Genomic DNA, 243,793 nt, shown 5'->3' with positions numbered 1-243,793 from the left:
GGTGAAGTAAATTAGAAAACATTATATAAAAATTGCCTTCTGTTAGAGGTTTACAAGGCAAGCTAGGATTTTAAAAACTGTAAGAAAGTCTGCATAAATTGACCCCTTTAACCCTAACTTCACATTTCCCAAACTTGTTTTTTCTCAGAACTCTTTCTTAATGTAATAATAACTCTATCTTTGATGTTATAAGATGCCATCTATTTAAGACAACTCGTTACTTTATGTACCACTAAGAAAGGAAAACACTGACAGCCTGCCTTTGATTTTTAAGACTCATTTAAATATACAGTTGACAAAGCACAAACTCAAGAAATAGTACTTTATTCTAGATAATGAAATGGAAATACGTATTCTAGTAATGAAAAATTAAAAATTTTGAAAGTTTTATTGTCCATTATTGTCCATTTTAGTAATTTTGGTAAGTCTATCAATTATTTTCTAGATTTCCATACACTGTCAGAAGCTGTCCTTTGAATTCTGATATAAACACATTTAATAGTATACTACCATACCACTTTGAGAGTCCCTTGAGAGTCCCTTGGACAGCAAGGAGATCCAACCAGTCCATCCTAAAGGAGATCAATCCTGAACATTCATTGGAAGGACTGATGCTGAAGCTCAAACTCCTATACTTTGGTCACCTGATGCAAAGAACTGACTCATTTGAAATTACCTTGATGCTGGGAAAGAATGAGGGCAGGAGAAGAAAGGGATGACAGAGGAGGAGATGGTTGGATGGCATCACTGACTTAACGGACTTAAGTTTGAGTAAGCTCCGGGAGTTGATGATGGACAGGGAGGCCTGGAGTGCAGCAGTCCATGGGGTCACAAAGAGTTGGACACGACTGAGCGACTGAACTGAACCGACCATACCACCTCATGGGCTTTCCAGGCAGCTCCATGGTAAAGAATCTGCCTGACAATGCAGGAGCCACAAGAGGCACAGGTTTGATCCCTGGGCACAGGAAGAGCCCATGGAGAAGGAATGGCAAGAAACTCTAATATTCTTGCCTGGGAAATCCCTTGGACAGAGGAGCCTGGCGGGCTACAGTCCACGGGGTCTCAAAGAGTCAGACATGATTTAGCAACATTAAAACAACAACAATATCACCTCATACATTTCTTTTTATTAACTTGATTTTTATTAGAGTACAATTGATTACAAAGTTATGCTGGTTTCTGCTGTATAGCAAAGTGAATCAATTATACATAAACATATATCTGTTCTTTTTTAGATCTTTTCCCCCATATAGGTCATTACAAAGTATTGAGTAGAGTTCCCTCTGCTATACAGTAGGCCCTCACTGCTTATCTATCTTATACATAGTAGTGTATATATGTCAATCCCAATCTTCCAATTTACCCCTCCCCTCATTCTTTCCCCCTTGGTAACCCTAAGTTTTTTGCCTACATTTGTGACTCTATTTCTGTTTTGTAATAAGTTCATTTGTACCATGCTTTAAGATTCCATATGTAAGCAATATGATATGATATTTGTCTTTCTCTGTCTAATGCACTTCACTCAGTATGACAATCTCTAGGTTTGTCCATATTGTTGCAGATGGCATTGTTTCATTTTTTATGGCTGAGTAATATTCCACTGTTATCTCAAGAAAAAAAACAAGAAATGTGCATACATTTCTTTTATCACAGTTGTAATATCACACATCATAGTTCTCACTCTAGATTTTTCAAGTGTAAACACTTTGAGACTTACAGGTAGCGTCAGGAGAAAGCACCTTAAAGAGAACTCCAGGGCTGACGGGGACCACATCCACTTGTCCTCACCGATCACTCATGATAAACTTCACTACAGACCGTGCTCCTGTAATCTGCCTCATGATGTCTGCATGTGTGAATTTCAAACCAGATGTTTAACGACTCTAGGTAGGATCCATATTCTCACTTCTTGGTATCTTTCTTCCATGTTCACTTGGTGTAAGATTAAGGTCATTATAAATCTTATTTATTAACAAGAGAACACTCTTCTCCATGCAGCAGCCAGGTGTAAACATTGTGTATTTGCAAAATCCATTTTGTTACTATGTTTGTTAGCAAATCGTACTTTCATTTGCCTATTTGTAAAGACTTCTGTTTGTTAAAATGACAAATGTAATTCTATAGAGACATTAAATCAGAAAAGCCACACAATTTGCTGGTGCTAAAAAATATGTCATTTTAATAATTAAGATACATAAATAAAGTGTTTATGATAGAAACAATAAAGTTGTCTCTCAATTCTATACAAACACTGAATTTCCAAGCAATTTGTAAGGAATATATTCATCTTCTTACATTCACAATAATGGTTGAACAATGATGTTTGTCACTTTTTAATTCTTATATTCTACAAATTCACACACTATTAATTTATAGTATTACAGTGCTTGATAATCTTGACAATATGAAATAAAATTCTTCTAATGGTATGTAGAAAATAAAATAAAATAATTAAAATTCATTTGTATAATTTTATGAAAACAAAATAATATTTTTTCTGTAAAAATAAATTATGTACTTTGTGTTGAAACATCATTCTGTTAAAGTGTTTAGAAAATAGTTACATTCACGTTTTGGCAGTGTGCTGAAACATTCTTATTTGCCATTCTCTCATGCATGATAAAGTGAGGTGCAAGCTGTTCACATGTGAGAAAAACAGCTTATTTTTCACAGGAAAGGAAACGACGTATGAAATAGAATTCACTTAAAAAACCCAAGTGTCCTGTGATAGAAATACAAAAATTCACTAAGAAAAAAGCATTTTCAAGGCCTTTGAGGTGATGCAACTTTTGACTAGGCTTCATCAAAGGTAGTTTTTAATCATGCTACCCTGTAAGTTCCATTAAATTGGCATGTCCATCAATTGCTGGTTAAAGTTCAATGCTATAATTTAAAACATAGTGTTTGGTCAACTGACTGAAGTACGACAGCTGAACTCTTCACTGACCACCTTTCATAAAGGAGCAAGAGAAACAAACATCTCCATTCTGCTTGAAGTGTGGCTCCCCACAGCAGCACCTTTGGCATGGAGCACGATTTCCATGGGGTAGCACAATATGAAACCTGTCTGATGCTGATGGCAGGGATCCGATTGAGCCAAATTTGCTGGTTCATCCAGAAACTGGTTGAAAACTCGGCACTGATTTAAGTTTAACCAGAGAGGAAAAATCCAACAAAGATCCAACAAAAATCCAACAGATCTAACAAAGGTCCATCTAGTCAAAGCTATGATTTTTCCAGTAGTCATGTATGTATGAATGTGAAAGTTGGACTATAAAGAAAGCTGAGTGCTGAAGAATGGATGCTTTTGAACTGTGGTGTTGGAGAAGACTCTTGAGAGTCCCTTGAACGGCAAGGAGAGCCAACCAGTCCATCCTGAAGGAGATCAGTCCTGGGTGTTCATTGGAAGGACTGATGCTGAAGCTGACACTCCAATATTTTGGCCACCTGATGCAAAGAACTGACCCATTGGAAAAGACCCTGATGCTGGGCAAGATTGAAGTCAGGAGGAGAAGGGGACGACAGAGGATGAGATGGTTGGATGGCATCACTGACTCGATGAACATGAGTTTGAGTAGGCACCGGGAGTTGGTGATGGACAGGGAGGCCTGGTGTGCTGCTATTCATGGGGTCGCAAAGAGTTGGACACGACTGAGCGACTGAACTGAACTGAACTGAAGACAGGAAGAAAATTTGTCCTTATCCACGAGAAATCCCTGAATGGCAGTTTGGAAACGAGCGTTCCTTCTGCTGTTTCTTCTTCGTCTTACTTTTCCTCTGCTTTTTCTCAGCCTTCTTTTTGCTTGGCTTCTTTTGCTTGCTTTCCTCTTTATACCATGGCCCCCAGACTCCCCCGTTGAGCCGAGGGTTACTTCTGGGGTCTTTGGGGGGGTACCTGACCGGCACCGCGGTTTTGTTGAACTGGGAGAGCCTGCGGAGGAGCTGCTTTACGACCCCGGGATACCGGCCGGAAAGGTCCACTCTCTCGTAGGGGTCGGCTGTGATGTTGAATAGCCACACGCTCTTCCCGGTTGACAAGGTAATGCGCTCGTTGTGCCATCGGTTGGGGCCCAGGTTGCTGAAGGACTGAGGGGGCACCCAGTCACTGTACCCCGGGTTCCCTGTGAGCAGCTTCCAGTGCTGCACCCTGATCGCGGACTGAATGGCCGTGTTCCAGATCCCATAGCCTGCAGCCCAAGAGCCGTTCTTCGCCTTGGTATAAATGGGGTCGATGTTGTGCAAGATGTCCACCCGGGGAGAACGAAGGCCTTCGCTGATGGTCTCCCAGACGTCATAGCCATCCAGCTGAATGCTCTCGTCGATCTGCCCTTCAGCCAGTGAAATCAGAGTGGGGTACCAGTCCGTGATGTGCACGAGCTCCTTACACACGCTGCCCTTGTTCTTCAGGAGCGGGCTGTGCACGAAGCCAACAGCCCGGATCCCTCCCTCCCAATAGGTTCCTTTGCTCCCTCTCAGGGGCCAGTTGCTTCCTCCTGCTGTGGGCTGACCACCGTTATCTGAAGAGTATATGATAATGCTGTTGTTGTAGAAACCGTATGTCTTGAGAGCCAGGGTCACATTATTAATTGCTTCATCTAGGCAGGAAAGCATGGCAGCATACCTGCGTCGGTTTATGTTGACAATGGACCTGTAGTGTTCAAAATACCTCCCAGGGGCTTGCAGTGGAGAGTGCACAGCTTGGTAGGCAATGTATAAAAATATAGGCTTTCTGGGGTCATGGGAAGCTAAGATTTGCTGCACTCTCTGAGTGTACATCTGTGTGGAGTATATGCCGTTGTCATAGTCCCAGGCAGCATTGTCATTTTCGTACAAGTCATAGCCACACATCCCAGGACTGTCACATTTGTAGTGTGTATAGTAATCGCCACTTCCCAAGAGGGAACCAAAAAAGGTATCAAATCCTCTCTTGGTGGGCATACATTCTTTTCTATAAAAACCCAAGTGCCATTTTCCAACCATATGTGTTGAATATCCAACCTCCTTCAGCTTCTGAGGTAGGGTTGCATTGTCCAGAGGTAAGCAGTTGGGCTGGGTAGGTCTTATGATAGAATGTTGAAGTCCGGTGTGTATCTGATACCTAACAAAAGAGTAAAAAAATGTGTCAGTGCAGGATAAAAGAGAGATTCCACAGAAAACAATGATTCTTCTATTATATAATGTTTCTATGATGATAAATGCTACTGCAAATAAAATTGATCAATTCAGTATTTCTCCTGTTGACCCAAAAGTCCTGCCATAATTAGCTACACATTTAATATTTGAAATGAATTTTCACTTTAAATCAGTACTTTTGAAACTAAGATTTCATTACTTATTTCAAAGTCTTTTTAAAGTTCTTATAACAGAATTAATTTAAACAAACTTTAATCATTTGAATAATTATATGATTCACCAAACTAATGTGATAAAGGAAAGAATGTAAGTTTCAGAGTGTTTGTAACCAAGCAGGATTCTGTGGATCCTACCATACAGTTGAGCTCATTTCACATACCAGTAAGGCAATGCTCAAAATTTTTTAAGCTGGGCTTCAGCAGTACATGAATGGAGAATTTCTAGACATACAAGGTGGATTTAGAAAAGGCAGAGGAACCAGAGATTAAATTGCCAACACCCACTGGCTCATAGAAAAAGCAAGAGAATTTCAGAAAAAAAAAATCTGCTTCATTGACTACACTAAAGCCTTTGGTTGTGTGCATCTGAACAAACTGTGGGAAATTTTTAAAGAGATGAGAATACCAGACCTGTCTCTTAAGAAACCCATATGCAGGTCAAGAAGCAACAATTAGACATGGACATAGAACAACGGACGGGTTCAAAATTGGGAAAGTAGTATGACAAGGCTTGTCACCCTGCTTCTTTAACTTATGTGCAGACTGCATCATGTAGAATGCCGGGCTGGATGAATTAAAAGCTGGAATCAAGATTGCAGAGAGAAATATCAACAATCTCAGATATGCAAATATTACTATTCAAATGGCAGAAGGCAAAGAGGCACTAAGAACCTTTTGATGAGGGTGAAAGAAGAAAGCGAAAAGGCTGGCTTAAAACACAACATTCAATAAACTAAGATCATGGCATCTGGTCCCATAACTTCATGGTTAATAGATGGGGAAGCAATGGAAACAGTTACAGACTTTATTTTCTTGGGCTCAAAAAATCACTGTGGACAGTGACTGCAGTCATGAAATTAAAAGATTCTTGCTTCTTGAAAGGAATCCTATGACCAATCCAGACAGCATATTAAAAAGCAGAGACATCACTTTTCCAACAAAGGTCCATATAGTCAAAGTTATGGTTTTTCCAGTAGTCACATATGAATGTGAGAGCTGGATCATCAAGAAGGCTGAGCACCGAAGAATTGGTGCTTTTGAAATGTGGTGCTGGAGAAGACTCTTGACACATGCCTTGGATTACAAGAAGATCAGACCAGTCAATCCTAAAGGAAATCAACCCTGAATATCACTGGAAGGACTGATGCTGAAGCTGAAGCTCCAATGCTTTGGCCACCTGATGTGAAGAGCCCATTCACTGGAAAAGGCCCTGATATGCTGTCAGACATGACTTAGTGACTCAAAAATAACAACAAGAAGGATCCTATGGGGCCTTCTCAGGACAGACCATGCTCCCCCTCCCCACCACCCTCCCCCTTCCATGTCCTCTCCTGCTTCTTATCTGTAGGAAAACTATACCCTTCTAGGCCTTCCCCAAAGTCCAAAGGATATATTTAATCAAAGAAGTGAGAAAATGCAGAAACAAAGGAAAACATTCAAGTATGAAAAAATAGTAATTTAGCCATTAAACAAAATCAAAGAAAATCAAAGTTTCTCCTCAGTGGCCATAAATAGTATTCTGAGCTTTATCTTTTAGCTATTTTGTAGACTCTGAAATCCCTACCAGGTGGAAGAAGTTAACTATATGCTGACCACAAGCACAAAGAACCCAGACCAGCTGGAACCAGAAAGTTGAAGATGTTGATTCCTGATTACATCACCATCAACCAATCAGAAGAATTTTCATCTTGGAGTTTGGGTCTTTTGAGCATTAGCTGCCTGGACTCCTTGTGTGGGGCCCTGCAATAAACACTTTTTCCTTCACCACAACTCAGAATCAGTAGATCAGCTTTACTGCACGCAGGTGAGGGGACTCAAGTTTGGTTTGGTAATATGCTGTTGTTGTTACTGTTATTTTTGGTCTAAAGAACTCACATTAGCTCCTAAATCATTTTTCTGAATAATTTATTTCAAGCTGATTTGAAAGTACTAAAAATACATGTAAAATTATGTAAAAACCTCCTGTTTGTCAAAACCTGTTAAATCTCTGTAGTGAGAAACAGAACATCTCTGAATCACAATATATTGTTGTTGAAAAGCCATTTTAGAAAGTGTTTTAGCTAGTGCTAAGGAAAGATTACATTTTTCCAAAAACAGTAGGAAATGAATCTTTTCATATGCTTCCCACTGTCTCTTTTTAAGAAAATTACATTCACTTACAATTTAGTATAAGAAATCAATGTAACCTTTCTATACATTGAAATTAAATGTATGTTGATTTCCGGCATTGTTCTCTTCCCAAGGATATTTGCCAAGGGCTTTTATCCCCCCAGAGAATGGTTATTATCACGTAAGTGTATGAATTTTTCAACTGGGTCAAGATGTGCCCACTAGTTCATGCCATCTTAAAAGTGGTTAATTCTATAGTTTATTATATAAGTTCAAAACAATTTTTGAATAGGAAATATAGATATTCTGAGAAAATGAAGTTTGCAAAAAGGGTTAGTGTAAAAATAAAAATATTCCTGGAATCAAATTACAAAGAGTTATATTGAGATAAAAAATAATTTAAAAAAATCAATTGAACCTTAAAGTCCAACATGTTATATATGCCTTGGATTGACTAGTTTATTTTTAAATGTTCAAATCATAGTATAATGCAACTGTGAGTTCTTTCAAAGTGTCAACTGCAGTAACAGGCTGAAGGTTTATAGAAGCTGTAGTAATGTCCAGGCAGCGTTCATATGGGCCCCGTCTACTCTGCTTATCATTTAGCTGTTGAAGTTCACAATGAATACAGTAATGAACTCCAAAGAAACAAGATTTTAATAAATATAATTTAGTCCTAAATTCATAAAGTATTATTGCTCTTGATAGTTTCTGATCCAGTTCAAGATCTAAAACATTAACTTCTAAAACCACTAATTTTTGTATAAGCACATGACAAGTTGATAACACCTATCAATATAAACATTGAAGATATTTAAAAAGGAGAAATCTGTATGTTGTGAGACTGTGGGGAAGGATTTGTGGACATGGGGAAGGATTTCTACATAATTGTCTCATGTAGAAAATGTACTTGGCCAGAGTATCTATTCAATACATTGACCAGCTAACCAATTGAAGTTTTTCTAATTAAAACTGGGCACTTTTTTGCACCCAGTACTAAAGGCAAAGAGAACTGAGGCTTTTGGAAAGTGTAAAATACAGAAAATGTTCACACAAAAAAAAGAGTAGGAAAGAGGTCTGCTGCTTTCAGAAGATGGTACAGTGTTGGCAGACATAGAAGAGAGTACTGAGCTATTAATCAACTGTGTGGTTTCTGTCTTCTCCAGCATAGAATGGTTTTCATATTGGAAAATTCAGAATCAACAACATAAAGGTTTGGCAGCAGCTCCTAACAGAAGAGAGCTTTTAGGGAAGCTCCATCTTAAATGAGTTCAAGACTCTGGGACCAAATAGATGTTTGATGCACCATTAGAGGCAGGGGTTAAGGGTATGTTTTGTTTTGGGAGTCAGAGAAATCAGGGTTTGAATTTGTTCAACTGCTTATTAGCCGTGTGACTTTAAGCAGTACTTAACCCCCTTGATCCTCCATTTCTTCATCTGTAAAAGAGGGATAATAATACATATTGGATTGCTGTAGCCCTGAAAGAGAGCACAGAATCTGATAAGGTGAGTGCATTCAATAAATGATAGCTTTTACTATTATTATTTAAGAGTTCTGAATCACGTTACTAACATATGTCTTTCAAGTTTTATAACTGACAGATCTTTCACATGCTTTATTGTGTTTAGTCCTTGTTACAACAGCGAGAAGTAGGATTGTTTACATTCATTTTATAGATGGGAGAATAGCGATACAGAGATATCCCCCCACCTCCTCCAATCTGCTTCGCCAGGCTGTGAAAAGGATTCCTGAACAACACAGGCTAAACTGGATACTTTTCCTGTCTCCTCAAGAGTTAAGTCCAGCACTTCTTAAAAAGTCAAGGAGCAGAGGAAAGATACTGTCAGTCTTGGGAAGTTAATCTAACTTTCTAATTAAAGATAGGAAAAAATTATAAACCAAATAGTGAGGCTTATGCTGATCCTAGAAAATTTGAGAATGTATTTTTAAGTAGATAATTTTTGAGCATTTTTAAGCAAATTCTGCTGCTGCTGCTAAGTCGCTTCAGTTGTGTCCGACTCTGTGCAACCCCATAGACGGTAGCCCACCAGGCTCCCCCATCCCTGGGATTCTCCAGGCAAGAACACTGGAGTGGGCTGCCATTTCCTTCTCCAATGCATGAAAGTGAAAAGTGAAAGTGAAGTTGCTCAGTCATGTCCGACTCCTAGAGACTCCATGGATTGCAGCCCACCAGGCTCCTCCGTCCATGGGATTTTCCAGGCAAGAGTACTGGAGTGGGGTGCCATTGCCTTCTCCTTTAAAGCATATCAGGTAGGGTCAAAAAGAAAAGTCCTGCCAAGTTAGCTTCATTTTCTTTTTAAAAAGGAGGAGAATTAAGAAAATAGCTTAGGAAAATGATTTTGTTGTTGTTTTGTTGCTAAGTTGTGTCTGACTCTTTTGCAAACCCCTGGGCTGTAGCCCACCAGGCTCCTCTGTCCATGGGATTTCCCAGGCAAGAATACTGGAGTGGGTTGCCCTTTCCTTCTCCAGGGGCCCTTCCCAACTGAGGATCAAACCTGTGTCTCCTGCTTAGCAGGTGAATTCTTTACCACTGAGCCACCTGGGAAGCCCCAGGAAAATGAGAGGCATTTGAAAAGTCTGCCCTTGATTCTTTCCTTATAAAATAATGGAAAATCAACTGGATGACAGCCCTGAATATTCACAATAAGGATGATCTTATTCTTTCATATCAGTTAATTGCAAAGAGAAAATTTTCATTAACATGATCTTCTCTGGTTTCCACAACTGTGTGGAACAGGCAGGGGGGTTCCATTTATTAATTCCATCTAACAACATCAACAATAAAAGGATGCTGAAACTCAGAGTAATTTAGTGGCTTTCCTAAGTTCTATAGCTGTAAGTTTTGAGTTATGTACTGGAATCCAGACTTTGGGCTTTGGAAACTTTCTAGTGTATACTCACAGCTACAGTTAGACCCATGTAAAGTCTGGATTAATCTATCTGCATTAATCTTCAATACTTACTCATTTCCTTAGTTAAGCAGTATTATTGAGTGCATAATGTGTGCCAGGAATTAAGTTTTTGTTTTGCTTTGTTTCCCCCCTACTCCCAGAGCTGTTATATTCAGTCGGTTGTAAGTAAAGATCCTACTAGTGATGAAGGTATGAGTTCTCTGAACCCTGGGATTGGGGGGAGTCAGCACCATCAGTCATGGAGAACAGCACTGAATGTTAACATCTTTTCTTTTTTCAGGAAGGAGATGGCTGGGATCTAGGGAAGTTCTTGATAAGAGTTTTTGGCTTGTCAGTGACATTGACTTGGCAACAACCAACTGGAAGGCCAATCAGATAATTGTTCAAAAGAATTACAAGATAGCACATTGATCAACATTAACTAACTGGCTGAGAATTCCTAGTCTGGAAGGTAGTTTCTGAAACAGCACAACTGGACCCTTTCTTTGGCTTCAACTCACAGATTATTATTATCGATCATTTGAATAAAGAAATAGAAAACATGTTTATTATCTAGGAGGAATAGTTAAAAGTGGATAATGAAGATTCAAAGTAATCTAAGTGACCTGAAATGTTGTTGAAACAAATACAATGAAATATACATAGAAAGTTAAGGAAGGGCTTAAAGACTGAAAAAGAATGTATCAAAAATATGTAGACTCCTGAATTAAGGGAGTCTTAATGGGCCAACTCTGGGAAAATGCAAGCATCAAAATAAACAGTATTAGTAATAAACTGCACCCACAGAATAGGATAGGAAACCTTGAATTCAAATAGGAAAAGTTTGATATGTAATGTGATATAAAATTACCTTCCCACAAAACACTTATTAATTGTATATATGGAAAAGAGTAACCACACAGTGGAAGTGCTCAATTAACACATTAATCAAATGATCAAAGTTAACATCATCAGTAATCAGGACAGATCAACATCTTGTGCCAGCAGATGAGATGCAGTGAGAAGAACATAGCATTGATTCTACAGTGTTCTACTCGAAAGTACACAATCTGAATCTAATCCTCAGTAAACATCAGGCAAAACCAAACTGAGGGACATTCTACAAAATAACTTGCCTAAAATTCTCAAAAGTATCAAGCTTATACAAGGCAAACAAGGACTAAGAAACTTCCAGTTTGAAAGAGACTGAGGAGTCATGATGAATAAATGAAATAGGTGATTCTGAATTGGAATGTTTACAATAAGAACACGGTTGGAGAACTGGCAAAACCTACATGCAGTCTGAAAACTAAATGTGAATAATAGTGTTTTCATGTTCTTGATAGCTGTGTTTTGGATAATGGGTAACTATCTTTGTAGGACATACACAATAAAGTGCTAGATATGATGGGGCATCAGGTTGGCAATTAACTCTCAAATGGTTCAGGAAAAAAAAGCTATTTATGTTGTTCTCTACTTGAAGATGTTCTATAAAAACAAGATGGTTTCAAAATTTTTAAAAAGTAAGAAAATGTAAACAAAAGGCATTACATGTTAATTTTAAAAAGTCAACCGCCTACATGTTATTTACATACTACTATGTAAATAACTGTGGAAAGCTGAATCTATCAGACTATGAATTTAATAGAAAGCAAAAAAGATAAAGAAGAGCTCAAGTATATATACTGTACTATTTTATTAATTATAATAATTATAGAAATGTATACAAAATAGAAATTAAATTAGATGAGGCAAAAATAAATATAAATAGAATTTCTGGCATTTCTTCTTGCATTCTAATGAATTATCCCGCGTTGCTCTAGGGTGTCAGGACTACATTTGCAGATCACTGATATAGAAAGGAGATTGTAGACAGATGAAAAGCGAAAACACAGATTTTTTAAGGCTACTGAAGTAGTTTGGGTCAAAGATGATGGCAGCCTGGACTACCATCTAGTGGCAGTAAAAATGGAAGTGGATAGATCAAATATATGCTTTGGACTTAGAACTTTAGGGCTAAATCAGTGAGGGAAGGGTGATGGAAGGACAAAGGAGGAAAAATCAAGAGTGACTTCTAGATTTGTGGCTTTCAGAACATGGGGAATGGTAGATGGACCATCTGGTTTCTGTTTCTGTACTATATAATTGGGACTAATGGGTAACAAACAGTACAAGGAGGCAGATTTCAACCCAAAGCAGAAAAAAAAAAAAATTCTAAGAAAGAGAAGAAACAAACACCAAAAAAATCTACCAAAGATTCTATAAAAGGCACACCTGAACTGGAAAAGAAGTACTAAGTGACACTTAAGGGTCCTTCTAGAAAAATTCATGGGTCAAGGACTACAGCTTAGCATTTCCATAAAGAATTCCATATAAGCTCAAAGCAGCTTTACAAAACCAAGTTTATATTATGTACAGACAACTGACAAAGAAGTTTCCACAATGTATCAATATATATTTAACTTCTTTTGAACAATATAAAGTTAGATTAAAAGATAGGTTTTTCACATAATATATTCTGAATACACACTGTAATCATGTCTGCTAAAAAATAAACTAATTTTGAAATTTAGTGGACTTTTTTTGTCTCCATCTGGCTACCATGTGAAGAAAATTTCATATGAACAATAGTAAAACTAGAGTTGATGCCAAATCTCCTTAAATCTACAACCACGATTCTCACTTTCCACCAACTTAAAAGAAAAGAGCTATGTGGACCTTTCAGCATGGAATTAGAATACATGAAGAGTTTTGTAATTTTTAAAAATATTAATTTATATTATTGAGTGCTGGCAGTGGCAGTAATTTTTGAATTCTCTTTTCTAGAAAATGTCTTAATTTTAAAATAATCCAGTATTATTATTTTAATCCAGTTACACATTTAATGTAGCCTTATAAGTACAAATACAACGATGAAAGAAATGAATCCTAATAGTTTCATGCAGATTCTAAAGTCCAGGATGATTATAGGGTACAAAAGCAGCCAGTTGTGTAGTAAGAAATCGAAGGGAAGGAGACAGTACAACTGATCACAGTTTATGAATCAAATGTCACGCAGATATGTATGTTAGAAATATACAAATTATTTTCCATATTCTGAAAGGCGTTCGTTTATTACTTCCTTCCAAGTGACATCCTTTCTTTTGTCTCAAAGAGTGTAACTATTTATAGGCGTTAATTTCATTGTTTAGTACTTGCATCTTTAGGTGGAGGGTGATGGTGGGGGAGGGGTGTCATACCAAGTCTATGCCTTGTTCTTCATCTCATGGACAAACATCCTCTTGTTTATGAGATGAAAACTCAGCATAGTTTAGATGAATTACTTATTTACCACTCTTCTACCCATGAGTCAGACATTGCTGGTTCTGGGGATGACAAAGTTGAGTAAGATGGGTCCTGCTCTCAAGGAACTCAGTCTACATAAGATACATATAACAATGATCACGGCTGGAGTAAAAGCTACAACAAAGACAACCACAGCATTCTCTGGGTACTCACAGCAGGGTCAGGGAATGCTCCGAGAAAGGGCCACGTTAGATCTGAGTGTAATCATAGGAGTATCTGGGTGAATTTGGGAGAAGGACAGATATTTAAAATGCAACAACATGGACAAAAGCAGTTTCACAAAGGAACATGACTCATGATTCTTGAGGGAGGAGGAGACATCCAGGTAAAGGGCTGAAAGGGAGGCAAAGAGAGAGTTTCAGCAGGAGAAGCATGATGTTCAAATACAAAAAGGGAGAGAGTTTGGCCCTCTGAGAACACAGATTCAGACATAAATTGGCAGGAGATGAGAGTCTATAGACAAGTAGGTTCCGAATTCCAGAGAGTGGTTCTACAGCCTCCAGCTCTGCGAAGGCTTTAGTACTTAATGGAGTGCTCACAGGAATCCAGAGAAATGTTTCTGAAAAGAGAATAACATAATAATGAGTTTTGCATTATAAAAAGCACTTTGGTTGTAGTGTGAAGAATGCATTGGAATGGAACAGGACTTAAGCAAGGGGATTTGCACTAATCTAAGAGATAAAAGTTGATAGTCAAAGCGAAGATGGGTAACAGAAAGAATGAGAGAAGAAGATTAGAGATTTTAAAGAGGGACTTTTAATAGGGTTACAGGCCATATGTGAGAAGCATGGGAGAGAGGAATGTTGAGAATGAGTCCAGAATGTCTGATCAGGGTGGCTGAGGGAAAAGAATCTTCTTGCACTAAGAAATCCTTGAAGAGGAGCAGGAATGAGTGGCAAGATGGTGAATCCTGCTCTGCATCACATTGGAGGCACCTATAAGATACCATCTGGAAGTTTATAGGATGAAACAACAAAGATTTGAGACTCATTAGCATGTAGGTCAGAGAAGGCAATGGCACCCCACTCCAGTGCTCTTGCCTGGAAAATCCCATGGACGGAGGAGCCTGGTAGGCTGCAGTCCATGGGGTTGCAAAGAATCGGAAACGACTGAGCGACTTCACTTTCACTTTTCACTTTCATGCATTGGAGAAGTAAATGGCAACCCGCTCCAGTGTTCTTCCCTGGAGAATCCCAGGGACGGGGAAGCCTTGTGGGCTGCCGTCTGTGGGGTCGCACAGAGTCGGACACGACTGAAGTGACTTAGCAGCAGCAGCAGCATATAGGTCATACGTGAATTCACCACAGCACGTGACACCATCTAAAGACAGAATAGAGACTGAGAGCCGAGGAAATACCAACATTTAGAATTAAAGCAAGGAGCACCAGGGAAAGTCTGAGATGAAACAGCTACTGGGTGAACTAGAGTAGCAGAGGGGAGTTAGAGTCACTTATTTAACAGAGTCATAGCATTCCATACTGTGAAAGAGCCAAAGAAGGTGGGAATTGAGCAGGGTCACTGGATTTCATGAGCGTGTGTGACCTGTTAAATAATATTTTAATAGAATGGTGTGGGAAGAAGGCCAGATTTTTGTAAGCTGAGACATGACTGGAAAAGTGAAAATGTCTAGATGGTGAGCACAGATTCCTTCAAGACTATAAATGAAAAAGAAAAAATAAAAGAACATGTGTGGCTCTAAGCACTGACACGGGTAAGTGCATATGATGTACTGCTGAGTGAGTGCAAGAACATCTGCCTACAGAAGAATATCTTACTGCATTATTATCTGTTTACAATAAAAAGTATTTAAGTTCCATGAGGGCAGGGACTATTCATTGCTGTATCTCCACCACCTAAAATAATACTTGGTTCATAATAGGATCTCAGTAAGTATTTTTTTGAATGAGTGAATGAATAAGTATACATGTGTATGTATTCACTGAGAGAGATAAAGAAAATGTAAAATACACACCAAACCCTCAGACATGATTATTTCCAGGGGATAATAATTGTGGGAGAAGAAGCAGCTGTCACTTTCTGTTACATAAATTTATATATAGATGAAATCCAGATGAATCGGTTTCAAAATAATTAGCTTATTCTACTAGGATTAATTATTAATATGGGACTAATTTTACCAAGGCATTAGTTAGCCTTGGTAAATAAAAAAAGAAATCTAAATGCCAGTTGAAACACTCATTCATTTTATCAAGGAATTATCTTTTCAGTAAGGACATCTACTTGGGAGATTACTTTTAGAACAGAAGAAAGAGGATGGTATGTGCTAAATGAATTCTGTGCTCATAGTGACCCCACAGACTACAGCCCACCAGGCTCCTCTGCCCATGAGATTTTACAAGCAAGAATACTGGAGTGGGTTGCCATTTCCTTCTGCAGAGAATCTTCCAGACCCAGGGATTGAACCCTCTCTACTGCACTGGCAGGCAGATTCTTTACCACTATTCCACCCGTGTCTCCTTTTACTAAACAAGGAAAAGGATAACTTATCACATAATTTTAAAAACTCATGCCTATGAATGGTCTTTGTGGTCATCAGAGCCTGCTGTTTATCCTTGGAATTGCCTTGCTCCAAGGCAATTTTCCTGGTCTCCTAAAACACATGGCTGCAGGTCTCACCGTAAGTGGTTTCCTTCTGAAAACATTCTTTATACTCTCATCTATAGTGTATGTAAATTCTTGTTAGTTTCCATCAAAAAATAAGCTTCGTCCCTAACTAAAGAGACTTTGCCATGACCCCTTTTTCCTGTGTTATCTTTTGGATGTATTCCTTTTAAAGAAATACTGGACTTTCTATACTTCATTATTAAAAAAAAAAGTTTAAAACATAAATTAAAGACTATCAAACATTTAACTAAATGAACATTCACTTATATAGTTAATTGATTCCTTATCTGCAAAATTATTTACAGAGTAAAATTTAACAGGGAACTCCAGAGTGCATTTAAAATAGTTTAACTTACAGAGACTTTTTCAAGGACACATGTATTCCATAAAGCAAAGTGTACCCATACTGTCAAAATAAAATTTCTATTTTTCTTGCTATTTTCACTACTACCACAGAGTATTATCAAATCAATGTAGAAAAATGTGATTTATCTCCTCTGTTCTAAACAGAAAATGTGCTTAGAGGTGTAGAACAAAGAGTAGCTTAAATATTAAACCACATTTCATGCTACCAGTTTTGCCCTAGAGATAGGATGTGTTAAAGAAAATATCTTTAGCTAATATTTTGCTGATATTAGCAGAAATTTTCAAGGTAAAATACAGCTTCCTTGTAAAAAATCTTTTAAATTTTTTTTGAAAATATGATCTATTCACTTTTCTCTGTATTTATCAGTTCATCATTTAGTTAATTCATCTGGAAATAAGACTGCCATATATTCAAATGTTGGTAAAGTTCAACATTTTCTTTATGGTTCTGACTTTCGGAAAAAAAAATTAGAACTTGATACTTCTGTTCACCAAGTGTCTTCTGTAGAAACTGGACCAACAAAAATGTGGTAACATTCTTGCATCTTTGAGCAGGATTACCTCCTCCTATCCATGGTTTGCAGATGGTAATTGCAGCCATGAAATTAAAAGACGCTTAGTCCTTAGAAGGAAAGTTATGACCAACCTAGATAACATATTAAAAAGCAGAGACATTGCTTTGCCAACAAAGGTCTGTCTAGTCAAGGCTATGGTTTTTCCAGTGGTCATGTATGGATGTGAGAGTTGGACTGTGAAGAAAGCTGAGGGCCAAAGAATTGATGCTTTTGAACTGTGGTGTTGGAGAAGACTTTTGAGCGTCCCTTGGACTGCAAGGAGATCCAACCAGTCCATCCTAAAGGAGATCACACCTGGGTGTTCATTGGAAGGACTGATGCTGAAGCTGAAACTCCAATACTTTGGCCACCTCATGCGAAGTGTCGACTCATTGGAAAAGACCCTGATGTTAGGAAGTATTGGGGGCAGGAGGAGGAGGGGACGACAGAGGATGAGATGGCTGGATGGCATCACCAACTCAATGGACATGAGTTTGAGTAAACTCCAGGAGTTGGTGATGGACAGGGAGGCCTGGTGTGCTGTGATTCATGGGGTTGCAAAGAGTCGGACACGACTGAGCAACTGAATTGACTGACTGACGCGTGGTTTGGAATTCTCTTTCAAATAACTGAGTATCTTTGCACCTGAAATTAGCCACATATGGTGAAAGTACTTCATGACAAACTCATGTGTGTCATCAGTGTCTTAGTTGCAAGCCATAGCTTGCAATGGCTCCGCAGAGAAAATGACGGCAGTCTTCAGAAAAGTTCACAAATTCAGTTTAACAAGAACTATGTTTATTAGGAATTTACAATATTCTAGGCACTGAACAGTGGAGGGAACAAAAAGGATAGTGAGAACTTATGATAAATAACTCTATGGGGCATTTATGATATACTAAGTATCAAAAGTAGAGGATGATTTTTCTGTTTTAGGGAAGTTTAGAAAAGAATATACTTAATAACTCCTCAAGGCAGTTGGTTTACTGCACTTTCAATAAATTAGCATTATTTGTAAAGAAAGTTTGTCATTCTGTTGTAAAGCAGTTGCAACTGAAGGTAAAGACAATTACTGAGTAAAATTTTCATCAATTGGTATGCGTAAATTCTCAAGGCTAGAGCCGTGTATTTTCCTGTAGCCATCATTAGAAATAGAACACAGACAACAACTGACATGTATTAAAAACATGTATTAAATATTTTCTTTCCTAGAAGATGAATTTATGGACTTCTAATCTGTCTGTGGCTTTGCCCTTTATTGGTGTCTTTTCTAACAGTGACAACTATTGATTCTGTCCCAAACACAGATATTGAACTATTTTAAATAGCTTAGGATATATTATTAAAGTGGCAGTATTAACAAGCAATTAGTGCTGGCAGATAAAAAAGTGCAATGGATATTTTATATTCTGAGGTTTTGAACTTTGTAAGTAGTTAAATGAAAGAAATTTAGCAAATTTAAACAGACTCCCTTGCCCTAATCATTCTTATAGATCATCTTTCTTCTATCTACCCCATGCATAAGAATAAGGTTACAACTGATTTAATTTCATATAATAACTTCTTTGATTCAGTTTTTTCCTTTGTGTAGAAAAATACCCAGAGTATTTGCTAAATTATTCTTAAGAAGTTTTAGGATGCTTGAAATACTTCATAGTAATAATAATTCTAAAAATTGGAGATAGAAAAGAAAAATAAACATGCCCTGAAGACCCTCTACACAGGTTTTTGGTTTTTTTCTTTTTTGGTTAAGATTATAGACAATAAAATACAGAAACCATACAGTAAATTATAAAATGTTACACAAATGTTGGGCTTCCCAGGTGGCTCAGTGGTAAAAAATTGGCCTGCAACGCAGGAGCCACAGGAGAGGTGGGTTCGATCCTTGGGTTGGGAAGATCCCTTGGAGTAGGAAATGGCAACCCGTTCCAGTATTCTTGTCTGGGAAATCCCATGGACAGAGGAGGCTGACGGGCTTATCCATGTGGTTGAAAAGAGTCGGACACAACTGAGAACAGGCATACACATGTTAATTTTAACCATTATTATATCTTCTCTCTTCTATGCATTTCCTGTCCATGAACTCCTTAACTCCACATCCTTCTCCCACTGCTCTGCTGTGTGCAAATGATGAAACCAAGCAAAGCAAAAGATAATGTCATCATTTGGGATGAGGGAATTACTGTCTTGCCCACTGGCTTTCTTCCTGACAGTCAGATTGGAAAGTCTAATAGTCAACTGAAGTTCACCCCATGTGGTTGCTTATTTTCAACCTTACTTGACTAATATGTCAGTTCCTTTAAATGTCTATAGAGTAATGCAAAGAAATCATTCACATTGATTTACAGGGAAACCCATGTGCCAAGTACTCAGTTTTACTTTTATAAAATAAATGTTCTGAATAGTCAGTCTTGTAAGAAGAAGGATTTGTTGTTGTTCAGTTGCTCAGTCGTGTCTGACTCTTTGTGACCCCATGGACTGCAAAACACAAGGATTCCCTGTCCTTCTCTATCTCCCAGAGCTTGCTCAAACTCATGTCCATTGAGTCAGTGATGCTCTGCCGCCTGCTTCTCCTCCTGCCTTCTATCTTTCCCAGCATCAGGGTCTTTTCCAGTGAGTCAGCTCTTCCCATCAGGTGGCCAAAGTATTGGAGTTTCAGCTTCAGCATCAGTCCTTCCGATGAGTATTCAGGATTGATTTCCTTTAAGATTGAGTGGTTTGATCTTCTTGCGGTCCAAAGGACTCTCAAGAGTCTTGTCCAACACCACAGTTTGAAAACATCAATACTTCAGTGCTCAGCTTTCTTTATGGTCCAACTCTCATATTCATATATGATTACTGGAAAAACCATAGCTTTGACTAGACAGACCATTGTCTGCAAAGTAATGTCTCTGCTTTTCAATATGCTGTCTGGGTTTGTCACGACTTTTCTTCCAAGGAGGAGATGTCTTTTAATTTCATGGCTGCAGTCACCATCCACAATGATTTTGGAGCCCAAGAAAATAAAGTCTCACTCTTTCCATTCCCACCACCCCCCTTTATTTGTTTTATGAATGTTGAGTTTTAAGCCTACTTTTCTACTCTTCTCTTTCACCCTCATCAAGAGGCTCTTTAGTTCCTCTTTGCTTTCTGCCATAATGGTGGTATCATCTCCATATCTGAGATTATTGATATTTCTCACTCTATTATGTTATTAGAGTGTTCAATATGTCATATGCTTATCAATAATTCTGTGATCTATTACTTGCCCTTGTCATTAAGGGTTATTTTACTTTAAATTTACTATCCTGTAAAACAACAGAGCTGAGGATTAAAATGGCAAATTCACTGCAAAGAATCTCTACTCACCAGTTTCCTCATTTCCATTTTTATGCCTCAGTTTACTCAGTTGCTTCAGTAACCTGAAAATGAGGTTAATATTAGCACATTTCTCATTGAGTTCTTATGAGGATTAAAAAAGCTAGTATATGCAAAGTGCTTGGAGAAGGAAATGGCAACCCACTCCAGTATTCTTGCTTGGGAAACCCCATGGACAGAGGAGCCTGGCGGGCTACAGTCCACGGGATCACAAGAGTTGGACACAACTTAGAGACTAAACTGCCACTGCCACCCCCACCATGCAAAGTCCTTTAAACTGTGTCTAGCACAGACAAACACAACAGGAAAAAATCAAAGGGTTCAGTGCAGTTACTAGAGTTTTGGCAGACTTAACACGTTCCCCAACCTTTGCTTGTTGTGTGGTCTCCAAGTAGTTACCACTTGTCAAATTTTGGTGTAGTAATCAAGAAGAGTATCAGAAGTATCTAAAAATATGATTTGAATACATCTCCCTTTTTCAGCTATATACCTTTAAGAAACTAAGTTTTCTTCACATACTTCAAATATAACAATGAAAATCCAATTATCTTCTATTAAGTCAGGCATTAAAGAGAGCAGTAAAATTAAAAATAATGCTACCTTTCTCACTTCTTTTTAGAAGAGCATAGTTATAAAACTATCTTATTTATGTTAATATGTAATTGGTTTGTCATTTTAAAATAAATAAATATTTTAAGAAATTCTCAGTTTTAATTTCTATTGTGGCAAAAATCAACAGAATTAACTCATATAAGCAAAAGACTTTGGAGTCTTCTTTGATTCTTGGGAGTGCAAAAGGGCCCTGAGGTCTAAAAAGTTTGAGAACTATTGATGTCTTAATATTCTCTTTAATTATTCTATGATTGAAATTTTCTGAATAGATATATCAATCATTACCAAACTTAACTAACAAATACCTCTATGAAATAGTATTTTGTGGTAAAAAAGAATAAAAGATTATGAGTAGAAATTCTAACACTGACTCCACTGTTAACTCTCTAGTAAAGTGAAAAAAAATGATTTTTTAAAGCCAAAACAGTATGCCAGTTCTGGTAAAATTCAGTGGTGAAAATTTTCTGTATTGCTTTCTTCAGCTTCTGGAGTAGCTGGCTTTAGTTTTTCCAAAAAAATTTAAGTAAGTAAAGAAAGAAAAGACTATTTTTCATATCTGGGTTGCACTGAAGCGGAAAGGTATATTGTCCTAGGAAGAAGATGAAACTTAGCTGCGATCAGGGCTCAGTTCTAGGAAGAGATGACCACGAGACTGTGTGAACCCCTAGTAACGAACAGAACTCCTTGGGATACCATGGGTTACCACAAAGAGATGAAATCAGTTTTAGGTAAATGAAATCTCAAAGAAAAGGGTAAAGCTGAGCATTAACAAACAGGATTGGCTAAAGTAAGTCAATTCTCCATGTGTCCACATCCGCTTCTTCAAAATGGAAAGATAATACTTAACCTCACAGTATTATTAAAGACATTAAAATGAGTTTACCTAAGTAAAATGTCTATGTAAACTACAATGTGCTAAATAAATGGATATTTTAGAAGTAATAAGTGGAGCTCTGGATCTGTCCTCGGAACACAGGCTTTCAGGTCCTGCTCCATCACTTGGATCCATTGCTTACTCTTCCTATACCTGAGTGCCCCCTCCCGCGTGAGGAGCACGGGTAGTTAGTGAGATGGAGAGCTAGAGAGATGGCAGAAACCTGTTGCTATGCAACATGACCCCACATTTTCAGAAAAGTTAGTAATGCCTCAGAAAAGCACTGGGAATCTTATGGAAAAAGGAGAGGGCAGAAGTTCATGGGTCAGCAACAAGAAGAGGAAGCTGGAAGCTGGACAGATACAGGAACACAGCCTAGGAAAGGCAGAGAAATGATGGGAAGGGGCTTGGCCAGCCCTGATTATGAAAGAGGCTGTGGATTATGGTTGCCTAAATGACTGCTCCAAATGACATCTGACATTCACTTAATATGATCAGAGTTGTAACACATGTCTTTCCCCCAAGGTTGCTGTGAAAGTTACATAAGATAATATGTGCAGAGGCCCTTTAATAAAGAATGAAGGATTATACAATTTTAGTGCTGCTGTGCTGCGCTTAGTAGCTCAGTCGTGTCTGACTCTTTGTGACCCCATGGACTGTAGTCGGCCAAGCTCCTTTGTCTATGGGGATTCTCTAGGCAAGAATACTAGAGTGGGTTGCCGTACCCTCCTCCAGGGGATCTTTCCAACCCAGGGATCGAACCCAGGTCTCCCACATTGCAGGTGGATTCTTTACTGTCTGAGCTACCAGGGAAGCCCTACAATTTCAGTAATCATTATTAAGTAGTATAAGAACAAAACAGAGTGCTGTTGAAAAAATATTAAACTTCATTCTTGTTCTAAAAGAATAAGATTGCTTACAGAATCCTGCAGATACCTCTCATAGAGACAACCCGGGTGTTGAAATAGCTTTGCATCTAACAGGATTCAAGCTCTGTAAAGTGAGTATTGTCATGTTTTATTAAAGATTTCTAGTTGGAACTAGAAACATATAGTTCTATGGAAAGGAAGCACTTCCTTCTGTATACTGAACACTTCGTTCTATACCCCTTTGCATTTTAATAAAGAGAAAGTAACTTGATATTCCCATGTATAAAAGCCAACAGCTAGTTTCTGGGAATTAGAAGAAAATGATCCTACCATTCTGCCAAAGATCAAAATTATTCTCTAGATCTTGTAACAGGGCAGTTTCAGTATGAATGGGAAGGCTTCTATAGAATGTTAATGTTTACATCAATGTTCAAATCTCATAAAATACTCTTTATAAGAGTGTTCAGTAGCTACTGGATACAGGTGAGCACACAAAAGAAAAAAAAAAGTCATTCAGTCGTGTCTGACTCTGCGACTCCATGGACTGTAACACACCAGGATCCTCTGTCCATGGAATTTTCAGGCAAGAATACCGGAGTGGGTTGCCATTTCCTTCTCCAGGGGATCTTCCTGACCCAGGGACTGAACCCAGGTCTCCTGCATTGCAGGCAGATTCTTTATTGTTTGAGACACCAGGGAAGTCCTGAACACAGGTGAGCAAGCAAAGTACACATTTATAAAACAAGGCAGCAAACATGAAAATTACTCAGGATCACTTGCAAAATCACTGTGCATTACAGACTACCGATACATTTGCAGAAATGGGTTAGGATAACTATTGGTGATACAGCTAAAGAAATATACTAACCAACATCGGGAAACTCCTTTCACAAAACTGTAAAACTTATATAAAATAAGGGATCTGGAATTAGGAAGTCTGCAGGGCCTTTCTGTTCTAACAATCTATAAATCAGTAACTTTTACAAACAATTAGAAGCTGGAAGATGGGCTGAATTCTCCTAAAATGAAAACTTTAAGGAGAGAAATCATAGAGAACTGGAGCGGCACAGACTTAGAATCAAAGTCCACACCAAATGTTAAGTCCCCATGGGGCATGAGTTATCACCCTGACCTACTTTGAATGCCTACTGTGACAAGGTCAATCTGCATTCAATGTACCTTATCACCTTTTAGAATAAGAATGAAGTTTAACAATTTTTGAATAGCTTTGAGGGCCGAATAACCAGAAATGTCACATTCTCATTCTTGAACAATTTAATCTGGGCCACTGCCAAGCTTAAGGAAGGTATCTGATAAAAAGCAATAGCACCAGTAATGATATCCTGGAGCATTAAAGCTGGGGTTACTGCATGAATGGGATGGCTGAACTATGTGGATATTCTATGGAGTTGAATTCAACTCACCAAACAGAGCAGAATATTGCTTAAAATTCTCTGAAATAGATGTACAGATACACATTTTTAAGTAACCATAACTGTGAAACCACTGGGAAACCCAAGTGTAGAAAGAAAAATTGTTAAGTTTTAAACTTTGAGTCATCTTTGGTTAAAATAAAAAGAAAGTATAGAAAACCATGGTATTTGATGACAGGCCCTGAGTGAAAAGAATCTTGTTGACACAAGTGCTTTGCAACTTCCATAAACGGTGTTGAGTATTACTCATTCCAGTAACAGAAGGAAGAATACAAAGAACCAGGCTGTTAAGAGACTGGGAATTGGGAGGTGTGTGCAAAGGATTTAGAGAAGATTCCTACTTTTAGCTTATACACACTCTTTTTCTTATTATCTTGAGTGACAGTTCCTATGTTTAATGTTTACTGAGAGGGGACAAGAGGTTCTCAGAGTTATTCACCTGAAACTATAAAATTTGTTTAATCTACCAGGAATGTAACTTTTAACCAAGAGACTAGGTTAACCACAAAGCTGATTAAAAAGGCTTGCTCATCGAGGCTGGAAATGAAGCCACCAACTTAGTGATTATTAACCCATCATTCTAGGAATAATCTCACCAGCCTTGTGTTAATTAAACTCAACACATGGCATAGCTTCTGTTCTTAGTCAGAAAGCCACAGTTACTTGAGTTCAGCTTTCCATTTTGCAAATTACTAAAATAAAAGCTGCCTCTAGCCATTTCTAATCCAAATGTAACATAAACTTTCATCTTTCACAATAGTCACATACAGACAGCCTGATGGACAACAACCAGGAATGAGGTGCCTTGGGGAAAACTTCAGGTGGACAATGAGTCTAAATATCTAAACATCAATGAATTCTCAAATAATTCTAAGAAAAAAAAACAAATAACAATCACTATGCCTGTACAACATGAACAGGGCAGATGTTTTCTTCCCTATGATCCATCTTCCTCATTCAAATATGAAAGACAGCAATGTCAACATGAGAGTTTGTGAAGGAAGTAATGTCTACTACAGAGAAAAACACTAAAAACTGCACGAACTATCTGTCTACTTCTCTTTCCAAGGCAGCCCTTTGCTTAAGTGAAACTTCATGCTTTGGTCAAAGATGCTCTGTTAAGAAAGTACTGAGCCAAAATCCTTGGTATGAAATTAAAAATAAGACCAAATCAAGTATTGTTATTCATTTTATTAATTCCAATTACTAAGAGTTTGCAGTCAATGAAGAAGTGTAATTTAACACTTAAGTTTTATAAGTGTTTTATAAGTGTTTATAAGGAGGATTATTAACAAATATTCAAATTATTCTTTTATGACCAGCTAATTGTCCCATGTTTAATTATGGCAAGTATAACATAATATCCCATCAACTCTATCATTATGCTTTTTCCCAAATATATTAGTTGTGTTCTGTAGCTGTTTTATGAAAGTAATGGTAGATTAAACTCCAATCAATCATTATGATATTTTCAGTATGGGAAAATGATAATTTTTACTGCAGTCCTCATATTTTTGGGCTTCCCAGCTGGCTCAGCGGTAAAGAATCCACCTGTCAATGCAGGAGATGTGGGTTCAATCCTTGGGTCAGGAAGATTCTCTGGAGAAGGAAATGGCAACCCACTCCAGTATTTTTGCCTGGAAAATTCCATGAACAGAGGAGCCTGGAGGGCTACAGTCCATAGGGTCGCAGAGTTGGACACAACCGAGCACCACTCCTCCTCCGCACACTTTTACTCATATACTATAGGAAACAAGAAAGTAGTATCTGATCATGAAAGAATTTTAGAATATTCTGAAACAAATAGCATTACGTTAGAATGCTTTATCTGATGATTTATTAAACCTGTCAGCTTTGTTTGATTTTATGAAAGCGATTCATTACCAGATTCCTTTCTAGTGTACCCTACAGAGCAATGTGGTTTGCTGTGTATTGCATACAGAAGTGCTGAGTGAACTATGTGATGATTAATTTTTGTGTCCACTTGGCTAGGCCATGGTACCCTGATATTTGGTCAAACATTCTAGATGTTTCTGTGAAAATATTTTTAGATGAGAGTAACATTTAAATCAACAGATTGAATGAAATAGATTATCTTCCGTAACGTGGGGAGGCATATTCCAAGCACTTGAAGGCCTTAATAGAAAAAGACTGAAGTCTTCGGAAGAAGGGGGAATTCTCCCAGTACAGTGCCTTGATACTCAACTGCAGGCTTTATAGCCTGGTGGCTTATCCTGAAGATTTTTGGACGTGCCAACTTTCAAAATCATGTCAGCCAATTATGTAAAAAAATCTCTCTGCAGCTATTTTTATTAAAACTAATTAAGTTAAACTAAACTAAAATTCAGTTTCTCATTTATAGCCACATTTTCGAGGTTTCAATAGTCACATGTGGTTAGTGGCTATCATATTGAATAACACAGATATTCAATATTTTTATCATTGAATACAAGTTTCATTGGACCACACTTCTCTAGCATAAAAGTACCTAGATATAAATTTTACTTTGAGGGCTTATTACCAATGTGAACTTTGTGCATTTCGTTTCCTCTCATGTAATATAATAGTAGTAGAATTTATCACCTAGTGTTGTTTTGAGAAATGTTTTATAATTTATGTAAAGTACTTATTTTTTGTAAGCATTCATTAATTCTTAGATTTTACTGTTATTACCATAGTCCCTAATTCTAAAATGCATGTTTTTCATTGCTTAACAATTTCAAAATTAAGTATTTTATAACTAACTTACATATTTAACATGATTTTATTTAATATATTGGTTCTCTACTATTAATGGCATCTTATAATCAATAAAATATGAAATATCTTCCCAGAGCAATGTATGTGTTTGAAATTTGCATATCAAAGTGGTATAAAATTCTAAAAGCATCATAAGATGTAAATTAGGCAGGAATACTGAGATGAAGAGCTTGGAACAAAGATAACTTTTTAAATTTTATATCATAACAATAAAACTTCAAATCTATGTCCTACTCTTCATATTATGAAAGATTTCCAGCAAATATTTACTTATTTGTTTAAAGACAGAAGACCCAGAGTCCTCTAGTTTTCTTCAGTTTTATAGTTAACTTCCTCCTTCTCTCTCCTCCTCCCTCCCTCCCTCTATTTCTTCCCAAACAATGTGCTGCTTAAACAAAGGTGAATAAGACCTAATGGCTTATCTCAAGGAGTTTCCAGCCAAACAATAAAAGATAAGGTAAACATCCAGGTAATTTCAATTCAGTCAGTTAAGTGCTTAAATAGGGGTGATGGCAGTGTGATATGGAAACTCAAATGTTGGCATTTCAAGAAAGTTCAAAGAAATATTCCCTGGGGAAATATTTAAGTTGAGTCTTGAATGTAGAACACAAAAGTGAAGAGGGTAGGAATAAACCTTTCAAGCAGAGGCTTAATGATGTGAACTGGCACAATGGTGGAATTTTAAGTAGCTCGATCTGGTAGGCTTGAGGATGTTGGGGAGGGTTTCCTGTGGTAAAGGACAGGTAAAACTAGCTAACTGGGGTGTCTGATGATAGGACTTCACCAATAGAACTCTACTGTCTTAAAAATATTTTAGCTTTCGAGTTATAGCCAGAGAAAATTCCTCGACTAAGGAATGGGGAAGCTTCCCTTGTGGCTCAGCTGGTAAAGAATCCGCCTGCAATGCGGGAGACCTGGGTTCGATCCCTGAGTTGGGAAGATCCCCTGGAGAAGGGAAAGGCTACCCACTCCAGTATTCTGGCCTGGAGAATTCCAGGGACTGTATAGTCCATGGGGTCGCAAAGAGTTGGACACAACTGAGCGACTTTCACTTTTCAAAGTTTCAAAATATTGGAAGTGGGGGAAACAGGCATAAAGTCCAGGAGCTGTCCACAGAGGGCAGGGCCAGCGATGAGGTATGCCAAGAGGGCACGGCACAATGGCGCTGCAAGGCAGTGTGTTAGTCACTCGGTCCTGTCTGACTCTGCGACCCCATGGACTGTAGCCCCCCGGCTCCTCTGTCCATGGAATTCTCCAGGCAAGAATGTCGGAGTGGATTGCTATTCCCTTCTCCCAAGGATCTTCCTGACCCAGGGATCGAGCCCAGGTCTTCTGCATTGCAGGCAGATTCTTTACCATCTGAGCCACCAGGGAAGCCCCACTATAAGGGAGGGAAGTACCGAAATAAAAGGTTGGAACACTGGAAGCCAGCTTCACATACCCCACCCTTGACAATGTCTGGGCAATCAGAGGATGTTCCACAGAATGCGGAATAGCTACACTGCACACAGGGCAACAATGCGGACTGCTCCGAAGTGGGGTGTGAGAGCAGCATCTCATAAACTCAGAAGAAAAAGAGGTACCCTGTCAGAATTAAAGTACAAAGTTACCCAGGTTAGGGAGGAATTTTGGTATCGATAAAAGTCATTTGATGGAGCCGCTCACTGACATCTGACACAGTTACCAGTGACATTCACACCTATATAAAAAGGACTGTGGAACTCAGAATGAGGACCACTGGCCTGCAAGTCAGCCAAAAAAGAGGTGAGAGGGGCAGTCTTTATTCCTGTGTCTCCAAGGCTGCTCTGCTATTTAAGTGCCTTGGATCTTCAACTCTTCCATTTTCAGGTAACTGTTTATCTCTACAGCAAAGATGTAAGCACTTGGTCAGTGGTTTCCAAGCTGATGTGTCCACCATGGGGGAGGTACAAGGCATAAAGAAAAGGTTAGAAATACTGTGTGTATTTTAAAATTCTTATAAAATTTCTGATTTGGGTGGTATTATTTCTTATAATACATATTAAATAGTATTTGTACATATAATACATGATTAAATACATATATATGCATATGTTGAGGGTACCTGCAGATTTTTTAGTTCCAAGTTGTTTGCAATAAAAAAATAAATAAAACTTGAAAGCCATAAAACATTAGAATCAGAAGCATGTCCACCAGTTCTAGGCTCACTAACCATTTTCTGCTTATAATTTGGCTTCCATTCAAGCAGAGAATGAATGCAGTGGTTATGTCAACACAATAGCATTCTATACCATATGAGAATTTGCATTTTAGGATAATAAATAATTACTTGGTCTATGTGCTTATGATGCTAGCTACTAAGCATCTATTTGTAGGAAAAAGATCCATTTTCAATGCATCTTGAAAACTCAAATACTATACTCTGAACCATGAAAACTTGAGTTAAATATCAACAGTTAAGTACCAATAATTAAATACTGCTTTTTAGTGTGATTTTTCAATATGGTTCACACATGTTTCTGACATGGAGCCAATAGAAGTATAAATAAAGATGCATAAAAGTAAAGACTGTCAGTGGCTCAGCTTCCTTTGCTTTGCCCCAAATTCAGTATTTTGAACAAGAGGAAAAATAAGAGTGAAGTTTCCCTATTCATTAACAACTTTACTCTCCTCTGGAACCTCTGGTCATGGTTCAAAATAATTCTTGGATTATTTTAGGATGGGAGAAGCTAAATATCTTTCTCCTCTGAGGAAGTTTTGCATGTAAGCAAGAACTCATGTCAAGGTGTTCAGAATATTTGCAAGAAAAAAGTAATAACTGTAAGAACAAATAAATAAAAATTAGAACTGAGTTGAAGAACAGGGAACATCTTGATCCAGGAGAAACTAAAATGCAATTTAATATGCTGATTCAAAATTAAATGGAAGGAAAGAGCAAAAGCAATTAATGAGATAACCAAAGCTACAAAGGGTAAAGAAGAAGAACAACTGAGCAACTTTCTCACCTGCTTAGAAGAGAGGAAAGCCACTTAAAGAAAGAACAGTCATTCTCCTCTCCACTCCATTCCTCACTCATTTTGTTACTGTGTGCATGCTAAGTCACTTCAGTCGTGACCAACTCTCTGTGACACCATGGATTGTAGCCTGCCAGGCTCCTCTGTCCATGGGATTCTCCAGGCAGGAACACTGGAGTGGGTTGCCATGCCCTCCTTCAGGGGATCTTCCCGACCCAGGGATGGAACTCAGGTCTCTTATGTCTCCTGCACTGGCAGGCAGGTTCTTTACCACTCAGTGCCATCTGGGAAGCCCTATTTTGTTACTGAAATTTATTTAAATAAATGTTAATAAACCAGCTATTTCCCCCTGGTCATGGTTCAAAATAATTCTTGGATTCTTTTAGGATGGGAGAAGCTAAATATTTTTCTCCTCTGAGGAAGTTTTGCATATAAGCAAGAACTCACGTCAAGGTGTTCAGAATATTTGCAAGAAAAAAGTAATAATTGTAAGAACAAATAAATAAAAATTAGAACTGAGTTGAAGAACAGGGAATATCTTGATCCAGGAGGAACTAAAATGCAATTTAATATGCTGAATCTAAATAAACTGAAAGGTAAACAAAGGGACAATGAAATTATTAATCCCAAACAGAAAAGAATGATGAGAATTAATAACAAACCAACAAAGAAACTGTTAGGGGAAGCATACTGATTGAAACCACCCACCCTGGCCAGGCACCATAGTAACCATCTGCATGAGTTGTTTTATGGCAGGAGATCCTGATAAGGAATACGGAACTAATAGGCCACCACCAGCCGGAAGAGTTCAGGAAAGATCGAGAGGAGACACTACCTGTCCGTCCACTTCCCAGAATCCCTCTTGCTAGCATCCATCTTGGCTGAGCGATGCGTGCGCCACCAGGAAAGACTCTGAATTAGAATGATTGGCCAAAGACCACCCGGAAACTAATCCCATCACCATAAAACCCAAGACTGTGAGCCACGCGGCAGAGCAGTTCTCCTGGGTTCCTTTACCTACTGCTCTCCACCCGGGTGCCCTTTCCCAATAAAATCTCTTGCTTTGTCAGCATGTGTCTCCTCAGACAATTCATTTCCGAGTGTTAGACAAGAGCCCAGTTTCGGGCCCTGGAAGGGGTCCCCCTTCCTGCAACAAATGGCGACCACGAAGGGACATCTTCTTCGCTGAGATTGACATCCTGACCACTCGGGGTACGCAGGGGCCAGCTTGCCTGCCAATGGACCAGACCCAGCGGCCGCAACTGGGACCCTTTTGTCCCTGGTCTCCTCCTGACGCAGACAACTGGCCAGAGTGCCCTGACCGGTAAGAAACAAGAGACTTTATTGACCTCCCTCCCCTTCCCTCTCTCTTTCCTCTCCTTAGCCCTTCCTATCCTTCCCGTTTTTCTAGTCCCCCGGTCCTGGACGCAGGAATCTGGTCGAAGGGCCTCAGCTTGAGCTGATGATTGGAGACTGATCACCTCCTCTTGGCAGAGAACTCGAATTTTCTGGTCTGGTTTCTGGTAGGGCCGAGTTCCAGTCCTCCCTTTTCTGGAAGCCCAGGGAAAAGTCCCATAATGCCTGGGTGTCTGCAGGTGGCAGGAGACGTCTGTAAGGCCACCCCTTTTGCCCCCCTTCTTTCAACCTGGCTTCCTTTCCTCCTTTTGAAATCTTTGAAGACATCTGAAGTTTTGTGTCTCTATAAAAGGTTTTCTGAGAGACTGTATTCTTGTATTTAAGAGAGTGTCTGATGAGGACTGCCAGGTTTATATGTGTGTGTTTTAACTCTGTTCTGTGTTGTGATTTGTGACGGCCATTTTGCTTTGTTTGGCTACCATTTAGACCTGCCACCATTTTGTTAGAGCTTGATTTTCTTTCCCTGTGCCTTGAGACCAGGGCTCTCAGGAACACTTATCTAGACCATCTCTAACTCCTGAGACTGAGAAAAAAAAGAAAAAAGCCTTTAAAAATGTTATTTATTTCAGCTTTTTTTATAAACTAGTAAATTTTATATTGTAATATCTAATTCATGACCAAACTTAGAAAATGAAGCTAGATCTTGCAGTGTGTCTGTCTAAATATGTCTTGGTATGTTTTTGTCTCTGGGTAATATTTTTTAGGTTAATTTGTAAATGAGCTCTATTTAATTTGGCTTAAAAAAGGGTAAGCGCTTACAAATCAAATAATTCTAAATTAAACAATAAATTCCAGGTTCAGGTGAACTGGGAAATACTCAGTATTAAATACCTGATATTAATGTTTTTTGTTGACCTATCTAATATACACATGTCTTAGAGTAATTAACATCAAGTAGAATATTTTCATTGTACCTAGGTTTAATATAAGTTAAATATTATACCTATTACAAGTTTGTCAACAAAGAAATTACCTCGAGTGAAAAAACTTCTAAAAAATGTAAATGAGGTATGAGTTTATATATAAACTCTATTAAGAATAATTATTCTTTAAAAATATCTGTCTACAATAGTCTCCCCAGATTGGCATAACTTGAATTTCTAAGGGTTGTGCTAAACTAAGTATTGAAAGTCTATTAAATAATTAGGTCATTTCCAAATGAAATAAGATTTTGAAACACTTACTACTAAACACTGATTTCTTTTTACAGAAAAACTAAAGAGATTTGGGACTATAAATAAATAATGTTTGATGCCATCGTAAAATGTTTTAAAAAAGCAAGGGTTTTAGAAATTATCACTGGTATTTATGCTCACCAATCTATAAAATGCTAATATAAAAGTTAGCTCTTGGTTGCTAAAGGAAAGCAGGAAGTGTGCTTTCAGTTAAAAAAAAAAGAGTAAAAAAATACTAAAAAGAGTTATGCATGATCAAGATTTTCTAAAATTAGATTATAATTAGTTAAATAAATAGATTTTGTTAAAAATGACACGGTCATAAGAAAACTGGTTAGAGCTAATTAGGTCCAAGATGGCGGAGCTGACTTTCACTAGACCTTGAGCCTTGGTATTTGCGCCCATTGTGACATATCAACAAGCTAAATGATACACCCATCAACATTGACTGAATCTGACCAAATGTTCTAAAGCTTTCAATTGATCTTTTCGATAAAACTTCCTGAATCAAATTCTTTTGAAGTTTCTTTGACATCTAGCTAACTTTGGGGTGTTTCAGAGGGCCCCTGAAACATCCCAAAGAGAGATATTAAACTGTTTATTTGGTTGGTTAAATTACATGAAAAAGATTATCAAATGAGTAATAAATCTGCTCATGTTATAATGTATGAAAAATTACTAATACAGATATCCTAGAAAGTATATAGAGTTCTTAACATTTTGATATGTCTTGGTATTCTGATGAAAAACCTGATGACTTCACAAAAGTTAACAAAGGACTGAATGAACCAGTGAATATGCTTATAACTTTTATGGTTTCTATCTGAGAACTTACAGGTTTAAATTGTGTGTTTTCCGGGAATAGAAAAAACCTTCCTCTTAAACTAATTATAAAAATAATTTGGTAAAATTACATGTTATAAACAAAACAATTATATTTTCTCTCTATCTGACTCCTCCAGAAATTTAAAACTCTTAAGTTTCCAGTAAGTTTATCAAATGAGCTAAAAAGGTTATCTCACTAACAGGTACAAAATTCTCAAGGAATTTTTGAGACCTTAAAAGAAAAGAGTTCACCTAGATTTGTTAGGCAAAATCTGTGATAAGCCTTTGGTGTGAGTTTCCCAGTCCTGTTTTATATTAAAAGTTCAGTCTGAGATCCTATAAGTGTTTCAGCAAAATAAAAAGTCTATGATCAATTCTGTTATGTGATATTAATGTGAAAGTTTGTTTCTGAAGTTTGTCTCAGTAATCTATCTTTGGACGAAGATCAGATGCCTCATGACCTGCAACCAGGACTAAAAAAAGACATAATTTAAGAGACTGTCTCCAACCTGGATGGAAAGACTTTTTATCAGGTACTCTTAACTAGCTCATACACAATAAAACTGAAGAGAAATTAACTCTTAGATTAATTGCCACTTCCAAAGGCCCCTACACTGGATTGGTCTATAGAGAAGACAGCTGACCTGATCTCACCTTAAAATGATGCTCAAACAAGAAAAACTACAGTACACCAGGATGAGAAGACAACGACATCAGAGGTAGACAGCTTGTCCAAGATACTGGACCTGATTCGTATGATCGTTTATAGTGTTCTCTTGACTTCTTAGACCTTTGTATATAAATCAAATGCTTTTCTATCATAGGCCTGATACTATGCTAGTTTTAAAAATCAATCCAATTGTTGGGTTTGTGGCCAATTATCTGTGTCTAGCTCTGGGTTACTTGGTAAATTTCTCTACTACAAGACTCTAACTGGTTGGCCCTGAGGAAATTTACTTGGAAAAATTATAGTCATATTCAGGTTACTATGATACTACCAGACGGGATCCCCTCACTGGGCCAATTAATAATGCCTACTCTGACTCTGGCTATAAATTTGAGCCTTTTTCTATTCCTCAAGCTCAATCAGAGCAACAAGAAAAGTTTTAGCAAAAGAAAAAGAAATCTCCCACAATTATGAGATAGATTTATATAGATAACACTATGCTATGGTAATTTAGGTTTAAAGTCTTCTCTGTGTTAAAAACAATTAAATCATACTAAAGATAATCAGTCTAGTAACGCTAGAAAACTGGGCTGTGTGCCTTATAGATGGTGGTGCCAATGTTTAATTTCCCTGAAAGATAAACATTCGTACAGAGTAGACTAAGTCAGACGACCTGGGATATACTGGGCTACATCTAATAGAAGCTCTTAGGTCTTACTTGTGACTTTACTAATACTGCTGGCTACGTTCTTTGTATTTCACCTGTTTTACAGAATTGCTATTTCTTACAGTGCCAAATGTGTGACTGAGGCCTCTGATAGAATAATATATAGTTCCTTATGAAATCAATGATGATGACAGTGTAACTCTAGATATGAGAAAAAGCAACAAGAGGGAATGTTTTCCTGGACCAAGAGGCTAGTAAGACAGGTGGTCCAGAGAATTTGAGATACTGTTTTATGGCCTAATCCAGTAACAGCACATTGAGAGGCCGGTCGACAAAATCTTTGCCAAACCTGAGAATGGACATTCTCAGCACCATGGGATAAAATGGTCATGAAATGCCTCCCTCAAAGTCGTGGTCAAGTTTGTGAGCAAAAAGGGGCTTTGCCAACTGAAGATTGACACTTGCCATCTACATCTACAGCGATTCTATCATGGCCACTGCAACTGCTGAATTCCAACGGCCCTGAAAGGAGTTCAGGGTGAAGATCAAGAATGAGGTGTTCCGTGCTCTGGAAAAAACTGGCAGAACAGGCCTTCAGATAGTTAGATCTTTTCAAGAGATTTTATGAGTCCCAATTCTTGCATCTTCTCATACCTAGAGAAACACTGACATCATTAATGGTGCCATCTGCTTTGGCTATTAAAGACAAAATTTTACAATTAAAAGTCAAAATAGAGTACTCAGCTATGGTTCAGACATCCTGGGAAATAACCAGGTGTTACTATGGGTGTAATTTCAGATTAGACATTGTATTGCTAAACACTTGAGTTTTCTGAGTCCTGTCAGGCTTAGATGCCACCATTCTCAAAACAATGTCTGCTGGAAGCTAGTAACTTCTACCTTACTTTTTATAAAACTAGGCAACTGGACCCCTGGCTACAAGTCTCCCTGAAATGCCAGGTCCAGACTGGATTTCAGGCCTATTCTTCTAAAAGAAAGAGATTTACTTTGTCTATTAAAACTCCAGTTATCCCTTCTCCAGCTACTATTAACTGGGTATGTTACAACAAAATGGCAGACCAAGGGATTGAGATTTTAATCATACAAGGCTCAGATCTAAGACTTGGAACTCAGGAATACTTCCAATTCAGTGTCTCTTCTCCAAGCTGAGGCAGTCCTATGCCCCATTTTGACAAAAAGTTATCACAGTCATACTTGCCCTGTTCCCTAAATAAAACTGAACAAGACTCTGCGGGGTGGCAACTTTGGAGTACAGATCTGCTGTACTGTAAAATATAGGCTTTATTCAGCCTCCTTGACCTTCCCTGAGTTCCAAAGGGTAGATTCAAACAATTGCCAATCAGAGAAGGAAAAAAATACAGAAACAGAGGGGAAACAATCAAATGGTGGTACAGCCTTGAGACGGGTCCTGGTTCCTACTCAAAAAAAAAAAAAAAAAAAAAAAAAAAAATATATATATATATATATATGTATATATATATATATATATATATGCATAACAATGTCTTTTGAGTTCTTCTACAGAACTAGAGCCCCCACCCAGGTGGAAGATGGTAACTTCACACTAAACATAAGATTCTTAGAACACAGCTCTGTTGCTTGACCACCAGCCAATCATCCCAGCAGTGCCTCCTGTTTCTGGGGACCAGTGATGACCATCCTGTTAGGTCTCCTGTTTGGCCCCTGTCTATTTTACCTCTGAGAGGTGCTGACAGTTTCAAACTAAGTTGCTGTTATTACAAGAGTAAAAGCTGGTTTCCGATATAAAACACCCCAACTTAGGTCAGGTAGAGAGAGACTTCTGCTCTGCTAGGCAGGCCTACGCCCAGGCACAGCAGGAAGAAGTTACAGAAGAAAGAGACCTCCGCCCCAATTCCCAAGAAGCATCTTGAGTATGAAGTCTCTCAGGGGGGAGTTGTTAGGGGAAGTACACTGATTGAAACCGCCCACCCTGGCCAGGCACCATAGTAACCATTTGCATGAGTTGTTTTATGGCAGGAGATCCTGATAAGGAATACAGAACTAATAGGCCACCACCAGCCGGAAGAGTTCGGGAAAGATCGAGAGGAGACACTACCTGTCCGTCCACTTCCCAGAATCCCTCTTGCTAGCATCCATCTTGGCTGAGCGATGCGTGCGCCACCAGGAAAGACTCTGAATTAGAATGATTGGCCAAAGACCACCCGGAAACTAATCCCATCACCATAAAACCCAAGACTGTGAGCCACGCGGCAGAGCAGTTCTCCTGGGTTCCCTTACCTACTGCTCTCCACCCGGGTGCCCTTTCCCAATAAAATCTCTTGCTTTGTCAGCATGTGTCTCCTCGGACAATTCATTTCCGAGTGTTAGACAAGAGCCCAGTTTCGGGCCCTGGAAGGGGTCCCCATTCCTGCAACAAAACCAAGACAGGAACTGAACATCACAGCCTCAAAAGTGGCAACAAGGAGAACCCACTAGAAGGCCCAGAGGGAAAGATGCAAGAAATGAGAGAAAAAGAAAACAGCTCAGAGACTTCAACAATTGGCTATTACTTAGATTGCTAGCGATTACCTAATTTTCATTCTTAGGGGATTTAAGAGTATAAATGTATTTTTAAATAATTAAAACTGATGCAATGGCCAAGAAATTCATTCACTCAGCATACTCAGTCCCCGTCATAACTAAAATAAAGTAAAATATTCGTAGTGAAGCTTAGACTCTGGGAAACTGGAGGGAAATAATGGGGAAAGGATACTATCTATAAATTGTGTTATCTGAAAATCCAGATTTTCCCAAGAAGTTAATGGCAAAACATATATGAATTCCTGGAACCACAATATCAGCCTAAATCTGGCAAAACTCATAAAAATCATTCCCTAAACCAGCCTTTTCTTTTATAAGAAACAGCATAGACTATATTTCTATGGAATATCATCAATTTGTAAATGATCAAAGCAGAGTTTTGTAGCAAAAATTAAGACTTTATTTACATTCTGTTTCCACTCATGAACATCAAGACTACTGTCTCATTTGTCAAGTATATTTGCTTTCTGATAGTATATTCTTAGCTCTGCAGACCACTGGCAAGAGCCTTCCCCACAACACTGACAGGTGCCTACCACACTCTGGCTCAGCTCCACTCCTATTTGGTCTTTTATTCCTATTTAAGTCACAAGCCAGATGAAACCTGAGTTTCCTCACATCACTGTCTCCAAATTCATGAAGGCTCTATATATTCATTCCTCCTTTTGCTCCCATTTGCAACTTCTCCCCAACACCATGTGTCCTCTGGAGCAGGCATAAGTGAAGTTAATCTAATCTTCAGTCTTTTCTTGAATGTGATCTTTATCTTCTTGTTGCCACTGACAACTGGCTCTCCTCTGACAGCACCCCATTCCCTGTAGCTCCCTCCAGCGGTGGCCCTTGTTTCTTCCATCTGCTCTTAACACCCAGGCTGAAAGCAGGGCAAATGCCCTGTTTGCACTTCGTTACTACTTCTAAACAGTTTTTCTCCTCCCCATAAATGGGAGCATCGAAACCCATGTTATCAGACTATATAAGATACCGAACTTCAGTTTTACAGATTTTTGGCTCTTGGTTTACTGCAAAACACTCTTCAACTCAATTTCAATATCCACATGAATGATTCTCCAATGTCCTGAACTCAGCTCCTTGACATCCTCTATTCCCATATCTTGTCCCCACAGCTACCAACTCCTAAGATCATGTTTTAGAGTTTATCATTACCGTTTATGGGCACCCCACTCAAGTCACAATTTCAAGCACTTCATGCTGTAAACACTGAATTATTTTTTTTTAGCTCATTCCTTCTAGCACTTAAATTGTTTTTTAAAAAAATCTGTGCTCTCTGAGACCAGCAATCAGTTTATTCTACTACCTTTTCACTATCCTTATACCATTGCCTAGTATGAATCCCATGTGCATTCCTTGTAATTACCTTTTTGTACAAGTGTGAAACTCTTCTTTCTCTCTTTCTAACTTTATCACATTCTTTTGGTAAACTTCAATTCTGTCTAAATCTAAATTCAATTTTCTGCCTAAGCCATTTCCTGAAAAAAAAAAAAAGGAAAAAACTAAAATAGTGCGTGCTAGTCTCACTTTAAAGTCATTACTATGAATTCCAAGTGGGCCCATAGTGATAGCCATCAATTCCTACTTTATTTACCATGTTCATCACCTCTCTCAATTCCCTAGGTAAAATATTTAATATTTATACTCCTCTCAATGCTCTAACAGCTCCCCTTTCATCCTCACTCTCAGCTCATAAAGTCACTTCTTGACTCACAAGAGGAAGCAGAAGGACTCAGATTCTGTTCTAATTTCCACAGAGCACTCATCCCAATCCACCAACTCCTTGCTCTGCGCTCATACACTGTGCGTTCCTTCCTCATTCACGGATAAAGCCAGTCCTCCACCTTGTCCATTAGATCTCATGACCTCTGTCATGACCCAGGAACATCTTTTCAAAAATTCTGCCACCCTATCTTTAGCATCAGCAGAGTCTTCCTTTCTATTGAACCAATCCCACCAACTTACATAACACTGTTGCTGTTATTTATTCCACCTTACAACATATCTTTTCTTGACACTACTTCCCTGTCCAGGTACTGCCCCTTGAAATATTGGTTGACACTTATTTCCACCTAGTTTTCTCCCATTCTCTCTTGAACATATTTCTAGTAGGTTTTTCTATCCACTACTCCACTAGAAGATCACCACTGACCTCCATGTTGTTAAGGTCAATGGTCAATAATCAGTCCTCCTCTCTCTTGATTCCATGAGTAACTTTCAGCAAGTTGAGCACTTACTTCTCTTTTACATTCTTTGTTCTCTTGGCTTCCAGATCACTCTTGGTTTTCTTCTTACTTCACTGGCTGCTTCCTTTTAGTATCCTTTTGATTCCCTCCATCCACTACTCTTAACTCTGGAGTGCTCAGGTTCAACTATGCATCCCATATAATCTTATGTCTTTCATTTGTATCTTCAGATATATAATCTCTCTTCCAAACCCCAGCTTCTTGTATTTAATTGCTTACATAATAATTCCACTTTAACATCTAAAACTTGCCTCCTATATAACAAGGCTCAAATAAAACTTCTCCCTCCTCAAAAGTCAAAAATTCAAAACAATAAACAATTTAAAATTGTATATTCTAAACCTTCGAGTTTATCTTTTGTTCAACTGGAATATGAACTGATCCAAGAAAGTAAGAGCAAACAAAACCAGTTTTCTGGTGTAAACCTGATTCAGGGCTTCTCTATGTAGCTCCAATACTTTGGCCACCTGATGCAAAGGGCCAACTCACTGGAAAAGACCCTGATGTTGGGAAAGATTGAGAGCATGAAGAGAAAGGGGTGACAGAGAATGAGATGGGTGGATAGTATCATCAATTCAATAGACATGAATTTGATCAAGCTCTGGGAGACAGTGGACAGAGGAGCCTGGTGTGTTGCAGTCCATGGGGTCACAAAGAGTCAGATATGACTTAGCAACTGAACAACAACAAAATCAAATAATTAGGGAATGTGTTGTCCATTATATCCTCACCATAATTCACAATGTAAATAAATACAAAATATGATGCTTTAAGCTAGAAAACACATAATGATCATATGGGTAACAGCTTTGACTTAGTCTGATCTTCTCATTCATGTAATAGACACATATTGAGCAATTTCTGTGGGTAAGGCACAACTTTACATGCCATGATGATTGGCATCTATATACATAAGATATATATATATATATATATATATATATATATAAGATATATAAGTAATAAAGGGCTAAGTAAGAACAAAGAGATGGGCATACCAGACCACCTGACCTGCCTCTTGAGAAACCTGTATGCAGGTCAGGAAGCAACAGTTAGAACTGGACATGGAACAACAGACTGGTTCCAAATAGGAAAAGGAGTACATCAAGGCTGTATATTGTCACCCTGCTTATTTAACTTATATGCAGAGTACATCATGAGAAACGCTGGGCTGGAGGAAGCACAAGCTGGAATCAAGATTGCTGGGAGAAATATCAATAACCTCAGATATGCAGATAACACCACCCTTATGGCAGAAAGCGAAGAGGAACTAAAAAGCCTCTTGAAGAAAGTGAAAGAGGAGAGTGACAAAGTTGGCTTAAAGCTCACCATTCAGAAAACTAAGATCATGGCATCTGGTCCCATCACTTCATGGGAAATAGATGGGGAAACAGTGGAAACAGTGGTTGACTTTATTTTGGGGGGCTCCAAAATCACTGCAGATGGTGATTGCAGCCATAAAATTAAAAGACAGTTGCTCCGTGGAAGAAAAGCTATGACAAACTTAGACAGCACATTAAAAAGCCAAGACATCATTTGCTGACAAATATCCATCTAGTCAAAGCTATCATTTTTCCAGTGGTCATGTATGGATGTGAGAGTTGAACTATAAAGAAAGTTGAGTCCCGAAGAATTGATGCTTTTGAACTGTGGTGTTGGAGAAGACTCTTGAGAGTCCCTTGGACTGCAAGGAGATCAAACCAGTCAATCCTAAAGAAGATCAGTCCTGAATATTCATCAGAAGGACTGATGTTGAAGCTGAAACTCCAATACTTTGGCCACCTGATGGGAAGAGCTGACTCGTTAGAAAAGACTCTGATGCTGGGCAAGATTGAAGGCAGGAGGAGAAGGGGACAACAGAGGATAAGATGGTTGGATGGCATCACCGATTCGATGGACATGAATTTGAGCAGGCTCTGGGAGTTGGTGATGGACAGGGAAGCCTGGGGTTTTGCAGTCCATGGGGTCGCAAGGAGTTGGACACAACTGAGCGACTGAACTGACTGCCTGATAGATAATAGATGTGGGTGAAGAAAATAGCTGGCCTAATGAGTCTGAAATTTACCTAGATGGTAAAAAATAGTAACAACTAGCGGTCAAAGCACCTTTTTGCTAAGGATCCCAAGATACTCATTCACAAAAGTAGACTCTGATTCTTTAGAGGATCCCAACATATGTCCTCAAACTCAAGCAGTCTCAGGGTTTTTCTGGAGGCTACTAACATCCTTATAGCAAAAGTTCATCACTGTGGGCTTGGAATTGCTCAGATGTTTTTTAAAAGTTGACAGAGAAGAGTCAGTATTTACAATAGGCTCCAATTTCCACCCCACCTGCTCTTGTTCCTCTCTAAGGCTCCTATGATCCTGAATCCTTATACTTCACACTTTAGCCAACAACTGAGGACTGACTGGTGCCTCCTACTTCTAAGGGATCCACTGAGACCTGTGAGGAGACTCTGTCACCATTATGCTCCATGGTCACATGGAGGACTAGATTCATCACCGTTTGGGCACCATTCTGTGATGTTCTGACACATCAGATGTAGCAGAGTCATTCTCTACACTGAGCAGAAACTCCTGTATAAATACCTCAAACATGTTTACTCGGCTTATCTATGCTTTCTTTTAACAAATACTAGTTGAACACTCCATTGGGCCAAGCACCAGAGTATACGTGAGACATAGCACCTTGCTCCCCACCCCCCAACCAGGGGAGTCAGATAATAAACAATTCAATCAATTAGCAAATAAGAAAAATCCAAGGAGTGATCATTGTTATGGAAGAAACATAAAACAAGCTAATGACAGAGGGAGTGAGAAAAGGTGTATCAGGTAGGGGGGAAAGAAAGACTTTTTTGAGGGTGTGGATTTTGTGCTGACACCTGAATGATGAGGTGAAGCCAAGTAAAGATAAGGGGGAAGTCATTCGAGCAGAAGTAAGGGTAAATGTAAGGGCCCTGAGCTGGGAAACAGAGAGAGATATCCATGAACAGAGAGAAGGACAGCGTGGCTGCTTACAGGAAGGAGGGAAGATGGCAGGAGGGTAGGCAGGAGGGGCCAGAACATGTTGGACCTTGTAGACTGTTTCATAAGTTTTGATTTTATTCTAACCAAAATGGGTTTAAAACCATTGGAAAGCTTTAAGCAGGGGAGTGATATGATCTGATTTAAGCTTTTCAAAATCTCTTTGGCTAACTTGTGTAGAATGGCTAACTTGTGTCAAAAAAGGAAACAGTGTAAATGTTGCTGTAATAATCTAAGCAAGTGATGTTTGTGGCTTGGTCTGTGGCTTGGAACCAGGAGACTTAGAAGGAAATGATTTGCTTGTAGATCTAACAGGGCTAGATAGGGGATGGGTGTGTATATGCATATGTATACGTATAGTTGGGATGGAGCAGATCTTGGGCTCCAAATCACTGTGGACGGTGACTGCAGCCATGAAATTAAGACACTTGCTCCTTGGAAGAAAAGCTATGACAAACTTAGCATATTAAAAATCAGAGACATCACTTTGCCGACAAAGGTCTGTATAGTCAAAGCTATGGTTTTTCCAGTAGTCATGTATAGACGTGAGAGCTGGACCATAAAGAAGGCTGGGCACTAAAGAATTGACGCTTTCTAACTGTGGTGCTAGAGAAGACTTTTGAGAGTTCTTTGGACATCATGGAGATCAAACCAGTCAATCCTAGAGGAAGTCAAGCCTGACTATTCACTTGAAGGACTGATGCTGAAGCTGAAGCTCCAATACTTTGGCCACCTGATGCAAAGAGGTGACTCACTGGGAAAGACCCTGATGCTGGGAAAGATTGAGGGCAGGAGAAGAAGCGGGTGACAGAGGATGAGATGGCTGGATGGCATCACCAACTCAATGGACATGAATTGAGCAAACTCCAGGAGATAGTAAAGGACAGGGAAGCCTGGCGTGCTGCAGTCCATGGGGCTGCAAAGAATTGAACACACATAGAGGCTGAGTGACAACAAAGACAGCTGAACAAGAGCCAAGATTATTTCTAGGATTTGGGATTAAGCGACTGTGTGGACAATGGGAAAACTAGAAAAGGAACATCCTAAATGGGAAGGAAATATAAAAGAAGAGGGGACATATGTAGATGTATATGTATAACTGATTCACTTTGTTGTACAATTGAAACTAACACAACATTGTAAAGCAACTATTGTCCAATAAAAAAAAAAAAAAGAAATAAATAGCTCTGTCTGAAGGACTGGAGGCTGCCATATTTATCTCATAGCTTCTCATAAGGCAGATTTCTTGAGGAAAGATTTCCTCATAATTTTAGAGTTTTCCAGTCACTAAAAGGGATTTACTGCCTTTTACTAAGGCATTTACTTAGGCATTTACACTAAGACCAACTTGTTCAATAAAATTATATACATTGTCAAGGAAGTATTGTTCAAGATCTGGAAATGGGCAAAAGAGTTCTTTCAGGGCTATCTAGTGTTCTATGGGATCCTCTGGGGACTATCAATTCTACGCGGGGGGTGAGTCTTACAACTGACTTGGCTATTGTACAAATCTGTAGGGGTTAGAAGTTAAGTGGTAGAAAATTGAGGGTAATACAAATGGTTCTTTTCCATAGCAATGCAAATGAATTTTGTCCAGTTGAAATACAACAGGTTTCTGTCCTATAAAAAATATGATTCCACACATTATATTTTATTGCCCTCTGAATATTAGCCAGTTTTGTACTTAATAATAAATTCATTTTAGCATTCATGATTGCATATATAATCATTTCAAATTCTCATTTGAACTAATATTGACATAGTCATGTTTCTCTCCCTAATTAATGACTTTAATGAAATCTTTGACATGCTTATTTTACATTTAAGAAACAGTAAAAAATTTTATCTTTTGAAATTACATGTGTTAGAAACAAGACAATCAGCCCAAAATGGAGTCACTTGTGCTAAAACTTCATGTCAAAAAACCAACACAACTTAATTACCATTTAGACTCTCCCAGAAATGAATCATAAAACCAGTCAGTGAGGACTTGCCTGATCACCACTCATCAGCTAATCTGCCTGACAGACCCCTGTCATTCCCCACAGATCCAGCCCACTGTTTTTCCCCTCGTGTAACTTCCTTATTCTGCTCCTTTTTGCCTATAACATGTTTCATTTTGTATAGTCCCTCTGAACTCCTATCTGCTGGATTGGATGCTGCCCAGTTTGAATTGATTTTTGCTCAAAGTAAAAAGTTTTAATATCCCTCAGTTTAATCCTTCAACATGCATTAACAAAAATAACAACAGTGCATAAAAAATCAAGAGACAGTTCTGAAATCTGAATGGAAGCTTATCTACTGTGATTAGTTCTCTCGTGATCCCTCTTAAAATGCCCATTTCTGACAATGAGACAGGAAAAGATAGAAATAAGTAAACTTTGAATAGTTAGTATTATAACTTACTCATAGAGACATGAGTGATATCGGTATTTTGATTGAGTACACATGGAATTGTTCCTAAAATACTTATATTTTAAGGGATTTTGGGTTTTTGTTTTTTGATCATCTTTCAAAAAAGGCATTGTGAGCAAGTATGAGAAAAGTAGCTTAACTGCCATTGTAAGTCTGGACCATTGCCACATTTCCATATTAAAATCCTTAATGCAGTTTACCTTTATGTATTTGACATTTATATAAATAGATATAACCATTGTTTATAAGTACCCTATATATTTACAGTTTGCCTGTTCTTTGATTCCTTTTTACTCTCTTCCTTATGAAAAGAAAAATAATTCTCCTAGTTTTCACACAGCTTCTTTTCTGATTTGAACCAACAATCTTGGTTGTTGGGAGAGGATCTTTGGGGCTTAAAAATAGCAATCTGTTCATAGATGCAGGCAGAGTGATCTAGGAAAGCAAATTTCTCACAAAGTGCTTTCTTCTACTCTTTAATTCCTCTCACTAAGAATCACTTCTTGGTATAAAATAATGTGTCTTGTGGGTACTGGGATGAGTAACCTAAAATAAGGGAGCTATGAGTCACTTGTAATTAAATTCCCCAGGTTAGAGAAGAAGTAAAAAGTGAGCTGGAATTTACTCCTCCATTCTCCTAGATGTATTTCTCACCACTTCTTATCTGCTTTCTTCATGCTTTCCTAGAACTGGAAACCACGGGGACTGTGCTTGCTCTACAAAATTAAAGTGAAAATAAATCCTAAATGTTGTAACCACCATCTTAGAATGACTCACAAACCACTAAGCCTAAATACAACAACACAATGCAGACACACAGAAGTTTCACACAGAGAAGGTTCCTTTTCATAGCAAGTAGCATTTTATGAGCATAAAAAAATGTACTGAAAAGAGTGAAATGTTGAAATGTTGAAGGTAGCTTAAAAATGCCATATTTTACAGTGGATCAGTATACCAAGCTTTGCACATGAATATTTTAGAGTAAAACACAAATCTAGAAATGTGATATATACACACAAGTACACACACACATAGGAACACACACATGTATGTGAACACAAGCATGTAACTATGATTTATATAGTTAATATGCCAAACTCTTCATGTTCATAAATTTACATTTCTCCTTGACCTTAATTATAGCAGTAATACTGCATCTATAATATTTTGCATTTGCAAAATTATACTATGCATTTTCATACACATTATTACAGTTGAGCTCAGTGGGTAGTCATGAAGAAGCAAATGCACTATTAAAATAATTTTGGTAATTTGAATTATAGCTGTTTTGTTTTCACAGGCAGTGGTTCTAGGTTTTTATTTTCTCTTCCTAAACACATTTACTACTTCTTAATTTTACAAATTTTAAGGATACTGTAATAATAGTTACAAGTTATTTGTGTAATTTAAAATTTAATATAATCAACTCCTTATCCATCATCAACAAAATGAAGTGGTATTGAATATTTGATGATTCACTAAAAAACTGTGATGAATGTCACCTATTGATTCCATGAACTAAGTGGAAAACATCTGAATTTTACTTTTATCAATAAGACATTTCATATAACATTTGACATATATAGTCAAAATTTTCAAACTGTTATGTTTAGGTACTTTAATTGTTATTTAAAAGTGAAAAAATAGCTGTATCTTTATTAAATAGAAAAACTGTGAGGCTGCCAGGGTTAATACCATGACGGGCGGCCTGGACCTAAGTTTTAGCTTCCCCCGAAATGGTAAGATTCCCTACCCCCATCAGGTAACCTGGAGCCAGCCAATCAACATGCGCCCAGTAAGAACAAAGGGAGAGCTAAAAAGCCCCCGAAAGTCTGTACCAATAGAATTGCTTTGCAAACATGTAACCAATCCGCTTAAGCCAGCTACTAACCGCTTTTGCATATCTTATAAATTTGTGTAACAAGCTTGAGCTCGGGGCTTTCTGACCCTGCACCACTGTGATGTTTGTGGCAGAAAGCCCTGGCTCGAGACAGTAATAAACTTCCCTTTTTTTGCAAGTTGCATTGTCTTGGAAGCCCTCTCTCTCTTCCTGCTCGGGGATTCGGACATCGGGCATAACAAAAACAAACTGCCTTAATTAAATAAAGAAATTATATAAACTGCATTTTACAAGTTACTTAAATTTTGCTTTCCAATTTTGACCATTTAGCTTCAGAAACCTTATACTTTCTTTGGATAAGTGTAACAAGTAAGACATATCACTAAATTTACCTGATACAGAGTATTTTCCTTAATTATAGCTTTTGGAAAGCAAGTTTTAAAGCTTTTCATCTAACAAAAATATATTAAAATATAGAATTTTGTATTATTATATTATAAATGATGGGGTTCAGGAAACACTACCCCAAAATGTGGCAACTTAGTAGATTGAATACTTTAAGGTTGAAAGAGTTCGAGGAACCAGCAGAAGCAGAAAGGTCACTCTGAAATTCCTGCTTCTTCCCTGAAAGCAGGAGATAAGCCTCCCCTGTGAAAGGTGCCCCCTCTGCCAGGAGGTAGGGGGACATTCTTTTATCACCAGAGAAGGGAAATTTAGAGAAGGTTGTATAAGCATCTGGTTGTTACTTCTTCACCATTTACTATCCACAACCCAAATCTCTTTGTCAATTCTTCACAGATTTGTTTTTGCCCCAAAGGTATAAAAGCTTCTTGCTCTGGTTACTTCCGATCTCCGTTCTCTTGTGAAGGGTCCCATGTGCATGTAAACATTCAGTAAATTTTGTACACTTTTCTCCTGTTCATCTGTCTTATGTCTGTTCTTAGGCCCAGCCAGAGACACAAAAAGGGTAGAAGAGAATTTTTCCTCCTCTATAGAAGAAATATGCTCGTGAATTATTTATGACTTCATTCTACTATCTTATCTACAGGAATCTGAGTGGGGAATTACTTGATGAAAGGTATATTCTTTCATACTACAGATCAGTAAACTCAAATGGTTCATAATCACGAAGAAATTTGAACCAGGAAAAAATAGAAAATTATTACTCTTTACTTTGGAATCTTCTTTACAATTAACAGCTGTAGATTTGCACATTCCCTGGAACCTTAAAACTATACAAAATGTCATATTTTGTAATATCTGCACAGCTTCACTTATTTTAAAACCATGTAAGCTTTTAATGCCCTGATAATAGTTGCAAGCATGCTGCACTCTAGGGTTTTTTCCATGCACACTGTTAATGTCATCCTTATAGCCTTGAATTTTACTGTGCTTTACTGAGTTTATCTATTGATGTCTAGGCAATCATATTTTAGAACCAGATTCCAAAGCTTATTCTGGGAAACACAGCAATTCCATTACTATGAATTATACAGCCCTGCATAGGAGAAGGAGACGTATACAACCTCTTCCAGGCTTCTTGGACCTCTTCATTTCTGTATGTCTTCATTTGGCTTTGCTCTTAATTTTTTTGTATGTCTTCATTGCAACAGATGTTCAATGAGTTTCTTGAAGTCCACCTTTAAGAAACATGCAATCTCATCTATGGCACTTTTTTTTTTTTTTTTCTTTTTTCTGGGTGGAAGTGAAGATAAGGTGAAAACCAGAAACCATCTTTCCTATATGCTTGACTTTCATCAAAGGAGGAGGAAAAAGGCATGCGGATGAAAGATAAGGAAGCACGCACTAGAATCTGCCATTTCTCAACAAAGTTCATAATCTGCACACAGTGAACTAGGACAGGTATTCAGAGACCCACGTCCACTGGACTAATATTTACTGATGCCCCCTTCCTGTGTCCAACTTAAAAACAGACAAGAATGGTGCTAACAGCTAAGTGTTAGTGAGGTTTGATTTTGTGCTAAGGGTTTTACTTCCTGCTTCCTATATATTTCTCATAATGATCCCATGGGTTATATACACTGGTGTTATTTTATACTTATTTATTGCCATGCTGAGTAGCATGTGGAATCTTATTACCCCAAGCAACGATTCTACCCATGCTCTCTGCAGTGGAAGCACAGAATCTTAAACACTGGACTGTCAGGAAGTCCATGGTGCCATTTTACACATGAAAACATGAAGGCATAAAGAGATGAAGCCGATGGTCTCATGATTAATAAAGCACTTTTGAAATGTGTAGAGTTACCCTACTCCATATATAACATGTTAGTTCCTTGTGCCTCCCACCACCCCTGCAAAGCAGATGAAAATCATTGTTATTATGGCTCAAAGTCTCTTCTCCACTTGGCTTTTAAAGGCTCTCTGTAGGAAAAAAAAAAGTTAAGGGGAACTTTCTTTCCTAGGTTTTTCCTATGTTTAATCTGGGAATGGAGTCAGACGCTGTAAATGCCAGGACTCTAGGGGTCCACAGAAATGCATGCCACGCAGATGCAAACTACATGGTTTCTCAGGAAATAAAAAGAAGTTCTAATAAAATGTACTGAATCGTAATATGGGGTTGTCTCAAAGGAGAAACCTGCTTCTGAAAGAACAACTTCTCTATTTCCCTCCCTTCGAAGCAATTGCAGCTGTCCAGCGCTGTCCTGAAGGAAATCCACTGCATAGAAGAAAGGAGATTCCTCTTCTACACCCTCCTCGTTCCTTTGATGCTCCCCCTAAGCCTGCCTCCCCCTGCACCTCATGGTTACTTTACTGCCAGCTGGTGAAGGGAAAGCTCTTCCGGGCACAGCAGATGTGGGAAGTGCCAGCCAGATGAGCCCCGGAGCCGGCAGTTAGCTTGGTTTGGTGATAAGGAAACAGCTCAAGAGAAACATGGGAATGGGGCACTGAAATCATTCTGCAACAGCTGTGAGAAAATCTTGAATGAAAGAGGAAAAATAGAGGGAGGAGAGGGAGGAGGGAATAAAAGGAAGAGAAAGAGAGCAAGGAGGCGGGGGAGAGAGAGAGAAAGAGAGACTGATTTCATTTCAAAAGGCCTGCAAATTCTGGAGTTACACATATTCTATTTGGTTCTGTAACATGAATATCAAAATACTGCTCACCAGCTCTTTAGGCTTATGCTAAAGCGTCTGTGTTCTCTTTATTTTTATAGTCACTAAATATAAAGGCTTGCATATTAAGAGGCTTTACTTTTCTGATTACACCATAACCAGGCATAGAAACAGGAATTGTTTTCTCTGGAGTCTGTTGTGAGACAGCACCCTATTCTTAAAGAAATCTGCATACAATTGAAACACTGGCAAACTGGCTTGGCCGGGATACTATGTCATTCTGTTCACAGCACTTTCTCATCCAACTGCACAAATCTGGGAGCACGAATTGGGAAGTAAAAGAAACTAAATGAAGGTTTCCGTGTTTAAAGAAACAAATGTAAAAGAGGGAAAGGAACCAGAATCATAGAAGTTAAAGATGTACAAGAAAGGCATTTCAAAGCCCAAAAGAGTAAAGTTGTAAAGAGCCATACTGAGTCTCACTGCCTGTTCTAGAAAGCCTCCAGAGATGGGAATTTCAGTTTCTCATGACAGCTCATTTTATTTCTGAGGAGTCTGCTAATAGAAGGTTCTTATTTGGATTGAGCCAGGCTCCACTTGTCTGGAATCTTAGTAAATGCAGACTCTCTTCTACATCACAGTTCTTCAAATACATGAAGACAGTTGCCCTGTTGCAGAGCTGTGTCAGCTCTTTCAGCTGATCCTCATGCTCAGCGGTTGCCAGATCTCCTCCTGGCACGCAGTCCAGCTCGTCGGGGTCCTTCTGTAAATCGGGCAGTGTGAACTGAACATCACACTCCAGATGTGGCCTCAACAGTGCAAAGTTCAGCAGGACCATCACCTTCCTTGACGTGCAGTCTACACTTTTGTGAGGAGTCACATCAATTTCCTGGCAGTTCACATGGCTGGCACATGAGTTCACAGGCAGCTAAAACCTTACGTTTTTTTTTCATGTATGATTTTCTTAAGACAGATTTCCTGCATCTTGTAGAAGAACAATTTAATTGGTGAATCTACACAGAGAATTTCCCATTTCCTGATTTTTTAAAATCTCATTCTTCTTGCCATTTGATGACCCAGAAGCTACTTGATTCTGTTGTCCAATAGTTTAGTTAGTCCATCCTTGTTAATTTTGGTAAATATGTGTCTTCACCTGATTCATGCATTAAAGACTTTGAGGGGACAGCATTAACTCAGAGCAAAGGCTTAAAAAATGTTGCTGGAGACCTGCCCTCAGATTAACTTTGATTGATTTCACAGTTCACTTTGAATGGCTCACTCAACATTTAACTTATCATTAAGTCGATTTTTTACTTAAAATGATTGGCTTGTCCATAAAATTTGTTGAAACTGAGATATTGTATAGCTGTAACTTCCCTGATGTTGGCATGCCAAAAGAAAATTAAATGATATTTTGAGGGATGTATTGTCAATAAATGTGGGATAGATTCTAATGATCAAATCTTACTCAATAACAATTAACTGCCTAGTCACGCAGAATTTTTCATCAGGGCACCATAATTAAGTAAGCAGTCTTGCTCCTAAAATCCAGACTTTCCTCTTTTTGACGTTGGGAGGCTACATAGTTTCAATTTCTGATGCATTTACTTCTCAGTTCTCAGTGGAATGGCTGCTTTTCAATTTTTTCACACATATGTTAATGTTCAAAATATGGCAAGTAATTTAACTGAGACTGTGGAGTCTCAATTCAACCAGCTGTTCTTAAAATTTCTTAACCCAGGTAACCAAGGGCCTCAGTACGAGGATAAACCCCTGGATGAGGTAGTGCTGAAGGCAGTCACTAGAGGGCAATAGAGGGCTGAGAAATAGGGAGCGTACTGGGTGATGGCTGGTAGGAGCAAGATACCTGTGGGCTAAGAAGGCCAGTCCTCTGAAGGAGAAGCAAATCTTTTGGCTTATCTAAAAATTCCAGTTTATATACATGGTTCAGGTAACTGGAACACAACTGGGATAACCAAGAGGGATCTGACTGCCAGCACTCAGATAGAAGACACAGCAATGACACCCATTTTTAGGAAGTGTGGTATCAACATCAGAAATACCCTAGACAACAGGAGTCTTGGTGTTATGGCTGAGGTCTGTATTCAAAGCTAAGCTCAAAAATGGCACAGAGTCAGCAATGATACATACAATTTACTGAGTGTTTGCTATATATGTCTAGCAATGAAGCAACACCATCTCCCATTCTTGGAACAACCTTTGGAAAGTAACAGCATCCTTATTTCATAAAAAGGAAATTACGTGGCAAAACTGGGATGTGAAAAGAGGTCTGTGGAGCACCGAGGCATGTATTCTCAACGCTGAAAGACTATATAGAGCATCCTGACTCAATAATTAGAACTCTGGGAAGAGAGCATGACAGAAACCTGTGAAACTGACTTCAAGGTCCTGGCCTTCTCTCTTAGAACCTCTGCAGAGTGAACACATTTATCTTGGGCTTCTATTTGCTAGTAATCATGATCATATTTCATTAATTCTTTACAGTTAATTCTGTGTTATATTTAAAGAATACATTAAATACAAAGTTAAAGAATACATTAATTCTTTACAATGAGCTTAAAAAAAGCTCATTGTGCTTTTTTTAAGGAGGATGTAAACAACATTGTATTTTCGTTAAAGTCTTAAGGTAAATGTATACTTTGTAAATAAATCATTTTTTTAGTTCTATGGATTTAATACAAACTGTGCAATAAATATTCTCACTAACAGTTTGAATTTCAAATAGGATCTGCACCTTTTGACCCCAGATACTGGCCACAAAATTTAGCACCAGATCAACTTAGTGAAAATGCAAAATAATGAATTAATGGAGAAAATATTGAAAGAGGTAAAAAAGGGTTTATAATTTTAGTATCTGTAAAACAAACAGAAAAGCCCCCACCATTATTAGTGGTAGCATAGAAAAGGATTTTAAAACTGCTGAGTGTTAAATAACTTGTATGGAAGTGAAGATAAAGTGTTCTGAGGAGGAAAAAGATTCAGAAAGTAGCAGAAGTGATGATAAGGTCACTGATATCAAAGACGTGTGACGCAGTTTGAATAAAATTGTTTCAAGAAACGTGAAATTCAAAAAGGCAGTGTTTTTAAGTATATTGAAAGCATTCTAGAACAAGATTTAGGACTAAGTAAATGAGTGTGGTTCTTCATAACTTTACTGTTCTGAGTTTCTAATGACTTTCTCAGCAGAGAAGTAATTAAAATAATATATTAAAACCAAAATCTATTTTAGATTTTCTGAAAGGATGTCTTCTGGTTTCCTAGAGTCACTGACATCTCATTAGATAGCTGAATATATCCACTATACATCTGAATACATGGAACTCTGTTAACGGTGGGGTCTCCCTTCTCTTCCCAGCACATAAAAAATATTCCTTGCAATCAATAAAGATTTTTCCTTGATATTAATGTGTGTTTCCATAGTAGCTTTCTCTGATATTAAAGAAATACCATCTGCAACTGGTATGAAATAGAACAAAATTTCAAGTTCATGTAACACAAATCTGTAATTCATATTATTTGCCTGTTTTCATCCTTTATGAGGATACATATTTCAAATGCTTATAAAAGAAAATAAATAAAATGCTTATTTCAAATTCTGCTCCAAATAAAATACTTAGGAACATCTGTTTCAGAAAACTGAAATATCTTCATCTCATTGAAAGTTAAACAGAGACTGTACTTGAGAAGTCCGTATCTATCTCAATTTGCACCACACTAACTGTTCCAAGAACAGACTTCAGTTACTATAGGCATTTTCTGATGTACGGGTATTACTGATAGGTGGGAATTTATCTCACAGCAGCGAGAGAGATGAAGCCAGCTCACACCGCGCAGCAATCTTCCTATGGCCCACTTGCTGAAAATAGAGCCACGCCTTTTAAATTCGTGCTGTTTCTGCAATGTCCATAGACATTCAACACCTATACCCTGGGAGCCAGACGGAAGCCCTTAGAAATAATTGCTAATTTGTTCTAAAGCAGTAATGCTTCTGCTTTGTGATTTTCTATGCACTTATCTGTCTTGAATTATTTTGGTTTCCTCCTTTTCTCCTACAAACAAAGCTATGTTCTTTTCTATTCTTCTCTCAGTTTCTTGACTGTTTTCCTTAGCATATGTGAGCACACAGCATCTGTTTTTGAGTCTATGACAGATGGATGAAATTAATTATTGGAGAAATCTGAGGAAACAGAGATTATAGGCAAGGGATAACAGAATGGTAGAAAACTGAAAAATGGAAAGGCCCATTATTGGGAACACACTAATGCTACTTTCAGGGTCTTGTTAGATCCAGTGGCACTTAGGTCTAGTGTGAGGAAGTCCTTGAGCAGTCATGGCAGATATATTCCACTTACTTGCCCCTACCCCCCCAAATTATTGTTAAAATCTATCAAAGTAAGTGGACAGACTGGTTATTATTTGTATGTTAACTCAACCGATTAACTAACTTCTTTCAGGTCCTAAATATACATGGACTCATGGTAATCTGAATGATTACATAACTAAATAAGCAATTCGGTAAAGAGAATCAACTGAAATACTCAGAAGCCCAGGTTTCACACCATCTTGCAGGGCTGTGCCACAGTTTTTACTATAAGAGAAACTACTAGGGTGTAGCCTATTAACCTTCTCCAAGCACCAAGCTCGTAGGAGTAAAGGAATAAATAGCATGGAAATAACAATGATTAATATGTGCGGAGAGCTTTCTAGTCCACACACGGCCTTGTTTAACTTTCATAGTTGTTATAATCCTCATTTATACATAAGGGAACGGAATCGTACGGAAGTAAAATGCCTTAGTTAGGATCACATAGTAAATATACAATCGAATATTACCCAGTCGCTAAAAAAGACTGGATTTGACTCAGTTCTAATGAGGTGGATGAACCCAGAGCCTGTTAAACAGAGCAAAATCAGTCAGAAAGAGAAAAACACCTATCATATAATAATGCATATATATGGGATCTAGAAAAATGGTATTGATGAACCAATTTTCAGGGAAGGAATGGAAACTCAGATCTAGAGAATGGACGTGTGGACACAGTCGCGAAAGGAGAGAAAGGGATGAATGGAGAAAGTAACATCAACACGGATACACCACTATGTGTAAAACAGTTAGCTGGTGAGAATTTGCTATTAATATGTAACAGAGAGCCCAGCCTGGCGATCTGTGATGACCCAGAGGGGGGTGATGCGGGGAGGAGCAGGAGACTCAAGAGGGAGGTGATATATGTATAATTATGGCTAATGGTACTAGTGGTAAAGAACCCGTCTGCCAATTCAGGATACTCAAGAGTCATGGGTTTGATCCCTGGGTTGGGAAGATCTCTTGGAGTAAGAAAAGGCAACTTGCTCCAGTATTCCGGTCTGGAAGATTCCCTGGAAAGATGAGCCTGGAGGGCTATAGGGGCTATAGTCCATGGGTTCTCAAAGAGTCAGACATGACTGAGGGCGTGCACACACACACAGCTGATTTGCATTGTTGTATATAAAAACTAACAAAACATTGTAAAGCAATTTTCCCCCAATTAAAAATAAACTAAAGAATAAAAAGAATAGTAATATCACAAAGTAAAAGACAATGTTTTAAACTGTAACTTTCAAATTCCAAAATGAGACTTTCTGATTCCAGTTCTAATGTTATTTATACAATGTTGTGCTGCCTCCTTTCAAATATATTTGAACAAATTCTACATTGGAGGTAAAATAATGTTGTGATTACACTTTTTAATGTAATTTTTAAGAAAACATTGCCTTTTAATGTCTTCCAGCAGTAGGTTTTATGGTTTAATATTTCATGAAGATAATGTTTTGAGCCATTTGTAGTATAGAAGCTGAGTCTTTTTAAACTGAAACTTTGGCTATGTTATTGAAGTCAACTTAAATGTTTTTGTTTGGTTCCACTTTATTTTATTCTATCTGAACCTTTTTTCTGTGTACTGAAACTTGCAGTTTGGGTAGATTATGGCCCTCGCCAGTCTAAAACCTCATCCAGGGATCCTCACGGTCATTGACAAGTGCTCTACACAAAAATGCCAAGAACTCAAGAATAATGTTATGCCTCAGAATAAAGATCACTGATTTAAACAAAACGTGTTAAGAAAATAAAGTTTCAAAGCATACTAACTTTGATTACCTTTGATTAAAGTGCTGTTACAATTATAAAGGTTTCTGAACCAAAAGATATATATTCATTTCAGTGAGGGGAAAACAGATAACCATGTCTTTAATTAGATAAGACAACGTAATCTCTAAGAGTGGTTAATGTGCTTTCACATGAAGCCTGCTGTAGCTCACACTTTTTATAAAAAGGCCTGTAACATCTCTATAGCAGAAATATTCCAAAAAAAGTTAAAAGCAATGCTCTTGCTTGCTTGGAGCAAAACATGAAAATATTTAACAAGGAATAACTTATGAAGTTCTGAGTAGCCAAACTAACATTGCTTTTTATTTTAATCACAAATGACAATTTTGTAATTCTAACAGAAACAAAGAAGACAATGAACTGACCTCTTTCTTAGAAATTTTGACCTTGTCCAGAGGCCAAAATAAATGGGGACTCTTTGGTCCCACTGACCCTCTCATGGCAGAGCCTCAGTGAAGCACTAGAAATGGTCTAGGAGCTGTCCACTTTGGACGACACTCTACCTTCACCAAATACGTCCACTAGTGGACGGGGCTGAGGGACAAGGTCTCTGCACTAGCCAGATGGGGCCTTTATAAACAAGCTGTGGAGGCTGCTACAGTGAGGAGTGGTGGTGTTCTCTGCTTCCGAACGCTGGGTTGGGTTTAGGGTAGGACTGGGGAAGCCTGCCCTGGAAGCATGGGGAGTCAGACCACATTTGTGCACGTACATGAGCCTGTATTTTGTAGTAGAGGCTTGTTTTGGGGTCAATATCTGCTTCTGTGGACCAGTTTCCCTTGGCCTAGATCAGTATTCAAGAGGCTGTGAGCAGAGACAGCAAAACCCACTCTATCCTGGGAGACACATCATCCTTACTTTGTGAATCTGGAGTCCTCTGCCTCATACAGTCCGACTGAGAAACTCAAGGCAAAATGCATCATTCCGAAACATAAATGAGATCATGGCACATCTGCTCAAAACCTTTTTCATGGCATCTCATGGCTCTTGGGTTAAGTCTCAAGGTCCTTATTGTGTCTGGCCCCTGCCTTTGCCTCTGTTCTCAGGTCCCACCATGTTAGGCTTATTCTCTCCACACCAGAGTCCTGGCCATTCCTCACCACGCCGAGCTGACTCCCTATGCCGCTGCTGTTCCATCAGCCTGGATCACTTGTGAAATTACTCTGTCCCTCATTTCATTCAAGTTGCAAATGTTTCTTTGTCACAGGCAACCTCCCTGAATGCCCTATAGAAATAGGGCAATTCCTTTTATTCTCTTTTTCCTTAAGTTGTTTTTTAAAAAATATTCCTTATCATCTTAGCACTGTATTGTCTTTTTGTTTATATATATATATATATATATATATATATATATATATATATATATTAGGTATAAAAGCACCATTAAAAAGTCCTAATATGAGAAATTTAAATGATACCACCTAGTAGATAAACATACAATCTGTTTATCTTCATTGATGCTTTTTTCTTTATGTGAAAAAATTTCATGTAAATCGGTTCTATTAGGAAGAATGCAATGTTTGTTGAATTATTGTATTCTATTTTATCCAGTCTATACTAGTTTATTTTATAAGTTTTATTTTGTTGGAGATTAGCTAGTCACAAAAATGTTCTTTTTGAATCACATATATTTATTATACATAAACGAGAGTATAGATGTATCTGTATATACCATTATCTAGCTTATGAAAACTAAGTGCTTTGCTGACAATTACTTCACATTCCGTTCTTATTACTCGTGTGACGCAGTCATGAGGAAACAGAAAAACATTCCACCAAAGCAAAAGCTTAAGGAAATAAGGCTAAAGAATGAATAAAGGTATTTAAAACTTATGAAAATGGTAGCTTATGGTAAGTATTCTGATCCCACTGACTGTGAGGAAGGACAGAAGATGCTTAACTGGAATTTAAAACTGGTTAGGTAGGGGAACCTTGCTGCTTATGCAGGGGAAAATAAATATGACTTTTTAAAATCAGAGAAGGCTTTGGATGTTCTCTCCATTATTTTTTTCAATAAAAATTAACTTTGGGAAATTCTTCAGCTATCATGTAGCTCCAACTTAACATAAAGCAAATAGATTGTCCAAAGCTGCTAGAGAAGGAATAAAACTCATTCCCAGATTGTTCTAGATAATAATACACCTTACTTATGAGAAGACAAAGTACATAGTTCAACCTCTCCCTATTATATCCTGATTTTAATCAGAAAATTAATATATTAAGGAAATGTGTAAAATAAAAAAATCTTTCCACTTATATTAAGTAAGATTAAATTATTCAGTAAGGATAAAATAGTTTTAGAACTTTAAAAATTCTGATTAGAAATTTATAGTAGAGATATAACTGCTTTTTTTTTCCCACAGAATGTATTAGTGATAAATCCAAATGGACATAAATTATTTAGAAAATGAACAAAATATATTTAGGCTTCTTTGCCAACTATGCCCAAATGGTAGCTATTTGGCAAACAGTCTGATGATAATTTCCCTTTTTTCTCTTTTCTTTTTTTTGCCTTTATATTTCCAACTGACTTAGGTTTCTCTCTAATTATCTGGAACAAGATATAATTTAAACTATAACCAAATATTCATTGAACCCCATCTCTTAACAAAGATCAGATAGATGGGAAAGGTTAAAACAGACATGTATTGAATATTTTTTCAAGTCAGCATTGGAAAAGTTGAATAGTCACTGAGCTAAGCTAAAAAACATTTTTTTAAAAAAATCTTTTAAAAATGCCTTGTCCAAAAATATTAGAATACTTTTGGGGATATAGTGATTTTGAAAGAGAGTGAGATAAAGCCTACTGTATAAAAAAACACCTAGAATAAAATAATTGGGATCCAAAGGAACCTCCTCTCTTTACAGGGTGTAGTTAATATATATTGTTCCCTTAGAACATAAAGAATTAAGAAAAATAGAAGACAGGGATCTAAGCTAATAAAAGCAAAAATATTAAGAAATATTACAAATACACTAAAAATCAGTAAGACATATATTCACTTAATAGATATTCAGTGACTGTTTACTACTTGCCAAGCAGGGTCACACAGAGAGCAAATTTAAATTTTTAAAGACAAGGCCTATGCCTCTGAAGAGCTCCAAGTACAATGGAGAATATGGTGATGAGAGCTGGAGTACTGGTAAGTGGACATAAAATACAGGAGTTAAAAAGGAGACACCCATCTGCAGAAAGAAGCCTAGGAAGTAAAACTTGACTTGAGGTTTTAAGGATAAATCACATATACACAGGAAGAGAAAGGCTAAAAGGCTCTTCTAAGGAACAGCATGAAAAGGCACAGAAGTGTGAGAAAGGTCAGTTCATGAAACGGCGACATGATCAGACATATAAGTAGATGAACAGGGTACTTGGAGAAGAGATGAGAAAGTTCTAGAAAGACAGCAAGGGACTAGTTTGCGAGGGGTCTTTTGTCATGATGTAGGCTGCCTACTGTCAGAAAGAGCACCGTCCAATATGCAGCCGAGTGAGCTAATTTCACTGGCTTAAGGAAAGAAAGTGGTGGAAAAAGAAAACGGTGCCCATGGACATTTCACAAGCTGTTGCAATCGAACAGGTAAGATGAACCTACATAACTATGCGCGTCGTCACACAAATAACGTATTTTACTTGAGAGTAATTAATGTTTTTAATAGCTATGAATGGATCACAATTATGAAATGTTTTTAGGCAAGGTCAGGCTTGGGGAGGCAGGTCTTGAAGGGGACCCATTACATAGTAAGTTAATAGCATTAAGGCTTCTTTAAGCATCTTATTTTTAAAAGTTAATTTCAGAGTCCCCTCCTGAGAAAAGTGAACACAAAAATATTGAAAAATAAAATGTAAAATTAAATCAACTATTTAAGAATGGCAATGGGTCTTTAAAGTTCTTCTGCAACAATGTGACTTTTAATTCCATCAGGTAGGAAAATTTCAAATCAATCTTTCCAGGATATAACATTGAAAGACAAAACATAACAACTCCAAAGTTCTCTTTCTCTTGCTGAGTACAAAGCCATACTGACAAATGCACAACATATCCTCTCATAGTTCATGGCCACTGATTTGTTTGTATATTGAACACAATGGTTTGTTTCTTTAATGTTTTTTTTTTAAAGTAACATTAACTTGTAAGAAAGACTCCAAATTGCCTATGTGAGGAAAAACCTTAAAAGTCAGATAGAATTTCATCCACGTGGCTTAAATACATCTTTTAATCTTATGATGTAATGGCAGTCATAAAACTTTTATGCATAGATAACAAATTGGTCAAGCACACAGACCTTCTAAGACATCTCTTTGGATATCATCCCCTAAATCAGGAGTCAGTGATTACCATTCTGGAAACGGGAAAGGCTACCCAGTCCAGTATTTTGGCCTGGAGAATTCCATGGACTGTATAGTCCAGGGGGTCGCAAAGAGTCGGACACGACTGATTACCATTCTATTCTCCATGCTAAGGTGCTCAAGAAAACCATTTTGTACTGAGTGACATATACAAGTGCAGAAAATCTTTTAAAATTTGCATGTTGTTTTGGGAAGCTTTTTAAAAGAAACTGTAAGCCAGCATATGGAAAGTTATAAATGTGGCCCAAGTCTGCCTGGAATTTAATTAGAGATGCCTTCCAGCTGTTGCTAGTGCCTGCAGCCTCTGTTCCCTCTTACTCTCTCCTTCCAGACTGCCATGGAAATGAAAGCTGAACAGCAGTTCTCCTGATGCAACTTGAACTGAGTGAGGCTGCCCAGTAAAAAGCGAGGTGAAGAATCAGCCAACTTACTCAGTGCCCCTGTGTATAAAGCGCTGCAATATGAAAATCCAGCCGAACTGGGGAGAGCTTCAGAAGCAAAATTAGTGTCAAATAAAAACTTGCATGCTTAACCAGGAGCAAGAACAGCATTATCAAGGTTATGATTAAAGACAGAATGCAGTCTAACATTTCACTATGTGTAGAGAGATTAAGGAATGCATTGATTATTTTTCTGTTTGTACTCCATCTCCCAAACCAGACACCTATCATAATTAAAGAAGGTCTGTAAATCATTAGTGTTAATAAATATCAAGCCTCTGCATTATAGATTTGCTATTTTTCTCTTTATATATAGTAACCCGAATATTCTGTCTTTAGCTCTTATAAATACACAGCCACACATATACACACACATGTCTTTATATATCAAGGCTTAATGCATAGCGTATTTGGAGGACACTGATCTGGATCTTTAAGAATAAGGAAGATTTCAAATAGGCTGAGAAGAGGATGATTTGGCACAATTTTACCTCTCTCACGTGTTTCACCACTTACTTCGCACTAACTCCCCTCTATTTTCTGCTGTGCCTTTACCCACTCTTCAAGCATTTGTCCCTATCTTGAAAATGCCCTCTCTTTGAACCTGCTACTTTTTAAATTACCACATATCTCTCTCTTGCTTTTGTTTCAAGGCCAAAGCCCTCATACAGGTTACACACACTCTTTTTATTTCTACTCCACTGACGCTTTTAATAACCTCTCCAGAATCAAAGCTTTTTGAGTTTGGAGGGGCGGATAAAATGTCTTTCTTCTTAAAATAATGATTTTAAAGGACCATAAATATTGTAATAATAACTAGAACTATCTGAAAAGGACATTTCTCTTCAGGCAAATGTTGTTAAATTAAGTAATCTGCCTCAAATTGCTGCAGATATATTTTTGAATGGCTCATCTAGAATACACACCTCATAAGCCAACAGTGCACTGCAGGGGTTGGGAGACGGAGAAATGATTTCTATTTATCCTCAGTCCAGCGCTCCATCCCATTAACAGCTTTACTTCTAAATATGCATGACATTTCCTTTTAAAAATCTTCTGTTTAATGTCTCAAATGCACAGAACAGTCCTGACCTAGCGAATCAACTTCCTAATGTTGAATCATTCTGGCCAAACATGAGTCAGAGTAATAAAGTTCCTCAGGACACTCAGCTATTAGGACATCAGGGACATATGTGAACCTGTGAACAATTTCACAGTCTCAAGGGAGACTGAGTGTTTAGCTTTTATGAATGGCCAGGGTAAGAGAGAAATCACAATAAATTTGTTTCACGTCCTTTTTTAAAATTGAAGTATAGTTGATGTATAATGTATGTTATATATGTTACAGGTATACAATAAAGTGATTCACAACTTTTATGTTTCATGTCTTATCTTTTTTGAGTTTCGACACGTATTAGAGGAACCTCAATTTGCTATCTTTTTTAATTTATATAGGTACAATGATCATGTGTAGCATTTATACACCAATTTTACAGATGCTATATTTCACTTTCTACTTATTTAGTTTGATTCTTTCAGACCATTTAGCAACTATAATCAACATAGGGTTAACGCACCAGAATCTCGTATATGGTTGCACAGTAGCAAATGGTATTTGGTTTCTGAAAATGGAGTCCAAATACAAAGCCAAAGAGCATAGTTAGAGTATTCCCCACCTTGAATTCTGATTAATTCTTATTTTGGTTAATGTTACTATGATCCCCTGAATAGAATTTTTCTGAAAATCTTCTAGTTTCTCCTGTACTTAAAGCTATGTTCATTCAGGCACTAAGAAATGTCCATTCTGTCACCAACTGTCTCTTAAATTTTTGTCTTCTTTTCCTTTCTTAATATTATGACTTTTCAATTTCTCGTTTCTCATCTGAACAGCTGATTCCCCTGCTATAGAATGAGAGAAATAATAATGAGGCAGTTGCTTTATACCAGGCATTTTATAGAACATACAAAGGAGAACGTATTTTCAGTGTTAGTTTCCAGTAACTGTTCTGCAATGAGCTTACCTACAAGCTAGTTATTTTTTATCACTTTTATTTTATATTGGAGTATAGCCAATGAACAGTGTTGTGACAGTTTCAGACACACAGCACTGACTCAGGCATACATATGCATGTATCCAATTTCCTTCAAACTCCACTCCCATCCCGGCTGCCCTTTGTAGCAACATGGATGAAGCTAGAGATTGTCACACTGAGTGAAGTCAGTCAGCAAAGAGAAACATCATATGACACCCCTTATTTGAAGAACCTAAAAAGAAAGGATACATCAGGTTACTGAATGGGCTTCCCTGGTGGCTCAGCTGGTAAAGAATCCCCCTGCAATGCAGGAGACCTGGGTTCAATCCCTGGGTGAGGAAGATCTCCTGGAGAAGGGAACCACTGCCCACTCCAGCAGGCTGGCCTGGAGAATTCCAGGGGGTCTCAAAGAGTTACTGAATAATATTTTCCTTCTGCTCTTCTCTCTGTACTGGGATACTGAAATGGTATTTGATGACAGGAGAAAAACTTGAAAGTCTAACACCTGAGAAGTCTTCTCTGCTGTTTAGACATTATTGTTTTATTATTATTTTCTATGCGTCTCAATGTCTCCTCCCTTGGATATAAGTCTTTCATGCCTTCTCCACTGCAGTATTACAATGAAAGTCAAAGTGTCAGTTGCTCAGTTGTATCCGACTGTTTGTGACCCCATGGATGTAGCCTGCCAGGCTCCTCTGTCCATGGGATTCTCCAGGCAAGAATACTGGAGTGGATTGCCATGCCCTCCGCCAGGGGATCTTCCTGACCCAGGGATCGAACCCAGGTCTCCCGCATTGCAGGCAGATTTTTCACCAGCTGAGCCACCAGGGAAGCATTACAATACCTCACGATTATTAATTGCTTCATCTTTAAAAGCTATTATCAATTCTTTAAAAGCAGTAAAATGACATCATTATTTGAAAAAAAAAAAACCCACTATAATCAAAGCATTTTTTGAAGAAAAAAGTGTGTTTAAGACATTTAAAAAGTGTGTTTAAGAGATTGGTGACTCTGTTGCTCCTAATGCATCATTATTTTTACATTTTATATATCAAGGCCTGTATTCTATATTCTTGAGAGAATGACTCTATATTGAAAAGGTACTATTTGTAGAACTCAGTCAGTAATTCATCTTCCTTGACATGTTGGAAAATTACTCCCAGAGTAGATTAAATAGGTCTGAGTGTCTCAAACAATGGCCCAGGAGCCCTGGAGCCTGAACAGAGGGGCTCTGAGCCTGCATTAGAAGGAAGGGGTTGAGGCTGGGAACTCCCTACAGCAGTTTTGCTTTCATATGTTTTGTATATGGGGCTATTCCATCAAAGAATTCACTTGAATAAAAACTTCCACAGTTTAAAAAGAAAAAAAAAAAGTCTGTAAAGGACAGAACAAGTTTTAAGTCCAACAAGGAAATAAACCAATTTACGTATGGCAGACAAACATGCATGAACTGGCCAGCTCCTTGAGGTCAGAAGTAAGTAATGGAGAAGGAGAGAGCAGTGAAGTTCCTGTGTAGACAGTGGGATGTGTACTCAAACCCTGCTTCTGGGACCAGGGGAAGGCCTCCAGCACTTGGGAAGTGAAATAGCACTTACGTGACAGGACAATGAGGCTTGGCTGCGGTTTCACACAAAGATTTAAAATTAAGAGACTGAGAGGAGGGAAGAGGAGGGACTGGAAAAGATTCTTTACATTCGGCATTCTTTAAGAAGTAAATCATTGAAAACTTTCTTTCCCATCAGTAGGAGATTTTTTGCAGTGCTTGTCCTTAAAATCCAGGAAAGGGAAACCTCCCTTTCTCCGCTGGTATAACCTTTTGATCTCAGTTGAAGGGGGTTAACTAAGGTGAATGCATGGCAACAGACATTCCTCTCAACATAGCTTTTCTCAGCGTCTGCACAGCTGTTGACTGACTCTTTGGTCCAGAGAAACAACAGCAGAAGTCAGCAGTAATACAACTTACTGAGGTGGTTTATAAGCTATTCAGGAAGAGTTTTACTAACTTGAAGAGCAAAAAGAAGAGATCACCAAAGTGGAAAGTTTTCCTAAATGACTATTTTTCTAAAAACAAAAGCAGATATTCTATTTTTAGCCATTTTAAACTGAGATGCAAAATATGTAAATTAAAAATACTGTATTGCAAAAAGCAAAGCCTTAACATCATAACTCTAAAATCACAGGTGCGGAGCTAAGCACAAAGCATTGTCCAGACTCTAAGGTCTTGACAGTAATCCAAGAGAAAGGGAGAAGCATGTGACTGTGTGCATGTTTGTTTGCATACACTTGACACCTAGCCTGAAGTAGCAGCATTTCAGCATGATAGAAATAGAGAGGAATATTGAGTTCATGCACCAGGTTTTCTTGTCGGTTTCCTTTTTTTTAATCAACCATTTAAGACGCTCTAGATGTGCAGGGTTTGTGTGGTTAAGCGACAGGAATGATGAATTCACCCAGTCAGTACCATCTGGCAACAGCCTTGGGGCTGGACAGCCATCCTTGCTCTAGAAAGCCCCCTCCTCCACATTTACCTATGCTGCTTTAAAGGTCGTTCATTTCAAGTATTAGGAAGTGGCTAAACTAGAACTCTGGTGGCTGAGACGGTAAAGCGTCTGCCTGCAATGCGGGAGACCCAGGTTTGATCCCTGGGTCCGGAAGATCACCTGGAGAAGGAAATGGCTACCCACTCCAGTACTCTTGCCTAGAAAATCCCATGGGCTGAGGAGCCTGGTGGGCTACAGTCCATGGGATCACAAAGAGTCGGACAGGACTGAGTGACTTCACTTCACTCAAACTAGAACTCAAATGCAGATCTTCTGACCACCATTTACTACTCTTCTCTTAAATTAAACCATAAAATGAAATACACATACATATGTAAGTATATATATATATATATATATATATATATAATGAAAATACACACATTACTGCAATCTGTCAAACATCAAGGAGTCAGGAAGGAAGGAGAATGGAGGAACAGAGGCTACTGTTCATCAGTGGGCTTTGAAATGTACAAGGTAACTGTCAAAGAGGTTTCTATAAATTATGACTCTATCTGCCTGAGTGAGTACTTGTTGTTTGTTTCCGTTCCTGTGTTTTTGCTAACAGCAGAATGAATGACCTTAAAGTTGTACTTAAATCATCTTTCTCTTTCCAATCACACAACCCACTTGTAGTCTGCCCCAAAATTCTGTCTGCTCTGCCTGTGAAATGTATTCAGGGTTAACCCTCTCTGTCACCCCTCTCCACAGCCCATCATCTCTCAAACAGGTTAGTGCTAAGGTCTCTTTACTAGGTCTCTAGGTCTTCTCGCTGTAAACCTTCTCTCTAGGATCCACCCTCAACACACCTGCCAAGCAATTCTGTTAACACCCAAGCTGGGTCATGTCACCCTCTGCTCTTCACTTAGAGCGGAAGTCAGAGTCCCTGCCTTGGTCAGCAGTGCGCGACAGGCCCTGGGCCCCCTGACCACCCTGACCTCACCGCCCCTGACTCTCCCCCGCCCCTGTCTGGTCCAGTCACGCTGGACTGGCCTCTGATGGTGAGCACAGGGGTGCTGCCGCCATAGGGCGGCCAGTGCAGTTACTGCCCTGCCTGCAGCAGACACAGGAGGCTGCCTCCATCACCCGCTGACCTGACCTCCATGATGCTGCCCTCTTTACCCTTAATCCTTCACCTCTTAATTTCTGCCCTGTTTCCTTGCATGTTTTCCTTCACAGGGCATACTGCCTCCTGTGCATGCTAAGTTGCTTCAGCCATGTCCCACTCTGCGACCCCATGGACTGTAGCCCTCCAGGCTCCTCCGTCCACAGGATTCTCCAGGCATGAATATTGGAGTGGGTTGTCATGCCCTCCTCCAGGGCACCTCTTATGTCTCCTGCATTGGTAGGTGGGTTCTTTACCACTACCTGGGAAGCCCATACTGCCCCCAGCACACTATATATCTGATCTAGATGTGTCTCCTAGGAATAGAATATAAACACCACGAGAAAAGGGAGTTTTGGAGGTTGTGTTGACTGAAATGTTTCCCAGTGCCTAGAAGAGTATCTAGCAAAAAGTAGGTGCTTAGTATTGAATGAATGAATAAATGAATTTCAAGGAAATAAAAGCAAGAAGCCCAACTAAATCAAGGATCGTTACTTCCTGAACTATTTTTGACAAAATAGTCAGTGCATAGTTTCTCCCCTACAGAATGTCTAAGGATTTGCATTTAACTCTGGGGATTTCCTTTACAAGACTGAGAAATATTTTTAACATTAACCTCAATGTTAAGCATTAACACTGAGGTTAATGTTAAACATTTAACATTAACATTCACCTACCTCACACATTTGTGATGTGGATTAAGTGACAATATAAACATTTGCCTCAAAAAAACTCTAAATTACCTATTTTTTTTTTTTTTGTCATTGTTACTTTGACATCTGAGATCACTCAGAGCCACACCAGAAAGGAGATCTGCAGGACTTCCTTGGTGGTCCGGGGGTTAAGAATCCACTTTCCAATGTGCTCTGGAGCCTCCATGCCACAAGCAGAGAGAAGCCAGTGGCTAGAGAAGCTATAGAAGCCTGCATGCCACAATGGAGCCTCTACATAGCCAAAGAAGGAAAGAAAGAAAAGCGATTGGAAAAGTGTCATTGTTAGAATCAAATCATTAAATTATTTTTAGCAAATCTCAGACTCCTGATCCAAATGGCTCAATTTTCTTTTAAAGGTAAGTGATGACAATGAATTCCTCAGCTAAGTGAGACTACGTACAACCCTGTAGAAAATTAGGATATACATGTGTATGAAACTGATGCCAACTTGATCAAACTCATAGTTTGAGTTAAACAAGACCCCAAAATAAATGTCCACTTTCTTTAGGTTGACCTTGTAGTAGAAAGGTTCTAAAAGAAAAAAGCAATGTGTCAAAATGCCTACATTTCCTAGCACCTTTAATTTCAGGATGCATAAAGTGAGTGCTACATAAATGGTTAAAAAAGAAAAAAGAGAGAGATAAAGATGGTGATAAACAGTCATGGAACATTAAATGCCAAAACTGTACTGTTATCAATCAATGTGTTATCAATATGTTATCAATGTGGCTCTCAGAGACACAACTTCAGCATCACCAGGCAGAGGGACAGCGCTGCGGCATCTCAGGCCCCACCCTAGGCCTTAGGAAGAAAATTTCTGAGGAAGAGCCCAGAGGAACGAAAGGAATGAATGCTTTAACAAATTCTCCAGTGGTTAATAACTTGATTAATAATTTAAGTATTAAAAACACTGAAAGGTAAACTCAAAACATTATCCTTAATTTATATATAAAACAAATGAAGAACAAGAATGGACTCCAAAACCAAACTGAATGGGAAAGCCAGTTTGAAACGAGTTCTGGTTCTTAGAATAACTATATTTAGCTCTTTGTTGTCGAACAAGATACTCATTTATTTCTACTCTAAAGATAAGCTGTGCAGCTAGCTATACCAAATCCGTCCTGTCAACCATCTGTGTAATGTAGTGGAAAATCAGAGTTCTGGGGTTGGGATTCCCGTCTCATTACTTACCAGAGGACTTTGGAAAAGGCATTTTACTACTGAGAGCTTGATTTTTTACTTATGTAAAATGTGGATATTATATTTATACACAAATTATGAGACTTAGAGAATATATAGTTTAGAAAATATGTATTATATATTAATACACATATATAAAATATATATGTGTCAAATAATACTTAATACTTAAGTGCCAAATAAATGTCACAACTCTACTTCTAATATTTTATCTTCAACTAAATCATTTAGCTAGAAAAATGTACAATTGAATTAATTTTATAGCATTACAAAGACATCCAAACAAGACTCAAAGTAAAAAACTGATTTTAGGTATTTGAACTGATTTTTAAGAGTGTTCAAAAAAATCTAAATTAAACTTTAATTGATGAATATGAATTACTCAGTTCACATAAATTTATTATACATTTATTATGGCTTTATCTTATGTAAGAACTTGATGTGTTCAAAAGATATAACATAGTCTTTAACCTCATGATATTCAATCTCAAAGATAATTTTTAAGTCTAATAAAGCAATTAAAAACTTCTTAAGTTTTTCAGATCCAAGATTATGGCATAATCTTTCTGTAAATTTCTAATAAATTACAGATTCAGTGAAAATCTTAAAATTTTGATTGTCTATAGTATACATTAATATTATACATTATTATGGCATACATTAATACAATCAATATTATAGTATTAGATTATATTATCAGAATTGTAATAGACATTGATAATTATAATATTGCAATATATTGATAACTATAGTATAATATAGATTGGTAATTATTGATACATGTAGATTGATAGATGTAACTATAGATTAATGTAGTATAAATTAATAACTTAGAATGGAATTCTCAAGTATAGATAACTCATGAATTTTTGATAACGTAGGAGAGCAGAGAAATTGGGTCAATTAACTTTTTTTCATGCTTTTGTTTGTAGATGCAAGGAACTAAAATTTATTCACATGCAGATGAAAATGATTTTGTAGAGGTTAAAAAAATTAATAATAAATAAAAGAAGGGTAAAATTTAAGAATCAAGTGTCTGAGGAGGGAAGAAGCTCTGGGAGGTATATGTCTGACAGATGCAAGTACTTCAATGCCTGCTGGAGGAAGGAAAGCAGAAAGCGTGGCTACTGATGCCACTGGGTTCGGAAATTTTGTATTGTAATATGAAAGAGAGAATTCACTATTGCTTCTTTTCTCTCAATGGAATTCTGAAGTAAAGTAGTGAGCTGATGATATTGGCAGCTTGAGAAGAGAAATCTTAAAGTAGCAGCTCTGAAGAATTGGACAGACTGCACACTGAACACTGGGCATTTCTGTGTGCCTATTCTGGACCTGTGATCATGAATTTAATTTAATCAAATGCTGGCTGTCACTCAGATGTCTGCTTCTGTGCCCACCTACGCACTGGACCTTCTCAGACACTGAATGTGGCCAAATTACGCTTCTCCAGTTTGTCTGGACACTGTGCGTGGAACAATCCAGCACTCTCACAGGATCTTGTCGCTTCCCCCAGCCTTTCTCCAGGGCTACTTCCTTACCTCCTCCAACAGGTCGGAGAACAACCAACTATTCAGAAAGCAATCAATGTATCTCCTCAGCAAGGGGACCATGACTTAGTAATTATTTTCTGGCTTTTCTCTCTGCCAAGCCCAGGTACTTGGTAGACTGATACCATATGATAGAGACATGATATTGATTCACTCTGGTCAGTGGAAAGAAGAGTCCCATTCACTGCTTTAAAATGATCAACAATGTTCTTTGTTGGAAAAAGTTGTGCGCAACATGGCTTTGAATTCTAAGAATTCCATCACTTGTATACTGACTGCTGCATATTATGTATGCCAAAAAACCTGTTATAAAGGTGTAAACGATCAAAGAAGTCATGGAGGGGAGATGGGGGACGTAGATAGTCGGGATAGTCGGGAAGGATGCAATGGTATTTTCCCAGAGGACAATGAAGAACATTCTAGAAAAGGGAATTCTGCTTAGAAGGGAACAGGGCTTTAAGGGGAATAACCTTGGTGAGAAAGTACAAGTATCCTGGCAGTGATAAACCAAAGAGGGTATAAACGGGAAAGTGTTAGGAGAGTGTACCAGGATCTTGTCAGAGGCCAGATTTTGAAGGTCCTTATATGACATGGTTAGGAACTGGGCTTTAGTCTACAGGTAATGGTAGCTTCTAAAAGATTTTAAGCAGGGAGTGGCATAATTTTGACTGTGCGATTTTGACTGAGATTTCACTCAGGTCTTAGCGTGCACTGTGGGTTCAAATGCTGCAGGCAGTATACTCATTTAGAGGTAATGAAATAGTGATCATAAAGCACATGAAATTCCAATCACCATGAAGCCTAGAACAAAATCTTAACTCAAAACTATTGCACACCTGCTGCGTGGCCGTCCCTGGGGTAAGCTAGCATTCAAACATAAATAAGTTATAGAAATTATATTCAAGAAAATGTTTTAAAATTACTGTTGATTGAAGGAATTTGAAATAATTAATCATTGGCCTTTCCACTACCTAATTTTTAATTCTCATTTAGTGTGGTACTCTTAATGTTACTGTTTAAACATACATCTGGCTTTTGCTTGTCACAGGCTTAGCAGGGTTCCAACAGATTCTGCCAAGCATGATGAGAGCAACATGCCAAGCGTGACAACCAACAACAACACATACAACCTCCAAGTGCAGAAACTTAAAAAAAAAATAGAGCCCTAATCACCTTCTTGGACAAAAAATATCATACAAAAAACCCTGGTGGATAAAATAGATTAAAATGAAAACATATGGGATTTACTTGTAAAGTTTTATACTTATAGATTGAAATTGGAAAAGAGATATGAGTACACATACAGCTTTTGAAAAGAACAAGCCGTCCTTTTAAAGTCAGTATGTGATTAAACATTATGGAGATGTAGCTCTAAATGTAGAGGAATTTTTACTTAAAAATTATATAATACTTGAAGGTTTTCCAATTACTTTCCTCATATGTTATCTCAGCTAAGTGCTACAACCTTTGAGATTATCATTACTCCTATTCTATGGATAAAATCATGGAGTCTCCAAAAGATTAAATTACTCATTCAAGGTCACAGTCTGGACTTTCTTAAATCAGAACTGTAGTTCAGATTTCCTCACTATTTTCTGTTATTTCTGCTCTGTCACATGGTCTGCCAGGGGGAAATAAATAATTGTTTATTCATCTTTTCATTCATTTTTCTTCATGCCTGTTAGTACAAAGCACTGGATTGGCTGCTATGAAATTTATGGAGGTAATAAATCAGCCTTGCTACTCAGGGGACCAGCGTGTGAACGAGGTGGAAAATCATGCCTAATAAGACAGTAACAGAAAGAATTATGTAAGGTCATCACTGGAATAAATATTTCTGGCTAAGGAATCATGGAAACCTATATAGGGAAGGTGGTATTTTAGCTGAGTCTTAATGAGCGACTGGCATTAGGGCCAAGTGAGATAGGGTGTGAATTCCAAGAAGTGGAAACAGTCTGTGCAAAAGGAGGGAGAAAGTCAAGTATGAGACAAGCGCGAGAAACAGTGAATCATTCTTTTTGCTGGAGTACAGAGTTTAAAGATAAAGATAAGGCTAAAATTGTTTTCGAAGACTGGGCTAGGGTATTTACAAATTTCGTGGCGGAAGGAATGGCGTGATGAAAACAGCAAGAATTTTGTTGAAGCCACATGAGTTTAGATTCAAATACATGTTCTGCTGCTTGGAAGCTGTGTGAACACCAAAAACTTAACAAATTTCTCTAATTATTCATATATCTATAAAATGAGGATATCTGTTAAATATTTGATAAATATTTTTCAAAATTATAAAAGTATTTTACCTTCAAGGTGATGTGAAGGTCAAATGACAGGATGTTTGAAAAGCAACTGGCACAAGGAAGCCCTCAGTAAAAATCACTTTCCTTCCCCATTCTGCGGGAGGCATTGGGAACTAAAGACTCCCTAGTTTGCTGAGGCTGGTGATATGAGTCATGTTTGAGTAAAGCAAAGGTGGTGGGTGAATTAGGGAGAGAGAGGAGGAAAAGCAGGAGGGGCAAAAAGTCTTTTTTGCAATAAAGCACATGGGGAAATGAATGTCTCAATGAAGTTACGCTCCTGGGAATATTTAATATCTGGAATGAGAAAAGAACATTGCAACACACTCTAATTATACCAAAGTAAAACACAGAAAAAGACTACATAAAATGAATTCCATAATATGGCTATAGTAAAAAGTCCAAATGAAACTAAACTTTGAAATAAAAAGTTTCCATGCTGAGCTCCTGTTAGAAGCAGGAGTTCCAAGCCTTTTGGTTCCTCCCGTGTATTTGATCTCTGGGAGAGGTCATATGGATGAAACAAAATGATCTGAACTTCAGCACCTGGATAAATTTACACCTTACAGGACAGCTATTCAGGAAACTCATCAGATTTACCTGAATAGGAATTCACTTCAAAGGGTGTCTTTTTAGACAGACTCATTTATAAGTAGGGTCTTTGATCATAAGGGTGTGCCGATAGCTTACATGACCCTGATTCTACTGTCAGGAAAATCCATATGGTAAAGCAGGAAGAAACAGCTATTTGTTGAATGGTGTCATCTAATGAGTCATTCTTTTTGAAATGGATATGTGAGGTTTTTAAAGCCACCCTGTCCATTTGCTGTTACATTCACTTTTCAAAGCCAAAGTGTTTCTTCCAAACTTCTCTAACTACAAACATTTTTCTAAATGTTTACGTATTATTTAAATATTTATGAATGCAATAAGTGAACTCTTAGTAACTGGTACTTATTGTGTACCTTTGGGATGCATAACACTATTTAAAACTAGGTCTTGGATAAAAGAAATGGATGGAAGAAGCATGCATGATCCTTGATGTTTACAATCTAAGTGTGTGTGTGGGGGGTGGATATGGTGTGTATGTACCACATGTCTATGAAATGGAACAATCAAGAAACCTTTGCTTTCGTGAATCTTTCTCCCGTGAAAGTGAGACAGACTGGGTCCTGGGACTCTTTGCTGCAGTGCGGCAATGTTTTGTACCTGGACACACCTCTCTTCAAGCTACAAAATACAAAGAAACAATATAGGACTAAGAATAACTGTGTGTTTGTGCACCTGGGGCAAATTCTGCACAAAAAGATACAAAAAGACAAAAAAAAAAACAAAAAAAAACACCCCACCAAAACTTCCATTTCTGAAGAGCCAGGAGCTAAAACAGGGTACTGCGCATGTGCCTTGCACTCAGTACCACAAAGGGGTGGGCAAACCACCTAAGCCCCGCCTCCAGTCTGACGCCCTCCGCTGGACACGCCCCTACCTTCCATCCATATAAGGAATAAGCTCCCCCCTCTCCTTGGGGGAGGAGCAATGGAACTTGTTACTTATTTTGCTCCATCCTGCAGCCAGCACAGGAGCCCCAGTAAAGCCTTGCCTGAACTTCTTATCTGGCCTTTAGTCAATTTCTATTGACTGGAGAAGGCCGAGAATTCTGGTTGGTAATTCAATTACTCTTTCAAGGTTTGAAATACTGGGGTAATTGTGAACTGACAATTTCATATCTGAAAGCGATAGTTTCTAAACTACTGGAAGATACATTCCCTTGCTGCTACAGCCCACTGCAAAAAGCCAACACTGATCCTGTCTTCCTGGACCAAAGCCGCAGATCTCCCGACTGTGTGCCTGACTGTACAGTGTGGCTGCAGTAATTGGCTACGGGTAGGGAGGAGGCCCCGCTCAGTCAACCTCTAGAAAGAAGCTGTAATTACAATTTGACACTTATATTTCCTAGGAGATCATCTGGAAAAATTCCCACCATGCTTTTCAGCTTCTTTTATTTCAGTCTTCACCAGAACTGCAATCTTTCTCCAATCTTTCCAATGTATCTTTCACTCATTCTAATCTCTCTGTATATCACTGTATATTCTCTGCTCTGATTAAATCCTTCTCCCCTCTTAACTCCTTTCCAAAGAGCCTTCTGTTACTAAAAATCTGTCATTAGCAAAATCCTCTATGAGCTCATCTCTTTCCTGGACATTCCTTCCATCTTTTGCTCTGGCTGATTGCTGGTTATCCTCTCAATTTAGGAAGGTTCTTCTACCCACGGGCCAATTATCAAGGATTCTGAAGCAGGGATTGGGTATCCCCCTAGTTCCTCACTGGCACTTCTACATGGTTTGGCTCCTATTTCTTTTTAAAGGCTCAACTTTTTTGAAAAGTCAGGCAACAGATCAGAGGCTCATTATCTTTCCTATTATGGGCTTCCCCAATCGCTCAGTGGTAAAGAATCTGCCTGCCCATGCAGGAGACATGGGTACCATCTACCTGGAGAAGGAAATGGCGACCCACTATCGTATTCTTGACTGGACAATTCCATGGACAGAGGATTCCGAGGGGCTACAGTCCATGGGGTCACAAAGAGTCAGACACAACTTAGAGAACTAAACAACAACAGTCTTTCCTGTTAGAGTCCTCCAGTTCCAGGCCCTGCCTCTTACTGCTGTCAGATTCCAGCCACTGGCTTACTGCGCTCTTTAATACAATTTCTCCCATGGTTCTTAATGGTTGAAATATCCACCCAAGTGATCCATCAACTCCATGTTTTCTAACACCCTGCCTTCACTTCCAAAGCTTCATCCTCCATCTCACAATTCTCCTATCATTTCTAAAATGCATTTCTTCAACTATCATTATCTACCTTTCCAGTTTTCCAAGTTGACTGTAAGTCCTCACTTCAACCCTAGACAGACAATCCATTGACCCTGGCACTTTTTTAGAGAATATAAGCCGCTGATAGTCTTCCTCTTTCCCTTGCCAAGTTTAGAGTCTAAAGACCCACTATATTCACTTGGCAAAGCTCCAGATCTAGTGAAATCCACCTCTTCAACAGTGCTTCTTTTGCACTCACACACCTGAACATGGTGCAAGAAAAACAAGCGAGGACTGGTCCCTGTTTAAATTTATGACCACAGATCTCAAATGGGTTCTCATCGCTGCCCAGGATTTTTACAGCACTTCTCTACTTAATTCACTTTCTCCCTCTCCTAGAATATTTTCTGTCTTTAAACCTTAAGATTCTCATTCTCATCTAATGACCTCATTTATTATTTCACTTAGAATAATCAGAAGAGAACTACCTCCTATTCTCCAAAACCAAATCCTTCAACTTCTTTGAATCTGTACATCCATACCCTCCCTTCTTTCATATTAAAATGAATGAACTAGTTAAGAATACCTTAGGCAATTTGGAAGAAGAACAAGTAAAAGGACTTACATTCCAAATATCAATATTTATTATAGAGCTACAATAGTTAGGGAATGTAGGATTGGCAGAAGAATGGACAGAGATTAATGGTGTAGAATAGACTCCAGAAACAGACCCAAATACATACCTTTTCTGGTTTATGAAAAAGATGACACTGTAGTAAAGTGGAGAAAGTATATTTTTAATAAATAGTGTGGATTAAGTGAGTTTACATATGGAAAACAGTTTGAATCCTGATTAATACCATATTAGAAATTAATTCCAGATGAATTATATATGTAAACAGAAAGAAAACTATAAAAATTTTTTAAAAGACCATTGCAATGATCTTGATTTAGTCAAAGATACCTTAAATAGGACATCAATAAAAATATTATAAATAAGCCTACAATAAATTAAAAACCCTCTGTTCATCAAAAAACATTAAGAAAGTGAAAAAAACAAGCCACAGAATGGGAGAAGTCATTTGCAACTCAAATATCTGACAAAGGAATAGAATATAAAAATAACCACCACAAATCAATAAGGAAAAGCAATCACCTAATAAAAACTCAGGCAAAAAATCAGATACAAGTAAATAGCTCGTCCATAAAAATATGAAATATGCTCAATTTCTTCAATCACCAGGGAAATACAAACCAAACCATAATGGTATACCAGTGCATAATAACCAGAATGACTAAAATGAAAGAGATACCAACCAATGTTAGCTATAATGTGAAGCAAACAAACTTTCCATCACTAATGACAGTATATGGTGCCTAAGCCACTTTGGGTAAGTGCTGGGAAGTATCTACAAAAACTGTATATATATTTCAATTACCCAGTAATCCTGCTTTTTGATAGATACCCTTGACATATACAAATATATTCACCAAAAATATATGCAAGTATGTTTATGGCCGCACTATTAATAATGGCCCAACACCAAAACAACCCACATGTCATTCAACAGAATGGAAGAATAAATATAGTATATTTATATAAAAGAACACTATTCACTGATGAGAATAAGTGGATTATAATTCCAGCCAACAATATGGATAAATTTTACAACAAAATGTTAAGAGAAAGAAGCCAGACATGAAAAAATACCTTTTCTACAATTCTATTTATATGAAGTTCAAAAACAGGCAAAATTAATCTAAAGTGCTAAAAGCTGGGTTGTGATTACTCTTGGCGAGTCACAAGGGTTTTTTTTTTTAATTAATTTATCAAATCAAATATCCTATTATAAATATACATTATTTGGTTTATCTTTACATTTGTTAAATGATCATCATGGTATTTCAAGTGGGAAAAAATAAATAACAAAATAGTCAAAACACAAAAGTATTGCCAAAGATATATATTCAGCTCAGATTGCCAGTCTCTTCAACTCTAAAGTCTGCATGAAACACATCTAAATTTTGCAAAATTTATAACTCTCTTCTGAGGCCTTCATTATATTCTCTTTAAGAAGAAATGATGTCATTGCTATATGTCTTTATTTGAAAAACGATTTTTTTAAAAGGTGGGAAAATTACTTTGAAATAAATCAAATGTAAGCAGCTGCTTTCTCAATCAACCATTGTATCTCCAGTCTAACTTTGAACACCTCCAGTGTTGTTTCTCAAAGCCCAGTACACAGAACGTCTGCATCACTCTTTCTCCTGGAATCGACTGCCACATCCACTCAACGTAGGGATAACAATAATAATCACCTCATAGAATTGTTGTAAAGATTAAATGAGATAAAAATGCACTCTCGGAACACAGTAACTGCTCAGTAGATGCTAGTGTTTAATATTAACACTCAGTTTATATGAGGATCATTATTAGAATAACTGGATATGTTTATTAAATTACTATTAATTTCTGGGCTCAACCCCAGACCACTGAAGCTGGAAGACCATACTTCAGGTACTAGCAGTCAGGCTGATTCTTTCTGCACAAACTTGAGGGTCACTGTCCAGAGATTAGGCTTACTTCTTTGCTCCTCACAGTTCCAATATAGGGATCTGTACACAGTGAATGCTTATTGACAGGGTGGCTTATGTTCAATATTGCCAGACTGATATGATGTAAATTGTTAAAGAAATTGGAATTTATCATAGGTATGTGCAGTATAAGGGAATAGATTTTTACATTTTGACTCGAGCAAAATATAAAGGGAGGATTATTTTGTTAATAGCTCCAGCTTTAATCACTTAAACTCTTCCTTCATAAATGTGACAGTCTTTGAATTCTATCATGTTCCACATAACCTGTTCTTTCCCTTAATGTAATTCAGTTAATTTAGGCTTTCTATTAACTTTAGAGGATCCAGAAATCATAGAAAAGTACTCATGTAGAGGACAAATGACCATATTTTCTGGGCTTGCATTATGAATATTAGACCCAAAACTAGGCTTCTATAACCACTTTCTTTCTTACATCTGTGTTCATTTAAGGAAGGTTCCAGCAATTTGTCTAAAAGGAGAACTGAAAGTGCAAATGTCTTCAACTGTTTAATTCAAACAGAAATTTAAGTCAAATCGCACTAGTTATTTGAACCTTTTTTCTATAAAACAGTTACACAACTTGTTACACTGAACAGAAAAATTTAATAAGGAGAATAAATCTTTTCCTGAAATGTTTGCATTGAAAAGACAGGAGAGTCAACCTTTGACAACAAAGAAAAATGAGAATTTATTTCCACCTTGACTTCTGCTTCATGTCATTAATTAAACATCAAGATTAAAAGATAAAACCTAGGTATTTTATCAGTGCAAGATAATGCTTGCTGCTGCTATTCTTTGGTGAAAAAAAAAGTCTTAAATGCTCTATTGTGAAAGATAAATTAATACCATTTAGGTATATGTTTTTCAATTACTCTTGGCTATCTGAATAAATCCAAATTCTACAAATTTAGTCGAAGAGCTTCAGGCAAGCATTTACAACAAGTTTATTTCAAAAACCAAATATAAGGATGTTTGGATTAGACATAAAGAACTTGACCCCCAGGCCATCAGATGGACTTGTTATTTTCTAGCCAACAGTCTGCTACTTTATAAATACCAAATGCCCCTGACTTTCTGATGCCACAGTTAACCTTTAGAATGACTCTGAAGTACAGTGAGTCTCCTTTACTCTCACTCTCTAGACAGGAAATGATTGCATTTTTTTTTTTTTTTTCTGGCAGTGATGCTAACTTCTGACAGTTTGCTAAGCAGTGGAAATCGGGTAGTAAGCAAAAGTCTCTGCAAGACAGAGATTCCTACAAAATAGTCTTTATTTTTCCAATGGATACTGGCTACTCTTATAGGAACCAATTCCAAGAACAACTTCACTGAAGCAAGCCTCCCCTGAAACTGAAATCACAAGACTCATTCACTGAAACCTCTAAGGCTTTTCTTCTACCTCTGTCCAGTGGAGGCTAAACCTCTGGGTCTCCTAGTTTATCTCCATTCCACAGGCTGAATTTGGACAAGCAAACTAGTTATAGTAACCTATATTCGGACAGGATAGAGTGAAAATATGAATATGAGTGAACACCCCAATTAGGAGATTTAGCTATTTAGCAAATAACAATAATATTAAAAACAGTTTCTTAAGCATCCAAATAATCTGATTTTTCTTAGAGTTAATCAGAAAATTCCTAGACATGTGAGGTACAACTGGAAAACTTTGGATGAATTTTAACTCATACTGAGCATTTACCACTGTAATTTCTCCCATTTTGAGAACTGCCTTGGTGATTACATATTGCCTTCCCTAATGATCTTGTCACAGAAAATTACCTATCAAAGACCCAGGCAGAGTCCCATGTACACTGGTCAGATTTTACACTGCCTTCCATACGTTTCTTCGCCCTTCTGCTCTCTGTGATTACCTGTCAATTCTAGATTTACAAATAAACCAAGAGTCCAGAACAATTTCGGTCTGTTTCTCTTATCAGTGATGGTGACTAGAAACTCCAACACCCGAAACAAAATCTGAGCAAGCTCAAAAGCCAAAATCCATTTAGAAAAGAACACTTCCGGAGATCTCTGGTTGGTAGGTGGGAGTTTATAAGTTCTGATCTCATTTTAAAACTCTGAACACACTTCACAGCAGGCTCTGAGAGTAAAGAAAATGAGACTAATCTAGTCAGGAGACTTTCAGATCATCAACAGGACATCCATTTTAATACCCACCACAGCTAAATGCATTTTGCCCATCCATTCATGCACTCATTCATTCATTTAGTTTCCCATATTTACTGCAACTCCATTAAGTTAGGAGCTGCATCTTAATCAACTGCTTAAGGTATCTGCAAAGAATAAAGTAACACTTACTTTCCAGTAATAAACTGACTCCTGGACGGTGTGCAAATAGGCTGGACATAGTAGTTCTCCAGTTTAACTCCTTCGGCAGCAAGCTTGTCAAGAGTGGGAGTCTTTATCTCTGATCCATGGTAACCCACATCTCTAAATCCCTGATCATCCGCTAGGATGAAAATGAGATGGGGCTGGGACACGGCGGTTACGCTGGGCTCCAGTCTCGCTCCAGTTTGAGCTCGCAAAGCCCCTTCTTCCTCCTCCTCCAAGCCCTGGCCCCAGGACAGGTAACCATAAGTGAGGAGGCTGAGAACCCAGAAGCCTGCCAGCGCCCCCATGGCTAGCATCTTTCTGGGCCAGACCCAGGTCTGTGGAGAAGGTGGCGGAGGCAGAGGCCCCGCGCAGCCCCTGGGGGCCATTCACTCTGGTCCCAGCTGAGACTCCAAAGCAGAGCAACGCACCCCGCGCCGCGGCTGGCGCACACATGCACGCAGGAGGCACAGACTCTACAGGCGGTGGAGGGGCTCCACCTGGAAAGAAGTCCTGTCCTCTCGGCTGTCCCCACGTCCAACAACTTTAATCTTCTAGAAGTGGTGGCTTAAGGGATGGGACGTGTGGGAAAACAAGGAGTCGCTTTTCTCCATCAAATTGCACTTTCCCCCCCTCCTCGCTCCCCAAAGTAGCTTCCACACACAAAAAAATCAAAGCCTCCACCCAAAAGTTCCCAAGAGGAAAACAAAAAAATCAAGTAAGGAACTGAAAATCACCTTGGGCAGGAACTACTCGTGGCCAGAACTTTTCGCCCTCGAAGTTGAGGAGTTGAGGAGGGTCTTGAGGAGGAGTTGAGAGGCGCGCGCACTGATGGATGTGGGATCGGCCGTCGGTCTAGCAGTCCCCTCAGCTGGAAAGTGCTGGGAAGCTGAACCGCCGATAAAAAGCACCAACCCAGGCAGATAAGGAGCTGCAGGCAGTGAACCGGCTTCCGGATCACTTTCTCCACTCTTTCAGGGCTCTCTGTTGCTCTTTCCTCTCCCAGGCGCTTGCCAATCTCCCAGACACTCACCAGGCGGCCAAAGGAGAAAAAAAAAAAAAAAAACACCCCCCTTAACCGATCTACCTCCACCGTTGACCACCCCTTCTTTGTAGGAAAGTCTCCTCGGCCCAGGAGCGCACGGGGACGCAAATCGGTCCCCGACCCCGCGCCTGCTGCGCGCCAAGCCCCTTGGTCCCCGCGGGGTTGGCGCACCCGCGGAAGCGCTGCAAGCTGCGTGCGTTTGGTCAGCGAACCAACTTAGTTTTGGCACTCGGAGTTCTTTGCTGCCTCCACCCTCTTCTCTCTCCACTGAATCACAGAACCGTACTTTCTGCTTCAGCTCCCCCAGGAAGAGGGGGAGGGGTGAAGTCGGTTTAGAGGTTCGATCTTGCCTTTTTCCCTTCCGGGAGGAGGATGGAAGAGGTAGGGGAGGCTTTGCCAGAGAGACAGTGCTGCTCGCTGCTGGAGCGATCCTGGGCTACAGCTGCCCTGGGTCTCCAGGCGGATTGCCTTCCATCCTCCCGAGAGGGGAAGACGGCTGCGGGAATGGGGAAGAGGGAAGCAGGCGCTTTTCCTCCAGGGTCTGCAAATCAACATCCCGCTCACCCATCCCGAATGCTGCGCCTGCAAACTTTTCCTAGCTTCTGGAGGGAGTGAGAAAGGAAGAGCAGGAGAAACAACAAAGTGCGCAGATACTCTCTTTTCTGGTTTGCCTTTACTCGCCTCCCCCTCCCCCAATTTTTCCTACTTCTTTTATCCCCGCCTATCTCTCCCTCTCTCTTTTTTTCTCCGAACAGTCGCGACTACAAGTTGAATTTCCTTTGGCTGCTGCTGGCCTTTACAGTCTGACTTCCTGATTAGCGTCTCTCTACGTGAAGATACTGAAATCGCCTTCTCCTTCCATCTCCCCAAACTTACCCACAGCTGTCTCCAGCCAAGAACTTGGAGAGGAAGAAGAGTTGCAAGTTTCACCCCCAGGAACCGCGAGGCCAGTCTGCACTCCTGCGGTAAAGAAAGCACCATTTCCCATCTAGAAATTCGGGGAACTCTGCCCACCCCCACCCTTTTATAACTGTGGAGTAAAACAAAAGCTTGTCTTGATTGTGAAGATACGCCTGCTTTTACTAGAGTCGTGTTTTTAAAGCCCTGCTCCAAGACAGGAAGGGGATTTATAGTATCTAATGGGGAGGCAATCAATTCCAGGAGCCACTGAGGCATGCTTTCCCCCTCCCCAAAGTTATTTGTAGGGCACCTACTATGTGCTGGCACATAAAATGTCAGATTCTCTTTGTTTGCTAGATATAAATCTAAGTTTTACTTAGCTATTTCTTTATTTTTATGTATTTATTTTATTGAAGTATAATTGATTTACAGTGTTATATTCCGTCATGTTGCTAAAATTCCTGTTACGTTTCTAGGCAAAATGTGTAAAATGGAAACTTCACACCTTTGAAACTTGGTGTGCTCCATGCAGTTAATTTTGCGAACACGTGTAGTCTTCCGCTAAGCTGTTCTCTTCTCTGAGGCCACTCTGGTTAGTCTGTGGAGAGATGGGCAATTTTAGAAGACTGCTTGGGAATGTGATCTTAGCAAGTCTGTGAGTTAAATCACCAAATATGTAATGAGAGGACTGAGTCTTGGGAGGCTGAAAGCACTGTGAGCTGATGCTTCCGGCTCTGTGGGCCTCATCAGGTGCTTCAGCAGAAAAGAGGCAAATGAACATTCAGGTCAATCCACTACTTTTAGTTGGGGAGAGTCAGTGATATAACACAAGAAGTGTCTATGTTGCTACTGCAAGAGGAAGGGCTATTTTCAGTTCAGATTTCAAGCAAGAGTAAATAAATGTTCAGTTCAGTTCAGTTCAGTCTCTCAGTTGTGTCCGACTCTTTGCGACCCCATGAACTGCAGCACGCCAGGTCTCCCTGTCTATCACCAACTCCCAGAGTCTACCCAAATCCACGTACATTGAGTCGGTGATGCCATCCAACCATCTCATCCTCTGTCATCCCTTTCTCCTCCCGCCCTCAATCTTTCCCAGCATCAGGGTCTTTTCAAATGAGTCAGCTTTTCGCATCAGGTGGCCAAAGTATTGGAGTTTCTGCTTCAACATCAGTCCTTCCAATGAACACCCAGGATTTATCTCCTTTAGGATGGACTGGTTGGATCTCCTTGCAGTCCAAGGGAGTCTCAAGAGTCTTTTCCAACACCACAGTTCAAAAGCATCAATTCTTCAGCACTCAGCTTTCTTTATCGTCCAACTCTCACATCCATACATGACTACTGGAAAAACCATAGCCTTGACTAGACGGACCTTTTACCAAATACCATGTACTGACCATAGTACTCTATGTACTAATAAATACACACACATATATGCTTTAAATATTTATACAGTGTTTTACACTGTTTACCTCCTCTCCTTCTCCACCAACCTTATAAGGAATTTACCCGTTCAACAAATATTTGAGGAGTTGGGCCAGTGCTACAGGCTGGAAACATAATGGTGAACTAAGTCTGGCACAGCTTTTATTCTGAAAAGTGTGTCAGTCATGTCTGACTCTTTGCAGACCCATGGACTGTAGCACGCCAGGTTTCTCTGTCCGTGGAATTCTCCAGGCAAGAATACTGGAGTGGGTAACCATTCCCTTCTCCAGGGATCTTCCCAACCCAGGGATCAAACCCAGGTCTTCTGCATTGCAGGCAGATTCTTTACCCTCTGAGTCACCAGGGAAGCCCCATGTGAAAGTGTTAGTCACTTCTTATCTGACACTTCGAGACCCTGTAGACTGGACTGCAGCCCACCAGGCCTCTGCTCTAGTGGAACTTAAATTGTGGTGGGGAAGAAATATACTGATAAACTAATCATCACCAAACGCTAATGCCTGTTATTCTGTGGTATTCTGTATAGCTATTCAGATAAGTATTCAAAAGTGAAGAAACAATTCAAAGAAATTTTAAACGAAAGAAAGGTGCCTTAGACTGGGTGTGGTTAGTGAGTAGGGTGGTACAAGAAATGACCTTCAAATTGAAGTAGATGTTATTTTGCTTGTTATTCCCTTTATGCAAGAAATTTAGACTTAGAAATCTGTCTGACTTCAAGATCCATGTTTTTCAAAAGATATTCTTCCCACAAGTGGCTTTAAGATGTTTTCCAGCCACACAGCACAGAACACAGCTGCTAGAGTTGGAGAATTCTAATTCCCACACAAGGCATGCAGACAATCCACACGTAGGATGGAAAGGCAGAACTCAGCCCTAAAAAAGCCACTTCTGGAATAAACAGAACACAAAAGGAGACTAAGAACTATTTACAATTAGTAGTAAGAGCCAAGAAACAAGAATGGTCATGCCATGGCAGACCAAATGAGATGTGACTTGAAGGGTAAAATCCATCAGTTGGGTGCCCTACCCACAGTAGGGAATAGGTAAGGGTTATACCCACATCCATAAGGAAGACTTGAGAATAAAATCAGAGGCAGTTGAATGGTCTAGCCTTTATTGTACCTCTACTGATTTTTAAGTACATAAACTTCACATTTCTAATTATAGGCTTGGGTTTCATGCACTCTAAGCAATAGTTCTGACATCCTCATGAAATCCAAAGTTAAAGACCCCCAGTAACTTCTAGTTCTTTTCTGAGCTGGCATTTTGGTGTTCAGGCATCAGCTTCCCTATGGAATCACATCTTAGGTTTATTTTTGGCTTAGATGTGGTCACATTGCAAATATACTCCTCTAGTTATGGAATGATTATATAAAAACTAAAGGTATTATTTGATTCAGTTTAAAAGATGAGAAAAGCAGGATTGCTTAGAGATGGAATTATGTGAACTGATTATTCATGCAAAACTTAATCAGGAAGTGGGACTAAAGCTATGTCTTAACGTATGATGGAAATTTGGGAAGAAAAAGAAGAAGTTGAAGGACATGTAAAAGAAAAGAGAATACCAACTGGCTGAGACACATCTGGACTGGGGGAGTTTGGGAAATAATGTTAGAAAGTTCAAATGACACCAGATATTGAAGAGCTTTGAAAAGGTGTGAAGGGCTGGAACTTGATTCTAGGGGCATCAGGAATGATGAGGTCCTTTAAATAGGACATAGCATGATAATATATTCTATTAAATCTTACTGAGGTTATTTCTTGGATTTATAGAGATAGACTACAAATGAATTGCCTCAGTTGATAAAAGTTTGAAGAATTGTGGTTTCACCCTGAGAGTACGGAGTCTCTTGAAGATTTTTGTTTTAGAGCAAGACATGACAAAAAACATAGGAAAAGAAATCCCAGGATGTTTTTAGGGAGAGATTTTAGGGAGTAAAGCCTAGAGTCACACAACTGTCTCAATGGGTAAAATTTCTACAGTAATATATTCCTTAGGGTAAAGAACTATACTATGGCTATGTCCTCTGACACCATTTTCTCCTTCTGAGGAGGAAGATGAGATGGCTGGATGGCATCACTGATGCAATGGATATGAACTTGGACAAACTTCAGGAGATGGGGAAGGACAGAGAGGCCTGGCATGCTGCAGTTTATGGGGTCACAAAGAGTTGGACATGACTGGGCGACTGAACAACAAATGGCTATGTCATCTGATGGAAGATAGCATTCATTCAAAGTTTAGAAGGAGTAAGTAAATCAACCAAGAAGAACACAAGGGACAAAGGAATAAGAGACACGGATATGACTTCATTTAATTGGATAATGTTAATGGAAAAGATAAGCAGGGTAAATTGGCAGGATCCTCATTACTAGAGAGGGGAGCTCAGAATAAGTTACCACAGTGTGGCCTGGGGTCCTCAGTGGACATACCAAGGATACTGGATGGTCAGGGGTGAAGGGTGGAATGAACAAGTGGATATGAGGAGCCTATCTGTAAATAGAGAAGCTAAGAAAGTCACAGATGAGCAGAAAAATGGGGAGTTGCACCAGGATATCTTTGAAATATTTATATCACTTCTCATCATAAATATGACATTTTCTGTAACCTCCCCAGTATGGATGGACAGAATTGCCCTAACTTGCAAACCACATACCCCTAAACAAGATTTTGTTTTGTTTTGTCTTTGCCTAGTAAGACAGCATGCCTGTTAACACTATTTTCTTTTCTTCTGTAGGTTATTTATTTTCAGCTAAACATGTACTCAGATATTTAACAGATACAGCTAATTTTTAAATGCATCTTTAAAAGATGTGAAAATAGTCAATCCAGGGGTTTATAGACTATTACAAGATTTAAAATCCTAATTGCTGCTTGTTTCGGTTGATAAGTATATTAAGTTCTTAAAAATGAAGAATGCCACTAAGTTTAGACTTGAACACAAATTGTCTAATACATTGTTGTCCTAATATAGTCATCTTCACATGGATTCCATATAATAAACTTCTTGTTGATCATTATTAACTCTTTATTAGGCCATGGATATAAGGCTACTTTGAGTTGTGTGTGCTCAGTCGCTAAGTCATGTCTGAATCTTTTGCAATCCTAAGGATTGTAGCCTGCCAGGCTCCTCTGTCCATGAGATTTCCCAAGCAAGAATACTGGAGTGGGTTGCCATTTCCTCCTCCAGGGGATCTTCCTGACCCAGGGATCGAGCCTGCATCTCCTGCATTGGCAGGAGGATTCTTTTACCACTGAACCACCAGGGAAACCCCTACTTTGAGTCATGTCACAAGAAACAAAAGCTCTCTGAATCAGACCAAGTAGGATGATTAAATGCCTGGTTTAGTAATTAAGATCATTTGCTTTCTTTGAGAAAGTCTCTGTTGAAATAAGCTGTAATAATTTATAAAGATGAGACACTAATTTTCAACTTAGTAAGATTGTAGCTAGGCTTCCTTGGTGGCTCATTGGTAAAGAATGCATCTACCAATGCAGGAGATGCGGATTCGATCCTTGGGTCAGGAAGATCCTCTGGAGAAGGAAATGGCAAACCACTCCAGCATTCTTGCCTGGGAAATTCCATGGACAGAGGCCTGGGAGGCTATGGTCCATGAGGTCGCAAAAGTCTGACACAACTTAGCAACTAAACAACAACAAAATTGTGGCAACCCCAAAGCAGCAAGATTTTTGACATTAGAAACTCGGAAAAGCTGAACTCTTAAAGAAAAGATCTTTCTTCCATTCTGTAAACATCTTTACCTGAAAGCAGGAAGTGAAGTAAAAGTCACTCAGTCATGTCCGACTCTTTGTGACCCCATGGACTATACAGTCCATGGAATTCTCCAGGCCAGAATATTGGAGTGGGTAATTGTTCCCTTCTCCAGGGAATCATCCCAACCCAATGATTGAACCCAGTTCTCCTGCATTGCAGGAGGATTCTTTACCAGCTGAGCCATCAGGGAATCCCCATGTGAAAGCAGACTTTTAAACAGGCTGCTTATTATGGGAAAAGACGGTAATTTCTATAACTTTAAAATCTGTTTTTATTGCTTAAATTGTAAATAAACTTCTATATTATTTATATATAATTTTCTTTTTAGAAAAATCAATTCCTAAGCCTGGCTGCTCATTAGAATTCTCTAGTGGTTTTTTAAAAGGAAATTCCCAGTTCCACCCAAAACCTAATCAAAATATCCAAAGTCTGAAAATATTTGTATTAGAAGAAACATTCGAGGTGCTTCTCATGTGTATTGAGTTCTGAGCACCAATAATTTGAATCTAAAGCATTAAAAAAGTTTTAATGGGATTGCTTAATGGATAAGGTTGGTGAAGTTTACCAAATATTAATATAATGCGGGAGACACAGGTGAAAAATAGGTGGATAAGCTTAGAGTCAGAACATCCTATGATTGAGCATCTAGTTTTTGTAATATGGCAGGAAGAAGTACAGTTGGGATGTAGCTAAACCACCAGTATCTAGAAAAGAAGAGAGAAGCATTAGCGTTTAAGTGGGTGATTATCTGGGACAACCATCTGTGCAGGCATTGGTGGATTCCCAGGCCAAACGTAAAGGGTGCTGACCTCCTGTGATTGAAGTGGCCTGGTGTCTTAATGGGGCTAAACAGATGTGAAATACAGAGTCAAGACTAATCAGTAAGACTAACTGCTTGACTGGATATCTAAAAAGTATCATATTCCTGATTATTAGCTTTATGAAACTATAGTAATCATATGAATTTAAGAATGTAAAAATTGATTGAAATAAAGACTAAAAATTGTAGGAATTTGTATGATATTCAGTAGTAAAATCAATAGAAGTTGTTGGCTTGAGAAAAAGAATGAGGAAGGAATGAAGGAGTATACCTAGTTTTGGTTTTGGAGAAGCTGAATGAATGGTGGTGCTATTTATAATGATAAGAGTCATGAAAGAACTAGCAGGTTTGGGGAGTGGATGGCAAAAAATTACTTCAGTGTTGTTGAATTTGAGGTCTGTGAGGATCTCAATGGAGGAGCGCAGTAGGTAGGCGAATATTTGTGTCTGGGTGCTTTCCAGGTAGCACTAATGGTGAAGAACCCAGCTGCCAATAGAGGAGACATAAGACACACGGGTCCCATCCCTGGGTCAGGAAGATCCCCTGGAGGAGGGCATGGCAACCCACTCCAGCATTCTTGCCTGGAGAATACCATGGACAGAGAAGCCTGGCAGGCTACAGTCCATAAGGTCACAGAGAATCAGACTGAAACTACTTAGCCTGCGTGCACACACACACACACACACACACACACACACACACACACACACACACACGGGAACAGGGCAGACCAGAAAATTTCATCCACATCTAGAGTGGGTAAAATTTCCCAGGGAAAGGTAGAAAATGGGAGTGAGAAAGGGTCTAGGACAGAACTATGCTTAGTCGCTCAGTCGTGTCCGACCCCTTGCAATCCCATGGACTGTAGCCCTCCAGGCTCCTCTGTCCATGGGGATTCTCCAGGCAAGAATACTGGAGTGGGTTGCCATGCCCTCCTCCAGAAGGACATAACTATACAGAACTATTTAAGGACAGGGAAGATGAATAGGGGTTCACAAGGAGACTAAGAAGTAGCAAGAGAAATACAACTGCAAAGAAGGCAACACTTCTGGGACATCACCTAATAGTGGAATGGTGCCGGCACCATATGAAGTGGCTTTTCATGAACTGGCTCAGTGCTCTTCACAGCCATTCCTTTACTTAAGCAAAGAAGTGTTAGAATTTTATAACAAAATGGAAAGCAACAGAAAGACATCAAAGAGATTAGGATATTAGATAGCCAAGAGCCAGGGAGAGGTCAATAGAGTCAAGAGTAAAGAGGACAGTGAAATAAAGAACACAGTAGGTGTTAGTTCTTTGGGATAAATTCTCTGTGAATAGCTTACTAAAGCTTTTTTCTCATGTGTTTACCAACATTGACAATGACAGAGCTCTAAAGTTTTAAAGTATTGATAACAAAGTAGGTTGCAAAATAAAACGAAGTTTTAGTCCAAAATCTATAAAGATAAACCCTGATAGTCATCAAATAATATATATTTCAGAATAAGCTAGATGAGATGTGTGGCATCCTTATAAAGAAAAGTATATATTTATATTAGAAGATAAAAAAATAGAATATATGGTTTTGACTAAACTTTCTTCTAAATGAAGGCTCAAATATTGTAAAGATAGTTAAAAGCATGTACTCTGGAGCCATTCTGCCCATTTGCTAGCTAATAAGTTACTTAACCTCTCTTTGCCTCATTTTTTCGCATTTGTAAAATGGTAATAATAAAAGTGCCTGTTGAATATTATGGCTTATTACTTAGCTGTTGCCAAACAATACTGCTTAACAAATCACTCCAAAACTCAATGGTTAAAAGCAGCAATAATTTAGTCTTATAATCTGTGCATCTATTGGACCAGCCTTGCTCTTAGTGTTTCCTGGCCCTTCTGGTTCCGTGGGATAGACACATATTCTTCCTACGGCAATGACTGGAGCAAGGAGAACAAGCCAAGTTGGGCAAGCATATTTCGGTACTCAGCTATCTCTTCCCATCCTACTCACCAATGCAAATCTTATGACCAAGTCTAGAGTCAAGGGGTAGGAAATACATCCTTCCCAGGATTAGGCCATGATAAAGCCGTGGATGATGTAGGAAGAGTTGAAGAAATAGGGCCAATAATTAAATAGATCAAAGTTATTCTTAAAATTAAATGAGTTAATATTTGAAAAGCACATAGAATAATGTGACAGTTGTAAGCATTTTAATATTTGTTTTAATTTGCTCTTATTGTGACAATTATTCCTACGTTATAAATTATTTCTAAATTTAAAAATGTCATTCAATCAAAACCTCAACATGAGATAATCTTGAAGAGTAATGGGAAGACCCCAGCCTAACCAGATAATAGAACATACTATTACACAATAATAATTAAATGCTGATTAATGAGAGCAATGAGAGGCCAAAAATGGATGTATATATGAAAATAAACTTTTCAAAATGGAAGACAGGATTAAGAACAGAGAGACAAACATACTTGGATAATTATGTAACCATAGTAAAAAAAAAAAACAAGAATAATTAGCACACACCAAGGGAAAAAACACATCCAGTTGAAGTTGGAGAGCTTAAAAATTTAAATGAAAGAAACTCCAACAGAAAATTTAATTGACTATACATCAGATACATGGGGAAACTATTCTATTTTCCGTATTTAACTGATACAGAAATTTCAGTGGTAAATGATTGATTATGAAATACTTTTAACAGAGTATTAAATCAGAAGTTTTAATAGAGGTGCCAAGATTCAAACTGTGATTTTCCAAAGAGGTATGCCAGAACAAGATACCAGTTCTCAAAGAAGATTATTAAAAACCAGTTTGGCAACTCTGAAAATTCTTACCCATGCCAAGGCAATAAAGGGTCAGAGTGTATGGAGATTGAAGAGGACTTGTGAAGACATATTTTCATAAAGTAGTTGGCATGCCCTGAAAACACCTAAACCTGCCTACGTGGGTCTAAGGTGGGACATACTGACTCTGAGGTTCTGTGGTCTACTATTTAGATGTTGCTTCAGAAAGCATCAGGCCTGGTTGTCAATGAATAGCATAGGGAGAGAAAACTCTGGCCAGTTCTCCCAGACATTGCTGGGGCAAAGGATGCTTGGGAGTTCCCTGGGAACCAGACGTGGGCTACCTGTGAAAAGAAGCAGGCCTGGAATGATCTCAGTCATGTTCAGAAAGGTCTCCTGCAGGCTCAGACAGACCTCCATAAAGAGAATCAAAGGTAGCTGTCCATTCTGAGAGGGTGCCTCTTTATAATAGACCTAGATGCCTGTTCCCTTGTCAAGAGAAATGCCGATAAGACACTGGAGGGGGTCTATATGAGGAAAAGTCACCCTGAACACCTGTTAGGCCTAGATGCAGCATAGGGTTCATTCTAGAACTTACCTGACTCCCTTCTCTGCTCTCCCTCCATGCACACTGATCCTAGAGGAGTGGAACTTGAGGTTAACAAGCTAGGGAGGGAGAAGTGGCAATACAAGGCAGGGAACAGAGAACTAGAAAACATCCTAGGTTTCCAGACTGAAGTAATACTGATCTGGGGAAGGGACATAAGATTTGTTATATGATGAAGTTCAGAGTTTTCCTAATTATATATGATTGAGCATCCTAATTCTGAATTAAGATCAACATTTGTGATATATTGGCTTCCCAGGTGGCTCAGATGGCAAAGTGTCTGCCTGCAATGCGAGAGACCCGGGTTCGACCCCTGGGTTGGGAAGATCCCCTGCAGAAGGAAATGGCAACCCACTCCAATACCTTTGCCTGGAAAATCCCATGGACAGAGGAGTCTGGTAGGCTACAGGCCACGGGGTTGCAAAGAGTTGGACACGACTGAGCGACTTCACTCACTTTTTTGATCTACAGTGACCACAAGATTATTTGTTATTCAGGAGTGAGGAAATCTGTGTGCCGGAGACATCAGGCTCATAGAATTTGAAGAAACACTTAGAAATAAAAACAAAGTCATAAGAACTTTGTTGTGCTTGTTCAATGTAACATATATAAATTTTAACTGTATGAAAATTAGTTACTAAAGCTAAACCTTGAAATGAAGATAAACGTAAAATATTTCTAGTATGACAGTAAGAAATGGGGCTTCCTAGGTGGCTTATGTGGTAAAGAATCTGCCTGCCAATGCAGCCCTGAGCCTCAGAAGACACAGGTTTGATCCCTGGGTTGAAAAGGTCCCCTGAAGAGGGAAATGGCAACCCACTGCAGTATTCTTGCCAGGATAATCCCATGGACAGAGGAGCCTGGTGAGCTACAGTCCATACAGTCACAAAAGAGTCAGAAACGACTGAGCTACTGAACACTCACACATCTGCTTGTACAGTGTGGTTCTAAAAACAAAATTGAGATGATAAAGCATAAAAGTGTTTTAAAACCATCAAGCACCATATAGGTCCTTCATCTCTCCCCAGTTTTCTTTACTTTTCTGACTTCAGAAAAACCTTTTGCCTCTGCAGACTCCTGAGAAAATGAATGACTCAGTATTCATCTGAAATGAATTTCAGTATTCATCTGAAAAGAGTGGGTGGAACTCTGAACCGAAGCGAGTGGTTGTGGAGCAATCTGGTTAACTTTCCATGTAAAAGTAAGAGTAGTTATGGATACTAAGAAATCCACAACCAGCCAAGACCAACCTGTAGTGAAAGGTCATTACAAAATCATAGCCCTCTAGCGTAAGGTAAATATCTTGGCTAGGCCCACCCCTAGCATTACAGAGCTTGTATCAAGACTGAAACTGGACACCCATGTGTCACATCTGAATATTCAGTACTTATGTCACACTTATGTGCTGTGTGCTCCGTCGCGTCCGACTCTTTGTGACCCCACGGACTGTAGCCCACCAGGCTCCTCTGTCCATGGAATTCTCCAGGCAAGAACACTGGAGTGGGTTGCCATTTCCTTTCCCATATGTCATGCTAATAGACTGTTAAATAAAATAGCTTCTATTCTCCTCTATACAATGAATTCCTTTGGTTTGAAATCTCTGACTTCTTCAGCTTAGCTGGTGTCTAACTTGTTTGTGCCCTAGACATTCTGCGTTCTCTTATTATAGGAAGAACAAGAGAATGTACTTGGGAAACAGAGATATCATTTGACTCCTTTATTTTTTGGCCATGCCACATGGCATGTAGGAGCTTAGTTCCCCAGCCAGGTATGGAACCCCTTCCCTCTGCATTGGAAGCAAAATGTCGTAACCACTGGGCCAACAGGGAAGTCCCAAAAATATCATTTGAGAGCATTCCATATACATGGAATGTATGTTTACCTTCAGAATGATCTGGAAGCCTATTTAGAATTCCTGAACTTGTCAGAGTTTCCTGTCATTAGTTAGTTGGTGGTTTGGGGGGCCCCAAGTCCATGATCATGCCTTTCTCTTTCTGTCCCAGCTCCTGCACCAGAAGGCCTTAGGTTCTTGGTGTGCAGACCCTCCAGACCACACAGGACCAAACTGTATCCCATTAAATTGTCTTATTCCCTCCTTGATCCAGGGAGCATACTCTTGTTGGGCTGCCCACCCTCAGCATAACAGATCTGGAGAGGGATCTTTGCAGGGAGTTTTGTGGTCCTGTGTATTCCACATGTGATCTAAAAGAGGGTATGTGGACTCTGAGTAGATTTCCTGCCTTCTGGGAAGGAACAGAACTGGAAGAGAGTTCAGAGAGCAGGTCCTTTACAGGGTGGGATCTGGGGTGGGTGCCCCTCTTGCTAGGTCTACAGTACTGTTTCTGGCTTTTTAATTTATCAGCCTCTTGGACTGCCCAATCTCTTTCCTGCCTCCACTATAACCACCCTTAGCCTTAGTTTCACTTTGGGCCCCCTAGTTCCTCGAAATGAGAAGTCTTTGCTCATATCTTACTCCTCTTCTTATTCCTGCCAAATATATTTTTGTTATAATTATTTCAGTGGATGATCATTTCCTTTCTTAACATGTGTAACCAGGCTCCTCTACCATTTATTCCTTCACTCAGCTCACATCTTCTCAATCAGTTTTTAATGTGCTTGTTTTACATCTTTGTTTTGTCTTTCCTCCTGCCTTGCCATTCATTTAACTATTCCCTATCAAGGGTCTGCTATTGGTCAGTCGTTGGAAATATATACAACAGGGCATAAGATATGGATTGTCCATGCTTTCATGGAGATTGCAGTTTACTGGGAGAACTGACAATGGGCAATTAGTTACAATTGTGATCAGTGCTTTGAAGATGATATGTATAGTCCTGCTGCTGCTGCTAAGTCGCTTCAGTCGTGTCTGACTCCGTGCGACCCCATAGACAGCAGCCTACCAGGCTCCCCCATCCCTGGAATTCTCCAGGCAAGAACACTGGAGTGGGTTGCCATTTCCTTCTCCCACGCATGAAAGTGAAAAGTGAAAGTGAAGTCACTCAGTCATGTCCGACTCTTAGCGACCCCATGGACCGCAGCCTACCAGGCTCCTCCGTCCATAGGATTTTCCAGGCAAGAGTACTGGAGTGGGTTGCCATTGCCTTCTCTGACGTATAGTCCTATGAGAGTCTACAACAGGGGCCCTAATCTATATGGGAGGGTTTCCCAGGTGGAACAGTGGTAAAGAATCTGCCTGCCAATGCAGGGGATGCAAGAGATGGAGGTTTGATACCTGGATTGGGAAGATCCCTGGAGTAGGAAATGGCAATTCACTCCTGTATTCTTGCCTGGAAAATCCCATAGACAGAGGAGTCTAGCAGGCTACAGTCCATGGGGTTGCAAAGAGTCAGACACAAGTAAGTGTGAACGTGTACTTGTGCCCACACACGCATGCATGCATACACACACACACACTATATGGGAGCAATCATATCCCAACTTAGGTAAATTCAGCACTATTTTATTTACTTTGGTTTCCATGTCATTGAGTATTGTTTGATTTTATGCTATTCAGTCTCAGCAGAGATTTTCTTGCTGTTTAGTAAATCTTTTAATGATTTTGAAGCTCCTCTCCCATACCTTTCTGAAGTCTAAAATGTAATCAGTGTAAAATAGGCTCTGATGTAATTGTCATCTACATGTGATAAGCTCATGCCAGAAGGATACAGCCAAATTTAATAGTGAAAACATGACAGATGTAGGTTTCCCCTTCATTTTAGAGCCTAGACACTCTCAGCTTCTATGTATGTCTGCATGAAATATCTCCTAAGAATCATCATATCTATTTGCCTTGATTGATTTCTCACTGAGAAGCTTGACCTTTTATTACTATTTAAACTATAAGGAATTAGAAAGCAGTTACCTTCACTAGCAAATGCAGCCTGTTTGGCTACTGAAACTATAATAATACATTCAAAAAATAAACTAGTATTTTTGAGTTTTTGATCAGTTTCTGATAGTTTTGGTTGGTGTAAATAACACATAAATTGCTGATCTGCTCACATTTGGATGAAATGACACAGCAGAGCTGGGGTTTCTGAACCTAGAATCCATGTTAATGTTACTGGCATCATAAAGTGAGCATGTGCTGTTAAGTTTCAGGTTTGCCTCTGAAACTGCTTCTTCTAAAACTGTATCAACCATGGATGCGAACAAAGAAGAGGAGGACTCAAAGTAGATCCCTAGAGTTTCTAAGTGCTATGATCTGAATGTGTCTCCCCAAAATGCATTTGTTGAAATCCTAACCTCTCAAAGGTGATGGTATTAGCAGGCAGGGTTTTTGGGAGGTGCTTAAGTCATGAGGGTGGAAACTTCATGGGGAGCAATGTCTTATAAAAGAGGTTCCAGAGAGATCCCCATTTCCACCATGTAAGGACATGGCTAAGAGGCACTGGATAGTAAGAAATGGAATATTTCCTGCCACATCAGTAAACAAAGGATGCCACAATCATCAGCAGTTGCAACCACCATGGATGGTTGAGTTGGTGAGTCCTAGGGGAATTCAGGAAAGAAAGAATACCTACCATCCAGCAGCCATCAGACTGCAGCCACTCCCTATGGTGAGTCCTGGGGAAACTCAGGATGTGAAAAACACACGTTACTGGACCCAGAGAGCTGAGGTGCATATCGAAGGAATGCTTTCCGTGAACCCAAACTCTTGCATCTTCCCATACATATAAAAGCACTGAATTCCTTAACTTGGGATATCTAGTTTTCTCTAATCAATAATAATCTTTTGATGTTCAGACTACCTGCCCTTTGTTGCAAAACTTCTGTATAACCTGGCTCCTCCCCTTGACTCCGGGTAGCAGTTCTTTCAGGGTTACTTAAGATGCTGTCTCCCAGACTTGAAGTCCTAAAAATTCCCACTGAATAAAATATAACTCTCAACATTTAGACTGTGCATATTTTTTAAGACCTTGATAGGAATCAAGAAGAAGGTCTTCTCGAAAACACAACTATGCTGGCACTTTGATCTTGGATTCCTAGCCTCCAAAACTGTGAGAAATAAAGCTACCTAGTCTGTGGTATTTTGCTATAGCAGCCCAAATGGACTAAGATTCTAAGTAATAAAAAGAAGTGCCCATTTTTGTTCCCTATATAATTCAAAACATCAGGATCCTATATCATCATGAGAAAATCCAACTTAGTACTGATTTTTTTACGTCATTTATGAAAAATGACATATTTTTCATAATATGACTTTCATAATAATGACTTTTCAAAAAGAGCCTTTTTGAAATTGCCAATATAAAAAATTTCACCTTCCCCTTAATATTTGTGATATATTGGCTTCTATTTTTAGGCTCAGCCTTTTGTGCAAACTGGTCATAAATTCTTCCTATCTCTCTGTATGCTGCTCTTTGCAAAGGTCCTCCCATCAGGAGAAGGAATCACTATTCCCCTCCTTGAATCTGGGCTTGACTATGTGACTTGCTATGTTCAAAGGGACCCAAGTACAATTAATATAAACAGAAGGGTAAAAACGGCTTGTACTTGGGGACTTGCCTGTTCTGTTGCCATTTTTCAGAAGCTTGAGAAACCAGAACTAGCCTACTGGAGGATAGGAAACTACATGGATCAGAGATTAGTTGTCTGTCCTTCCAGAAATGAAGTCCACTAGACCTAACTAGTTATGAAGGAGGCCATCCAAGATCATTAGCCCCAGGTGAGTCACCTTCTAGGGCTTCTCTGGTGTCTCAGATGGTAAAGAATCTGCCTGCAATGCAGGAGACCCGGGTTTAGTTCCTGTGTTGGAAGATCCCATGGAGAAAGGAATGGCAACCCACTCCAGTATTCCTACCTGGAGAATCCCATGGACAGAGGAGACCGGCAGGCTACAGTTCATAGGGTCACAAAGAGCCGGACACGACTGAGTGACCACAGGGATCTGTCAAGCCTGCACAGACCAGAAGAACTGCCCAGGTTACTCAGGAAATCATGAGCAAATAAAGTGGCCATTATTTTAAGCTACTCAGTTTGGGTGTTGCTTGCTCTACAGAAACATCATGTTTCCAAACCACCCTGTGGTTAATTTGGCTCTGCCTATTCCCAGGCCATGATTCAAGGCCTGACAACAAAAGGCCTTCAATTCAAGGATTGAAGCCGGCTTTTCCTAAAAAAGAAGCATGCTGAACTGAGAATGGAAAGACCAACAAGGACTGACTCCAGGTACCAAAGTGAGGAGAAAACGAGTTGAATGCCTTCTTAGAAAGGAGATGCAAAACTAGAGGGCAAAAAGGCACCTGGGAATAAAAGTCATGAATCTAGTGGACATGGCAGGAAGTCTATTCTGACCTTAACTTTTGTCATATAATAAGAAGCCTTTTGTGAAAGAAGTTCCTTCAATATTACACATACAGAGTTTCAACATATTTCTGGCAGTATTTGTGGAAAAGAAGTAAACTCAATGGATATTTTTCCATTAGGATATTTCAAGATGAATAATTTCCGAGTTTCTCCGCGACTGTGGGTCTCCTACGGAGTCCGTTTATCGCGAGACTGTCTTGGGCGCCCCTACGTATCTGCGGAAGTGTCGCTTCTTATTTCCTCATATGAAGGCGCTAGCTATTCAGCGAGTTTTCAGGTCTCTGCCAGAGGCCTTGCTCCGTGTGTAGTTGCAGACTGGGTGTGTCGGTGGCAGGAACGAGGCCTCCCCGGACCTTCTGCTGCCCGGTGCTCCTTTGGGGTGCTGGCCACGGCGGAGGCTCCGTGATGGAGCGTGTGCCTTTTGTCCCAGACAGGCTCGGCCAGGCCCAGCCGACGTGCACGTATGTGACTTGGGAAGATCCCGCCCAGACTCACGGACCCTGGAAACAGCTGGTAACTATTACTTTGTATTTGCTTCACAGACAAGTAAAGGCAGGCTTTGAGTTGCTAGTTGATTTTTCAAGGTCACGTAGCAGATCCGAGACGCAATTGGCAGTGAAAGGTCAGGGATCTCTCTTGCCTCTGCTTTCAAGCTTTGCTTTTTTCATGACTTCATGCTTCCTATTATTATTTTTTAAACTAGAGGCCTTCCTTCTTTTTTATAAATTAAATGCTGGAAGATTTTAATTTAGAAAAAGTTAAAAAAGCATAGCCCTCTGTAAAAACATTAATGAAGTCAGTTCTTATACTCAGTTATTCAGAAGGAATTTAATTTTCAGAAAGTGGAAAATAAGTGGAGTTGGCAATGAATATACTATAATATTAAGATGGGATAGAATATAATGCTCAGCCCCCCACCATCCCCACTCCAGTCTTTTAGGAAGCTTTTGATTTTTAAGTTGCTGGGTCAGCTGTAGCAATAATAAGTAACAACTTTGGCGATACTAAAACATAGGCAGATGTTTTACGTTATTCTTAATCCAAAATGGTGGACACTAGTTTTGCTGATAAGAGTCTTTTTAAATATCTTTTAAAATTGCATTCCATATTTTAAAATGTTGTTTTTCAGATTTCCATATGAAAATAATACTATGGGAAAGGCATTTCATTGCTTTAAATATTATAGTACCTGATGTAATTTCCTCTTGATATCAAAGATTCAGCTAATAAAAATAAGGTTTTATAGGTCATGCTTTCCCTTGTGGCTATTTTCTGTTTACTTGCCACAATAAATAAAAAAAATAGGTTTTCTGCAGATGTTTCTCTTACCATATTGAGAATTCTGAGCCATAAAGTCTGCTTATGAACTACAGTCTGATTCTAGTTTATAAAAAATATCCACCTTAAAAACTTTCGGAAATAGAATGTTTTCTGTCTCTTTTAGTTTAGTACTGCATGGAAACTAGTTTCGTAACATTCACAAATTTCTTTGGGTATGAATGAATTTAAGGAGTCAACACTTCCTTTTTGATATGTTAATAGTTTCAGCAAAAAACTTACATGTAAATATACATTAAATAATATAGTATCTTTTTTGTGAAACTATCCAATGAACTTATGTGTCTCTGAATTCAACATAGAATAACGTATAATTATAGGTGTGTGGCTAGTCTAATGGGAGCTTTTCAAATTTATAATTTGATAGGTGGAAAATAATTCTGATTTGATTAAGCATTCTTTCCCTCACTGCTATAAACTTTAATGACATTTGTAGTGAGAGAATTTCTAATTCTTATTTTGTGAGGTAGAAAAAGTCAAAATGTAAGGGAAGGAAGTAAATACTTTAAATGCTAGAAATGTTAGACTGTATAGGGAGTGGTAAGCAAATAGTGATGTTTCAAATAATTTGAGATTAAATGGGAAAAGATTGCAGGGGAATAATGGAAGGATAATTAAATATTTAGAGAAAATAAAAATATATATAAACATGGAAAGAAGTCACTTGCAATAAAAGGGTATCTTTTTTTCCCATACTATTCTAATTTTAACATGTTGATGTCATGTCTATTAGTTGAATTTCTAAAATTAGTGTTATTTTCTGGCAATAACTAGAGGAATCTGTCATGACAAAGTATATTTTGTGTTGTGGTTCCTTTTAAAGATCCATGTTGTTGAATTAATACATTGATTCTGAAATAACAAGCAGGTGAATGTAGTTCCACTGTTACTATATCCTGAAGCTTTATAGAGCACATGATTACAGCAGGTTTAACAAGAGGTACTTGCATCCCACTCACTGAGACCCTACTCCAGTTAAAACATGCTTGAAAATAATACACAGTGAAACATCAAAAGTGCCTTGAATGTAGAGGAACTTTGCCTGGGTGTTGCCCAGCTTATATGTTTTCCCATATAGAATATAAAATTTATTTTTCAAAGTTCCGGACAAGTGCACTTAAGATGAGGTTTCTTCTGTGATTATTAATCTAATATTAAAAAGTCAGTTACCTTGCACAATGATGAATTACTTGGGTTTCCGCCAGTTGATTTTCTACATTAGCAATTATATTAAACAAACAAACAAAAAACAACAACAGATCTGTCCCTCCAGGACATTGAGTGCCTTTTGTCCAGAATGTTTATTTTAGCTTATAACAATGGTGCATTTGATTAATGCCTGCCTCCCCAACCCCACTGCAGTAGTGAGTAGGTCAGGCTTTGCTAGACTTAGGGCTTAGCACAATCTCTGTTCTATAGCAATACTTAATGAATATCAGCTAAAGGAAGAGTGCTCATGGATATTGATGTTGCACGGAATCAGGGGTCTTTTACATTGTGTCTAATTATCTCAGTGAATATTAAAGTCCTGGGATCTTTGATATTGCTTCTTAACTTTGAAAAATGTCTCAATTAACTCTACTTCTCCAACACCCCCTCCCACCCCCATCCCGTTGCTCTTTTGGAAGTGAGAGATTGATTGGGAAGTTATGAGGACTCCTAAAGTCCATCAGATGTCTGGCTGAAAAAAAATTGCTTTTATTTTTCACGGGCACACTGAGATAACTCATATTAATTTGCTCTTTTATTATTTCTTCACTCAACAAATATTTAAGAAGTATGCTACAACAAAAGGGTTTTCCTAGTGGCTCAGTGGTAAAGAATCCCCCTGCAATGCAGGAGACATGGATTTGATCCCTGGGTTGGGAAGATCCTCTGGAGGAGGATATGGCAACGCACTCCAGTATTCTTGCCTAGAGAACCCCATGGACAGAGGAGCCTGGTGGGCTACAGTCCATGGGGTCTCAAAGAGTCAGACACGACTTAAGTGACTGAGCATGCATACACATGTTACAGCAAACACTAGAATACAGGCTGATGAAGTTTTGACTTTGTAGCCAAGTCTGCTTGTACAATTGACCGTATGGCAGCAGAAAGCAATGGTACATTGGCTCACAGGCCAGTTTGCTTGCGTGAGAGTCACTCACCCGAGAGGACTGTGTTACTTTTTCAGAAGGGATGATTTGAAGAATTAATATGCAGCTTAACAGGCTGAGCAGGGGTTCTTTCCTCTTTAGGAATATGGAGCCCAAATTGAAAAATAACTATACCAACCCCACCGCTCCATCTCCTTGTGGAAGATTAAGATGAAGCCCTGCTCAAATCAGCTTAAATAGAAGGCAGTGGATGTATTTGATTTTCTAGTGCACAGTTAGCCAAACAAGTTGTTAATAGCTGTGCCCCAGGAAACAAGATTTTCATTAGGAATGCCGTCATTAACTAAGAGGATGAATGCTGAAAGTCTATTTGGGTGACTCCTGGGAGAGTTCCTCCTTCCGGCTGAAGGTGAACACCAGCATCATAAACAGATCAAAGGCCTGCTTGAGAAGGAGAAAGGGCTTACGGAGTGCTTCTCCACACACTATAGAGGTCTAGAGATGAAAGAGTTGCTGGAGTTAATGGAGGATGTGAGAATAAAAGAGAATAGAATGTGAAGATTTCAGCAATATGAAAGGAATACACATCTGGCAGTAGAAGAAACAGAAAGGAAGAGAGAGAGAAGCAGAAGGAAGAAAAAGAAAGCGTGAATATGAAGGAGAGGGAGAGGGAGAGAAGAAATTGACAAGGGCACAAATAAATGCCATTCTGTACCCCTGGAGACATCCTCTGAAGGGTCTCTTTTATTTATTTATTTATTTTTTTGAAGAACTCCAAAACAACAAGAAACATCCCCAACTCTGAAAGCTGCAAGGAAATCTGCTACTGGTCCTGTGAGGAAACAAGCATTTATGATAGCTGGTGATATTGAGTATAGTCTCCTGGGGAGGTTGGGGGCTGCTTCTTCAAGCATGTCTTTAAGACATGGGAATAGGGCCATGGAAAAAGGGCAGGATCAGAATCAGATGTACTGAAGCTCTGCTCTAGATAAGACCTTCAGTAATGTGTTTAGCTTCTCTAAATAGCCTGGTTTCTACATGAATGGGCTAATGTCCTTTATAAAGATTTTTATTGTGAGGGTTATATGAAACAATTGGCGTATCACAGGAGCATCAAAGTGATTTTCATGTTAACGTGTTATTTCTATCTTCCTAAGATTTTTCAGAGATCAAGTGGTGATACATAGTTGATGTGGGGGTGAAGGATAATCTCGTGAAAAAAACATGGAAGTATATTTACAGAGTACAATTTTTCTTGTGTAGGAAATTCAAAAGTTTGGGTTCATAACTGAAGCTTGCATTCCTACTGACAGTTGAATCTTTCAGACAGAGAACAAATAAAGAGTGAAAGATCTGTTTTGCATATGCTGTAAGTAATAGTTTTCAGATGTACTCTTGGCTTTTAATTAGGTGTGGGGTTAGGGATGGAGTGCAATCCAGAAAGACCAGCTTTCATTCAAGGGTGTGAATGCCAGGAGGTGGGGATCATTGGGGTATCTTAGAGGCTGCCTTCCACAGTAACCAAGAAAGAAAGAAAGTGAAGTCACTCAGTCGTGTCCAACTCTTTGTGACCCCATGGACTGTAGCCTGCCAGGCTCTTCCATCCATGGGATTTTCCAGGCAAGAGCACTGGAGTGTGTTGTCATTTACATCTTCAGGGGATCTTCTTGACTCAGGGATCGAACCCGCATTACAGGCAGTCGCTTTACCGTCTGAGCCATCAGGGAAGATCCCTCAGTAACCCAATCCTACTTCTAACAAACCCATGAAGATAGTTGGAATTACTGCCATTGTAAGGAAGGACCCTGTGTTATCACTGCATATGTAATGTTGCCTTGAGCTAATTGCAGTTTACACTTGCTGAAATGTATGCACTATTTACTACATTTGTAGGCTTGACCATAGAATTTCCTTTTATGATTTACTGTCTTTCTACATTTTTAATGGCATTTTGTTCTTACCAGTCCTTTGTTACCACTGCACCATCCTCCCCTGATGGAAAAGAGAGCTGTAAAAATGTTTAAGAACAGCTGACAGAGGAACTGAATAGGGAATTGGATACTGTATTCAGTTTAGGGCCCAAAGCAATAAATGATAAGTTGACAATTTGAACACCAAAGATCATTCCCTCTAAAACAGGGGTCTTCAACCTCCAGGATCTAGTGCCTGATGACCTGAGGTGGAGCTGATGTAATAATAATAGCAGTAAAGTGCACAATAAATTTAATGTGCTAGAATCATCCCAACCTCCCCAACCCTAATCCATAGGAAAAAAATCCAGTGAATTCATAAATAACAACAAAAACAAAAGTAATATGAAAAATAAATATAAATACAATAAAAAATAAATCAAAAAGCAAATAAAAATCAGCATTAAAAAACATTTAAAGGAGACAGAATAAAATCAAAGTATATAGTTGAAAGAGAATCTTAGAAATGATTAACTGAGTCTCTCATTTTAAAGGTATAGAAAGTGAGCTCTATAAACCTCAGTTTCCAAGCTGTGGATCAAAGATACCCCAAACATAGTAATGTAAAACCAGACTCCTCCCCTTCCCTGCAAACATGGCCCATTTCAGTCAACAGTGTCTGCAAGCCCCGAACCTGTAGGTCCCTGTGGACACTCTCATTTGCTATATCCAATTCATCATAAAAATGGATTCATTTCACTCCTCAAATTATGTATATTTGAATCCATTTACTTTTCTCTCTCCTACTACACATCTCTCTGGTCCAAATGACCATAATCTACATTCTAGATTCCTGTTAAGTTCTCTTCCCTCGTTGTGCTTTTACAGCTTTCTAATCCATACTCCACAGATTTGGTAAAATAATTTTTTTTAATGCAAATCCAATGCCATCAATTCCATTTTTTTTTAAATATTGCTATTAACTTTGAGACCAAAATTGCTAATGAGTCCTCCTAGATTCTGCAGGATCTGGCCTCTTTCTGTCATATCTGGTACTGTTTTCTCCTTACCTAAGGACCTAAAGTTACATTTTAAACTACTCTGCTGCTTCAGTTCAGGTCAGTCGCTCAGTCGTGTCCGACTCTTTGCGACCCCATGGGCTGCAGCACGCCAGGCCTCCCTGTCCATCACCAGGTCCCGGAGTTTACTCAAACTCATGTCGATTGAATCAGTGATGCCATCCAACCATCTCATCCTCTGTCGTCCGCTTCTCCTCCCACTCTCAATCTTTCCCAGCATCAGGGTCTTTTCCAATGAGTCAGTTCTTTGCATCAGGTGGTCAAAGTATTGGAGTTTCAGCTTCAGCATCAGTCCTTCCGGTGAATATTCAGGACTGCTCTCCTTTAGGATGGACTGGTTGAATCTCCTTGCAGTCCAAGAGACTCTCAAGAGTCTTCCTCAACACCACAGTTCAAAAGCATCAGTTCTTTGGCGCTCAGCTTTCTTTATAGTCCGACTCTCACATCCACACATGACCACTGGAGAAACCACAGCTTCATGGCCTTTCTTTAAAGACTTTGCTCTTCCTGGTCCATGTTCCCTGCTCTGTGCGTCCAGCCTATTCATATCTCGGGTCAGATATCACTTCCTCTTGGATATCTGATGCAGATATTAACCTTTCGGATGCAGTCAAGTTTCGCCTACTTTTGTAATAATATTTTTAATTTGTGTGATTATTTTATTACTTCTTATCTTCCTCACCAGATTGTGTTAAGACTGAGAAAATGAATGTTTTGTGCACTGTATTATTTCAGTATTGGGCACAGAATCTGAGATCTAGAAACACTTTTATGAATAGTATCTGAATGAATGAGTTGGATCCTAGACTCAGGAATTATTGTACCAACTCAAGATCCTGGTCGCTTAAGTCAGGTCCAGTGTGATTTCTACCACGTTTACCTGCCTTTTCCTCCCTTGTTAAATAAATAGTTCTATCTTTTAATTGAAAGTGAGAGAAGCATGGGAATTTTAATTCATAGTGAGTTCTTAAAGTAGAAGGTGAATAATCACTGAAATGAAAAAAACAAGGTCAGTTGTTCATAATGGAGTTTGTAAATAGAAAGCCTTATTGCACACAAGTCTCAGTGCTAAAATACAGAGGAACATGGAACAATAGGGAAAAATTAATTATTTTACCATTATTATGATAAAATAAAAGCAGGGACTATAGACATAGAAGCCCAGTGTGTTTCCCTTTGCCTGGCAAAGCAATAAAGCTATCCTTTTTTATTTCATACTCCCCACCCAAATAAGTAAAAATATTAAAAACAGGAACTATATGTGTATGTTATTATAAGTGGGCACAGTGTAGAAAGTAAGTTAAAGGACACAGGACCGGAGAAAAAGCACTCGTCACACTACCATTGCTGGCAAGCCTGAGAGAGATGGGCAAAGCCATGACTTCTTTTTAAGCTGTAAAATGTAGTATCACAGACTTTTCACTTTTTTCTAGTTAGTTCTCAAAAACTTGAGAAAAACTGACCATGTTGATATGTGTATGTGTATATGTGTGTGTGTGTGTGTGTGTGTGTGTGTGTGTGTGTATACCTATGTCAGTTGCTCAGTCATGGCCCACACTCTTTGCGATCCCATGGACTGCCGCCCACCAGGTTCCACTGTCCATTGGATTCTCTAGGCAAGTGTACTCGAGTGGGTTGCCAGTTCCTTTTCCAGGGGGTCTTCCTGACCCTGGATTGAACCCAGGTCTCCCACATTGCAGGCATATTTTTTTTTTTACCGTCTGAGCCACCAGGGAAGCCCTGTTGATATTTGGTTAGAGTATTCCCCAGCCCTCTCTCCCCCTGGAAATATTAGCTTAAAGGAAAGGAAAAAGAGTTTCAGTGACCTGCTAACCTAGTTAGATTGTTAGATTCAGACTTTGTCCACAGAAAATTTCCCTGTGATTCCCACTGGGCTCTGAATAAACATTCTAACTTTTGGAAGTAGTTTTTTAAAAAATCACAGTATTTTTTCCCAAACAATGAGAAGATCTGTCTTGAATGTTGTAACTGAAGAGTTTGGAATTCTGCTGTCCCCCATGGAAGAAGCAAATAGAAAAGACTGCCAAAAATATACTAAACACCTGGAAAGGATGGGCTTTAAGCCCTCTCTCAGGAAATGATCATGCTGTACATCTCACACCTGGATGGAAATAGTCATTCTTGCTAACTTCCTGAGTAGGACTGTGTTATTTTAAAACTGACAAACGAAAGACTTGCCTAGACAATATCTGATTGTGTAATTGTTGTTAAGGATGATCACTCTAATAAGAAATTGCTGTTGCGCCAGCATTCACAGGTACTGATTCATTATTTTTTTGATTCTATACAAAAAAATCTAATAAATATAATTTTAAAAGTACTTATATTTGGAAAAAGGAAAAATTAATGACTAGAGAGAAAAAAAGAGAAAGATATCTGTATCTTTTTTACTTCATACAAAAATCTTTGCTATTTATATATGGTAGGTGAAAAGTTTTCAAGTTTTCTTTATGACTTATATGAAAATTTATTAATTTCTAGTGAAGATATCTAATTTGGGTTTGACCCTGAACATACAGGCATATTATTTTTAACCTCAAGGAAACAGAATATATTAAATCAGAAATTGTATTTTAACTTAAAAAAATCATTAATTGGAGACAGAATTTTCCTTTGTTGTTTATTTTATATTACATGAAAACCCTTCAAGAAATATTTTATTTGTGATATTTGAACAATGACTATCAGTGGCATTGTTGAATTTAGGGTAATAATGTTCATGGCAAGTTATTTGTGTTTTGGGAGCTTCAGTGTCTTAATCCATAAAATAAGGGTAGTTGTTTGTGAAGATATATGCCTATTCTAACAACTTTATATAACTCAGTATTAAACAGCAAAATTAAACTATAAAGGAAAACTAAAGGAGTTAGAAATTAAACACACCCCAAACACACACAGAAAGCAACTTTCCAGGTTTCCCCATCTTTTTGATAGAGGAGAAGTAAACACATTTTTGGCTTTCAAAGGTATATTTTAGAAATATCATTTTAGCAGTGACTATAAATGTTAAGCAAAAAGAAACAATAATAAACTTCTCAATGTCGTGACTTGATTTGGTTTGTTTTTCATATATATCCCAATGGAATGTTTCTCTATGTACAAATGCCCTTTCTGAAGGCTCTGTGAAGCAGAGTTGGGCATCCTCTGTCCCCACTCCCCTAACACCAGTGACGGTGTTAAACCCTGTACCCTGCAGGAGAGAAACCACAACAGATAAAATAATAAATGTACCTTTTTAACTAAGAAAATTTATGGTGTAAGGAGATACGATTGTTTAAGTTGAGGATTTGATTATTCTAACTACTGATTTGCAGATAAAACTTAAGCAAGTCACTAGATACTAATTTTATGATCTATAAAATAAATTGATGAGAATTCTGAAATGCTTTATTTCAATTTCAGATTATAAATGGAGGACTTATAAAACCATCTAGCAAGTTGTTGCAACTTGGTAGAGGACAATCTACCTCTAGATTGTCAAAAGAGGGCAATCTTTTGACAAGGTATAAAGCCCAACAGGCCACCTGATGGGAAGAGCCAACTCATTGGAGAAGACCCTGGTGCTGGGAAGGACTGGGGGCAGGAGGAGAAAGGGACAATAGAGGTGAGATGGCTGGATGGCGTCACTGACTCAGTGGACATGGGTTTGAGCAAACTAAGGAAGATGGTGAAGGACAGGGAAGCCTAATGTCCTGCAGTCCATGGGGTCGCAAACAGTCAGACACAATTTAGTGACTGAATAACAAAGTCCATGGATTTTATCACGGCAAAACAAATTAGAAGCATTCTCTTTTGCTTGACTCTCTAAGGAATAAACAGATAACTGATCTTTCTTTTATTTCTGAGATTTTTAACTGATAGTTTGCGCTGGGTAATATGATCAGTAGAGAACTAGAAAATTTCTTATTCCTTTTAAATTCATATTACTAAATCTCAGGGCTGTAACTATTTGCTAAAATGCTCAAAGTTTTAGCACCTAGCACCTTCCTGTTTTGTCTCAATTAAAAATACATTAGTTGAATATGTGAATGGATAATTGTCAGAAATTTGGTATTGGCTAATATGCTGAATTTCCATCCTTGAAAAAAGATACCATTTAGGTTACATCTTGAGATCTTCCTCTTAGCCAGTATTTTGAAGTTTACAAGGGACACAATACCAGACAGTAGATCAGAATTTAGAAAAACATGGTTTCTCTGTGGGAACACAACAAAATAAAGAGAGTAAAGTATGTCATACTTTATGGAAAATTAACCTGCCCCAGCAGCTTACCTGGCCTAAATCAAATTTGTAGTGAGCGTTTTCCAAAGTGAGGTGTATTCTTCTGGTTTCCCATCTGCCTGGTCCTCCTGATTTGGTGATGTACTATGGATTGCCACCATTCCCACCCATTCTGGTTCATTTCCTGGCTTTGAAAGTTCTTTCCTGAACTAGTGCCTTCTTGGGTTGCCATCTCAGAAGCAGACCTCTCTTCCTTCTTTGAACTTACTCCAGGATCAACTCAGGATCAACTCAGGCCTTTTTTGTGATGACTTGATCAACCAAGGCCCAGATCTGTTTACTTTTTAGCTCTAACAGATAACCAGACAGAAGCAAGATTCCTTCTTTGGATCTCCTTTACTTTGGACTTTTAAGCATCAGCTTTTAAATTATCTTACTGATTTGTAGGAAAAGCATAATGGATAGCATTGACTAAGAAGGGGAAGCACGACAAGCGCATTAATTCAGCCTCGTGAGGCGCGTCTGTGTCCAGTGCACAGTCTCTGGTCACATATCCTGGGTCTTCTCCTTGTATCTTCCACTGAATGTAAGGAAATGATACTTTTTCTGTAGAGCAGAGGTCTGCAAACCCCAATACCAGTCCATGGTCTGTTAGGAACCAGGCTGCAGAGCAGGAGGTGAGGGATGGGTGAGCGAGTGAAGCTTCATCTGCATTTATAGCTGTTCCCCTTTGCTCACATTACCACCTGAGCTCAACCATCTAGTTGCAGGAAAACAAGCTCAGGACTCCCTCTGATTCTGTGTTAGTGAGTTGTGTAATTATTTCATTGTATATCACAGTGTAATAATAATATAAATAAAGTATACAATAAATGTAATGCACTTGAATCATCTCCAAGCCACCCCTGATCCATGGAAAAATTGTCTTCCATGAAACTGATCCCTGGTGCCAAAAAGGCTGAGGACCACTGCAGTTGAGGGCTGCAATATGAGAGTAGACCTGCCAAAAAATTGTCTCTTAGAGGATAACCACTATTTTTAAAATTGATAATAAATGTTATAATCCAAGGTGAAGAAGAACTTCAACAAGCAGAACAAGATTTGTTAAGTAGAACTAGAAGAGTTTAGAAGCTGAGGGTTAAGAAATAATATGATAAATTAGGAAAATGGTGTGCGAGGAAGTGGATGAGCAGTTCAGAGTGATGACGGAGATGCTGAAGTGGGAGCCGTGAGTGATGAAGGTCGCAACCACCGAGAAAGTAAGAGCCAAGTTGTCAAATAGTGTCGAGGATCAGCCTGGAGAGGGAGCCAACCCAGAACTCATGGAGAAAGTCCCCAAACCCTAGATCAAGAACCAATACAAAAAGCCTGAACAGCAGAGATCAGAACCTTCCATGTGTGAGAATGTGGCATATGGTTCAGAGCCAGGTTAACTGCTGGAACAGTCTTCCTAGATTTAGGATATGGGAACAAGGAATGAGGAGCACATAATTATGGATCATGGGTGAGCACAGGCAGTGCTGGACCATTGTGTCTGAGGTGACAGTACAATTTTCTTCAATTGCTTTCCATTTTGTAGATATTAACAAACTGATCGAAAGACCAAGGCAGTTGACATTCTCACATTTGAACAGAATGTGAAGAAATAGATGTCTTTCATGACCATGACATGACACCATATTATGCATTAATTATTAATTATGATAACCATCACCATATTGTTTATTAATTAGTGTAGAAGATTTTTCTCTCAATGCAAAGGCCTGTTGGCTCAGATGGTAAAGAATCTGCCTGCAGTGCAGAAGACCTGTGTTTGATCCCTGGGTCGGAAAGATCCCCTGGAGAAGGAAATGTCAACCCACTCCAGTATTCTTGCCTGGAGAATCCCATTGACAGAGAAACCTGGTGGGCTAGAGTCCATATGAGGTCACATCGGACATGACCGAGCAACTGTCACTTATCACTTGGGTCTGAGAAAGGCAAAGACTTTGCTTGTGAGAAAAATATAAACTGAGACCTAGGTAAAAGAAACAGCATCCTTTCAGAGGGGAAAGTGGTCCCTCAACAGAATTACTAATAAGTTGGAAGCGTACACAATGATTGAATATTGAACAATTAGCATATTACTGCTACATTTATTTGGGTATTGTACTTAATGAAATTTTGCTACCTAGTCCAGATCATAGGGTAATTTTAGATTTAAAAAAGCCAGTTTTTGTATTCTTTTTTCCTATTTGATTTGGTAAAGTCATTTTATTCCTTTGAGGTTCATGAAACTATTCACATGGTTTTAATCCTACCATTTAATTGTGTAAATCCCAGACAGAACTAGAGGTTAATTTCTTGTTTGAATATTGTTCACTCAAAATGTTTAAAAATGTCATTTGAATACTTTGACTAAGGCATGACCATTTAAAAGTCTTCATAGACTCTAGGAAATTTTAGAGATCTGACTTTCTCTTATAACAAACACTAAGATGCTACCACATTCCACATTAAATATTTATGCATAATTAAATAAGTTGGGTCTCAGTGCAATTGAATAGTTGATATAACATACAATTTTGTACGTATGGTATTATCAGTTAATGATAATTTCAATTCATAATTTTCTTTTCATATTTTTGAGCCCATAAATTTATTAGTCTTAAAAATCTGGGAAGCCCAAGAGGTGGTGTTTTTAAAGATTTATGGAAAAACAATTGTCTTAGGAGTAAGGGTTATTTTACATATGCAGGATAACTTCTTAGAAAAAGCAGCTCTTAAGATTCATTACAAAGAGTCAAGAAATGTTGATCCATTAAATATCTTATTTCTCAAAAGAATAGGATTTAGTGATTAGTTTGGGGGGGTTGATATATTTACATTTATGTGGCTTCTTTCCTAAAGTATTTTGTAAACTTCTTAAGGCACAGTTTTCCTTTTTAGGCTTCATTTTATCCTCAAGATTCATCTAGTGACTTCTACTTAGTAAGAGTTTATAGATTTATTATTCCTTAAAATGTAGCCACCTCCTTTTTTTTGTTTTGTTTTGTTTTTTAACATTGTGAGTATAGTTCCTATGTTGGTACCAGCTGACAGAAATCATGAAAATGTGTTACCAATAGATTGATTGTGCAATATTTAAGAATTTACTGTGAATTCCTATATTCTAACCAACAGAAAAAAATTAAAGGTCAGTATTTGGGTCTTTGTGTTGAAAATAACCTTCTCAAAATTTACATCTTTGCTTATTACTGAGTTAATGCCAGCGCTGAACTAATATATGAGTAGAAAAAAGAATTCCATTTCACATACTTGCTAATAAAATTGTTACAAATTAACTGGTTCATTTGCTAAGAATTTTCTAGTATGAAGAAATTTGTCTTTTTAAACAGAGTAAAGTCCAATGTATATATTTATGCTAGATCTAATTTCATCTACTTTTCCTTTGCAACTGGCTGTTTAAAATCAAGTAGTGTTGAAAGGCACTGTGCCACATCTAAGCCTGAAATGCCTTAGAGTTGTCACTTGGGTGGAGGTGGGAAAACAGAATAGTTCACAGGAGGTTTATTGGGAAAAGGCCGCAAGGACCACTAATTTCATGTTGTAGGGCAGATTCAGAAAGTTGCCTAAGGCTACAACACTGCTGTCTTCATATAGTCCAATCAAAAGACTGTTGTTGTTTTTCAGTTGCTAAGTCATGTCTGACTCTCTGCAACCTTATGGACTGCAGAATGCCAGTCTAAACTCATGTCCATTGAGCCAGTGATGCCATCCAATCATCTCCTCCTCTGTTGCCGCCTTCTCCTCTTGCCGTCAATCTTTCCCAGCATCAGGATCTTTTCTAATGAGTCATCTCTCCATATTAGGTGGCCAAAGATACAGTTGATAATACGGTGGAAGAATAGAATGGGTAAAATGGGCATAAATTTCCTAAATTATTATTAAATTGTGGAACTGACTTTCATTTTGAAACTTGTTTGTTTTTCTCTGTTTTTTTATTTTAATAGAAAATGATATTACCTGCTAAAGCATCACTCATTTGGAAAAATATAAAAAATATATCAGAGATATTATCTCTGTATGTAACTGAGAGGGAATAATTAAAAATATTATTCTACTATATGCCATTTGAGAGCAAGAAAACAATGAAATCACTTAGCAGTTTTTGAGTTTGTAAAAACAGTGTGAAAAAAGAAGCCAATATCTCTAGCCAACTTAAATCATTACAGATTCTTACAACACGTCTATATTCCTAGGAAAGAAACATAAATGAATGTTAGAGGATGACATATACCATCTTAGTCATCATTTTCGATATGTTTCCTTTAACAAGTTTTGGTTACATATAAATGCTTCTAAATAGGAGCAAAACAACTCATTAGATTTTTGCCTGAGCATGTGCAAGGAAGTATTTATTCGTTAGAGAAGAGAGGGGAATGAAATAAAGAGTGCAAAGAGAAATAAGGAAAAAGACATCTGTGTGGTGTGATAGGATAATGGGATACAGAGTCCTGTAGAGAGATCCCTATGGATTTGAGAAAGAGCTGGAACCCCTGACAAGAGCTTACTCTAAGTAAAATAAAAGAACTGCCAAATATAGAGGCCATAGATTAGGGTCCCAAAGTGTATTTAGGGAACTGAACCTAATTGGATAGCTTACGATGTATTTGAATATCTGGTTCATGTTTGTTTTTTTTTTTTTCTTAAAGCACTGTTAAAAAAAATCTGTAGCTGCTGCTCTCCTTCCCCAAAGTTGTTACCATAGAAACCACACTCCACTTTTAAACAAGTATGAGTGTTTTGGTCTCACATACATAATGACATTCTTTTGGCCATTTTCAAGATGGTGGTTTTTCTTTCCCAAACATGAAAGCCCAGATGCTGATGTAGGAGGTCCTGTGATGAAAAGACAAGGGCTCACCAACTATCCAGGATCAAAACTTAGAATTCTTCTGAGCAGAGGGGAAAGAATTTGGAACTAAGAGTTAAAGAATTTTGTTAGGCCAACAATTTATGTTTGTTTATTTGTGTGTGGGTGCTCTGTCTGACTAAAGGGCATTATCTCTAGCTGCAAGTTAGAATTTTCTAGTATTAGGCTGGAAAAACGATAATAGGAAAACAGGTCACATTTGAACTTTTCATGGCACTTACTTTCCAGAAGAAAATTTTAGAGAAGGCATTCTAGTTTTTCCACTTTTCGTTTAGGACATTGTAATCAAGGTCTTGAAACCTTTTGTTAAACGGAGATGAAATACCTACCTTTTAGTATGGCTCTGAAGATTAAGTAAAATGATGTTTTAGAACAGACCAGTATAATAATTGTGATAATAACACTTACAACAACTGTTATGATTGAATTGTAGTGTCTTAGAATGTGAATCTATTTGGAAATAGGGTATTTTAAAGGGTCATTAAGTTAAAATAAGGTCGGCAGGGTGGGTCCCAATCCAATTGGACTGATGTCCATGTAACAAGAATAAATGTGGACATAATGGAAAGACAGTAAGCATGCTCCAGCACAGAAGAAAGACCTCGTGAGAACAGTGAGAGAGGGGGCCGCCTGCAGCCAAGGAGAGAGGCCTCAGGAGGAATGGAACGTGCAGACACCTCAGTTTCGAACTTCTAGCTTCCTGTACTGTGAAAAAATGCGTTTCTGTTGTTTAAGCCACTCATTCTGTGGTATTTTGTTATTGCAGACCTAGAAAACTAATATAATAACAGGGACTGGAAACTTAAAAGTGTTTAATTGTAAACAGCGTTTACAATTAGTAGTATTTCTTGGGACAGTTGCTAAATCAGTGTAGAGAATAGGTGAGGCCGTGAAGGGAGTGAGCACTCCTTTACATTTGCCCTTAATATCCCAGCAGGCCAGCTGTAGTTTAGGCAGTTGATTTTATCTTAGTATTGCAAAAACAGAGAGAAGCCATCTCTGACAGTACCTGACGGGGTCTATCTCAGTTTATCTTTGGTGTGTCGCTTAGTTCTAGGTGGAATTTACCTGATTGTCAGATAAAATCTGCATATTTTATTGAAGTTTTATTCATTATTCTTCCTGTGGAAATTTAAATTCACAATAGTGGCTGAGATTTTTCCTTGCTTTCAAGTTTTCTTTCTTTTAAATTTGAGCATGGAGTTAATGGAAATGAAAATCCATTCCATAGAATGTTTGCTATATTCTCGCAAGGCATCCTTCATATTGGTTCAACTTGGAAGACCTACAGCTGTTTCCTCTCTCTTTAAGTATGGCCAGTTTTCTTTCTCACATTTAATGTACATTTCTTTATTCTGGTGAATATGGGTATGTTTATTCTATCTTTCTTAGCAAACAGGAAGAAGTCTGAACCCCAAATCAAAACGCAAGTTTAGTCTAAGTTTGAAATTGGGGGAACCACTAAATAAATGTGCCGAAGTATTATGGTGCTTTGGGCTTCCCAGTGGCTCAGTGATAAAGAATCTGCCTGCCAGTGCGGAGACACAGGTTCGATCCCTGATCTAGAAAGATCACTCCAGCGTGGAGAAACTAAACCTGTGCGCCGCGGCTGCTGAGGCTGTGCTCGGGAGCATGGAGCCACAGTTTTGAGCCCACGTGTTGAAACTGCTGAAGCCTGTGTGCTCCAGAGCCCATGCTCTGCAACAAGAGGCCCCCACAGTGAGAAGCCTGTACGCTCCTCAACTCGAGACTAGCCCCCGCGCAGCAGCGAAGTCCCAGCACAGCCCAAAATAAATTAATTCAGGTTATTTTTTAAAAAGCATCATGATGCATTAAAAATGTCACTACAATTTCTCTTGGTTAAGATTTCTGCATGTGTGTATATTATATATGCATATATATGTGTATTATCAGTTATATATTAAAGATAACCTTTACTGTATGTTTATCAACCTACCCATCTGTCTATTATTTTCTATCAAATTCATTTTAGCTTAGGACATATATACAGTCCATGAAGTTTTCTAGGCAGGAATACTGGAGTGGGTAGCTATTCGCTTCTCCAAGGGATCTTTACAACCCAGGGTCTGAACCCAGGTCTCCTGCATTGCAGGTGGATTCTTTACTGTCTGAGCCACCGGGGAAGCCCTATATACAGATTAGGTGATAATTAAACCTTAGAAAATTAATTAAAATAGTTCTTTCTATGAGATTAAACATATCTAAGGTTGAAAGATACCAACCCACATGTTGTTTTCTGTGTTGATATTTTCTTTTAAAGACCAAATCTGATTACCATTTGTAAATTATTTTTAACATAGTGACTTGACTAATATCTTGGTTTATTTACCTGAGAGAGAAAGCAAAATTGAGAAGATTCATTCAGAGGCATATTGACGACAAATTGTGGTAATGCTAGAGTTCCTAACAAAAATCAACTATGTATGGTTTAGTTATACAAGTCACTAATTCCTTGGGGCATCTTAAATTTGCAGTGTGTGTATACTAGTTTTTCTGAAATTTAATTGAATAAGGCATACTTTGTAACCTGCTTGTTTTGGTTACCGTTAGTTTATTCACGGCTCTTCAAGTTTTTATTCCATGGTCAGTTAGTTTTTCTATGTTTGTTAAAACACATGTTTAATCTCAAAATGACATCATATAAACCAAGGAACAGACGTCTTTCACAGACTATCCTAGTACTACTAAAACTGATAATTTTGTGTTTTCTTTGCTGTGTATTTTAAAATAAGTTTTGACAAGCCCTTACATTGATTTTTGTCTAAAACTGCATATTTGTTATTCTGAAGTCAGATAGTACTGCTTATGTACTTCGGTAAGAGAATAATTTTGGAATATTAAAGGGCAGGTGGAATGTTTAAATATTTTTGTTTTTGCTTTGGAATAACTTACTTGGAAATGTAATCAGTATAAACAAATATTTTAAGGTTTTCTGGGTGCTTAATGCATAGTAGAATTCTAGTAGTTTTTGTTGTATGAATAAATGAACAATAATAATTTTAAATGTGACTATCATAATTTAGACAAAGCCTGAATTTTTAGTTTGTGTTTTTTTAAAGAATCATACATGAGGCCTGCCACTTTTATACATGTTTTAGCTGGCAGATTCTTTTCGCAAACACTGGTCCATTTGTAGTGTGAAGGCAGTGTTTTATTGAGAGTAAGTTTCAATAACCCATTGATAGTAGTTGCCTCCCGTACTGTGACTTGTATCCACATTCCGTGTGAAAACTGATTACTGTCACTGTTACTGAAAGTACCTGCCTTTAGAACATAAGAGTACCAGATACATTATTTTCGATATGTTTCTCCTGAGTCTGGCCGCTGGCTAATGACAGTGCTGCGGTGGTCATATGGAAAGGTGTGGTTTCTCTTCCACACCGTCCTCAAAAGTTGAGGGCTTGCTTTCAATTTCTTCTTCCCTCCCTGTCCTCTTTACTCTCTCTTTCTTTCCTTTCTAGATAGTGTATATGAATATCATTTTATAGATCCATCGTTGTTATAAATATATACACAAAAATGTCTATTTATAGTAAATACTTTATATTCATATTAATACATTGAAACCTTTCTGATTCAAGCAGTTGTGTCTCATCAAGTTTTTTCTCCTACTTATATCCGTTATAGGTTTTGAAATCAATAGCAGATCTTAAATATCTGTTGAATGAATAATTGATCTGAATATCCTTCTAAGAAGTGCTCCTTTATTAGCTGTATGAGGTAATGCCTAATTTGTTTTAAATTATGCTTTCAAGTTTTAAAGCATAGTCTTTTCACCCAGTATTCCAAGACAGGTGAATATACATTATAGATACCATTTATAATGATTTTAGCAAACCTATAAACTCATATCTGGAATCAATAAGATTAAATTTTCTCTGCTAAGAGAAATGGGCAAAGACTGAGTGGAGTTGCAGAAAAATAGAATTGCTGTGTATAGACTTGAAATTGCAATTTGAGAGAGGTGCACCGTAAGGGTAAAATGTGGTATCTCCATTCCATGAGCTTACTAAATGCTTACTAAATACTTACTAAATACCATGAAACAATAAATTACATGGGTATGAAACAATTCCTAGACTTAGTTGGTATATAGTTAAATAATCTGATAAATGGTATAGGTAATAGTAAGTGCTGTCAGAGTTCAAACACTATGGTCTGGGGGGGTGGGAGAAAAGTTTCACGAAGGAAGTGGGGCCTGAGAAAGTTGGAAGCTGATGCAGCACTGTATGGTTCAAGGTCCTGGGAAGCTGCTACTCTCCTGTGGGGTATCACACTGTCCCTAGACTTGGGGGGCCGTTGACTATGCATGGTCTTATTAGCCCAGGTCTTGTGAGATACCTATCTAATAAGCTTCCACACCATCAAGGTAGTGCTTTTGTACCAGATTAATAGTTCTGGTTGCCCTTCTTCCTCCAAGAGGTGAATCAATGCTGTCATATGTCATATCCCTGTTTAGCTCTATCACAACTAAAAATTTGATTACAAGAATACTCATCTTCACAAAAACTCTCACCTTTGTTCCATTCTGTCCAGCACTTAATTTGATCCTCCCGCTCCCATCCTATTTCCCTTTAGAGCCCTTGTTCTTCATCAGAATACTACCCTATGTGTTCCAATTCTCCTAGGAACATTCTCTTAGACTCTTGTGTTGGTGAAAACTGCCTGTCCCTTAATAACTGTTAGCTTTAATGTGGCCCTCTCAAGTAAAAGCTGCTTCTTCTTTCTCACACTGACTAAATGAGGTATAAGATGAAATTTTAAGGCAATATAAGAACTTGAACATAAAATTTTTCTTTGCCATTTGGGCTTCCTCCCTCCCCTCCAATGTGATTATGCATCTGCATTATGTGTTAACTAGACCTCCCCAGTGGAAAAAATACATGCTCAACCATAACGATCAATTTTTCTCTTTCTGGCACCAGCCATATAACTCCTGAGATGATAACATTCCTTAAATCCTGTAAGGGGTTGTGATGACCCAACACTCACCTTGTAGGTGCATACATCTTTTGTGAACTTTTTGTGCAGTGCCAGTATAGCTCTTCCCTTAAAGATAGCGATTGGTGCAGGAAAGACTGGTCAGAAGACCTAGGAAGATACTGCGCTGTACCTGATGGAAGTTCTTAGATTAAATACTTATAGTCTTGTCAGTGTTACTAGCTGCATTACTTGTATTCTGCCTATTTTACAAGATTACTGTTTCTTGCATTACTAAATGTGTGATGGAGCCTCAGATAAAATTAATGATGACTAAAAGAGAAAAACAAGTATGGTATATTAATGCTTGTATATGGAATCTAGAAAAATGGTATTGATGAACCTAGTAGAGAATGGACTTCTAGACACAGTGGGGGAAGGTGAGGGTGGGATGAACTGAGAAAGTAACATTGACATATATGCACTCCAGTGTGTAAAATAGGTAGTTAGTGATAAAGTATTTGTATAACACAGGGAACCCAGCCTGGCGCTGTGCTGACCTAGAAGGGTGGGATCGGGGGAGGGGCGGCTCAAGAAGGAGGGGATATCTGTATAATTTGACTGATTCGCATTGTTGTATGGCAGGAAATAACATTGTAAGGCAATTTTCCACCAATTAAAGTTTTTTTAAAGTAGTGATGATTTGAAATGATTAACTAAACATATAGTCTTAAAAGATCAGTCAGTCACAAGATGCCTCCCAAACCTTTTTTGAAATTAAGACTGAAAAGGCAAAGGATTATAAAATGAAGAATGTTGCCCATCATCTAGCTCTATAAAAATCAAGCCATTAGCTACTACAGGCACTAATGTATGATAGATACACCCTATTCAGGGTGAAGGTCAATATGGGGCACTTTGTGCCCTGGTAAAACTTGCAGAACTGGCCCTCAGATACTTAGAAATTTTCAGGAGAAAATTTTATGAACCCAGTTTCTTGCTCTTTGCATAATTACAAAAGCATCAAAACCATTAGCAGCAACTATCTGCTGAGACGTGTGCTTGAATGCACATGCCCCCTTTGCCAAAATCGCAAACATACTAGCTTCCCCACTAGCCTCATCAGACAGTTCTCAGAGCTCTCTGAGAACTGTCTCTCAGGTTATAATCCTCAGGTTGACTTGAATAAAAATTTCCATTTCTTTCTCGGATTGACTGTTGATTAATTTTTCATTGACAAAGAGATTGGGTTGTTGTTGTCTTTGGTTTTTATTTCCTCTACTAGTTCTTCATTCTTTTCTTGCCTGCAAATGCCCACTACTACTTTTGAGATTCGTGCACTTCCATAATATCCCTCTTCCATATTTTTTGTCATAGTTGTATATTTGCCTACTTACTAAAGCCCTTTTATTCAAGAATCTAGATTCCTTAATCCTGTGTATTTCTTTTTGAAATACATAAATAAATCATCCAAAATGATATAGTTTTTTTGGCTCTTTGGTCTTCTCATCTTTAAATTCCTTTTATTTCTCTTGGGAAGCCTCTTTTATACAGGATCTTTTCAGAAAATATACCACTTCTGAAATCTGGGTTCTCAATAACTGAATCACTATTTTTCTAGAACATTTATTCAAGTATCTCTACTGCCAAAATTCTTCAAGCACTTGAAGATTCTAACCCCTACTCAAATGTTTTAGTGGTCCACTCCAAATTTCATTTTTTCCCCTACTATTCTGCCTACTTTCTCTCTTCATTCTAATAACTTGGTTGCAATTTTTCTTCAGCCCCTTGGCCCTGTGTTCTTCCATTTCAGTTACCTTGCAGAATTCTGCCATTTGCTTTTGTAACTGAACTTCAGTTGGAAAAACTTTTTCTTCTTTTCACTCACCCTTTTCCTTTGGCTTCTGCTTCATGACTGGTATTGATTTTTTAACTTAATGCTATTGTCACTGTTTCCTCTCCTGGCTACTCCTCCTCTGTTAAACCTTTAAATGCTCAGACAGACCCACCTAGATCTTCTTTGCATCTTAAACATACTCTTTCTAAGTAATCATTTGACTGAGATACGAATTCATTTTTTATTCTGATGACCTTGAAATGTTTATATTTATCCCTGAGCTCTTGACTTGCATTTCAAACTACTTATTTAAATCAAAATTGGATGCTTCCACACCTCTCAAACATAACCTATTTTAGGGAGCAGAAATACGTGGTTTTTCCATTCTAAATCTCTTGTTTAAACTTCTCTCTTTCTTTGCCACCTTGGCAAATAATGTCGAAATCCATCTAGTTGTCTCTTCTAGAAGCAAAAGAGTAATTTGTTCTTTCTTTCTTTTTCTTGCTATACCAATATACCAGTAAATACTATTGATTGTGTCCCCAAATTATTCTCCAAATTTGTTTACTTCTCTTCATCTCCACTTTCCTATGTCAGTTCGGATCACTATACTTTTTTTTGCCTTAAATATAGATACTAACTTGCTTTTTTTTTTTTTTTTTTTTAATGTATACTATTATTCCCTTCAGATCATTCCCTACAAAGCAGTATAGTATGACTTGGAGTCTAATCATGCCATTTGTCTTCTTAAAATCCATCAACGATTTCTAATTATTCTAAGATTATAAAGCAGACTTCTTCCATGACCTAGAGAATCACACATGGTCTGGTCTCTGCCTACTCCTCAAATCCATTGCAAGCCACTCTCTGGATAATTCACAATGTTATTGATACTGTAGTCTTTTAAAAATTTAATCAGCCCATCAAGGTTTTTCCCATCCATATTTATTTGTAGTCCTTGTTGCATCACTATGAAACTGTTTTTGCAGGCTTCAATTTTAACACCATAAAGGCTGCATCTTTGTCTTTCTCATTCCTTGTTGATTTCCCAGCACCTAGAATGGTGCCTGTCACATAGTAGGTATTCAGTATGCATTTACTAAGTTAAATACATGAATAGATTCATCCCTAAAGGTTTAGCTAGAAATTCCCCTCCTCAGATGGGCCTTTGCTAAGTACTGTTTCTGAGGTAGCTCTTACCCCAGATTAAATTACATTTAATCTGTCCCTTATCACTTTAATGGTATTCCATAGTATTTTAATTTTCTTCAAAGCAGTTGTTTTAATCTGCAGTTATCTTGCTTATTTATTTACTTGCTTGATTATTATCTGTGTCCTCTAGTAGAAATATAAAATCAGTAAGGGCATTTTCTGGCTTACTTGTCACTGAAGCTTTAGTGCCCAGCATATTATCTGCACACAGCAAATCTGCGCAGAAACCCCTGGTAAATACTATGAAACAAACTGATGAATAAGAGGGGAATTCCCTCACATGATATTGAATCTGCCTGCAGTGTGGGAGATCCATGTTCGATCCCTGGGTCAGGAAGATCCCCTGGAGAAGGGATCTCCAGTGTTCTTGCCTGGAGAATCCCGTGGACAAAGGAGCCTGGTGGGCTTCAGTCTATGGGGTCGCAAAGAGTTGGACACGACTGAGCAACTAATACTTTCAGTGCCCAGTGTGATATCTGCACATAATAAATCTGTACAAAAGCCCCCAGTAAATATTACAAAACAAACTAATGAATACATAAAGAAACAAAAAGAGCAGTGCAGAAAGATTTCTGAGGAAAAGATGAAAGAAAATGAAGGCAGACTATGGTAAACAAGTTAAGTGAAAGTAAATGTAAAGACTGTTGTTTACTCCCATTAAGATTACTTATAAAAATGCCACATTGCACAGGTTCTTTTATTAACTCATCCAGAGAGTACAATTTGTTCTTCCCCTTTATTTTCCTCCTTGTTCTGAGCCAATTTCTTACCCATGACAAATGTTCTCTCAACCTCTAGTCATGGTGGAAATATTTTTTTCCAGCCTTTGATGTGGAAATTTTTCAGTGGTTTTGGAAATTTAAATGGATTAGTCAGACTAGTTTTTTTTCCTTTGCTAAACCAGGAACACATTCCTTCTCAGATAGGATTTTATCTGGAAGTTTAGTAATCCCACCTTTTGTACATGCCTGAACTTAACTCATAGCTGTCCCAGTGCTGTATTATGGTTGTCAAACTTTTCTACAAAAAATATTGTCTACTGTGGTTTTGAGTTTTTAATTAAAATATCCATTCATCAAAAAGTGCACAAAATGTGAATGTAGAACCCACCTTCCACATCAAGAAATAAAAAGTTGCCAGCACCACAGAAGACCTACTTCTTAATGCACTCCCAATTTCTATCACTTCCCTCCTCCACTGTAGTTTGGTTTGATTTAAAATTCGTAATTCATATAAATAGAACTATAAAATATGTATTTTTGTGCCTGGTTTATTTCATACAATATTATGCCTCAAAGATTCATTCATGCTGTTATGAGAAGCAGTATTTTATTCTTTGTTATTGCTGTTTTTTTGTTACACTGGACACATTATCACAATTTATCTATCCATTTCATTATTGATGACCTTTGGGCTTGTTTCCAGTTTTTGGCTCTTACAAATAATGCTGAGAATTCTTTTACATGTCTCTTGAGATACATGTGTAAGCATTTCTCTAGGGGATATCCCGGTATTAGGATTGCTATCTTATAGGGTGTGTATATATTCAGTTTTAGAGAATACTGTTTAATAGATTTCCAAATTATTGACAATAGTTGAACACTAACCAACAGAATATGAGAATCCCAGTTGTTTCATGTTCTTGCATATCTTGATACAGAAAGTCCTTTTAATTTTAGCCATTCTAGTGGGTATGCAGTAGTATATAATTATGCTTTAATTTTCCTGATGACTAGTTCTGTACCACACTTTTTCATTGATTTATTGGTCATTTGGATATGTCTCTTGCCGATTTTTCTTTTGCATTGTGTATTTTTCTGTTATGAATTTTCTAAGTATGTTTTATTGATCCTGCTTATATGCTCCTTCTCAGTCATATGTATAGCAATATTTTGCTCATTTTTTGGACTTGTTTTTTAACTTTCCTAATGCTATCTTTTGATGAACACATATTTTACATAGTAAAGTGGTTTAATGATCATACCTCCCCCTTACTCTTAGAACTTTTTGTTCTTGTATAAGAAATGAGCTACCTAGCTCAAGGTTGTGATATATGACTTTGTATTACCTTATCAAACTGTATAACTCTTTTCTTATCTAGATCTATTCTCTATCTAGAATTGTTGTTTATGTGAGAAATATGGGTAAAATTCATTTTTTTACCCATGACTCACACATCCATATTCATTTATTACCCGTACCTCATGGATGGTGGATATCCAATTAAACTAGCACTATTTATGAAAAAGTCCATCCTTTGCTCACTGTGTTTTAGAGCTAATTTGGCATAAATCAGGTGAGTATATTTATAGTTTCTCTGTGCCGTTACATTGGTCTATTTTTCTATCTTTATGCCAGCAAAACACTGCCTTAATTATTTCAACTTTATATTGTTTTGATTTTGGCAAAACAAGTCCCACCTTATTTTCATTCAAGAGTGTTTTGGCTCTTTTTCTTTTCTTTTCTTTTTTGAGACTTGTTTTTTTAGAGAAATTGTAGGTTTACAAAGAAATTAAGAGGAAAATACTGACATTCTTCATATATTCCTTACCCCAACACATGCATAGCCTCTCCCATTATCAACATCATTCAGCAGAAAGGTAATTTTTTTTTTTTTTTTTAATAAGGATGAACTTAAAGTGACTCACCATAATCATCCCAAGTCCATTATTTACCTTAGGGTTCACTTTTGGTGTTGTACATTCCATGGGATTTAGGCAAATGTATAATGACATATAATCATCATTATTATATCATTCAAAGCATTTTCACTGCCTTAAAAATTCTCTGTGTTCTGTCTATTCACCTCTTCCTTCCCCTCCCCCTCCCCCAGCAACAACTGATCTTTTTATTGTCTCCACAGTTTTGCTTTTCAAGAATATGGTATAGTTGAACTCTTTCAGCATGTAGCCTTCTCAGATTGGCTTCCTTAGCTTGGTAGCAGGCATTTAACATTTTTCTGTGTCTTTCTTTGGCTTGTGACAGATTCTTTCTTTTTTAACACTGAATACTGGTCTATTGTCTGGATATACCAAAGTTTATTTATTCATTCACCTGTTGAAGGAGGTTGCTTTTAGGTTTTGCAATTGTGAATAAAGCTACTATAAACATCCACGTACAGGTTTAGGTGTGGACACGAAGTTTTTCACTCTTTTCAGTAAATACTGAGGAGAATGATCACTGAATTGTTTGGAGAGAGTGTGTTCAGTAAGAAACCATCAAACTCCCCCAAAGTGGCTATATCATTTTGCAATCCCACTAGGAATACATAGAGAGAGTTACTGTTGTCCACATTCTCATCATCATTTGTTGTTGCCTGTGTTCTGGACTTTGGTCATTCTAATTTGTATGTAGTGATATCTTGTTTTAATTTGCTTTATTGTAATGACATGTGATGTGGAGTATCTTTCTTTTGCTTATTTGTCATCTCTATATCTTCTTTGGTGAGGTGTCTGTTGAGGCCTTTGGCCCATTTTTTCACTTGAGTTGTTTGAGCTTTGATTGTTCTTAACCTTTTGTGTTTTCATATAAATTTTTGAATCAGCTTGTCTCGCTCCACAAAAGAAAACAAAGAACCTGTTGAGATTCTGATTGGGACTACATTGATTTTATAAATCAATTTGGGGAAGTTAACTTCTTTATCATTTTGAGTCCTCCAATATATTATCACAGCATTTCATTTTTGTAGGTCTTTTAAAATTTACATGCAAGATTTATAGTTTTCTATGTGGAAATGTTGCATTCTGATAAATAGAGATCAATGTTGAGATCAGCATGCATTCTCCTGGAACGTAAACTCCGTGAGAGCTCATGCATAGCAAATGACATGGCAAGAGAATGGCCTGCACAAATGAAATAATCACAGACATCTCTTTGATCTTTAATGGCAAGTGTGCTTTTCTAAGTTGTTTTTCTGCAGTTTCCAAGCTAGGCTCTGAGTCATCCCACAATAAGGCAGTTGAAAGAACATTTTAGCTCAGACTTAAAGATGCTGAAAGTAATCATAATAAGTTTGAAAGCAAAGAGTGAATCATTTTTAGATACCAGTTTATTCAAGTCATTTACTGTAACTCTTTTGTAATATATGATTAGCTGGCTTATCAACTCATCTGACCCTCAATAGATGTGAGAAACTTATAAAAATATGTAATTTAATTTGAAAGGAATATAGGTCTATATCCTAGTACTCATCCACTAGTACTTTGTCAAAACCTTGGGTATGTGAATTACTCTGTTTCAAATCAATGGAATAATTTTAGATTTAAGTCTCCCCTGGTGGCTCAGTGATAAAGAACCCAGCTGCCAACACAGGAGATGCGGGTTCGATCCCTGGGTTGGGAAGGTCCCCTGGAGAAGGAAATGGCAACTCACTCCAATATTCTTACCCAGAAAATCCCCTGGACAGATGAGCCTGGCGGCCACAGTCCATGAGGTCACAAAAGAGTCAGACACGGCTTAGCAACTAAACAACAGCATCAGCTTTAGACATAATTTACTTAATCTCTTCTGTTAGTTCCATATAATATGACAACAATAATTGTAAATTTAATTCAGAATTTTAATTAATTTACAAATTGTTATAGAATCATAGAAATGGATTATTTTTCATGTGTAACTGAATTTTTCTAAGTTTTCTATTCTGTTTCCCAGGGCTGTTTGTTTCTACCCCAGTGATACCAGACTACCCTCATCATTATAGCTTTTTGCATTTTTAGGAACTGAGGACTTCCCTGGTGGCCCAGTGGTCTCACTGCTAGGGGCACAGGTTTGACTTCTGGTCTGGGAGGCAGTTCTGCATGCTTTGTAGTGTGAACTTCCTCCCCCTGCCAAAAAAAATAATAATAATTCAGTTAAAATGAACATAACATGAAATTAATAATTTTAGGACATACAAGTTACCCACATTCAGTCCATTCACCATGTTGTGTAATCACTACCTGTACCTAGCTTCAAAACATTTTCATCATTCCAAAAGAAAATCCCATATGCATTTAATAGTTCAGTCCCAGCCCCTGTCTCTCTAGACCCTGGAACCATCAATTTGCTTTCTGCCTCTATGGATTTACCTATTCTGTATATTTCATGTATATGGAACTATATAATAGGTGACCTTTTGTGTCTGGCTTCTTTCGTTTAACTGCTTACATGAAACTTTTTAAGGTTCATCCCTATTGTAGCATGTGTCAATGCTTCATTCCTTTTTATAGTTGAAAAATGTTTGACTCTGTGGCTATACCACATTTGTTTGTTCATTCATCAGTTGATGGTCACGTGGATTGTTTCCACCATTTGGCTCCTGTGAAGTGCTGCTATGAATAGAATGCTCTTTAAAGGTTACTTATTTTTTTAATCTCCCACCCACTGCACTATTACCAACGTTGGTCAAATATATTCAATATGAGTCCAATGGGTTCTTTTTCTTGTTCTTTAGTTGTTAAGTCTCATGAGGGTACCTCATAAAAGAAGCTATTCCAGTATTGTTGTTTAGTCACTAAGTCGTGTCTGACTCTTTGTGACCCCATGGACTGTAGCCCATCATTTCCTTCTCCAGGGGTTTGTCCAGATCCAGGGGTCGAACCCAAGTCTCCTGAACTGGCAGGTGAATTCTTTACCACTGGGCCACTAGGGAAGTCCTAAAACGCAGAACCATAGTGTATGGACAGGGACTTAAACCCTGAACCCTCAGATTAAAAGTCTGATGCTCTACCAACTGAGCAACCCAGGCTCTATTCCAGTTTTAGTCAACAGTAATTGTTGGATAATTCTCTATATCTAGCCAAATATTTGTGTTTTCTAATTCTATTAAAATCACTTTAAAATATCAGTTCAGTTCAGTTCAGTCGCTCAGTCGTGTCTGACTCTTTGCAACCCCATGAATCACAGCACACCAGGCCTCCCTGTCCATCACTAACTCCTGGAGTCCACCCAAACCCATGTCCATTGAGTTGGTGATGCCATCCAACCACCTTATCCTCTGTCATCCCCTTCTCCTCCTGCCCTCAATCTTTCCCAGCATCAGGGTTTTTTCCAATGAGTCAGCTCTTCGCATCAGGTGGCCAAAGTACTGGAGTTTCAGCCTCAGCAACAGTCCTTCCAATGAACACCCAGGACTGATCTCCTTCAGGATGGACTGGTTGGATCTCCTTGCAGTCCAAGGGAGTCTCAAGAGTCTTCTCCAGCACCACAGTTCAAAAGCATCAATTCTTCAGTGCTCAGCTTTCTTTATAGTCCAACTCTCACATATATACATGACCACTGGAAAAACCATAGACTTGACTAGACGGACCCTTGTTGACAAAGTAATGTCTCTGCTTTTCAATATGCTGTCTAGGTTGGTCATAACTTTCCTTCCAAGGAGTAAGTGTCTTTTAATTTCATGGCTGGAATCACCATCTGCAGTGGTTTTGGAGCCCAAAAAATAAAGTCAGCCATTGTTTCCACTATTTCCCATGTTTCCCCATCTATTTGCCATGAAGTAATGGGACCGGATGCCTATGCATATAAATCACTCAAAGAAGAAACTGAAAAAACATACTTTGCTGCATGTATTTAAAAAACAACCAATTTATCTAATTTTTTATATTTGACCTCCTTTTTGCTTTAATGAGAAATCTTTTATGTGTACAGTTCATAGCACATAGCACTGGTGAACCTTGCTTTCATTCACTTGGTAATTCCTAGAGATTTTTTCTCAGACTATTCCCTGCATCCACAGGGATTTTTTTTTTTTAATTTTTACAAGAAATTTTGAAAGCTATCTTTTTACTTAGAGCTGAGAATACTGAAGTATCTTCTTAAGGATTCAGATTTGTTTGTGTGGAAAATGAGGGGGGCAGGAAGAGGGAACCAGTTCTCATAATATTGCAAAAAGGCTACTGTTTAATGCTCTTCTTCTCTAAAAATGTTCCTAGCATGTTACAGGGCTTCCCTTGTGGCTCAGACAGTAAAGCATCTGCCTACAGTGCGGGAGACCCGGGTTCGATCCCTGGGTCCTCTGGAGAAGGAAATGGCAACCCACTCCAGTGCTCCTGCCTGGAAAATCCCATGGACGGAGGAGCCTGGTGGGCTACAGTCCATGGGGTGGCTAAGAGTCAGACATGACTGAGCAACTTCACTTCACTTCTCTAAAAATAAATGCAGACCCCCAAAACTTGCAGTTTTTTCCCCTTTAACCTTGAATGCATCACATCCCATCAGTCACTGATTGACATTATTTATCGTCCTAGAACACTTTATAACAACACTTATGTCTGAGCCGCTTTCCCTAATAAGGGCTTTAGATGGACATGGACATGTAATAAATCTAAGCTTTATTCTCAGGTGAAATTACATTTTCTTGGCTTTAGAGAAGCAGTAGTTGGAAAGCTGTCTCTTCTTTCCCTCTTTGGTTATTAATGCCCATGTAAGTGTCTCTTTGCCACCTCTGTGCTGTTGACAGTGTCATTAGCTCAGTCTCAACAGGGACAAAACATTTTATGCATGGAGCAGAGATGCTTTTATACTGCTTGATGAGTTTTCTGGGATTTTAAACACTGCCAGTTTTATTAAAGGTGGATGTTTACACTGTGTAGGAACATTAATTGCATTTGGTTCAAAGCAACCATTGTGAGAAGCTTGTTTTTTAAAGAATAACTATATTTTCTTTTATTAAACTTCTTTATGGAGGTTTCTTGCTTTATCACCATTACTTTTCTAGGGTTGTCTACATTTGCAGTCTGGCCAAAGAAAAGATAAGTTCTAAGTTGTATGCAAACATTCAACAGGCAATGCTAAAACTGTTTGCAAGATAGCCTTTTGGAGAATAGTGCTTTCTATTACAAGCTGTTTGTGCACTCCAAACTCATGTTGAAACCCTACCCTCTCTCCTCATGTCATGGTATTAAGAGGTAGGGTCTTATGGAGGCAATTAGGATTAGATGAGGTCATGAGGATAGAGCCCTCATGAGTGGGATTAACACCCTGGTACGAGCATTTGCTCGCTTTCTCTGCTCTGCCATGTGAGGATACCAGGCAAAGATGCCTGTCCACAGCCCAGAAGACGGCTCCCACCACAACCGGACCATGCTGGCTCCCTGATCCCAGACTTTCGGCCTCCAGGACTGCAAGAAATAAACTTGTGCTGTTCATAAGTCACTCCATGTATAGTACGTTTGTTATAGCAACCTGAATGGACTAAGAATTTGCTTTCCACTTAGAGTCTCTTATTTCATTATTGTTGCTAAAACAAAAAGAATGTTCTTAATAAGCCATTTAGTGCATTTTAAAGAAAAGAATTATTTATCTATTGCTCTCATGTTTGAAATTGTCTTATATCTTCCTTGGTCAACAAAAGTCAAGTCAGTGTTCTGTGGCCTGAGTGTAGGTGTTATATATACCCCCTGCACACAGGATAAAGGTCCGTACATGATGCAGAGTTTCAGAAAGAGGTACGCATGAGTCCCTTCCATCGTCATGCTGCGGACGTAAAATGAGATGAAGTGACTTGCCCGAGGTCATGAATATATTCAATGACAATACTGGCAGAAGCATACTATCTACACACCCCAAGTGTTCTTTTTTTTTTTTCCACAGTGTTTTTGGTGTGAAACTATAAAGAATTGCACGGGGCATGGCAGGGGGCAGATGACATCAATCTTGAAGCGATTCTCCACTTATGTGACTGTTGACTCCACCAAGAAATAAAGAGTGGTAATTGTTTTACTGTTAAAAATTGTGTAAATGTGAACTTTTAAAATAGTCTAGCTTTTTATAATCAAGTTCTCCTACCTAATATTGTAGAAAAGAAAGGTGAAGATGTATAGTAACTTATAAAATAAGCAGTGATAGCAATTTGATAAATAGATTTTGTATTTCATCTAAGCGTTGCTCCTATAGATAATATGTAGCAACAGGAAGAGTGGAATAAACCATCTGAGTTGAAAGCTGTAGAAGAAAGGCACTTAGTTGGAAGCTTGTATATTAAATGAAAATGTTTGTACTAGAAGAGTTTGATTTTTGCATGCATGGTGACAGGCAATTAATTTCTTGACTATTCTAACTCATTTTTTTTTTTAATTTGAAACTAAACATCTGGCGTTTGAAATAATTCTTTAAAATGCAACTTATAGATAAGTCTACTTAGAATTCAGTAAACTGAGGGCATTGGGTAGAGTTATGAAAAAAATCTATGTTTATAAACACCATGACGTCTTTCCCTGCCCTCAACTCTCTTCCTATGTCTAATGCATCTGTCAGGGGACTTCTTTTCAAGAAGTCATTTAATAAGGAGTTACTATGTGCCAGGTTATCATACTGGGTGATTCACACAGATTATTGTATTTAGTTTTCAAAACTACCCTGTGGGTGAAGGCTAACTGGAGCTGCTATGAAGCCTTTTATGATGTGGAACCCACTCTGAATTGACAACTCAAACCTGGTGTACTTTGGTCCAGAATCCAGAAAATACCCAGCAAGCAGTGTGCCTCTCTCTTTGTGGTAAGTGATAGAAGATATAGCTAGTTTCTGTCACTTTCTAAGTAATATCCTGACATTGCCTAGTCATAGACCCCTGAAACTTCTCTAGTTTATCTTCTACCCTCTGGTGTGCATGGATCTTATTAAGGCACATAGGATTCTTTATTTCTAATCCCAAAATGCATTTAATACATGTGGATTATCAGTATAACAAACAATCCAGTGTAACATTCCACAGCATATAAAGACTGTAGGGACTATGTGATGAGAGAGGGCTGAAAACAGAATGGTAAAGATACACTTTGTCTCTGAGAAGCCAACTGCTTCTAATTATCTTTGTTAGATTTTCAAAATAATAGGTTAAATCAATAGCTTTATACTAGCTACTGGGGACCACAGTGATTTTTCCTTATCCAGAACTGCAAATTAAGTCTGTGATAAGGCTCAGTCTTTCTCCAAGACTTACCAAGCTTTGCACCAGCCAACTAGGCTATTGAAATGGACATACGGTATGAATCAACTTCTCTGCATTTAAAAAATCTTTTATTATGGATTTCAGGTTTTCAGTTCCACTCAGTTCCACTTCGGCAGTGGTATCACTTTTAGATGTATTTTAAGGAAGGTGGGAAAGAAAGGGTGAGGGGAGGAGACACTTTAGTGAAAGCAGAGAGAATAGCTATATGGAGAGGACAGCCCGACAGAGGCTGTGACATTCAGAAGCGATGGCACCAACTCCCAACCTCCAGCAAGGACCTGGGAAAATACGCAATGCCCTGAACTCATCTTTCTTTAAGACCCTCCCAAAGTGCTGGTGCCTCCTATTGGCCAAACCAGCCAGAAGGCAGAGGAGGCTGCAGCTATCGGGCATAGCGATCAGCCTCTGGGAGAGCAAGCAGAATAAATAAAAATGGAGAGCATGATGGATGGGAATGCTGACTACTGAAAATAACCAAAACACAGGCCAGTCACAGTGGTAAGTACATTGATGCTAGCTGTTAAGAGGGAAATGAACAAGACTGTAAAATCATAACGTTTACAGCATCTTGCAGATTTCTCTCAAGCATTAGTCTTGGTCTACATTTTACGGACTCTGTTCTTAAATGTCACTAGAAGCTCAATTGAACTTCTGTGTCCAGTTTTGAATTCTGTACTTGGGATCACCTCTTCCATCCTTCTCTTTGTTTAAAGCTGGTCATTTGACCCGTTCCTTCAGAATGGCCATATTTTAAAGCATCTAGATCTGAAGATGCAAAATAAATAAATAAAGTAAAATAAAATAAAACGCTTTGGTTTCTAGAATCTGGGTAAATACCATTCCGCCGAAGCTCTTCTCCGTTAAAAATCTGCTCATATCTGTCTTCTTTCCTCAAGGTTTGACTAGTGATTATTTCTGTTCTCTCATTTGGTTGGATGAAAGTATTTGAGGATGACACTTGGAAGAACATTATGCCTCCATTAGCCATTTTAAAAATAACTATATTTGCTTGTTACTGTTTTTTGTGTCATGTAATCAAATATTTACCTCCTCCACAGCACACAGCAGCAATAGCTGTTCTTAAAGCCATTTATTTGCTTCTACAGTAAAGTTGTCCTGACCAGTTCTTTTTTTTTAATGTCCAAAGATGTGTGTTTTACAGTTACATGTCGGAGGGAACTGCTGCCAACCAAGTGGTATGCAGTGGAGAAGTTCTTGTTCTGTTTTGTTCAGTTTTGTGTTTCTAGGTGCATTTTTGAGCTAATAGATCTTGAAATACCAAAATCATGTAGGTGGAATATAATGAACAACTATTTCTAAATCATAAATAAGCTGTGAGTACTAAACTGAGATTCCAAATACTTTTAAAACATAATAAAGCAATACCTCTTTAATTGTCCATTTCAGAGACAGCCCATCACCAATTAAATGTTGCTTGCCTCACATTGAACTCTTAACTAGTGCAGGGGAATTGACATTCCAGAAGAAAGATACTCTGAAGACTAGCAAGAATTCTCATTCTTTTGTAAATTTATATAGGCTTGAGTTTAATATCTAAATGAAAGTTTAAAGAAAACATATTAAAACTTAGAACATATATTTTCTCTTGCATTGGTTAAGGGACTTTGGACTACAAAAGAAAAAAGAAAACAATGAAATCACCCATGATAAAACATCTGGTTGAATTTTGCTAGATCTTTATATTTTAAACATTTCTGCTTTCCTTATTTGAATGAATAATGTTTATGTGGGATAATTGCTATCGTTGATAATGCTGATCTTTCAAAAGAGAGCATTGCATTGTTTGTGGAACCTTAATAATGTAGGAAATTGGTTTTTTCAATTCAGTTTACTTGCTCAAACTTTTTGGTGAACATTGCATACCCTAGCAGAAATGGTGTGGTTTAGAAAGTTGATATTCCAGTTCTCAGTGATTCAAACTCTCTATTCAGCCAAACCCAGGGTGACAGTGTCTGTTGGAACATTGAACTTCTTGTCCAATAAGTGCATCCCTTAAAGAAAGGAATTTGGGCAAAGTCTGGCGAAACTGTAAATAAAACACAGCGTTTAGTTACATCAGGATGGGCTCCCACAAGAATTAAATGAATGCTTGTCCCTCAGGGGAAACTGCAACCACTAAAGACAAAATTTAGGGCTGTTTTTAAGTGAAGAAGAATAATCTTGTTTGATTTTATTACATACAGATTTTGCTTTTACAAAATGTGGAACAGATGGAAAAATTCAATTACCATAGTTGTTTTTACATATCTATTCCATTTGAAAGATAAATATGAAGATGAAGATAATTTCCAAATTACTGTTAATTTGTGTGTTTTAGTGAAGATCAGCTGGTATATTATTCCTTAGATAATGAAGCATTTTAAAAGAATTTTTTATTATGGCAAATTCTAATTGCATAAAAAATAGAACAGTATAATGAAATCCCATTACTCATCATTAAGCTTTAACAATCTTGAGCACAGAATTAATATTTTCATAACATAATTTCAGAAAATTTGAGAACTATGAGGTCTACAAGGTATCAGTCCAACGGTATGACAGTATTTTGCAGATACGGCTGTTGAGAGCTAAAGGAGGTGAGTGACAGCCGCGTAAAGGGCTTAGATCCATTCCTGGAAGGTGGTAGGTCACCACTGCTATTGGTAGTAGGGAAATTTCAGCTTTGGTGAAAAATCTCTGTCAGAAGTAGAAGAACTTAGGGAAATAGATGAGAAGCACAGATGTCTAAATCCCCAAAGGAAGGTGGAAACAACATTTGGAACCACCAGCTCTCAGAGAGGGGTGATCTGAAGTGGCCATTGTGCAACCAAGTCCCCAGGTCCAGTAGTTCTATAAGCTGGACATCGCCAGCAGGCTGACACTCCGGGCTGGGCACTGCTCTGGTTGCCCCGGGAGCCAGCTCCTCTGTGCTGGAATTGTGGGTAGAGAAGAGCTGATGTGAGAGACAGATACCAAGGGGGAAGAAAAGAGAGGCGGAAGCTAAGATCAGAACCAGAGATCGGTTTTGATTTCTCTCCCACGAGGTTTTTAAAAATGCTATCTAAAAGGACTTTGGTGATTACCTCCTTGTTTATGCATGAATTTTTTATGTAAATGTCAGGTGGTATGCAACTTCTTGTAAGCTAGAAACATTTGGAAGCCAATACCCATGCTTGTGTAGTAGAATCTTCACTGAGATTTTTAATCTAGGCAGGGCCTAAAGTTCCAGTAAATAGGACTGGCCCAAAACTCTGACACGCATGTGCAAGTCTACTTTGAATCCAAGGTGCTAGGATTGTTTATGGACCAACTTCCTTTGAAGATAAAATGAGACAAGTTAAAGTCTCATGTGTCTTTTATAGGGACCTTCGGCCTTTAAAATATTACTTTTCTTTCTAATTTTTTTTTTCTCTAAAGGTGCTCATTAGGTAATAATCCCTTAGGCATGTCTTCAGATTTCCCTTTTCAGATTATAAAAACTGGATCATTTTTGGCCATTTTCTAATTTCACAAATGAAAACATAATATTCTAAAAATAATGTCACCCTATAAAACAAAATACTTAAAATCTGGCCAAATATTTTGCTTATTTCTTCTATTTAAACACCTGTGTTTTATAAAATCTCAAATCCTGTTGTAGTCCCTGCGTATTCATAAAGAATATTTAATTTAGGCTACTATTTAGTCAATTGGTAGGAGACATCTTACTATTAATACAGTTTGTTGTTTTAGAAACTCACACCAGCATATTAGCAACATAGAATTCAGAACTGAGTTTTTAGTTGTTGTTCAGTCGCCCTGTCGTGTCTAACTCTGCGACCCCATGTACTGTGGCATGCCAGGCCTCCTTGTCCTTCACCATCTCCTGAAGTTTGCCCAAGTTCATGTCCATTGCATTGGTGATGCCATCCAGCCATCTCATCATCTGTTGCTGCCTTCTCCTTCTGCCCTCAATTTTTCCCAGCATCAGGGACTTTTCCAATGAGTTGGCTGTTCACATTAGATGACCAAAATACTAGAGCTTCAGCTCAGCATCAGTCCTTCCAACGAGTTTTCAGGGTTGATTTCCCGTAAGATTGACTGGTTTGATCTTGCTGTCCAAGGGCCTCTCAGGAGTCTTCTCCAGCACCACAGTCAGAAGGCATCATTCTTTGGCACTCCACCTTCTTTACGGTCCAACTCTCTCAACCGTACATGACCACTGGGAAGACCACAGCCTGGACTATACGGACCTGTCAGTGGGGTAATGTCTCTGCTTTTCAACACACTGTCTAGGTTTGTCATAGCTATGATACCAAGAAGCAATTATCTTCTTATTTCATGGTTGCACTCACCATCCACAGAGATTTTGGAGCTCAAGGAGAGGAAATTTGTCACTACTTTCACCTTTTCCCCTTCTATATGCCATGAAGTAATAGGGCTGGTTGCCATGATCTTAGTCTTGCTAATATTTGGCTTTAGGCTGGCTGTTTCACTCTCCTCCTTCCCCTCATCAAGAGGCTCTTTAGTTCCTCTTTGCTTTCTGCTGTTAGGGTGGTATCATCTGCATATCTGAGGTTGTTGGTTTCTCCCACCTATTTTGATTCCAGCTTGTAACTCATCCAGCCTGGCATTTCTCATGATGTGTTCACTGTATAGATTAAGCAAACAGGGTGGCAGCAGACAGCCCTGTCGAACTCCTTTCTCAGTCCTGAACCAATCATTTGTTCCATACAGGGTTCTAATTGTTGCTTCTTGATACACATACAGGTTTCTCAGGAGACAGTTTAGGAGTAGTTTAAATCAAACAACAGAATTTTTATGAGAGTCAAAGTATCTAAAATGAAACTTGAACACTTACCCTGTCCATCACCAACTCCGGAGCTTGCTCAAACTCATGTCCATCGAATCGGTGATGCCATCCAACTATCTCATCCTCTGTTGTCCCCTTCTCCTCCTGCCTTCAATCTTTCCCAGCATCAGGGTCTTTTCCAGTGAGTCAGTTCTTTGCATCAGGTGGCCAAAATTGGAGTTACAGCTTCAGCATCAGTCCTTCCAATGAATATTCAGGATTGATTTCCTTTAGCATTGTTTGATAGTTTGATCCCCTTGCAGTCCAAGGGACTCTCAAGAGTCTTCTCCAACACCACAGTTCAAAAGCATCAGTTCTTCAGCACTTCACCCTCTTTATGGTCCAGCTCTCACATCCATACACGGAGAAGGCAATGGCAACCCACTTCAGTATTCTTGCCTGGAAAATCCCATGGATGGAGGAGGCTGGTAGGCTGCAGTTCAAGGGGTCATTAACAGTTGGACATGACTGAGCGACTTCACTTTCACTTTTCACTGTCATGCATTGGCAAAGGAAATGGCAACCCACTCCAGTGTTCTTGCCTGGAGAATCCCAGGGACGGGGGAGCCTGGTGGGCTGCCGTCTGTGGGGTCGCACAGAGTCAGACATGACTGAAGTGACTTAGTAGCAGCAGCACATCTATACATGACCACTGGAAAAACCATAGCCTTAACTAGATGGACCTTTGTTGGCAAGGTAATGTCTCTGCTTTTTAATATGCTTTCTAGGTTGGTCATACTTTTCTTCCAAGCAGTCTTAATTTCAAGGCTGCGGTCACTGTCCACAGTGATTTTGGAGCCCAAGAAAATAAAGTCTGCCACCTTTTCCATTGTTTCCCCATCTATTTGCCATGAAGTGATGGGACCAGATGCCATGATCTTAGTTTTCTGAATGTTGAGTTTTAAACCAGCTTTTTCACTCTCTTCTTTCACTTTCATCAAGAAGCTCTTTGGTTCTTCTTCACTTTCTGCCATTAGGGTATTGTCATCTACATATCTGAGTTTATTTACACCATTATGCAGGTTCAAGTCTCCTTTTGAAATCTGCTTTGTTGCTGCACAACCTCAAAACATTTGCCGAATCCTGTTGTTTAGTATTTGTCTTCTCTTGTGAAGGAAGATTTTGTGTCTTGTGAAGGAAACACCACTTTGGTCTAATGATATGTCTTGTGTCTAGGCAAGTGCTTTGGCTACAAGAGTTACATAATAAACATTTGTTAGTGCAATGATTTTTTTCTTCATATTTCCTCTTCTGAACACCAAAGCAGATAGAGTCTCCAAAACATTTTACCTGGCCTGCTAAATGCAGTCACTTTACCTTGGTTGAGCTTTCAGTCTTCAGCTTCTTTCTGTTCCTCCAACTTATCAAGCATGTTGCTGCCCCAGGGCCTTTGCACTTAACTGATCACTTGGAAGAAACAGTCTTCTCCCAGAGGGCCACATTTCTTACTGCCACATCTCTCTTGGATCCCTGATCAAATACTCCTATCAGTGAGAATGTCTATTTAAAACAGCAGACCCTCTGCACCCATGACTCCCTATCTGGTTATTGAAATTTCCATTCCTCTCTTTAAAGTTCAGCTTAATTACTTAGTGATATCTCAGGCTGATATCAGTGAGATGAAAGTGCATGTAGGCATAGAAGTAAGGGGTCAAATCATACAATGCCTGAGAGACAGTTTTGAGAATTATAACTTTTGCTATAAATGGGAGAAGGAGCTATTGAAGGAGGGAAATGAGCAGGGAGATCAGTTAGAAGGATATTTACTACTCTAGGTGAGGGAGAGAGAGAGAATGGTGTCTTGGAACTCGGTGTTAACAGAGGAAGATACAGATGAAATATGTCAGTGAAATAGATGTAGGGTATGAGAGGAGAGGAGTCTAGAATGACCTTAAGGACTATGGCTTGAGAAATTTGAAAGGTGGATTTTTTATTTACTAGGTTGAGAAAAACTTTAGGGGAAGAGTTATTAATGGGATGATAAAGATTTCAATCTAGGACATGTTAAGTTTGAGAAATCTATTTGATATTTAAGTTGAAGGTGACAAATAACCAAAGAGAAGGATGAAGTAGATAGTTACATGTGAAATTCTGACATTTAGGCAATAAATCCAGACTTGGGGCATGGATATAGAAGTTGTCAATGTGTGTGTGGTGTGCAAAGCCATGAGGCTGGGAGAGATCACCGAGGAGTGAGGTCAAATAGAGAAGAGCTTCAGACTGAGCCCCAGGACACCTCAGCACTAAGACGGGAAGAAACCAGCAAAGGAGACTAGGAGAAAACAGTCGATATGATGGGAACAGAAGGAGTGGAGTGAGCTGCCTCAGAAGACAAGGGAAACTGTTTCAAGGAGAAAGGGGCGATCAACTGGGCCAGTACACAGTACATTTTACAAAATGTTTTAGTTTTAATCTTGTTTTTTAAGTTTTTATTTTGTATTGGAGTATAGCTGATTAGCAGTGCTGTTGATCATTTCATGCAGACAACAAAGGGCTCAGCCATACATGTACATGTATCTGTTCTCCCCTAAACGTCCTTCCCATCTGGGCTGCCACAGAACATTGAGTTCCCTGTGCTATACAGTCGGTCCTTGTGGGTTATCTGTTTTAAATATAGCAGTGTGTACTGGTAGATCCCAAACTCCCTATCTCTTCCCCCTATCCTCCCTCTGGCAATCATAGTTCATTGTCTAGGTCTGTGAGTCTGTCTATTTTGTAAATACGTTCGTCTGTATAATTTCTGATTAGATGCTGCATGTAAAGGATTTCCTGCAATGTCTCTCCTTCTCTGTCTGACCGACTTCACTTCATTTTACAATCTCTAAGTCCATCCATGTTGCTGCAAGTGGCATCGTTTCATTCTTTTTATGGTCGAGTAATATTCCATGGTATATATGTGCCACATCTTTATCCTTTCCTCTCTCGATGGACACTTAGGTTGCTTCCTTGTCTTGGCTATTGTAAACAGTGCTGCGATGAACATTGGGGTGCAGTATCCTTTCAGACCATGTTTTTCTCCATATATATTATATGCCCGAGTGGGATTGCAGGGTCATATGATAGCTGCATAGTTTTCTAAGAATCCCCCATTCTGTTCTCCAACAAAGGTCCGTCTAGTCAAAGCTATGGTTTTTCCAGTAGTCGTGTATGGATGTGAGAGTTGGACTATAAAGAAAGCTGAGTGCTGAAGAATTGATGCTTTTGAACTGTGGTGCTGGAGAAGACTCTTGAGAGTCCCTTGAACTGCAAGGGGATCCAACCAGTTGATCCTAAAGGAAATCAATCCTGAATATTCATTGGAAGGACTGATGCTGAAGCTGTAACTCCAATTTTGGCTACCTGATGCAAAGAACTGACTCGTTGGAAAAGACCCTGATGCCAGGAAAGATTGAAGGCAGGAGGAGAAGGGGATGACAGAGGATGAGATGGCTGGATGGCATCACTGACTCGATGGACGTGCGTTTGAGTAAGCTCCAGGAGTTGGTGATGGACAGGGAAGCCTGGCGTGCTGCAGTCCACGGGGTCACAGAGGGTTGGACACGACTGAGAGACTGAACTGACCTGAGCTGAATGCTGCTCTCCATAGCGGTTGTATCAATTTACGTTCCCACCGAGAGTGTAGAAGTTTTCCCTTCTCTTCACAGCCTTTCCAGCATTAATTGTTGGTTGATGATGAATCATATAAGGTTTGGATTGAGAAAAATAGAGGTCTCTTCCAGTCTTTAAAAAAATAGTTTTGGTGGAGGACAAAATCTGGTGTTCAAAGGATCTGACAGGATGTAATCCAAGAAAAGAAAATACGTACACAGAGGACAAGAGTGTGAGACAGACTTTGGAGACAAGTACTTCCCTTTCTAAATAAGAATTAATGAGCAGTTCCTGGCCATTGAAAACGCATTACCTGGCGTACATGTGGGATGCATATAAGTATGCATATATTTATGTGTGTGTGTGTGTATGAATATAGACCAAAGTTTAAGAGTAGGACAGTAACATGTCCAAAATTATGCTTTAAAAAATTATGGTAGTATCAGTATCAGCAATGAATTTAGAAGACATAATGATCTCTCTAAGGCAATAGTGAACTGAATTTTAAAAACTAAAGCTGAATTCAGCTTAACATTTCTCATGTTTCTTTAGATTTTTATTCAAACAAGCAGAGTTGACAGAAAACAGTCTTGAGAAACATGGGTAGTGAAATAATTGAAAGTACATGTTTTGAGCATGAAATTACGGAAAATCAGATTACAGGCTTAGATTTAATGTTTGGGTGTTTTATAAAATCTGAAAAATATATAGAAAACATTCATTTTGAAATTATTGAGAAGATTGTACTTCATAATTTATGGCAAAGATGTTTACTAGTTCACATAATATAAAAGTCAATGTTTAACTATTTCTATTTCTGCTTTATTGACTATACCGAAGCCTTGGACTATGTGGATCACCACAAACTGTTCAAAATTCTGAAAGAGATGGGTACCAGACCACCTGACCTGCCTCTTGAGAAACCTGTGTGCAGGTCAGGAAGCAACAGTTAGAACTGGACATGGAACAACAGACTGTTTCCCAATAGGAATAGGAGTACATCAAAGCTGTATATTGTCACCCTGCTTATTTAACTTATATGCAGAGTACATCATGAGAAACGCTGGACTGGAAGAAGGACAAGCTAGAATCAAGACTGCCAGCAGAAATATCAGTAACCTCAGATATGCAGGTGATATCACACTTATGGCAGAAAGTGAAGAAGAACTAAAGAGCCTCTGGATGGAAGGAGAATGAAAAAGTTGGTTTAAAGTTCAACATTCAGAAAACGAAGATCATGGCATCTGGTCCCATCATTTCATGGCAAATAGATGGGGAAACAGTGAGAGACTTTATTTTTGGGGGCCCCAAAATCACTGCAGATGGTGACTGCAGCCATGACATTAAAAGACACTTACTCATTGGAAGAAAAGATCGACCTAGACAGCATATTAAAAAGCAGAGACATTACTTTGCCAACAAAGGTCCATCTAGTCAAAGCTGTGGTTTTTCCAGTACTCATGCATGTATGGATGTGAGAGTTGGACCATAAAGAAGGCTAAGTGCTGAAGAATTGATGCTTTTGAATTGTTGGAGAAGACTCTTGAGAGTCCCTTGGACTGCAAGGAGATCCAACCAATCTATCCTAAAGGAAATCCTGAATATTCATTGGAAGGACTGGTGTTGAAGCTGAAACTCCAATACTTTGGCCACCTGATGCAAAGAACTGACTCATTGGAAAAGACCCTGATGCTGGGAAAGGTTGAAGACAGGAGGAGAAGGGGACGATAGAATTAGATGGTTGGATGGCATCACCGACTCAATGGGCATGAGTTTGAGTAAATTCTGGGAGTTGGTGATGGACAGGGAATCCTGGCATGCTGCAGTCCATGGGGTTGCAAAGAGTCGGACTCGACTGAGCGACTGAACTGAACTGACTGAAATGTTTAACGACAAAAAATGTTTCATATGTGGTCTGGTGAAATTGCTGTGAAGTGTTCATTCCTTAAATATATTTCTGTGTGTATTTTCATGGTCCAGGAGTCACTAACGTAAAGCAGATTTTTAACAGACCCTGTACATTTGACACCACTGTCATGGGACTAATGCATAATGATGTATCCATATATGATCAGTGATATAATCATTTGATGTACATGTTAATGTTTAGTAACTTATACCCAGAAACTAGTGATATTATAAACTGATTTTCCAAAATCATGATATAGTGATTGGAACATTGGATTAACTCTCAGGAAAATTAGATCTGGTTAACAACTCTGGACCTCAGTTTCATTATCTCAGAAAAATTGTATTTACCTTGTCTACTTTTTAAGGTTGGAAAGAAGCATCAAAGAAAAAAAAGATAGAGCCTCTTTCAATGTGTCATTAATATTCCTTAATATTTTAATACTAATTTACATTAATAAAATTTAAATTAATTTCTGTTATTTCTGAGTATTGTAAATTGTGCTAAAATGTGCATATTACAACATGAATGTATATGTATGTGTGTTTAAAAAATAAATATCAGTGGAACAAGAAAGGATATTTTGGTATCTCATTTTTATTTGTTTCAGCAGATGTATTAGATTTTAAAATAGTAATATGAAACTCAAGCTGGAATTAAGTTGCTGAAATATTTTATAAAGTATCTTATTACAACCAAAATCAGAGATCAAGTGTCACTTAGCTTTGGAAAACAAGCTTTGTTTATTAAAAGAAAACCAATCCATTCGTCTTTCATAATACTAATGATAAGCCCATGTTATTTTTCCTCATATGTTTGCTAGATTTCTTTTCCCATCCTATATGTCATGTCTTAAATTCTGTCACTTCTGCCACATTTGGGGCCATATCTTCCCTCCCTCACCTGGTCAGAATGCCTGTTGTTTGCGTGCTAATCTGTTTCACACATTCGTTTTTTTCATCTATTCTTGAGCTCCAGCCCTTCTTGATTCATATACACACATCCTTAGCATACTCTAGACACACTGGAGAGAATTTATCATTCTGACCCTTGATGAGTGCCCTTTCCCAAGAAGACTTATGAATATATATATTTCATAAATAAAAGTAATAAAAACACAGATTAGGAAGAAATAAAGCATAAGTGGGTGTTGGTGTCAACCCAACTCTCTATGGGTCTCCTGTATTCTCTGCATATCTTGTGAGCCTTGGAAGATAGACGTAGTGTCTCCCTCTTGAATAAAAGGCAGTAAAAGTCTCCCTCTTGCTCCTTATAAAAGGTTCAATTTTCCTGAACCAGAAGTTTCTTTCCTATAATGCAATCCATATACAGGTGTCACCTAGCCCTACTTTCATCATCCTGTGGAAACTGGGGCTTAAGGAAGCTACATATATGCAGGGCACTTACTGCATGCCATAGATTGTATGTTTGTGTCCCCCTAAAATTCATAGGTTGAAATTTAGTCCCCAGTGATGATATTTGGAGGTGGGAATTAGTGTACTTATAAAAGAAACCCTTTTATATGGAAGGAAAAAGTGCTCCCTGGCTGCTGCTTGCACGTGAGGACACAGAGATGGCCACCTGTGAAATAGGAAGTAAGTCTCCGCCAGGCTGACGCCAGTCTCTGGAACCCTTTTCTGAGTATGATGGGGAGCTTCAGAAATGGCAGGGACTCAAGCTCTGATAGGTTTGTTGGAGACGGGCAATCAAAGCTTACTCTACTCTGTCCCGTATTGGGGGGTGTGTGCACTCATTTGCTCAGTTGTGTCCGACTCTCTGTGATCTCAGGGATTGTAGCCCACTAGGCTCCTCTGTCCATGGGATTTTCCCCACAAGAATATTGGAGTGGGCTGCCGTTTCCTCCTCCAGAGGATCTTCCCAGCTCAGAGATCGAAACCGTGTCTTCTGCGTCTCTTGCCTTGGCAAGTGGATACTTGAGTCACTGGGCCACCTGGGAAGCCTCTCATGTTGGTGAAAGTGAAAGTGTAGTTTCCCAGTCATGTCCAACTCTTTGTGACCCCATGGACTGTAGCTCGCCAGGCTCCTCTGTCCATGGAATTCTGGAGTGGGTTGCCATTCCCTTCTCCCAGGGAGCTTCCTGACCCAGGGATCGAACCCAGGTCTCCCGATTGCAGGCAGCTTCTTTGCCATCTAAGCCACCAGGGAAGCCCTCATGTTGGTAGGGGCATCCAACTTGAATTGATGGGATCTGGGCAAGTTCCGCAGTAGTGATGGGAAGATAATGCAACCTCATGGGACTTGTTCCGTGGTAGTGATAGAAAGCTAATGTAATCTCATGGGACTTGTTTTATTAGCCAACTCAGTGTTCTACTGTTGCAGATTCTGATCTGAATGTATAGTAGTAATTAATGTACCATATGCGTGTGTATCTCTGTGTCATGAGTGCCAGAGAAGAGTATGCCAATCAGCAGCAGCTGTGTGTGGAGAAATGCTAATAATAACTTCAGGGCTCTATAACCTAGTGATCCTTTTGAGCTAAATGTTTCTGTGACTGATTATTTTGATGCTTTGCCTCTGGCAGTGGGAGCCAGCCTTCCTTCAGAGGCATCCTTTGGGTTTTATATATGTCATCTCCATGACACAGCTACCAGGCAACCTTTCAAAATGCAGCAGTCAGCTTGCTCCAGTGGTCTTATAGAAGTTGAATGCCTGATCCCAGAAGTCCTTGTCACTCTCTGGTCTGATAGTCCCATTTTGGGTTGAAGAAATCAGACTCTAATTTACAGTGTGGGAAGGGCCCAGTGTACCCCTTTGTCAAGTGAAAATGGGGTAGCCAAGAGCATGACCAAGCTGGCCCCAGTGGCCTCGTAGCTTTTTGTTATAAAGTGATAATTACCCCCATAGGAGAAACCTCATCCTTACAAAGACTCTTGAAATAAAGTTGCTGACTCAATATGGCCCTCAGTTAATAGAGATTCCCCTAAATGTGTGTGCCTAGCTAGAATGGTATTATTTAATTTACTTCTTCAAATACTGGTTCAAAACCTATTCTGATTTTTACCTTTTTTGTATGTGTGTTTTACTCCCTAAGTTGTGTCTGACTCTCTGCAACCCCATGAACGGTAGCTGGCCAGGCTCCCTGTCCATGGAATTTCCCAGGCAAGGATGCTGGAGTGGGTTGCCATTTCCTTCTCCAGGGGGTCTTCCTGACCAGGGATTGAACCCTCATCTCTTGCACTGGCAGGGGATTCTTTGCCACTGAGCTGCCTGCGATGCCTTTTACCTCTTATGTTGTCAAAACACTGGCTGGAAAACTATTCTGATTTTTTACCTCTTACCTCCTCCTGGTCCGCACTGGTCCATCTGTAACTCTGTTTTGTCACTGAATGTGGCTGTCCCTAGAAAGGTGTTATTTCTTCTTGCATGTTTCCTGGGCATGCTGAGTTGCTTCAGTCGTGTCCGACTCTTTGTGACCCCATGGACTGCAGCCCATCAGGCTCCTCTATGGGATGGGATTCTCCAGGCAAGAATACTGGAGTGGGTTCCCATGCCCTCCTCTAGGGGACACTCAGTTGAATTGTGTTTCCTAAACAGTCATGTCTATCTGGAACCTTAGGATGTGAACTTATTAGGAACAAATGGGTCTTTGCACATATAATTTTGAATCCTAAGGTAAAATCACCCTATATTTAGAGTGGGTACTAAATTCAGTGACTGGTGTTTTTATTAGGAGATCTGGACACAGAGAACATAGCGAGCTTCACACTGAGGAGGGCCAGGTGAAGTTGGATGCAGAAATTGCAGTTGTGCTATCATTTAGCCAACTGGGAGCCAACAGAAGTTAGAAAAGGCAAGGAAGGATTCTTTCCTAGATTTTTCAGAGGGAGCATACCTTGCTGATACCTTGATTTTAGTAAGTTACTCTCCAGAACTGAGAGAGAATAAATTTTTGCTGTTTTCCACCACCAAGTTTGTGATCATTAGCTATGGCAGTCTTAGGAAACTAAGGCTGAGATATGATCCAGGAGAGGGTGGTGGTTCTATAGCCAATCTTGAAAACTTGGGATTCCATCCTGGCCTTTTCTGGACATGATGCTCCTTTCTTTACCTTAATTGCAACCCCAGGTTGGTCTGATTTGTACATTTTCCAGGTATAGCTTAGCCAAAAGAGGGGCTAGGATATTAAAACATAATGCTGATTCAGCCATCTACATTCTCCTGTGGAACTGACATGGTCCTTGGTCATAATGGGAATGACCACTCGGTTGAGTATACCTGCTGGCCGAGTTCTCCTCCACAGTCTCATGAGGGCCAAAGCAGGGACATAATGGGTCTCTGTAAATTCTTTAGGAGTACTCTTGTCCCTCTTTGGCCTAACTCTTATAGATGAAAAGTCTAGGCATGATCGGGAGAAGGTAAACTTAGAACTACTGGATTGAAACACGTTGATTTTGTGGCAGTAGAGGCAGAAGAGTAATTTTGGCATCTGGAAATGGAAGTTCTCAGACTCTACATGATGCAGGAGAGGCTAGACACTAATAATCATATTTCTTTTAGAATCATCCCTGGAGCCTTTCTCACAAAGGAGAAGTGACCTGGTATTGTTCTCCTAAATGGTTGAAATAATATTTAACATGTTTGTGGATCTGCCATCCTCTGCCAGACAGCTCTCAGTATAATTTGACCTTGAGATTAACTCCTCTTAAAGAGTCTTGAGAGTCCCTTGAACTGCAAGGAGATCCTAAAGGAGAACAGTCCTGGGTGTTCATTGGAAGGACTGATGCTGAAGCTGAAACTCCAGGACTGTGGCCACCTGATGCAAAGAGCTGACTCATTGGAAAAGTCCCTGATGCTGGGAGGGATTGGGGGCAGGAGAAGGGGACGACAGAGGATGAGATGGTTGGATGGCATCACCGACTCAATGGACGTGGGTTTGGGTAAACTCCGGGAGTTGGTGATGGACAGGGAGGCCTGGCGTGCTAGGGTCGCAAAGAGTCGGACACAACTGAGCGACTGAACTGACTGAACTGAATCTTACTAAAAGCTTATCAGAAACACAGGGGATGGTCCAGTGTTGTACCTTCCATGCAGAATGCCTATCACCACCCGTGAGTGTTTGCCCAGGCCCCACTCCTGTACTGTTGCTCCATCAGTTCTGTGAGGCACACAGATTCCCTCACCTTGGGGAAAAGGGTAAAATGACTGATTGGCTGCCTTTACACAACAAGTACAAAATAAATGTCTGGACTTGGTTATGGAACTGAACTGTGAACCCTAAGGTCCATCAGCTAGATACGAGGCCACCTTGGCACTATCTATCTGTGCTTCTCAAACTAATATAGGGCCAACAACTGTAAACAACATTTCCTTTTCCAGGGCATCATGTGTATCTAGACTGACCTTCTGGGGTGGAAGTCAGGCGTTAATTTGCCTCCTTCCTGCAAATACAGCTACTCTTACCTTTGAGGTTATCATCTGAGGCCTTCTAGTGTTTAAAGAAGCCTCAGTAGATCAGGTGGTCCTCTGGTGGCTGTGGTGGTCTCTCCTGTCACTTTCTCTGTGGAGCTTCCTGGAGAGATAACTGCCTCATTGTCTACATGTACCCTGTTGGCAGTTATCCTTGTGATGTGAGTCATCCAGTTAGAAAAAGTACTGAGAGTCCACACATCACTAATCAAATAGTATCTGCCTTTCTCCTTCTGTCTCACTTCACTTAGCATAATGCCCTCAAGATCCAGGCCCATCCACGTTGCCACAAATGGCAGGATTTCCTTCTTTCTCATCTCTAAATTTTCTTTTAACCATTCATCCATTGATGAACACTTACGTTGTTCCATATCTTGCCTATTGTGAATAATGCTACAGTAAACATAGAATTACAGATATCTCTTCAGATTCATTTTCTTTGTATGTATACCCATGGATGAATTGCTGGATCCCATGGTAGTTTTAGTTTTAATTTTTCAAGGAACTTCCATACTGTTGTCCATAGTGACTGTACCATTTTACATTCTGACCGATAGTACTTAAGGATTCCCTTTCCTCCACATCCTTGCCAACACTTGGTATTTCTTGTCTTTAGAGCAGAGAGTAGAATGGTGGTTACCAGAGCCTGAGGTGTGGGGGAAATGGGGTCAAAGAGTAAAAACTTCCAATTATAAGATGAATAATTTCTGGGGAGCTCATGTATGGCGTGGTGATTATACTTAGCAATAATGTATTATATATATAAAAATTGTTAGACAGTAAATCTTTAAAGTTCTCATCACAAAAAGAAATGGTAATTATGTGACATGATGGAGACGTTAGCTAACACTATAGTGGTAGTCATTTTATAATTTGTAAGTGCATCAAATCAACCAGTTGTGCACCTTAAACCTATGCAGTATTATATGTCAATTATATCTCAATAATGCTGGGGGGAAAAAGAAAAAGAAATGTGGAGAAATTTGTCCCTGACTTTAGCCGAAGCCCTGGAAGGCATTTGTATGTGTCACCTCATTGACCAGAATTGCTATAGATGATAAAATTATCCTTATGCACCAGCACAGAGTCTGTGGTCACTATTACTAATGACCACTAGTAGGTCACTCACTAATCATCCTGCTGTATCTGATTAAAGCCTCTGAACAAGTGGAAAGATCAATACCTAAAATTAAGGGGAAATCTACCTTATTTTCTGTCATGGGCTGAATTGTGTTCCCACCACCTCCCCCAACCTAGTTCCTAACCCCCAGTGCTGCAGGATGTGACTGTATTTGGAAATAAAATTTTAAAAAGCTGATTTGGGTTAAAATGAGGTGGGGCTCTAATCCAATATTACTGGTGTCTTTTTAAGAAGAGGGACAGACACCAGGGATGAAAATACACAGAGGAAAGGCCATGTGAAAAGTTGGCCATCTGCCAGCCTAGCAGAGAAGCCTCAGAAGAAACCAAACCTACTGACACCTGGATCTTGGACATCTAGCCTCCGGAAATGAGAGAAAATAAATTTCTGTTGCTTAAGCCATGAGGTCTGTGGTAAAAAGACATACTTCATTGTATTGCACTTTGCAGACATCTTTTTTACAGATGGAAAGTTTGTGACAACCCATATTGACCAAATCTGTCAACACCATTTTCCCAGTAGCATTTTCTCACTTCATGTCTCTGTGTGACATTTTGATAATTTTCACAATAGTTCAACTTTTTCATTATTAGTATATTTGTTATGGTGATCTGTGATTGATCAGTGATCTTTGATGTTACTGTTATAATTGCTTTAGCATGTTTTACCAGTCAAGTGAAAGTCGCTCAGTCATGTCTGACTCTTTGTGACTCCATGGAATAGCCTATGGGATTCTCCAGACCAGAATACTGGAATGGGTAACCGTTCCTTTCTCCAGGGGATCTTCTCAACCCAGGGATAGAACCCAGGTCTCCTGCATTGCAGGCGGATTCTTTATCAGCTGAGCCACCAGGGAAACCCAAGAATACTGGAGTGGGTAGCCTATCCTTTCTCCAGCGGATCCTCCCAACCCGAAAATTCAACTGGGGTCTCCTGCATTGCAGGCAGATTCTTTACCAGCTGAGCTACCAAGGAAGCCCTAAGTCTAGTTTTACCAACAGAGCATTTTAAAATTAAGGTATGTACATTTCTTTTAGACGTACTGCTATCACACACTTAAAAGACTGCAGCATAGAACACAACTTTTATAAGCACTGGGAAACCAAAAGATTCCTGTGACTCACTTTATTGCAACATTTGCTTTATTGTGGTGGTCTGGAACTGAACCTACAATATCTCAGAGTTAGGCCTGTACTTTGTTTTGGCAGCCCAACTGACGCATACACTTTGTAAGATAGACCCTAAAAATCTGTGGCATTTGTTAAGCTGTTTGGTTGCAGGACCCAAGGAGCCTGGTTGAGGTCACCAGTTTCTCTCACCCTGCAACAGGAGCTCTAATGAGGTGTTGTATGGAACAAATTAGATGGATCTGGTTCCAGTCCCTGTGGTCAGATTAATCAGAGTGGGTGACTGAATGGCTCACTCATGAAAAATTTCACCAGATGTCACGAGGAAATGAGGAGTGGTTATTGTTGGGAAATAGTATGGTTGTCTCATGTTTCTGAAGATCTTGTGAGCAGAGGCACTGACTGCCATTTTTGCTCACCGTCTTTACGTGGACGTTTGTATAGGAATAGCCTTGAAAGACAGATAATGTCTCTCTCTGACACAGAAGGCAGGCTTACTTACTGTTCATAACAAAAGATTTGAATTCCCTTAGCTCAGGTTTCTTTCCTGTATTGTAACCCACCATGCGTGCAGTTGTTATTCAGCCTCTGTGTGGCCCTCTGGAAACTGAGACTCTAGAAACTGCTATAAAATATGCGAATGTTCATGCTGCTTGCAGTGTCTTGAGTAACCAGATCTTTGTCTTTATGTCTTGTGTCTTTGGCCGAGCATTCATGAAATGTTTAGCTTCTAAACAGTGTAAACTCTCAGACCCTTCACAATATTTGACAGCTGGAGGAAAATTCTAGTTTTTTTTTTTTCTTTCTGCTAGTTATTGAAAGGAAAAAACACAGGAGACAATTGAAGTCTATTTCAAACAATCTATTGGTCAGTTGGGGGCCAAAGTCCCCTTTAATACCTGGGAAAATTTAAGGGTTTTTAATTCTCCCTTCCGTTTTCTGCTCATTTCCAGATCAGTTTCTATGGATGCCTTCTGTACTCCTACATAAACTTGATTCATTCTCTGAATGTGTTACTTATCCTTATTGTTAGGATGCTTTTGTGGGCATATACACATATCAAAACTCACAAAACTGTACACTTTATATATGTGCAGTTTTTGTGTGGCAGTTACACCTCAATAAAACTATAAAAGAAAAGCAAAGTATATTTTTTTGTTGTTTGTGACTATCCTGTTGGATTACACATCTCAAAACCCACTCACACCTAGATTTTCAATAAAATAAATGTAAAAATAATTTTGTATGAATGTATATACTCATATATTTTTGAACTGAAGAATGGGGCAAATATGTCAGAGAAGGTAAATTCAGAAAGTACCTTCAAAAATTCAGAAGGTAAATCAGGTTATTCAGGAGACTAGAAAATCAAACCCAACTTTTTGCCATTTTTTAATACTGTATATTTTCCTTCTCCATATGGTTCTAAACCACTAAATATATTATTACTTTTCTTTAAAATTTTTAATTAATTTTTAAAAGGCAATAAAAATAAATTTAAAAGCCTTTTACATTTTACTCAATTTTTACCATTTCTTCTGTTATACATTCCTCAGCAATCAAACCTCCATCTACCTATCATTTTCTTGATGCCTGAAGGAGTTTATATAGATATAAATTTCAATATATATTAAAATTAAGTTATAAAATATATATAATGCATTACTTATTGTGTAAATTATATGTCATTTTATGGTTCAAGTCCACCACTAAGCTTTTGTACATCTGGGAATGTTTTTACTTTATATTTTTTGGAAATTATTTTTACCAAATATAGAATTTTGGTTGATATTTTCTTTTTCTTTCAGTATGTGGAAGACATTGCTTTCTTATTTCTGCTTTGCTGTAATCTGACATGAAATCTTCAATTATTTGTTTCTCTGTAAATGATGTGGTTTTTTCTGCCCTCTGGCTGCTTTTAAGATTTATCTTTACATGTATTTTTAAGCAATTTGATTTTGATATGCATTTGTATAATTTTCTTCACATTTGGTACTTGAGATTTATTTGGCTTCTTAAGAGCTGTGGTTTATGCTTTCATTTAATTTCAAAAAGTAATTTGGCCATTACTTTTTTTTCCTATTTCCACCCTATCACTTTCTTTTGGGGACTTGAATTACATGTACGTTAGGTCATTTTGGCCACCTGATGTGAAGAACTAGCTCATTGGAAAAAGACCCTGATGCTGGGAAAGATTGAAGACAGGAGGAAAGGGGACAGCAGAGGATGAGATGATTGGATGGCATTACCGACTCAATGGACATGAGTTTGAGCAAGCTCCAGGAATTGTTGATGGACAGGGAGGCCTGGCGTGTTGCAGTCCATGGGGTCTCAAAGAGTCGGACACAACTGAGTGACTGAACTGATACTGATAGGTCACTTGAAGTTGGCCAGCAGGTCATTATTCTTTTCTTTATTTTTTCAGTCTTTTTCTCTCTCCATTTCATCTTGGATAGTTTCTATTGCTATGTCTTAAAGTTTACTGATCATTTCTTCTTTAGTGTCTCATCTGACATTGATCTCATGCAGGCACCTTGGGCTCCTAAGTGGGAGTGGGTAGCAGAGACGGGCTCCAGCAGCTGCTGTAATCAAACATGACTACCTGTGGGGTGAAAGCTAGTGAATCTGCAGAAGGTCCCTGGCAGCTTTGCTAGCCTTTGGTTGCTGCTTCAGTGGTGAAAACTGCTGGGTTTGTCTGTTCAAGCAGTTCCCTGTTAATGGGCAGTGTGACTGTTTTGCTGTGTGACTTTTCCAGGTCGTCTCTGCTTTTCTTCCTTGTTTCTATGATTCCTGTGTGTCTTGGCTTTGCTGGTCTGGATGAGGTAATATCCAAGTGGGACCTTCCTGCCCTGGAAGACTGGGGAAGCTTTTCAAGGAAGAACAACTCATTCTAGCTGGGGATATCTCTCTTGGCTCTGAGCAGTTTGGAAGATGGGATGATGCAGCTAGAAATGAAGCTATCTTCTCTTTCTGTGTGGTTTTTCTCAGGTTTTTGTTCTACTGTGTTGGTGAAGTTTTTCGTTGATCTTCATGTGAAGTTGGGGTTGGGGGGGATCTTTTGGTCTCTTGGCCATCTTGGTCTAAAGTCTTCTAGAAAATAGGTGTTTATGAGAGGAAATTTATTGGAGTAGATGGTTAATTAATTTAAATTGTTTTACCATTTCTTTTAAATACTTCATCAGAGGAAACTACTAAACCATTTTCTGGTTATTAACATTGACTGTAGTTCAAAGTTAGCATTAAAGATCAGTATGTAGCAATGTAAAACTCAGATGGTATGTTTTTTCTAACTACACAATCACATAAATTAGAATCATTAATTCCTAAATTGAAACATATACTTTTACACCATATTCAGCATGAACATGTCTTTAATATAGCACTGAGATCACTTATTTATTATTTATTGAATTTTTACCCTTTTTATTATCTTTAATTTAAAACCTCTTCCTATAATCTCCATGGTTGATAAAGAGTACTTAGGAAGAATGCATTCTTTACTCAGAATAAGGCAGGAGACAAAATCTTACTGAACCTTAATGTGTATGAAGAATTTTTTTTAAATTTTTTAAATTTTTTTTTGTGTGAAGCATTTTACACAGGCTCCCACACTTAGTTCTCATGAACAAGTAAAATAGTATGACCACTTCCTGTTTACAGATAAGAAATTGGGTTAAATGAATCATACAGTATCATGCATTGGTTATAGCAAATACCCTCTTCCAATAACATAAGATGACTCTACACATGGACATCACTAGATGGTGAATACCAAAATCAAATTGATTATATTCTCTGAAGTCAAAGATGGAGAAGCTCTATACAGTCAACAAAAACAAGACCAGGAGCTAACTGTGGCTCAGGTCAGGAAGAAATTTTTATTGCAAAATTCAGACTTAAAGAAAGTAGGGAGAACTACTAGACCATTCAGTTATGACCTAAATCAAATCCCGTATGATTGTACAGTGGAAGTGATAAATAGATTCAAGGCATTAAACCTGATAGAGTGTCTGAAGAACTATGGATGGAGTTTCGTGACATTGTACAGCAGGCTATGATCAAAACCATAGGAAGGAAGGAAAAGAAATGCAAAAAGGCAAAATGATTGTCCAAGGAGCTCTTACAAATAGCTGAGAAAAGAAGAGAAGCAAGAGGCAAAGGAGAAAAGGAAAGCTATATCCATCTGAATTCAGAATTCCAAAGAATAACAAGGAGAGATAAGAAAGCCTTCCTAAATGATCAGTGAAAATAAATAGAGGAAAATAGTAGAATGGGAAAGATTAGAGATCTCTTCATGAAAATTAGAGATGCCAAGAGAATATTTCATGCAAAGATGGGCACAATAAAAGAACAGAAGCAGAAGATAATAAGAAGAGGTGGCAAGAATACACAGAAGAACTATACAAAAAGATCTTCAAGACCCAGATAACCATGATGGTGTGATCACTCTCCTAGAGCCAGACATTCTGAAGTGTGAGGTTAAGTAGGCCTTAGGAAGCATCACTATGAACAAAGCTAGTGGAGGTGATGGTATTCCAGGTGAGCTATTTCAAATCCTGAAAGATGATGCTGTGAAAGTGCTGCACTCAATATGCCAGCAAATTTGGAAAACTCAGCAGTGGCCACAGGACTGGAAGCAGTCAGCTTTCATTCCAATCCCAAAGAAAGGCAATGCCAAAGAATGTTCATCAGCTCAGTTCAGTTGCTCAGTCGTGTCTGACTCTTTGCGACCCTAGCACGCCAGGCCTCCCTGTCCATCACCAACTCCCGTAGTTTACTCAAACCCATGTCCATCAAGTCGGTGATGCCATCCAGCCATCTCATTCTGTCATTCCCTTCTCCTCCTGGCCCCAATCCCTCCCAGCATCAGGGTCTTTTCCAGTGAGTCAACTCTTCACATGAGGTGGCCAAAGTACTGGAGTTTCAGATTCAGCATCAGTCCTTCCAGTGAACACCCAGGACTGAGCTCCTTTAGGATGGACTGGTTGTATCTCCTACAGTCCAAGGGACTCTCAAGAGTCTTCTCCAACACCACAGTTCAAAAGCATCAATTTTTTGACACTCAGCTTTCTTCACAGTCCAATTCTCACATCCATACATGACCACTGGAAAAACCATAGCCTTGACTAGACAGACCTTTGTTGGCAAAGTAATATCTCTGCTTTTTAATATATTATCTAGGTTGGTCATAACTTTCCTTCCAAGGAGTAAGCGTCTTTTAATTTCACGGCTGCAATCACCATCTGCAGTGATTTTGGAGCCCAAAAAAATAAAGTCTGACACTGTTTCCACTGTCTCCCCATCTATTTCCCATGAGGTGATGGGACCAGATGCCATGATCTTAGTTTTATGAATGTTGAGCTTTAAGCCAACTTTTTCACTCTCCTCTTTCACTTTCTTCAAGAGGCTTTTTAGTTCCTCTTCACTTTCTGCCATAAGGGTGGTGTCATCTGCATATCTGAGGTTATTGATATTTCTCCCGGCAATCTTGATTCCAGCTTGTGCTTCTTCCAGCCCAGCATTTCTCATGATATACTCTGCATATAAGTTAAGTAAGCAGGATGACAATATACAGCCTTGATGTACTACTTTTCCTGAAATATCAATAACCTCAGATATGCAGATGACACCACACTTATGGTAGAAAGTGAAGAAGAACTAAAGAGCCTATTGATGAAAGTTAAAGAGGAGAATGAAAAAGCTGGCTTAAAACTCAACATTCAAAAGACTAAAATCATGGTATCCAATCCCATCACTTCATGGCAAATAGATAGGGAAACAATGAAAACAGTGACAAACTTTAATTTCTTGGGCTCCAAAATCACTGCAGATGGTGACTGCAGCCATGAAATTAAAAGACGCTTGCCCCTTGGAAGAAAAGCTATGACCAACCTAGACAGCAATATTTTTTTTTTCAACATTTTTTTGAGGTAATTTTTTAAAATTAATTTATTTTTCATTGAAGGATAATTGCTTTACAGAATTTTTCTGTTTTCTGTCAAACCTTATATTAAAAGTAGAGACATTATTTTTCTGACAAACGTCTGTCTAGTCAAAGCAATGGTTTTTCCAGCAGTCATGTATGGATATGACAGTTGAACCATGAAGAAAGCTGAGTGCCAAAGAATTGATGCTTTTGAACTGTGGTGTTGAAGACTCTTGAGAGTCCCTTGGACTGCAAGGAGATCCAACCAGTCCATCCTAAAGGAGCTCAGTCCCGGGTGTTCAATGGAAGGACTGATGCTGAAGCTGAAACTCCAATACTTGGCCACCTGATATGAAGAGCTGACTCATTGGTAAAGACCCCAGTGCTGGGAAAGATTGAAGGCAGGAGGAGAAGGGACAACAGAGGATGAGATTGTTGGATGGCATCACCGACTCAGCGGACATGAGTTTGAGCAAGCTCCAGGAGTTGGTGATGGACAGCAAAGCCTGGTGTGCAAAGAGTCAAATGCAACTGAGCCCTTAACTGAAAAAACTGACAGTGTCATACTGGTAGAAAAGACAAACTCTATTTTTTTATACTTGAATCAATAAATATTTGTTTCTTTTATTTAGAGAAGGGTGTTATAAAATTTTTTAATGGTTCTCAAAAATCAGTCTTTACTCATGATGATGTACACTATAGTTTTTCAGAAATATTGAGAAAACCAATCTTTGTATAAGAATTGTTTTAAACTAGATGTGATATTTTTCATTAATATATTACTACTGAATTTTTTTTCCAAGAGTCTGAAAAGAATGATAATTGTTAGGGTTCTATTGTAAAGCATACTGAACAAAAAGCATAATCACTTAAGTAATGGAAGAGGGAATTTTTCAGTGTACAATAGCATTCTAAAGTTGATATCATAAAAGAGTTTTTTAGACCAAATGTAGACACTGACAACTTCCTTATTAAATAATTTCTTTAAACTGAAAGGTTTTGGAGAAATGTTCTGAAAAGTCCCTCAGAAGTCATCTAATTTTTCCATACTTGACTTTTGGGAGTTGTAATTTGCTGTAAATTGCCATGTTGTCTTTGAGCCGTTTTCATACACCTTATTTGCTGTCTTTCCCTGTAACTCTCTCAGTGGCTCTTCCTTAACAATTGTCTGCTGTCCTAGATCTCACACAAGCTCAACAGCTCCCCAGGTCATCTTGAATCACTATGCAATGCTTATGATGATTTCCTTTTGTTGCTTTATAAATGAAGGAACAATGAAATTGTAAAAAAAAATTCTTTGTAAAAAATACATTTCTTTCTTTGTGGTGGTCCAAATTCCACTGGATATTACTCAGTTTTGTCATTAACTTGTTTCATACTGTACTATGTAATATTTTATTCATATAATTCTCAAGAGTGCACTTACTTTTCATATTTTCTCTATTCCTTTAGGCAAATCCTCCCAGTTTTTATTTTTCTTCTGTTTCCAAGGCTCTGCTTTCATTTTCACATTTCATTAGTAGTTAATTTAAAAATGCAATTAGAAAGAATTCCTTTGAGGATAGCAGGCAAAAATTGGCTTCTTTCTGCTCAATTCTTGTTAAAGAGCATGGGAAGATTCTTTTCAACTAAGAATGTTTAGAACAGAGGCCAATTTCTAAAAAAAGAATCCCTAGCAAATTATTGCTATTTTGGCATTAGTATAGTATGTGTATGGACCATTAAATAAATCTTGACCCCTACATTTGTCTTTTAGGTGTATTTAGCTGTAATTAAGCCAGTTGAAAGGTAAGCTTTTGATCCCTGGTTTCTTTAAAAGTAAAAATAGCACCGTATGTTTCAGGTTCTCTTTAACAAAATATCAGGTTTTTTTGCTCTGTGTTTAATCCTCAGCTTTGAATAGTGTGCATGAAACATGACTCTTGAGTTAAGAGAGTTCAAAGAATCCAGGAATGTTTTGTAAAATTATCCAGGAGACTTTCTTAAAATACCCCAAAATGCACCAGGGTCATTTGCACAACTTCAGAATGTCTGTAGGATATGCCAATGTATCAAGGTATGGCAGCTTCTAATTACTGACTTTTTGATGTCATAAGAGCAAATTATTCTGGGGAAAATGAAGTAGAAAATTGTAAAAGCATGGAGGTCTTTATAAGCATGTAAAAGAATATCCCAGGGAAGCTGCTGTTGACCTTATTAATAATAAAAGGGGAGCTTAAAGTCAGAAGGATCTTGACTCTTAGCAGCTGATTAGTTGTTCTGTCAAGATGGCACATAGTCATTGTTAGCCAAAATTCTCTAGTTGATGATTCTGTGTTGAAAATTTCTCCATATTTTTTTGAGAGATTTGTTTTATTTTATTTGTTTATTTTTGCTGTGCTGGGTCTCTGTTGCTGTGTCAGCTACTCTCTAGTTGTGGTGCGAGGGCTTCTCATTGCAGTGGCCTCTCTTGTTGTGGAGCCCAGGTTCTAGGGCACACAGGCTTCAGTAGTTGCTGCTCATGGGCTCAGTAGTTGTGGTGCACAGGCTTAGTTGCTCCATGGCATGTGGGATCCTCCCAGATCAGGGACCGATCACCTGTCTCCTGCATTGGCAGGCAGACTCTCCAACACTGAGCCACCATGGGAGCAAATGTTCTCTGTACGAGTGGCCTGGGATTGTGTAAGGAAAATTGAGAGGTCCAAGAAAGTCCTAGCCATTAACAGGTGCCAGAGAGCATAACTGTACTCCAGAGAGGAAGAAAGATTCAGAGATTATTTTGTATGATGATGCTCCCAACTCCAACATTGATTTGATACATTGATTCAACATTGTGGACTACATATTAAAGATTTGTAGGAGTGACTGAGTGTGTACTCTGGTGTAGACTTGGTTGCATTCAAACACTAGCTCAGCTACTTAGCATATCATCTTTGTTCCAGTTTTCATATCTGTAAAATGGGGTCATAAGAGTATCTGTTTTGTAGTTAGCTATGAACAGTAATGGGTAAGAACCTGGGCAGACTTTGGGAGATGGTGAGGGGCAGGGAGGCTTGGCGTGCTGCAGTCCATGGGGTCACAAAGAGTCTGACATGACTGGGCAAGTGAGCAGCAATAACGTGAACAGTACAGCATGCACTGATGCAAAACACTTAAAGTAGACTGGTGCAAAGGTACTTAATAATTTTTAGTTTAACTATTACACTGAAATATAAAGTTCTAAAATATGATTCATTACTGCAGTTTCAATTTATTTCCCCCTGAACATTTTTCTGTGTTGATTGGGAACAATTAGTGTTCTTTGACTTGAAACCTTATATGCTTGAATTTCAACATCAGAAGAGTGAGCGTAGAACATGCCATAGAATTATGCAGGGAGCTTAACATCCCCTGGAGACATTGATAAGATCTTTTGCTGGTAGGATCTGACAGGGTCATAGAGGAGGGCTTTGGATCAGTAGAGAAAAGACCTGAGTTCTAGTTCTAACTCTGTCAATGAGTATTTGACTTAGGATAAATAATAAAATTTAATGTGACAATCATTATGGCCATGACAAGCTATATAGCCTCTCATTCTAAAACTTCTGTGCAAACACATAGAAGTATTTATACTACAGTCCAGTAGTAACTGTATTAGACTATCATAAATATAATTTTCTTTTTTTTTCTTTTATGGGTATGCATTTTCTCCAAAAAATATATTTAATTATTACATTTTTTTCAAATTTTGTTTTAACTTTAAGTATAGTTGATTTACAATATTATAGTTTCAGTTATATAACAGTACTTAAGTATTTTTCCAGATTATACTCCATTTAAAATTATTGTAGAATATTGGCTATATTTTCTGTGCTGTATCATATCCATTTTTTAAATTTTATTTTATTTTTTAATGTTTTATTAGATCATAACTGCTTTACAATGCTGTGGTGGTTTCTGCTATACATCAGTGAAAATCAGTCATAATTATATTATGTCTCCTCCCTCACCTCCCTGCCTATCCATTTTATACAGAGTAGTTTGTATCTCTCAACTCCCTACCCCTGTTCTGCCTCTCTCTACCCCTTCCACAGATAGTAATCACCAGTCTGTTCTCTATACCTGTAAGTTTGTTTCTGTTTTGCCATATTCATTCATTTGTTTTATTTAGAAAATCTAAGCTCCATTTTAATTTTTCTTTTGTTGGAGTATAGTTACTGAACAATATCATATAAGTTGTTGCTGTTTAGTTACTAAGTAGTGTCTAATTCTTTTGCCATCCCATGGATGGCAGCCCACCAGGCTTGTCTGTCCATGGGATTTCCCAGGCAAGAATCCTGGAGTGGGTTGCCATTTCCTTCTTCAGGGGGTCTTCCTGACCCAGGAATGAACCCAGGTCTCCTGCACTGCAGGCAGATTCTTCACCACTGAGCCACATGGGAAATCCATTATATAAGTTACAGGTACAATACAGTGATCTGCAATTTTTAAAAGTGAGACTTGGACTATAAAGAAAGCTGAGCACTGAAGAATTGATGCTTTTGAACTGTTGTGTTGGAGAAGACTCTTGAGAATCCCTTGGACTGCAAGGAGATCCAACGAATGCATCCTAAAGGAAATCAGTTCTGAATGTTCATTGGAAGGACTGATGTGGAAGCTGAAACTCTAATACTTTGGCCACCTAATGTGAAGAGCTGACTCACTTGAAAAGACCCTGATGCTGGGAAAGATTGAGGGCGGGAGGAGAAGGGGACAACAGAGGATGAGATGGTTGGATGGCATCACCAACTCAATGGACATGAGTTTGAGTAAACTCCGGGAGTTGGTGATGGACAGGGAGGTCTGGCGTGCTACAGTTCACGGGGTCACAGAGTCAGACATGACTGAGAGACTGAGCTGAACTGAAACTCCATTTATAGTTATAAAATATTGGTTATATTCCCCATGTTGTACAGTATATCCTTGTCATTAGCTTTTCTTTTTTCGAGTCCACATATGAATGATAACGTACAGTATTTGTCTTTCTCTAACTTATTTGTCTATGCATAATGCCTTCTAGGTGCATCCATGTAGTTGCGAATGATAGAATTTTATTCTTTTTTTTAATGACTAACAGTCCATTCTATGTATATATGACATCTTTATCCACTAATCTGTTAATAGACACTTATGTTGCTTTCACATTTTGACTATTGTAAATAATGCTGCTATGAACATTGGGGTGCATGTATCTTTTTGAATTTGTGTTATTTTCTTTGGATTTACATCCAGGAGTGGAATTTCTGGATCATATGGTAGTTCTAGTTTTGGTTTTTTGATGCGAATCTCAAATACTCTCTTCCACAGTGGCTACACCAATTTATATTTCTACTAACAGTCTACTAGGATTCTCTTTTCCTACATCCTTGCCAGCTTTTGTTACTTGTGGACTTTGTTTTGACAGCCATTCTGACAGGTATAAGGTGACATCTCGTGGTTTTGATTTGCATTTCTCTGATGATTAGTGACGTACAGCATTTTTTTCATGTGCTTATTGACCATCTGTGTGTCTTCTCTAGAAAAAAATCTACTCCAACCCTCTGCCCATTTTCTAATCAAGCTGTTGTTTTCTTGATATTGGGTTGTATGAGCTGTTTATATATTTTGGATATTGGGCATATTATTTGCAAATAATCTCTCTTTCAGTAGGTTTCAGGAAACCAGCTAGAAGCCTGGGCAGTTTCAGTCTGTCTTCTCTGCCATGTTTTGGGAATAAACAAGTGTGTGCATCCTCTTCACACACAGAGTCTAGGTTTTTATTACAGTCCGTCTATCGGCCCCACTGGTTTTCAAACCAGCTAAGGGGACATGTCCTCCGAGTGCTGGACCCCAGAGCTGGGGCACCCAACACATGGCTGGAACCACTCACTCCCTGGGTGGAATCTGTGAGTCCTGTATTCCCTCTCCTCTCCTGTGTCCTCTCCCAGAGGTACAGGTCCTGACCTGTTTGTTTCCCTTCCCTTCCTACCCAATTCACCTTGGATTTTTCACACAGTTTTTGTTGTAGAAACCTCTTTCATCCAGTCTCCAGTCAGTTTTCAGTGAGAACTGCTCCACATGTAGATGTGTTTTTGATGTGTTCATGGAAGCAGATGAGCTCTGTGTCCTGCTCTGCCATCTTGACCACCTTCATCCACATATAAAATTTTTAATGCTGATAGTGTTTAAGTTTTCAAAGTTCTTTTAAAAACATTTTTATAGTAACCACCTTAAACAATTACATTAGTTTATGTATGGCAACTCTACTGTTAAAAATCTTTACCCTTAAAAATTCTCCATCGCCTTTCGCCGCTGCAGCAGCGGCCATGAGTATGCTCAGGCTTCAGAGGAGGCTTGCTTCCCGTGTCCTTCACTGTGGCAAAAAGAAGGTCTGGTTGGACCCCAGTGAGACTAATGAACTCTCCAATCCCAACTCCCGCCAGCAGAACCGGAAGCTGATCAAAGATGGGCTGATCATCCAGAAGCCTGTGGCTGTCCTTTCCCCGGGCTCGATGCTGCAAAAATACCTTGGCTCGGCGGAAGGGCAGGCATATGGGTATAGGTAAGCGAAAGGGTACTGCCGGTGCTCGAATGCCCGAGAAGGTAACCTGGGTGAGGAGGATGAGAGTTCTGCGCCGGCTGCTCGGGGGAAACCGTGAATCTGAGAAGACTGACCACCACATGTATCTCAGCCTGTACCTGAAGGTGAAGGGTAATGTGTTCAAAAACAAGCGGATTCTCATGGAACATACCCACACGCTGAAGGCAGACAAGGTTCGCAAGAAGCTTCTGGCGGACCAGGCTGAGGCCCGCAGGTCTAAGACCAAGGAAGCCGGCAAGCACCCTGAGGAGCGGCTCCAGGCCAAGAAGGAGGAAATCATCAAGACTGTCCAAGGAGGAAGAGACCAAGAAATAAAGTTCCCCGCCTCTTCTCTGTACATAGTGGCCTCAACAATTGCATAGATCACTCATTCAATAAAAAACAAGACTTTATCTGCCTTAAAAAAAAAAAAAAAAAAGTTCCCCATCGTCATTTAGTTTTTAAGTAGAAGTAATCATTTTGCATCAATTCATTTGTTCAATGCCATAGTTTTATATACTTTCCCTCTGTCCCCTCTTCTTCACATTTACTCAATGTTGAATGCATATTATGAGTTGAAAATTATGATGTTATACATATTATTTTATTAAATACTTTCAATTTTCACAACGATGTCTAACCTTCACAAGAATGTAAGAAGGAAACAAATTATCAAAGGTAATTTTAAAATGAGAAATATGAGGACATCATATGAATTTTAAATAAGCTAAGTTTGTGAACATGAAATGAACTTTGCATTTATGCAAGGGAAGAAGAAGACAATATTTTTACAGAAAGAAAAGCAGGGACTAAGAATCCCTTACACTCATAAATTCTAGTCACATTGCTCTCGCTACAATTTTTAAGTTTAGTGCAAGAGTCCGTTAAATGTTGCTGACAAGACCTGGTTAAAAACTGACACAGGCCATAGATGTTTAATGGCTGGCACTTACACTGCTCTTAATTTTGTTTCTCTGTGAAGAATGTATGAGGAAGAAAGCCTTATTGAGTGAAATCTAGGCCAAGCAAACATATGGTGGTGGGATTTCTTTTAGATGAAGTAATTTAAAACTGAGATTCTCAGAGAAGAATTTTTTTTTCCCCTGAAGACTTTTATAACAGTATCCTTAAAATCTGGTCATGACAAACTGGAGAAAATGATCCTTTTAAAACCTGAAAATATGCTCAATTCACTTCTCTGAAATCAGTCCTGGGAAAATATCCATATCATTTTGGAATAGCAAACAGATTTGTCTGGTGGAATTTTGCCAGAAAAGAAGTAATGTAGACAAGTTATGCTTTATTGTGGAAACATGAAGCATCCCTCTCTGCTAATGATTCATGAACAGGAAGATGAGGCATCCTTACAGCTATTACCTCCTCTCTTAAGCTGAAATACCATGCTGTTCACATCATTGTATACATGTTCACATTGGTTTAAATGTGTTGTCACTGTATATTATTATACACAATCATTAGACTCCTATTTGAAACAAAACAAAACAAAACAAAATACCATTACATCACAAAGCACCAAGTCTGTTAACTATTAATTCAACCTAGCTGAACTTCCACATTAATATTACCTTGGTAATGTTACTAAGATAAATTTTATTTAAACAAAGCAAGCATTTGCAAGACTTGCTTAATTCTCTGCCACTTAATAGCTAGATGTTATTTTTACAATGGATAGCATTAATAATAACAATTATCATACAATTGCCCCTTATAGGAAAATAATCACTGTGTTCGTCGTATGGTATTAAATAAGGCACTTTGCTTCTATCATCTCATTTAATCTTTCAAACATTTCCAGAATGCTATTATACATATGAAGAAATTGCAGCACAGAGAGTTTAAGCATGTGGCCAAAGTCACACAACTAAGAATTGACAGAGCTGTGATCCAAGCACAGGGAAGCTTTAGTACAGGTTAAAGCAATAGGAGAAGGCTTGTCGGAGGAAGCATCTGTTAAACCATTTTAAAAGCTAGTCATGATTCGATGAGGAGAATACATTTCTGATGTGCGGAATAATATGGCCACTAAATGGGGCCACTAAGGCAGAAAATGTGTGGGAAATACGTGTGTATGAACAAACTTGAGAGATGGATGGTAAAGAATACAGAGAAAAATCCTACACCACTGAAACAATACAATGATTGTCTCTGTAAGAAAAAAGTTAATTAGTATCAGGCTAATATAATTACTTGGAAAAAATATCGCTCAAGTTTTGAGGGGAAAAATCTTTGAAGAAGATTACCTATATTTCATGTATGAGGACAACTGACAGATATTTGTAGAAATTTGTGAAATGAGAAAGAATGTCACTCTCATAGTCACCCTGGAGAAAAAAAAAAAAAAGAGAATCCCTGAAAAAATTTGCTAACTGAGGGAACAAAGCTCTCAAGATTGGGACGGGTGTGCTTAGTAGAAAGAAATCAGGGATGAGAGCAGTGAAACTTAAAGCTGTTGTATAAAAGTTTTTAATATTATTTAAAATATTGCAGATGTCAAATAGTTCATAAAAGTAAAGATAAATAGTGTAAAGTAGTAATAAAATCCGAGATAAGTTCTTGAATCATTCCAAGAAAACAACAAAAAAGAGATATTAAGGAGATGATTAGGGATCAAATAAAGTTTTATTTCAAAATGAGGCAGTGAGTAGTTATGCTTCCTTCTGAATAAAATTAGAAAAATACATGTTCATATTTTAAAATATGAAGATTATTATTAATAGAGTTAAAAAGAAGATATATAACAGCTAACATTAAAAAACAGCATGAGTTCAACAACCATGTATAATACATGAAGATAAAAATAAAAAAGAAGCATAAAAATTGCTGAGGAAATAGAAAATAAAATCACAAGTAAGTTAACTTATACAGCTTTACAATAAATATGATTGAGTGTAGATTCTTATTAAGATAAGTGTTATACAATAATTCAATGATATGCTGTCATGAAACAAAAATGAAATGTCTCCCTAAAAGAAAATTAAAATGAATATTGTAAGTATTACCTAGTCACTGAAAGCAGAAGGAAATCAAGGGCAGCAATAATAATAACAGAACTTATAATGATTCAGGGGAAAGGGATTAAAAACATCAAGAGAATTACATATATTTGAAAAGGTCCAATCTACAATAAAGATTCATACTGTTTATGGGTTTCTCAAGACAAGAATACTGAAGTGGTTTGCCATTCCCTTCTCCAGTGGACCACATTCTGTAGACGTCTCCACCATGACCCGTCCGTCTTGGGTGGCCCCACACAGCATGGCTTAGTTTCATTGAGTTAGACATGACTGTGGTCCTGTGATCAGATTGGCTAGTTTTCTGTGATTGTGGTTTCAGCCTGTCTGCCCTCTGATGCCCTCTGGCAACACCTACCGTCTTAATAGGTTTCTCTTACCTTGGACGTGGGGTATCTCTTCACAGCTGCTCCAGCAAAGCGCAGCCGCTGCTCCTTACCTTGGACGTGGGGTATCTCCTCAGGGCCGCCCCTCCTGACCTTGAACACGGAGTATCTCCTCTCGGCTCTCCCGCGCACGCACAGGCGCCGCTCCTTGGACGTGGGGTTGCTCCTCTCGGCCACACTTCTGCACGGCCCTTCACAGCCACCGTGCTTTTCAAGCTGGTTTTAGAAAAGGCAGAGGAACCAGAGATCAAATTGCCAACATTAGCTGGATCATTGAAAAAGCAAGAGAGTTCCAGAAAAACATTTATTTCTGCTTTATTGACTATGCCAAAGCTTTTGACTGTGTGGATCACAGTAAACTGTGAAAAATTCTGAAAGAGATGGGAGTATCAGACCACCTGACCTGCCTCTTGAGAAACCTGTATGCAGGTCAGGAAGCAACAGTTAGAACAGGACATGGACCAACAGACTGGTTCCAAATAGGAAAAGGAGTACGTCAAGGCTGTATACTGTCACCCTGCTTATTTGACTTATATGCAGAGTACATCATGAGAAACGCTGGGCTGGAAGAAGCACAAGCTGGAATCAAGATTGCTGGGAGAAATATCAATAACCTTAGATATGCAGATGACACCACCCTTATGGCAGAAAGTGAAGAGGAACTAAAAAGCTTCTTGATGAAAGTGAAAGAGGAGAGTGAAAAAGTTGGTTTAAAGCTCAATATTCAGAAAACTGAGATCATGGCATCTGGTCCCATCACTTCATGGCAGATAGATGGGAAACAGTGGAAACAGTGTCAGACTTAATTTTTTTGGGCTCCAAAATCACTGCAGATGGTGAGTGCAGCCATGAAATTAAAAGACGCTTACTCCTTGTAAGGAAAGTTATGACCAACCTAGATAGCATATTAAAAAGCAGAGACATTACTTTGCCAACAAGGTTTGGTCTAGTCAAGGCTATGGTTTTCCCAGTGGTCATGTATGGATGTGAGAGTTGGACTGTGAAGAAAGCTAGTGAGGAAGAATTGATGCTTTTGAGCTGTGGTGTTGGAGAAGACTCTTGAGAGTCCCCTGGACTGCAAGGAGATCCAACCAGCCCATCCTAAAGGAGATCAGTGCTGGGTGTTCATTGGAAGGACTGATGTTGAAGCTGAAACTCCAATACTTTGGCCACCTCGTGCGAAGAGCTGACTCATTGGAAGAGACCCTGATGCTAAGAGGGGTTGGGGACAGGAGAAGAAGGGGACGACAGAGGATGAGATGGTTGGATGGCATCACTGAGTCAATAGACATGGGTTTGAGTAAATTCTGGGAGTTGGTGACGGACAGGGAGACCTGACGTGCTGCGATTCATGGGGTCGCAAAGAGTTGGACATGACTGAACGACTGAACTGACTGACTGACAATAAAGATATACTGATCACAGACATTAACATTTCAGACTACATAGTTTCAAAATGTGTGAAGCAAAAACTATTAAAAGTACAAAAAATAAAAGGGAAGAAGTTACAGGCAAATAAAGTAGGAGGTTTTTCCCTCTGAGTCTTTTTCAGGTCAAGTAGACAAAAAATATGTATATATTTACACATATGTGGTACCACCCTCGTGGCTCAGCAGTGAAGAATCTGCCTGCCACTGCAGGGGCTAAAGGAGAGGTGGTTTTGATCCCTTGTCCAGGATGATTTGCCAGAAGAAAATAGCAACCCGCTCTAATTTTCTTGCCTGGGAACTCCCTTGAACAGAGGAGCCTGATGGTCTACAGTCCTGGCGTTGCAAAGAGTCAGATGCTGCTTAGTGACTAAACAACAACACATGTATACTCACCTAGAACCAGTCATCCTGGAGTGTGAAGCCAAGTGGGCCTTAGGAAACATTACTATGACCAAAGGTAGTAGAGGTGATAGAATTCCAGCTAAGCTATTTCAAATCCTAAAACATGATGCTGTTAAAGTACTGCACTCAGTATATCAGCAAATTTGGAAAACTCAGCAGTGGCCACAGGACTGGAAAAGGTCAGTTTTCATCCCAATCCTGAAGAATGGCAAAACAAAGAAAGTTCAAACTATCATACAGTTGCGCTCATTTCCTTTAAACTAGGCTTCAGCAGTGCATGAACCAAGAAATTCCAGATATACAAGCTGGATTTAGAAAAGACAGAAGAACCAGAGATCATATTGCCAACATTTGTTGGATCACAGAGAAAGCTAGGGAGTTGCAGACAAACATCTACTTTTGCTTCATTGACTACACTTAAGCCTTTGACTGTGTGGATCACAGCAAACTGGAGAATTCTTCAAGAGATGGGAATACCAGATCACCCTACCTGTCTCCTGAGAAATATGTATGCAGGTCAGGGGGCAACAGTTAGAACTGGACATGGAATGATGGACTGGTTCCAAATTGGAAAAGGAGTACATCAAGGCTGTATATTGTTACTCTGCTTATTTAACTTCTATGCAGAGTACATCGTGTAAAGTGCTAGGCTGGATGACTCACAAGCTGGAATCAAGATTACAGGGAGAAATATCAACTATCTCAGATATGCAGATGATGCCTCTAATGGCAGAAAGTGAAGAAAAACTAAAGAGCCTCTTAATGAGAGTGAAAGAGGAGAGTGAAAAAGCTGGCTTAAAACTCAGCATTCAAAAAACTAAGATCATGGCATCTGGTCCCATCACTTCATGGCAAATAAATGGAGAAAAGTGGAAACACTGTCAGATTTTATTTTCTTGGGCTCCAACATCACTGTGGACAGTGACTGCAGTCATGAAATTAAAAGACATTTTCTCCTTGGAAGGAAAATTATGACAGTCCTAGACAGCATGTTAAAAAGCAAAGACATAGTTTTGCTAACAAAGTTTTGTATGGTCAAAGCTATGGCTTTTCCAGCAGTCATGTATGGATGTGAGAATTGGACCATAAAGAAAGTTGAGCACCGAAGAACTGATGCTTTCAAACTGTGGTATGGGAGGAGACTCTTGAGAGTCCCTTGGACCTCAAGGAGATCAAACCATTCAATCCTAAAGGGAATCGACCCTGAATATTCATTGGAAGGACTGATGCTGAAGCTGAAGCTCTAATACTTTGGTCACCTGATGTGAAGAGATAACTTATTGGATAAGACCCTCGTGCTGGGAAAGACTGAGGGCAGGAGGAGAAGGGGTGACAGAGGATGAGATGATTGGATGGCATCACCGACTCGATGGACATGAGTGTGAGCAAACTCTGGGAGACAGTGAAGGACAGGGAAGGCTGGTGTGCTGCAATTCATGGGGTCCCAAAGAGTCGGACATGACTGAGTGACTAAACTACATTGACAATGTAATATATACATTATAATTCTGTTTTATATGGGCTTTTGTCCTTGTCCAATATTTTTACATGCATTACATAAAACTATCTTTAAATATGTGAAAGACCAGTAAACAGAGATCCACTGGTTATTACTAAGATCCATGCTCCTGAAAGAGTAGAAGAGATAAGGTGGACTAGAGACAAATATAGAAAGTGTACCTATTTTCTAGTTTCAAAGGCTCTCAGTTGTCATTTCTAGTGAATCTAAGGGCAGTACAAACCAAAGGGACCTGGACATGAAGTAATTCACCTCTGTAATCTAAAACTTTTGGATGCTATCCTGGGTGTTGAGTGAGGACTATTATTGATATTTACTATAGCAAAAGAAATATACTTGTGTTCTTTTTTAATCTAATATTTCACCTATTTTCAGTTTCCATTCCTATTGGGGGTAAATTCTCTTTTCCAGTAAGTATTTTAACACCTGTTTCCCAAGATGTTTGGCTGTCAAATGCTGAACCAGTGCATTAATAAAAATATCGAGCACAGTCAGACCATAGACACAGAGGGCTCAGATTAAACTGTCTGACTAAGGAATCTAGAATAAGAAACATACTTGTCAGTACCAGCTGAATGTGATAGCTATACTATGAGATAAGCAGAAAAGGAACCAGAGCAGAATGATCAAAGCTTAAAAATGCCCTGGGTCCTATGTGAGAAGCAGCTAAATCCTAATATCACAATTATATTTTGTTCATTCTTTATAGTCACTTTATATATAACCACAGATAGTAAATTGTATATAATTCTTATTCAGAGTGTAGGTTCAGTGAAAACTAAAGCATTTTTGTTTTTAGGTGGTGAAATGAACAGGGAGGATCCTCCCTGACTAATAGGGAAGCAATTCTGCTGCCAAGAGTTTAGAAAATCTAGATTAATGGCATTCCTTAAAGAGCAATCTTAATGAAACCTTTTTGTTAAAAAGAGGTTTCCATTTTCTGCTTCATTTCATAAACAAAGACAATAAAGAAGTTTCCAAGATCAGTTATTTCATATTCAAGAAAAACTAAGCAGATAGCACTGTCTGTGGAGGAGCATAATCTCTCCTTATATATAGAACCTGGTTGCTTTTGGGGCTTGGCACTGAAGTGAGTGGAATCTGTGTCTGAAAGCTCGATTCACCCATCCTCCTTGACAATAGAGCTACCACACTGAGAATGTTCTAGAAAGGTATATTTTCTAAGGTCTTGACTAGAAACTCAGAGCAAAAGAAATCACAACAAAGTCTCAAAGTCCAAGTTTAGTATTTCTCACTCTGTCAAAAAGGAACTGGTTTCAGAAAAATTTTAGGAAATGTTAAAGCAAATGGTTCATTTGCTGTAAACTGAGATAGGCAGTGTATGCTTCTACATAGCTCTAGACTCTCATTACACAGTCATACTCTTGGAGAATTTCAAGTTTATAGCATTTAAGTAGGGTAATTTCTGTATTTGTAAAAGGTTGTTAGTTATTGTCATATGAAGGAAAGCATGGGAATTGGAATAAAACAATTGTTTTCCATTCTGAAAAAAACATGATTTTCCTGATAGACCAGGTAAAACTCATATAATACTTATCTGATGCCATTTAGTTTAAATATGGTCTACCTATACTGTATGTTAGTAAAGGAATGACAAGGAAGGTGTGCCTATAAATATAAATTGTGCACAATATAAATTGCAACTTAATATAAAATACTTGATTTTTTAAGAAAAGTGTGAAATTGAACTTATCAGTGCAATAAACTTTTATTTTAAAATCGTTAGCTCCAATTTGTCTCCGCAAGTGAAAGGAGAAAGCCATAAGTGAATTTGTAATTAAGAAGGTACATATTCAGAGATACCTTTTTCTTGAGTATGCATGCTTTACGACTTACAGAAAATGAAAAGTAATTGGCAGTATTTGTTTTTAGCTATTATACTGATGTTCTCTAGTTACTCTTTTCAAATTCCAAAATCAACTAAAAGAAAGCTTTGCATATTTATTGTGATTCTTTCAAAGTTATCAGTTATTTCTTATATTAATTTGTCTGTTATATTAAAAACATCTCAAATATAACTAGCTAAATCACACTTCCCTTAAGTTTAGTAAGCTGCATTTACACTGGCAAATCTCTCAACTACCATTTATTAAGTTTAATGTGGCCATCAGTAACTGTTCAATAGTGTAACCATTTTCTAATATGTTCTTTACAGCACACCATAATGTATAAAACCCAGAGGACTAAAGGAATTCATGGTGGAATAGCATGACATTGACTTGATAAGGCTCCCATTCATCTTCGATCATTTTTAGAACAATTTTAAACACTGGTGACTCTGTTTTAACAGTGTGGAATATGAGAAGTATTTTTTCACTCTAGTTAAATAATGTCTTGATATTGTAGATTCTTCTGAGAAACTGTTCACATCTGTGCCTGACTGTGTTTAATGTGTTCAGGAAATGTTGTGGGAAAAATGCCTTCCTTGTATTATTGCCTACAACTTACATATTTCAAGTTGACTGTTACATAGGACTTTCAAATATTTATTATTTTTTTCCTTTAAAGAAGAATGCTGAGATAGAAATGTTTTTAAGAATTTTCTTCATTTGGCTTCAAAAAAAGTCTGAGAAATTTTATTCTAATGTTTTAAAAACTCTATCATAAAGAAAATGATAAAGGAATAATTTCATTTTCAAAGAAAACCCTCGTATATTTGGGAAAATGTTAATAGGATATATATAACTTTATATGAAGAGCAGACAGTATGATGGTACTTCTCCAAATAATGCACATTATTTCCTTATTTCCTTGATCATTTTAATTAAAAAAAAGAACTAGAGTGCAGAATCAGGGTTTAATTCAGAGAGAAGAAATAAAAAACTTATCAGGAGTAAGGTAATTTGTAGACACTCCCTAAATGCTGTATAATAAAAATGAAACTTATATAGAATTTAATTTTGTGAAATATTTTAATTGATAGCTTTCTTTATTCCCTTTTCCTCTCTAACTCTGCAAAAACCTGAAAAGCAAATTATTACCAACTACAAAAAGTACTGCAGTCTAAGAAGGAACTGAGCAAACTGAGGGACACAGTAATTTTAATACCACATTTTAACAGGCTTGGAAGGCAAAGAGAATGAAAAAAAAACCAACCAAAAATGTAATTTTGGAAGAAATAGAAAAGCACAAATATTCTTTCTTTTTAAAAATATGTTATTAATAATACTTTATTAATGCTAACTTTTTAGTTTTCTGGATTTACTATGATTATATCAGATGTCAGCATTAAGGGAAGCTTCCTGAAGGGCGTATGGGAACTGCTCATTCTGTCTTAGCAATTCTTTTTTTTCTCTGTTACCAATAACCATCATTTCAACACTGGCCATAATGAGAAACAGTGCATAAGAGTCACATTAAGTGTGTGGGAAGCATAAATTTTCAAAGTCACAAGTTTTCCACAAAATATGGATTTTTTTCTAATATCAACAAATGTTTTAATATTCTATTTGTTTGTAATATTATAACAACATAATCCTTTAGTGCAAATATTTGAGTTGTTTTAGAATCGTAAACAGTTCCAACATAGATTTTGCCGACTTTTCTGATCATTTCTGTTGGATTCAATTGTAGGAAGAAAATTAGTAAGTTAAAAGGTATAAATACTTTGGAATTAAAAAAAAAATGTATCACTTGTCATATTGTTTGATGAAAATATGTAAACAGTATCCTGTCCCACAATCCACCATAGTGCGTAAGGTACCATTTCCCTAAACTCTTTGTTAGTTTGAAACATGAAAATTATTATTGCATTTAATACATTTTTATTGTTGGATATATTTTTGACTAGTTGTATTTCTTTTTATGAATTATATATTAACCACTGTTTCTTATTCTATTAGTGCATTTATCATTTTATATTGACTTATGATTGCTTACTTATAAAATATACTAAGGCTTATATCATTAATATTTTCAGTTTGTCTTTTACTTTCTATTCATGGTAATTTTTAAGGTACTGATGTTTCCAATTTTAATGTTAAATCTATAAAATTTGCTTTTAATGATCTCTGACATTATTTCATCTCAAAAGATCTTTTCCATTACCAATAATATATGTGTTCAATTATGTTTTCTTTCAGTTCTTTGATTTCTTTGTAAAGCTTTTTACTGTACACATGTTCTAGGAAATAACTGATGGACCAATGTATAAATCTCTGTCCTTTAGATTCTGAATCAGCCATACTCTTTAATTATCTCTCTCAATGACTAATTTGAGTCATCAAATTAGTGAAGGCTAAATTTATGTGGTTTACACTCCCAGAATTTGTATTAATATTAGCATATTAATGGAAGGCAATCTTAGCCACCTTTCAGAAGAAGAATATTAGCTGGTTTATAGAAATAAACTTAATAAAGAGGTATATAACAAATATTCACTTTACTATGCTTTATCATTAGTGCTAAGCAGCTCATGAGTCCTTGTACTCTTGGTTTCAGCAGATCTTTCTGAAATTCATCGTAGGGTTGGAACATGGGTGAGAGAGGAGATGGGGTGCACTCTGATGCACCAGAAGCCATAATTTTTGCTATTAACTCTCCTCAAGCTCAAGCTCATTTTAATTCTTGGACCTTCATTGACTTTTTTTTTTTTTTTTTAAATATCGTTCTGGCTTTTTATGGCGACTCTTATCTTCCATGTGTTTTTACTGCCACTGTCTTGGGTCTTTTTTCCCCTTTTCATATTGGTAGGGTGAGTTTTACAACTGTCTAAGAACAATTCATGATCTAGTATCAGCCATGCTCCAGTGGGGAAACAAGAATGACACTATGTATTTGAACAGAGAGAATTCTGTATGAATCATAAAATTGTTAGTTAAATAATTGAGAGGATGAAAAGGAGCTATAAGCGCTAATGGAGATAGCAGTTCCAAGAAATACCTACCACCCTTCTGGAAGAGGCTGGAATTACTGAAACTTAGAAACTTGGGAACCAGACCTTGGAAGCTAGCTGGTGCTAGTGTCTCTGAGGAGCAGAACGTGATGAAGCTTGTTCTGCAAGTTTTGGAAAAACTGAAACCTGGATTCAGTATTTTATATGGGTCAGAACTGCCCTTGCTGAGGTAAAAAAAAAAAAAAAAAAAGAATTGCTAGGACAATAGTTACAAAGCAAGAGGAAGGCAGAATGCCCACAGAAAGCAATCAGGAAGATGTGAGTATCTTCTCCCTCCGGCAGGCTCCCAGTTTCCTTCAGCGCCCCCCATTAGAGAAGTCTAACATGGATCCAAACTGTGAATATGTTATGTCAGGCACCCGGCCTGTCAGTCACAGTCTGACTCTTCGAGATCCCATGGACTGTAGGTAGCCCACCAGGCTCTGCTGTCCATGGGATTTCCCAGGCAAGAACACTGGAGTGGGTTGTCATTTCCTTCTCCAGGGGATCTTCCTGACCCAGGGATCAAACCTGGTCTCCTGCTTTGCAGGCCGATTCTTTACTGTCTGAGCCACCAGGAAAGCCAAACTAGCAAAGCAGAAATGTGGGTAACCCTCTCAGATTCAATATCAGAGAACACAGAGATGAAAAGGGTGGTTTGAAGCTGAAGGGTAATTAGTTAGTAATTAGCACAGGGGGTCTCACCTCTGCCTTGCAGGGTGTCTTCTTCATTCATTCTTTCCGACTTTTAGAGCTCTTAACACCTGTCACATTTCCATCCATATAACTTCAATTCCCTGCTTTGCATAAACCATCCTCACAGAGGTTTGCTCATTATTTGTAGTTACTTCTTGGTGATTTTTGTGTTAAAATATTTCCTAATCAGCTGTTTTACTGTATAGGAAAGCAAATTTTACCCCAGCATGGGAATGAAATGGGGTAACCTAGGTTGGCTGCTTTCTCAAGAGTTCTTTAGTGGATTACGAGGGGGATACAATTCATACAGAATAGCGTATTGAGTAATCCAGTAGGGCAGTGAGCAAAATAGTTGCTGGGAATCTCCTGGTGTTAATTATCTCCACAAAGTTTATGCTTCTGCACAAGTGAAAAGTGGATCAGGCAAGGTAAATACATTATTCTTTTACTGTGTAAGGGTGTTGATTCATTGTGTCTACTGAGTTCTAGCTAGAGAAAAAGACACAAGAGTATGAAAAGGTTGATACCCCTGGAGGAGCATGATGTGTAGGTAAGCAGAGTGGAAAAACTTGAAGCCCTGTTCAAAGAAAATCACCAAAGCCATTAGTAGCTGAACCCATAAACAGCAATAAAATGATAAACTGTAACAAAGCTGTAGCAATTATCATCTCAATTGACCCATATATTTCTCCAATCCATTCCACATACATCATTATAGCAAAATATCCAGATGTAATAATTACAGGAAATTTCCAAGTCCTTTGGCAAAAACTCCAGAAGACTTTGGCCCATTCAAAGTCTTACTGCATTAGCAGAAGTTGTAAATGGGCCATTCTGTAGTTAGGAGGCAAGACCTATTGGCTTTGATTCAGTTTTTAAGTGACTCTAAGGGAAATTTCTTACTGGGCTTAATTGCTATGAATTGCTATTTCTGTTTAACCAGAGCACATGATTTTGGTAATATACAATGCTTAAAGTATATAATCATTATCCAACTGTGAAGTGGAAACTGATACCCTTGCTTAACATGGCAATAAAATCTGTCACTTTTTCAGAAAATCGAGAATGTTTCAGTTTTATGAAAAAATGGAATTTTTGCAGATTATATGAAAATATTTTATTGCTCAGAAAGTAGCACCATATCACTTAATATTTTAAAATTATTTCAAATGTAAGAATTCAACTGTTAGTTAATTGACATGTAATTGTCATGTCAGAGTCTATAAATAACTAACTTGGGTCTGGATGCTTAGTTTCTTAGGTTTTGACACGCAGCTAAATAAAAGGAAATAGAAAGAAAACTCTGTGTGTGCGTGCTCAGTCATGTCCGACTCTTTGTGACCCCATGGACTATGGCCTCCCAGGCTCCTCCATCCATGGAATTTTCCAGGCAAGACTACTGGAATGGGTTGCCATTCCCTTTTCCAGAGGATCTTCCTTACCCAGGGATTGAACCCATGTTTCCTGTTGGCTGGTGGATTCTTTACCACTGAGCCACCAGGGAAGCCCAAAGCAAAAGTCAAGAAGTATTTTTTGACTTTGTATTGTTATTGTATTGATCTTTGAAATTTAACTCCTGTGTAGGTAAAACAGCTTTTTTTTTTTTTTTTTGCTTTGAGGAAGAATCTAAGAAACGGAGTTAAAATATGTATTTATTTTCATATTATAATCAACATGGTCAATAGCATTAATGAACCACTGAGAACATAGCACTAAAGCTAATCAACTTATAATGGGTAAAAATTTGAGATATTAGTAGTTATATATTAATGTAATGGCATGGGTTTCAGGATATTAATTGGAAAACACTAAGTGAAGCAGAAGGGATTTAATGAAGGTAATTGGTTACATATGTGACAAAAGAATTAAGACGCCATCGGATTGGCAAGGCAACTCAGATTTAACAGCTACAAGAAGCCACCATTCCTAGGCTGGAGGGACACAGAACAGAGGTAGTTTTATCAAAGCTCAGGGCACAGGGTTACCTGTGATAAAATGCAATCACAATAGACCTATCAGAGTTGGAGAGAGAGAAAAATTAATTGGGAATGCCGCCTGTGGCCCAGAGGAAGGAGTATGGCGGGCTGCCTCTCTGTTTCTTTCCTCTTTTCAAGTGACCTGCTGGTGCTTTCCTGAATCACAAGAAGCCAGAAGCCAAGAGACATGGAAATCTGGAAATGAAGCTGGCAGGACTCAGCTCCCCATACTCGTTTACCCACCTCACCCCGTGATACAGAGGCAGGCAAGGAAAGCAGCAGGAAAAGGTCTCAGTGCAAACAAAACCAGGAAGGACCAAGATTAGTAAGTAAATTGTAGAACTTATGAACGAAAGGCAAATGTTTCATGCATCCCTTATATATTAACTCTTTATTGGTACCCAGGGCTTCCTTGGTGGCTCAGACAGTAAAAAATCTGTCTGCAATGCGGAAGAGTCAGGTTTGATCCCTGGGTTGGGAAGATTCCCTGGAGAAGGAAATGGCAACCCACTCCAGCATTCTTGCCTGGAGAATCCCATGGACATAAGAGCCTGGTGGGCTACAGTCCATGGGGTTACAAAGTGTCAGACACGACCGGGTGATGGACATACACACATCATTGGTACTTGAATATTTAGAATACTGTAATAAAATTTCTAGGCTGTCTATTTTTTTTCCTACAGACTACGTAATTTTGGAAGGCGGTAAACGTAAATTTTACAAAATATGTAGAGAAAAAATAAATTGTATCTTCTGTAAAATTTTATAATACTCTGTGAACTTTTTAATGGAAATGTGATTTATTTTTTCTTGTTTGAAAGAGAAAAGTCTCCTAAAATAAGAGCACAGGGGAGGTCAAAGGACTGAGGATAGAACCATGCTTTTGGCACTGCATGAAAAAGAGGTCAGAGGTCCACCATAGAGTCCAGCAGGGTGATGCAACTCCATTTTGATCTGACTAGTGTCATAACCAGAAAGGGGAACCTGTAGAGTCACACCTCAGAATTGACAGAAAATGCTGGACAGCAAAGAAGTTGGAAACCAAAGTTAGAAATGAGTGCTGCAGTTCCACTGAAGAGAGACAGGCTTGCAGAGACTAAGTTGCCCTTCAAAGGCTCCGATTTCTTTCTGAAGCTCCCAATCTTGCTGACCTGGGGAAGTGAAACGTTATCAACCAGCCTCCAACTGAAACTTTATATCTGGAAATAAGGTTCTAATAGCAACCAGGTGGTCACTGTACGGTTCTCAGAGCCCTCTGTCCTGTTTATGGCTGACATCTGGTCTGGATAAATCACTCTATATTCTAGGATGAGTCAACAGAGGAAAAAAACACCTCAACAAACTGAGGGTATGGAAATACTTTTCAACATTAAAAAGGAATATAATTTAGAAGATGTGGAAAAAATATATACTTGGAAAAGATTTATTATAGGAAAAATTGAAATACATTTAAAAAACTTTCTGCATTGAGTTAGTAAAAACTTTTTAAGGAATCAGACTTTATGAAAAGAGTGAGGAAGTAGCCATTTAACATAAAAGGTGGAAGTTAAAAAGGAAGCTGGGGAGATGAGAAAACTTTGCAGTTTTTAGTGGGAAATTAAAAATAGAATTAAAATCTGCATTAAACACTAAAAAACAGAATAAATATGCAAGATTAAATCAACTATTAATAAACTTAATAAATGTCCTGGAATAGGATATGATAGAAGAAGGATAATGATAGGGAGATTATTCTGGACAGAAAAGACTTAATTTAGTATTGTATTTATGAATGAGAAAACAAAAGAAGTGCACAAAATAAATATGCACAATATGATAAGAGGAATACATTCTGAAATAAGGAGTACCTGAATGTGATTTAAAATTTTTCCTTATTTACCAGGAGAACTTAATGAAAAATACCTTAGACATATTGGTTAAATTTTTTATTTCAAAAATATTAAATAATTAGTCATGCACAAAAAAAATTTAGATGGAAGAATTTAGCTTTGATGTGTCTTTGTATCTCCAGTTCCTCTTATTGAACCTGCCCCGTTATCCCCATTTATAGATGGAGACACCATGATTAGAAAGATTATTTTCTTAAAGTCCTGCAACATCTCCTCCACAAATATTACCTTGGTAAAGCTGGAAGGATTTATAATGTTAAACAAATTATAGGCAAGATTCTTGAAGATTCTGAGCATATTAATTCCTCTAACATTAGAGATAGATTCCCAAAATATATGAAGGAAAGTCATCATAAAAGAAAGTCAAAGAAATGTGTCTCTGCGTTCAATTGAAGTGCCAGCCTGCTCCGCCCAAAGAAGCTGACTTTAGGAATCAATGGCAAAAAGGCTGAACTGCTGGAAACTATTCCTGATGAATTCATGGCATAATTGGGGTAAAGACATAAGAACTTGGATTGTGAAATAGTGTGTTAAGCAGTACACAAGGATTCACAATAAAAAGCAATAGTCTATGCCCTTCCCTTCTCACCTATAATTCTCTTACCCAGAGCAATGCTTCTAAGCATTTTGTTTCAGTTCTTTTGGCACATGCTCTTTTTCTTCTCAAATATAGGTATATTTAACAATCTTTTTATTATCTCTATTGGTTAAATTTATGTAGGTAGTCAGCTATTTTGAAACCATTAAAATAATATCTTTTTATTCCCTTTCCCCCTCCTATAAGAGTTCCATCATCATCAGTCAAGGGGTGGAAGTCAAATGGAATATGGAAAATATGTTGTAGAAGAATGCATGCCAGACAAGAAGGGGAGTAAATGAAAGCCGTTTTAGTCAGTGGACTGTGGGAAAGCGAAGCGGAGAGAGGCAGTAAAAACACCTGTTTACATGCGTTCCCCCAGCTCCTGGCCCTGGGGTGGGGGGTGGAGACCTGTGCGGTTGAGGGAAAGCCAGGGAGTGAGGTCTGCAGAAATGTATTCGTGCACAGACCCTGAAGGATACCTGTGGAGGCTTTGTGTGGTTACAGAGAGAAAGAATGTGATTTATGGCTTTGTGATATAGAATCGATTCATAAGTCCCTCTGATCTCCCGGGGACAGGGAAGTAGCTGAGATGAAACCCAGCCTGCCTGCTTCTGGGGCCACAGCAGGGAAGTTTGCATGTGAACTAAGGAAAGTGCTGGAGGGGGTCTTTGCTGAGACACGAAGGAGTGGGCAGCCAGAGAGAGCCAAGGCGCAGTTAAGTCAGAAAGGAAAGCTCATCAGGCCTGACAGAGCCAAGAGAACAAAACACAGTTCTTCACTGCAGATGCTAACAGGGGAAGTCAGTGAGTGCCCAGACGAGTAGGGAACAGCCCTGGGGAGGCCTGGTGACCCAGGGGCTGACACCACCTTCTTCTACGAGATTCCACATCAAGTTAGGCTTAGAGGGAGGGAAAGTAAATGAGAGGGAAGAAATCTTACAGATAGGGCATTTACCTTGAATAAACTGAATTATTTAAAAGAAACATTTTAAAACTAGCATTGAGTTTAACAGGAGCTTTGTTAGAAATATTAGATCAATTTTAGAAAAAACTACATGATTTTGTACTGCTGAGCAGTAGCGAGTCTATATTTCTATACAAATTATGTATTCAAACTTCTATTCATTATCCAGTGTCCTTTATTTTCTCAATTTTGACCATAATTTCTCTCTTGTCTTTCCCTTTCCCTTTCCTCCTCTTTCCATCTCCCAGAAGGTGTCCCTGTTTCTTTACATGCATATTGCCAATTAGGTAAAAATTGCAGTATATTCTGTAACCATAATTGAGTCTTTTTAGCTTTTCCTAAACATGAATTCCAAAGGTAGAAAAGGTGGGAGCCACCTTCCTGCTTTGATGTATGTACTGCTTGGACTAAGTTGTTACTGCTGTTGTTCAGACATCACGTCATGTCTGACTTTTTGCAACCCCGTGGCTGCAACACGCCTGGTGTCCCTGTCCTTCCCCATCTCCTGGAGTTCGTGTTTCATGCCCTTAATTGAAGGTCATTGTATTCCTTTTTTGGTTTGAGTAGTTTCATTATCTTTGGACTCTGATTATCTTGTATTGCTTTTTACTTTCCTGAAGTCTTACCTAGTTGCTCTTTAGACCTACTGAACACTTGAATGCTGAGACTTCCCTTTATTGAGCTCTTTGATTAGATAATTTGTTCCCTATTTTATGTTTATACTTCCATTTTTTTCCCCTAGAGTAAATCCTTCAGTGAATTATGGAGAGAATATATGTTGGAGATAAATATTCTAATGCTTTGCATGTCTAACGATATCTCTATCTTACCAACAGATTTAATAATGATGTAGATAGATAAAATTGTGAACTAATGTAATTTTTTCTACATTTTTGAAGGCATTGGTTCATTATGCTCTACCTATAGTATGTCAGTTGGAAACAGATATCAACAGGATCCTCATTACTTTGAACTTAAAACTTTTTTCCCTCTCTTTCTGGATGATTTTATTCTTTTTAAAGGTTGAGATGTAATTGACATACAGCATTATATTAGTTTCACGTTATAACATGATTTGATGTTGTGTTTACTGTAAAATGATCACCATGATAAATTTAGTTAACATCTATCACTACACATAGTCAAAATTTTTTTCTTGTGAGACTTTCAAGATCTATTCTTGGAAACTTTCAAATATACAATACAGTATTATTAATTATAGTCACTATGCTATATGTTTTGAGGAGGGCATGGCAACCCACTCCAGTATTCTTGCCTGGAGAATCCCCATGGACAGAGGAGCCTGGAGGGCTACAGTCCATGGGGTTGCAAAGAGTTGGACACGACTGAGTGACTAAGTCCAGCATACACACAGCACATACAATGTGTTATATCCCCATAAATTATTTATTTTATAATTGCAAGTTTGTGCATTCTGATCCCCTCACCCATTTCTTCTATCCACCTACTCCCAGGGATAATATTATTCTTGACATACTTAAGTTTCATGTTTCTCTGTCTAACTATGGGTCTTCTTTCATTTGTCTTTCTTTTGAGAGCTAATCCCATTCTATCTGCAAGCTTATTTCTTCTTGAACTGGGAAAGTTTTGCTTATTTTACTTTAAAAATAGCTTCATCTATCTTAATTTTCTGTTTTCTGTTTGTTGTATTTCTTAGGTTTATCTTCCAGATCTCTTATTTTTGTCACATTTTTCTTCACTTGATTTTGTTTTCACTTTCCTGAAGCTTTCCTAAACTTTATATTTCAACTATTTATTTTTCATTGACCATGATTTATTTAATATATAATGCTAGAAGTATTCTCAAACTGAAAACTACTTACATGCTAGCACCAATGGGATTAGTGCCATACAATGCAATATAGTGGAATTAAAAATTGCTGTGAGAAATATCAATAACCTCAGATATGCAGATGACACCACACTTATGGCAGAGAGAAGAACTAAAGAGCTTCTTGATGAATGTGAAGGAGGAGAGTGAGAAAGCTGGTTTAAAACTCAACACTCAGAAAATGAAAATCATGGCATACAGTCCCATCACTTCATGGCAAATAGATGGGGAAACAGTGGCTAACTTTATTTTCTTGGGCTCCAAAATCACTGCAGATGGTGATTGCAGCATGAAATTAAAAGATTTTTGCTCCTTGGAAGAAAAGCTATGACCAACCTAGACAGCACATTAAAAAGCAGAGACATTACTTTGCTGACAAAGGTCCATCTAGTCAAAGCTATAGTTTTCCAGTAGTCATGTATGAATGTGAGAGTTGGACTATAAAGAAAGCTGAGCACCAAAGAATTGATGCTTTAGAGCTGTGGTGTTGGAGGAGACTCTTGAGAGTCCCTTGGCCTGCAAGGAGATCCAACCAGTCCATCCTAAAGGAAATCAGTCCTGAATATTCATGGGAAGGACTGATGCTGAAGCTGAAACTCCAATACTTTGGCCACCTGATGCGAAGAACTGACTCATTGGAAAAGGCCCTGATGCTGGGAAAGATTGAAGGCGGGAGGAGAAGGGGAGGACAAAGGACAAGATTGTTGGATGGCATCACTGACCTGATGGACTTGAGTTTGAGCAAGCTCCAGGAGTTGGTGATGGACAGGGAAGTCTAGTGTGCTACAGTCCATGGGGGCACAAAAAGCCGGACATGACTGAGCCTCTAACATAGCTTGCCATCTGCCTCTCTAAGGATTAGGTTATGTGCTGCAGATGCTGATTTTCAACATCGCCTGGAACGAGTTCAGGGTAGAGGGCAGAGGTGAGGCACTGTGCTCCGGGAAAAACTGGCAAGACAAGTCTTCAGAATACTAGACATCAGTGTTTTCAGCAGTTGACTTTACGGGCCTTATTCTTGTGCTGTGTGTGCTGTGCCAAGAAGCGTCAGTCGTGTCCGACTCTGCCACCCTATGGACTGTAGCCCACCAGGCTCCTCTGTCCGTGGGATTCTCTAGGCAAGGATACTGGAGTGGGTTGTCATGTCCTTCTCCAATTCTTGTACCTCCCCGTATCTAGAAATGCACTAATATCCTTCATGGTGATGACTGTTCCTTGTGACTGGCAAAAGCTTCATGAGACTAGGAGATCCTTTTGGAAAAATATGTGCTTGATTGCATGTATTCCCCCTCCACCAAAATCCCACATGCACTGACCTTCTGCACCTACGTCTTTGGAGCAGCTTCTCAGAGCTATCTGAGGTGTTGTTTCCCAGGCTGCAGTCTTCATTTTCCCCCAAATAACAGTTAACTCTCAGCTCTCACATCGTTCCTTTTTTTAAGTCCACAGGAGGAGAAGAGGGCTAGGAGCAGTAGAAACGTCTCTGGTGCCCCAGTGCTCTCTTTCCATATGTGGCTGCTCATTACACAAATGCATACAGTTTGTAAAAAGTCATCAAGCTGCCCGCACTTTTCTTCACCTATACTACACTTGAATGGAAAGTTTAAAAGGATATTGATAAATTGGTAAAAATAATATTGGCAATGTATTTTACACAAAATGTTAATTCTTTGCTATCTTAAAGGGAGCTGCTCAAAATGAAACAGAAGTACCTATTTAAAATATAAAAAGAGCAAGAATTAAAAAAAAATCACAAATGAATATATGCAAGCAACTAATAAATATGTTGAAAAGGTTAAAATTCATTGGTAAATAAATGCAAAGTAATATGGCTATGACATGTACCTTAAATTGGTAGGCATAAACTGAGGAAAATGCTCCATGTTGGTGAAGGTTTGGGGACATGATCCGTCTGAAGTATTGCAGAGGGTATGAATACTGGTAGAGAACTGTCTTGAACTGGCCATGACAACAAAAATTTGATTAAAGAGAATACTACATAGCCTGATATTAAGGTCTAGGAGTTTATCCTTAAGAATTAATTATGAATGTTCATAAATATTCCATATATTGATTATTTATCAGAGCTTGATTTATCAGAATTAAAATTTTTTTAACAACTAAGGCTATTAGAAATGGGCTAATCAATTTGTGTTAAAGTTTTTACAATAGAATTTTGTGCAACCTTTAAAAATGATGCTGTGGATGATTTAATTGCATTCAAAGATGTTAAGGATACATTGTTAAGAAAAAATTTCAAAAACTATATAAATTTGTTCTTGTATACTTTTTCTCCCCTGAAAGGGAATGGAATGAAGCTCATCAAAATATTGGGTTGTGTCTCTCATAGGTGAATTACAAATCATTTTAATTTTCTTAATTTGTTACATTTTCCCAATTTTCAAATGTTTCTATAATCAACCAAAAAGCACTTGTCATTTTTATAAAAGATCCAAAACTTCTTTGCATGATAAATTATTTACATTTGTAAAACTCTCATTTTTCTTTTCTATGACAGAGTGCCTTGATTATTTTCATTCATATAGTTTCTGGTGCTACTAAGCACATCATTTAAATTTTCATGTCCTACAGTATTATTTTTATTTGATTCAAATTAAAATAATTATAATTTTAGAAGGAATAAAAAATCAAGAAAAATTTGTCTCATGTGCAGGGAGGAAGCCAAATTATATAATTCTAGCACAGAAGCAGTGAGCAGACATTAATTTTTGGTGTCTGCCATTTAAGCAGGAACTATAAATACTCCTTCCAGTTCCTGGGCTAGGTACAGAGGCCAGATATAACACTGCAGGCTACAGAAAGACTTGACCAGGCTTTGGGCTCTGCATCTTTCTTTGGATAATTTAGGATTTAATCAATGGCATACATCAGGCCCTAAGAGGGATGGTATTCCTAACTAAAAGCTGAAGATTTAGTTATAGAATCTTGGTAACAGTAGAAAGTGTGATTTTGAAAGTTAAGTTTATAATTGCAAGTCTGAGTTTCTTTAGACTTTATACAGCATCTACATTTCACCTAATTTTTTATTCATATGCAATAAAACCACTGATATAAAACACTTGTGCTATTGCATGAATGATGTTAAAATTGTTTTCTACAGGTGCATAAAAAACAGGACAGTCTCTTGTAAGGGCAAGAGAGAAAGTGCAAGAAGTAACACTGATAAGAGCATTTCTTATAAATGACTATATATTCCAAAATAGCAAGTGATAATGCTAAATTAAGTCAGCCAACTATGATATTTCCTCTAAGTTGTCATTTTCTCCTTCTAAATCTGATGAATACAGTAAGTATATAAATATAATTATGTAGTCTACCCTAAAGTTAACCTGACTTTAATTTCAAGCTGCGTTTTGTTGCTGGTGTGAATTTTAGGCTGTGTGATGTTTTCTTTATTTGTATTACTTAAATAAGTTTTAATTTTCATTTCCAATTTTACCAGCTGATAGGAATTTAATTCAAGGTTCACACACTCCCTGGCCTGGCTTCCAATTAAATTCCAGAGGACTCACAGAGTGGCAGATCGCAGGAGGGGAAGGACATCTGTTACCCGGTGTTCCCTGGACCTGACGGCAGCTGCTGGGCATGCTCATTGCCATCTGGTCTTTAGTCACCGGTCTCTATAGCTAGCTGTGAGGTCATCCTTTGTCCTACGCACTCTGCCTTGCCAGCTTTCCAGCTACTTCCCAAACCTTTCTAAATTCCATTGCACTTTGGGAAACTGGATCTCTCTGAGTTTCATCACTACTCTGGGATGTATAGAATCAGTCTGCTCCTGGGGTTTGGAAAACCTGTCTTCCATATCTCCATATGTTTGTTTGTAGTTACCACTAATAGGTTTCATAAGTGCTCACGAAGATTTTAAATAATCTTCTAAATTTCTCTAATTGGCCTTCTAAAAAAACCTAGTACAATATTTCTATAAACAGATATTCTTTTCTTTTTGCCTTCTCTGAAAGTAAACATTTTCTAGATCCTCTGATGTGTGAGGTATTATGGTAGATAATATATGATATAAAATCAATATGGCATTTCTGAGACTATACGGTGTTGGATATAAAGTTAGGGAAAGAATAACTGAATGTCTGTAGTATTTTAGACATAGTTCATTATATGTATTTTTTCCACCAAACTCATATAGTAGATGCTATTATTTTTATTCTAAAGAAAATTCATGCCCTGAGAGGAGTCTTACAGCTGAAAGACACTGAGCCATAATTTCACACAAATGTATCTGATTCCAAAGTCAATGCTATTTCAAGTTAACAGCTCACAAATTAGTGTATATGATACCATTAAGAGGCAGATTCTTCCATCCTATCCCTAGAGATAGAGATGTAGACAGTCAAAGGGAGCCTTAGAGTAACAAACAATCAAGCAATTTGATGACCCAGTCTGTAGATCACAGTCTGAGCAATTGTATTAAAACATATGTCCTTAGAAAGTAGCAATCTTATATGGGATCATCAGCCCATGCAAAATTCCAATAAAGGTCAACTGAGCTAACTGTATAGTGCACTTACAAAGCCCTCCTTTGACAAGGGAAACTTTGGTTGAAATGTAAATCTGGAAGTTGTGTAATCTGGGTATTAAACGTTGGCTTCGAGTTGACAGGAGGATGTGATTATTAAAGGATCATGAACGAATGTACAGAGACGATAGCACATAAATGAAGTTCAGCATGGCTAGAGATTATAGTGCAGGGTAAGAACCATAGGAAATGGTAACTTTTGCAGTTAGGCTCTGATTAGGTCACTCACCCTAAATAGATCTGTGAAAAAAATCGCACTGTTTTCAGTAACGTGAAACTTTTTTTAAAGGGCAGTAGTGATGTCAATCAGATCTTGTTTTAGATGATGATAATTAAGGAGTGAGAATAAATGAGACTGGGGTTATAATCCACCTTAGAAAAAACTTGGTTTTGGACAATAAATATAGAAAAAGTATCTGGGAGAATGAATAACAGTGAGAGTAATGAAGGGAACAAATCTCAGAATGTTTTATGTTAAAATTGGCTGGATGTGTTAACTAACTGTAGTAGTTAAAGAAAACATTAAGTATTTCTTGAACACTAAATCAAGGAAAGAAGGAACAGTTTTGAATGGAGCGTGTGAGTCTGGGCTTTGATTTAATGTGTTTGAGGTTCTAACAGAGTATCACTGTGGGGCTAGCATTGCACACAGAAGTATAGACTTGGAGCACAGTAAGGAGATCAAAACTGACACTTGGAAGTATACTTCATGGTGAGTTTATAAAACGATGGCTGTGGTTAATATTAAATTTGGTATATCAACTAAGATTCTTGTCTCCTGAATTTGGGGAAATATGCTTTAAAGAGATAACTAAAGAAAAATGACCAGTAAAGAGTGTAGAATAGAGTCCCTCAGAAAGGCATGAGAAAAAATATGAAAAGAATACAGGGTCACAAAATTATAAGAGAGGAGATATTAAAAAGAGCAGAATGTTGCAGCATGGTCAGGATTTATGGGGTCATCTGATTTGACAATTAAATTATCATTAAGCAGCTTTATGAAGGTTTAAAACTCAACATTCAAAAAACTAAGATCATGGCACCTGGTTCCATCACTTCATGGCAAATAGATGGGAATAAGAGGAAACAGTAACAGGCTTAATTTTGGGGGGCTCCAAAATCACTACAGATGGTGACTGCAGCCATGAAATTAAAAGATGCTTGCTCCTTGGAAGAAAAGCTATGACAAACCCAGACAGTGTATTAAAAAGCAGAGACCTTACTTTGTTGACAAAGGTCCATATAGTCAAAGTGATGGTTCTTTCAGTAGTCATGTATGGATGTGAGAGTTAGACCATAAAGGATGCTGAGTACTGAAGAATTGATGCTTTCAAACTGTGCTGTTAGAAAAGACTTTTGAGAGTCCCTTGGACTGCAAGGAGATCAAACTAGTTAATCCTAAAGGAAATCAATCCTGAATATTCATCAGAATGACTGATGATAAAGCTGAAGCTCCAACACTTTGGCCACCTGATGCGAAGAACCAACTCATTGGAAAAGACCCTGATGCTGGGAAAGATTGAGGGCAGGAGGAGAAGGGGACGACAGAGGACAAAATGGTTAGATGGCATCACTGACTCAATGGACATGAGTTTGAGCAGGCTCTGGGAGATGGTGAAGGGCAGGGAGGCCTGGCATTCTGCAGTCCATGGAGTCGCAAAAAGTCAGACACCACTGAGTGACTGAATGACTATGAAGCGGCTTTAATAATGAAAAATTTTAGCAGAGTGGACAAAAAATCCTGGTGGCAACGGGTTGGTGAGTCTAGGTTAAGAAAGGAAGTGTAGTCTGCAAATCTAGAAGACATCTTCAAGGAAAGCAGGGCTGTGAGTTAGAGATAAGGAATAATGGTTGGAGGAAAACACAGGGTAAGGACAGGATGTGATTTATTTTAAGAACTGAATAAATTTATTATGTTTATAAACTGAGATGAAGATAATTAGTCAAGAAACAGATTGAATTAAAGGAATAGAAGAGGAAGCAGATGACTGGACAAATGAAGAAAGAATGAAATTAAGAGATTAAGTGAAGGGGAAAGGATAGAAGTTTTTGAATACAGATAATCACCTATGGGGTTTCCCTGGTGGCTCAGATGGTAAAGAATTCTCCTGCAATGCAGAAGACTGAGGTTCAATTCCTGGATTGGGAAGATCCCCGGAGCAGAGAATGGTTATGCACTCCAGTATTCTTGCCTGGAGAATTCCACAGACAGGGGAACCTGGTGGGCTACAATCCATGGGTTGCAGAATCCGACAGGACTGCGCGATTAACACTATGTTATACTAATTAGCTGTAGAGTGCTCTGTGTCAGGCCTTGGAATATCTCTTTTAATTCTTGCAATAACTTTAAGGTGTATATTTTTATACCTGTTTCACAGATGAAGAAACTGAGGTGATAGAGAATTGACTTAAGGATACCCATTAAGAAAATAGCAAATCATTATTATTATTATTTTGCTTTTTTTGTTGTCTCAAAATAATTATTATTATTTTGTCTTTTTTTGTGTCAGAGGTAAATAGCAAAGAATGGGGAATTAAACATTTGAGAAAAAAAGAAAAGGAATTTGATGGAATTTAGTTGCACATTTTTTAAGTAAAGAAGAAGGTGAAGTTATTTGATAATTGATTTGGCTGTATCTAGAGATGGGCAAAGGTCAAAACTACTGGAAAGGGTTATTGAAGAGATAATATATTTGAGATAAATAAAATAGTAATTAACAATTAATGTTCATTATTCAGTGCAGCTAGATTTCATGGTTTATAGTGCCTTCAGCTGGCACAATCATGTGAATTTTCTCCTGTTCTGCTTAGGCGTTTGAAATAGGTATGGAGAAATAGCAGTACTAACACAGATTTGGGGACTGCTGAGGTATGTAAAGCAGAGATAATTCTTGACAGCAAGGTTGACCGTGGGCAGGGTGGGTAAGAAATTGAGTGAGGTCAGGAGAGGAACTGGGAGACAGGACGAAATGAGAGGGACTGGACACATAGGGAAGGTCAACCTTTGAAGGATACACACTGGAAGGTTTAATGTGGGCGGTGAAATGGAGATGATGGTCCTTAGGGTCAAGATGTTTTGACACTTAGGGGCTCTGGTGTTACAAATGTTATCAATGTGAGAATTCATATAAATTGTAGTAGAGTGCAGAGTGGACATTAATTATGTAATCCAGTTGCCAAAACTGAAGATTGTAGAGTACTGGGTTGGTAAGTAGATCATTTAGATGATGGACAGAGAAAGTATTGTGACTATATCTTGTAGATTGTGAAACAGAGGAAATGGAAAGAGAATAGAGAATAAAAGGATGTCAGCTTGTTATTCTTATGAGAAGAAAATTTATATGACATTAAGCATTTTAAGCAAGTGATTAATTTATCCTTAAAATAATTGTGAAGGCAGCAATTTCTGATGAATTAAAGAAGGACAATTTATTTATAAAGTTACTTAAGGCTAGATCTTAATATATGAATCTAGGAGAATTAGATTAGTATTGAGGCATTTAAATTACTTCCATTAATATAGATCATTGCAAAAATAACAAAGTGGAAATTTTGTGATCTTCAACTTACAAGTAAATTAAGTAAGAGTGGTGAAACTGAATAGACAGTAATGGTCAAGAGCGTGAGTTAAATATTGGCTCTGTTACCTTGGATCCTACTGAATGACTTAAATTATCTTTCTAAGAGCTTTGGTACTGAGTATGTTTAGGGCCAAAAATGTGACAAACAAGTAAGCTTTTGCTACTATAAAAAGGCAAGCAAATTCCATTTTATTTGGAGTTCAGATCACTTCTCAAGTCTGTAAGTTACTCATTAAAGTCTTATAATTCAGTTCTGCACCCCCCCCTCCCCCAAATAATATTTAAAGTCTGGAGTTATTTGAGTTAAAATGTTTTTCAGTTTCAAATTTTCAGTTGCAAGACTTTCTGTGGTATCTTTTTTTTTTAAGGAGGAAATCTCCACTTTTGATTTGTATAAAATAGGTTCCATTAAAGTTTGAACGGGAAGTTTTAGAGAGAACTTATTGAAGTGTGCCTGCAATAAAAATAATTGCAAGTATTAGGTATTGCATCTTCTATCAAAATGGGATCTATCTGGAAAGAGCTTAATGATCACCTCATCATGTAAGCTTCTTGCTTGAGCTGTGTAGCTTGCTTTGGTGATACAGACTGATTACAATAACAAAAACCATACCTTATTTTAAGTGTCTTTTCCATCACACAGCAGTATTTTGGGTTTGTAGTTCAGTCATAACAAATATATGGCTGAATAAAAATTGGGATATATCAGGCCTCAATCTGGGAGAATGCAGGGGAGAAAGTTTCACTTGTTTGTTCATTGTTAGTCTAGAAGGAATAATACCACAAGATATATTGTTGTTGAATTAACAACTTGCTTTGGATTAAATACTCTTAAATATAATACACTACCCTTTTTTTCTTTTTCTTTTGAAACAATTTCAGACTTACAGAAAGCTGTGAAAATTTTATAGAGTTTGTATATGAGGAGCTACCCCTCACCCAAGGTCAGGGGTGGCAACAGAGAGCACAGGCTGCGACAGCCCAGGAGCGGCGCAGAGGAGCTGCCCCACGTCGGAGGTCAAGGGCGGCGGCCGAGAGGAGCAGCCCCACCTCCAAGGAGCAGTGGCTGTGTGGGCGCAGGAGGAGGGCCGAGAGGAGCTACTCCATGTTCAAGGTCAGGAGGGGTGGCCCTGAGAAGACACCCCTCGTCCAAGGTAAGGAGCAGCGGCTGCGCTTTGCTGGAGCAGCTGTGAAGAGAGACCCCACGTCCAAGGTAAGAGAAACCCAAGTAAGATGGTAGGTGTTGCGAGAGGGCATCAGAGGGCAGACACACTAAAACCATAATCACAGAAAACTAGCCAATCTGATCACAGGACCACAGCCTTGTCTAACTCAGTGAAACTAAGCCATGCCATGTGGGGTCACCCAAGATGGTCGGGTCATGGTGGAGAGGTCTGACAGAATGTGGTCCACTGGAGAAGGGAATGGAAAACCACTTCAGTATTCTTGCCTTGAGAACCCCATGAACAGTGTGAGAAGGCAAAATAATAGGATACTGAAAGAGGAACTCCCCAGGTCGGTAGGTGCCCAATATGCTACTGGAGATCAGTGGAGAAATAACTCCAGAGAGAATGAAGGGATTGAGCCAAAGCAAAAACAATACCCAGTTGTGGATGTGACTGGTGATAGAAGCAAGGTCAGATGCTGTAAAGAGCAATATTGAATAGGAACCTGGAATGTTAGGTCCATGAATCAAGGCAAATCAGAAGTGGTCAAACAGAAGATGGCAACAGTGAATGTTGACATTCTAGGAATCAGAGAACTAAAATGGACTGGAATGGGTGAATTTAACTCAGATGACCATTATATCTACTACTGTGGGCAGGAATCCCTTAGAAGAAATGGAGTAGCCATCATGGTCAACAAGAGTCTGAAATGCAGTACTTGGATGCAATCTCAAAAATGAAAGAAAGATCTCTGTTCATTTCCAAGGCAAACCATTCAATATCACGGTAATCCAAGCCTATGCCCCAACCAGTAATGCTGAAGAAGCTGAAATTGAACAGTTCTATGAAGACCTACAAGACCTTTTAGAACTAACACCCAAAAAAAGATGTCCTTTTCATTATAGGGGACTGGAATGCAGAAGTAGGAAGTCAAGAAACACCTGGAGTAACAGGCACATTTGGCCCTGGAGTACGGAATGAAGCAGGGCAAAGGCTAATAGAGTTTTGCTAAGAGAACACACTGCTCATAGCAAACACCTTCTTCCAGCAGCACAAGAGAAGACTCTACACATGGATATCATCAGATGGCCAACACCGAAGTCAGATTGATTATATTCTTTGCAACCAAAGATGGAGAAGCTGTATACAGTCAGCAAAAACAAGATAGGGAGCTGACTGTGGCTCAGATCATGAACTCCTTAGCACCAAATTCAGACTTAAACTGAAGAAAGTAGGGAAAACCACTAGACTATTCAGGTATGACCTAAATCAAATCCCTTATGACTATACAGTGGAAGTGAGAAATAGATTTAAGGGACTAGATCTGATAAACAGACAGCCTGATGAACTATGGACGGAGGTTCATGACATTGTACAGGAGACAGGGATCAAGACCATCCCCATGAAAAAGAAATGCAAAAAGGCAAAATGGTTGTCTGAAGAGGCCTTACAAATAGCTGTGAAAAGAAGAGAAGCGAAAAGCAAGGGAGAAAAGGAAACATATTCCCCTTTGAATGCAGAATTCCAAAGAATAGCAAGAAGAGATAAGAAAGCCTTCCTCAGCGATCAATGCAAAGAAATAGAGGAAAGCAACAGAATGGGCAAGACTAGAGATCTCTTCAAGAAAATTAGAGATATCAAGGGAACATTTCATACAAAGATGGGTTTGATAAAGGACAAAAATAGTATGGACATAACAGAAGCAGAAGATATTAAGAAGCGGTGGCAAGAATACACAGAAGAACTGTACAAAAAAGATCTTCACGACCCAGATAATCACAATGGTGTGATCACTCACCTAGAGCCAGACATCCTGGAATGTGAAGTCAAGTGGGCCTTAGAAAGCATCACTACGAATAAAGCTAGTGGATGTGATGGAATTCCAGTTGAGCTATTTCAAATCCTGAAAGACGATGCTGTGAAAGTGCTGCACTCAATATTCCCACAAATTGGAAAACTCAGCAGTGGCCACAGGACTGGAAAAAGTCCGTTTTCATTCCAGTCCCTAAGAAAGACAACCCCAAAGAATGCTCAAACTACCACACAATTGCACTCATCTCACACGCTAGTAAAGTAATGCTCAAGATTCTCCAAGCTAGGCTTCAGCAATACGTGAACTGAGAACTTCCAGATGTTCAAGCTGGTTTTAGAAAAGGCAGAGGAACCAGAGATCAAATTGCCAACAATAGCTGGATCATTGAAAAAGCAAGAGAGTTCCAGGAAAACTTCTATTTCTGCTTTATTGACTATGCCAAAGCCTTTGACTGTGTGGATCACAATACACTGTGGAAAATTCTGAAAGAGATAGGAATACCAGACCACCTGGCATGCCTCTTGAGAAACCTGTATGCAGGTCAGGAAGCAACAGTTAGACCTGGACTTGGAACAACAGACTGGTTCCAAATAGGAGAAGGAGTACGTCAAGGCTGTATATTGTCACCCTGCTTATTTAACTTATGTGCAGAGTACATCATGAGACACGCTGGGCTGGAAGAAGCACAGGCTGGAATCAAGATTGCCGGGAGAAATATCAATAACCTCAGATATGCAGATGATTTCACCCTTATGGCAGAAAGTGAAGAGGAACTAAAAAGCCTCTTGAAGAAAGTGAAAGAGGACAGTAAAAAAGTTGACTTAAAGCTTAACATTCATAAAACTAAGATCATGGCATCTGGTCCCATCACTTCATGGGAAATAGATAGGGAGACAGTGGAAACAGTGTCAGACTTTATTTTTGGGGGCTCCAAAATCACTGCAGATGGTGATTGCAGCCATGAAATTAAAAGAAACTTACTCTTTGGAAGAAAAGTTATGACCAACCTAGGTAGCATATTATGAAGCAGAGACATTACTTTGCCAACAATGGTCCGTCTAGTCAAGGCTATGGATTTTCCAGTGGTCATGTGTGGATGTGAGAGTTGGACTGTGAAGAAAGCTGAGCACTGAAGAATTGATGCTTTTGGACTGTGGTGTTGGAGAAGACTCTTGAGAGTCCCTTGGACTGCAAGGAGATCCAACCAGTCCATCGTAAAGGAGATCAGTCCTGGGTGTTCATTGGAAGGACTGATGCTGAAGCTGAAACTCCAATACTTTGGCCACCTCAAGCGAGGAGTTGACTCATTGGAAAAGACCCTGATACTGGGAGGGATTGAGGGCAGGAGGAGAAGGGGACGACAGAAGATGAGATGGTTGGATGGCATCACTGACTTGATGGACATGAATTTGAGTAAACTCCGGGAGTTGGTGATGGACAGGGAGGCCTGGCGTGCTGCGATTCATGGGGTGGCAAAGAGTCGGACACTACTGAGCAACTGAACTGAACTGATATATGCCCTTCTCTTGAGCTTCCTCTTGTTGTTTGGTCATTAAGTTGTGTCTGACTCTTCTGTGACACTATGGACCAGACCAGGCTTCTCTCTCCATGGGATTTCCCAGGCAAGAAGAGTGGAGTGAGTTGCCATTTCCTTCTTCAGGGGATCTTCCCTCCCCAGGGATCAAACCTGGTTCTCCTGCATTGGCAGGCAGATTCTCTACCACTGAGCCAGCAGAGAAGCCTGAGCTTCCTCTAGTGTTAACCATTTATATAACCATAGAACAGTTATTGTTAAAATTAACATAATGCTATTATCTAAATTATAGACTTTATTCAAATTTAGTCTAAATTATAGATCTTATTCCAATTCACTATTTTTTTCTGCTAATATATTTGCTTCTGTACCAGAATCTGACATAGATTTTTATGTGGCGTTTAGTTTTTGTTTCCTTATTACTCTTCAATATGTGACAGTTCCTCATTTTTTTCTTGTGTTTCACTCTTTGACTATTTTGATGAGTACATATCAGTTGTTTTGTAGAATGTCTCTGCATTTGACTTTGTCTGATGTTTTCTTGTGTTAGGTAGTTAGCATAGGAAAAAGGAGTCCAGAATGGCGGTGGCTAAGACAAGGAAGGGATAAGCCCATGAAAACAGAACAAAGGAAGGTCCAAGGACCGGAGTGAGGACCTCAGGTACTCTTGGCTAGCCCAATTTACATAGGGCAGGCCCAGGGGAGGAAAATAACATATGAAAAGAGGAGCCAAAGAGCCGGGGTCTCTCTCTGATCTCTCTCTCTCATGCACATGTGCTTTCTCTCACTCTCTCACTCTCTCGCTTTCGCTCTCGCTCTTCTCTTTGTGTCTTTTGGGTCGGCATGCCCTCATGCCTCGAGGATATATTTTCCTTTATTTTCTAAATAAAACTGAGCTGTAACACGGAGTTGTAACACTGGTGTATCGAAGAGCTGTGACACTGGTCTGCTTGAGAGCCGCGACACTGGCCTGTCCGAGGGCTGTAATGCTGGTCTGCCACTTCAAATTTTTGTTGTGACGAGACAGAACCAAGGAAATTACAAACTCCCCCAGCATCTATGGTGCCCTGACTCTGATTTAACCTGGCTGAAACAACCTCAGCATGGCCCCTGCAAGGAGGAGGCCAGGCACAGCAGGAGCCCAACTCAGTGAGATTCCCGCAGTGGAAGCTGAACGCAAAGAAGACCCAGCACAGGGGAAGTGACAATAAGCCCCAGTGTGCTGGAAACCTGGACAGTGTAAAATGAACTCGGCAGAAAGCTTGTGAAGCTCAGTCTCAGATTCCAGAAGACCTCTGGTTAAGGTAGGAGGTCCTCGATCCTATGGCTGGAAGGACACATGCCTAGGAAAATCTTAATTCCTTTACAATCTCTTGTTTCTTGTTTCCTTGAACCTCCCTGCGAACAGGCAAGTGGCGCTGGGGGCAACGGAGGGACTCTGGAGGGGCTACTCCCCAGTGTGTCCTGAAGACTGCACTATCTGCTGAGCCCCAGTAGCTGCTACCAAGGCCGGTGGGTGTTCTTCTGTCCTTAATCTTCGTTGTGCCAAGGATGAAGCCAATAAAAACTGTAAGCACAGATCAGGTATTTAGCAGATTTTCCAACAGGTTATGAAGAGGATTCCTTGGCATGTTTTTCCCACTGCATTTTCCTCCCGTCCTTCAGCTCATCTCTCCCAGGACTTGAGCCTGGCCAAAACCCATGATGCCTGGCTTCAAGACCTAATGAAGCTCAGGCTCTGATGTCTCATTGCAGAAATCCAGTGAGAGACACAGCGATAGATAAGAGGTGGATTTGTTAGGATTCAGAAAGAAACACACCCCATAGGCTGTGGGCCGTCACAGAGGGCAAGTGCTTCGGCCATGGAATGTGGTATGGCTAGTTTTTGCTATCTGGTGAATTCATATGCTGATGAGTGGGAGGGTCATCTCAACCATTGGGTAGCCTCCCACTCCTCTGTCTCTTGCCATTGCCTTGGAGCTGTCCTGCCACCTCTGGGTATGTCATTTAGCTTACAGATGGGGGATCAATCTTTAGTTGAATCTGACTTGTCACCTTGGACCCATTTGATTTTAATCAGTTTATGTTATGCCCTTAGGCTATGTCATTCTTTCAAAAGTTGTGCCATGTCCCCTTCCCTCCTCCTTCAGGCTCTTTTTCTGAGCCACATCCGGGCCCACGGTGTTGGCTCTACAATCTTCTGGAGGGACAACCAGAAAATAGCTGGCTCTTGGGAGGGAAATTCTGTATAATATCCAATCCCTTTAGATATTCAGGCCTTCATCTTCCATGCCTCCTACAACATAAGCAACAGAAGTATCTCTCAGTGGACCCACTAGGGCAAGTGACAGGCACACAATGCCTGCGAGAAGTCGCTCTGTCGGCATCCCTTCAAAGGCAATTGGGCTTCCAGGGATAATGTTTGCCACTTTGGGAGTTAGCCCTGCAGGCCGTTTGGGCCCAAACCCTTACCAGCCTTCTCCCAAAGTTACAAACATACCCCTGGACAAAATCTCCAGTCCAGTTTTATGGGACATCTGGTCTGTTGCCTTTTATCAATTTGCTCTTAAGCCACTTACTAACTCCTACAACCAGGATCCTGCCCCCTTATAGGCAACATTGCTCCACCCCGCCTATTATTAAAATACTCTTAATGTCCCTGACAGGGCCAGATAACCCACTCATTTGTCATTACTTCTGTTATTACCAAAAGTGGGTCTATGACAATGAAATGTTTACCATTGGAAAACCCTAAGCTGCTCTTATGGAGGATTAGGGAAGGAAATCAGTGACTTACAATCCCTTAGAGCAGTAAGAGGATGAGGTTTATGACTATTTCACTAGGTTTGCAGTCTCAGGGCACAGGCTGGGAATGCTTTACATCATGATATCTATTCCCGTCAGCAGTAAACAAACTGGCAATGAGTTAAAATTACAACCCCTTAATCCTACCCAGCACTGGTCACAATGGAGATCTTCAGTTCAGTTCTGTCCAGTTCAGTCGCTCAGTCATGTCCGACTCTTTGCCACCCCATGAATCAAAGCACGTCAGGCCTCCCTGTCCATCACCAACTCCTGGGGATTACCCAAACTCATGTCCATCGAGTTGGTGATGCCATCCAGCCGTCTCATGCTCTGTCGTCCCCTTCTCCTCGTGCCCCCAATCCCTCCCAGCATTAGGGTCTTTTCCGGTGAGTCAACTCTTCGCATGAGGTGGCCAAAGTATTGGAGTTTCAGCTTCAGCATCAGTCCTTCCAATAAACACCCAGGACTGATCTCCTTTAGGATGGGCTGGTTGGATCTCCTTGCAGTCCAGGGGACTCTCAAGAGTCTTCTCCAACACCACAGTTCAAAAGCATCAATTCTTTGGCGCTCAGCTTTCTTCACTGTCCAACCCTCACATCCACACATGACCACTGGAAAAACCATAGCCTTGACTAAACAGACCTTTGTTGGCAGAGTAGTGTTTCTGCTTCCTAATATGCTATTTAGGTTGGTCATAACTTCCCTTCCAAGGAGTAAGCGTGTTTTATTTATTTATTTATTTATTTTTGTTTGTAAGCGTCTTTTAATTTCATGGCTGCAATCACTATCCGCAGTGATTTTAGAGCTCCCCCCCCCCCCCCCCCCGCCAAAATAAAGTCTGATACTGTTTCCACTGTCTTCCTATCTATTTCCCATGAAGTTGTGAGGCTGTCATGGCTAACGCCATGGCAGGCAGCCTAGATTAGGAGTAGGCCTGGTTTCCCGGGGTAACAATAATCAGGCCTCCTGGAGCCAGCCAATCAACATATGCCTAGCCAGAAAAAAGGGAACCTATCAGGGGAAAGCTGAAAGCCCCACGTTGGGCCAACAAAAATTACCTTGCAACTGTGTAACCAATCCGCTTATGCCAACTACCCACTGTGTAACCAATCCGATTGCGCCAACTACCTGCTGCTTATTTTGACCTAATAAATACCCGAGAGAACTGGGGCTCGGGCCTTTCGTCCTCACACACCTGGTGAGGGCGGGAGGCCCTGGTTCGAGTCAGTAATAAATTCCCCTATTGCGAGTTGCATTGTTTCGAGGAGTCTTCTTTCCCGACCAGGGACTCGGACTATGGGCAGAACAAAGTGATGGGATCAGATGCCATGATCTCAGTTTTCTGAATGTTGAGCTTTAAGCCAACTTTTTCACTCTCCTCTTTCACTTTCATCAAGAGGCTTTTCAGTTCCTCTTCACTTTCTGCCATAAGGGTGGAGTCATCTGCATATCTGAGGTTATTGATATTTCTCCCAGCAATCTTGATTCCAGCTTGTGCTTCTTCCAGCCCAGCGTTTCTCATGATGTACTCTGCATATAAGTTAAATAAGCAGGGTGACAATATACAGCCTTGATGTACTCCTTTTTCTATTTGGAACCAGTCTGTTGTTCCATGTCCAGTTCTAACTGTTGCTTCCTGACCTGTATACAGGTTTCTCAAGAGACAGGTCAGGTGGTCTGGTATTCCCATCTCTTTCAGAATTTTCCACAGTGTATTGTGATCCACACAGTCAAAGGCTTTGGCATAGTCAATAAAGCAGAAATAGAAGTTTTTCTTGAACTCTCTTGCTTTTTTGACCATCCTTAGTCAGAAGAAAATTTGAACACAGGGGATCTCTGTCCATTTCTCTTGTCTTTTGCAGAATAATTCTAGCTGCAGGATGGTATTGTAATTTAAACTCCCATCCTCAGGACAGTGTTCCTTGTCCTCTAGAGGATACCGTGGCCATGCAGTGGCATAAAAGAATTTTAAGTGACTTCTCCTTAGAGTTAGAGGATCAGACATCTTCCAGTTATCAAGGATGCATCTCAACGGCATCAGTCAGGAAGTGGATTGGTTATTTCCCATCTTAAAGACAGTGATGACAGGGAGGAAAAGAAAAGAAAAAAACCTGATAGGCCTCCTTCTCTTTTATGGGTGGACTTCCCTAGGGGTGAGTCTTTGTGAAGCTTATCCTACCCAGTAATGTTGCAACCTGAGAGCTGGGTGTCTCCAAGTCAGGGTGCAGATCCCCAGGCAGACTGAGGCATGACAGCTTCCTGGACATTAAATCCCTGGGCCGGCTGAGGCAGGTCAGCCTCCTAAGAATTGGGTCCCTGGGCAGGTCGAGGCATGTCGACCCCCTTGGACCCCTGGACTGGCAGATCCCTGAGCAGGTTGAGGTGTGACAACTTTCTGAGGACCAGATCCCTAGGCAGGTTGAGACAGGTCAACTTCCTGGGACCTCCAGACTGGAGTTGGGCAGCCCCAAGATCTCCAGAATGACCAGTGCTGGGTAGGATTAAGGGGTTGTAATCTTAACTCATTGCTGGTTCGTTTACTGTGGATGGGCATAGATATCTTGATGTAAAGCAATCCAAGCCTGTGCTCTGAGATTGGGAAGCTGGTGAAACAGCCATAAGCCTTATCCGCTTATTGCTCTTAGGGAAAGTAGGTCAGTAATTTCCTCCCTTAGTTCTGCATAAGAGCAGTTTAGGATATTTCCAATAGTAAGCATTTCATTGTCATAGACCCACTTTAGGTAATAGTAGAAGTAGTGACCAAGGAGTGGGTTATCTGGTCCTGTCAGGGACATTAAGAGTATTTTAATAATAAGGGAGGTGGAGCAATGTTGCCTACAAGGGGGCAGGGTCCTGGTTGTAGGAGTTAGTAAGTGGCTTAAGAGCAAATTGATAAAAGGCAACAGACCAGATGTCCCATAAAACTGGACTGGAGATTTTGTCCAGGGGTATGTTTGTAACTTTGGGAGAAGGCTGGTAAGGGTTTGGGCCCAAACGGCCTGCAGGGCTAACTCCCAAAGTGGCAAACATTATCCCTGGAAGCCCAACTGCCCTTGAAATGATGCAACCGATAGATGGACTTCTTGCAGGCATTGTGTGCCTGTCACCCACCCTAGTGGGTTCACTGAGAGATGCTGTTGTTGTAGGAAACATGGAAGATGAAGGCCTGAATACCTGGAGGGATTGGATATTATACAGAATTTCCCTCCCAAGGGCCAGCTATTTTCTGGGTGACCATCCAGAAGATGTAACATTATGGGCCTGGATGTGGCTCAGGATAAGACCATGAAATAGGAGGCAAGAGGGCAGGGCACAACTTTTGAAAGAATGACATAGCCCAAGGGCATAGCATAAACCGATTAAAATCAAATGGATTCAAGAGGACAAATCATGTTAAAGTAAACCTTGATCCTCAATCTGCAAGCTAAATGACACACCCAGAGGTGGCAGGACAGTTCCAGGTCACTGTCAAAAGACAGAGGACTGGGTGGTTCCCTGACTGTTGGAATGATCCTCCCACTCATCAGCATATGAAATCACCCAGCTAGCAAAAACTAGGCACACCACATTCCATGGCTGTTGCACTCCCTTCTGTGATGGCTGACACTCTTGGAGTGTGCCTTTCTTTGAATCTGAACAAATCCACCTCTTAACTATCTCTGTGTCTCTCAGCGAATTTTTGCAGTGAGACATTAAGAACCTGAGCTTCATTAGGTCCTGAAGCCAGGCACCATGGGTTGGCCAGGCTCAAGCCCCAGGAGAGAGGACTGAAAGACGGGAGGAAAAAGCAGTGGGGAAAATGTGTCGAGGAATCCCCTTCATAACCTGCTGGAAAATCTGCTAAATACTTGACCTGTGCTCACAGTTTCCATTGGCCTGATCCTTGGCACAAAGAAAATTAAGGACAGAACCTCCACCCACTTGGGCAACAGCTACTAAGTAGCCCCTGCCACGTCATGAGAAGTTTTTCAATTGTACCCGCTGCCGCTAGGCTGTTTGTGGTGGGTTGGAGGAAACAAGAAATGAGAGATTGTAAAGGAATTAAGATTTTTTAGCCACATGTCCTTCCAGCCATAGGAGTGAGGACCTCCTTCCTTAACCAGAGGTCTTCTGGAATCTGAGACTGAGCCATGTGAGCTTTCTGCGAAATTTGTTTTTCCTGTCCCAGTTTCCAGCACGCTGGGCTTCTTGTCACTTCCACTGCACTGGGTTTTCTTTGCGTTCATCTTCCACTGCAGGAGCTTTCACCGAGCTGGGCTTCTGCTGTGCTTGGCCTCTGCCTTTCAAGGGCCAAGCCAAAGTTGTTTCAGCTAGGTTAAAACCCGAGAAACAGCACCATGTATGTCAGGGATGTTTGTAATTTCCTCGGTTCTGTCTCGCTACAGCAAAAATTTGAAGTGATGGGCAGACCAATGTTACAGCTCAATTTTATTTGGCAAGCAAAGGAAAATACATCCTCTAGGGATGAGGGCAGGCCAACACAAAAGATGCGAAGAGAAGAGAGAAAGCTCAATTTTGGCTTCTCGTTTTATATGTTTTTTCCTCCTCCTCCTGAGCCTGTGCTTTGTAACTTGGGCTAGCCAGGAGGGCTGTTCTCTTCACCTGAGGTTCTCACTCTGGTCCTCGGACCTTCCTTTGTTCTATTTTCATGGGCTTTTCCCTTCTTTGTCTTTTAGCCACCGCCACTCTGGACTCCTTTTTCCTATTCTAACTACCTAACAATAGGAATTTAGGTTAATGCCTCATTACTGGAACCTATAAAAACTACTTAATGCTATTTCAGCATGGATTTAAAAAGTTCAAATAATAATTTAGTCAAGCTCTTTTATCATAAGTCTTGGCTCACTTCCTAGAAATCTAACCGAATGATTATTAGAAACTAAAAAGACTCAGATTGGCTATTTGAACATTTTAAATATATATTTCATTAAATCTCTTGCCCATATGCCCATTTGCTTCATAAGTGCAAAATGCAGATGTAAAGTGTCTAGTAATGTTATTGTTCAAAGATGGTCTCTTCAAAACAGACTTTCAAAAAATAAGTTTAATAAAATAGCATTGAATGAGTTTGAATAATAATATTAATAAAATCTAAAGATTTTTTTTTCTTTCCCACATTAACTCCAAACATTAGGTAGTTTTAATTGACAAGCATCAGTACACATATTAAATGTAATTCTCAAGGCATGAAAATAAATATTATTTAATCCTATACCGTATCTCCACATAATGATGCCTAGTTTGAGATTCTAAAAATTTTAAAATGGGAATCGGGTGGAGAGGGAGGTGGGAGGGGGGATCGGGATTGGGAATACATGTAAATCCATGGCTGATTCATATCAATGTATGACAAAACCCACTGGAAAAAAAAAAAAAATAATAATTAAAAAAAAAATGGGTATTTAAATACTTCCTAGACATGGAGCTTTGTCATTTTGGATAGCTTTATATCTCTTTTCCTGGCATTAAATCTTCAAATTCAGTGTCCCTATATAAAAAATTTTAACAAGACCTCAGCACTTTGTTAATTATAAAACACATACTCTTTAAATTTATCTTAAAATATATATTTTTATATTATGGTTATGTTTCATAGTTGTGTAACATGGAAGCAATCTTCTGTTTATTTTATTTTGGATGAAGATATCAAATATTAGCAAATATAGATATACGTTTGCACCTATTTACATGCTTTTTATTTTTTCACTTTTTTGATGCCTCTGTAAACACTGCATAGTACAAAAGAAATCACAGAATAGAGATATCCCAGAAAGTTACCAGATCTAATGTTGTTGTTCTAATAACCAAAGCAATCTATTTAAAGATATCAGAATTGATATGTATAGTTGCTAAGCAACAGAATAGAAAAACCTACAGCAAGTTTAACTCGGAATGTGTGGCTTGGTCTATAACCTAGGCTAGTCACTTCATCAGCCTCTGGCAAGGTTATACTTTGGATGGCAATATCAAATTTTCAGGAATATATTTTGTATCATTAAAATATTGGCATCCAGTTCTAGAATAAGATGCCATAGATTCATTCCCCACTGTTTCTACCCTCTAAATATGACTAAATACCCAGAAGATCATTCAATAGACAGTAATAAAATGATTCTGGAAACTTGAAAGAAGAACATGAACTGCTTAGGGACCTTAGGACTTGAAAATAGGAAAATGATAGAGGCATTCAATAAAATTAAAGGCCAATTCTTTAAAAAAAAAAAAGAAGTCAATACAACTGATAAAACTCTACCAAGATAGGCAAAGATAAATTTTGAATTTTTAATATTCATCTTCATTCGTTTTATCCTATGCACATGAGGAGTTCTGGATCATAAACAGATTTCTCATTAAATACCTTATAGCAAATAAATACATCCTATTTACCTCCTTCCCACATTTTCCGTCATCCATATCCTTAGGGAAATGTGATAACTCAGGTAAATTGTCTTACATTAATAGATGGATACCCTGCAGGTGGGAGAAAAGGCAGAATGATTTTTCACTGCTTAATAAAAGGAAAGGAGGCAGCTGCTCCCCTTACTTTAGAGAATATCTTCTTACTGCGACTGTTTGGTATATGAATAATGTCTTTCCAGAAGCCAGATAGCCCTATTTGCCTCATACCTATAGATGTCTCCAAGTTTCTAGCCTCATTTCTTATTGAAATATAAATATCTAAGGAAATAATGTTGTAGAATTCCTGGACTTTTGGAGCTTAACCTCAGAAGCTAGTTTAGGGCAATAGCCACCAGTTCTATCTAGAAAATAAAAGAAATTTTTATTATTCTTCCTGATCACTGTAATTAGCAAGGGCCAGAGGATATAGATATCATTGTTGTGATAGGCAAAATATTTCAAGAGGCTCAGGTTTTATGCAGGAACTTTGAAACATCTAGGGAAGTCTTATTTCACTATGTAAGATAAGAGGAGACACAAATAACCAATGTGAGGAATGAAACAGGGAATAACAGAAGAATCCTGCAACCATTAAAAGGACTGTTACAAATATCTTTATGCTCCTGAATTTGACAATTTAGAAGGAATAGACGAATTCCTCAAAACAGACAAACTACCACAACTCAGCCAAAATTGAAACTGATATCTTGAATAGTTTTGTAATTATTAAGAACATTGAATTTAAAATCCACTATAAAGAAAAATCCAGGCACAGGTGGTTTTAATGAAGAATTTTACCAAACATTTGATGAAAATTAAAAATACTATGCAATGTCTTCCAGTAAATATACGTGTAGGGAGTACTTCCTAACTTATTATAAGGCAAGTATTACCCAGACAACAAAAGGCAGCATACACAAACACAAAAAGAAAACCACAAAGCAATATCTCTCTTGAATATAGATGCAAAAATTCTCAATAAAATCTAACAACCAGAGGTGATAAAAATAAAAATCTAACAACCTCTCCCTGATAAAAAAAAATATCTCTCTGCAAAAAATAGTGGAGTTTAAAAATCATCTCCTCAATAAAAGTGATAAGGACATTGGCAAAAACCATCAAAACCAACTTTTCAGAAATTTAAAAATTAACTGGACTTCCCTGGTGGCTCAGTGTTAAAGAATCTGCCTGCCTATGCAGGAGACATGAGTTCAATCCCTGGGTCAAGCAGTTCCCCTGGAGAAAGAAATGGCAACCCACTCTAGTATTCTTGCCTGGGAAATGCCCATGGATGGAGGAGCCAGGCAGGCGACAGTCCGTGGGGCCACATAAGAGTCAGGCACGACTTAACAACTGAACAACAAAAATTAACTAGGCTTGCAACTATTTGTGGACAATCTATTCAAGAAAAAGTATAACCAAATCTTGTGAAATTTATGGCATTTTATTTTGCCCTATTTTGTTCCTTCCCTCTCCTTTCCAGTTCTGTGATAGCCTTGAAAGCTAATAGCTCAGAATCACAGTGAAACTGTTAGCCTGATATACAATGCAGCACTCAAAAGAGCAGTTGCAGCTCTTTCAAAGACTTATTTTCACGAAATTGTCATTTTTTTTTTTTTTTTTAACCTGTCTGGCAGTATTCAGGAAATCTCCATTTCTAAGGATTTTATTTATTTGACTTGACTCAGAGATCACTTAGCATGAACAGCCTTTTCCCCTAGGGGCATTTGTTGAAAACAACCAGTGGTAATTATTTAACTTCACACCTTACTGAAGTGGTATTAAAAGTTGGGGCAAACAATTAGCTTAAAAAAAAATTAAAAGGAAAAGCTGAGTAGTGAAATTTCCAGAGAAGGCTTTGAAAAGTGTTGCCATATTCTTGGATATCTAAAAGGCCACACATAAATAGGATTCTTCACATGCTCAGAGAAGACCCAGTGAAACCCTATGCTCTCTCACCTTTGACTGATCTTGAAATACCATAGAAAATGAAGATTAGGTCAGAGGAGTGACCTGCCTAGCAAAAGTGTTGAGGGTATGCTCTATCACATAAACAGAACCCCTTAATAAAGTCTGGGAGACTTTTCAGCTCTTTACATTTAAGGAAATCTTTGTCTAATATAAGTAGCTGGCCACTAAACTAACCAAGCACTGACTTCACTGACTTTACACAATGGAGATTGGACTCTACAAAGTTAGTTCAGAAAGTGATTGAACAAACAGATGACAACAACAAGTCTTGGGGAGAGGAAAGAAAAAACTCCAGATTTGTCTCATATTTAAAGTGTCTGGCTTTCTACAACAACAAAAAATACAAGACATGCAAAGAAACAAGCATGTATGACCTATACATAGAGGAATAAAAGGGAACTATCCCTGGGGAAGTCTAAGTATTCAATTTACCAGACAAATACTTTAAAATAACTATCAAAGAACTAAAGAAAAGTATGAGAACATGTTTCCTTAAGTAGAGAATGTCAATTAAGAGGTAGAGCCATATTTGAAAACAATAGATTTTGTGGAGTTGAAAAGTATGTTAACTGGAATGAAAAATTCAGCAGGGGTCACAACAGCAGATTTAAGCAGCCAGAAGGAGGAATTTGCAAACTGGAAGGTAAGGCAAGGCAAGGCATTTGAGATTATCTTCTAGGAACAGAAAGATAAAGAATAAGGAAAAAAATAAACAGAGACTTAGAGACCTGCAGAATGCCATCAGACCTACCAACATAAATATAACAGGAGCCCCAAAAGGAGAGGAAAAACAGAGGCAAAAATAATATTTCAATATTATTTGAAAACTTCTCAAATTTGGTAAGCAAAATTAATCTGCACATACAAGACATGCAATACACATACAATGCCATGAACTCCAGATAGAATAACCTCAAAATGACCACCACCTACATATCATAATTAAAATGTTGAAAGCCAAAAACAAAAACAATCTTGAAAGAAGCCAGAGAAGTGATCATCGCATACAAACAACTCAACAAGATCAATAACTGTTTGACAGTCAGAAACGATGGAGGCCACAAGGCAGTGGAATGACATAATAAAAGTGCTAAAATTTGTGATGGTTATATGAAGCTATACAACTGATAAAATTCCAGGGTGCTACCTACATAAATATGCGCACATATAAGTGAATATACAACTGGTGAAATATGAATAAGCTTCATGGTTTATACAAATGTCAAATTCCTGTTTTGATACTATACTATAGTTATACAAGGTGTTGACACTGGGAAAGGCTAATGAAAAATGTAAGGACCTATTTATAAATTTCTCTGTAATGTTCTATGAATCTATACTTATTCCAAAGTTTATTTAAAATATGTACCAAACTTTAATTTTATGAGTACTCCATAAAATATTACTGTTAAAGAGAGACTTCTCAAAGTTCCTGAAATAATACTCATCAAAGCTGAGCCCAGTTGCTTTAATTTTACTTTTCTTTCTATTCTCTGAAACTTTTAGAATGAGACAGTAAGTATACCATCAACTGAATGCCAAGGTGCTACTGTTACATTCCTGAAGCTGTCCTTGAATTGTAGTGTGACCTTAAGCTAATCATTGAATTTGTGTATCCCTAAGAACATTCAGTTGCTTCCTAACAAATGATTATACATGTGATATTAGGCAACATGTATTTTAGTTCTTTGAAAGGAAATGGCATTTTATAAAAAGATTGATAATTAAAAAGATTTTTTAAATAAAATTAAGTTTATACTTACAGTAGAAAATTGTCCAACAATGTGCATAGAAAGTAAAGGCTTTCATGAACAAATGCTGTGTCTCAGTGATACTGACCTATTTCATTTTATAAACTGCATGATATTCAAATCTGTGACTCACAGTAATCTTAGTTATATCTCTTTTGTTGATATTTTTCATAGGATCATTGAATCCACAGGCTTCTCTTTATCGCTAAAAATTATTTTCTGCTTTTTAAAAAATTCTATGGTGTTTAATTTTGAAATATTCTGATGCAACCTTCTCACTTTAGTACAATTTAAGTATCACATTAAATTAAAATGCTTTTGATTTCATTAACTGAGTTCTTACCCATCAACAGCAAGGCAAGTCATAACAAAAACCACAGTTTTTGCCTAAAATCTTAGCAGTTCACTTACAGTGTTCTGGGAAAAGTTTGATTGATATAGTGACATGAAAAAATTTTGACTGCTTTTGGAGATGTTGAGAATTCTTTGATTGTCATGATCGAACTATAAGAATATCATGGAATGTTCTTGCTTACATGATTTTCTCTTTACCCAATAAAATAAAATATTCTCCAAATTCTAGACTAAAAATGCACCTATGACACTATTCAAATCGTATTGAATGTGAAATGAAACAGGTTATATTCAATAATGTTTAATTCATGAAACATTAAAAAAAAAATCTTTAAAGTGCCTTCTCCCTTGTGATGTCAGAAGCTCTTTTCCTTCCTTATGTAAATCTGAGTTTTAGACTTTAAAAGTTTCAGGGTCAGAAAAAGAAAGTATAAAAATCTAGTGCGGTCACCTTTGGAATTTGAAGAAAATCCAAAGTATGCTAATATATTGGTCTTTATAGAACAAAGGTTTCTTTAGGACAAATGTTTTATTTCAAATTTTAGAATTTTTCTCTGCTTCTGATTTAATTTGTCCTTCTGACCACTTCAGGATAGTCAGCACAATAATATAGTCATTTTTGGTGAATATGTAACTCAGAATTAGGACAAGATCCAGGAGCGTTAATAGGTGGTCCTTACAGGAAGTCAATTCTGGAGAAATTTATGGTTGGAATCTACTTTCAGTGAACACAAGAGTTTGTTTCAGGCTTAAAACAAAGATGGGCTTTTATGCACAGGAAAATCTTGAGAACTAAGGAGACTGCATTTTCTGAAAAATGTATGTAAAATATGACCCTTAGGAAAGAAAAGAAAAAGACTTGTAATGAATGTACTTTCTCAACCAGGGTGACATTGTGTTACTGCTTGAGAATGTATGAGTTGCGTTTACTCAAATCGTAAACACCAAAGTATCTTGTAAGTGCCACGATGAGTGCTAAGTGCTAGGTTTTTTACAAAGTGTTTTAAACAGTTCAGTTTGTTTTTCATTAGACGGTATCCAGTCACATCCAGTAGTGTAATCAACCCATTTTTTTCCTTTGTGGTTGATTGAATTCAGTAAAGACCTGACCTAGTAGAAAATCTAGATGTATTATTATTTATATTATATCTAGTGTTTATCCTGCTATATTAAAGGCATGGAATGAATAGACTTTGCAATTATAATCCACTTTTCATGATTAAGAAGTTCCTTGTATTTACTTTTGTTTCTATTATCTGTTTTGTAGAACATCTCATTCATTCTCTTTGAAAAAGTGGAGTGAAAAGTGCATTTGACCTATTCTCCCCCTCTTAAAAAAAATGCGTTCATCAGGTATTCAGAATTAGTTTAATAATAAGCCTTGATTCATGATACACTGTCATCAGTGAGCCCTGCATGGCCACATGAAAAATTTTATTTTTGTATGACACAAATGAACCTATCTATGAAACGGAAACAGACTCACAGACATAGAGAAGAGACTTGCGGTTGCCAAGGAGGAGAGGGTGGTTGAAGGAAGAATTGGGAGTGTGGTATTAGCAGATGCAAACTAATATATATAGTATGGGTAAGCAACCAGGTCCTACTGTATAGCACAGGGAACTATATTCAATATCCTATGATAAACTGTATGAAAAAGAATACATATATGTATAACTGAGTCACTTTGCCCTGTAGCAGAAATTAAACACAACATTGTAAATCAACTTTAATAATTTTTAATATTTTAAAATTTAAAAAACTTTAACAATATAATTATAGTAATATTAGTGAATGTACTACCAAATTGAAGATCTATAGGACTGACAATAACTTACATTTATTGAGATGTTCCTTCTGCTGAGTAAAGTTTACTTAAGAAGTTTTTTTGTTGTTGTTGTTTGGTTCAGCTTTTTATTGATGTATAATTTACTTATATTACATTAATTTCAGAAAACATAATAATGATTTGATATTTTTATACATTAAAAAATGATCACCACAAAAGTCCATATAGTTATTACAATGCCACTGACCATATTTCCTGTGCTGGGCATTAGATACCTGTGACTGACCTAACTGGAAGTTTGTACCTCTTAAGTTCCCTCAGATATTTCACTCATCTTCCACTCCATTCCCTTCTGAGAAACACCAGTTTATTCTCTGTATCTGTAGTCCGTTTCCATTTTCTTATGTTTGTCAATTTGTTTTGTTTTCAGATTTTGTGTAGAAGTGAAATTATACAGTATAGTCTTTAACTGTATGATTTATTTCACTTAGCATAATATGTTCTAGGTCCATTCCATGCTGTTGTAAATGGTAAGATTTCATTAAAAATTTTTAATTCCATATATATATGGAATCTTACTCAGCCATTGGAAGTATATATATATATATATATATATATATATATATATTTATATATAAATAAATATGTGTGTGTGTGTGTGTGTGTGTGTGTGTGTACACCACCTCTTCTTTTCATTCATCTACCAATGGACACATAGGTTGTTTCCATACGATGGCTGTTGTCAATAATGCTGCTATTGAACACTGGGGTACAGGGATCTTTCTAATTTATTTTTAGTTGAGATATAGTTGATTTACAGTGTTGTGTTATTTTCTGGTGTAGAGCAAACTGATTCAGTTATACGTATATATACATATTCTTTTCCACTATGGTTTTTATAGAATGTTGAATACAGGTCCTTGTACTGTGAAGTAGGACCTTATTGTTTATCCATTTTACACATGTATCTCCTTATTTTTATGTATTTTTAAATGTTGATTATTTATGTATTTTTGGGTGCTCTGGGACCTTGTTGCTGTGTGTGGCTTTCTCTATTTGCAGCGAGTAGGACCGAGCTCCAGTTGCCGAGCTTGGGCTTCACACTGCGTTGGCTTCGCTGTTGCAGAGTGCGTGCTCTATGGCACGTGGGTTTCGGTAGTTGTGGCTCATGGGCTTAGTTGCTCTGTGGCGTGTGAAATCTTCCCAGACCTGGGGTCAGAACTGTGTTCTCGGCGTTGGCAGGTGGATTCTTAGCCACTGGACCACCAGGGAAGTCCCACATGGGCCTTTTTAAACTAGTATTTTTGTTTTGTTTTGTTTTCTTTGGCAAATACCCAGAAGTGGAGTTGCTGGCTCATATATGGTAGCTCTATTTTTAATTTTTTGAGGAACTTCCATTCTGTTTTATCATGGTGGCTGCACCAATTTACATTCCCACAGTGCACGAGGGTTCCATCTCCTCCATATCCTCAAAAACACTTACTGTCTTTTTGATAACAGCCATTCTGACAAGGGTGAGGTGATATCTCATTGTGATTTTGATTTGCGTTTCCCTGACGATTAGCCATGTCGACGATCTTTTTACATGTCTGTTGGCCATCCGTATTTCTATTTAGGTTCTCTGCCCATTTTTAAGTTGGGTCGTTTGTGTTTCTGTTGTGGATTTGAACGAGTCCTTTACATCTTTTGGGTGTTAATCGCTTATCAGATACAGCACTTGTGTATGTTCTCCCCTTCAGTAAGCTGCCTTTTCATCTTGCTAATAACTTCCTTCACTGTTCCATTTTGTATCTTTATGATCATTACCTTGAACTCTTGTTTTAAAATAATTTGCATACCACTTCTAAAGGTTACTTTCCGTATCCTTCACCTGTAATATATTCCTCCTTCTTCCTAATTCTCTGTGTTTCTTTCTGGGTGTTAGGTATGTTGTTACCTTCCCTGGTTTTGTTGAGGTGCCTTTATATAGGAGAACTCTTTATGGGGACTGACTGCACCTTCCCCTGTGGTCACCAGCGTTATACACTCTAGGGGTGCCCCCTGTGTGGGCTGTGTGAGCCCGAATGCTGTGGGCATGCCAGTCGGTGGAGCTGGGCTCTGGACCAGTTTGCTGCTGGGCCTTCCTCATGCAGTGGATGCTGGCCCACTGGTGGGTGGGGCTGGGTCCCCAGATGGCTGGCTGCTTGCCTTGGGGGAGCTTAGGACTGGTGCCGACCTGCTGTTGAGCTGGTAAGTCCTTGGCACTAATAGGCCAGAGAGAAGACTCCAAAATGGCCCTTGCTAAACAGTGTCCTCCTGTCAGGATGAGCTCCTAAAAATGGCGCTGCCCTCTCTGTTTTCTCGGGGAAAGTCCCCTTCTTCCTCTCTTGGGGGGCCCTCCAGGACTAGCAGTGGGTCTGACTGAGGCTCCTTTCAAATTATTGCCTCTGTGCTGGGACTAAGAGCATGTGAGATTTTTGCATGCACCTATTAAGAGATCTTGCATTGTACAGTCTCTTTGTCCTGATTTCCAAACACAATTTTTGTTATAGAGAAGAGAGATTCCTTTAGAATCCTTTTTAAAAAAATCTGAGTGCCACAGAACACCACTTTGTTTCCAAGACAGTTTACGTTGTGTTAATACATGCTTCTCTTGTACAGTACACATAAAGGAGCACATATGAATATATAAACCCACGTCTGTACACATCTGACTTAAAAACAGACTTTCATAATGCTGTCTACTCACAAGTTAAAAGCAAGGTGTGTTTCTCCCTCCTTACGTGTTTGTTATTGCTTTTGCATCACCACCATTTCTTATTGATTGCCAATTTGTTTTCCTCTGCTTTTTCAGGCCTAAAGATTGATGCTGTTTTGGGGTCTAATTACCCAAGCTGTTCCCAATTACCTTTTCAATGTGTTTTTTTCTAAAATGCCTGCAGCTTATGGCACTGCCCCAAATTGCCTGTTTAGCTAAGGTGCTTGCTCAGCATGTCTTCCTTCCACAAGCGTGTCACCTTCAATGAAGTCTCACTTCCCTACAGAATACTTTTTATTTGCATTTACATATGTCAGCCAAATCTTGTCCTTCTTTTGCACTTTGCATTTTAATTAAGGCCTTTTCACCATGAAATAACCATAATTTACAGGGAATTGGTCAGAAAATGCAAAGAAGAAATTAATGGGAAGAAATATTTTAATGAACCAATATTTTTCCCTTCTTTATTAAAACATATAAGTAATGTTTTTCAATCTAAAAGTGTAATGTTATTTCATAGTAATTGCATCTTCCTAGAGAGTGTTTCTTAATTAAATGATACATTTAAAAATTCTTTTCTTAAGGAATGTTTGGAGCAATAGAATAGCTGAATTTGCGTCTCCTCAAAGGGACAGTAGTGTCCGACTCTTTGTGACCCCATTGGCTATACAGTTCATGGAATTCTCCAGGCCAGAATACTGGAATGGTACCTGTTTCCTTCTCCAGGGATCTTCCCAAACGAGGGATCAAATTCAGGTTTCCCTCCTTGCGGGTGGATTCTTTACTAGCTGAGCCACCAGGGAAGTCCAAGAATACTGGAGTGGGTAGTCTGTCTTTCTCTAGCAGATCTTCCCGGCCCAGGCATCGAACCAGGGTCCCCTGCATTGAAGGTGGATTCTTTACCAGCTGAGCTATCAGGGAAACCCTGTTCACTTAGGTATATATCATAAACTGTATTTAAGAGTATTGAGGAAAAATTACAGAAACAGGAAACACAGCTTTGAGTATCAGTTTAGCTTCTAGTTCCTGGAAAGTGATATTTATTCCCTTTGAGTGGTGGGGGGTGGGGATGTATTATGAACAAGAACAGGAAATTTTAGACGATTTGCTCAAAAATTGTCATGTCCAACACATAAAATATATGTAAAGGTATAGAAAAATTCAATAGCAACGTTAGTAAGCCTTCTATTATATATATATATATATAGCTTGTGTATATATACATCTTTGTGTGTGTGTATATATAATATAGAATTTTTGTTCATTTCAAGCACACATAAAATATTTACAATCATTGATAATATGCTTGTCCCTCATAAAAACCCCAACAATTTTACAGGCTAGATTCCCTAATCAGAATGCACTAAAATTAAAAATCAGTAATAAATGGCTAGTTGTAAAATATACTATGTGACTAGAAACATTTTAAAAATACTAAATAACTAGTTGAAGAGGATGCCAGTAGTTAGGTTACTAAATTTTTAGAACCAGATGACAAGGAAAGCATTTTATGTCAAAATATATGAAATATATTTAATTTAGCACTTAAGAAAAGTGATGCATTTCTGTATACTTTTAGGTAGAAAAATAACTGAAAAAAGTGAGATAAATGTTCATTTCAAGAAGACTGAAAAGGAGTGACCAGACTAAACGGAAAGAAATAAGAATTTTAAAAAAAGTTGCAGATATAAATTTCTATTGACTAGATTGACCAAAAAGTTATAAAATTAGTTAATATTAAGTACTGGCAAAAATGTTGAGAAGAAGGACCTTCATTCACTGCTGTTGCAATGACAACAGGTGACGAGATTCTGTAAAACAGTTTGGTGGTTACTTAGTGAGGTGATGTCTATATATGTATATATATAAATATATTTGTTGTTATTTAGTTGCTAAGTTGCGTCCAACTCTTTTGCAACCTCGTGGACTGTAGCCTGCCAGGCTCCTCTGTCCATGGGATTTCCCAGACAAGAATGCTGGAGTGGATTGTCATTTTCTTCTCTAGGACATCATCCCAGGGATTGAACCCATGTCTTCTGCTTGACAGGCACATTCTTTAGCACTGAGAAACCTGGGAAGCTCATATATGTATAGATACGACACACACACACACATATATATATCTTACATCTTTAGTATAAACTGAGAAACTCAAAACTCTTGCAAAGGTTCACACTGAGAATGTGCAAGGATGTTCACTGCAGTGCTGTTTAGGGTAAGCAGATGGAGATTGAATGGCATTTAAGAGAGAATAATCTTTATGTATTTTTAAAAAAGCATGTAAGACTGTTATTTATTTTTTAGAATAAACATTTAAATAAACATATAGACAGTGGTTTAGAAGTTGTATTAGTTAAGGGATAGGCTAGACTGCTATTAAAAAGGGACTGAAATGTACAGAGACACAAATTAAATCAAAGTTTATTTTTGTCCTCAGGAGAAATCCAGAGGTAAGTTGTCACATGCTGGTAGGGTGGCTCTGTTATTGATACCTTGCTCCCAAGTTTCCACTAGCACCACCACCCTCCCAGAGGTAAGAATGTACACCTTTGCAAATGTGAGACAACTAACACGGCTTCTCGCTCTTCCAGCAGATCCTTAAGCATGTTTATTCTTATTAAACTGCTATAAATCTGAGTGCCTGTAATGTATTCTAATAATTGAATGACTATCAACAACAATCAACCAAGTATAACTCAGTTCTTCTACATTTTCTTTCCTGTGAAAACCAACATTAATAAGACACAAACATGCTTAATCTGCAAAGTTGGCATTTATGATATATTTGTGTACATTAACTTATTTCACTGCTTTGAGAACATGAATAAAAAGCATTCATAACGCAGACATTTGCAGAAATCTGCTTTGAGTGTCTACAGCTTAGTATATTTCTTATTTGAAGAGTGTCTTGGAATGCTACTTATGCTTGGTCAATCAGTATGTGTCCCCCTCCAGCTAAAATGGGTCCCCTTGCTGACTCTGATATTTTGTCTTTATAGGGCAGAACACAATTTACATAAAATTAAAAATCTACCTGGCTATCATAGACATGTCAGAGAGAAGTAAGCACAGAAACCTTCCTTCCAATAGTGTCAAACTTCTGTCTAGCCGGTAGCACAATCCCTATTGTGTCCCGGCATAAGCGGTTCACTGGTTGGTATCAAGTCCACTCTGACTCTGCCACATCATTAGTCAATCAGTCAATTGACTGATAACTGTCAACCAGTGAAGGAGAAATTAGTTTGGTGTTTTATGTTCTGCCTCTGTCTCATGTTTAAGCATCCTGTTACTGTGTCATAGGACATAAGGAAGCAGGTTAAAAAAAAAGATACAGAAAATTAATACACTTGAGAAGCAGCTCATGGAGAAGTGCTTATAAATATTTAAACTTTACTTATAAGACATGTAAAATATTTGCCTACATCACTTATGTTTGATATGATCAGGTTAGTCTGTTTATTTTGCTTGATTTTTCCCTCTGAGGACAATAGAAGAATAACAGGCGTTGACCCTGATTGTATTTATATTTGTGCCATGATTAATAGCACAAATAGTTCAGTTTATTTTCTTTGTCAGAGCAGTTTTGATAAATGGGTTGCCCTGATTGTATGATATGGACCTTACTTCTCACTTTCTTAGTCATAAGGCTACCTCTGAACAAAACAGATTTATTGGTGACTCTCCAACTAGGTGAATAGATCAATAAAATAAAGATGACTGATAGAGGCCAAAAAACCCTATAAACTTTCCTTTGGTGCACTTCTTTCCAAATATGGGGGAAATTTTCTGATATTCTGTCTATTCCTAGCTTTATAATGAATTTTAATATAAGACTTCATCATAAAACCTGTTTGAATTGTTTTTCTTATGTAAGGACTGAAGTGTGCTATTTTGTACATTAGAATAGAGAGCAATGCAAAAGGAACAGAACCACTGGCTTTTACCTCCTATAGCTTTCTTGACAAGGCAAATTGCTCTAACAGAAAGGTGCTTGGAATCTGAAGAAGCCTGTTATTTATGCAGGGCATGGACCCCTGTGGGCAGCCACAGGGGTACAGTTAAGGGAAACAGAGAGGTTTTGTTAGATCCTTTAAAGCTGGGCACATCCTGAGGATATGATCTTTAGTGGCAAGACAACCTGAATGTTTGTGAGGCTTCTCTGTAAAGGCTGTCTTTGCACCCACACCGAAAAGAGAACGTGCTTAATGTGGGAAAGGCTCTAGATTAGTATTTAGCTGTATAATGTCTTCCCTTCAGAGAAATGTTGGGTTAGGTGACAAAGACAATGTGGATGCTGAGACTTTTTGCTTCTGGCAGTATTATTTCTATTTCCTAAAGCAGAAGCAACTCCTCCCCCTACTCCCCAGGCAAGAGTCCCTGAGCAGCAGATGGGGCTTCAGTGTCTCCACACATTGCACTGCACTTACGTTCAAGGGGCACTTTAAATGCTTATCTTAAATATATTTGTGTCAAATGGAATAATGAGAAAATGTGTACATTTACTTATACTTGCTGTTGTTAAAAAATGGAGTTTTCTACATGAGTGGTTTTTCCAGATACCTCGTAATATACTCACTGAAGATTCCCAAGTTTCCTCTAACATTTATTAATGACAGTTTGTGACAATGCTTTCTATCATCCTTCTTTCTAAAACTGAACAGATTTTGAGCTCTTCGCAGTGTCTCAGTGTGTTATAATCCTGGCTTGGGTGGTGGCAGGAAGGAACCACCAGGCTTGTGGTCAGCCAGAGTCCTGGCGGGAGAATGAGGATTGCTGTCAGCAAGCAGTGGGGGAAGGTTGGGCAAGAGGAAAGTGGGAACCAGCGATGAGCCTCCGTAAGCAGCCTGCTCCCAACAGATAGGAGACGTCACCTTCCTGACAGGTGGCAGTAGTCTGAAATCCAGGTAGGTGTGGCTGCGGCAGCAGGGAGTTCTGACCAGAAAGAATAGGGATTGAGCCACAGAGAAGGATCAAGCATCCAGGGAAACAGCAGAATGAGGTAAGGTTGAGATTCTAGAGCCCTGAACACAGGCCAGCTCAGCCACTAATGTGGAGAATAAGACCAAATCCCCAGCGAAAGGTGAGAAAGGAATTAGAACATTAGTTTGGCTCCTCAAATCCCCATCACACTGGTGGTGGTGGTGGAGGTCACTATGTCATGTCCAACTCTTTGTGACCCCACAGTCTGTAGCCTGCCAGGCTCCTCTGGCCATGGGATTTCCCAGGCAAGAATACTGGAGTGGGTTTTCATGCCTTCCTCTAGGGGATCTTCCTGGCCCAGGGATGGAACCCACATCTCCTGCATTGGCAGGCAGATTTTTACCTGAGCCAGCAGGGAAGCCCAAGATTAGGAATCACAAAAACCAAAATTTCCAGTTTAGAATTTGGAAAGTCTTGAAGCTACAGGCAATAGTTTAAGGGGTTGAAGTAACAGAGGGTTAGTGTTGATAAGCCGGTCACTCCATGGATGCTTTATGAACATCAGCTTCCTCATTCTACTGGGACAGAGCTATTTCCAGGGGTTCTATCCATCTACCCATAGTCTATCAAGTATCACCTCTATCATCTAGCTATCTGTAAAGTACTATTTCACTTCTCCCAAGTTTCTATACTTCACCCCGATTTTTTTTTTTTAATTGAGCCCATTTTTAGTTTCGGGTAGAGTCTGTTGATATTGGAATAGTGGAGTGGGTAGCTGTGTAGCCATTTCCTCCTCCAGGGGATCTTTTTGACCCAGGGATCGAACCCACGTCTCCTGCATTGCAGGCCCTGACATAATCTAGAACTGATACAAGGAAAAAGAGGCAGTTACTCTAAATATTTTTTCAAGAAAATTTCTTCTAGGTTAATACTAAATTCATTATATCATTTATTTATCTTCAGAAGTTTTCTTTGACTAATAATAGTGAGTCTGTAATGGATGTTATTTTGAATTTTGGAATGATAACAAAGTTATCTAAGAGGTATACTTGGTTATTCATATCCTGCAAGTCTTTATATTTCAGCCTAAAAGAAACAGACAAAAATAACACCAAAAATGATGATTAGCAGGTAGAAACATCAGCATAGGGAAGTATGGAATCAAGCAGTTAAAACTATATAATTAACAGGTTTAGATCTTTCCCTTCATTTTATTTACTTTCCCATGCTTTCCAGTTTTTCTCCTGTATTCACTCTGCTCTTCGTTGTTTTGTTCCTTATTATATTCTTTATTTCCAAATTTCTCTTTCTTCTTTCTTTCAAGAAATGTATTTCCTTTATTTATTTATTTTTTTTTACACACCCCCATTTTTATTGCAGTACTATTAACAGTAGCCAAGACATGGAAACAATGTTAAGTGTCCATTGATGGATGGATGGATAAAGAAGATACACACATACACACAATGGAACAGTAATCAGCCATAATAATAATGGAATTTTGACATTTGCAACAACATGGATGAACTTTGAAAACGTTATGCCAAGTAAAATTTGTTAGACATGCTTTTTCATTATTTTTATCTTATCCTATTCTACTTCTTTTATATTACCTTTTAGTTACTTTTTGATTCTATCTTTTCAAAAGCTGCATTAAGGGTCAAATAAAACAAAACTCAGCAGTAGTTCAAAGCTGAAAATTATTAAAACTGCTAGCCTCAAGGAGATATTTTACATAAAAATGCCTTGCAACCTGACCTCAAAGTCAGCCAACTGGGCATTTTGCCCGGCTGAGGGAGGCAGAAACTTGAAGGATGGGAAAGTTTTGTGGGTTTTTTTTCATCAGCAGGCATATGCTTCTTTTAGCCCAGAGGTAGTAATGGGGAAGGGTTGATATCAGACTATTAAGAGTGGGTTGGTGAAATGGTTGGAAGTTTAAATATATATTTATCTGCAGCCAGCAGTTTAACTTCTGTGACTCGTTACCTTTAACAGTTAACATTCGGTTATCGGCGTGCTTAAATCCCCAGCATGTCAATCTTGGTTGTAGTTATACAAGTACCTTTAAGTCAAACCCAAGACTTCTTCAGTGGGTCAGAAATGATCTTTAGTACAAAATATTTTGAAACCACTAAGGAAATTTGGATTGGAAAAAAGTCGTGGGAGAGTATTTCAGATGACTAAAACTTGTGGCTAAGATCATTTCCTTCATGTCCTCAGTTGGTAGGGTTACTGCCTTGTCTGTCCAAAATAACCCTTTTAAAAAACAGCAGACGTGCCACTGAGGAAGTGGTGGCAACAGCGGCCTCACCTCTCTCCTCCTCATTCACGTTCATGTTCTGGACTTCACCTTGTTTTCCCATTTTCTTAGCACCCAGCACCCCATGCAAATGAAGCGAAAGGTGTTGCGCGTGATGCAGGTATGATACACACGTGAAGAAGGCAGTGATGATGGTGTTTCCCTCATCCCCGAGTTTAGAACACTGGCATAAAGGTTTCTTTCCTATGTTGGCATTAAAATGTGAATGGCAGTGGAGTCTGTACTGGCTTTAGCACTGAGTAGCCGTGTGAACCTCAGCAAAAATCTTTTTATTATTAAAGGAGTAGTTTCCTCATATATAAAATGAGATGATTGTAGCAAATGATTGCAAAAGTTCCTTCTAAATGTAGCATAATGTGGTTCAGATGCAATACAGGCAGAATGGACAAATTAAAGATAAAGGGTTGTTACCTTGTTTTTAAATTTTTAAAATCCCTTTGAAGAGTAAATTAGTACAGTGTCACTTCCTGAATGGTGGCATTTGGAACCTTATGGATCTGTCCCCAGGAAGGCAACAATAATTGGTAGAAAAATTTAAAAACAACACATTTTTAAATGGTTGGAAATTGTCCTATACACACACAACAAATGAAGAAACATTTATTTGAAGAAAAAAAAACACATCTGTTTGACCAAATATTATGAAGAAGAGTGAATGTCTGTGGCACTTGAGTCATGACCCTTTCCACTGCCTCCAGCTATGTGCGGCCAAAGAGAGGTCACTACAGGTGTCCTCGGCTCACTGTCAAGGGATGCAGCATCTCACCCGAGAGGCAGGTCACCGGCATTTCTCCTTCTCTCCAATTCCAAATTTAAGAGACAGATTTATGAAAAAATGAGGCTAAGAGGTTGTGGGCTTCTTTCTCTCATTCCTTTCCCAAGCATAGATTGGAGGCTCTATTCCAAGTGTGGCAAGCTGAGAATATGGGGACTCAGATTGCCCCAGCCCAGGTCAGCCATAGAGTGGATGTTCCATGCTGGAAAACGGAGTTTAGAAGGCCAGATTCAAAGGAAATTATCAAGAAAGGGGAAAGACAACCCATAGAATGGGAGAGAATGCTTGCACACCGTATTTCTGTTTCACACTTAGGAAATGGCAACCCACTCCAATATTCTTGCCTGGGAAATCCCCTGGACAGAGGAACCTGCCAGGCTACAGTTCCTGGGGTTGCAAAGAGTTGGAATGACTGACCACAGCTTAATAAATAAAAAGACAATTCAAATAAAAAATGGGTGAAAATCTGAATATGTCTCCAAAGAAAATGTACAGATGATCAATAAGCACGTTTTCAGCATCATTAGCCTTGGGAGAAATGCAAATCAAAATCTTCACATAATACTTCCCAAAGATTATAGCAAATGTTTTCAAGTATATGGAGAAATTGGAGCCCCCCTGCACTTCTAATGTTCTGTAAAATGATGTAGTCACTTCAGAAAACAGTGTGATGGTTTCTCAAAAGTTAAAAAATAAAACTACATATGATCCAGCAATTCTGTTTCTAGACATATATCCAAGATGAATGAAAACATATATCTACGCAAAAAATTGTCCAGAAATGTTTTTAAACTGTGTTATTCATAATAGCCCCAAAGTGGAAACAACTCTAATGTCCATCAACAGATGAATGGATAAAATGTAGTATATTCATACCATGAAATATTATCAATAAAAAGTTTGTCAATTAAAAAAATGAATCTTTGATGCATGCTATGCTACAGCATGGATGAACCTGGAAAATGTTATGCTAAATGAAGGCAATCAGGCACAAAAGACTGTCGTATATCATTTTTATGGAATACTCAGAATAGGCAAATCTATAGAGACAAAAGAGGAGCTTCTGAGGTGACTCAGTGGTAAAGAATCTACTTGCCAGTGCTGGAGCCACCGGAGATTCAGATTTGATCTCTGAGCTGGGAAGATTCCTGAAGGGGGAAATGGCAATCCACTCCAGCATTCTTGCTGGGATAATCTCATGGGCAGAGGAGCCTGGCAGGCTACAGTGGGGTTGCAAAGGGTGGGACTTGGCTTAGCGCTCACACACACAGAGACAGAAGGGTGCCCAGGGCTAAGGGAGCTGGGTTGGAATGAAATGAAGAGTAACTGCACATGGATGCAGGGTTCCTTTTGGGGTGATGAAAATATTCCAGTATTGATTGTTGTGATGGTGAAATCCTGTGAATACACTAAAAACCACTGAATTGTACACTTTAAGTGAATAGTATGGCCTGTGAATTATACCTTAATAAAACTTCTATTAAAAAATGTAAATTAGTACCATGACTAATGTGTTATAATTATATACCTTTTCATTTTACTATTTGATTTTGTACTTAGTTTATAATATGATTGCCATGCAAAATTATGATTTAGTTGAAATTATCAATGTTTCTTTGTGGTTTTTATATATTGTGTCTTACTTTAAAAAGGAGTTACCTAAAGCAAGATGGGAGTAAAGTTTCCATTTTTTCTTCTAGTACTTTCACTGGTTGTGCTTTTTTTTTTTTTAAAGTTTAAACTTTTTATCTATCTGGAATTAGTTCTTAAAAAAATCTTTTCTTTCTGATTGAACCACCTTTGCCACCATATACCACTTTTATCATATACTCCCTGCTGACACTTATTTAGGATGACATATTTCTGAAACTCTCCGCCTAATCATGAAACTACAGCACATTTTTTAAATGACTATAGCTCTCAAATGAATTTTGAGTAACCATTATCGTAAATTACATGATCTCTAACATTTAAAAATTTTTATGGCTTTTCTTGCATTCTTATTTTCACTGTAAACTTTGTAATCAGTTAATCTACTTTTTAAAAAGTGGAATTTAAGTATTCTCTTGGTATTTTTGTTGGAGTCATATAAACTATGTAGATTCATAGTTTAGACATCTTTAAAATACTGAGTGTTCATATGCAATAAGAAATTGCCTTTCTGTTTATTCAAGCCTTGTTTTATGGCTCTTGGAGATTTAAAGTTATCTTCAGATGGAATTAAAGCATTGCTTAAACTTATTTTTAGGTTCTGTTTATTTTCTCTTGGTTTTGGTGGCTTATAAATGGGGTTTCTCCCCACTTATTCTATACAGTTATTTGTAAATGGAGAAACTTGACTCCTGTATATTAATTTAATAACTAGATAATTATTTTTTTCTAGAAATTTTACTTGATCATCTTGAATTTTCTAGTTACAAAAATAATAATTTTTTTCTTCTGTTCAGTTCTCATGGTTTTTTTTCCTTTCACTTCTCTATATTGCCAGCTACATCCAGATAAAACTCAAAAAATACTGGTGAAGATGTAGGTAACCTTGCATTATACACTAATGGGGAATGCTTTTAGTGTCCATCTAGTAAGCATGATATCAACTTGTTTAAAAGGCATATATTTTATTTCATTAAGAAAGGATTCACCTATATCACAATTTCATTAAGAAAGTCTAACAGGGATCAAGATAATTGCATTTTATTAAAGTCTTTAAAATCAAGGAAACTGGCTGGGTTTTTTTTGTTTTTTTTTGTTTTTTTGTTTTTTTACCTATTTATCAGTTACAGGCACCAAATATCACCCTAGCTAGTTAAAGCAGAAACTTTTTCTGATTCTTTCTGATTCCTTCCTCTCTCATCTAACATTTCATGACTTTCAAAATCTTTTATAAAGAGTTGGAATAGCTGACTCCAGGTTGGGCTACCAAGAACAGCCACCACTCCCCCGTATCACACTCCCTGGCCTCAATTGGACAGTGACTGCCGTAATCCTTTAGCTGAAGTTGTTGAATCAAGAAGCTGTCTCCAGGAGTCCACAAAGTACTACCTTGATCCTTGTTACAAAGCAGATTCTCACTCCTTGCCTCCCCTCCTGCCTAACTCAGTTCCAAATTTAAACTTCACAGTCTGATTTGCATGTCTGATTGGCAGAACCTACATTGTACCCACCTTGCTAGATTCATGTGTGACTGGAAAATGGAGATTTTCGACTTCCAGCCTCTAAGGACAAGAAAAGTATGCCTGAAGGAGGCTTAAATGGTTACTGAGAAAGACAGTCTACAAAGCCTGCCACACTATTACTATCATAAATTATATTAAGAGAGTTTTATATTAAAACAATTTGTCTTGTTTTTCATCTTTCAAAATTTTAATAATTTCTGAGGGGTACAGAAAATTATATTGACCATTGTGAGACAGGACAACTAATGGAACTATCTGGCATCCATCTCTGTCTGGAGTAACTTTCCCCCCCTTTATTGCGAGGCCTGAGATCTGTGCAGGCCCAAATACCACTACCTATAGAAATCCTTTGTTGTTGACTTTTCTTGGCACGCACTTTTCTGTCTGATCCTTCCAGTAGCAGCTTGGGAGCCCTGGACTCCCCGGGCACCCTGTGCCCCGCAGCTCAGGGGCAGAGCCGACGCCTACCTGGGCTGGTCTTCCTGTGTCGAGAGGGCCATGGTGTCCTCTCTCGTCTTTTTGAGAATGGCCGTTCCAGCAGGTGAGAGGTGACATCTCATTGCGGTTTTGATTTGCATTTCCCTAGTAATTAATGATGGTGAACATCTTTTCAGTGCTTGTTGACCATATCTATGTCCTTTTTGAAAAAATACCTGTTCAGATCTTCTACCCCTTTTAAAATCAGGTCTGTTTTTTGCTGTTGAGTTGTTTGAGTTCTTTTGTATATTTTGTATGTTAGCTCCTCGTTGGATATATGATTTGCAAATGTCTTTTTCACCCAGCAGTTTTCCTTTTCATCTTGATGATGGTTTCTATTGCTCTTCAGAAGCTTTTTAGCTTGACATAGTCCCATTTGTTTGTTTGCTTCTGTTTCCTTTGTCTTTGGAGTCAGATCCATAAAAACATTGCTAAAATTGCTGTCATTAAGTTTACATATGTGCTTTCTTCTTAGAATTTGATGTTTCAAGTCTTATAGTCAAGTCTTTTCCTATTTTCAGTTAATTTTTTTTTAATATAAGATAGTGGTCTAATTTCCTTTTTAAACATGTGACTGCTCAGTTTTCCCAACACCATTATTAAAGAGACTTTCCTTTCTTTATTGTATATTCTTTCCTCCTTTGTTGTAAATTAATTGTTTATAAATGTGTGGGTTTATTTTGGGGCTCTTGAATTATATAACATGTTTTTGTGCCACTTCCATACGGTTTTGATTACTGTAGCTTTCTCTGTGCAGTTTGAAATCGGGGAGTATGATTTTTCTAGCTTTGTTTTTCTTCTCATGATTGTTTTGGCCATTCAAGGTCTTTTGTGGTTCTACATAAATTTTAAAATTACTTGGTCTAATTCTGTGAAAAATGCCATTGGAATTTTGATAGAGAATGTATTGAGTCTCTAGATTGCTTTCACTAGTATGGACATTTTGATAACATATGTATTAATCCAGTCCATGAACACAGAATATCTTCTTGTTTGCTTGTATCTTCTTCATTTTCTTTATTGATGTAGTTTTCAGTCTACAGGTCTTTCACCTCCTTGGTTAAGTTTACTTCTTGGTATTTTTTGATGCAATTGTAGATGGAGTTTTTCCTTAATTTCTTTAGTACTTTATTATTAGTGTATAGAAACACCACAGATTTTTGTATACTGAATTTCATATTCTGTGACTTTTACATAGTAGCATTTCATCTGCAAGTAATGACAATTTTACTCCTTACTTTCTTATTTGAATGCCTTTTATTTCTTTTTCTTGCCTAATTGCCATAGCTAGAACTTCCAATACTATGTTGAATGAAAATGATGAGAGTGCATATCTTTATCTTTTTCCTCATCTTAGGTAACTTTCAGCTTTTCTCCATTGAGTATGATGTTGGCTGTGCATTTGTCATACACGGCCTTTATTATGTTGAAGAATATTCCCTCTGTATCCACTTTGTTAAGAGTTTGTTTTTCATAGATGGATGTTGAATTTCATCAAAAGCTTTTACTGCATCTGATGAGATAGTCATGTGATTTAATCTTTCATTTTGTTAATGTGATGTGTCATCAGCATGATGACATTTGCAGATGTTGAACCATCTTTGCATCCCTGAAATAACTCTCACTTAATTTTAGTATATGATCCTTTTTGTGTATTATTGAATTCAGTTCTCTAATATTTATTGAGGATTTTTGCATCTGTATTTGTCAGGAATGTTAGCCTTTAATTTACTGGTTTTTACTAACAGTACATAAAGAAGGTTGTTTTCATGTGGTCTAATCAACAGTGAATATTTTCGGTATTTTAAACTATACCTTATTACTTTGATAGGTATAAAAATGATGTTTTGTTTCTATCGCTATTTGTCTTTCGATTGTGTATGTATGTTTGTGTAGTAATGTTGTCAGTTTTTCTTTTCCCGTGAATTTTTCTTTTCCTTATTAACATGTAGAAATATTTTACATATTCTGGCCATTGCTTCTCTGATGTATAATTTTAGTTGGCATATTATCAAGCTTTTTTTTTTTGTTGTTTGTGATTTTCTTGATAACATGATTATTGTCAAGAGCTACCAGATATCCAGTTGGTCAACTAGGATAATGAGTCAAATTGAAACTAGCAATTAAACTTTTCTTCCCTTACTAAAAATGCTGGCTCCCTCAATATCCCATTTCCCGCCCCCCCCCCCCCCCCCCCCCCATTTGTTGGCTCCAGGTGAGAGTCAGTCAGATGAGTTGCAGTGCAGGTGGAGGAAATTGTGTCTTTACTGAGGGAGCCCTGTACTAAAGTCTCTTGCTATTTTATGAACCTGAGTCTTGAAGGAGGGGCCAGGAATGGAAAGTATTGAGTCATAAGGGAAAAAAGTGCTTCAAGGACATTTCCCATCCCTTGAATGGGAAGTCTCAGTGGAGGCACCTGAAAAACGTTTGGCCAGAGACACTCTCCCTCTCTCACTCTTCAGTAAGGCTAGAAATGCAGATCTATGTGTGAGCATGTCCAAGAGGGTGATCCAGGGGCTGAGAGACTGAGTCTTTGACTCATCCCTCTGAGAGGGAGTCTTCAAACTCCCTCTGAATGCCCTGGCTCTGCACCAAATTTGAACCGGGGAGGACAGCTTTCCACCCATAAGAATTGCTAGGTAAAAGTTTTAATCACTGATGCTTGGGCTTGAAAGATCACACAAAGGATTTTGGCTTGAAGCCAAATTATAAATAAAAATTACAAATCTTTTATCTTTGTTTTAGCTAGTGTGTATGTGTGTGTGTGTGGAAACATTTAGTTCTTTACATTTTCTGGAATGAATCTTCCCATGTTGCAGTAAGTAGGGATCTACTTTATATTGTTAAGTCTAACACTCTATTTTAAGATTATTTTAATTTACATATCTGTAAGAAAGAAAAAATACTTCCATTTAACCTATGACCCTCATTAACTGTAAGATGCAGACTGATTTCAGAAATAATAAAATATGAAAAGGTGTGAGTCTTAGAATCAATGAAATATAGTAACTTATTTTTGTTGCTAGTCTATTATCAGTGGTCTCTCTAAATACCAATTGTTAAATACATGCTTGTATCACTAATGTGAAATATTTAACAATAAATATGTCCACATAAACATAGGTTATTCTAAACTCTCCTATCTGTTCTCTTACTCTTCCATTTATTACTATGTTAATCAATTCAACTTTAATTTTGTATTTAATTTATTTGTTAAATGCTGGATAGTGTCTTTTCTCATTATTGTTTCCTCTAATTCTACTAAATCTTGCATTTTTGCATAATTTTACATATAAAGTTCAAAGTTTTATAAAATAATTTGTTCAAGCTTTATAAAAAGAATTATTAGCTATGGTTATTATTTCTCTGGATTAACACATAATTTTGGATAGAATTGACATCACTAAGCTTTCCAATAGATATTTAAATTGTTCCTTTTTTTTTTAACTTATTGTGCATATTTACATTTGTGTAAGCTAAAACTTTGTATTTATGGTAAAATTCTGAAAGTGAAATTGTTGAGTCAAAAAATATGTAATTTTTTCTTTCTCATTGAAATATTTTTGTAATCTAAAATTTTTACATATATTGCTAAATTTTTACTCTAAAACTTGTTTTAATATTCCATCAGTAGTGTACAGAGGTATTTGTTTTCCCACACCCTCATTAACACTGAATATAATAAAATTTAGAAACACTTTATACATATCTGATAGTTTTAAAATAATATCTTATTGTAGTTTTATTTGCATTTCCCAAATAATGCCTGGAACTGAGAAGCTTTTCATATTTATATTCTTACAGTAAAATATCTACTTTACTAGTTGGGGTATTTATTACTAATTCTGTTTGTTCCCCAGCTGATCAACATGTTATTAATAAGCAACTTTATTTTCACTTAGTAGGAAAACCCTTACTGTCTCCTTCATTATTCTACATATCAAATTTGTTACTCTACCCTCATTTTCATATTCTGGTAGCTGGTATCTTTTTCCCTTTGAAAGTTTTAATCTCATTATCACAGATGGAAAAATAAAACTTTTTGAAATCAGTGATTAAACCATTCCTTTGGGCCAAGTTTGCCTCAATCATGACTACTCAATATTCCTGAGGCAGTTGCTGAACTCCTAGTTTATAAATATACACTTGGCTGGTCACCTAACAATACAGCAGGTCCATCTGGAAATGATTTTCTCTTTTCATATACTCCACCAAAGTTTTCCAAAGCACAACTTGTTAGCATGCATACCAGTCCACTACACTTCCCATTACAGCATTTGACCTTGAATTCACATATCTTGGATTTTGTTTGTTCATGTTGTTGGAATCCATCCTAATCACTTTTCAATGTATCAATCTTTCCCCTACTACAACAAGGTTTATTTAAGGCCTTTTTCAGAATAGTCACTAAGGTAGCCTTCAGACTCTTTACGCCCCAGGAGCTGAACTCCTGGACAACCCCTGAGAAAAGGAGGTATTAATCCATACCACAGCCATCTCACGCTGCTCTCTGTCAGCTGGTGTTCACTCACCCACGTCTTACCCACATTCAACTGGAGGTCTGTGGTGATAGAAGGGGACATAGCCACTTCAGTGGTGTTAGAATCTTTGTGACCCCATGGACTGTAGATCGCCAGGCTCCTCTGTCCATGGGGTTCTCCAGTCAAGAATACTGGAGTGGGTTGCCATTTCCTCCTCCAGGGGATCTTCCAAACCCAGGGATCGAACCCAGGTCTCCTGTGTCTCCAGGACTGCAGGCAGATTCTTTACCCCCTGAACTACCTGGAGCAGATAAAAATGGAAAAGAAAATGACTTAATGAAGTCATGGAGACACTATTATCATAACAAAGGTATAATCCTTTTTTTTTTTTTTTGCTTGAATAGCCAGCCTATACTGTTCCCCAGGACATTGCTGTAGTGTTTCAAGTAGCTCATCACCTTGGACCTTACCTCAAAGCAGTCACTGATGGACAAGACAAAATTATCATGGTAGAGTGAAGGCACTAAACTTCATCTCCAATTTCTTAGAGAATATCAAGTTCTTAAAATCCCTCATCAGCAGGACTTCAATCCAGAGGAGCTGAGCGGTCCTCTAATAATGTTCTGATACCATGGATTATAGTTACACCCTGCATGTTATATCCCTTCTTACCCAAGAGTGCATGGACCTTAACAGATTACACTATTCTGTTGAGTTTTACTTAAGTCTGTGGAAATACTGAAACAGATAAAGAAGTTTAAGAAATATTTTTCTTTTAATTCAGGATATCTGCCCACCTTAGGGTCTAAGATAAAGTCTATACTTAATGCTGTATTAAATTTTTGGTCTCTAGTAGGTATTCACTCTCTGCAATCTAAGCAGAAAACAGAACCCTTGAGATTGTTTTAATGTATATTAAAAATACCAACTAGAAGTGGAAAATTAGAATGCTTTAGTGGATACTTCAGGAAGGAGCTATCTTGGGGCAATGAATAGAATGATACCAGCAAGGAATACCATCTGCTTTTTCATATCATTCCAGCAGCCTGCCAATATTTTGGAAGAGTTGTGAACCATGATAGAAGGATCCTACTGTTTCAACAACTATCTGCTGTGTTTCAGGCTCCCTCAGTGGCTCAGTGCTAAAGAATCTGCCTGCCAATGCAGGTGATGATTTTGCCTGATTAAATTTGTAAGTACCATTGATGATTCTGCAAATCAAATGCTTGAACAGCCACACTTAATGTTCTCTTTAGGACATATTTTGTAATCTTTTTGTTATATAGATAAGCTGAGAATTTACCAAACCTCAAGTTCTGGTTCCTTTTTACTTAACTATTCCTTCTTCAATTCATTTCTCTCTTTACACCTTTTGCTATAAGCAGTCAGAAAGGATCAAGGCACTTCTCCAACACTTCGCTTAGAAATTTCCTCAGTTAAAAACCCAGTTTTATCACTTGCAAGTTTTGCTTTCCACAAAACACTAGAACACAGTTCAGTCAGGTTGTTTGCCAGTTTATAACAAGGATCATGTTTCCTCCAGTTTCCAATAACATATTCCTCATTTATGCCTGAAACCTCACCAGAATCATCCTTAATGTATGTCTTTCTAGCATGCACTCAACACTCTTCCAGCCTCTACCGATTACCCGTTTCCAAAGCCGTGTCCACACTTTTTCGGTATTTCTTACAGCAGCACCCTATCCTCAGTACCAAAAGCTGTCTTAGTCTGCCGTAACAAAATACCACCGATTGAGCGGCTTCAACAGCAAAGATTCATTTTCTCACAGTTCTTGAGGCTGGAAGCCCTAGATCAGTGCTAAAGAAAGGTTCCAGAGTGGTTGGTTTGGTGCTGACTCTTTCCTGGCCTGTGGATGGTTACTTTCTTTTCCCTCCTTGCCGGGTGAGGACACAGGGAAAAGGCAGCCTCGACAAGCTGGGGAGAAAGCCATCACAAGAAAGCAGTCATGCGGCCACCTGATCTCAGATGTCCAACCTCCTGAACTGTGAGAAGATAAACTGCTTTTTAAGTCCCTGGTGTGGTATTTTGTTATGGCGGCCCAAGCAGTTTAAGAGACTCCGATTGATGTTTGGTTTGCCTTAATTTTCACTCTGTTGAACTTCCTCAACTACTTAAAATTATAAAAGTGGTGAATTTTAGCTTCCTTGCATGTCCCTACATGTGTGTCTTTTGTCTTGTATAGGAATGAAAAGTTGTGACGAAATATTCTGGACCACAATTCTTTCCTCTAGAAATCTATTTTCTTAGCATTAGCTTCCATGGGAAACTTGTTGCTGTTTTGATTTTCTTTCTTCTGTAAGTAATCTATTATTTCCATCTGTAGGCTTATAAAATTTTCTCTTTATCTCTTTCAGAAAATTCTTTATCTACCTCCTTTGAAATTAATCCTGTTTTAAACTCAGTGAGCCTTGATATTGAAAATTTAAACTTTCTCTTACTTGGAAATTTTCTTCCATTATCTATTTGATTATTTCTTCTTGCCCAGCTATCCCTTTCTCTTTTTGGAAAGCCCTGAATCAGTTCCATATCTCTTATCTTTTGACTTGTGATTTATGTTATTTTTGTTTTGTTTCCTTTGACTTCCCACAAAATAATATGATTTCCAGCATTTTTAGCTTCATTATTGAAACTAAAATTTTTGAAACCATACTTCTCTTTCCTTAAACTATTTATTTTGTAGTTCTCTGATTATTCCTCTGTGCTATGTTGTAAAACCTTAAGAATTTACATTATAGGTCATTCAAGATTGTCTTTTATTTTTCCAACTAAATATATCGTCAGTGGTAACCACTGCTCTGAACACTTGGCTGGATCTGACTCCTTAAAATTAGTGTGTTCTTATGATATGTAATCTTTCTCTGTCTACTCATGTGTTTGGGTGAGAGTTTCCTCAAACATACTCTTAGTAATCATTTCAGGTTCTCCAGGAAACTCATCTGAAATGATTAGGGATACAGAATGTGCTTCTTTGCTGTTAGACAAGCAAAAACTCTAACGGCTCCTAGCTACACTGAAGGAGATCAGTTGGTTCCAACAGTTTCCACTAAAATATGCTTAACTACATCCTGATTATTGACATTCTGTCACAACTATACATACAGTGCATGACAAAATCCTTTAGAGGACCTACTCCCTGAAAAGAAAACAGTACATCCCCTGTCCTCCCCCTCCACCGTATGTAACCCACAACAAAAATAAGAAGTGTAAGAAAATCCAACCATGTTGTGATCCTCATGTGACACTTTAAAATCAATCAGCAAATACTATTAATGTTTAAATTTTCACGTAATCCCTGATTTACTATTTCACTCAGCACTTGCTTGTTTGATCAAGAAATTAACCCAACAGCATACATATTGTGAGCAGGCTGGTGGTTCATCTATGTCTGTTGAGGGAATCCATCCAGGTTTCTGAGCTGGAATGCACTAGCAGCTGTGAGGTCAAAGTTTCGTTCCGATCCTAGCAGGAAGGAAGATCTCCCAGGCCTCAGGACCTCAGTCCTCCCATGGGGCTGTAGGCTGGGGCATTCTAATACTAACTTCTCCTGGCGTTGATTGCCCTATTCTCTCTGGAGGAGAAGCTTCAGATGTGTTTGAGAGCCCTATTACTTTTCAGGAATAAGTTTCACTTGAAATACAAGTTGAGCTGTCTCTAACAGAATAGGGAAAGAAAGGGAGTCATAGATGTCATAGATATGTGCTTAGGCAGCTATTTTTTAAGGATTTCTGAAAATCCTTACATGCTTTCAATGTAATTTTAAGGAGAGAACATCATTCAATTTCCATAAAATGAAATGAACAAGGCTCATTTCTAGTTCGACAATTTGCTGTCCACAGAATATTTCAACATTACTTGAATTCTTTCCTTTATTGAAAAAAAATTATCTTAAGAACTAGAGCTGGAATGATGCATAAAATGATGTAGCCTCAAGTGTTTTTTACAAGTGTAAGTGTTCTTCCAGGACTAGATTCAATTAACTACATTAGTTTAAAGAGAAGTCCAATTTCCTATCTACCATCTTTGATGTTCAGAATTTTACTAAACTTATCTGTATGAAAACTGGTGATTAGTACAGGAAATTGACTTTACAATTGTTCAACATTTTGAAATTCTAAATTGCGAGTTTCCTTGGAGATATGTGTTCATTACATCTTTGGTATTTTGGAATGATAATTACCTTTTCATCAAAATTATCAAAATGGACATATACTTGAGCCTCTATTCATTCCATCTATGCCTGTTTCTGACATACTCAGATTCCTATTGGAGAAGAAAGTATAGTCAGCAATATTGGCTTCTTCCCAGGTTGATTTAAGGATATAATTTATCCACATCTGACTCTTCCCAGAGTCAGAGAATTCTTTGACTCTGCACTCCCTTTTCCCCTCACTTTTCAGTTACACTCAAAAAGGTGAAAAATAACTTCTACTCGTAAAAAGAATGGGGGCAACAGTTAACATCAGGATAGGACTCTTTCATAGCTTTTTGCTAAAATTTCATTCTTTATGTAGAGAATTAGTCACATGTTTATTTAGTAAAATTGAGTAATGCAAATGGTTAAACAATGGTCACAGAGAAGATAGTAGAAATGATTCTTTTATTACAGACAGATTTTACTCATACTGACTTAGGATAAAGATGTCAACTCTTTTACAATATCTGAAGAAGATATATAATATAAAATAATATTTAAAATGGAAGGAAGACAGTTTTTATTCATTCCCCACCTGCAGAGGGAAAGCAAATCACATTCAATTAATCAGTTTAGGAGTCACTTCTGATTCCTCTCTTATCTCTGTTTTCATCTTGTTCCAGTGGGAGGAGAGATATCTTTTTGTACTTGATGAGACTGGAGAAAAAGACATTCTTCCATTGTGTCTCTGTTGTATCAGAATACAAGTAAAACATCCGCTTTCTCTGCTCTTGTTCCTGTGAAGCGTGCTGCAGAATGAAACAAGATTGAGCAGCTGAGCTGGAGGGCCAGGACTTGTGATGCCGCTCTGTGCCCCATTGGAGTAGGCTGTGGTTCCCCAGCTATAGGGAAAACCATTCAGTTCAGGAAGACAGAGGTCAAAAACCAGATGTGTCAACTTAGGGCCTTTGCAGTCATTGTCTCCTCTACCTGGAATGCTAGTCTCTCAAATATGCTGGTATTCTTTGCTTAAATGCTCCTTTTTTAGTGAGGCCTTTCCAGATCTCCTTACTTAAAATAGCAATCCTTACCACTCCTTGATACGGCATGTGTGTGCTTAGTCACTCAGTTGTGTCCGACTCTTGTGACCCCATGGACTGTAGCCTGCCAGGCTTCTCTGTCCATGGGATTCTCCAGGCAAGAATACTGCAGTGGGTTGTCATTTCCTTCTCCAGGGGATCTTCCCAACCGAGGAATCAAACTCAGGTCTCCTGCATTGCAAATGGACTCTTCACTGACTGGGCTACGAGGGAAGTCTGGATATGGCATACAACTTGTTATTTCATCATTGTCTTTTCCATGGAATGTAAACTCCATGAGAATGTAAGTTAACTGTTCTGTTCCCAGTACTTAGTTTTCTTACTTCCTGGCATACCTCTTTTTAAAGAAAATTTGTTTTATTGACATACAGTTGAATATTGTGTTGTTTTAATTTCTACTTTACAGTAAAGTGATTTTTATATATATATATACACACACACACCTATTCTTTTTCATATTCTTTTCATTGTGGTTTATCACAGGATACTGAATATAGTTTCCTGTGCTAAATAGTAGGCCCTTGTTTGTCTGTTCTCTATGTAATAGTTTGAATTTTCTAACCCTGAACTCCCAATCCACTACTCCCTGCCCCTTAAATGCTTTTTGAATAAATGAATCAAAGTGTTCTGTTTTGGCCTTTCAGTTAAGATGTGTTCTTAAAGTTATTTTACCACGAAAACTTGAACTTTGGAAAATAAAGTTAGTACTACATTCTAGTTCCTATGTAGCTTCTATGTACATTTCTCAAATTTGTTAGCCCCTTTAGTGAAAAGGATTGTGATTGATGAATATCCCTAGACCCCATGAATAATATGTGACAATTATAGACTGTATCAGCCAAAGTTGGCAAGTTTTATTGGGAAGAGAGTGGGTGGAAGACTCTATATAGGGATTGGGTAGATTCACTTTCATTTTTGGATTTGATAAATAAATAAATATATATATATAATTATGTACATGGCATAATTATATATATGGCAGCTATCCTGGAGTTGAAGGATTATGAGTTTCCATTTTCATTGTATTCTTGAGTAGTTTACTTCAAATTTTCTAAATGAATATATATGGTCTATGGATTTCACAGGAAATGGTAAGCTCTAGTGAAGAATAATTCTAAAAAAAAGGGGAGAAGCTTCCTTTGGTAATAATATATTCCACTTGGCATGTTGAAAAGAACTTTCTGTCTTCTGTTTGCTTGATAGCAACCCTGCTTGCCGGAATGCTGATACATGCAGAACACCTGAATTTCTAGACTTGAAACTAAGCCCAACAGTTCCCATGTTCACACATTACATTTTCTCAGAATAATGCTTTATCATAGCATTAATTTACTATTTTCCAGAATAGGGTAGCCTTCTAATGGGAGTAGTTTGTCATCTAATTAAGGTGACTGGCAGGTTGCAGACACATAGTCCATTTTAAAAAGGATTTGATTTGAATTTAAACTACCCATACTCTGCAAAAGATTTCATTAGCTCAATATTATGCAGTGCCAAGATGTTTGTACTTGTTCACAAGAAAATAGATTTATTAATTCATTAAAAAATGTATTTATTACCTGCTATGTTTCAGACACTAGCTTAAGCACAAGCAATATGGTGTTGACTTCAAACAGACGTGGTCCCTGACAGATTTTACTGTTCTCAGGGGAGCCTGCTCAGTTCTCAGGTAGCCCTCTCTCCCACTCATAGAGTTTCAATAGCATTTCTTTAGTCTCAAAATCCCCTTCAGAATCCCAATAGCTTTTCATATTTCTCATGGTTTTTTTTTTTGGCCCTATAAATTTTGTTTCAGAGCCAGATATGGCGATGTTAGCTGATTTCTATGATTTTTTTTTTAAAAACAGTGTTCTTTATAATGTGAAGAATATACATGTTCCTTGAATTATGTAAGAAAAAGCCAGTTACTCTTCTGCTGTTATTTTATGCTGGAACCGTGTGCCAGTGTGCTGAAAACACAGGCACACATACATCTGTCACTTTCAGACCGGGGTCTTATGTTGGACATTTACTCCTGTGTCGATTCTGCTGCTACTGTATCTGAAATTTCCTCCTCCTCATTCCATTTGCTTTTTCTCAATCTTCTCTCGGGTATGCCCCGTTCAGTCCACTTCAAGCAGGTTTGTCTCCCTTCTGAGGCCCTAAAGCACTTACGTTGTGCACCATATGGTCATTTGGAGCTCGCAGTGGGAAGAAACCATTGTCTATCACTGTTCTTCACAGTTGCCTTCTGTTTGGTGTGCAGCTATGCAAGCTATTTTTAATATGTTCAGCAAGAAAAGTATCTGATGTTCTTAAAAGTAGAAACAAACTTACATGAATCTATACAGTTTGGTACAGAAGTTAAATATATTTAACTTTAAATCCTTGAAATGTGAACAGTCTGTTGCTGATTAGAAAAAGATAGTCAAGAAGAAATATGCCAAGCACAGCCATCATTTTTTGCTGTTCCTTTTTGTCCCCAGTTATAGGAGTGGGTGGTTGCAAATGGTGTTTCTTCCTCTTGCAGAACTGTAGCTAAAGCATTTGTAAAAGCAAAACTTGGTATAAATGCTCAAATCAGTGCTCTAAGAAGCCTAAGTTTCAGGGGAATAGGCTTAGGTGGCCCTGTCAGTTGAGGCTGTTCCAAAGGAGGCTTTAGGCACCAGATGAGTTTTCTGTGTTTTCTCTCAGTATGGTTAAAATAACCTATTGAGAATGGTTAAGTGTTGATGATGATAAATTTAATGTGATAATGCCTCACCATACATAGTATAATAAAGACTGACTCCAATTTTGATGTTTGACTGTTAACAGTTTCTAAGCCCACCCTTCTCTTTCTCTTTGCTCAGCTCTGGACAAGCTGATAAGCAAGCCTGAGTACTCCCTCTTTTGGTCCTGTTGATTCAAACCATGGAAACTCCTGCCTATGCATAGGAACCTTCTCTTAGCCCTACCAGCTAACTGCATTAAAAACCCCAGTCCTCTTCCTTTCCTTGATGTCTGAAGCCAGTTGAAGCCATTTTCAGACTTTCTTGGGCGGCCTCTCTGCTCTGCTTAGAAAAGCTTCAATTATGTAAGTAATAAACCACTTTATACCCTCCCGGTGTGTGTAATGTCATTGATCTTGACATGAACCAAATGGAGGGGTGACGACATCTGCTTGTAGTCACAAAAGCTAGTGTTTGAACTATAAAATTTTGCCATAGATTGCATTTGTTTAAAACAGTTGACTTTAATGTGTTTCTGTTTTTTTTTTATAGTAAAAACATAGATTATTAGTTTACAATGGCTCTTATGTATCTCAACATATGAGGAGAACGAGATGCATGGGTCATAAAACTATAGTATAAAGCCATAACAGTGCTCACCTGGTAACTGATTCTGAAATTACAGTTGTGAGTCTTAAAGAAAACAGATTTATTCATCCATGTCATCTGAGACACAAACCAAAATAGGGGCTTAATGTGCCATTCTTGGAAACCTGTAAATATTATGACGGGGATGTAGAGGTCCTGCCATAGGGCTTGTTAATGGCTTTGTTAAGTTTACATATAACCTAATCCACCAAGTGACTCTTGAAGTCAGGGGATCCTGCCAATGTAATTTCCAAAAACCTAGTAATAGTAATTCTGCTCCTCTACTAGATAACTTGTTATTTATTTACCACTACGTTCTAAGCATGTTGATAAACTCTTTTCATCTATCAGCTTGTGTAGTTCTCCAAAAATCCTTACAGGTAGGTTTCAGAGCTATCACTTATGAGCAGATGACGCTTGTACCAGATATTCTCCAGTCCAGAGCTGCACAGATATGTCAGGTCTGCTTGCCTCCAGAAACTGCTTTCTGCTAACCTCCTTATGCTTCAGCCCCAGTCTCTTGTATGTACTCTACTCTTGGTGCAGCTGAAACTTAGTGGATAATTATGATTACTTTTGTATGGATCATGCTCACAGAGAATCAAAGTAGCATTGTAGAAGTAATGAATAGGTATCTGCACCCATAGCTTTTGAGTTTCCACCATGCTCTATACAATTGGTTGTCTGGAAAATGTACCCTCCTAGTGACTTTATTCATTTATTTATAAAATTACAGATTTCAATTAGGTCAAAGCCTTCTTTTCCTGGGATTCAGAGAACCCTGAAGTGATAGGACAATGTTTTTTTATATGTGCATATGTGTTTTTCTAGAGACAGTATTCATAACATATCTCTTTCTCAAAGGGCTTCATAAAAAATTATAAGAATGCTCAAATGAATGATTAAATTCTCTTGCAGTTATAAAAACATTATGACTCCTTACAGCTTGAGGATGATAGAGAGTAGAAAGGATCAGGAAATGATAAAGAAAGAATTAGAGTCCATATTTTTTTAAACAATAATATTTGGCTAACATTTTTTCTAAGCCTGGAATTTAAAATAAATTAAAAAAAAAACCAACTGTAGGACTTTCTTTTTAACATAGCCCAAATCTACATATATATATATATATATATGTAAAAGTGGGAAAAATAATAAATCTGGTTTGACCAAGATCTAAACAAAGAGAACTTAATGGTTGTTTTATTAAGTATAATCCATTTCAGTGCAAAAATGTTAAATTCCATAACCATTCCCTGCTTAAATAAATCAGTAGTGTCTTTAGTTTGGAAAATAAAAGTGGAGAATTATCTATTACACTGCATTAGCTGAACTTGAATCTTGTGTCCACTTGACTTTAGAGTTTATATATCCAATTATTAAGAAGTCATTTCCTTTTCTCTTTCAAATAAATAACTGAAAAGGCTGAACTTTCTGATCATGTGGAGCTATGGAATTTCAGGGGAAACAAAGAGCTTATTATCATTCAATTCCTCATATTTAAAAATAATGACATCCTGGGGGTAATGACAGAGTGCATGTATCCTGATCATATAAATGAAATGACCACTGGAGTGAGTACAACAGGGAAGATGCTATTTAATATCCTTGATTGCTTTCCACAGGTGCAGAAAGTTTCAATGAGAAAGCATCAGCTTCTTGCTAGAAGTTTTTCCACAGTCAAAAGTTTATGGGGAAAAAATCTTAAGGATCATAGATAGCACATACTGTCATTGTCTGGATTTATTAATTGTGCATGTCATCTGTCCATGAAATACACTTATTGCCATTAGACTGTAGTCATATTTGTAAGAAAAGAAAGTTTGTCAAAAGGATTATGATCTTTATTCCAATTGATTTAAATAAATTTAACCAAATTTTCTTCTCTTGTGTTGTTGGAAGAGGGTGTATGCTATGACCAGTGTGTTCCCTTGGCAAAACTCTATTAGCCTTTGCCCTGCTTCATTCCATACTCCAAGGCCAAACTTGCCTGTTACTCCAGGTGTTTCTTGACTTCCTACTTTTGTATTCCAGTCCCCTATAATGAAAAGTACACCTTTTTGGGGTGTTAGTTCTGGAAGGCCTTGTAGGTCTTCATAGAACCGTTCAACTTTAGCTTCTTCAGTGTTACTGGTTGGGGCATAGACTTGGATTACTGTGATACTGAATGGTTTGCCTTGGAAATGAACAGAGATCATTCTGCCATTTTTGAGATTGCATCCAAGTACTGCATTTCAGACTCTTGTTGACCATGATGGCTACTCCATTTCTTCTAAGGGATTCCTGCCCACAGTAGTAGATATAATGATCATCTGAGTTAAATTCACCCATTCCAGTCCATCCTAAAGGAAATCAGTTCTGAATATTCATTGGAAGGACTGATGTTGAAGCTGAAACTCCAATATTTGGCCACCTGATGCAAAGAGCTGACTCATTGGAAAAGACCCTGATGCCGGGAAAGATTGAAGGCGGGAGGAGAAGGGGACGACAGAGGATGAGATGGCTGTATGGCATCACCAAGTCAATGGACATGAGTTTGAGTAAACTCCGGTGTTGGTGATGGACAGGGAGGCCTGTCGTGCTGCAGTCCATGGGGTTGCAAAGAGTCGGACATGACGGAGTGACTAAACTCGACTGAATTGAACCAAATTTTCAAAAAAGTAATGAGTGTTCATTTCTGTGGTCGTCACCCATTCACTTTAAAATTTGTTGTAATTTGGCTCTTACATCTCAAGCACCCAGTCTTTATTCCCTCCTTCATTCTTTCCAACTATTTTTCGTAGTTGTTCATCAACAAATCTTGTCATCAATTTTAATAGCTATTTCTGAGTGATTGACCTCTGTATGTATTCAGAAGACATTACTGATCTCTAGCTCTTTTTAAATAGCTATCTTCTATTACTTTTTGTGATTATTTTTACTCCTCTGGTTCTTCTCCACCCTCCTCATTTCTTTTTCTTCCGCTATCTAAAAATATATTTTTCACTAAGATATTTTCAGTCCTTTCATTCTCTCTAAACTTCTTTCTTGAGTGATCTCATTTTAAGGGTAAATTCCAAGTGAAACACAATCAATGAGCTCCTATATATTTACTCAAGTCATAAAATATTATAATTTAAATGAACTATGGTGGTTATTGAATAAGCGGATTTAAGGTTGTAGTAACTTGTCCAAAATGCACGAGTAAAAGGGGGAAATGAGACTCAGATGTTCTGCTTCTAAATGTGATCACTGTTTCATTACACCAGGACCCAGAGGTCACAGCTCAGAGAGGTAGAGATGGAGCCAAACACAATCATAGGTAAGGCTGCTCACTACACTTTAATTGTTTTAGATCAGATACAAAAGAGATTGCTTTAGGTGACAGTTTGTTGAGATGATGATTCATCTCCTGTAATTAATGCTCCATGTCTCTGGTTGGTTTTTTTCCCTTCTATATTGGCATTTGCTATGGCCCCTTTTCTCTTGGTTTCTTGAAATACTCTACAGGTCTTCCAAAACGTTTCCTTTCCTTTCTTTCTTTCTTTCTTTTTTTTTTTAAATTAAGCTTGTTTAAGATTCTAAGTTACTTGCAGCAAAGGAAACTTATGCAAGATATACTTGAGTATTTCAAATTTAGTAGAATATATAGCCTCTCCTCACTGGTGTAACTTTTACTGAACCAGGTTCATTTTGCCCAACATACAGAAAGCCAAAACTCTGAGACACTGAAATTGTCAGCAAAGAGAGGGTTTATTCACAAGGTGGCCAAATGAGGAGATGGTAAATTTCAGATCTGTCTCCCTGAAGGCAAGGGGCTGGAGGCATTTATGGGATAAAGAATAAAGAAGCAGGGTGATCTGAGGAGTGGGGAGCATGTGGAAAGATGGTTGGACAAGTGTTCTGTGCAGGGGTAACTCAGTTACAGGCCTCTGCACATTCAAAGATGGAGGCGCTTAGCACAATCTGAGGGTGGAGTTTTCAGCTGTCTGCTGACCAAGTGGACATCCACACATGCCTGGTTGGAGGCTCGGGGGTCTTGTCTAATCTTAACTGGCTCATCTGGAATTGGATACAGCTCACTCTAAATTCTCGGAAAACAATTTAGACAAACATCTTTTTAAGTAAGCTATGTGCCACTCAAAGGACATTCAAATCTTTTGCAGCAGCAATTAAAACAACTTTGATCAGTGAAGGCATGTTACAAGTGAAATGCATTTTACTAATGATTATGCTAGGTTTCATAACTTAAATTCCTTTGAATGGGACTACTAAAATAAGTATTATACAATCCATTACCTATCTACTAGGGGGCTTCACAGGTTTCCATTTGTAGTTGTTGTTATGTTACCCAGGATTCTTTTTCCATAATAGTCATATTCTCACTTTCTTTATTAAAAAGTCACTTTGTCAGTGAAGCTGATACCATCTTTTCTAAAATTTCGATGCCCACCCTTCATATCCTTTTTTCTGTGTTTTCTTTCTTTACAGAGTACATACTGCTATCTAACATATATCAGATTTCCCCTTTAGACTGTAAGCTCCCTGGGGGGAGGGTTACAGTCAATTTTCCTCACTCTTCTACCATCAGCACTTGGAGAAGTGCTGGATCCTGGCAGGTGCTTGTAACAGGCATCACTGTGTTCCACGCAGAAACCTTGTTCACTTCAGTAGGATCAAATGAAGAAATGATGCTTCTCAAACAGGATGAAAGAAACTCAATTTCTTCATCAAAAACATAAATAAGATGTCACTGTTGGAAGAGAGGACATCTACATAATATGAAATACTGAAATCCTATCTTCCACATCAAAAGTCACTCTCTTTACTGGCAGTTTCTGCTCTTGAGATCCTGATTAGCAATTCTATCCTTACTTTTGGTTGTCATTTCAAAACACTGAATACCTGAGATTGTGTATGTTTTTTGTTAGGAAACAAATGCTTCTGTCAGTGCTGCCAAATTCCAGGATAAAATCAAGGAAACAATGTTTTTCTATTCCTTTTCATGTTTTCTTTTCTTAAAAAAAAAGTACAAGTAGCAAAGGAAGTGTGGGTTGTTATCAGAATTTGTTATCCAGGCATAAAGAGATTCAGATGTCAGGAAGCTGGCATGAATCCTCTCCATTCTTGCTGTTGAACTGGGTTGGAGGACAAGGTCAGCTGGCAACTTTACTTCCTTTTTCTTGTGAATTTTCTGATGCCTCTTCAGAGAAAATTTTAAAAAATGACTCTCTTCACTGCAGTATATTGCAGTGTATAAAGTAAAAATTTTCAAAAGAAAAAAGACCATTAAGATGGAATCAATTCACCTAATATTACACCAGAGGTTGTAAAAGTAGATTTTGATCTCAGAAAAGACAGAAAGTTTCAGGGTGTTTGTATGATTCTGAACCACATACCTTCTTTTCCTTGCTTAGTGTAGCAAAAAAGAGCATAAACTTTGATAATAGACAGACTGAGATTTCAGTCTCAACCTCAGAATGAAATAGTTTTGTTACCAGGGACAAATTATTTTACTTGTTTAAATCTTAGTTTCCTACCTTGGAATTTTGCTTAGCAGATCTAGTAGGACTGTTGTGAATATTAAATGAGATCATTTATATGATTTATATGATATAAAGTAGGCAAATAGATACATAAAATTATTTCCTTCTTCTAATACACATAGGGACACACATCCATTCTTCTTATAACATTAATGTATTGGGATGGCCAAAAAATTCTTTTAGGTTTCTCATCTTATGGAAAAACATGAATGGATTTTTTTGGCCAACCCAATGTTTCATTCCATTACTAATTTAAAGAAAATGGTGTCAGAGAATTTAATTTTTGACTATATTCTACTCTTGTCCTACTTATTTGGCATAAATATTCTGGCAACTTGCTGACAAATAGCAAAAAACAACTCAGACATTTTAAAAAGGGGTAAGTAAAGTTGTAGGAACTGTGATCAGAAAACTGGATCAGAATTCCTAGGGGAATACATGTAAATCCATGGCTGATACATGTAAATCCATGGCTGATTCATGTCAATGTATGACAAAAACCACTACAATATTGTAAAGTAATTAGCCTCCAACTAATAAAAATAAATGAAAAAAAAAAACAAAACAGGAAAGGCATTCTGAGGAAAAAAAAAAAAGAATTCCTAGGTTTATTTTTGGTGGCTAAATGTTGAGGTTTTATGGTGAATTTCTATAACATTGGTGCTTTTCCAAGACATTACTGTCTCAGCAAATCAAATTTAATGTGCTTGAAAGTATTATCCTTAAGATTACTACTGTATTTTTTAGAGTAAATTACTTAGTTACCATTTTTTATTTTGGGTGAAAATTTATTTTCATCTTTTATAATAAATTTCATTTATTATAGTTTTCCTTAGCAAAATAATTTAAACTGCCTGAAAATCTGTTCTCGCTCTCTGTTCTCTTAGTTCTCAACAAATGAGAAAATAATTCTGTAAGCCTAAATCATCTGAACATAAGTCTTACATAGCCCTTTATGGGATTTCTAATTAAAACAGATGACAGAGGCTAAATTAGAAATAGATCTTTTGCTTAATGCATTCATTATTTTACATATTAATATAATTGTTAAATAAATATTTGACAAATATAAAAATATAATACCTCTTCTTTGGTCATGTTGCATGACTCCAAATTTGATTACAAATACACTGCATTAAAACTGAACAAGTACCGTGGTGAAGAATGTTTTATTATTGTTCTGAAGGGCTTCCTTGACCCTTCTAGAAAGAACTAAGTCATAGGTGTTAATTAGTATCCTTGTCAAGCTGTCAAGCAGTTACCAAAATAGGAATAAAAAGATTACTGAGGCAGAGAGAAAGTAGAATCTTTAAATGTATATTAGCTAGAAAATGAAGACTCAAAAGAGCTTGTTTCAAACAGCAATTTGTAGCTTTATTCTCTTTAACCTAAAAGTGGTCTTAAAGATCTTCTAGTTCAACACCAACACATCCCTCATTCCCCCTCTGCAGGAGTGCAGTGGTCCCCTTAGGATCTCCTATTCTAGCTCCCTCTACTCATCCCCCAGCTGCTGGCTGCTTTCCTGCAATTTTTGGAGGACTGCAATGGAACTTTTCACAG

General features: G+C 38.3%; 1 protein-coding gene, 1 long non-coding RNA gene, 1 other non-coding gene and 1 pseudogene across 4 annotated transcripts; 2 read left to right on the top strand and 2 right to left on the bottom strand.

The window, feature by feature from the left end:
- Positions 1-1,122: 1,122 nt before the first annotated feature.
- Positions 1,123-81,080, bottom strand: ARSJ (arylsulfatase family member J). The gene is made up of 2 exons (XM_061164143.1): positions 80,210-81,080; positions 1,123-5,101 (listed from the first exon to the last, which is right to left on the bottom strand). Exons 1-2 carry the CDS (start codon positions 80,608-80,610, stop codon positions 3,703-3,705), a joined length of 1,800 nt encoding a protein of 599 aa, XP_061020126.1. The 5' UTR covers positions 80,611-81,080; the 3' UTR covers positions 1,123-3,702.
- Positions 81,081-81,547: 467 nt separating this feature from the next.
- LOC133071624 (uncharacterized) lies at positions 81,548-142,212 on the top strand. 2 transcript variants are annotated; one of them, XR_009696486.1, is made up of 5 exons: positions 81,548-81,908; positions 82,022-82,231; positions 130,038-130,154; positions 130,789-130,940; positions 140,654-142,212. It is a non-coding gene; the product is annotated as an uncharacterized LOC133071624 (long non-coding RNA). The 2 variants fall into 2 exon arrangements; XR_009696487.1 differs by lacking the exons at positions 130,038-130,154; positions 130,789-130,940; positions 140,654-142,212 and adding an exon at positions 91,847-92,044 and having other exon boundaries at positions 81,559-81,908.
- Positions 127,119-127,191, bottom strand: TRNAK-UUU (transfer RNA lysine (anticodon UUU)). Its single transcript has one exon. It is a non-coding gene; the product is annotated as a tRNA-Lys (tRNA).
- Positions 142,213-161,645: 19,433 nt separating the features above from the next.
- Positions 161,646-162,259, top strand: LOC133071877 (large ribosomal subunit protein eL19-like; annotated as a pseudogene).
- Positions 162,260-243,793: the final 81,534 nt, after the last annotated feature.

The sequence above is a fragment of the Dama dama genome, chromosome 17 (genome assembly GCF_033118175.1).
Source record: "Dama dama isolate Ldn47 chromosome 17, ASM3311817v1, whole genome shotgun sequence".
Classification (NCBI taxonomy): Eukaryota; Metazoa; Chordata; class Mammalia; order Artiodactyla; family Cervidae; genus Dama; species Dama dama.
Note: the sequence above shows the minus strand (reverse complement) of the source record. Positions and strands in the feature narration are given on the sequence as shown.

What these genes read in the sequence shown, in the direction of transcription:
- ARSJ (XM_061164143.1), bottom strand. Translation starts at nt 80,610, where the DNA reads ATGGCCCCCAGGGGCTGCGCGGGGCCTCTGCCTCCGCCACCTTCTCCA. An exon ending in AGTCAGTTTATTACTGGAAA is followed by an intron (nt 5,102 to 80,209) that starts GTAAGTGTTACT and finishes CTCTTTTGTTAG; the next exon opens with GTATCAGATACACACCGGAC.